A 288,358-nucleotide genomic window follows, 5' to 3' on the forward strand; every position below is an offset into this window, starting at 1 on the left:
AAAAAGTTGAGCTTGATAAAAGAATAAAATATACAAAAATTATTATCTGAACGAGCATCATGGCAGAAAGAGTCTAATTTTTGTTTGTAGTTTTTAAAATCAAATATATTAAAAAAATTAAGCAAATCGTGTGAGTAACTCACAGAAAATTTTTCAGGTCGATCATTTTGTTCTAGATGTCTTATTTTTTCAAACATAAAAATAGCTTAAATTCGTGAAATAACTTTTTTTGTTGCAATTTTCTTGAATTTCTGTTTTTGAAAGATGATAACTCTTGAACGCGTGGACAGAATATTGCAGCTTCACGCAATTTGTTAGCAGACGGCCTTTCCCGTTAGAGGGTTAGAGTGTTTTTGTGAAATATTTTTCATTTAAAGATGATTTTTTCATGTGTAGAGCCACTTGATGCTTTCCAGCCAAATCGATTGGAACAGAATGCAGGATTTATTTGTTTTGAACGTGTTCTTTCCCTGAGGCGAAGTCAATTTTATCGTTACCGGCATATGATCTGACGTATCCTCTCTACATGGCAGTGGAGCAACAGTCCATTTTATGTGAGCAGCATGAAGAACATATTAGTTTAAAAAAAATGATGAAAATATTGAGTGTTATACATTATCCGGTTGTATACAAGCATGCATACCATCGAGCTTCGATCGAAATACGAATAGCGTGCAAAGGCGATGAAGAAAATCATTGCTAGGGCCTAGTGTGGGTGGAGAAATCAGCAAAAACGATTCGATGATAGCAGGAGTAACATATTGGGAAAATTCTGGTGGACGACGGAAAAGTTTCAGCGATGTACGGGAGTGCCGAGCGATTTCTACTTGTTGAAAATTTCGTGCTGTTTTTTCTTCCTGTGGCACTTAGTTTTCCGCGCTGCTTTTCAATCATTTTGATCTGTTTGCAACTCTGTGAGCAGCTAAACAAATTACGGCTATAATCAAATAACTGTTATGTCGTTGCAATTTATTTGCAATTTGTACGTCAGCTGTAGAAAAAGTGAATTTCTAACTGATCTAACCGGTTGGATGGCAGCGAGAAAAGTGAAATCGATTCGTGCCTATTTCTATCTAACTGCAATTCAATTATCCGAATGACGAAGCAGCGTGAGTTGAGCAAGTCTATTGCAAGTTTATTTTTAACACAGACATTTCAGTTTGTGCTCTTTAAAATCATATTATCGATATATTCTATTGAGATATCATTTTGAGAAAATATGCGAGTGATTTTACAAATTTTTAATTTTAGAGTAAGATTAAAGGTTTCAATAAATATCAATTATGATTAAATATTCAAATTCGTTCTCGATATAATATTTTTAAACGTTTTTTTCAAATGCCTAATTTGCAAAACTAAACAGAAGTGTAAGGCATTTGTCGGGGAATAATGAAATATGCTGCTTTATTTAAAAGTGCTAATTTAAATGCTCAGAATTTGTTATTATTTTCAGAAGCATATTGTAAATATAGTTAAGGTGCAGTGGAATTTACTTTTCTTTGCATATTTTCATATGACGTGAATTTGATCCATTTTCGCCGCTCCATTGAACTTTTACTTTTATGTTTTGGAATGATATTTCCTTTGCCATTATCAGTGTTCATTATCCTTGTTTCATGAATCGTGAGTCTGAAGCATGGCACCGTGCTCATAGAATATCAATACTGCGTGAAACAGATGAATTGTCACGTTCTTCAAATATTTATTGAAGTTTAAAAGCACGCTTCATTGGATACAGTTAAACTATAGCAGAAGGGGTGTTAAATGCAAGTAATCAATTCGGGGGCAGCAAATGATTTTAAAAGCTTTTATGCTGTTTCGGTGTCTCGCTCTTTCCCACTGGGCTAGGTATACGTAGTGCACGAAGCGAAAATTTTGCGTCACAATTTGCGTAATAGTTCGGAGAGGTACGGACTTTTGGAATGCTCCGAAATTAATTAGCAGGGATTAAAACTTAAATTGTAATCTATCCGTAGGGGGAGATGGTGATACAAGCTGCAACAGGTTTCAGCATGGTAAACAGTGCCATTAAATTTATCTTCGATAAAATGAGGAGCTATTTAAAAAGTTTTATCTGCTTCATGTTGGAATGCAGGGACACTTGAAAACTTTATAATCCCTCCTTCTCCAAGAATGTTAAATCGTTGTTTTGTATTTGGTAAAATTTTTAAAAATAGCCCATAACAATACTCGGTTGCCATTTTTTCGGATTTGTTTCGGGGCATATAATCATCGTAGTTGTTTTCTTAAAATTTATCTTCCGATGTCTTTGAATTGTACGTACGTACCAGTAATGTAGCTTCTTCTATAAACATTATCTATTGGAAACACGATTATATGGAATCGGTGCTAATTACGCCAACACATCTTCATGGATAATTGCTTTGAAATTATATCCGATTAAGCAACTGCAATAACCTGGGATCCGCCCCGCAACCGGGACTCTATTGGCCTTGAGCCAAAGTCAGAAAGGAGGCGAGCTCGATGCTGCTCTTTCCGTTGGTATATGAGCGGCACAGGCTTTGCATTGTGCGGGGCAGTTCCTGCTTTGGACCTGGCTGCGGGTTTTCGCTAAAAGCAACAAATCTATCTGCCCGCCGATTTCCAGTTCGCTTGAGGGAGTTGAAATCCTACTCCAGTAAGTGGTTTTGCTCGTCTTCTTTGAAATTAAATGTAAACAAGTTTCAGAAACGGAGCTGATAGCTTTCGAAAACACTTTGTTTCTATTATGAGCATTATAGGCTAATTGGTATTGGTTTTGAGTTGAACGTGAAGCATCCTCAAGTTTTATATTCGGTTTCAACATGAAGTGATAGTTTGAAGATTAAGCTTTTAAAATTCCTGCTATAACTAATCTCTAAATTCGAGAGAGGCAGGTATAATATTTAAGATGTTTCTGACCCTTGTTAATGTATGTAAACCTTCCCATTTGTGGTGTTTATATGTAACTAATTCTTAAGACTTGGAAATTGAATCAATTTAAAGGTATTATATCCTGGTTGGTCACCGTTATTTTTTTTCATTTTGGATTTGATTTATACCTCCGATAGTCTCACGTGTAATGTAGTATGATTCAGCACTACAACCCTAGTAAGGCGGCATGCTTAAATAACTTCTACTATGAAGAATATAGGTAATGAACCACAACGGAATAAACTATATGGACCCAGGCGAACGAAAAAGAACATCACATATTGGAAACTCGATACGGGGATACAAATGCACAGGCCGGACGCGAAGAGTTCTTTCGCTCTGTTACTGGAAGAGAAAACCTCCATCCTGCCACAAACGACAATGGCCGTGTGTTAATCAACATCGTTGTAGCCAGAAGAATGACTATCTGTAGTACCTATTTTGCAAGATAGAGCATACGGAAGCTTACCTGGAAACACCCTAATGCAGAGGCTTACTCTCAGATCGAACACGTTCTGGTTGATGGCCAGCGCTTTTATGATGTCGCAGACGTGTGACGGATCAAACTACGACTATCTCGTAGTAAGCAAGATTCGCGCCTGGTTGTCTAACGTATTTCAATCGAGACAAACGAGGGAAATGTGGCTAAATATTGGGGGGGGGGGGAGGGGGGGGGGTTTTAGCTGCCAAGTATTCTCGCAACACTGATGAGTGGGTAGGTGAACAACCTAGAGAGAACCTGTACGAGCAGTGGAAGTACATCCACGATACGATCAGTAGTACAGTGCGAGAAGTGTTGGGTACTACTACAGTACAGTGTTAGGTGCTAGGCAGCCACTTCCAGTGAGTGGTTTGACGCAGAGTACCAAAGAGTGACTGACGAGAAGAACCGAGCTAGAACTCACAAGCTGGCTGCTACTGTGACACGCCAGAGCAGTGAAAGATGCCGAGATGCTAGAGCTGTCGACAAGAGATTTCACCGTCGTAAGGAATGTCAGCAGAGGGATCGCGTTCTTGCGAACACTGAGAACTGCATCGAGAGGCACGATATGACAAGTTTCTTTAAAACGATCAACAAAGTCAGGAACCGGACCGTACCAACTCCTGTTATGTGCAACGACAAGGAGGACAGCCCAATTATCGATAGATCGATAATAACCAGACGTTGGAAGCAACATATCGATGTGTTGTTGAATTATAAACAAGATGGAGCTGTCAATAAAAACAGGATAACGATTGAGGATGATGGACAAGCTGTGAATTCACCAACTTTGGACGTGGTCGACGCAAAGCAGCTGGAAAGAACGAAATTGCCGCCGAACTTTTGAATACTGGGAGCAAGTGGTTGTATTGTGCAATCCATCAGGCTATACTTAAAGTTTGGAGGAAATACCTACGAACAGGGTGGAAGGTCTCACATGCCCTACTTACAAAAAGGACAGCAATTATCGAGGGATTACTTTTCTCCTGTAATCAAAAAATCCGGTTTCATATAATAAGGTCGTTTCAGGAAATCTTTGTTGACGAATAGTGCGGTTTTCGAGAGCGACGCTTTACGACGAACTAAATGATCACCAAATCTTCGATAAATTCCGAAAATTAAACTTGCAGGAAATAAGGAGGAAGCTGTGAATATAGGGCTTATCATAAATTCTTCCAAAACACAGTATATGGTGGCTGGTAGAGAGCGTGATAGCCCTTCAGGTGTTGGAACTGCGGTAGTGATATAAGGAAATACGTTTGAAGTGGCTGACGAATTTGTTTACCTTGGTACATTAGTGACATGTTACAACGATGTTAGCCGCGAAGGAAGAAGCCGAATAGCGGTTGCCAACAGGCGTTTCCACGGATTACATAGCTAGCAGAGGTCTCGCAGTCAGCAATTCAGTGCGATTTATAAGATGCTAGTTTTCCTGGTGTTACTCTACGTCTACGAAGCAAGGTAGCATGGACGCCGAATGAGAGGCCAATGAAAACAATATTCAGCAGAGAACCCGACAGAGGCTGACGACAGACCCCGTATCCGTTGGATGAGCGTTGTTGATGAGTATGCTTGTGCAGCGGGTGTTAGGGACGATTGGAGAGCGGTAGCCTAACACCGACTAATGTAAAGACGGCTTCAAAATTCGGAACTGATTCGACAAGCGGATTATCGCCGTGCAAGTAAAGCAAGGTAAGTAAGATTCAGCACTACTGTCAGTGTTTTGACGTAGAACTACGTCTTACCACAGGTTGTCTTTCCAATATTTAGAGTCAAGCCAGTGTCACGAAAGATTGAAAGATTTTCATCGTTAATAGCTTTTCCAATTCTGAATAGATTTTGTTGGTTAGCATATCATTCGATTCATAGAAGATCCAGCAATTGTTCACTTTACATTAAAAGATTGCTTTTCATTCGCTAGTGTGACCGTTCGCTATCTTCAAGCTCGTCCCAAAAATTTACATGCAAATAAATAACTAAAATTAAGGATTAAAATCACTTAATTAGCTAGATAGGACCTATTACAAACAACAATTAAAATATTCTATTAAAAGTGGTAAAATGGAAATAAAATATTAAAATCAAAGCTAGCTACGTAGGGACTATGGCACATTTTGCTCAAATTAACACTTTAGGATTTATACCCAGCCCTGACACTGTTACATCTGATATACACTTACACAACTCATACCCAATTCACTGAACTGCAATTTCGCCTGAATGAAGTTCGGGTAAGAAGTTCCGCTTTACTTCGCCAGAGGAGTTGAACCATTAGTGCTTACCTGAGCCGCTGGACGGCCAGAAGATCTTGGATCCTTGCCCTGGTTAGACGCAATTTCGTCAGTTTGCCGCGATTAAACCACGTTTTGTGAAAAACCCAGTACACCTTTGACACAGTTATCACTACGTGTCTTTATCATCACGGCCAACTGGAGTGCGAGCAGTTTCCGCCCAAGTGGACGGATTTACGTCAGTCAGAACCGTGACTAAAACCCAGTAGTTTCGGCCAAGTTGGCCTGCATATATCGGTCAGTGCGAAAACCCGCAAGCAACAACCATCGGCCAAGTGGGCCGCATTGAACACGTCCAAGGAGTAGTACAACCCCGGCCAGGGGGGCCTGTAAGCGGTTTACATCAACGCGCGGCCCGGTGTATTCCATGACCGGGCGCTAATCTTTCATCCTAGTATCCAGTCGACGAAGAAAGCAGTTACCCTACGAGCGGAGGTGACCGAAAGTGGACCGGATTGAACCCGGCAGCATAACACGTGGCGGACGACAACGACCGAGCGGAACGACGACGGTGAGCGGATTGTGATGGCTAGCAGCGGGCCCTTACACTTACACAACATACACCTACAAACGTAAGTCATTTTTGTGGAACATTTAGTAGGGAGCTAGGGAGTTTAGGGACAATTAAAACCGTGCCAAATATATACGAGTTACTATAAAAGTGATCTTATTCCTTAATCCTTTGCTTATCCTTCGGCAATGTTGAGCCGACCCTGAGAGCTTGTAGAGACTTGTGTGACTGAGCGGGGCGGTAGCGAAGGTGAGTTACACTAGATAGTAAACAGAGAAACTTTCAAAGTAAAATTTACATTGCACCATGGATTTACCATGCATATTTGATGTGATAGTATTGCTTGCTAGGCACGGACGACCATTTTATACACCAAGTGTGTGGCTGCTGCTTCTGCTTCAACACAATAAAGAAGGAACTTCTTGCACTTGCCCTAATTAGTTATTTGTAAGGTTCTCTTATTAATTGCGTCAAATAAGTTTAAATCTACATTACTTTTCCGACACGAAAATTAGCGAAAAAATGGCTGTTAACTTAATTTGTTAGAAAGAGATCGTCAAAGTAAACAAAATGACGTTTATTGCATCAAAACTACATTTTAATTGTTTTGTAAGAATGATTTAGATGGATTATTATAACAACTATAACTTTTGAGGATACAATCAGATACAGACAACCAATACTTGCTTTTACAAGTTTTTTGATGTACTTTTAAATAGAAGTTGTTTGATCTGCCACCATTTGCCACCTTGAGAAATATGTGAGCTCAAAGAAGTGCTATTTTTCTCCAAAAAAAGCTCAATATCTTGGAAAATTAAGAAAATAGCGTATAATAATTTTTTACAAAAAGGTAAACTACTTTCGAGAACATTATAAGCACGTAAAACTTGACTAGAATAAGTTATGATTAGAAACCCGTTTTAAAGGGTTTGCCCACAAAAAAACGCTTCGATGATAATTTCCGTGAAGAGCTACAAGTATGGTGTCTTTGACAAAGTTATTTGTATAGTTATTTAATAGAACTTTGCTGAAAATGCCGATCCTGTATCTCGCATATACGAGAAAATATATTTTAGGGGAATTAATCACCCAAAAGTTCTTGTCACAAGAAGGGGCTTTTTTATATCAAAAAATATTTCCAAAGACACCATTTGCGAATAATCTCCTGTTTCGGCATAATATCACACGATCACGTATTTCGCTATTGAGCATTTACAGTTCAAATGCTAAAAAAGCTCGATTATTTTTGTTTGGAATTGAAACGTAAAAATGTGAAAATAGTTTCTTTATAAACCTAATATTTAAATTTCTATACCTATAAAGAAGGATTTCTGTCTGTCTGTCTGTCTGTCTGTCCGTATGTTCCTTATAGAATCGAAAACTACTGAGCCAATCGGCATGAAATTATGCATGTAGAGGTTTTTTGGGGCCAGGAAAGGTTTTAGTGATGGTTAGAAACCCCTCCCCCCACTAAGAGGGGGGGCTCCCATACAAATGAAACACAAATTTCTGCATAACTCGACAGCTAATCAAGCAAATAGAACAAAATTTGGCATGTGGGTGTTTTCGGTGACAAGAATTTATTCTATGGTAAATTGAGACCCCTCCCCTCTTTATAAGGGGAATTATAACTCCTCTCCTCTTTAAAAGGGGGGGCTTCCATACAAATTTCCTCATAACTCGAGAACTAATCAAGCAAATGGAACCAAATTTGGCATGTGAAGGTTTTCGAGGGCAAGAATCTATAGTAAATTAGGACCCCTCCCCACTTTAAGAGGGGGGGGGGGCTCCTGTACCAAAGAAACACAATTTTCCTCATAGCTCGAGAAGTAATTAAGCAAATGGAACCAAATTTGGCATGTAGGTGTTTTTGGAGACAAAAATTTTTTCTATGATGAATTGAGACCCCTCCCCGTTTTAGGAGGGGGGGATCCTATACACATGAAATACAAATTTCCTCATAACTGAAGAACTAATCAAGCAAATGGAACAAAATTTGGCATGTGAAAGTTTTCGAGGGCAAGAATATTTTCTATGGTAAATAAGGACCCCTCCCCACTTTAGGAGGGGGCTCCTATACAAACGAAATACAAATTTCCTCATAACTCGAGAACTAATCAAGCAAATGGAACCAAATTTGGCACGTGGGTGTTTTTGGAGACAAACTTTTTTTCTATGATGAATCGGGACCCCTACCCACTTTAGGAGGGGGGCTCCTATACAAATGAAATTCAAATTTCCTCATAACTCGAGAACTAATCAAGCAAATAGAACCAAATTTGGCATGTGGAAGTTTCTGGAGGCAAAAATATTTTCTATGGTGAATTAGGACCCCTCCCAACTTTAAGAGGGAGGGGGTGCTTCTACACAAATGAAATACAAATTTCCTCATAATTCGAGAACTGATCAAGCAAATGGAACCATATTTGGCATGTGGGTGTTTTTGGAGGCAACCATTTTTTCTATGATGAATTAGAACCCCTTATCTTTTTAAGAGGGGGGTTCTCATACAAACGAAATACAAATTTCCTCATAACTCTAGAACTAATCAAGCAAATGAAACCAAATTTATCATGTGGGTGTTTTTGTAGGCAAGAATATTTTCTATGGTATATTTTCTATGGATTTCCCCACTTTAAGAGGGGGGGGGGGGGGCTCCTATACAAATGAAAAACAAATTTCCTCATAACTCGAGAACTAATCAAGCAAATGGAACCAAATTTGACATGCAAGTGGTTTTGGAGGCAAGATTTTTTTCTATGGTGAATTGAGACCCCTCTCTTCTTTAGAAAGCGAGTTATGGCCCATCTCCCCTTTAAGAGGGTGGGCTTCCATACAAATGAAATGCAAATTTCCTCTTATCTCGAGAACTAATCAATCAAATGGAACCAAATTTGGCATGTGGGAGTTTTAGATGGCAGAAATTTTTTCTATGGTGAATACGACCCCTTCCCCTTTTAAGAGGGGAGCTCCCATACAAATGAAATTCAAATTTCCTTATAACTTGAGAACTAATCAAGCAAATGGAACCAAATTTGGCATGTGGGAGATTTTGGAGTCTTGAATTCATTTTACGATAGTTAGAGACCTCTCACCCCTGTGGTAGGGGGATATGGACTCTCATACAAATAAAACAGAAATTTTTGCGAAACTCAAAAACTAATCGAACTCGAGAAATTCGAGAGTCTTCCATAAAACATTAGTCAATACAAGACCACAAAAACTATCTATAGTAACACTAGATCATTCAGGACGAGACGGCCGCGAGTGTTGCCGGTGACCCGCCGTCGGAAGCGCCGCCCACTGGGGGGCTTGCAAAACTCGAGATTGTGACAAAGATCATCCGAGATTCATGATTTATGTACAACACAGGTTAATTTGTGGCAATACGAAGTTTGTCGGGTCAGCTAGTATATCTATAAGCAAAAGAAAATAAAAAGGTTTGACGAAACGGGTACGACCATTAATCGTGAGATGGACCAATCGGCTGAAACACTGAACATGTCAGTATTCATTATTTCAGATATTTTAGGACGTCATGACCGATATGAATCGTCAAATATCGATATATAAATAAAAGAAATGTGAGTACCGCCGACTAAATGTACGCGAAATGGACTCGACTCAATGGATTCGCGAGTACGTTTTAACTTCTAATTCTCAGAAGGAGTTTCAAGTTCATTTTTAGTCTTTTTTAGTCTGCGGTCAACACGCCTTGAATGACCTACAACTCGTTTACAGTCTTTTACAGAGAAAACAGATGTTACGGCTGTTATGGCTACCACTTATATAACGTATATTCAACGTATGTTGTCCGGTCACAAGCCATTCCTTCAAAAGCATCCGGGACATGTTTAGATCTAGTCAATGTTATTCCAGCCGAAAAATCACAAAATTACAAAGTTATTCCAGCTATATTATAGATAAACTTCTATTGAACTAATTGTTGCATCTTGGCGTGATTTGAGGTCGCATAACCCATCATGCGTTTTCAAGTCAAAGGACTTTCTCGGTGGATACGGAACTTACTCGGTCATTGAGACTCAAGAACACGATTTGAGTTTTGTCGTGTCTGTAAACTGACTGACAAAACTAGATGCCGGTCTTACCCTGATACTGATTTCCAGTGTTGCAAGCCCGCACTCGTGGGGTCTAATTTTTTTACACGCACGTTTTTGTTCTAACGAACACGCCGGCATGAGCATCTCCTTGGGACTCTTGCTCTTATTTTTTCATGTACTCCGACAAGTTTTTGCGAGTGTGTATTCAACTATCGGCCATGGTCGCCACCTTCGCTCGTAATTGCAATCCGAGCAGCTGACACCGATCACTCGCGAGGGCTCGCAGCCGCAGTTGGGGTGACTCCTAACCTTCCCTGCCTTTTACGTACCCATCCCTACCATATTGCGTATTCACAAACATACAAATAAAAAATAATTTATAGTTTAAAGTGTCATTAAAAACCATTCACAAAATAAGCATTATTAAGATTTGTTTTACTTGTCAACTTTAGTTCGATTTTTTAAAAGATTTTGTTTAAACTAGTACGAAAAGCGGTTTTTTAACGGTGTAAAATATTCCCACGCCGATGCACGCCGCCGCCGTCGCCGATAATAACAAACGCCGTCACGCCGGCGACGCCGCCGCAGCCGAATAAAAATTATTCCTGCGCCGCCGCCGCCGATAATCTGACCGGCGCACACATGAAATAAGTAGTTTTAAGGGAACATGAACGACTAAAATTTTTGAAAAAATCATTTTTTTTTATTTCAGATTTTGATTCTGCAATCTTTTCCGCTTATTTTGATACTAAATTTGTAATGATCCGACCACGGAGTGGCCGAAAAACGATCATGCACATAAGCATTCCAGTGTGTCGGAGATCAACTTCGGCGGAATAAAACGGAACAAATTTTTTTTTTGTTTTGTTGGTTATAGCTTGTGTACGAGACTCGACACGGTCCGGCTCCTTATCGTCGGCGGAGCCTGAAGGGTTTTCCGGTTCACCGGTTTTAACGCGAGACTGGATGGTTCGAATTAGAAAAATAATTTAATTTTATCCTGGTCTGATTTAATCGATAGTCAAACGATAACTGGTCTGATTTAATCGATAGTCAAACGATAACTCGTCGGAAAATTAAAAACTAGTGGCCACTTATATCTACAGTTTACAATGTATATCGGTACATAAGCATTTATATATTGTTCTTCGGTTCTTCGTGACTTGCTGCAGCAATGTATATGTGCACACTCGGGACAAAATCGCTACGATGTGCAATGTTCGAAACACGACGATAAGACGATAGGACGATAGCGCTGTTGCATCTTTCACTCGTTATTGCAGTGATGCCGATTCGATCAGATTATTCTGAACATCCTCCCGCTGTTGAAAGGTGTCCCTTTCGAAACTCTGCTCTGGGTCGATGGGTAGAAAGCACAGCTTCGATACAGGTCTTCGCAAAATTCCATTCTCTGTTTTGACGTCGACGACTCGTACAACACCTTCGGTACCAGGGATGACCTCGATAATACGGCCAAGTAGCCATTTCTGAACTGGCATGTTGTCCTTTTTGATGAGCACAAGTTGACCTACTTCGACTTCTACCTTCTTGTGCCACTTGTATCGTACTTGTAGCGACGAAAGATACTCCGATTGCCAACGATTCCAGAAGTGCTGAATGATAGCGGTGATGTGTTCATTTCGTTGCCTAGGATGCTTACGTTGATCGATGACTACGGGACGTGCGACAGCGTTCAAAGATCGAAATACCAAAAAGTGTCCCGGAGTTAACGCCTCAAAATCCTCTGGGTCGTCCGATAGCGGGGTGAGCGGTCTCGAATTTAAAACCGCTTCAATTCGACACAAAACGGTTGAGAACTCTTCGAAACTCAGAGCTGCTGCTGCTGTATGCTTCAACAATAACACCTTGGTTTGACGGATGTTTGATTCCCAAATACCGCCGAAGTGCGGTGCCTCTGGGGGATTGAAGTGCCACTCGACACTGTTGCCGTAGGCTCGTAGAATGTCGTCTTGGTTGTCGAAACTCTTAAAAAACTTCTCCCATTCTTTCAACAAATTAGCGGCGCCAACAAAATTTGTGCCGTTGTCGGTCCAAACTGCAATAGGTCTACCTCGACGGCTAACGAAACGATCGAATGATGCCAAAAATGCTGCGGTTGATAACTCGCTGACCAACTCGAGGTGGATCGCTTTTGTTGCCAGACAAATGTAAAGCACAATCCATCCTTTATACTCGACGGTGGAACGTTTATTGCGCTGCTTCAGGAATACTGGTCCACAGAGATCGATACCGACTCGATAAAACGGATACTGTCCTTCCACACGGCAAGCTGGCAAATCACCCATGTACTGTTGAATTGGACGGGGATTGCTCTTGAAACAAACGACACAGCTCTTGATGATCCAAAATTCCCTTCTGGTTGCAGCAAGTGTGACCTGAATACCGGCGTGCATATTGGACTCATGGAAAGACCGGATGATTGCACCTGTGACGGGATGGTTCTTGGGAAGGATCATCTGGTGTTTTGTATCATATGAGCAGGCCGATTTCGATAGACGTCCACCGACCCTCAGTAGTCCGTGGTTGTCTACAAACGGAGAAAGCGGTATTAGCGAATGGTTCTTCGATGTTACCTCCTCTCGTAATTGGGCGAATACTTCCGGAAAGCTCTCCTTCTGGACGAGACGAACAATTGTAAGCTTGGCGTATCGCATTTCCTCTGCGCTAAACTCTCCACGACGTTGATTCTCTGCACTACGCTGACGATTCTGGAACATGCGCTTGATACGCGCGACGACTCGAAGCATTATGTTGTACTTGCTGCAATTGTCGAATAAATGCAGCCTTTCGACCACTGCGGGCATGGCGGTAACCTGGATCAATTCTGGCAGCTGCATGGGGTCAACCAGCTGCACTCCCTTTGGCCAGACGATATCGTTTTTACGTAGGAATGGCGGTCCACACCACCAAAGTTTAGATGAATGAAGCTCTTGGGGCATAATTCCACGTGAGACCAAATCTGCCGGATTGTCATGCGTGCTGACGTGACACCATTCGCTTGGGTCGGACAGCTGTTGTATTGCAGCGACACGGTTTGATACAAAAACATCCAGTTTACTGGGGCAAGTGTTGATCCAGCTGAGAACAATAGTGGAGTCGGACCAAAAACGAACTCGGTTCACGGTAACTGGTAGGGATCGTCTTACATTATCTGCTAATTGAGCGAGCAAACGAGCTCCACATAGCTCTAGGCGCGGAATCGTGGTTCGATTTCCCTTGATAGGTGCGACGCGAGATTTTGAGCATAGTAAACGAATGGAGATTTGACCTTGCGAGTTTCGTGACCTTAAGTACAAACATGCTCCGTAGCCCTTCTGCGATGCATCACAGAACCCAGCAAGTTCTACAAATTCTGTTTGCAACAATGGAAGTACACAGCGACTAATCCGAATTGTGTTCATCGTCTGTAACTGTAGTCGATACTCGTTCCACCTGTTTTCTATACCAGCTTCCAGCGGCTCGTCCCAATTTAGTTTCTCTTTCCATAGTTCTTGCATGATGAGTTTGCCCGTCATAATAACTGGTCCTGCTAGGCCAAGTGGATCGAATAACTTTGATATGTCTGAGAGAATTGTTCGTTTGGTCGGTACTCCTTCGTCAAAGGCAATTGACATAACTTCGAAACTGAATACATCTTCATCGGGTTGCCAAGTTAACCCAAGGGTTTTAGTTCGGCCTTCTTTGTTCAGCAGTACCTTTTGCTCCAGCCTGGCTTCGGGAATATCAGCCAACACCTCTTTGCTATTTGAGCACCACTTATGCAACTCGAATCCTGCCTTTTCGAGCATAGCAGCTAGTTGCCCTTTCAACTCTCGTGCTTCCTCTACCGTATCAGCACCGAATAAAACATCGTCGACGTATACCGATTTCTTGCCAACTTCTGCTGCAAGGGGATACTGCTCTGCTTCATCTTCACAAATCTGCATTAGTGTCCGGACTGCCAAAAACGGGGCGCTGGCAGTACCATAGGTAACTGTCGTTAACTGATAAACACCGATTTCATCCTTGGTACTGGATCTCCAAAGAATCTGCTGGAAACGTCGATCTTCTTTGCGTACTAAAATTTGTCGGAACATTTTCGAAACATCGGATGTGACCGCGACCTTGTACGTTCGAAAGCGAAGCAGCGTATCGACAAGCTGGGGTTGCAACGTTGGTCCCACCATAAGTTGATCATTCAGCGATTTTCCATTGCTAGTTTTAGCCGAAGCATCGAACACCACCCTGAGTTTCGTCGTACTACTATCTGGGCGTTTGACAGCATGATGCGGCAAAAAATACTGCTTTTCCGATTGCAACTCTACTGGGTTGAACGTGCCAATTTGTTCCATATGGCCCAGGTCGATGAACTCCTGCATAAATTGTTTATAATCAGCGTAAAGTTTCTGATCCTTCGTGAGTCTCGCCTCCAAAAGGAAGGAAGGTGAGCCATATGTCTAGAGTCTCCAAGGTCAATTTCCATGTTTCTGAACGGTAGCGCTACAGTATACCGACCTGTAACATCACGACTGTGGTTCGATACAAAATGATCTTCCGCGGCTTGTTCTTCGACGGACCAACTATTTTCGGAACCGTAATTTTCGATACACCAGAATTTCGAAACTTGTTTGTCTAATTGTTCATTCGTCACTGAGAGCACTTGCACTTGAGGGTAACTATCTCTCTCCTTTACATGACCACCTGCAACCCAGCCAAATACTGTCTGTCGGAAGGTCGGAAGCTCTTTCGACAGTGTATAGGACTTAAACAGCATCATTTTGTCCCATTCAACGATTCCGAAAAGGATATCAATTTTCGCTGTTTTATTAAACTGTGGATCCGCAAGATCTATCCAGTCGGGAATATTCCAATTGGCAATTTCAAAAGATCGCAACGGTAATTTACTTGTGATTCGAGGGGTAACCAAAAATTCAGCCATCGATTCGAAATAAGATGACCTTGAACTAACATGGGCGACAACTGATTCTGTAATTTGCCTTCCTGCTCCCCCAAATCCAACAACAGACACGTTCGATGAAAAGGTTTTAAGTCGCAACCTCTTTGCACACGCAGTTGTCATAAACGTCGACATCGCACACGAATCGAGAACAGCACGGCATTCTTGAAGTTCACCACTACTGCTGCGAACCTGTACTAAAGCAGTGTGCAACAATGCTTGATCGTTTACTGCCATCAACTGAACCTTTTTTGACACTGTACTTTCGCTCGGAAAACAATACGCCTCTGGTCCGTGCGTATTCATCGAGGCAGAGTTAAATTGCTCACACGACTGGACTGGTTGAAGCATTGTGCACAACTCGACACGAACGGGATTGGACTTCGTGTCGGTGTTCGCATCCGTTGACTTCGTTTCAAAGTGTAGCAAAGTATTATGACGAAGATCACATTCCTTACACGTACCACTTTTACACTCGGCGACAATGTGACGGTTGCTGAAGCAATTTACACACAGTTTAAGTTCTTTCACTCGTTGAAAACGTTGGGTTGGGGATTTCGACAAAAAGTTGCGGCACTCGTTTATATAATGCCCGCCCTTACAATTGAAACAGGCAAATTTGCTTCTATAGTCTGAATCACGATTAGAGCTCACTAACACATTCGGCTTCCACTTGTTTGCCGACGGTTTTGTATTACTGTGGGACGCCAACTTATGATCTTGCTCTAGATTTTCTAGAATGCGACAACGATTTTGCAAAAAGTCAACCATCCCTTGCCATTTCACTAGCTTTGTACCGACCACGTGGGACTCGAAATCTTTATGTGTCTGTTTATCGAGACGAGAAGCAACCACATGCACTACCATACACTCGGAAAGTGCATCGAGCGGCAATTTTAACGACGACAAAGCTCGGAGATTCTTCTGTACGATGTTAATTAGTTCGCGCAGGGCAGAAGAAGATTCAACTTGAATTTGCTTGAGTTGAAAAATGTCTGCAAGATGGCGGTCAACTAGCCAGCGACGATTTTCGTAACGTGCTTCCAACGCCATCCACAAGGACGCAAACGATTCTTCTGGTGTTTCAATTGTGGCAGCTTCACCGGACAGACACGACCGCAAATAATGTAACCGCTGTTGATCGTTTAACGAATCATTTCGACGAACAAGCAGATTGAACTGACTGCGAAAATATAACCATTGTTCATAATGGCCATTGAACTTTGGCAACGAAATTTCCGGTAGTTTTATGCACGAATCGGGGTTAGGTTTCTGGGCGAAACTTGTATCTGAGGTCATTGCTTCAGAAGGCTTTGACAACGCCTTCACCTTTTTCATGATTTGGTACCGAATTTCACTCAATAAGTCGAAAAACTCTTCACTTTCCTTTTCGATTATAGGGACTTCATCGTCTTTAACTAGTCCATACAACTTGCTTTCAGTCTCGAAATAGGTAATTCGCATCTCGTCTAAAACCTTTCCACGAGTTTCTAGCATTAAAGGATCATCTTCATCTTTGAACGCGGTCACGAAAATCATTATTTTAGAGGCACGCTGTTGAATCGCACTTAGCGTCCTCTGTAACGACAAAATGGTGGCTTTTTTCTCGGCAGCCATCGCGAAACGCGCACAAAGGAATCAAGCCGTCTATACACCGAATCGAAACGGCAATCACGAAACGTATCTCCAATTAATTTCTTCAGCTCACTTTTACCGGTGGTCCATCCGGTTCGAAGGACCGATTGATGTACGAGACTCGACACGGTCCGGCTCCTTATCGTCGGCGGAGCCTGAAGGGTTTTCCGGTTCACCGGTTTTAACGCGAGACTGGATGGTTCGAATTAGAAAAATAATTTAATTTTATCCTGGTCTGATTTAATCGATAGTCAAACGATAACTGGTCTGATTTAATCGATAGTCAAACGATAACTCGTCGGAAAATTAAAAACTAGTGGCCACTTATATCTACAGTTTACAATGTATATCGGTACATAAGCATTTATATATTGTTCTTCGGTTCTTCGTGACTTGCTGCAGCAATGTATATGTGCACACTCGGGACAAAATCGCTACGATGTGCAATGTTCGAAACACGACGATAAGACGATAGGACGATAGCGCTGTTGCATCTTTGACTCGTTATTGCAGTGATGCCGATTCGATCAGATTATTCTGAACAGCTTGGCAAACACTTATAACTTTTTAGTTTCGTAAATAAAACACAGCTAGAGAAAAAAGAAAAAGAAGACAAAATTATATTTTTGCAGGCATCTATTTTTCTTTTTTTTTCGTTTTTCTCAAGCTGTGTTTTGTTTACGAAACTGGAAAGTTATAAAAGTCTTTGGCAAGCTACTACCAACAAAACAAAAAAAAGTTTGTTCCAATACGTTGTGTAGTTTCTGAGAAAAAGGTACATAAAGTTTAAAAATCATGGTTTTGTTTTATTCCGCCGAAGTTATTCCACGCCGCTCTGGAATGTTTATGTGCATGATCGTTTTTCGGTCACTTCCCGTGGTCGGATCATTACAAATTTAGTATCCAAATAAGCGAAAAAGATTGCAGAATCAAAATCTGAAATAAAAAAATAATGTTTTTTTTCAAATTTTTTAGTCGTTCATGTCCCCTTAAGATATAATTTTAAAAAATAATCTCAGTTTTAAATACGTCCTTTTGAAAAGTTATTCTTGGCGAAAAAATATGTTTAATGAAAATGAATCCTTGCGTGATATTCAGCAAAACGTCATTTCAATCAAAAATAATATTTGAGCAGGAAATGTCCATATCAAATGACAAATAAAATGGTATAATAAAGGTTCCTTTCACCACTAGGTGGATTAAATCGGGTGTTTTTGTTTGGTTATAGTCCCTTTAACAGCTTGGGTCATTAGTGACTTCTGCGGGGTTGGGATTTGAACCAAGATCCTTGGCGTGAGAGACGTGAACGCTAACCACTATCACCGGTATGGACCCTTGCATTTATACTTACTTAATTTTTAAAATCAGTTATTTTCGAAAAACATAACAAAAGAAATCAATAATTTATTTTGTCACTCCGCTTAATTCGGTTTGTAGTGCCATTTGGATATACAGTAAACGCAATTTTGGCGATTCCTTTTATTTGATTAGTTGTATCGAAATAGTGCACATTCTAGACTGCATCCATTAAGTTAAGTTTATTGTCTTTGGGAAGTTCGGTTTGTACAAAATTGCACTGGGTAGAGAGAACCCGTTAATTGCTACTGTTAATTTTAAAACTAAATGTTATCCTTTTGTCTCTGGCCGGAATCAGTACGAAAATAAATAGATTGTCCATTCGTAATTGCTGCTGGGGAGCGATAAGCAGGATATTTCCTCCGTTTGCAATCCAGCTCAGTAGCACGCTCGGCAGAGGTGAAAGGGATAGAACTTGGCCTTTTGGATTTTCTCTTATAGTTGACTTGGCTCGGAGTATAAGTGTATTTGCTAACTGCATGGAACAAAGAAAGCTATCTGTAAGAGAAAAGATCAACAATTAATTATTTTAAGTTTTTCAGTAATTAATTCCGGTCCGAATTTATTGCAACGATTTATCAGAGTGCTAGTACCCGGTAGTATTTTTCAAATGGTTTGGGTGGTGCACAGTGTCCACAGTAACTTTGAATTTGGTTCAATTATAGTAAGCTTCTTAAGTAATTTATTTCCGATTCACATGTGTTCCAACGAGTGGTAATCGATGGCGCAATTTGGGATACTTTTAGAGTTGGATATGACTTTAAAATAGCATGTGCGATGCTATGTTGAATATTAAGAATAAAGGTAATATTATTGTTCAGTAGAGACACGTGGTTTTGTGTTCACTCTTGCCTGACGAATAAATTCAACAATATTTAAATTATTTAGCATTGTGAAATCGAACTGATAGATATGCTGGAATAGTAATAGAAAGTGTATCGTAGAACGGGGTAACATTGATCCAATGGACCATTCGCATAAATAAGTGCAGTGGTTGGAGAATTCGCGAAAAAATGCTCATTTGAATGGTGAATATACACTATTCGCCTGCCTTGCCGAGAATGCATCCTTCGGCTTTGAATCTCATCACGAACATAGCCGCATCGTAAACATCGGAATTCGTTCAAAAATTGAACTTTTAAAATTGAGTGTGGTCGATTTAGCGGGCTTAGGATACCCGAGGATGACGGAAAGTATTCAAAATGGTATCACCATGAAAAGAGATTAGTTTAAAGTAGTGTTAGTAACTTTAGAAGCGGCAGAAGGTGTTATTTTACACTTTTGCGTTGCATACGATATTCGTATATTCAGCGATGCTATGAAGCGTGAATGTATGTGGCTCATTAGTTATAGCGAATTGAACCATTCGCATCTCTGTTTTTCTCATGATAAAACCGTTTGCCGATGCTTGGCGTATATATGCATTTTTCGCATTTTCCAACCTCTGAATAAGTGAAATAAACAACTTCTGCCAACTTTCCTGAACTGATCAATGTTACCCCAAATGATCAATGTTACTTCGTTTAACGGTACTCATTCAGTTCTTTTGGTACAAGAAACTGCCTCATTTTCTCATTTGTTCATAAAGTTTGGAGATTCATATGAGTGTACAATTTCCCACACAGAACGAAAAAATGAATCTCACATTCAACGTAAACTGATATGCATATAAAATTATGAACACGTAACAACACTCACATATATATTTCCATTAAAAAATTGTGAATAGCCAAAACCGTTTTTAAAGATAAATTTTTACATCAAGCCAAATGTAATAATAAATAAGCCTACATTATGCAACACACGCTACGATATTATGAAATAACACGTAATTTGTCGACCAACATTTGAAAGGGGCGGATAAGCCACCTGTCAAACAGAACGAGTGAGAGTTATTTTTTGCTGGAGCAGCATAGGAAAATGAACTCTCACTCGTTCTGTTTGACAGTTGGCTTATCCGCCCCTTTCAAATGTTAGTCGACATTTTATATGACTTGCGAGGTTTCATTAATGTGGTTCCATATGTCACAAAACGTAAATTTACAGGATTTTTTCGAGGTGTGCATAGCCGGGTTGCTGAATATGCTTGTTTTGAAGTTGAACATCATAAATAAGTCCAGTATTAGATTAATTTTCCTATGAGAACTTTTGGTTTATCGCTTTCCAATGTATAATTTCAACATCGACAGTCTAATTATTGGTTTTGGTCAAATATATAGGGCATACACGTACTCCTTTTGTTATTCTGTACACCAAATACGAAATAATGCAATATTTTGAATAATGATGCAAATCAGGCGGTTAAATTACAAAAACATTCCTAAAATGCTGGATCCGACATCTGTTCCATCTAATAGAAAAAATTCAACATTTACATTAATTTTGAGAGAACAATTGGATTTGCACTGGCCAATGGGAAGCCCTCAGGGAAAAATCAGACCATTTAATTTTATTACGCAGTTGAGCGACAAATAATCTGATAAATTACACGTTTCAGCCATAAATCAAACAGGCGCTCGAACACACATTCACTTCGGTACATGGTCAACCGGTTTTCGGTTGTAATTATATTGGATATGAGACAACGTGGAAAACTTTTTGGGGCAAGGGGTGATTGGGAAACGGCTAAAGAATTCCGGAAAGGGAAGCCAGTTTTTCCGGTTCAATCCGCGGGGATCCACCTTTTTCCTGTCGCGGCTGAATTTACGCTCCGCGGCGTTTGTGACTATAAATTGAATTATCACCTTCCACCCTAAATCCAGATTTGTGGCATAACACCTGTCTAGCTTTTAATTGTACATCATATTCACATAAATTTACGGCTTAATCTCATCATTAAAACCCCGTTATAAACGAAATACCCACAGCACATCGCAATTATTGTATGTATTTTATATCGGAACGATGCTGCACAGTAGAGGCAACTGATCAACAAACGATGCTTTCACTTTGGGGTGTTCCTCAATTAGAATACTAAATTTTTCAAACTTTAATCGCAGCCGACTTTTTGGCACTAAATTTTTCATATTCGAAGACCGAACGAAGGGATTGGAACGATCGTCTGCCTTCTGTCATTCAAGCCAAAGTTACTGGAACTGTCGAAAATTGACTTGGCTGCCAATAATTGTAGTGCAAAATGACGTAAAATACTTACCAAATATTTTTATGTAAACATTATTTTAAATTTGATTTACCTACATGAACCTAACAGAGTCGACTGAGTAACAGAGTTTTAATAAAATACTATCACTCATATGACTCTTGAACCGTTCAAAATGGTAGAGTTGATACTGGAAAAAGTCGAGTTACAATGCTTTCAATATTCCACCTATTTTATTTGTTTTCCAGCAACCACTTGTTTTTGAAAGAAAGTATTAAGGAAATGCCAGAAGGTGGCCCAACGATGCCGTTATTCGCCCAGATAAACATACAATTCTTTCACATCACGTTTTTTTTTTCAATCAAAAATTAATTAAATTTTTTCAAGGTAAGTTGATCAAATACCGTGTTCATAAAAATGAATACTACTGAAAAACAACTTTCAAAATAAGTGATACCATTACGTAAACGTATCCTTATGTTCCCAAGCACAGGTGCCGTTGTGTTCAGGTATCGTCCCGTAGCTCAAGTGAGAAATTTTCCGTCACCTAACGGTGGACGCGCTATGGCTGACAATCGGCGTTAATGCACCGGGTAATCATTTGAGTAGACATTTAAAAAATACATTATCAAATAAAAAAACACACAGCTCAATGGCGCTAGCTCCCTTCTGTATTGAAAACGGGTTGTATTGGTAAAGAGTCCCAGCAGGACTCGCTACTCCATAAAATTTAAAATCAATTATGCACTCTGCATTTTTCATCATTGCAATTTATTTATATTGTTTCGTTTCTCGCTCTAGACAATGTTTTATACAATTGGATTTAATTTTATCACGCTGCGACATAACGCTTTATGATGACTGCTCGATGGCATAATTTTACCCTACCCAAAGCGAAAAACCTCACGCTCCTTTCGTTTTGATACTGTGTGACTGGTGGTCACAGCAATTGTGAGTGAATAATGAGCGTCACAACGCGATGAAGAGTTTTTTATGTAATGCGTTCCAAATTGGTTCTAACAACTCAATTGCATAGTGACCATCGACCCGCAGTGCCAAGTGGTGCACGCAGTACAGTATTTATGATACTCATCATGTCTGCAACTGCTATGTGTGGAAATGGTGAAAGGTAATCAAATTTCTGTGTTATTGATTTTATGATGTTGCATTTTCAACAGGCCATGCGGAAAGAAATTGTTTACTTCCATACAGTTTTCAATAAAATGTGTTTATGAAGTGAATCAACATTTGAATACTCGATCGGTCAATACGTATCGTTTGTATTGAATGATAATGTCAACATATGAATACTTAATAATGAAATGGCTCTGGATTTTGGAATCTGTTTGTACTGACTTGTGTTTAAGTTAAGCAATATTGTATTTTTTGTGAGAGTGGCCAAATGGTATTCTAGTGGTTGCAACTTGGCGTTCTTGAAAATATTCATAAAAAAGCATTAGACAAAATAGAAAATTAACAAACGCCGCAACTTGAATGGTAATAAACATAATGCAGAAATTTTGACCCTAGAAACTTCCTGGTACAGCCAAGAAGCGCAACAATTCTAGAAAAAGCAGAGCCTTGGTGTTCTGCTTTTTCGCAGCCTGTTAGAGTACATGGCAACTGCGGGGCTAGTGCTATGGTCCTATGGACTCTAGCAGCGACGGATCCGCTGATCGATCCAAGTTATAACTGCCCCTGCTTGGGTAAAGATGAATGGCATCATATATTCTATAAGCATTACTTCACTAATTTCCTGCTCTTCCCTCTCCACGTGTTGTCTCATTCTGTTTGGATACTATAAACACATTTGTTTCATTACTTTCTTCCACCGTTTCCTCCTTTGATTGTGAAAACTACCGCTATAAAAAAATATTCAAAAGCCTGACGGCATTATAAAGGTCAAAATAAAAACACTAGATTGGATTATTTATTTCACAAGTAGATGCGGGATCCTGATGTTTATACGATTCCTAAAATGTGAAACAGAATGTTTAAAGGATGTCCACTGTAAAATTGCAGTACACAAAATTAATTCGCAAAATTCGAGCTTTTATTCGATGGCCATCAAATTTTCAGGGTACTAAATGAAACAATTAATCTTAGTTTTAGCGTTTTTTATTTTAATTAATTTCGCCTCCGTATCCGAATTTGACCTTAAGGCCACCCATAAGATTTTGCTCAACCTCAAAATCGACATATTTTTGTAAAATTACCCATGCTGCCTTCTTTTCTTTAACTGTTTTGATTACTTTGGAACGTTTCAGAAGATTCTGCTTCAGAATATCCCGATTTTTCTCGATTGGTCTCAACTCCGGTGTATTTGTCTTTCCGGTGTATTAGGTCTTTCGGCACGAAATCGACATTATTCGTATTATACCACTCCACCACGTCCTTTACGTAACGACATAAAGCCAAATCCGGCCAGAAGATCGTAGAACAGTTGTGAGACTTCAGAAGAGGAAGAAGCGACTTTTGGAGACACTCTTTCAAATGCTTTCAAATGTCTATTCATAATGTATGTGGTCACGAGAGGTGTAATCCGCTTTCCATATAAACAAATTGCTTGCCAAGTCCAGAATTTCTTGGCAAATCTTCTGTTTTCGGAGATTCTCTTGAACGTCAAACTTATGTTTTGCAGTAAAATTCTGGTTCCCCGGTATCAGGTTGAAGTCCGAGTTCTCGTAGGTCTCGTCGTACGGAAGACATTCGTGCACTTGCCGTGTTTGAACGAAAGGTGTTGCGGACTATTTCTGGCGGAGTACAAACGGAAAGCGGAGAATGGCGGAGGCGTATGAATCACGAGCTACAGGCACTACTACTCGGAGAGATTCCTATCGTACACCTGGCGAAAGTTAGAAGGTTACGGTGGGCCGGCCACGTCGCAAGGATGCAGGACGATTGTGCAGTGAAATCCGTTCTCTTCAAGAACCTCACCGACACCAGGAATAGAGGGGTCCAACGTGCTAGATGGCTCGACCAGGTTGAAGCCGACTTGCGTGTTTTGAGACGGGCAACGAATTGGCGATGAGTAAAATGTAGACAAGTAAAGGGTGTCCACGGTGAATTGCATTATTGCATTATTTATACTTTATGCATTATTTATACTGTGTGATTCTTTTTATCAGGTGTGCAAAGATATGAAAAATACCGTCGAAAGAACAGGTCGTTTGCGAAAAAATTCTGCACAAGTACATCGAAAATAACAATCTATCACAACATATGCCATCGGTTAAGTGGAATTCTACGGTTTTTCGTGTCATAAAACGGTTCGAAGAACATCTGACAAACGATCGTAAGACAGGATGCGGAGAAAAAAGGCTTCCGCATACTGTTAAGGATCATTACACCCACGTAGTTGGGGCCTTCGATGGGAAACTAAACTTCTCCGTTCTCGAGGTAGCAAAAAAACTGAAACTGAACAAAACTTTCGTGTAGAAAGCCAAAACTCAAGCTGAATTACGTACGACTAAGGTTCAGAAGGCCCCAACAGAATACGGTCGCGAAAAGCAATTCCCAGAAGTTATACGATCCAAAACTAACGAAACGTTATGAATCACAATACCTACGTAAAAGCGGATTCCAACCAGATTCTGGGGAACCTATTTTTCTCTACAAAGGATAATTTTGATGTTCCAGAGAACCTCCGAAAACAGAAGATGTCGAACTTTGCCAAGAAATTCTTGATTTGGCAAGCAATTTGTTCATAAGAACAGCGGAGTACACCTTTCGTGACCACAGATACCATGAATGGGCCGGTGTATTTGAAAGAGCGCCAAAAGCGAATTCTTCCTCTTCCGAATCCTCACAACTGTCCTATAATCTTCTGGTAGGATTTGGTTTCATGCCATTACGGAAAGGCCGTGCTGGAGTGGTATACACCCGGACTCGATTATCCGGGTGCTCATTTTTATTTTCAGCCCGGATAATCGAATCACCCGGATAATCGAATCATCATTTTTGGTACAAATTTTTTTTGGTATGTCAAGTTTTTTGACTTTTAGGTATCAGAAATGTTTTATTTATTATTGATCTATCTTCCCAAAAGTCAGAAAAATCCTTTCTTACGATTTTTTCCACTGATGATTTTTTTAGTACAATATTATTTTTTGTATGTTATGTTTTTCAATATTTAGGTATTATAAACGGGTTTTTATTATTGATCAATCTCCCCTAAGCTCATAAAATTCCTTTTTTTGCAATTTTTTTACTAATGATTACGATGATGATGATGATGATGATGATAATGATGATGGTGATGATGATTTTTAGGTAAAAAAACTGATTTCATCATCGCAGGATTTATTTTTGTTTTCTTCGCCGATAAAAGGGATATAAGAAAGGAATTTTGTAGCTTTAGGGAGGTTAATCAATGCTTGTCCAGTTGGAACCATCATGTCGCATGAAAATTATAACATTAGGATTTAAAATAATCAGTGAAAAAAAAATGTTTTTTTTTTCACCCGGATAATCGAGTCTAAAAACCCGGATAATCGAATCTCCGGATAATCGAGTCCGGCCTGTAATACAAATAATGTCGATTACGTGCCGAAAGATCATAACCCGAAAGATCAAATACACCGCTGCTGCGGCCAATCGAAAAATACTGGGCTATTCTGAAGCAAAATCTTCTAAAACATCTTAAAGTAGTAAAAACTGTTGATGAAATTAATAAAGTATGGGAAAATAAGCAAATTATGTCGATTTTGAGGTTGTGCAAAGTCTCATGGGTGGGGTTAAGGCCAAAGTACGGTCATTAGGATACGGAGGCGAAATTAAACAAAATAGTCACGCTAAAACTAAGTTTGATGGTTTCATTCTATGCCCTGAAAGTTTGATGGCAATTGCATAAAAACTCGAATTTTGCGAATTAATTTTGTGTGTTGCAATTTTACCGTGGACACCCTTTACAATGGAGAGAAATTCTAGATACGGCAAGGACCTCCCCGGCTCTCAGCTGCCTAAACAACAACAACAACTAGTAAAACTAATTATTATCTATAATATTGTAAAATTAATTATGTTTATTATTTATTGTGTACTCCCTGATATATTCCAGTTGGCGCATAAAGAGTAATCAGTTCCGATACGAATTTTATTCTATTCGAAAAATTCTATTTGTATTTTGAAATTATTATTTTTATAAATAAATAAATGTATGTTGTCCGTTTGAGGGTTAATATCGGAAGACTAGGCAAATTCTAGGCTAACAAAACAAAACACACTACCCTTTTTAGACGATGAACTTTCCATTATATGGAAATGGGAAAACTTTCCATTGTATGTATAACTTATATACTAAGGACGTAACTAGCCATTAGTCCTCCTCCTCGAAATACTTCAATGCAATGAAGATAATTTGTATGCCAATGGGTAGAACACCACATGTCCTGGGAGATTAGCTCCACTCGGATGAAAACTAAAGCTTTTTGTACGTCCCTAAGGTGATTAATAATATTGGATAATAATGTACAACTGCTCGCGGTACAAACAACCAAATGACAACCTTTAGATTTCTATTGAAAAAAATCGTTGTTAACTTGGTACCTACTGCAACATACTAGAAATGCACTGATTTGTAGTACGTGTAGTAATAATATAAATAAAGTATCTTTTTTTGATATAAATTGCATGAAATGATTTTTGCTGACATTGTTCAATTTATTTGGATTTATGAGTATCCCTTTCCTTCAGCTGACACTATTTACTATCACTACTGGCACATCACCTTCCGACTAGTTTAGTTGAGCCTCGCTGGAGCCACCATCCGAATAGATTTATGGGTCGAATGAATGTGACTTTGTGTCTCGCAGCTGTAAACAATTTTCCCACTTGCATCCTTTCTTCTTTTCTCCAGCGAACACCCGTCGGGACGCGGTTTGAAGTCTGAATATAACACATAGCCCATTACGGACCATAGTCGTTGTATTGCTGTAGGTAGGTAACTAGAGACAAACAACATGTTTACGTGGGCGCTTCTATGCCGAACAGCAGCACCCTTTGGACGGCAATCACACTCAGCACCTTTTTGTTGTTTGCGTTCCAAGACCAAAGCTTTGCAAAACAAACATTACGCAATTTCCCCAGCCTTACCTACCCCTTACCCCTCATAGATTGATAACTTGTTCGAGCTATTCGCTAGTTTGTTTGCACCCTTCAGAATTTCGCACTGCGAGAAACTTGTTTTTCACTGCATCATTACCCGCCATTTTCATTTCGCCTGTGGAGTGGGATAAGACAAACTGACATTGTAGACTATGACCGTCCAAACATCGCCCGTATTCTGTTTTGCCATCTCTGTTATCATGATATACTACAAAATTGGCTCGTTTATTTCATCATTTTAGCAGTCATATTAGAAGTTTTTTTTTTGTGGTTGCTATTAAATATAAGAACAAAGTTTTATCTCTGCACAGTTAGAGTCGTGTATTTAAACAATATGGGTAGTTCTAGTTAGTGATAGCAAATACGTATCTACATCTAAAAAAATTACACATAATTTGCTTTACGTTGGAGCGCTTGGAATGTGATTCTTTTAATAGTGGAAATTAAAGGAACCACCCAAACGCATGAACCTAGTAGAGTGATATTAGAAATTACTTATTGGGTATTTGCTTTTGAAAATTTGTGTAGAAGTAGTTTAGAGCGTATTGTTTACACTGTATTTTTATAACTGTCAGTTTTTCGAAAATTGAAAATATGGCGTCACCCGAAAAGAAACGTCGCAAATTGTTTTGCGCATGTACCTGGAAAATCCTCAACTCTCGTGAAACCTAAGTAATAATGAGAGATTCTCTTCTGGTTTCTTCTCTTTCGCTTATCACGGCGATGCAAAGGCACTATAATACATCAGCTTTGCATGAATCGGTTGCTGGCATCACAAGCTAACTATTCGTTAAGAAAACTCTGATTAAAATGCGTTTATGTCGCCGCAATAATTAGAACAGAGAGAGAGAAACCAAAGAGAGACTCAATGTTATTTAGGTCCTTTTCAAAAGTTTCACGAGAACTCTCTCATCGCAAAATCGGCAAAGAACTCGTGTGATTAAACGTTACTACGAAACTGTGAGCATAGAACGGAAAGAGAAATGCGGTCAGAATGGTTGTTCTGTTACTGATCAGGACCACAAGCGTATCGTTTAAGCGGAATCCCAATGCTTCGGTCAGGGATGTGGCCAAAAAGTTGTATCTGTCCAAGTCTTTCGTTCAGAGAGCCAATGACCGGAAGGGACTTTATACGTATAAAGTGCAGAAGGCTCCAAATCGAGACGAACAGTAAAATACGGTTTGAAAGTCACGGGCCCGGAGACTGTACACCCAGATACTGATGAAGTCTCATTGTCCTATCATAGATTATGACTTTATGAGACTTACGTCAAAGCGGACCTCCGGCAGCTTCCGGGCTGTTGTTCTTCACCGCCCACCACATGTTTGAAGTTCCAGATGGAGTAAGGAAATTTACAAAGTTTGCCAAGAAATACATGATATGGCAAGCGATCTGCTCATGTGGCGAACGGAGTACGCCATTTGTGACTACCGGGACTGTAAACGTGTAGATCTACCTCAAGGAGTGTCTACAGAAGCGTTTGCTTTCTCTGTTGAAGCAATACGGGGGCCTTACGATATTCGGGGTCACTTTCGTACCCAAGGACATGACCCCCTCAATGCACCGGAACTAAGACCCATCGAAAAATATTGGGCTATTATGAAGCAGGCACTACGGAAACAACCCAAGGAGGTCAAATCTGAGGAAGACATGGAGAAAAAATAGGTTTCGGTATAGAAGAAGCTGCAGCCAGATGCTGTACAGAACCTTATCAGTGGAGTTAAGCGTGAGGCGCGAGCATACGGTTATGGTATTGAAGTTGAATGAAATAAATATGCAAAAAGCTTACTAATGGGTTATATTTTATTGTCTGAAAGTTTGAAAAGGATTGGTCAACTAGGTCATTTCATACAGCGTTTTTTCGGTGACGCAATTTGATGAGGGACCCAACAGTTATTATAGAGTTTAGTGCATTAACGTTTCGTTACTCGCGCCAACTCTGATTTATAGGCATGCTAAAACGTAACAGAATTCACTCGAATACTAATGCCACTTGGTGAAAAACTTATGGAACTTTTTCCACCACTTGAAAGATTTTTGTCTGCGGATCAACTTTACTGAAAACAGTAATTTTATTTATTGCTGGACTCCCGAGAAATTCCGAGATAAAGTTAACGGTTCGCAGGCGTTGTACAAAATACAACAGCGCGAGTAACGGAAGGTTAAGACTGATTGTAAAATCCAGAAACCTATGAAATAAGACAGATGCGATGAAGCTAGATTCAATGGATTTAACCTTAAAAAATCGAGATGGTAGTTTTGTAGAATTTACCCAAAGTTTTGGTTACGGCTGCTTTGGGATCATTTCTACGTTAAAGTTTGACAGCCTTTGAGCATCCATTCTTTAACGGTTTACAAGCTACACTATCAGCTATCAACGAGTTGCACTATTCTTGTCACATTGAGATATAACGCTATCAGAATTATTTTCAATTAGCTACACAATGTCGTGGTCTGCAAATTTATATGACTGCAATGGCTATCAATCATATATATTACAGGTACCTCCCAGCTAACATTTTTATACGTATATAAAATTTTTATATGTGCAAAAAATTGGCGTTTCTATGGTATTTTGGAGGCGATATACGTGATGAGGAAGCTTTGGGTAATTATATACGACAATATCAGATTAAGCCTGACCCGCTCTGTACTGCTATACGATTCTTTGCTGAATATCGTATGTATGCCAGCTATTATCATTATATACGACTGAAAATCAACTCGAGCGGACTTTATTAAGCTTTAGTTACGATTCCGAATTTTTTAAGAGTTATTTACGATAATTTTCAGTTATTAATGTACGATTTGGTGCTAGCTGGGCTACCTCATGGTTGTGACACCCTAAGTAGGGATTCAGAACATTCCTGATATACCTAGTCCCGAAAACGATTCTCTATTTTAAGAGCATTTAATCTGTAACCGTCTATGGAATGGTCCTGTACAGATAGATTATAGTGGAAAGCACTGCTTCACCTGTTGTATAAATGAAAACTTTCTGGTGATGTTCCGTTTTCTTGGGCTTCTTTGTATATAGTACACATTTCGGTTTTTCTGCAGGGCTAATACCGCTTTGCTTTTGAGATTCAAGCGGAATGAAGTCTCGTCGCCAGAAACTAGTCAGTAGGAACGTAGCACTAGCTCCGTAATTGTCCTATACAGCCAGCTGCGAAGTCTCAGTAGAGAAGGGTCAAGTCTTTAGAGTTGCTTAAACTTAACTTTTGGATCGCTCAAATCCATGAGATATCTGAAAACTCTTCAATACACGCGTTTCATGTCGAATCAGAGCCACTGAGTTGAATTATTAACATCAAATGTTATATCCAAAAGCATATTCCATGAAAACTAACTATAAACTTTTGCTGGACGAACTGTGGAGACCCAACAGGAGCTATGGAGACAATGTTGATAAACTTCAGTAATACGCATTTTAGCAAGCCTATTAAAATCTATTCAGCCATCTCCGAGAAATAAATAGCAAAGCTTGGACTATAATGCATTCACTCGCAGACAGTGCTTTATCCGACAAAGTAATTTTAAATGGTTTGTATTACCCAGTTTTTCGAGTTATGAATCGATTTCAGTTTTCGCTCAACCTTTATACTGTTGATACAGTCAGGGATGCCACATATAATTCTGTGTTTTTGTTGGAAAAACCTGACATTCTGTACGGCGAGGAAAAATATCTGAGCAAAAATCTGTCCAATGCAAAACAATGAGAGTGAAAGAGATAGAGAGTCATTTTGCTGACTATTTCCGTCTCTTTCACTCTCATGTAAAAGCTCAAAAATCTGTTTAATCTGTGTAATTTGGCGAAAATCTGTATTCTATGCATACAGATTCTGTACAGGCGATTTCTTTCAAATATCTGTTAAACACAGAATAATCTGTGCATGTGGCAACCCTGGATACAGTTTAGCAAAAGTTAAAAATTCGCACGGCTACCTAGAAGTTCGCTTTGAAAATTTTGTAGATACATACTAATTTCAAAGTGCATCCACGCATGATCAATAACTTTTGATCATATTCTAGTTATCGTGTGTCATCGGCTGCTCTGAACACAGGCTGTGTTTTCCTGTTTGGACGAATCTGTTTGATGGTTGACAGCATTCACATAACTCATCCACGCCGTCGACAACTGCTATTTGGTATAAAATATTCAGTGAGCTATAAAGCGTTTTAACTCCCATGTAATTCAGTTATAAGTTAATACTGCACAGCCATCACTGATGTTACGAACAGGATTGAAACGGATAGTATACTGGGTAAAAGTGTGCTTCGTATGTGCATGGACGAGTGAAAGGTATTAAACGGTTACATAGCGCTCATGCTCACGATAGCCGGGTCAGGACGGGCGTATCCATGCTTTCTGGCAGTCTGAAACACCAGACGTTTGACGCTGGTAGCATTAGGAAGGGTGTTTTAGCATCCCCGTTTTTAATTTAAAGCACAGTGCGTTACATCAATTCTGTATTTCGAGGTAGTGAGGAGGTTGTTTGTTGGTGCTGTTCATGAGACGTATTTTCGCGTGTAGAATGTTGCCGACTGACGGGTCGCACAGGAAAGGGCAGGTTTCATGCTCACACTTTGTCTACGAGGATAACTCTAGCGAGAATAATAATCCGAAATGCGAAAGTTAAAACTCGACATGTTTCATTGTCGGGCTGGGTGGTCTATGGGAGGCTGCGGTATATAACCAGAGCAGCGATGATGGCGACATACGTACATTCACAAAGCATTCAACAGTATGCTGTGGTATGTTTTCACTCCGCTTTTGACTTTTCGGATGATGTTCGGGAGATCTGTGCGAGCTGTGAGCTGTTTAAATTTTAACGTTAAACATTCGTTTTATGCCAGCCAGCTCCGGATGACTGCCGCATCACAGGTTGGCTGGTGAGGTATGAAAGTGTTGAAATTTTCTTTTATACCCTACCTGTTGAATGTTAATATCTGGAATATTCAGAATAATGTGTTTTCGTCGCTCCGTTGCTGGAGCCTGGCAACGGTTTGTACTGACGATGGGTCGAGACAGAATTTAGTGCCCTCATTATAAGTGCTTCGTGTGATTTTGCGAGGTGTTGATGCCTCATTAAGATAAACGCCGGAAAATTGTTTAATATAAAATAGTTTGTAAATTTAAAGAGTTTTCTTACTAGTAGGCTTACGTTGGTAATAATAATTTTTTAAACAAATGTATGTCGAATGACAGCGGAAAATTAAATTCTAGACGGGCAATCTGGTGCATTGTTTTGCATATTTTTGTTGCGTGAAATTTTGACGTAGTATTTAAGAAGAAAGAGTGCTCATTTAATATATATACAATATCCAATGTATAAGCATCTTATTACATCTGTAAAGTAAGTCAGATTCCTGACAGGACGTCATGTTGTCTTGGCAAGAATCGCAACTAGCTTCCTAAATGCTTTTTGCAAAGCTGAAACTAATACTTGTGCACCTATAGTACTACTGGAGTGAGTCTCTCACGGCAGGATTTGCTGTGGGCTCGAAAAGGGGCTCAAAATTGGTGTTTAACAATATTCGTGATGCAACGATGGACAAATGTCGGTATTCTGATTAAAACTACAGTGCTCCAGTTGACAGAGGCAAATTAGTATGTGAATGTAAGCAAAAACTTAAACAAATTACGCCTAATTGCATTCACGACAAGCATTAGTAACGTAGTTGCATCTCATAGAGTGGCGTTGCGTCAGAGGTATATTTAGGCGTTTTGATCATATATTCTGGTTATCTCCGTTGTAGTGGATCTAGATTATCACATCAAGAAAGTATAGAAATTATAGAAAGATAATGAAGATTGATGCATTTGCGGAGCATCTTTCTTCTCTGGATTAGGCTGCATGGTTGTATAACATTTCGCCGAAGTCCATATCGCGGAGTACCGTTTCGCGGTAAGTACCAAAACGCCGAAAACCCTTTCTCTTCCAAACCGCACTTTATGAGTTAAGCTGGATTTCAAAGTTTCCCTGGCATTAAGTAATACTTCTGGTATCCCACAAGGCAGTAACCTGAGGCCTTTGTTATTCATCATGTACTTTAACGATATTGCTATTCTGCTAGGTTCCGGATACGTACTGTTATATACCGCCGTTCTAAAGATCAACCTCGTTGTGAAACCATTCCATGATTGCAGGTACTATTAGACACCTCTACTGACTGATGTAGCAGAAAAAGTTCACAATAAGTTGGGTTTTTTTCTAATTCCCGTCGTAATAAGTAAAGCCATTCTAATTTTCATTATTTATAGGATGGATTTAATGAATACTCCAAAAGTTCTTGTGCTGATTTGACTAAAACACGCTTACCTTCCGATGCGTGAACTTTGAAATCACTGAAAAGCGACTATTAAAACATATTATTGAAATTACGCAACTGACTTTATTTCTAAAATTCGTCGTACCGTTTTAAAATCCGTCCATCAAAATTTTTCATCGTTCGTACTAAAAATCACAACAATGTTTACGAAGCTAATGCGCATGTATTTGTGTAGGACGGCATGACAAATCTTATTCTACAAAATTTCGGACGGGAATAGGCAATTACGACGATGTAGCAACATACCCTATTGCTAAATGTGTGTTTATAACATTTCACCGCTGTAATTTGCCCATCTTATTTGACTACCAGACAAACGGAGATGTTTTTGGGCGCGTCAACGTTAGAGTTCTGTTGGGTACCAAGCTCACGTTTATCCAACATTATGCTACTGTCATCTTTAGAGTTTCGTAACAATTTGGGTTCATCACAAAAATTACCCGACAATTGTTTGAAGGCATTGTACTGCGCATTAATTCGCCCAATTTTGAAAATTCCTGCATTATCTGGTATCCTCATAACCTGTGTTGGAAATCTAGAATAGAAAGCGTTAAACTAAGATTTGTTCGTATCGATATGTGATATCTACACTGGCGTTTACATAACAATGCCTGCATTCTCTACCCTGTTACGTAGACCCATTTCAGCTGCTGCGCTAGCTTTTGGATTTGGAAACATTATAGAGTCGTCGGAGGATTCAGCAAGCAACTTTTGTGGCCAAGCTTTATAATAAAGAAACTGATGCCCCGGCTCTGCTGTCCCATATTGATTTTCGGGCTTCACGCAGTCAGCTTCGTTTATTGAATTTACTGACAACCGAATTTCATCGGACTATGTACGGTTTTTATGAAACACTGACGTCATACGATCCTTCCCGCTGGTCGAAATATTATTTGACTTTGGAAATGTTTCTTCACGCGACATTGGTGAAAATCTAATAACGACTAGCGTGCTGTAACAGTTTTAGTTTTAGATTTAGTTATTATATTATTATATTATCTACCTATAATATCAAAGTTGTCAGATGAATTGATCACAATAAAAATTCAAATACGAATTAGGTTGGGTACGCGAGACGACGCACATGAGAACTGTTAAGAAAGAGATAGCGAGAGGGAAAACTAGCAAGAGAGCGAGCTAAAAACTAGCAAGAGATAGCTTGAGAGAGTGTATGCGAAAGAGTGCGTGAGAATCAGAGGGAGGGAGAGAGACAGAGAACGTGTGGAAAAGAGCGAAATAGCGAGCGACAGAGAATGAGAAATCGCGACATAGCTAGTGATAGAGTCTGAGAAAGAGCGACATAGTGAGCGATAGAATCTGAGAAATATTGACATACTGAGCAAGCGAGAGTGACAGAGCGAGCAAGAGTAACAGAACGAGTGAGAGTGACCGATCGAGCAAGTGAAAAAGAGGTAGTCAGAGAGAGAGAGAGAGAGAGAGAGAGAGAGAGAGAGGGAAAGAGAGAGAGAGAGAGAGTTTTCGTACAGAATAAACGGTCTTCGGTCATTGACTACGCATTAACACGTATTCTCTAGTACCACTAGTACATTCAGTAGGAATAATGCAGAGTCTATCATCGACGTGACATTCGGCCTGGTCTGATAGGAGACTGGAGGCTAGACAATGGCTACACTCACAGTGACCATCAGGCGGTCCGGTATGGTGTTGGTCAGATAACGAGGCGGTAGGCGGCGGGTAGAGCCAACACTCCAACCACCCGTGGATGGTGGAAGCGATCCGAAGAGAGCGCGGTGATCGCGATATGCCCGATCCGAATGCTGATCATTTGGTTGAGGTGCTGCGCGAGCGTGTGACGGAAAAGCCGACCTAGATATAGTAGGTCACCGGTTTACTGGTGGACAGAAGAAATTGCGGAACTCCGCGGTGCCAGCTTTCGTGCAAGGAGAATTATGCAAAGAGCTCGTTCGGACGAGGGCAGAGCAGAATGTCGAGTAGCACTAGTTGCTGCACGCGCAGCGCTTAAGAGTGGGATAATAGCTAGCAAGCGAGCCTGCTTTGAAAGGTTGTGTGCCAGTGCCAATGCGAACCCGAGGGGTGATGCCAACAGGGTCGCAATGGCAAAGACCAAGGGCGTGATGGCGCCCGCAGAGCGATCGCCAGAGATGCTGGAGCGGATCATAGAGGGCCTCATAGAGGGTACAAACGGTCTGTCAAGGAACCGATTCGGCTTCCGAAAAGGCAAATCTACGGTGGATGCCATCTTGTCTGTCACTAAGACAGCTGAGGTGGCGATCCAGCGCAAGAGGACAGGTATTCGCTATTGCGCAGTTGTCACGCTCGACGTGAGAAATGCGTTTAATAGCGTTAGCTGGGACTCCATAGCCAAATCGCTTCAGAACGTCCAAGTGCCGGTGTCGCTGTACAGGATCCTGGAAAATTATTTCCAGAATCGTGTGCTATGCTACAACACGGAGGAGGGTCAGAAGTGCGTTCCAATCACCGCAGGGGTTCCGCAAGGTTCCATACTGGGCCCGGTGCTGTGGAACGTCATGTATGACGAGGTGTTGAAGCTAAAGTTTCCGGTAGGGGTGGTGATTGTCGGCTTTGCGGATGACATCACCTTGGAAGTCTATGGTGAATCTATCAGAGAGGTAGAGTTGACGGCTGCCCACTCTATAAGCATTGTTGAAGTTTGGATGCGATCCAGGAAACTGGACCTAGCGCATCATAAAACGGAGGTTATCGTGGTGAACAACCGCATGTCGGTGCAGCAAGCAAATATCACTGTCGGGGACTGCACTATTTCGTTAACGCGGTCCTTAAAACTCCTTGGAGTCATGGTCGACGACAAGCTCAAGTTCGGGAGCCACGTTGACTATGCCTGCAAGAAGGCTTCCACAGCTATTTCGGCATTGTCTCGTGTGATGTCTAATAGCTCTGCGGTATATGGCAGCAAGCGAAGGCTATAAGGCAACGTGGTCCAGTCCATACTCAGGTATGGCGGGCCGGTGTGGTCATCGGCGTTAGGTACCAAAAGTTATCTAGCAAAGCTGGAAAGCACCTATCGCCTCATGTGCTTAAGAGTGGCGAGTGCGTATCGCACAGTTTCACATGACACAATCTGCGTCTTAGCGGGTATGATGCCTATTGGTATCATCATCAGCGAGGACGTAGAGTGCTTCAACCAACGTGGAACTAGAGGCATACGGAGTACCACAAGATCGGCCTCGATGATCACATGGCAGCGGGCATGGTCTAACTCCACAAAAGGTCGGTGGACACATCAACTTATCCCGGAACTATCCGAGTGGGTCAACAGGCGCCACGGCGAAGTCAACTTCCACCTGACACAAATTATGTCAGGGCATAGTTGTTTTAGACAGTATCTGCACAAGTTTGGGCATACGGAGTCCCCCGCGTGTCCCGAATGCGTGAAAGTTGAGGAAACTGCAGAACATGCTTTCTTCAGAAGCCCTCGTTTCGCGGGCGTGAGAAGCAACATGATGGCAGTAAGCGGACAGGACACTACTCCGGATAACTTAGCCCAAGGGTGTTTTCTAACTCGGACTCGGAGGGAAAAGCTACAGTACTGATCTAGTCACAGACGGTGATGCCTATCAAGAGTCTTTCAGCTCAGTATGCAGGAATGATGTAGAGGGGCCTGAGAATAAACCGAGGCTAAAGTCAATTTACATCAAATAGCCTGATTCTATTAAGATTTTATGCCACGACCACTCGCTTGTCAAGATATACTCGGTAACCATACGGCAGCAGAACCCCCTGTAGGTATCATTTCTCAATATAATCATTAGTCTAAGAAATAAAAAGCATTTAGTTTTAAAAGTGTATTTTTAACTTTATTTTGTTACTTTTTTGTTATAAAGTTAATAATATGTTTCTTCATATATAATAATATATTTGACTGCAGGACAAGCGAAGCCAGTTTCCGATCGGGGTTAAACCGCTATCCACATTTTGCTTCTTCCTTGTTTTTAGTAACTGTACTTCTCAGTATACATTTGTAACGTTTGTTTGTTAGTACTAATTGTAATCAATCTCTACTTGGTATGATGATTTCAAAACAAACGCGTTTGTTGATGAATAATACGATTCCTGTTTTGTGTGCTAGTAGTTTGAGTAGTTTAAATGTTTCATGTTAGCAAATCGCACTGCCAAGCTCACTACTCGGATATTACTTAATTATCGCAAAAATAGTCGCTCGCCGGTTCTAATCCTATTCAATAATTAAAAAGCTTCTCTACTATGTTTGCCTAAAGAGTAAAGCATACTTGCGATGTTTGTCCCTAGGAGACTGGCTTTGCATGTCCACTATACAAAATTATTTAATGGTATCCTTATTTTTCCTCTGTATAGTGTTTCTTCCTTCTGCAATACTAATAATTGTAATAGAATCATAATAAAAATCAATAATTGAATTATAAAATTAGTTATTTTTTGCATTTCTCTGCGCATGCTTTTAGTTTAATAATAATTGATAATAATAAATCATTTTCCTTCGTCCTTTATCAATAAAATGGCAAAGGTTTTTTTTCCTTTCTATAATATTTTTAACGTTTTTCCTTATTTTCCTTCTATTTGTTTTTAACTAAACAAGTTGTTTTTGGCATTTTTAATTACTCTTTCTTTTTTTCTGTTGCCCCGTGACTTGTAACGATTTTTCTTCTGCTTTTCGTTTTCCCTTCGCTTCATAAATATGCGTTAAATCTCTTTTCGATTTTCCATTTGTTGTTCTCAGCTCTGTTTATATCATTAATTTTATCGTGTTTTTTTTGTTCTGTTCTCCTTCTTCTTCTTCTTTTTCTGCTTCGCTAGTAGAGTGTAAGTCTCTAAATCGACCGACAGTGGGCTGCCGATCGGCGGCCGACGGACGGAAGCGGCCCTTCAGGGTAACAGTTGCGTAACAGAAAGGACCGCTACTGGCCGCCGAACACTCGAAACCACGTCTGCCGGTCAAATATAGTATCAATATTCCTGTTTTATCGCATTTTAGTTGAATTTATATTTAATTTAATTGATGACAAAAGTTGATAGATATAATTTGTCTTAAATTATATTTATTGTATATTTTAGTGTGTTTTTCTCTCGTGTATAAAGTGTGGTCAATTATAGATTTTTCAGTTTTTTGTTGTTCTCTCGAATAGGAGAGGTTTTTCTCATGTTTTGTTTGTGTTTATTTAAATTAGTTTAAGGTCAATACGGGGGACTTTCTTTCGAAATGAAGCATTACTTTTTTTCGAGATTTTTGTTATCTGTATCTGTGTAGTACTATTATACTTATAATAGCTTAATGCATTTTCCCTAAAGTTGTTTTCCTCATACTTGCCACTTTTTTATTACTAAGGAAATGTTCTTTGGGTTTAGTTAATTTTTTGTTTTCCTTTATCTGTGTAGTTACATAATATGGCTTTCATTTTTTTCATTTCTAATTGATTAGTACGCAGTTTGTTTCGTCCCTCAAATGTCCCTTTGAATGTTTTATCTGCTACAATTACTATTGTTGTTGTTGTGGTTGTTGTTGTGTTTTTTTTTTGCTAAAGGTTTGCCATGAGACGGTTTTCTACTCGGTGTAAATATGTGTGAAGCGGACAGAAAGAAGAGCTGGTTGTCAATTTAAAATACCACAGTTATATAAGCCTGTGGGGATTACAGAAAAATAATTTTCTTTTTATCTTCTGAAGCCGTTCTAATCAAAAGCTAGCCTGAAGCATTAGCTATGATGGACGATAGTAATTAAATTGCCCTTTTCTGTTCGCTGGGGATATACACAAAGTCATGTGTCTGTGTGCGTATGATCATACTGGTTTGTCTGTACTTTTGTATGTGTGTAAGCATGAGGGAGAAAGTGTACTGTTTTTGTTTTTGGCGAATAGTGATATATTACGAGTTACCTTTTCTGAACAAATACGTATAAAATTTTCCTAGAAATAATAATAATGAATGTAAGTTGATTTTTACTAGTATGATTACTTTTTTAAAGTTTATTTTAGAGTTTGCCTGATATGACGTTTGAATATACTTTTCCACTTTTCAATTGTTTGGTTGTTTCCAACATCGCGTGTTAGGTAATCATAATTCCATAAAATTTCACTGAAATTCTTTAATTTCAATGATTTTTTATGAATACTAAGTACTTTTCATTAGACCTAAAATGGATTTTTATGAATACTTGTTTGCTTTAAATAATATGTTAATTTAAACTAGTTCCAGTATCATTTTGTTAATTTATATTTATGATTACTCTAATACTGTTGTACTTAAAATTTAGATCATAGTTCTTTTTACATTTGTTTCCTTATGTGTTTTTTTTTGTTTCAATATAAATAATTTTACTTTTTATAAATATATATATATTGTATGTACTATACTCTTCGCTTTTATTATTTGTTTTACCTTTCAAATAAATTCATATGTTCACTTTTTAAGACTAACTGTAAGTGCTGACAATGCAGTTATTAACGCTGGTATGCGTGGAGAGACAATCAAAAATTTGTAAACTGAAAATATATGGCGTCGGCTTGCGACTGTCCAAGTAGATGAAGGGATGCAAAAGAATGTCAGGGATGGGATAATGGTGTACAATGCATAATCAAAAAAGCAGTTTTCCACACGTTTTGATGTGATACACTAACAGGAGAGCGAAACAACTGGCCAGCAAACGATTTGTTTCTGTATTTTTTACTCTGGTGTAGGTTGAAATTACCGTCTACTTTTGCTCGGTTGTGATTTTTTTTCGTTTTTGTTATTATGCTTATGTAATTTGTGTGTATGTTCAATTCTTTTTTTAACATCAGTTAGCTGCGTATATTTTTCATAGAATTAGTATTTTATCATGTTTTTGAGAAAATTCTTTGATTGAAACCATGCAAATGGTCGACTAGAAGGGCATGTTGTATGTTTGTTGATATTGCCAGCTTCGCTTAGCACGGGAACGCATTTTATCTATGTGTGATTCATCGATTGGCTTGGGAATTTGCTCGCATTCTAGATATATTTTCCCAATATTTCTCTCAAGTTTATATTTTTTAAGTCATGCACGTTCGGCATTTTATGATGCATATACAGTTTTAAGGCTTCATTTCAATTTTTAATTATTTTATTATAATACGATATTGTCGCAATAATTAAAGTTTTTCCATGTATGTTTAAATCGTTTTGTTCTTTTTGTGTTTGTCAAAGTATTTTGTGCATTAAAGTAAACAATAAGCAGAGACAGTTTTTAGTTATATAAAACAAACTAAAGATGGTGAAACTGCTTGGCGGATTTGCTATCGGGAGAGGTTGCAAATTGTTCTTCGCAAGTAGTAGGAAAAATGCCACTCTGAAGCTCTGTTACATCGGTCCTATCCACGGAGGAACTGTTTTGCTTAGTGCTATTTCCTCTACTTGTGCGTTGAAATTTTGATTTCAAGTCATTTGTACGCGTGAGCCTTTGAGTGTTTCCCTTTGGCTATGTGGAAACGTAAAAATACTCCACGCTCAAACGTTCACTAACTTCTCGTCTTGTTGTTTCAACTTTGATGTTAAGAGATTTGCCAAGTTTTTCTATCCCTTACTTATCGTTCTGAACCGATCGCTTCAGCAGCCGTGGCAATCTGGGTCCGGTTCAATCCTGCGCCCCATTTTCTTTTTCGGCAACAGAGATTTTGAGGCAAACTGTTCGTACAAATTTCAAAAACAAAAATAAAATATTTTTCTAAAAATTTGATTTAATTCGGTATTTCTCCTTTTCTTGCTGTTGCGCTGTTAGTTTTAGTTGTTCGTCAATGATACTCATTTTAAATATAGAATTGTAAAGCGTGAAATATCGCAAAATTTACAGTTTTCTGTGATTCCTAATCTCTTCTGTAGTGTTTTTTGTTGTAGAATTACTTATATGTCTAGTATATTTATCATAATAAATAGATTGTAAAAGAGAAGTTTAGCCATATAAACAAATTGCACTGCTTGCAAAATTTCTGGTATTTCAGTTAACCTGAAGTAATAAATGGTAAGAGTTGATAAGCCTAACAAAAATAATGATGTCGACTTTCAATTGTTAATTGCTTTTTCTGGAAAGCAATGTGCGATTTAAATTTGACTATACACACACTATTTTCCGGAAAAATCAATTAAATCTAACAGATAATTCATATAAAGGATTGCACTGGATAAAAGCTAAAATCTGCTAATAGCCATTTTTGAATGGAATCCAGTCACAGATAAACAAAAAGAAAAACGGAGTAAGAAACCAATAGATTAAACGTCACCTTTCCTCAGTTGATAGACGAGAACAGTAGGTTATGTTTAATAAATTCTTTAGTTGTTATTGTGTTTTTTCCTTCTTTTTTTCACATATGGCTACTTTTATCAATTTGTTAATAGTTTCTTATCATCTTTCGGTTTCGTTACTATCACAAAACAGAATCTTTTTTTAATTTCTTTTGCAATCGTAAACTAATTTTTTCTTCTTGCAAAAATGAAAAAAAGCTCTTGATATCGTTAAAAGGTTTTCTCATCTAAATGTTTTTTTTTCTTCTTCTGGTTTTGCTCAATAATAGTTTTAATTGTAATAATGATTTAATAATAGAATTTTTTCAAACAACGTGTTATTTTTTTTCGCTATAATTGCAAGAAATACCCTGTATCCTATATTTTATACAATGTTTCACTTTATAGTTTTCTCTTTCGGTTCACCGTTCTCTGCAAGAGCTTAATTTTTGTTGTATGCTACTAGTAGGTTGATTTATTTTTTTTGTTTATCCTCTTGTCTGCATCAAATACTTATCCTGTACTAAATGTAGTGAGTGTGTTGTGAATTCTTATTTCGCTCACAATTGTAACATAATGTTTCGTCTCTAACTCGGAAACTAGTCGCTTTGGGGTTAATCTAACTGGTTATAAGTTTAGTGTTTATTTTTGATCATAATAAGTGTGGTTTTGCGTTTTCCGGTATTCTTAGTACGGAATGTGCATTAAACATTTTTACTGGTAAGAACTGATGAGTAGCAATGTTGAAGGTTGATTTAAAAGGTTGAAAAGAACCGTTTACGAGGACTGCTGGGGTGGTTTGAATCAAAAGCGGCACTCGTCTGTTTTTTTCAAGTGTATAGCAATTTATAAGTAGCAATCAGAAGGCGTTTAGGATCTCAGATGTTTGTGTCGTGCTTTTTCAGTTTAGCTGAAAGTATGTTATTAGCACTATACTTGAAAGCATCCGCAAATCAAAGGTTCTAGATGAACTTTCTAAATTTCTATTAGTAGAAAATGTCGGAAATGTTTCGGGGATGTCGCTTTGCGTGATTTGGTTTGGCTAAAAAGTACAAAACCACATGTCGTAAAGGGCCTTAAGGGATATAGTTATGTAGTTGTTTGTTGTGTAATTTTCTATTTAAAAAACCTAGAGTGAATTCACGGTTAGCATCGTCCTGCTTTCGCTCTAGAGACAGTTTGATAGATTCAACGCAAACTAAGCTGTAACAGCTTGAGCTTAAGTAGATAATAGAAAAGAAACAGTTTTTGAAAAGGAAATTAACTTGTTCGCTAGCTAAGTGATCCTAGTCTATGGGTGTATGCTGGCATTTCTGGAGTGACCAAAATTTGTGCAGTGGTAGAGAAATACTATTATGGCAACTCACAATTTCAAGGTTTGATAGATGATTTTTCCAAGTTGAAGGTTAGAATTCTGTTATTATTAGTATCAACGATTTATTATCAATTGATTGTTTCGAAAGCTTCACTGAGTTTTGCTAAGCGAGAATGTTTTCTGAAAGAAGCTGATATGCAAATTGACAAAAAGAGTTTGGGCTGGAGACTTTTGAGCAGTCTAGGATTATTCTCAAATGAAATATAATATGACTGGTTAAGATTTTTTGTAAATCATATCATATCACTTGAAAGCAACTAAAAATTAAACAAAATTTTAATTTCAGAAAACATTTTGGAAATGAAACCTTTGGAAGTCAGAGTTTGAGGTTCAACGTAGTAAAACCTGTCGGTGTGTGTATTGCACAAAGGAAACTGGTCGGAAAATGATAGCTTCTAATTGTAACCTACCACTGCTCGGTAGAGAGTTGGATTTTATTTTTGCCTTTTTACCCAGTTGATTTCGATTGTACCTCAGCATCTAAATATATTTCTCAGTACGGATTTGATACGGGCATATTTTTTCTTGTCTAGAGTTGAGTCCTATATAATGATTGTGGATTTCTTCTTATTTTTGGAATTTTAGATTGCTACGCCTAACAGAGCATACTACTAAAAGAGCTATAAATTTTACAGGAGCACCAAGAAAAGTATGTTTAAGCAAAAAGCGGACTAGATTTTGTGAGTATAAGAAATTTTCTACCACGTAGTATTGGTAACTAAAGTATTCACACAGTTAACCCGATAGAAGTAACTAATGGAACAAACCATAGCTACTGGTAAAGATTCTGTTTCTAAGCTAGATGCTATTTTAGCTCACACTACTCTTCATTCTAACATTAATAGCAAGGCTTGCATGAAAAATTGGCTTGAAAACAAGTGTAATTAAAACTGGTTATGAAAAACGAAATTAGAATGCATTGAAACAATCAGTCGAAAAACCACATTTCTTATTCACAATTTCTCGACTGAATTTTTCGCCGGTTTGCATTGTTGGGTGGTGGCAATAATTCATCACACGGAGGGGTCAACGGTGATCGGAGATTCGGAACCAGTTTCATCTAAAACATAAAAGCGATGGTAAAGCTTCTGTAGAAGTTTGCGAAAGTTAGACTAGTATTATGCTAGTGTTTCTTAATATATAGCTATCCGCATCTCCGATTCTCACAGAATTTTGTCAACAGGAACGATTGGAGAAAATTTCGCCGTAAGGCAGTAATCAAGTAGGGTCAAGTCCTGGAGAAAGGGGAAGGAGTTAAACTTGAACAAAAGCATGCATTTTAAAAGGTGGGTTCACTTTCGTTGGGCTGTAGTCCTTTCATGTTTGTTTATACTTCTTTGTTCAAAACTATATGCTACATATGCAATTTTTTGTTCGTTAAGTATATCGGTGTTTTGGTTTTGTGTATAGGTATAGGTATTTTCAGTATATAAAATAAATACTTTCAAACTGATATGATTTAATCAATACGCATTCACTCGTTTCTCTTTCCTTTTCGTGGCTGTAGTCATCGAAGGTGTAAATTGTTGGTTTGTTTAGTTAGTTTTATCGATATAGTTACTGTACAGTATTTACATGCTAAAATTCCCACTTGCTAAAAGTTTCAATCAATGTTTGGCAATAGGATCCAACTGTCGGTAGGTTGATTCTGTGTGGAGTGTCAAAACCCAACTAGCAACTGAAAATATAACGCGCGCGTATCCCTGGATTGATTCACGTTGTTTATCCTGACATCACTGCTCAGTAATATAAAATAAAGTTTGACGAAACATTCAGTTAACCATAGCGTATGTCAGCATAATATATCAACATCTATCGTACACAAAACATTTGATACTGTAACTTAAAAAAGTTGTCCCACTCGATGTGATGTTGTTTTACTACTTAGTATACACTTAGAAACGGAAGGTTTGTGTTTAAATACTTAAATTTGACTGTCGATGAGACTCCGTAATGGTAATTGCGGTTTTTCGACAATTATCCGTTGTAGGATTAGATATTCAATGTATTAAGAAATCATACAACAGTCTGTACAGATACTGTATACAGTGACTGGTTCGACTATAGCTAGGCGTATCGCTTTTCACAGATAGAGTAATTAATTACGGTAATGTATTTGTAGTAAAAATGAACAGATTATGAGTAGATTCACAATTGAGATTTATTTTGAAAAACAAAGCAGAAACATTTAAATCACAGCCCATTTGTTGAATCACCTAGTGTCGTGGTTGTAGTTTTGCTCAATCGAGTACACATTAAGAGAACCATTAGCGGTAGAAGGATAGATATCGTGTGTGTCTTTTGCTTATTAAGGGTTAAATCTTTCGCTACACGCTATAACCATGCAACAATTGTGCGCGATGTTTAGTTTTGTTTGATTTTTGCTCCTAAATTCAAATGCTAAATACCAACTCGAGACAAAAATGGACCTTTATTTACAGTTGCGCTTCTAAAATCTGTGCGTTGTGATGTAGTACAAATGAACAACGATATCTTGTGAAGAAGTGAAAAACAAAACTTATAGCTCGCTGTAAATAAACAAAAAACTATTGAGAATGTTGAAAAGTTTTACAAAAAAATGCTGAGTACGTTAATATTAAAGGTGATCAATAGAAAGTTTAGTTTTTTTTAGGATAATATGTAGACTTCGTCAAAAAAAAATTTTTTTTACGAAGCAGAAATTTTTTTGCGTTGGCTGACGCTTCATTATTTCCGAAGATGTAAATTTATTAGTGATAAAAAGGCGCCGTGATAACTTTAGTATCCAATTTGTGATCACTGAGCTGTGTGCTAGGTATTTTATTGGTCGTTGAAACATTGTAATTTGCCGATATGTGTTAATTTGTACGCTACGCGTACAATAAAATAACGAATAAATGTGAGTAATATGCATGTGCGTGAAAACAAAGTTGCGGTAATTGAAATAATACAGCACAATTACAGTTGTAAATGATTCACACATCCTGCGAAATTTAATCATTTCAAAGTGGAATAGAATTGAACTGCATTTTAGTAAACATCTGTTTACAAAGTTCAGAAATTGCGCACATTTCTTTAGACCATTTTTCTTCATTTCCACGCTTTGTGTGAGCACATAAAAATGATTGAATATTAAAAACGGCAGAAGATACTCGTATTCTCGTTTTAATGTTCCGCTCAACATGACCATAGTTTATCACCAACAGAAAGCATCAAAACAGCCAACCATAAATCCTAATTAAAACCAAACCGGCTCAACCGCGGTCCCCGATGTAAGCCATCATAAACCGTTAAATTAAATCGTAAAACTCCCGCTTGATAAACCAGTCGAAAAACAAAACCCTACACACAGCAGCATGTGGCCATCATATCCGCAGAGTAGTGGCATGGCGAACAAGACTGCGGTGGCGGTGGCGGCGGCGCCCGTAGCGTCCTTATATTCGAAATAAATTGTTTTCGCTAAAAATGAATCCCTTTCCTTCTTTAATTAAAAACTTCGCTTTAATCCACTCTACACAGAATCCCCCGTCTGCAGTGCGATAAGTTTATCTCTCTCTCGCTTCTTTGTCTTCGTCATATTTCACACATCATCCTGATTTATGGCAGCTGACGAAGCCGACCTCATCTTGCATCGCTCGCCGGTGTAAAGCTTATAAGACGCACTGCATTTAATTTAAAATTAAAAAAAAACAACTTTCATTTCGTCCTGTATTTGACTGGATCTATGGGTTAAGTACAACGAAAAGCTCAATAAACGGCGCTTTTGTTTATATCCTGAAAGTGTCCGCTTTTCTGAATGTGTTCAATACTCTTTCAAAAAAATAAACTATGCATTAAAGCTGCTCTTCAGCTTCGAAGGGAGTTAATACTTTCCTGAAAATCGAAAGTCTGGCAGCAAAAACTATATAAGCTAAACGTTCTGAGATCGGCTTAGTGCGTGATTCGAAGTCCTAGGGAATTACACTTCAGTTGGATGGAGAGGGTTTTAACTATATATGAAATATTAACCTTCCTATTTTATGGCTTCAGTTTTCCTTCGTCGCCAAACTATCTCTTAGTAAAAGTCGTACTTTTTTCACAAGCTTGTTTTTTTTTAGTTTAGCATGATTTAACCATTACAATTTTATCTCATTTTTGGCTTTACTTAGCTGTAGATTCATCTCGATGAATGTGTATTTTGTTACTGGTTTCACGGTTAATAAATTTATAACATATGTAGTAGGTTTTAGTCGGTTCTTTCGAGACGTGCTATTATGTTGGGCTGACTCATTCATAGTTACATAGCAGCTAAACCTAATCTTTTAAGCACTACTGCTTTCAATTAATTTTTGTTATACAATTAGTAAATTCGCTCTTCTAAGAAGACTATATTTACCGATAAATTTTATATTGCACGTAAGATTTGCAAAGTAGGTTTCATATCAACAAGGTTCGCAAACATAATTTACTTAAATAATATATTTTTCGCTAAAAACATAATAGAAAAATAAATACACAAAAATCAATACTGAAACAGGTCAAATGATGTTATAATTCCAACTAAACGTAATAAGTTATCTGAATTACATATACAACAAAACTGCTTTCAAAGAAGCAATCGTCATTAAAACGTTAAATTCTAGTCTTAGCTTCAGAACCCAATTGTTGGGCTTTTTCTTTTTTTTTGTTGGTTTAATTTCGCTATGCCATAATCATATAGATATCCATTTGTGTGTAATGCATGTAATGTGTGTAATGAATGTAATTTGTAAGTGTGTGTTTTTACTGCGTTCTCTCAAATAGATGAATTACTTCTAGCTAGTATACTAGGTGATGGGCAATTGTTACCGCGCGTCTGCAAACGTCCTTACCGTATCCTCTACTGTAAAATAGCATGCTTTTTTTGTTTTCCTGTTGCACCCAACGGCTAGGTCGCAGGCTTCCTCATTCAAACTGCTCATTACGTTACTATTTAGGTTGAGTTTTGTTTGTATTACCGTTAAATTTAAATACTTCTTTTAATAAGTTTTTTGTTTATCTAACCTTTATATATAGCTTTATTCAATTATGTATATAGAACTTCAGTGGTCTATGGTTAAGGGATAAAAAGTTATTTTTTCTGAACCTTCGTAATCCGTATTCATTATGCGAGTCTTGCTGCACAAGTACGTGCCAAAAATGCCAACGTCTCCCATCCATAAGCCTCTTTTAACTCCAAACAGTCGACTCGAAAAAAACTTTTAGCTTACTTTTTTACTTCCTGTTTCATGTTGTGTTCTTCCTCAAAATGGCACAATGAAAAAATGTTGAAACTAGCAAAAACTCGTTTATCCTGTCTTTACTACATTCTAATGTATAAATATTCTTAGGTATTGTATATATAATATATATTTTTATTATATATCTAAAATGTACAGATTGGGGTGATTTTTTCAAAACCAAAAACCTATTTTTGTTCTAACAGTTTTGGAACCTAGGGAGCTTTTTATGTGCGGCTTCTCATTCTCGCATTGGCAAAAAGCTGGCGGCTAAAGTGTATGTGTGTGTGCAAATGTTTCCTGGTGGATAAGTTTCGCATTCGATGGATGAAAAGGATGGTCGGTGCAAGTATGTCTAATAAACTGCGACTAGATTTTTAGATGAGTGCTTGTGGCAAAGAAAAAACAAAGAATGAAACTTACGGGCTTATGATATTAATTAGGAGACTGACGATACTGACTAGAATTGGACTTCAATTTGTAATTCTGCTTCTCCTTCTTCTTCTTTTTCTATGTTTTGTTTTTCTTTTATTCTCGTTTTACCCTCGCGATTACCTATTCTTATTACAATTACCTCTCCTTCGACGACTAGTGGTTTGTTGCAGGTGATTTTCTCTCGCTCTTACTTGCTTTTATTCTATTGCATCCCGAAATGCTTTTGTTAGTTGAATAGCGGCTAGGCGCTCTGAAAATTCCTCGGTTTCACGCGAAATAATTTATTACTGTATCTCGAACGGTCGGTTTAACTGTGAAAGATCTGCTGGTTAGATGTGATTTGTTTTTGTGTTTTTTATTTTTCACTTTCTTTTCTTTTAATTGATGATATAGTACTTTTTCTAAGGATTTACTTCGTATTTTAAAGCTTCAGCTACAGTCGATCAACGTGCAAGAGAAAAAAGAAAAGAAAGAAAACTGAAATTAATTGTCAGCTCAAAATAAGCAGCGTTTGTAACATTTGATTCATGGCAGTTGCCGTTTTAACAAGAGGAAAAAAAGTGTCTACTCACCAGAAGCACTCTTTAAAGCGCTTTTGATCTCTGATTGTTAATAGGGTCTATTGGCGTCTTTTGGTCTCTTCAGCTGAACTTTCAGTCTTTTCATACCAATCTGAAAACCGTTCATGGCTTGGATTGCAGCTTGAGCGCTGGCAGGATTGTCAAACGACACAAAACCTATGGTACGAAAGAAGAGAAGTGTTATGTAATTTCCAGAAGCTGCAGTTGATTTTATCAATGAAATAGTAATTAGTTAGATATGAATTTGATGCTTTTTGAAAGTTGGATTCCTTTGGAGAAAACAAGTAAAAGTTTTAATGGCACCGCGGAAAATTGGCAACTCCAAAGCCCAGTCCTATTATATGCAACGAAGGGGAGAGTAACCTGATTCTCGAGAGATCGGAGGTGGTTAGAAATCGGAAACAATCTGCGTCGGTAGAAACAAGATGGAGATTGAGGATGATGAACAAGCTTAGGATCCGTTAACTTTGAATAAGGTGAAGAACGGCAAAGTTGCTGGAAAAGATTCCTACCAAACAAATGAAAGTGGGGAGCGAAAACTTTGTATTGTGCAACTCAACGGATTATAAAAGGTCTGAGGAGGAATTCCGCCTGAGCAGTAGTTAAATAGTGACATATACCCGATTTGCAAGAAAGACCCTGGAATGCAGCAAATCTGGCCATGAAAAAGCGTCTTGTTCCGCAGAATGAGGGCGTTACAGCAACCTTTAATTGGCTAATACCTATGTCGTATTGCTCCACATTGGACCAAATGTTTGCCATTCGGTAGTTACACATGCACACCTACCATTTGTTTGCAAACTTCAACGCAGCGTACGATTCAGTAAAACGAAATGAGTTTTTTTGTTAGATTATAGTCACTTTAACCAGCTTGGGTCATTCGTGACTTCTGCGGGGTTGGGATTTGAACCCGGGTCATCGGCGTGAATGCTAACCACTACGCCGTGACTGGCCCCTGAAATGTTCGAGATACGATGCTAGTCTAACCAGCCAGTCGTCGTATGTTCGAATCTCGGCTAGGCGGTGCTGCCAGAAAGAGTCAGTAGGATTGTTGCAGTAGCCCCGTAATTGTCCTGTACTCTAACAGCCGACTGGGTAGTCTGTCGGTAAAGAAGGATCTTAGAAAAACATTTCAGCCCAAGGCTTTGCTTTTATGAGTATAAAAAATTGTAATTTATAATTCGAATGAAACATACCACCTTTGCTAGCTCAAAGACAGTATCGGCTATAGACGATTAGCGAACCTGACGGAGGTCGATGACTTCGTGGTAGATCCCGCACCTGTTGAAAGTGCGTTGTCGACTAGATTGCTCGATCAGTGAGTTTTCATGGTGACTGGAGAAAGGCAGCTCAAGACCAACTGATGTGTAAGCGTCTTCAGGATTCGACAAGATGAGCTACCGATGGGTCTCAGTGATGTCGCTAAGAGAAATAGAGAACACAATGTGTAAAGTGGCTTGGTTGGTGAACCAAGTATATGACAGGAAAGGAAACACTCATGCGAACATGTTGAGTGTAGCAACGATGACTAGCCTGCTCAGCTTTGAGCGTTGTCAGAGGTGGCTCTTAGTGGTTTGCTGATTCCTCCGCCAAGTGCGCGGTTGTACACCAAGTTAGAAGTGGCTCACGACAGCGTCTGATCCGGAACGGGCGGCTGAATTAAGAAATGTGTTGTCTCAGCATCAAACTTAAGATGGCTGCACCATCACGAGACTCGATAGCAAGGCCCTAGTAAGACAACTTACCTAAACCTTTCAGTATGGACAAAGGCGACGAAATAAGGATTTGGAATGAATGCTAGGTACCTGGAACTGCAGATCGCTGAGTGACGACATGGTACTGCTCGATCAGCTAGAACCCCGAAAGTTCGGCATCGCACTGCACTGCACTGCAGGAGATCTGCCGCAAAGCCGAGAAGGTGTGGGAGATCTGTGGCGGCAAGGTTCAATTTTACCAGACCGGTGGAGCGACTAACGTGCTGGGAACGGGTGAGCACGTGTATGTTATGGATAAAAGGCCGTTTCTCGAACTACACCTTCATAAACGTGTACTGTCCACAGGACCCGGTGTTGAGAGGGAAGCGTTCTATGTGTAGCTGGGGGCATTGTCAGGGATGCCACATATAATTCTGTGTTTTTGTTGGAAAAATCTGGCCATCTGTCTAGCGAGGAAAACTATCTGTGCAAAAGTCTGTCCAATGTAAAACAATGAGAGTGAAAGAGATGGAGAGTCATTTTGCAGACTATTTCCGTCTCTTTCACTCTCATTGTAGAATCAAAAATCTGTTTAGTCTGTGTAATTGGCGAAAATCTGTATTCTGTAGCATACTGATTCTGCACAGGCGATTTTTTTCCAATATCTGTTAAACACAGAATAATCTGTGCATGTGGCAACCCCGGGCATTGTACGACAACTGTTTGCCACGGGACAACAGGATCGACATCGGGGATATGCACACCAAGATCGGCAGGAAGCGGTGTATAGACCAGTTATCGGGTCCCGTAGCCTGCATACCAACACGAGCGATAACGGCCAGGGATGCATCAACTTTTCAGTTTCCCGAGGGCTGGTGATTAGAAGCCTTTTCTTTCCTTGCAAATATAACCATAAAGCCATCTGTAGACCCCTGATCAACGAACTTTGAACCATATCGACCATATTCTCATACATACGCTTCCTACGCGGTGCGGATATCAACTCAGGTCATTATTTAGTAGCTGTACATTTGCGCTCAAAACTATCGACGGTACAAAGCGGCCCTCCTCGGCTAAATATTGGGCAATTGGTCAACACGCGAGTTACCGACAACTACATGCGCGTGCTGGATGAAGCTCTATTTTCCTCTGTCGAGCAGGAGACCGCAACCGCCATGCTAGGTGAAATATCCTCGAGTTTACGAATTGATTAGCTTAACAGGGAATACTAACAAGCAATGAAGAGGAAAAAAAACAGCATTAAAAAATTATCTAACCATTGCCACGAGAGAGAATTTAGGCAAGTATCGGCGAGCGCGGAATGAGGAGAGCGCAGCGGGTTGGAGCATCGGGATGGACTGTGCTGTATGTTATCGCTAGAAAATCAGGCCAAGTTTTCCCTGCGCTTCGATCAAGGAGCATACGTCGCCGCATAAAGCTGACGATGTACAAAACGCTAATCAGACCGTCAATCCTTTGCGGACTTAAGACTGTAACTTCTTCTACGGAGGACATACGTGTTGCGGACCATTTTTGGTGAAGTGGAAAAGAAAAGCGGACAGTGGCTTTGCCGTATCAACCACGAGCTGTAGCCACTACGATAGGTTGGACCGGCCATATCACCTGTGCAGTGAAATCTTCTCTTCAGTACTAGTAATAGAGGGACCCAACGTGCTAAACGCTTAGTTTACAATTGGGTCCTAAAGCCCTATGTCGTTTTTAGCTTGAATCGATGAGTTTAGGGTTAGGAACACATATTTTGATATTCAATTTTATATTTTTAGGCTATTGCCGTTAAAAACCTTTTTTTTTAATTTTGTGAAATTTTGAACAAAAAATAAACATTTGGGCAACCTTATATAGACAAACTATAGTTGTGCATGGTTGTGTCAAGCGGTGTCTAGACAACACGAATTATAAAAAGAAACCATAGTATGTCTTGAAATGTCACGGAAAACTTTTTGTTTACCTTCACGCTCATGTGATAGTGTGTCAAAAAGTCAAAAGTTGCAGTCAGGAAATGGCTTGGCAATATCGCGACCTAAAACATTTTTTGAGTTTACAGCTCATTTTCCGGTTCCGGTCACCTCAGTTTAATTAAGGCCTTTGTCAAAATCAGCAATAAGCGTAGTGACTGCACTTGGTCACAGCGTGGATGGCTTCAGTTTTCGGATGCAACACCCGCCATCGAAATACGACCGTGTTTGGTTAGAAACGCACAGAAATTTTTGGTCTGCCGTTCGCCCTACTGCTGATTCACATCGGAGTAGCAGAACATACCAATCTGATTGATAATACGGTGCCAGTTTCGGTTGGCGTTTTTTTTTTCATACTGTTCTGCGGGGTCGATTGTACCGAGATTATACTGTTGGCCATCAGTTTGACATCGTTTAGTCATTCTTAGCGCAAACTAGATTTGGACAAAGTCTAGCACCGTGAATCGATGGATTAGAATACATTGCCCGAATCAAAACTTTTATCCGATAACTAGTACAAATTTGATGTTCCACTTCCTCACGACCAGCAAAACGCAGACAAGCACAAGAGACAACTGCGAAGCTGTAACTGTCAAAACGATCAGCTGCTCTAATGTCAAACCAGAGTTGCCAGTGAGAAAAAGTTATCATTGTTGCCAGAAACGTGTTATTTTCGTTATGTCAAGGAAGATCTCTAATGTCAAGGGAGAATAAATTACAATATTTTTGTTTTTTAATTTTTTAGTGCTCTGCATCTTTTTAAAAAAGAAAAAACTATACTCTGGTAGTCATAATGGGAAGCTTTATCGTTTCTTCTAAAAAAATCATCTTTTTATTACAAATTTTAGGACCCAATTGATATTTTCTCGACTTTAAAATTGTACTTGTCTGTACTGTACTTACCGAAACATTTGCTCTGATTTGTGGCCCGATCGATGAAGACTTTTGAACTTATCACAGTGCCGAATGGCATGAACATTTGCATCAGCTCGCCGTCGCCAAACTCCTGGGGCAGATGATAGATGAACAGGTTGCATCCTTCTGGGCCTGATATGGAACAACCTGGGAGAAATACAGGGTGCTCTTTCAGGAATGTTTGTATTTTGCCGAATGATCATTTCCATGATACTGCTATTGCTCGGCATAAGATGTTTCTCATGCAAGGCGAAAAATCTTACGCCGTGTTTGTTTGGGAGTTTTGCGTCAAGAAATTTTAACGATAGACAATTTTAAACATTATAAGGGATAGCTTTGGCTAAGATTAACATATCGACACAAAAATTGTCTAAATCTATTTGAAGAAAATAAAAACATTGATTGTCTTTTCTATTCTGTCAAACGTTTTCGAAATACATAAAAAACATAAAAACAACATTTATTTGGATATAGCAAGCATAATATGACAACACACGTAGAACTGGTGTATTGCTCGGTGCTTAGCAGAATTGTTCGTAGACAGTTCAAATGCAACGGGTTAATCATATCCGGCACCATATAAAGCTAACAAGTCCCAATATGTACGTGCGCAATATGTGTAAGTGTGAATGTTTTAAGCTGACAATTCATACCAACTATTTCTGTTTCTTGCTCTTCGATGCAAGGGCGTGTGTTGTTTTATTATGCAGTAAACCGTACTCAAATAGTAAAAAAGGTTGTGGTTAAAAAAGAACTCGTCAAATTTTAAATCAAAACAAAGTCCTTACAACCGATAACCACGAAAGAAGAATGTTTATCAAAAGATTAAAACAATTACAAAACACCAGAACATAAACCACAAGATGCAGAAAAGTAACGAAACACAAAAATTTATACATTTCTACGATAAAGATGGCGTCAACAGAAACGGAATCGGATACAGCGTCGCAATAGTTGTTCATGGTCCGAACCCACACACAAAATAGATCCGGACAGAGGCAATCGGCAGGCTTCTCTGTCAGAACCGACTTGTATCGAGTAGTCTTGGTTGGAGGATGCATGGTCTGTTGTTGCAGATTGTTGGCGATGCTTACCTTCACGTTGTGCTGGTGCAATGGCGGCTATTGGTTGTGGTATGGCTTGCGGAAATTGTCCGTATACGGCTGGGTAGGCTGTTAAATTTACAAATTTACAATCAAAAACAAATATACATCAACAACACACAGTGAGGAAATAGAAAAAAGTAGAAAAAGAGGACAGAGGAGTAAGGATGTATCGGGGTCTGGTGATGGAGACACTTAAGCATTTTTCGTTGATTACTAAACAATAATTGTCGCTGTTTTGTTTGGTGATAGATCTACGGTTAGCTATGGAGTAAAGGACTTTTTCTTAATTGCTCTAGCGTGTTTAGCAGTCTACCTGAGTGGAAGAGGAAATGAAGAAGTTTAATCAACACATTGCTAGCGACAAACTAAAATATTTTGAGTTGAAACGAGGAGTACGGCTCTGGAAAAATGTTACGCTATATATTATCCTTGTGTCGTAAATAATGCTTATAAGTTGAGGTTCGACAGTGGCAAACGACATGGGTTGCTCATTGTGAAAATCGAGAAGGTTGCGCTTCGATTCGAGCGAAAACGAATCGAAATATAGTGGAAAGAAAATATTGGAACTATTTTTCATCGAAGAAAGCAATTTATGGCATCACTCGTTGCGGGGTTGACCTTGGTTTGTTGTATTATGGTGTGAACTTAAAAGAGAAATTCTCAAGATTGGTTATTATATATCGGTATGAATTCGATATTGTTGAATGCGCTTTTTGAATAACGATGCTGCAGCTGAAAAGCTGTTTTATAGTGTTGTTATAAATTTGAGTAGCGTGCAAAATGCTTATGCACCTGTGTTTTGACGTTTAATCTAACCGTTGGATTTATTTGAAGAATACGTATTAAATAATTGAATCGAAAAAACAATGGGACTATGCTATGCTCAAATCTCATTGTATACTTCTAAGCAGCAAACCTAAAATGTCAAAAAAATTACTCCTATCTTATAAACAAACAATTCAAACCAATAAAAGGATAGAGTTAAAGATAACGATCACTCCGTCGGAAAAAACCCCAATGTAGGTTAAGTGGGAGGGAAGGTACTTTGGCTTTGCCTTGTTTTATACTTCTTTTCATTTTCAACCCCAACTCGCTAGGATTCCTACTGCCGTTAGGCAAGATTTATTCACCCCGATCGATATTATTATCTGGCTGTGTGAACCTCGCCACTCGATTTGTTTTCAGCTTGTTTTCCGCCAAGACCGGGAGACCATTTCTGAACCAATATTGGTTCTCTTTTGTACAAGAAGTTATGATCTTGTTTTTTTCACCGTCTGTTCTGGCAGTAGAATAATCTGCCGACGTCGCCAGCCGCCATCACCAACATTTGCTCGTTTATCATGGTTGACCGGTGCTGTATTATTATATACTATACGATAGTACTATTGGAGCTTCTGGCATATTGTCACCCTCGTCGCCTGGACGTTGATTCTATGCTAGTCCAAAGGTATATAGTTTCGCTATAGTTTTCCATGTTATGTGGCTCTGGGATTTTTATTTTTGCTTCCTCGTTTGCCTTTCCGAGTTCGCGTTCTGTTTACGGTTACAAATTTTCCATTTCATTTAACAATACTTTTAGGCAATTGGTTTTTACTACGTGAATTATGCTCCTGGCAGACTACAGCTTATGGTCTACGTTAGAGCACACGAATCTACTGCTACTTCATGGCGCTTGGTATTTGGGACGGCATGTTTTGTCTGTTATGTTTTACAGGTCATACCGCGGGACGGTTCTGCTTGTTAATTTTTCTAGGGAATGTATGGCACTTTCTGTGCAAGACAATGGCTATGATAGTTTGCTTCAAAATTATTTGTTTCTTTGTTATTTAGAAATTCGTTGTTTTTCTGCCTTCACGGAGAAAATTTTATTATAGTTACAGTCTCAAAAAAAAAAACACTTTTATTTTGAATCCACCGAATGGTGGCAACAAGTTTTTGTTATTTTGTTATAACGGATTGCGATGTTTATTGATGCGTTTTTTCGGGGTTCATAAATTTTTATTTCTGTGCATTGGATGGTAGTGGTGTTTTCAGGCTGTAGCACACTGGGGTACGTGCCCCACTTTCTCTAAAAGATTTATTTTAAAACAGTAAAAATCTCAAGCTGTAACCCGGAAGTTTAGAGAATTTAGTTTATCCGGCCGATATTTTTACCAGTAAGTAAGTTATTATGTAAAATAGATACAATTCCAAACCTAATTTAAAATTTGGGATCCAATTTCAAATAAACTGTTATTTTATGTCCAATTCGAAGTCTATTTTACTGTCCAACGCGTGTAGTGCGCTATATCTCTGCATATTAGCGTTGATAGGAGCAAATACTTATCAACTTGGAGACTATGTTGGATTTCAGGTATAATTAATTCAAGTTTGTCACGAGGTTTTCGAGCCACCGAAAATCTTGCATGTGCATGATATTTTTTCGATATAAATTTTCGAATTATGGTTGATTACGTAGTACCAATACCATTATATTGAATGTATAAAAAGGTGTATTTTTGATTTTAACTTTCGTAATTACTGGTTTTACAAGAAAACTTTCGAATATCCAGGTTAGTCTCATAGAACCGGTGCTTACATACTGAGCATCAATTCGTATGGCAATTTAGCATCATTTGCTCTCGTGTCTCGCTCGTTGCATTTTTCGGACTGCGGTTGTTCTGAAGGTCATTTTGAATTCATTTGAGCGCACTTAGCAATGGCGCATTTGCTAACCGAACGTTTACAAAGGTATCTCGTGTAGTCATAGTTTTCGAGGTAATTGCTAAATAGACACGTTTGTCTCAGGACGGCTTTCGTGCATAGCAACAAATGTCTATCGGTATTTAATTACTGCCCGCGCGCGATTTTTAACGAATCGAATATGTTGATAACACATAATTTTCGGTGCGGTAAACTGATTTCTCATGGTTTTATTTTCTTAAATCGGTATATCGGATCTCCGCTACCCGTTTCGCAAAGGCCACGTAACCAAACACGTCCTCAAATCGTACGCGATCTCGAATGACAGTGATCACACCACCTGCCTCGGTGGATCCAGATCAATTCCTTTCCATTAACAACCACTCCTTGCTGTGACACTTGTGGATGATGCAGAGGATTCCTCGGTCTCTAGTAGCAGCAAGTGTCGGACTAACATTTCTTTCCCTACTAAATTGACCTGCATGGGCACGGTCAGCTTTGCTATTGATCATCACAAAGTATTAGATCACCAGAAAATGCACACTGAGAATGATCTGTCACTCTCAAGCATCATTCTGATGGTTCTTTGAGCAATTTCAGTTGATCTAGAACAATCGCGGGCAACTCACGGGCGGTCAAACTATAAGAGTTGCTAGTGTGTGACTGTATTAGTGGTTTGTTTACATGATGGAGATCATCATGACGATGATGATGATTTTGTTGAGGATGATGATTATTTCGAGATCACAAGACTCGGTAGCGTAAGCCCTAGTACGGCTACCTATCTAAACAACAAAAAACTTACAACAAGAGTCAAGAAATATCTTCTCGGAATATTCGGCATGGACCAAGGCGACGAAATAAGGACATGGAATGAAGACTTGGTACCTGGAACTGCAGATCGCTAAATTTCGTTGGTGGCGATAGGGTGCTGCTCGATCAGCTAGAACCCCGAAAGTTTGGCATCGTGGCACTGCAGGAGATCTGTCGTAAGGGCAAGAAGGTGTGGAGGATCCGTGGCGGCAGAGCCCGATTTTTCCAGAGTGGTGGAGCTACCAACGTGCGGGGAACGGGCTTCGTAGTGTTGGGCAAAATGCAGGATCGCGTAATGGATTGGAAGGCGATCAACGAGAGGTTGTGCGTGTTGAGGATAAAAGGCCGTTTCTTCAACTACACCATCATAAACGTGCATTGCTCACACGAAGGTAGACCCGACGACGAGAAGGAAGGGTTCACCACGGGACAACAAGATCGTCATCGGGGATATGAACGCCCAAATCGGCAGGGAAGCAATGTATAGACCGGTGATCGGGCCCCATAGCCTGCACACCGACACGAACGATAACGGCCAGCGATGCATCAGTTTTGCGGCTTCCCGAGGTTTGGTGATCAAAAGCACCTTCTTTCCTCACAAAGATATCCACAAGGCCACCTGGAGATCACCTGACCAACGAACCTCGAACTAAATCGACCATATTCTCATCGAGGGCCGGTTTTTCTCGAACATCACCAACGTACGCTCCGTACGGAGTGCGGATATTGACTCGGACCACTACCTAGTAGCAGTACATGTGCGCTCAAAACTATCGACGGTTTATACCTCGCGACAAAGTCGCCCTCCTCGGCTAAATATTCGGCAACTAGACAACCCGCGGACTGCCGAAAACTACGCGCGCGTACTAGATGAAGCTCTGCCTTCTTCTGTGGAGCTAGATGCTTCGACCCTCGAAAACGGATAGAGTAGGATACGCTCGGCCGTCAACGAGGCCGCAACCGCGGTGCTAGGTGTGGAAACCTCGAGTGCGCGAAATGATTGGTTTGACGGGGAATGCCAAGAAGCGATAGAGAGGAAAAAAAGAGCTTGGGAAAACTATCTGAGCATATCCACGAGAGAGAATTTGGCCAAGTATCGACGAGCGAGGAATGAGTTGACCACGATCCTGAGAAGGAAAAAGCGCCAGAAGGAGGACAGAGATCGTGAGGAGCTTGAACAACTATTCCGGGCTAATGATACCCGCAAGTTTTATGAGAAGGTGAACCAAACTCGCAAGGCCCACACACCAAATCCTGATGTGTAGGGACGAGGGAGGGGATCTTATCACAAACGAGCGCGAGGTGGTCGACAGGTGGAAGCAGTTCTTCAATGAACACCTCAACGGCGATATAGCAGCAGGAGACGCAATGGAAGTTAACCTCGGAGTATCTACAAACGACAACAGCGTACCGGCTCCCGATCTCGAAGAGATCCGACGAGAAATCGGTCTGTTGAAGAATAATAGAGCCGCCGGGAAGGATCGACTCCTGGCAGAACTCTTCAAAAATGGCCAAGAACCGCTAATTTTCGTGGATTTCAGAGCAGCATACCATACCGTTGAACGCGAACAGCTATGGCAGATAATGCACGAGTACGGTTTTCCGGACAAACTGACGCGGCTGATCAAAGCTACTCTGGAACGAGTGATGTGCTACGTGCGCGTTTCGGGGACACTCTCAAGCCCTTTCGAATCGCGCAGAGGGTTACGGCAAGGGGATGGGCTGTCCTGTATGTTATTCAATATCGCTATTGAAGGTGTGATCCGGCGAGCGGGCATTGAAACGAGGGGAACGATCTTCAGTAAGAGTAGCCAACTCCTAGCCTTTGCAGACGACCTCGACATCATTACTAAAAACCGTGGGACGGCGGAGGTAATCTACGCCAGACTAAAAACGGAGGTTAGGAGGATAGGGTTGCAAATTAATGCGTTGAAAACCAAATATATGGTAGGAAGAGGCTCCCGAGATAGTAACGTTTGACTCCCACGGACAGTGACTATTGACGACGATAAACTGGAAGTGGTTGATGAGTTCGTATATTTGGGATCTCTGGTCACCGCCGACAATAATACGAGTAAGGAGATCCAACGACGCATTCAAGCTGGAAATCGAGCCTACTTTTCCCTTCGCAAGACGTTTCGATCAAGGAGCATACGCCGCCGCACAAAGCTAACGATGTACAAAACGCTAATCAGACCGGTAGTCCTCTACGGACTTGAGACAGTAACTTTACTTACGGAAGACATACGACCCCTTGCCGTTCTCGAACGAAAGGTGTTGCTGACTATTTTTGGCGTAGTACAAACGGAAAGCAGAGAGTGGCGGAGACGTATGAACCACGAGCTACAGGCACTGCTTGGAGAGATTCCTATCGTACACCTGGCGAAAGTTGGGAGACTACGGTGGGCCGGTCACGTCGCAAGGATGCCGGACGACTGTGTAGTGAAATCGGTTCTCTTTAAGAACCCCACCGGCACCAGCAATAGAGGGGCTCAACGTGCTAGATGGCTCGACCAGGTTGAAGCCGACTTGCGTGTATCGTGTATCGAGAGTAGCCCAGGACCGAGTACAATGGAGAGGAATTCTTGATACGGCAAGAGCCACCCCGGCTCTCGGCTGAATAAGTAAGTAAGTAAAATGATTATTTTGATGTTGATGATGTTGATGATGATGATGAATTAGGAATCATACCACACAACAATTTAAAAATTAAAAATTTATATCATTATCTGCAATACTCGCTGATAAAAATATATAGGAAAGGAATTTTATACCTTTAGGGAGGTGAATCAGTATTTGTTATGAAAATCATTATCTTACGTGAAAGTTCTGACATTTGTGTTTAAAATAGATTATTTAAAAGAAATGTTTTCTTTTCACCCGGATAATCGAGTCTAAAATCCCCTTCTCGCTGATTGTCAGTCACAGCAGCACCTTCTTGGGGAACTTGGTGTGTGAAATAAGCTTCACCTCGAAGCACACTTGCTTCATGGGGGAGTAACTTAGGAAATGCCCTGCCAGTCGTTGGTGAGATAGGTCTTGTCGTCCATTAGGATAACAACACACTCGACTAGAGATTGAGAGCTGTGAGTTCGACTCTCAGCTTCATTAAGTCTATATTTTTGACCTAATATCAAGAATTTTCCTGAGTTTGTCTGAATCTACATTTTTCGCATACATTTATTCTTCCCCAACAGAAGATAATAATATCACTGTGAACTCGGCGCGCAAATAAAAGTTTTGTTCCATATTTAAGAGGCAATCTGAGCGATATTTTCCACATTCAAAACTTAGACATCTGCTCTAACGAGACAAAACTAGTACCGGTCACCCATGAACATAATTTTCGATTCTTCTCTCAATGTAAAAGCTCTGATACAGTCGTACTTCCAATTGCAACTGAACTTGGCTGATTCAAATTTCCAACATTTCTAATTGCAGCTAGTTAGTGCAGTACAGTTGACATGTCAGTACTGCAAACTTCTCTCTTGGACGATCTCTTCCAAATTAACCCCCCGTCTACCAATGAGTTCGTTCGTTCCCCCATGTAACCACCATTGCCACCAAATGCAATCAGACCGAATCGGTATTGTTACAACTCTCCAGGGTCAGAATTCAGCAAGTGGATAGTCCATCCATTGTAAGTCTCAAGTTTTTCTCACCAGCAGATCTCGGGGACAGTGCCCAACGTGAGTACCACTGGGCGAGTCATGTTTCATTAAAAATATAAACTTTCTCACCCGAAAACAAATAACAAAGTTTAATTGCGTTTAGCTCGGGTTCTGCTGCAGTAAAACTTTCTACTCAACTGGTCAGGCAGAGGAGGATGCTCCCAGTTGAGATGCACTAGATCCTGTTTTATTTCGATGAAAAGCAGTATGTCTCTACTGCCAGCCTGCATTTTTTGTTCCTGCTACGGCCGGCGTTGCGTTTCGGTTCGAATCAGAGTCAAGCCAAGTTTGTTGTAGGTATTTTTTCACTGTTGCTTCCATTCAGCAACTAGCAGCAAACGTAACAATGAGACCTCTCAACGTACCAACTTTTCCTGTAAATAACAATCCCCCTTTCTCCAGCTTCACTGGAACAACCCAAAGGGAAGCGGGATTGATACACCTGGTAGTTTTGTTATAGTTTTCTCTTGATCTAAATAGTTGCAATCGAAGATAAAATATAAAAATAGGAATATATTATAGTTCAAAATAAAATATTAGTGAATTAGTAGGTTGAACATATTTTTGAATTGGGAATCCCGTTATTCAGCATTTGGATAGAGTGTCAAACTATAATAACGAAACTCTTTTGAGTAAACACTAAAAAGTTTACCGAGATCCCAATAAGTTTGCATGCCTAAGAGACCAAATGTTCATGTATTTAGTGAAAGACTTCGAAATTATTAATACAATCCTGAAACCAGCAGCCAGTTTAATACAAAATTTATTCCACATTTCCCATGCACTCGAAAGAAAGATAAAATTGTTCTCTCTTGTGCCACTTCGTCTTCCAGGCTAACGGGAGTAGACCTCTCACCTCGATTTCACCGGGATATAAATAAAATTGTTGACGACATTTAAATGTACAAAATTTTAAATTGTGCTTAAAACAAGCACTCCGAATTAGTTTTCCTATATTTCCAGACTCGCTCGTTTATGCTCTATCCTGAGCAGAGTAAGGTAGCTCAGCTAACCGACCAACCAGGCGGCGAGGATGGTTGGAAAATCCGACAGCAGATTTGTTGTCATTTTCGGTGAATTTCAATGAGCCGGAAGTAAATTAAATGTGATTCCTCGTCCCTTTACTTCGGGCACTAGACTGACTGTGGAGAAAAGCGGCAAGCCCTCTTATTCGGGAAAAGTTGGTCTTCGTTGCAAGGTTTCGCCGCAAATCCGTGGTCTCCAACGCTACCGCCGAAAAGTTGCAAATATTGATGAAGGCATTGCTAATAGAATTAAATGTTTGCGCTCTTCAGCTGGTGCTGCCGCGCCGACGGCAGGCTACGAAATTTCGAAGGATAAACAAATTTGTAACGATTTTGCAGAAGGCGAAGTCCCGCACTAGTTCGGCTTCGTTTTGTAGACGAAGATGAAAGGGAAGGCAAAATTTATTCATCAGCGTGTTTGTGGAATTTCGCTACGAAATTTATTTGCTGAGAGAAGCCAGAATCTCCAGAGTACGAAAGTATGGGTTGCCCGAATCAATGTGGTGTAATTGAAATATTAATTATATTTCATTGCCAGTAGCGGGGGCAGAAGGGCCATAGGGTGGTACTTTTTCAGCACTAGAGGTCGTCATAGATTGACATCATTAATGGTGTTTCACGGAAATAAATGTTATATATTTTTTGCATTGATCATATCAGTCTTATACATTTTAATAGTAATAATAAAAAATGAAATTAATCGGTCCAGTCAAACTTATTTCTGGAGAATGGTAGCAAAGATGCCCCACTGATAATGACATGCATGTCACTGTAAAGCTGATATTTATTTTTGTTTCACACACAAAGCATTCCTTGCACGATGACGATAGCGACGATGCTTGGATGTAATACAACCGACTCACCAAACAAACTGACGAAATGCTCACACGTCTAACACTGCAAATGTTTGCATAGAAAGAACGTACATTGCATAAATTTTCATTTTGTTGTAATATCAAACATTCAATTTCAATCTATTTTAATACATGAAATTCGTTTCCACCCCATTTCGTAGAAGGCAGATCGGCTGCGAAATAGGTTGGATGGTTTAAAACGCAGGAATTTAATACATTCGAACGCAGGGTCTTTCCTGCACCGGACTCGTCTCTATCTATTTTACGTGCGATCGACACTCGACAGAAGCATGCACTCTAAGTAACCGGCCATACACCTACACATGTACGCCGCACAGGCTCGCTTGGCGAATGATGATACTGCGGATGGAGACTGAATTTAGTTTTGGATAAAGGGTGTTACGAATAAAATTTGGTCGACTTCAAGGATCTGTTATATGATCCTTTCGGTTGAGAATAGTACCGTCGATATGATAATCAAAGATAATCAGATATGTATAACGATTAAAGGGCATAACGTTGCATTTTACGATACTGATAAGGAGTTTTTTAGTTAACGAACATGTTTAGCAACATTTGGATATTTGCAAATTGTGGCAGTCCTCGATACAGCATATCATTACGTAGATTTTCAAATCATTAGAGTAAATAAGTTCGCATTTCTAATCAAGCGAAAATGAAACATCGTTAAAGAAAATGACGAACAAAACTGGTCCCAAATTGCTCCCCTGTGGAACACCAAACATATTAAAAAATGGTGAAGGGAAGCATTGGTCGTACTTGACATGCAGCGTTCTTCCAGTTAGATAGGATGGAAACCAATTCAATCTGCTTCATGCTCCCGTTCGCAACAATTTACGAAAAAATACTTCATGGTCGAAAGCCGCTTTTAGATCCGTTTAGAAGTTGTGAGTCACAACGAACATTTCATTTTCTGTGCAACCGTTTCCTCTCCCTTCAAACGATGCCTAAATACTGTTTTCTCTTACGACCACTCATCTTGCGCAGAAGGAGCTCCACTATAAGCAGAGCTAATCTTTTCTTCGTACACTGGAGACACGATTTTTGTTGGAGTACAAGCGGAAAGCGAAGAGTGGTATAGGCGTATGAATTACGAGTTACAGGCACTACTTAGAGAGATTCCCATCGTACACCTGTCGAACGTTGAGAGACTACGGTGGCCCGGCCACGTCGCAAGTATGCCGGACGACCGTGCAGTGAAAACCGTTCTCTTCAAGAACCCCCGGCACCAAGAATAAAGGGGCCCAACGTGCTAGATGGGTCGACCAGGTTGAAACCGACTTGCGTGTGGCGACGTGCTCAACGAATTGGTGACTAATAGTCCAGGACCGAGCACAATAGAGAGAAATTGTTTATACAGCACGAGTCACCCTGGTTCCATGATGTTAGAAGTAAGTGAACTGAAACTTCGAATTACAACGATAAATAAAACATGACAACCGAATCACGAACGCGGAAGCTGACGACGCTGATGTTGGCGGAGTACGATTGGATGGTTATGGATCAAGAGTAAATCAAGAATAAAATCATAAAATAGTTTTCTGAGCACCACGGTAATATTTTCAAATATATCGATCTGTCAAAGTTCGCTAAGAAATACCTGATTTGGCAGGTTATCCGTGTCTGTGGATTGGAACCGACATTTTCATTACAACCAGAACCAACCACCAGGAAATTTAATTGAACTAGTGTGTCTTGCTATAGCAACAGGATTGATCCGTGCTGTTTTGGCCAGATACGGCATCCTTTTATTACGAAAAAAATGCCATGGAATGATATGTGGTATGTCGCCAAAAATGTTCCATTGTTCCGTCCAATCGTGCAATATTTGACCAACGTTATTCGAAACTTGAATGGACTGAAACATAGTTGGAAACGAGAAGTAGCTTAGAGAATCCGGTATTTTGCGGCGAATAAAGTGGATGAAGTAGCTATACGCAAAGGTCTGGAACGCTAAAACGAAAGGTCTGGAAATTCGAATGGGGTCATTTGGAAACATAGCTGAATATGTTTTCTGTATTTTTAATAGAAGATTTAATCAATTTTCCCTTGCTTGCTTGCTTGCTACCCTTGATTCTTGCTGACCAAATTTTGATTTTAACACCCTTTGTTTTCAATTTTTGTGAAGTTTAATTCCATTTGTACGATATGTATCTGAACGGGGAAACTGAAAGCAAATGTCTTAATTTCAATTTGATAACCCTAAAATTTTTCAAATATTAGTATAGATTGCATAAAAAATAAACACTGGTTTTCAAGCACGCATTTTTTACGCAAACAAGTCTTGTTTTTCCCGTAAAATACTGTTACGCCCGAATCTCTTCAGTAAGCAAAGCTGGATTATAACCCTCACCTACTCTATGACACGTCCGGCTTACGTTCTGAATGTCAAAAATGTCTTCCACGCATGGCATCCGCTCGGTACGGTTGCTGCTGTTACGAACACGCCTCTCAATGTATGTTATGCATTTTCCTCGCCCGCCGGACACTGACTTTTGCAAACGAAACCAATCCGGTCGATCCGGTCGGAGCAGCCCCATCAGGCATAGCATATTTTCCTTCAATTCGTCACAGCCAGACCATTCCGAGTCAATGACGTTTAACAAAAATGTTGAACATGAATTTATAGCACTCGAAGTAGCGCAAAACTCGTTTGGGAAAATTGCTCGGCACTCGGAGTGTGTTTGGTCTGAAGCAGTTAGCCGGACAACAATCGGACACACTCTATTTGTCAAGGGCAAATATTGGATGTCATTCGTTTGACTTTCGATGGTACCGGCAGGCATCGAAGTGATGGCGACGACGGTGGACGACGACAATGACCCGGCAGACGCCACCATATACGTATACAAATGGTCCTGGCATAGTCGAATTGCGTTCGATGGCTGTCGCTTCGTATCAGCAATACAGCGCCGCCGCTCAAAGGTGCCGATAGTTGTTTGATGTAACTGAAGTCATATTGTTGGGTGTAATCGAGTGGTTGAAATTTGGTGTTATTATTTCTGTTGGACAAATATTTCTGGATAAGATGCGCTTTACTGAAGGTAACGAATTTTAGCTGTACCAAGCTGAAAGGCTGACCATTAGTTAGTTTGGCTGTTATCGTTATGGTCAGTCGGTACCTATAAGCTCTTATGCAAGACTAAATGCTTTGCCTTTGTGACCATTTCCGTTCCAAAGTATTATTAGGGATTCGAACAAAATTCAACATTACTCATAAAGTTAAGGTAAATTGGCCAATATATTCGCAGCAAAGCGTAGCACTTTAACTGTTTAACAGCTATTTAATGTGAATAAATTGTTCGAAACTCACCACCTCTACTGGCCACTACAGAGAAATCGTGACCAATAATGTTCAGTCGGCGCCGTACACCGGCTGACCCCTTCCTCGGTCAATACTTGTGCTATGTGATATGATGCCATTCATTGCTTTCTCAATTGTTTTCGAAGAAATGGGATAAAAATAGCGGTAAAACGAAATATAGAAAGTAATTAAGGAATGGGACGTGATGATTTTCCGAGCTCGAGTGCGCTGTTCAATTCAAAGCATCGATTTTTAAGCTCGGAACGTCGTCTGCTTGCTTATAAGAAGGATTGGGGCCAGTTGAATGTTCTTGTTGTCTGTGGGATTATCTGATCGTTTTCTCATTCCGATCGTTATTTAGGAGATTGGACCATCAGGAGACAGCAGTTAATGATACGATATATAAAAAGGATAGGTAATTAAAAACGAAAAGCGCTAGTCTCGTGATGCGTCTTTTGCACGAAAGCAGTTTGGTTTCGCTTCGTCGAGGCAAAAATAAGAAACCACACTGATGTTTAATTAGCGTGAGTGAAAGTGTCAGAGAATAGTCTCCAAACAACAAAACAAAGACTAATTCGAACATAACAGCGGAAAACAGCGAGCGCCTTTCGAGTGTTTAATTTAGTTGTAGTTGCTGTTCTATTTTTTTCATTAAAAAATTTCACAGAAATGTATGTATATAGCAAAAGAGTAATAATAAACATCGACACATAAACAATGAACGATTGGACGACGACGCGTAACAGAAAAAATAAGTAAATAAAAAATATACAATATGTATAGTACGTGGAAAAACACTGCTCTATTGTAGCTATTATTAAATATACATATGTATATACGAGAAAAGGGTGCAGAAGACTAGCTTAAACTGACCGTATTGAGTAGGAAAATATGCACTTACCGACACCCGGGTAGGGTTGGATGCCAGGATAGGCTGCGTGCGGTAGGGCGGCATCCCCATTTGGAAGTCCTTGAGCTGGTATCGACAGATGTAGCGCATCTATGTAAATAGCTGAATCAATACATTACTGTGATTTTGAGGAAGTAAAGAAATGGCTAGGCAACGGCAGTTCAACGGGAACTGGAGATTACTTACGCCCTGGGTAGGTTTGAGGAATTCCATTCGTGTAAACCGCTGCCTCGGAACCGGCTGGCTGACCGTTGGGGGTTTGTGCTGCCATGTTGAATGTTGGCATCGTTGGTGATGGTAGCGATGGGATGGTACCGTTCACGGGTTGTCCAGAACCTGGTGGACGTGAAGAAACGTGACAATCAGTGGTCGCCGATGGTTCACATGGAACTGCCAGCTGGTACCCACCGTTTAACGCATGAGGTATTTGTGTTGCGAGGGCAGCCATGGGGTTGATGTAGGTTCCTTGTGCGGTGGCCGCGGCCATCAGTGCTGCTTGTTGTTGTTGTGCGTAGGCACCGTACGGTCCGAACTGGTTGAAGACGAACGGGGAAAGCAGGTTCATATGACCGGCCATTTGCTGCATACGACGGAGTTGCCTCTCTTTCTCGGTGTCCGCAAACTTCACCACTAAGCTAGAGGACGCTCCCTGCGAAGAGGAATGGAAACAAAAAAATAGGCGTGTTAATTTCATAAATCATCCATGGTGGTCGGATTTTAATTCGGTTGTATAAATCATCGTCTGTTTAAGTGCGGCTAAACATTGCAACAAAATTTATGTGCCCGATTGTGGCACAGAATTGTGTAACAACAAAGAAAGTCATAATAGAAAAATGCGAACCACTTCAGCTGGCTAGGTGTGTATTTATTTTTCTAGAAAAGATTAATAGTGTGTCATGACAGACGATACGTTTGACGATGATTACGAATTAACGTTTATGACTTTTATGGCAGACATGTTCACTTTCATAATGTTCTCATCGTTTAACGGTGGGGCGCAGTAAAAACTGGCAACATGAAGGTAAATTCTAGCTAAGTGCACAAAAATATATCTTTCAGGGACATATTACGCTCCGCTATTCGCTGGATTTTCCTAAAATGGTTGAGGTTTTCAATGGCCATAACGAAAATCAATCAGTTTTAGGTATAGTAATTATTTATTTATCATTATTTATTATTTATTTATTATTATTTATTTATTTATTTATTAAGTACTTTGGTTTTTATTTATAAGGAAATAGTTCATTTGATAAGGATATTTGTTTAAGGCGAACCAGCCGCAGGCTGAAAACGTCTCAAATATAGAATAAAAAAAGGATAGTTTTCAAAATAATGAATATCCCATATTCAGCTTGTGCTCGGCTAATTTAATCTAAATGTAGTAAGTACTAAATTAGATACAATAAATTATATAATTATATGTGCATCGGTAGTGCCTCAAATACTTGTAGGCATAAAATAAATACTCTTATACAGCAACTCCTATTCTACTTCCTAGGAAAGGATACTACTGCAAGGTGGAACATTGACTCCTCATTTTAGTGAGCGTGTGCAGTCTAGGTGAATTATGAAACGTGTTGTTTCGGTACTAAAGTCAAGCGGGAAGCTCCATTGCGGAACTCGGTAGTGAGGCCCTTGTAAGCCAACTTACCAAAACCAAACTGTTAAATAAACATTCAAGCAAATACGAATCGGAATAGTCACCAGCGACCGAAGCGATGAAATTCTCATTACTTGGGAGAGGTTTTGCTTTACTTTGCAAGGCGGCGAAACAAGATCGACGAACTCAGTATTTGGAATTGCGGATCACTGAAATTCATCGGTAGCGACCGACCGACCCTATAAATTCGGCATCATAACTCTGGGGGAAGTTTGTTATGTCCGGTTATGAGGGTAGACTGGACGATGAGGACAAACCGTTCTACGCGAGGCTGGAGGTAACGTACGAAAGTTCATCAAGATCATCGTCGGAGATATGATCGCCCTGGTCGGTAGGGAAGAAATGTATAGACCGGTTACAGGACCACGTAGCCTGCACACAGACTAGAGCGAGGATGGCCAATAATGTATAAACTTTGCAGCTTCTCGAGGCCCGGTGATGCGAAGCTCCTTTTTCCCACAACGGATCACCTAACCTACGTACAATAAACCAGATTGAACACGTTCTCATAGACGACCGGTTCTTCGCTAACGTCGTGAACACACGTTCCCTGAAAAAGCAAAGCCAAGCCATAGGTATAATCGTCCTTAAGAACTTGACCCTTCTTTATTGACAGACTTCGCAGCAGATTACACAGGTCTGCATCAAAAAAACTGCATAGGATTTTTCAACTGATTCCTATAGATTTTTGTCCACTGAATTCAGAAAAAATAATAAAAAATGTCCATCACGTCACGTTTTCACGTAATACTTGTTGAATAATCTTAAAAGTTGGTTTTAGACATAAAGCAGCAGAAATATCCCGGATGTAAATTACATTAAAAAAATTGATTTTTACATCAGAATTGTATTTATTAATGTAAACCCTTCCATGTTTTGGAAGAAAACCATATACGATGGAGAAACTATGGAGAATATTATTTTAAAGTAAATTTGGTGCGCTCAAATACACCCACTTGCGCTCAGTCGGCTGTACTGCCTTATAGAAGCAAATTTGATAAAAGTGATGTATGAAACATTTGTAGAACTGAATGCAATCTACAATCTTTCTGAATTGAGTACTCCATTACTTTTGTATTTACGTGGTAATAGTATTGCAACTTTATCCTTAGCTCAAACAAACGTTCTATTTATATAACAAGGCTTAAAGGCCGTCTTTATTATAAATGGAAAAAATAATGCACAACTCTATTCAACAAAATTGTAGATTATTTTCAGCTCCACACATGCTTCTTACATATCTTTTACAGATTTTGCTTCTGTGAGTCACAGTTTAATTTGCGTAAGTGAGCGTACCTGAGTACATTAACCCAGCATTGAAGGGCAAAAAAAGAGTATAGATAAAAATTTCAGTCCAGTAGTATTTTTCCTGTATTTATTAAGTAAAAATTTACTGAAATAACAGAAAAAGATCTTATTTAGGTTTTTTAATACGAATCTGTGATAATAATTTTTCCATCTAGTTTGTGACTTTTCCTTATAAGAAGCATAATTTGCAAAAAATCTGTACGTGATAGAGAAAAACGGAAATCAGTTTTGGATTCAGCACCCCAAAAAACATATGATTCACCTAAAATATCTCATGCATCTGAAATTTTTTTTATTTTTGCAGACCTGTGTTATTAGAGTACAGGAAAACTACGGGGCTAGTGTAAAGATTCTATTGACTCAATAGCGGTACTGCCCAGTCGAGATTCACGATGACTGACTTGTTAGACCAGCATCGTACCCGGAGCTAATTGAGCGGGTATACATATGTTCCCTACGGGGTGCGAGTATTGTCTCTGACCATTACCTAGTAGCAGTGCGCTAAAAACTTTCAACCATATACCTACTTGACATGTCAAAACCGTTTTCCTCGGCAGAGCATTCACAGCTAGATAACCCGCAATCTGCCGAGAACTACACGTAAATACTAGATGAGGCACTGCCTTCTTCCGAGGAGTTAGGAGCTTCAAAGGTCGAAGACGTTTGGGGCCGAATACGTCCGGTGCGTCCATCGGAGGGACATCACATCGGAGAGCACTAGGTAAAGAGCCCCGGAGTATACAAAATGAAACCAACCAATGATGGGGAATACCAACAAGTGGTGAAGAGAAAAAAAAATTCTTGGAAAAATTATATGAAGATTGTCACTAGGGAGAACTTGGCCAAATACCGACGATCAAGGAACCAGTTGACCATGATGCTGAAGACTAAAAAGTGCCAGAAGGAGAACAGAGATTGTGAAGAGTTAGAACAACTATTCCGAGCTAATGACACGTACTAATTTTACGGGAAGCTGTACCAATCTCGTAAGGGCTACACACCGAAACCTGATGTATGTAGCGAGTAGGGAGGAATACTAATCACAGACAAGCCACAGAAGAAGGCGGAACGGAAGTTAACTTAACTGTAACTGACTTATTTTCAAGATCTGGGAAGCGGACAATCTGCCGGAATAGTGGAAGGAAGTAGTTGTTTGTCCCATCTACAAAGCACCCTCCCATATCCGGTAACCCCGATTGTCACCGATAGTACAAGGGAAGCGGGTTTCATGGGAACTAGCACTACCAAAGAACAAATTTTTACCATTTGGCAGGTCTACCAGAAATGCCGGGAGTTCAACGTGTCCACGCATCATATTTTTGTTAATTACAAAGCTTGATACAGTCGATCGAGACCAGCTATGGCAGATAATGCACGAACACGATTTCCCGACGAACTCACTGAACTAATCAGAGGAACATTAGCTTGAGTGATGTGACGATGGTTGAGACAAGGTGACGGCTTATCCAGCATGATTTTTAATATTGATTTGAAGGAGGTGATCAAATAACCAGAGACTTTGCGACGACGGAGACAAACTACGCGAGACTCAGCCACGTAGCCAGGAGGGGTGCCCTGGGGGCCTTGGCCCCCCCCGAAATGTTTTGGCTTACATTTTTCAAAAAAATTTCAATGCAGAATAACAATACACCAAGCTAAAACTGTAGCACAAGTATATTTTTTATGAGTGCGCCTTTGAATAACAATATAACCGACATCGTTTTGTATCTCTCATAGTCTGTGAAAATTCTCAACTATGTAGCTCTCCGTTACTTGGAACATTCGGCATGGACAAAGGCGACGAAATATGGGCATGGAATGGAGACTTGGTACCTGGAACTGCAGATCGTTAAATTTCGTTGGTGGCGATAGAGTGCTGCTCGATTAGTTAGGACCCCGAAAGTTTGGCATCTGGAACTGCAGCGGAGATATGTCGCAAAGGCGAGAAGGTGTGGAGGATCCGTGGCAGTAAAGCCCAAATTTTTCAGAGTGGTGGAGCGACCAACGAGCTGGGAACGGGCTTCGTAGTGTTGGGCAAAATGCAGAATCGCATAAAGGACTGGAAAACGATCAACGAGAGAATGTGCGTGTTGAGGATAAAACGCCGTTTCTTCAATTAAACTATCATTAACGTACACGAAGGTATACTCGACGACGAGAAGGAAGCGTTCTATGCGCAGCTGAAGGCAACGTACGACAGCTGCTCATGATAGGACATCAAGATCATCATCGGGGTTATGAACACCCAGGTCGGCAGGGAAGCAATGTATAGACCTGTGATCGGGCCCCATAGCCTGCACACCGACGCAAACGACAACAGCCAGCGATGCATCAACTTTGCAGTTCCCGAGCATTTTCGTTTCCCACAAATATATCCACAAAGCCACCTGGAGATCACCTGACCAACGAACTTCTAACCAAATCGACCATATTCTCATCGAGGGCCGGTTTTTCTCGAACATCACCAACGTATGCTCCCTATCGTCTCGGACCATTACCTAGTAGCAGTACATGTGCGTTTAAAATTCGGTTTATATCTCGCGACAAAACCGCTCTTCTCGGTTAAACATTCGGCAGTTAAACAACCCGCCAGTTGCCGAAAACTACGTGCGTACTGGATGAAGCGCTGCCTTTTTCTGTGGAGCTAGATGCTTCAACCCTCGAAAACGGATGGAGTATGATACGCTCGTGCATACATCGAGTGCACGAAATGATTGGTTTGACGTGGAATGCCAACAAGCGATAGAATTGAAGGAAAAAAGAGCTTGGGAATACTATCCAATCATATCCACGAGAGAGAATTTGGCCAAGAATCGACAAGCGCGGAATGAGTTGACCATGATCCTGAGGAAAAAGCGCCAGAAGGAGGACAGAGCTGGAACAACTATTCTGGGTTAATGACGCGCGCACGTTTTACGAAGAGATAAACCAAACTCGTAAGGGCTACACACCTCCCAAGCAACACAGCTTGTTATCGAATAGTATAATATTACATATATCAGAACTTCTCTATTACCTGAAAAGCGCAAAAAACTTAAGTCTAATGAAACAAGAATTGAAAGAAGTATGTATCAGGTTATTTCATACCAATTTAAAACGTTATTATAGCATAAGCTACAACTTGTTCTTCCAGTAGTTTAAATTTAGTAATGGTGACGTAATAAAAACTTCGTGTTGACATGTTGACAAAACAAACATTATACATTAGATATGAGCTGTCAAATAAATTCATGTTATCCCAAAACATCTCAAAACCTTAATAATAACGACATATGTTTTCAAAGTACGTTTATAGTACGCTTAAGCGACTAATTTCCACGAATATTATTTTCTAACTTGTTTTGTGTGTTACTTGGGCTAAACCTGACATGTGTAGGGACGAGGGAGGGGATCTAATCACAAACGAGCGCGAGGTGTTCGATAGGTGGAGCAGTATTTCGATGAGCATCGCAACGGCGATATAGCAATAGGAGACGCAACGGAAGTTAACCTCGGAGTGCCTACAAACGACAACAGCGTGCCGGCTCCCGATCTCGAAGAGATCCGGCGAGAAATCCGTGTGCTGAAGAATAAGATTATCGGTCTGATTAGCGCTTTGTACATCGTCTGCTTTGTGCGGTGTATGCTCCTTGATCGAAGCGTCTTGCGGAGGGAAAAGTAGGTTCGATGCGAGAGTGCCAGAAGCTATGAAGTTTTTAAAAATCCTGTAAAACATTTTTCTCACCAGCAAACTAATTAGCATAAATCATATTGTACGCAAACTTATGAAAACCATTAGAAAGTTACTTGTGTTACATGAATACTTAGTTAAACAAATTAATTAATTAATTCGAAAGAACATTCTGTAACATAAGCATTAAATATATTTCTTAAACAAAAGGTTTTCTGCATACTAACTTGGCCTCCCTCCAGAGGTGAGTGAACCTCTTAAGTTTAAAACTTCTCTAATAAAAAAATGACTTGCCCCCCCCCCCCCCCCCCCGAACGACAATCCTGGCTACGTCACTGGCGAGACTGAAAGGGGCTGTAAGGAGGAATGGGCTAAAAATAAATGCGACGAATACGAAAACATGAAATTCATGACTTTCGTGATATGAAAGGTAGAAGCTCAAAGCAGACGAATGTGTGCCTTCTACGGACGGCAATCGCTGAGGGCGACGAATTAGAAATGGTGGATTATCTCGTACAACAACACAAGTGCGAAGATCCAGCGGCTCGCTTTGTCCCTCGTAAAGCACAAGTATCAACGATCTCTTCATTTTCAGTTGATTACATTGTTAGGGAAAATATCTCAATGAGTACGGACTGCATTCAACATTGCCGTCAAGACAACCGCCATTACAGAGGAGTTTATTGAATCAATAACAGCTCAATTTGCCATGCCGACTAACCAGGCAAGCTGTCCGGACACAATGGAATTATTATATCATGCAATTTATCGTCATTAATATTCTCTTTCCACGCCTTTGATATTCGAGACACCTTTCAAAAGGAGTCACTTCCGTTTCCTTCGTCGTTCTCCACAAGGTGACTTCATTATTTACCGAAGGAGGACGCACGGAGGTTGCGTGTTGCTTGCGTGTGGCCGGAAATCGTCATCGTTAATAATGCTCTTGTTGCGAGTATGTTGAAAGTCACATTTTTCCTATGTAAGAAACAATGCCCTCTTGTGGTGCGCGTTGCTTACGAGTGTCATTTCCTATATCGATTGTCACTTGAATCATTGGCGATGGGGTCCTTAAGAAGCTCATCATGCTGGTAGTTTTTTATGTAGGCGTTCTCAATTATGTTGGATCATCATCATGCTAAGATTAGTCAGGTGTGCGTTTCAGGCTAACAACGATGTTTCGATGGGGAATAAAACCGACTACATGACAGTGGAAAAACTTTGCTACACGCAACAGTTTTGAAAGTTATTTTTTGCTTCACGTCAGTTGGCAGCACACACAATCAGTCAAAATTCGTCGAGAGTAGTTTTGTTGTCGTTGAAATCGAAGCTAAATTCGGCACTAGAAAGGATGGAAAAAAACATTTCCGCTTGGCGGCCGCTGGAATTACTGGTTTTATAGTCGTAGTTTGCCTCCCCTTTTTTCGGTGATGGTTTGCCTTCTACTTTTATGCTTTACCCTTTTGACGACAGCTAGGAATGGGCAGAAGCAACACGTTATAGTTGAGCGCTACAAGTGCCACCAGAGCTAATGGTCTGGTTCTTCCAGTTTTGGTTTCGACTAGCAAGCGCGCTGTCCCTGAGCATATTTATGTGCGGGCATGTTTCGTTTAGTTTTCTCTTGTATGCCGAGCGAAACACGAACAAGCGAATGCAAAGCACTGACTGCTCCGCGGGGATGGGATTCCGTGCCAGGTTGCAAAAATGTACGGGCAACAGGTGGACTGCTAATGGATGTTATAAAGCCATTTTGGTGTCTGCTTTCGGTGTAGTTTTTTCGGTTGATTGCTTTTTATCGTTTTCGGGAAAGAGCGAGCCAATTAGGATAATTTGGACGTATTAAGAGAGCTAGTGTTCGCTATGCTAAGATCAATATTTAATTTTAGGTATTTCAGTTTCTTTGCCATTTTAATAAATATAAAATACAGGTTATCCTATAACAATTTTGATTACGTAAAGAACTAAGCTGCTTCTGTGTAGTTTCTAATTTTGTGTAATTTTCCAAGCAGCGATTTGTTTAATACAAAATAAACATTATCGATATTGAGTCAAATGTTTGTGCAAACACTGTAGCCCAACAGTCAGGTTGTTTTTCGTTAGCAATTGACTCAGTTTCAGCTGCTATTCTTCCTTTTATTTTTGCATCTTCTACCTAGTATCACCGCAGCATCTACCAGTCTCGGCTCGATGCATTCATCTAGTTCAAACTAGTGCACAACCTATCTGGAAAAGGAAACTGGCTGTAATCTGTTTCTTGAATTATAAATGAACTTCTCAGATTTGATTTGAAATATTCAAAGGCGATATTAGATTTGTGGTTGCAGTACGGTACTATGCTGGGCGGCCGGCTGGTCGAGCTGTTGCAGTAGACTTCGTCGGCAATGGAGGAGCCCCAACTCTTTTGAAAAGGAAAATGTACCCAACTGTTGGCTGTAGACGGTTGAAACCAAGGCATTTGGAACGTGTGCGGTTGCAGTGCTTTTCCACAAACTATTTATCATTCAAGTGGAAAATGAAAGAAATGTGGCATGTAACCAGACGCGCATTGGTAAACCCGGAAGCATTGAAGCATGGAATGATTTCCGTTTATTGGGTGTCCTGCTCATCATCATCATCATCATCATCATCAGCATCATCACTCCCACCATCATTGTTGCCATCATCATCATCATCATCATCATCATATACATCGTCGCCAAAACATGCTTATTGTAGGTACTGCTGGGTGGTACAAAGGATATTTCCACTTGACTGGAATCGTAATACCGCACACCATCGTTGGTGCATTCGCGTCATCTTCCCTTCAGTATCAAAACCGCAAACGTGACTGAAGATGCCTCTCTTCGGTTCAACCTCGGAAGGATCTCTTGAACCTATTGCACCGAATCAGTGAAAACTTATTCAAGATTCTATTCAGGTCTATATGCACCTCTGCCGAAAGAGTAACTGATTGGTGGGCTGGAAAACTAATCAACGCGGTTATCGATTGGTAAACTAGAGCGAAACTCGTTTCCCGTGAATTTCCCGCCTGTTTGGGGGGAAGGCGCTGTCAACCCTGGGTTTGCCAAGTTTGACACAGGTTAACGATTGCTTTGGCACGTGTTTGATATACACCCTGCTTTGAATCGGGGATCAACTGGTGACCCATGTTCGCTATTCGACGATATTTTGTACAAATTGGTTTATGGGGAGGAAAAGTTTTGCGGATGGGATATTGATTCGTAAGTATACGTAGAAGCATTGTGGAAAGTGGTATTCAAGCAAGAAATTAATCACTTTTTGTTGCGGTGGTAGATTAGAAGACAATTCAAATAACTTAAATGAAAAGCAACAAATTGTTCATTATATAAATATGAAAGAAGTTTTGGGACTCTCGCTTTTAGATTCCATATGAACACTATTTAGATTCCATATGGAATGTGATTTTACGGAATGTATCTTTCCAACTAGTTTCAAAAGCAGAACACCAAACGTCATTTGGAAAATACTGTTCTAAAATATTCATAGACTATTCATGGTACAATAAATATACCTTAATCATAAGCAAATTACCTACTAGGGTGATTGATCGTGGTTCGGCCTATTCTCATTGTTTCACATAGCACCCATGGACTAATGCATGTATATCTACAAAATCACAATGTTTTTGAAAAAAAAATTAGAATGTTTGGGAAGAATAACTAAAGACGATTCTATTTCTTAATTTAGAAGAAACTTTGGAAGACCAGTTGATTTAGAATTTGATTTTTAATGACAGTCAAATTATGATCCTGGTTCGGCCTATGTTGATCGTGGTTCGGCCCATCGATGATCTTGGTTCGGCCTATTCCGACATAAAGTTTCCAAAACGAATGTTTTTATATATTAATCAATCAGAAATGGTATAAGCCTATTTTTGGTGCCTAATATAGTATCTTACTTCAATTTATCTACCTAGCAGTGTTAAATGAGCTTGTACATGGTCAATATTCTAACTACTTCGGGTTATATAAATTCAGACAATTTTTCACTTTCTTCGGAAGCATTACAAATAGTACAGATGTATTTTTGTTGCTAAATATAGTATCTTTTTTCACCTTATCTACCTAGCAGTGTTAATTAAGCTTGTACATAGACAATAATGTGGTTATTTCAGGTATTATTAATTTAGATATAGTTTTTAACAAGGTAGAACGCTAATCTAACAAGCCAGGCGTCGCATGTTGTAATATCGACTGGAAGAGGCTGTAAAACTCAATAGGATCGAAGCACTAGCCTCGCAATTGTCCTGTATTCTAACAGGTGCCTTCGAAGAAAGACAGAATTTACATTTAATTTTAGAATATTTTCCAATAGATCAATGAAAATAGCTGCTTATGAAATCACAACTGTGTTAACAAATAACACGTCATACACCGACGTTAGTCGTTGGTTTTTGACCTAATTCAGGGACAACAAATAATGCTAAAATCCTATCGTTGAAAGAATAGAAATTGACGAACCGAAATACTTTCAAAAAAAAAAATCAGAGGTAGAGCATACTTTTATTAAGAATTATTTATTATTTACGAGAGTCTTAGTAGAACTCGCGAAATATGGAAACGAATTTCCTTTAGTTCTACTACAATTTCTGCAGAAATTGGTCACGCTGATGAAGGTTGCAAGTCGTACGTAACCGAAAAACGCGTATAAGTGACGTAAGTCAAATTAGTAGAACTGAAAGGAATCCATTTCCAATTAGTTCGTAAAACTACTTTTATAATTTTTTTTTATATTAGAGTTCCCATAATCATAAAATTTTTGTGGAAATTTTTTTCCAGAATTTTTCTGGATTGGTGAGTAAATTTGCTTACATTAGTATGAAAAAATATTTATTTTTCAATACTTGGCTCAACAGCTATGAATTTTTAAAATCTGAGATGTACATACATGAAAATCGGAAAATTTCCATTTAAGTTTTCTAGGAAAACACGATACCATGAATTTTTTAAATAATGTTTTATGCACAAGCCCTGAAGCCGCGTATAAGGTTGCATAAAATTCTGAAACATTACAACCCAGTTTGTACGCTTCTTTGGTAAAAATACCCTCATATTTATTGTTATTCTTATTCTTATTCTTATTAATACCATCACAGCCACAATAAAGGATTCCTGGAAATAATTTTAATTATTTCTGATCATAGAAATATTTCAAACTATTTTCTTGTCTGTATTAACATTTGCAAAATATCAGAGATATATTGCGAATGTTTAATCGGCCAGGTCAACTGTGAAGTATTGCCGCAAAGACGATTATATGAAATGGATCTTGTTTGAACAAGTTATTCAAACATAGATGTATTTCAAAATCAACAGGGGAAGAAGAAACGGGGACGTCTCGTACCAACCGTTTCTGATTAATAGTAACTTTGTTTTCGTTGGGAGTATCTTTGCTAATAAAGGTTAAATGATACTCCGGACCCTCGGGAATGAACATTTAGCCTTTAGACCAAAAGCCCGGCTGCAATTAGCCAAGGTTATAGCGCCTTATTTCGCTCTCTGAAAATAGATTAAACCCTCGAACTACCAACCATTTTTTTTGTTAGGGGGGACTTAGACTACTTATTAGTTCACTTATTAGACTACCATATTAGTTCAAATTATTTCTTAAAAAACGCGGTATTGGGAGAAATTTAGCAGAAATAAAAAACTTTCACTCATCTGCATTATAACCCACTAGTGCAAATTAACTTCTGTTAAAAGATTCTGTCCACATCGATTAACCTCAGCCCTTGGCCGACAATACCCTTTGGATATTCGGAGTGGGTGTTATAAACGGTTCCAGCACATATACAATACACTTTTCCTGCATTAAAGCTCCGCTAATAGTTCCATTATAAATCACTCTAGTTGCTTAAGTTTCACCCGGTGAATTCATCACGGTTCGGCTTATTCAAGAACACTTTTACACAATATTGACTTAACTCTTACTACTTTATATACTTTTTCATGAAAAACTGTTCAATTCACATTATTTAAAACGAAAAATTCGCAACGTCAAATTTTTTCACGTCCGTTCGCGCGCGCGGTTTACTTCGATCTCTCAAAAAAATACCCTCATATTTATTGTTAAAAGAAAAACTCAATTTTAGGGAGATCACAATTTTGTTTCTGAAATGCATGAAATAATAAAATATGGAATAAAACACAACATTTAGATTTAACACAAGTGGTACGTGCAGCCAGAAATTGGTTAAAACGTAGGCGAAGCGCGGCGCCACTAGCGGTGATTTAGTGTAGCTGATAGGCCGAACCACGATCAACCACGATTGTAGGCCGAACTAAGATCAAAAAATTAAAATCGTATTTTCTCAATAAGTCGTAATCTCGCTTTTTGTTTGGAATAAAACGTTCCAATAATGCAAGAATATAGATGAATCTATGTTTTAAAATTGTTTTCAACCTATACTTCACAGACTGAAACACTTTCTAGGTGTTTAAAAAGACAGCTTTGATGGCGACATTGGAAGCCGCTTTTACATATGTTATAAATTTAATTATTTGAGCTAGTTACATTAATTTATATGGCAAATAAATGAAGGCAATGCATAGGAAAATATTATAAGCTGCTTATAAAATTATTTTTCCTTTAAATCTGTAAATATTCAATGAATTATCGATGATTAAGCTGATGGGCCGAACCAGGATCAGTTTTTGCATAGGCCGAACCACGATCAATAACCCTACAATGTATGAGCGTTAGAGAAATATGTTTTGTTGACAAGGCTGAATATTAATTTATCTTGACAGGAAACTAAAATTTTCACAATCACTGAAATCGACTCAATCATTTGTCCGCGAAACGCGTGAAGAAATGTTTTTTTTGGCAAAAAGTGGAACAAGAAAAATTTTTTGCACACAAAAGAATAATCAAGAAGCCAGATTTCATGAAGGATTAATTTCCTGAATAACATTCAACTCCAACTGATAGTTTTTTTGTCGTCGTTGTGTTTGATAAATAAAACATTCCCAAAGATATTTGTCACAGCTTCTGTAGTTGCCGATATTTCACAAGAATAAATCAGCGAGTGTTGTTATGTCAACGCACAGTGGTTCAAACAGCGAAATACGTGATCGTGTGTAATTGTGCCGAAACGTGAAGTTTTTCGCATGTAGTGTCTTTAGGAACATTTCTCGGTATAACAGGCCCCTTCTTGTGAGAGAAATCTTTGGGTGATTAATTCCCTTAAAAGTGAGATACGAAATTTATTTTCCCGTATATTCGAGATACAGGTGTGGTACTTTCGGCAAAGTTGTAGTAAATATTATTACAAACAACTTTGTCAAAGACACCATACTTGTATCTCTTCATGGAAATTATCTATTAAGCGTTATTCGTGGACAAACCCTTTAAAACAGTTTTTAATCCCCAACTTATTCTGGTCAATTTTTACGTGTTCATAGTGTTATAGAAAGTTGTTTATCTTGCTAAAATCAACGTTTCTGTAGAACATTATTATATGTTATTTTCCAAAGTTTCGGAGATTTTGAGCTTTTTTGGTGGAAAATAGCACTTCTTTGAGCTTAAATATTTCCCAAGGTGGCAAATGGTGGCAGATCAAACAACTCCTACCTAAAAGTACAACAAAAAACCTATAAAAGCAAGTGTCAACTGACTGTATCTGTTTGTATCCGAAAAAGTTATAGTTGTTTTAAAAATCCATCTCAGTCATGTTTACAGAACAATTAAACTGTACTTCGGATGCAATAAACGCCATTTTGTTTACGTTGACAATCTCTTTCTAACAAGTTAAGTTACCAGCAATTTTTTCGCCTATTTTCGAGTTGAAAATGAATGTAGACTTAAAATTGACGCAATTAATAAGAGAAAAGCTTCCAAATAACTAACTTAAGTCTATTTTGTTCAATTTTGCATTGCTCTCTCCTTCCGCATTTTTCCAAAACAACATTTGATGATGAGTTATCTCACCTACACCTTTATTTAACATAATTAACTATATATGACGTACTGCTTACTTAGTCATTCTGAGAAATGTCGGTCTTTCTTGACTGTTGTTGAAAGTTGGTCATTTGGATTTCAGCCATTCGTGATTCGACCATTTATGTTTCGGCCATTCGGTACCAGCCAGAGTGTGTTCTTTTGAAAAGACATCAATCGAAGGAATTAAACAAAATAGGCATAAGTAAGTTATTTGGAAGCTTTTCTCTTATTAATTGCGTTAAATAATTTTAAGTCTACATTCATTTTCGACTCGAAAATAGGCGAAAAAATGGCTGGTAACTTAACTTGTTAGAAAGAGATTGTCAACGTAAACAAAATGGCGTTTATTGCACCCGAAGTACAGTTTAATTGTTCTGTAAACATGACTGAGATGGGTTTTTAAAACAACTATAACTTTTTCGGATACAAACAGATACAGTCAGTTGACACTTGCTTTTATAGGTTTTTTGTTGTACTTTTAGGTAGGAGTTGTTTGATCTGCCACCATTTGCCACCTTGGGAAATATTTAAGCTCAAAGAAGTGCTATTTTTCACCAAAAAAGCTCAAAATCTCCGAAACTTTGGAAAATAACATATAATAATGTTCTACAGAAACGTTGATTTTAGCAAGATAAACAACTTTCTATAACACTATGAACACGTAAAAATTGACCAGAATAAGTTGGGGATTAAAAACTGTTTTAAAGGGTTTGTCCACGAATAACGCTTAATAGATAATTTCCATGAAGAGATACAAGTATGGTGTCTTTGACAAAGTTGTTTGTAATAATATTTACTACAACTTTGCCGAAAGTACCACACCTGTATCTCGAATATACGGGAAAATAAATTTCGTATCTCACTTTTAAGGGAATTAATCACCCAAAGATTTCTCTCACAAGAAGGGGCCTATTATACCGAGAAATGTTCCTAAAGACACTACATGCGAAAAACTTCACGTTTCGGCGCAATAACACACGATCACGTATTTCGCTGTTTGAACCACTGTGCAACGGTGCAATACCAAAAAAGGCCATACTCAAGTACAATTTGAGTTCTATTACACTCTTATGATAGGTTTAATGACAAAAATTGGTTATTAAAACCGCCATAAGACTGCAATAAAACTCACGTTGAAATTTGTTTCAGATAGTTTCAGTCTATAAAGTAACAGTATATAAAGCATAATATAACTTTTGCGGAGCCCGCAAGTGTCGCTTTTTCAGGTCTTCTTTTTGCGGTGTTCATTAGTATCAATGAAAAAATTAGAACCGTTGCGTGATAGGTTTTCTGGACCAACTGCCGCGGTTGGTCAAAGCTGCCCTGAAGTGAGTGCTCTGCTACACGCGTGTTTCGGGAGCACTTTAGAGTCTTTTCGAATCGCGCAGAGATTTTATAGATGGAACAAACCATACCTTCCATGCATCCCTTCGGTAGCTTCTCCTCCTAATCCATGGAATTATCTAGTGAAGTGCCATTGCTAGAGGTTATTTGCCATTTTTGTAGAATTCTGCCGGGAGTCGGTCCGGACGATGATCGATTTCTCGTGCCGGATCTCTTCGAAATCGACAGCTGCCACGCTGTTATGGTTTGTAGGCACTCCTAAGTTAGGCTGACCAGACGTCCCGGATTGTGCGGGACTGTCCCGGATTTGGATGGCTTGTCCCGGATTACCAAGCGTCCCGGAAAATGTCCCGCATTGATTAATTTTTAAATCGTGCCAGTTGAATGCTGAAACGCTCAGAGGAACGCTACAGATTAGTTCTAAGAGGTTTTTAAGAAGTTCCCTATTTATGAATTATTGTTGAGACAAGTGCATTCAACTGAAAAATTTGAGTTATTTTGTAATATTTGCCTCTAAATAACTTTGTTGGTCGCCCTGCTATTTGTTATTATTTTGGCGTTTTGATTTAGTTGGCAATTATACCGGCAGCGAATATTTCGTTCTCCTAGCAAACTTTTATCAGAATCGTCGAGAAAACAAATATGGAGGACGCTAGATCAGTACAAACAAAATTTTACTGGACACGTCGTGCAAATTAGCAGAGTTCAAATCAAAAGTGTTAAGATTAAATACTGGCAAACGAACGGAGGTCCATTGTATACTATAGTAGAAGCAATTTAGCAAATAAGTCATTCAATATGTCCTGCCGTCGGTCGTCGTCGTCAGTATGATGTCGGGATGGTTCGTGCTGTTTTAAACAATCATCGCCATACAATTTGATCTTGAGCCTCTCGTCGTCAGCTTCCCAGGCGTCTTTCGACGTGGTCGAGCCATCTGGCACATATGGTCTCCCTATCACCCGGCATCCTTACGACGTGTCCGGCTCGTAGTCTACCGCCTTTCGTCAGTTGTACGATGGGAATCTCCCCAAGCAATGCCTTATGATTTATATGCATACGCCACTCTTGGCTTTCACTTTGTACTCAACCAGATACGGTTCGCAGCACATGCCGCTCAGACACGGCAAGGGTGCGTATGTCCAGCGTGAGCAGCATCACAGATTCAACTCCATAAAGAACTACTGGTCTAATAAGAGTTTTGTACATTGTCAGTTTCGTACGGTGGTATATGCTTCTTGATCGTAGCGTTTTGCAAAGAACAACGTAAGCTTGCATTCCCGCGTGCATGCGGTGCTGGATTTTTTTTACTAGTGTTGTCCACGGCCACCAGTTATGTCAAATATGCGAACTCACTACCACTTCTAATTCGACGCCGGCTTACCGGGTTACCGGCATACCGTCCGTGGGATTCGCGCACTTGCCAGTTTGAGCCTTTTCTTTTCATGTATTTGGGCTCCGTTGCATTTATTTTTAGCCTAAACTCCTCGCTTTCAGTCTGGAGTAGATTGCCTCCGCCGTCCCGCATTCGTCCAAAAAAAATCTGGTCACTTTATCCTAAGTAAACTTCTGTTCAGGCTTCCTCTGTTATATCGCCATTGAGATGCCCATCGAAGAACTGCTTCCACCTATCGACCACCTTGCGCACGTTCCGGAGGAAGTAAGGAAGCAGAAACTTTCAAAGTTTACCTAGAAATACATGATTTGGCAAACGGAGTGTGTCGTTCGTGACTACAGGGACTGTAAACGGGCAGATTGAGAAGTGTCAAGGAGCGTCTACAGAAGCGTCTGCTTCCTCTGTTGAAGCAATATGAGTGCCCTGCGATCTTCTGACCGGATCTAGCTTCGTGCCATTATTCAAAGGATGTCTTGGAGTGGTACGAATTTAATGGGGTCACCAACGCACTGGAACTAAGGACTATGGAAAAATACTGGGCTATTATGAAGCAAGCACTTCAGAAGCATCTGTAGGAGGTCAAATCTGAAGAAGACATAAAGAAAAAGCGGGTTTTCGTACAGAAGAAACGAAGATGTTGTACAGCATCTTATGGCTGGAGTTAAACGTAAGGTGCGAGCATATGTGGCATACGGTATTGAAGTTGAAAATGAAATATATATGCCAAAAGCTCAATAATGGGTTGTATTTTATTGTCTGAAAGTTTGAAAAGAATCGGCCAACTAGGTAATTTTTACAGGGTTTTTTGTGATGCAATTTGATGTGGGACACCCTTTAGTTCTTGGCAACTCGCAGATAGCCTAATTTTAGAATGGTTAACCGAAGCGGGTCACTTTGTCGCGAGATATATACTATCGGTAGTTTTAAGCGCACATGTGCTGCTACTAAGTAATGATCTAAGTCGATATCCGTACCCCATAGGGAGCGTAGTTTTGATGATATTTAAAAAACCGGTCACCCGATTACCCGATCTCCACTATGGTTGCTTGTACTCCGGCTGGTGCCACGAGGATGTAGGGATAGGAGTTTCTGGATAAGAGGTTAAGGACCATTATGCGGATTTTGTTACGTACTGTCCAGCCGTTCATCAACTCGTGTCATGGAATATTTTACTATAGTTTTCTTGTAAAACCTCGTTACATTGGTGCGCTAGTGACATCCCGCATAGAAATGCATAACGAATATTAATGTAAAAACATTACGGTTACTATGAATTTTATTGTTTACTACACTTTATGCTGTAACTTCACTGTACCGTTCTTGGAAAATTTTTCATATAATTCGGCAACAATGCAAATTGTTTAGAAGCAGGAAATAATCTCTATATAAGGTCCAATCCTTGGCAGGTTGAGTTAATTGTAGACACAAATTGTGTCTCTTCCTCCGTCTACTGTAGAAACCACCGATCGAGAAGTTTAATCTAATTCGTTTTACTGACGGGACGACGACATTATGCAGGCGCTTGCGACTTACTTGTTCGTCTGTCAGCATATTAGCCGCGATTCCTAACGCGGGTGTTCGGGGAAAGGCTCCGTTCCTATGAAATAGACCAACCTCGTTGTTTCTACGTCTTGACATCGAATGAGGTGTCAGGCATATAATTAAGTTTTTATAACGGTAGATTTTACAATTGAAAGGGAACGATAGAAGACAGTAATAAAACAAAGAGTCGATAGGATATAACAGATTGAGATAAGGCGTGAATGGGAAAGAGCGGAATTTGTTTATGTAGGTGTACTGACCTCTAATACTTTCCTAATATGAGCGATGAATGCGGCTCGAAAATCATAATAGTTCGAAGCCTATCAAATTCATTATATCTTCAAAAACATGAAATACCGTAATTAATCAGCCGGTTTTATTTTGTCCTAATAATCCGAAAGCCTACAATTTTTTTTGCAGAACTCACCTTAAATTTCATTGTAACTTCGTTGTAAAACAATGTAAAACTTATAGTGAATGTACCACAAATTTTACTGTTTTTGGTTTTTATTTGTATGGGAAAAAGTCGAAAAATTTAGTGTTACATCACTTAATCACCCCCTTATTCGCTGTAAAATTGGCGGTTTCCATTAAAATTTACTGTGAAAACAGCGGTATTCATGGTAACTTCAGTGTAACTTTTACAAAGATTTTCACTGTTTCAATGTGGTTTTTCGAAGTTTTTCAATGTTTGTAACAGTGAAATTTAATGTTTTTTTGCTATACATTTTTATTCGGGATGTGATAACGATGTGAGCCGTGAAGTAAAAAAGCGAATAGTGGTTGCCAACACGGCCTTCTACGGATTACGTAGTCAGCTGAGGTGCCGCAATCTGCAACTCCGTACAGAACTCACGCTCTATAAGACGCTTATTCTCCCGATGTCACTCTGCGGCCACAAAGCGTGGTCGTTGAAAGAGGGTGACGAGCTCTTGGCGTTTTGAGCATAAGATTCTGCGATCAATTCTTGGTGGCATATTGGGCGAAGGAGCGTGGCGCAGGCACATGAATCATGAAATATACCAAGAATACAAAGATGCGGATATTGTGAAGCGACTAAAACACGCCAGGCTACAATGGGCTGGATGAGATCGAAAACAACATTTAGACAGTCTCTGTACCCGTAGGATGAGCGCTATTGACGTGGATGCTAGAGCAGCGGGTGTTAGGAGCGACTAGGGAGCGGCAGGCCAAGACCGAGAAATGCGGGAACGGCTCCTGAATTCAGCATGGATTCGATAAGTGGATTGTTGGCGAAAAATTAAAATAAAGTAAATTACTCGTAATAAAATGGAAAGTTCACATATATAAACCCAATTGTGATGAAAAATCAATAGTCAATTAACTTTGAATCATTTTCGTAATATTTTTATTGCTAACATGTTTTAACCATGAGTTTTGCAAACGTGACGTGAGGGATTTTTCATTTTATTTATCCAGAATTCAGCGGACGAAAATCTATACCTAAAAACCAATAGAAAAGTTCTATTTGGTTTTTTATGCAGGCCTGTGTAATTAAAAAAGCAACTTTAAACATTTACATTTATCGACTGTTTTAGTAGTCAATTTACAAAACATTCGAATTTGAGCTTCGTGTTAGTTGATTTGTATGGTTTATTATGGAGTGTAACATTATTCTATCAAATGGAAATAATGTAAAATAGTGCATGTGGCTGTACGGAGTTTTGTGTTTAAATTGTAAAATCATTTCCATTGTACGAATCACTGTAAACCCGGGGGAAAATGTTGTCGCTGAGAACTCAAATCCAAATGAGCCGCCAGAACGAGCGGAATTTAAATTGTCTGCTTGCAGCTGATGCATATCGTCATCAGATGCACGCTGGCTGGCTGACTGGCTGGATTGAACATGGTTGGAGCATGGAACGGGAAGATTTCCTCATTATGTGCAATTACGATTATGTTATAACATAACATTACACTCCGGGGTTTGAGGGCAGCACTGGTTAGCAGAAGGTGAGACAGCGGACTTTGTTTTGCCACTGGCTATAATTACAACATGGTAGAAAATTTTAATTATCGGGATTAAATTTAATACGAGTGGCAATCGAGCGGTCTACCGAATGGATCAGAGAGATTTGACCGTGTGGCACTGGGTTGGAGATTGCGTTCGGTGCCTATTGAAGGATTGCGCGTGTGTCGTGCTACTAGATTGTACATTATTCATCCAGGAAGCCATTTGAGGCTTCAGAAGCGCGATTTTGATTGATGTGGCTTTGCGAGGAATAATGATATATCTCTGGTTTATACAATTAATATGAAATTGGAAGGGAGCTTCAAAACTTTCGTAAATGGCGTAAAACGTGTGTGCTATAGAACAAGGTAAACTAACAGACGTGGTTATAAAATTGACCGGTAGGACCAAATGCTGAGCATAAATTATATTCAAAGGTAATGTAAAGGAAGAACTCCTACGAATTATTCAGATTTTGTGGTTTCTGAATATTTCTTTTATGACCAGTGACCACTACTACCTAAGTTTATTCTTCAGCATAAGAGAACACATGTATTTAGTATGTGCAAACTAGAAGCAGCTTCGATTTTTCTAATTATTGAATGGCATGTATTCTATTAGTGGTTATCACAGCACGATAGGTGAAAACTCGTATTTAAACCTATTCATTTAGTTACCGCAAACTTGCACTGCCGTAAAATTACCTTCATTTGATGAAAATCAATTAATATTATCAGTGCATTAGGTGTTAAAAATAACTTTTGCTCTGTTCACTATCCATCTATTCCGCATTGCTACATGGGAACCAAATAAACATTTCAACGCTCGTTTTATAAGCAATCCTTACCGCTGCACAAGGTACAGGCTTTCGAGTTTAGTATACAAGCGAGTTTCGTTAGCTAAGTAAAAGTTTTCCCATATCTGTTGATTTTAGGGCAACCAAAGCAACGACGGACCGTAAAAAGTAGAATGAATAAAATATCCTCCACTTTTGTGTTAAGCCTCTCTAGGGCCCTCTTCGAACTAACCTATTGCTATCTGTGTGCGGTACCTTCGTCGCATCGTCCTGCAGGGATAGAATACGATGTGCCAGAGTAGAGACGAGCTCTATGTGTATGCATTTAGGGTTCTTCAAGACAACAGCCCTTGCGAAAAGTCGTGTGGAGCTGAGAAAATGGCGTTTAGAATACCACTTTGTTGCATGAAGAAGAAATACTGCCAACCAGCTGTGGTAGGTAAGTAAGTGAAATCTACCTCCTTCAGGTGGGTAAACAGAATAAAACAAGCAAAATAAAACGAATTCATCCCCTCTTTCAGGCTTTCCGGCTTGGTGTCGGGTTCAGCAGTGCTTTCAAGGAGCACGATCAGGTTCAATTCAATTACGAGAAAAGCTTCTAAATAAAATATTGCAGCTTGGAGCGATTGCGGTGCACCCGTGGAGGAGCGAGGGATCTCTTTTGTATAAATCTACGGTATACGAACAAATGTTTTTTCATTTGTGTATTATGGTTTGCAAATCATATGTGGTGCGTCCCGGTATGGTGCGTGAGAATCATTAAATTTTCTTTTTGGCAGAAACAAAGCTTTTCATTATTGTTCTCATATGATACAAAATGGTACAATTCTCCTGATTGATGAATGGGTATTGAATGTAAGATGAACGCAAAAGAACGTGTAAGCGACAGTCCGGAGTCAACAAACTTACTGTGCGAACTTGAATTTCGAATATTGAAACCATCTTTAAGTTGATTCGCACAATGAAATTTGAATAAAATTAAATATGTGTGTTGATTCACCTAACAATAAGGGATACATCTGTTCTTGAATTTTAGAATATCAAATTTGGTTGCATTTGAAAAGTTTCATAGTCTAATTGAATATTGTTAACTATTAAATTGGATTGTACTCAACTATCACTATCCCTATTACAAAAGACGTGAGCGTTGTTAGTATAATTTTGTATATATTCTGATATATCTCTGTTACAGATCAAAGCATAAAAGAACCTTTCGTAATTTAATTTTGTTTTGAGAGTAAATGAACGAGCTAGACTTGACACAAATCTTCCATATGATTGTGAGGATCGTGCTACTCGAGCTACAAATTACTTGACTTGAAACATCACAACTGCATGAGGGAGTATATGATTGAAGTAGGACATCACTTTCAATTGAATTGCTCAACATTTTGATGGCGTATGAAAGACATAAAGTTTATGTCGGAAATTCTCTCAAGCAATTGGTAATATTGATAGCTATTTTAAGTGTGAATTTTAGCACAATTACTTCATTCCAGCGCAATTACTTAACTCATACAACATAAAATTACTGATTGTATTCTAAATTCATTGTTCGAATGCATCACATTACTTCCGCATTGTAGTCTTTCCTTTCATATACGTAGCGCGTTTGCAAGCAGCCTACCGGACTTTTTTTTCTATAAACTAGTTAAAGTTTCCGTACTGGAGGCTGCTCTTACGATATATCCTTTTACAGAAAGAGAGAGGGAGCGAGTGAAAAAATAAACGATGAAAGCAGCACATTTTCCCCATTCACGTAATATGTCAAACATTCCATCCCGGTTGGTGGTTGGTTTACCTAGTAATGGCGGTTCATCACATGCACATGGGGGTGAAGGAAAACTCTTCACTGCAGGCTGAGCGATTTTCTTCCGTTTCTCGAATGCTTTCCATTCCATTACCTTCGCTACCTTTCCGCATCACCGGCTTCGGGCTCTTCTCCGGTTTGTCCTTCTGCAGAATCCGTTTACATACAGTATAAATTGTGTCTAGAAGAACGAAGCTTGGGAGTGTTTTTGTTTGAATTTCAAATTGATCCATGCCTGATATGCATATGATGGAGTGAAACTAGGTGATGGGGGCGATCGGGCTGCCGATTGCAATGCCATGCAATCCACAGCAGATGCAACACAAAGAGGGCTTCCTTCTTGCCAGCCTTGAGTCGGATAAATTTATGAATGGAACGAGCTGTTTGGCACTTTTGCTCGCTAATATGGAACCAATATTCTGTGAGATACTTCCACTGCTTGCGATGACGCCAATGCTACAGCCCGCCAAAGACGTCTGGACTTCCACGGCAACTGGGAGATGCTGCACTCCAGGAATATTACCTCCGCTTCAACAGTATACTTATTTCCAATCGAATGCTTCCTCAAGTCGAACTATACTCGACGGAATGAAGAAACCCGTTTCTATGTGATCCAACTTTATGCTATCCCGATTAGGGCAAGCGAGGGCTTCAGTTTACCTCTAAGTAAGACTTTTTGAGGATAGTCCTTTTTTCGTTCTCGTTTAGCGTTTACAGTGAGGGGTTCTCTCTCCGCTTGATTGCCTCCGATTTCATTCTGTTTTAGCCTGCCACCACCTTCCATTCAACTGTCGGTATATTGAATTAGGTAGTAATTTGATTAAAAATTGAAGTACCGCTCCACAACGGATGTTTTCAGCGTCTGGTGTTGATTGTGTCCTTCCCGCTTGAATTTGATGCTGTAATAGATGAATCCTCGAGGACGGTTCTTTTTTTTGCGCTGAGCTCAGCGTCCGAGCGAGCGAAGGCTGACAGGTTCTGTTCTGTTCACTGTCTCCACTTTTTATGGCAATGATTAGAGAAATTTAATTCCGAATATTGGCAGTGCAGATTTTATCTGATACGAAGGGACGAAGGTTGGATGGCGATTCGCCTGAGATTCGTTTACGGTCCGATTTATTGACTGGCGTATGGAAGAATGTCCATATTCATTTTCAATGTGGACTAAATTGAAATTCAACAATTTTGAATATTGGCATAGATAATATGTGCAGATTGACTGAATAAAAATAGCGTTGTGCCTAGTAACAATGTTGTTTGAAAATTTGATAATGTCATGTCTGATAGTAATACGGTCCAATATCCGTGCATTGTAGAATGAAATGTTGGACCACGACGGGTAGACTTTGCTAATGTCATAAAGAATGTCGATTCTTTACGATTCTTTACTTTTCGAATTGAACACTGATTATTTAAAATATGTAACGAGTGCTTACTCAAGATGGGAAAATATTGGACAATTATTTTCGTCTTTTTATTTCATTCATGTATGAATTTGCGTGATAATTTGCGCGATAATCATGACTTGTAATATGCATTTAGCAGAATTCTCAATTTTCAATTTTAATCCCATGTAAAAGTAATTTCTGATTACTGTCTGATTACTAGTCTATTTTTGTTTTGTATTGGAACAAGTCATGGTAAATTCTTAATCGTGGATGCAAATCATTGTAAAATCCGCTTATTCGATGTCAAGTGACTCAAGGGCCAACCAGAATGCTGCGTCAACATGTTCATCGGCGTCTATCTGAGATAGTTTTTCCATGGGTTAACTGTCACTTGGACGTTGATGGATGTGTTTACGCTGACTCAATGCAATATAACAGAAGGAAACCGAACGGAAGTTAACCTAAGAATGCCTACAAACGTGGCGGCTTCCGATCTCGAAAGTATCCAGCGAGAAACCGGTCAGCTGAAGAGTAATAGAGCCGATACAGTAAAAGTAAAGCCGAGTAAAAGAACCGATAAAAATGGCAAAGAACCTCTAGCATCGAGACTTCACTGGATAATTTCAAGGATATGGAAGAAGGAGAAACTACTGGAAGAATGGATGTACTGCGTGATTTGTTTAATCTATAGAAAGGGCGATCGGCTCGATTAATGTAACTACCATGGCATTACGCTATTCAACGCCGCCTTCAGATTTTCTTTGGTCGTCTATCCCCAATACGAAGAGAATTTGCGAAGCCGTATCAGACGGGTTTTATGGGGGGCCGTGCAACTACAGATCAAGTTTTTACACTCAGACAAACCGAAGCAAAACTACAAAAATGTCGAAAGTACTACGTTGCAATGCATCATATTATTGTGGATTTTAGGTCAGCATGCGATACAGTCGAGCGCAAACAGCAATGGCTTCCCGGGAAAACTGACATGCTACCCTGGAGCATGTGATGTGCTACGTGCGTGTTTCGCGGGAATTCTCGAGTCACTTTGAATCAAGCAGAGGGTTGCTGTAAGAGGATGAACTGTCCAGTATGTTATTCAACATCGTTACTGAAGGTATGATCCGGCGAGCGGACATCGAAATGACCGGAACGAACGTCAGCAAGAATAGCCAACTCTTAGCCTTCGTAGACGACCTTGATATCATACTAGAATGTTTGAGTGCAGCGGAAGTAATCCACGCCAGACTAAAAACGATGTCTAGAAGAATTCAGTTACAAATTATTGCGTCAAAAATCAAATATATGAAGAGACTCCAGCAAAAACAACGTTTGCCTTCCACGGACAGTGACATTGACCTGGAATGATGATGTTGTATCTCTGGTAACCGCCAACAATAGTACGAGTTAGGAAAAGGAGATTCAACGACGCTTCGATCAAAGAGCATACGCCACCATACAAAGCTGACGATTAACAAAACGCCAATTAGACCGATAGTCCTCTGCAAACTTGAATACTGACTATAACTTTACCTACGAAAGACATACGCGCATTTGTCGTACTTAAACGAAAGGTGTAACGAACTATTTTTGGCGGAGTAGGAAAGTGGAAAGCGGAGGGTGGTGTATGAGTATAAAATACGAGTTGCGGGCACTACTTCAAGAGATTCCCATAGTACACCTAGTGAAAGTTGGGAGACTACGGTGTACCGGCCACATCGCCAGGATCCCGGATGACTATGCTGTGAAATCTGTTCTCTTCAAGAGTCCTACCGGCACCAGGAATAGAGGGGACCAACTGAATTGAGACCGCTAGAGGCGCGACCACGATGAAACCGATTTGCATGTATCGAGACGCTCAACAAATGGTCGAGGGGTAGCCCAGGACCGAGCCGTGAGTGGTGAGTCGTGAGGAATTTTGATTATGGCAAGAGCAACCCCGGCTCTATGTTGCTAGTAGAAGTAAGTGGAGTATTTGGGATACCCACGAGTCCCCTTGAATTGAGACTGAAGGTTGAAGCACGTACAGTTGGACTTATCATCAGTACGTCGACGACAAAACTCATGTGAGGAACACGCTCTAATGAAACAAATATTCGCTTAACTAAGAAGCAGGATTGACTCGAAAGCCGGTGACAAAATCGAAATGGTAAATGAGTTCGTGTATACAAAGAACCATTTTCGTTGGAAATAGTGCTTGTTTTGAACTCCAGATCCACTGTTAAAACCGGTAGAACTCTGCGGCACTGAGACATGGACTATGCCCAAGTAGCACACTTTTGTCATTTCTGGTCGCTGCAACCTATTTATGACTGAAATTAGTCATTAATCGGTTACCACAACTAGTTTATAACTACTGTGCTAGTAGCGTGCTCGCGTAAGACCAATACACTCTCGTTGTCTTTGAACGAAAGGTATTGCGCACCATTTGTACGATTCATGCAGATGGAAGACAGAGCGTGGAGAAAGATAATATAATATGAATTGGACCAGCCACGCATCGTCCGTTCCATGAGAATCGGTTGACTGTGGAGGGCTGTGCACGTCACCAGAAAGTCGGACGACAGCCCAGTGAAGTTGGTTCTTGACGACGACTTGACAGGAATGAGACGAAGAGGTGCGCAGTAGGTAAGTCGGATCGACCGAAGAACAAGATTGGTATGGCAGAGCAAGTTTTGAAGGAAAGATAGACACCGAAACACATACGTATAAAACGAATACGAATGTCGCTTAAGTCAATAGCGATATTGTAAAGATACGAAGTACGGAAGTCTTTCCTTCCTACTAAATTCAGCATTTACCAACAAACCTCTTGCCAGGGCAAGTTCATAACAGTAGAATAGGCTCAAGGTGTGTAATGAAGCCTCTTGTCGATGGAGAAATTGAAACTTGTTCCGCTATGTGTTGCTAGGAACAAGATTGGTGATGCCAAATAGTAGGAAGAACAAATACACACATACACACCTTTCCTTTGTGCTGAACCCGGTTCTACCGGCGATGAAACCTCTAGTTGGACAAGTTATAAAAATAGTACTAGCTCGAGGTGCATAATGAAACCTCTTATCCATGAGCTGTCGTCGAAAACTATGCGCATTCACTCGAAGTTACGCTACCGGAAGAGAATGAAGCTCCCCGCGAGAATTGTTAGAGCACCATTGAAGTAGCCATTAGCAGTCTAGCAGAGAGCTCCATCGAGCACGTGGTATGGAATTAGTGGAACAACTGGTTTGACGATGAATGTAGGAGGGTGATGGATGAGAAAAATGCTACTCGGGTGGCAAAATAATGCAGTGCCACTCGAGAGAATGTGTGGCAAGACACAAACAGAAAAGGATGCAGCAAACTCAATGCTTCCCGGAGACCGCTGCTTGGAAGAGCAGGAGTATGAGTAGTTGGATCGGTTGCGTCGCTTTCAGGAAACGCGAAAGTTCTACCAGAAACTGAACGGATCCCGAAAAGGCTTTGTGACGCGAGCCGAAAGGTGTTGGGATAAGAATGGCGTATTTCGAAGGACGATCGTGAGGTGACCGAAAGCTAAAATTGCTAAAATTAGGGATAGTGGTCAGCTACAGAGGAGTGAAAGATGGGACCATCTACCCGATCTACAAGAAGAGCGATAAGTTGGACTGTGAGCACTGTCGACCGATCGCCATTCTCAATGCCGCCTACAAAGTGCTGTCCGAACTCATTTTCTGCCGACTAACATCAACTGCGAACAGATTCATGGGATTTGCAGGCTTGGAAAACTTGATCAAAGGTCGGTCGACAACGGATCAAATATTTACACAGCGGTAGATACTCCAAAAGGGCCGTGAATACAGCTGTTAACACTGATTCAATCTGCGAAGGTTGGTACACAGTACTGGCTTCGGATTTCGGGTGGATTGTCGAGCTCATTCGAATTACACAGGGGACTTCGTCAAGGTGATGGTCTCTCATACCTGCTGTTCAACATAGCGCTACAAGGTGTTATAAATCGACCGGATATTAAAACGCGGGGCACAAACTTCAACAAATCTAGTTAATTCGTCAATTTGCTTTGCTAATGACATGGATATTATCGGCAGAACATGGGCTGGAGAAAGTACATGGGCTGAAGCTGGCAGATATCGGTGACGTATTATCAGCGGAAGTCTTAGTTACCACGAGCATCTTAAGCAATTGTTGTCGAACAGATTAAGCCCGTATAAAGTGTATTCTGTATCCTATATCAAGACGTTCATTAGACAGGTTGCTCTACATGCATGAAACATGGGCAATGCATGGGGAGGACCTGCGAGCGCGGCAGGCAGTTGCTAAAGCATATTACAATGACGGATTCGTGCAGACGTATAAACTGGAATGAAGCTAAAGTTAGATGCTAAAGCTAGATGGATATGATGGGCCGGGCATGTTGCTAGAATGCCGCACAACTGCAAAGATGGTGTTTTCTTCAAATCCGGTAGAAACAAGACGACAAGGGGCGCAACGAGCAAGATGGTTAGATCAGGTAGAGCGAGATCTGGCAGAGAGTACACGGTGTCCAAGGAATTGGAGACCGGTTGCCCACAATCGAGTTGATTGGAGAAATTTGGTTCATCAGGCAATCAAGTAAGTATATGGGATGCCTGGAGGCTTAAAACATTATCAACTTAAAGGAAAAGCAGTGTAAGTTATTTCTGAAGGTGCAAAAAGTTTCTCTTTGCACGTTTGCCATTTGTTAGCGATTCTATGAAGTATGAAGTTATGTGATTCATTCGTGAGGCAGAATTGAACAGTTAGTTTGTCTCAATGTTTATAAAGCTATTGCTTGCTGATGTCCGTTGCCAATGCAATAATGTTATGAAACTCTAATGTGCAAAATTGTGTGGATTATTTTTTTCCTAAATTCAGATAAAAAGGCCTTTGTTTACTAGAATCTGTTTCCCTTTTTGCTGGGAACTGCTTTTGATGTTCATCGTATTACTTTCTCATTCTCGACCAGAGGAACTGTTTCGGAGGTAGACGGTCGGTGTGCGTTTCATTTGAAAGCTTTCCAATTTGTTGAAAATGTAACGTGTCTTGCATAGTAACGTAATGCAGTCTTTCCAGTCATTTAAAGGACGTGCTTTTAAAAAACATTCAGTTTTGTCGAACAAGCTGGATGCATTGAGAGCGCGAAAGACTGACTACGAGACACATAAACTTCTTTCCAACATTTCGACATCTCGTTCTGTTGAAAACGATACGTCATACATGATTGAGTTTTATGTGAAAACCAAGAGAAAATGTTCTTTCCCTTTCAGTGATGGCTCTACAAGGGTAGCAAACTTCAACCAACTGTACTGTAACCAAAAGGAAATATGAAGCATTGCATACTCTGCAGCTTTCCGAAGCGGTCTCTTTCTGTGCCCTCGAAAAAGACTGAATCTGGGTGCAACGATTTTCCCCCCTTCGTTTTGCGATCATTTCACGAGCGCTTTGGTTCACTCGGTACGCCATCATCCCATATAGGTTGCCATTTTTCGAACATCATTAGGTCGCACGTCGCTCTTTCTTATAGCCAACATACAAAGTCAATTGAGTGAGAAATAAATTTCTGGTGCAGTCAGCCGTGGGAGCATTACAGTTTAGAGTGTCGTTTGATGCGATACGTTCGCCGCAGGATGAAGAACAAGTTCTGCGCTATCGAGGGCGACTGGTTGAGAATCCGGTTGCAACACAAAATTTAAGGACAATTTAATTTTTAACTCTTATTTGAAACATCGATTGGCAACAAATATCATCGCTAGTATGAAGTTTGTTGCAACGCATTACTGAAATAGCGATTTCTTGTACATTGAATTATATAATTATGGAAAGCTTTACTTTTTGACAGGCGCCATTCTAAATTTCACTTTGGGCCTGCTCGTTTCTCGTGCCTGGCGGTTCATAAGTGTTTGAAAATCATAAACAGACTAAGAGGATAACCAAGAAAACTCGTGAAGATCAATCAATCAGCACCCTTTCTGTTTTGTAAAGTATTTTTACGCGCATCTGCGCTTTGATGAAATTAGCAAAGTTCCAACTGCTTTTACCCTTGAGTAGATACTATTTCTGTTTTTCTTCGATTGTTCTCAAATCATCTGCCAAGGCAAGATTAAATCTTTTAAACTTCTTCAGTGAACGCGGCTTCGTGTACCTCCGGTATTAATGCTACTTTCGGTAACTGTTTCCTGCCGAACAATATCGACATGAACAGCCACAAAATGAACTCAATTTTAATTTTAATTTTCTACTCTTCTACGTTATCGTTGGCGATTCCGGTGGCAATGTTCAGTCTTAAATCTTTTTATTAGTAAACCTAGCTCTAGCCAATTTATATTTGCCGAGTCATCGCATGTCAAACTGATTGAATTCTGGTGAATCCCAATAAAAAAATCTTTAGCAGAAAGTCGTTATCGATTGCCGTGACTAGGCAACTGACGCGACACGACCGCACGCCTTCCCGAAGGGCCACACGGACCAATTCAGCTCCATTTACGCTGACTAACGATGAAATCATTATTTCATCGTACGGCAGTAATATTAAACGGTACATGATTTTTCATTTTCCTCTCTGTTCGATGAAAAAAAAAGTCGTTCCTTGTGATCATGCCTCAAAAAAGTCTTTCCCATCTTCTTTGGCTTCGAAATGGCTCCAACAACCGCAAAAGATTCAATTTTTCTTAATAACCTAATTACTGCTGAGGGAGAAAACCTCCTCATTCTTTATTTTCTGCACAATGATGAGATAAAAAATTGGCGAAACTTTCCGAAAACTTTCCACTTAGGGGGAAAACAGAGATTTTCTACTATTGAAGTCACTCACTGTAGGTCCGATGGGAGCTTTTAAAATTAAACTTTATTTAATAGTTCTCATTATTATTTTGAAAAGCTATTCGGAAAGTTTGTCCAAAATAGTCTCCACGGTGTGTCATGTGGGGGCAAACGGCAGCGCGAACTATACGCTCGGTGGTTTGCCAACAGCAAAGCGGGTTCATTGTTGTCGTGTCACTATAGTCATACTGAACTGACTGCCGGGGAAAAAAGGACGGGACGCAAAGGTAAAAGTTTGCTGGTTGTTTGGCTGCCAATAGCGAACATTTTCAGCAGCTGCAGGGTGGCAAAAAAGATGTTTGGATTCATTCCAAGTTTATATTTAAAATTCATATGAAGCATTTGAGGGACCGAATAGCCCCATTAATGGTGCCATTGGTGGTGACAATGAAAGTGACAGGACGTAATGGAAGTTGGTTGATTAGGATTTCATATTGAGATTTTATGTGGGAATAAGTTGGAAATGGTGGAATTATTTTTCTCAGAATTTGCTAGGTTCAATACATAACTTTTAGATTTTACTGCGCATTCTTTAATATTTCCGTCAATCAAATATCCATCAAAAACGTTTTGTTCCCGCTCACCAAATTCGTGTACGAAAGCCGCTAAATGTTCGCAATTTGCTTCATTAATGAAATGTAATGCCGGTGTTTACGGTGGACGATAAACTTGTCGCCCTGTCACACTCTTTGTCAAATAATTATGGAAATTTTCCCCGGCTGACTTTCACACTCGCTTTCTTGTGTCATCTATAGAGCTGTAACTTGTTATCGTCGGCTACGACTTGTTAGCACTGTACAGTGACGTTGTGCGCCTTCAAGCTCGAATCGCCGGTAAAGTTGTATGTTGCCATACTTCAGCACCAATTTCCTTCCAACACAGGCAACGGAAGAAACTTTGTTCGTCATTCGTCATGCCTGCCGACAGAGGTACCATTCAACACTTTTATGAATGGTTAAATACACTCCCGCGAGTTGGCGTCTTTTGTGATGGCTAAATTGTTTTCCTTGTAATACCGCACCTCAATCTGCATGTCATTTTTGCTTTCTTTTTTGCCTATTGTTATGACACTTTCCACTCACTTTACGTTCACGAACTCGGAGGGATGGAAAAACCTCAACAACAAACGCTATTGTTGCTCGGTGAAACTAACCAGCATCGAGTAAAAGTTCCGTTCCGATTCTTGTGCGCTCTGTTAAAATGCTCTATTAGGGAACCCATCTGTTGGAATGAACTTCCGAAAATCCCTCGATGCATTTCCTCCAATAAGAAAATCCATTTAAAAGTAAGCGCAGAAAAATCGAAAAATAACTTTACCCAAAGCCGCCGGTCGACGTCTCGCTCACTAACGAAACAGGAAAAACTTTTATCTTCTTAGAAGGCTCACCTCCTGCACCGCTTGCCTCCTGTTCAACTGTGCTGTAACACAATTTTCAGCGGCTTAAGTGCTTATAAGTGGAATGGGAAGCGAAACAATACTCGTTGTCCTAAATGATCAGCTAAGTAGCTGGGAAAGGGCATGGTTTCCTTTCCGAATGCAAACATTGCCGAGTAAATGGGGAGCCTTTTCCTTGCAATGGCTCGCCGTCCGGCCAATATATCCGGCTACTTATCTGCTCTTTGGTCGCGTAAGACGAGCAATCTAGAGTCCTTGCTTGGTCCTTTGTTTGATTGTTGGAGCATCCGATACGGAAGTCCGCCAACAAAATGATTGAAAATTTTAATTTATTTTTTCTTTTCTTAGGATTATCCTAAGCTAATACTTCGATGAACAATTTCGCAGCTCAAGTTTGTGTATGTGTATATCCTTTTCCGCGTGGAGTTTAGTAAAAAAATGTACAAAATAGTGATGAGTAGTGACTTGTGATATTTTTGATTCTTGAAAAAAATTGCTTAAGTTTTCATATATGAAGCTTACATTTACAATGCATGGTTCAAGATTAAGGAATGTTTAAAGCGTTATCCATGAAAATCGAAAAATTTCCATTGAAGTTTGTCGCGAAAACATTTATAGACAATCACTAAATAAAATACTGTTCGATTTCGACATATTAGAAACATCATGGATTAGACTTAAATATATGGTCAATAAACCGGATTGACACATTAGAAATTTTTGCATTTAATTCGTTTGATGATTCATTCGAAGAAAACGGTGACTGAAATGAAAGTTCCTGCAACTTGATACCAGATTTCAGAAAGTCATACCGCACTGCGAGCCGTGGTGAAATGTTCTGCTCCGTTCTAAGGTAATATGTTCTAGGTAATGGTTTTGCAAACTCGACACTATTTTGCAGACTCGACACTGAAACGAATATAACTTCGCTTCTCGGAGCCAATTTCTTTTGTATGGTATGGTGCTATATGTGTTTGGAGTGCACCGTGCGACACCGTGCCACAAGGCGGCGGCCGAGCACTTACTGCCGTCCATGAATGTACGTTATTACCGTATTGCACCAATTAACCTGTTTACGAGCGATACCGTGCCAGTTTACCGGGCCTTGCCGTCCGAGAGTACGGAACCTGAGTACCAAACCATTGTTTTTTTAACAGTTCAAAATCGCACATATAGGAATAGGATGGCAAATAAAGAAATCTGGCACAGTTCGCAGGCACCGTGCTTATCCATGCCAAAGCACCGCGTTTGGGTTCTTTTTTCTCTGGTAGCGAGCCACTACATAGCATCGACATCGCATTCAATTATCAAAAACACCCGGTCTGCTACATACATGAATCAGTAGGAAGCTTGTCGCTCCGAGTAGTGATTATAGCAAGTCTGAGTTAAACAACGGACGCGTGATTGGTTCCGGTGATTTAGATGTTGAAGACCGTCGCATGAAAAAAGGCCAAAACCATTCGAAGACCCCTTGAAGACGGTGGTATTCCCCGTGCCAAATGTAAGAAGAGCTCGCTTCACCATTAGAAGTTACCTGCCAAGTCAGTTGTAAGTAATTGGCATAAAATTACAAATTGCAGCCTTTCTTCGAGGTACGATGTTGGTCTAGCAAGCCCGTCGTCGCATGTTCATATCTCGGCTGGGAGAGACTGTTAGAGTCAATAGGACCGTAGCACTGGCCCCGAAATTGTTTTGTACGCTATTTCTTTTTTTTGTGTGTGTGTGGGTATTATCACTACGACCACCATTTTGATCTATTGTGATCTTATCCAGGTGTTGTTCCGCACTTCGTTGTTATTGCAGTATCGCTATAGAGTGAGCGAACTGCTTATTATCCGTGCTTAAAGTGTCGGTTTGTTTCACCCCTTTTTCCCTCTACGCTTCTTACTACTTTTCAACCAATCTGGCTCTAAAGCCAGGAAGTGCGGAGACTAGTTATAATTTGTCCTTGGACAAGAGGCTTCATTTGCACCTCGAGCAAGTATCATTTTTATAACCAGCCCCGGCTAAAGGCTTCATGGTCGGTAAAGCAGAGTTCAGCACAAAGTGAGGGTGTGTATGTCGTATGTGTGTATGTATGTGTTCCTTACTACTTATGCATTACCAATCTCGTTCCTAGAACCAGGAAGCCGAACAAGCTATAATTTGCCCTTGAACAAGAGGATTCATTCGTACCTCAAGCAAGTACCACGCTTACAACTTGCCCTGGCAAGAAGCTTTCATTGTTAGTAAATGCAGAATGCAGTAGGAAGGATGTGGAGGGGCCTGAGAATAAACTCATGCTAAAGTCACTTAACATCGTATGGCCTGATTCTACTAAGTATAAAAATGATTCTACTAAGATTCGAACCCACGACCACTCGCTTGTCAAGGCAGACTCGGTAACCTTGCGGCTACAGGGCCCCCCTCTGTACACTAACAGCTGGCTGCGAAGTCTGTCGTTTAAAAGTAGAAGGTCAAGTTTCAATAACGGAATGTAGCATCTAGGCTTTGCTTTGCTTTTTGCATGATTAGGGATCCTAGACTTCTTACGATTTAAAGCTAAGGGACGACCCACGCAGCATAGTTTTGGCACTTCTTGTTGCATTTATGACTCAAATTAGTCATGTATCGGTTGCTACAACTGATTTATAACAACAGTGCTAGTAGGGGAGGAGCGTTATTTTTACGTCCGTGAACGAAGCGTTCACGGAGAACTACGATTAAATTGTACAAAAATGTTAGACGATTTACAAACATTGAGCAGTTTGTTACGTAAATCTATAATTCACTGTATTGTAATAAATGTCATGAGACTTCACCCGCCATAAGAAACGCCAGCACCGGGATCGCGTGCTTGCGAAGACCGAGAATTGCTTCGAGAGGCACAGTACAAGGAGCTTCTTTAAAATGATCAACGGAATCAGGAACCGGACCTTGCCAAGTTCCGTTATGTGCAAAGTCAAGGCCCTATTTACGAAAAAGGACCATTGACTCGAATGCAGCAGTTATCGCGGCATTTCACTCCGTACTTCTGCATACAAAATTCTCTCCCGCATCCTATTTCTCAGACTGAGGTCGGTGCAGAAGGCTTTTATTGGCGAATATCAGTGCAGTTTTCGAGAGGAACGCTCCACGACGGACCAAACCTTCAACTTGTGACAAATCGTCGATAATTTTCGGGAATTCAACTTGCATTATAAACTTCAAGGCGGCGTACGATTCAGTTGAACGAAATGAGCCGTGGCGGATTGTGCTGCTACTTGGCTTTCCAACCAAACTGATTAGGCTGATACGAGCTACGCGCTTGATGGTTCAAAATCAAGTCAGGACAGCTGGTGAGACATCGGATTCGTTTGTGACGTTAGATGGTTTCAGGCAAGGTGACGGTTGCAGGGTTGTTCAACATTACATTGGAAGGTACTATTTGAAAGGCAGGCGTGCAGAGAAGTGGATTGTCATGAAATCTCACATGCTCCTAGGGTTTGTGGATGGCATCGATATCACCGTTGTTAATCATAGAGCTGTGGAAACAGCGTAAACGCATTTTAAGGAGGAAGCTGTGAGGATAGTGCTTACCATAAATTCTACCAAAGCAAAGTGTATGGTGGCTGGTAGAGAGCGTAATAGCCCTTCGGGTGTTGGAACTGCGGGGGTTGTAAATGGAGATTCTTCTGAAGTGGTCGACGAATTTGTATACCTTGGCACCTTAGTGACATGTGACAATGATGTGAGCCGTGATGTAAGAGACAGATAGCGGCTGCCACCGGGCATTCTACGGGTTACGTAGCCAGCTGAGGTCCTGTAGCCTGCAACTTCGTACGAAACTTGCGCTCTACAAGACGCTAATTCTGCCGGCGGTACTCTACGGTCACAAAGCGTGGATGTTGAAAGAGAGCGACCGACGAGCGCTAGGCGTTTTGTGCGTAAGATCATGCGTTCAATTCTTAGCGACATATTAGAAGAAAGAGTGTGGCGCAGACACATGAATCATGAAAAATACCGAATATAAAGATGCGGATGAGACGACACGGCAGGCCAGAATAAGGTAGCCTCGTAGCAAGAATGCCGGATGAGAGACCAGCGAAAACAATATTTATCAGAGAACCCGACAGAGGCCGATGACTTCGGCCACAATCACACAGCTTTTGGTGATTGGGGTTACTTGTAGTACCGGATTACTTTAGGTGATTGGCTTGAAATTAGCATGCAGTTGATGGACGTAAACTGGCTTAAGGATTTTGTACAAAACATGAAATATTTGTCGCTGGACGCGCAATTTACGGTTAAACGTAAAACATGTTTTTTTTGTTATATGATAGTTACTTTAACAGCTTGGGTTATTCGTGACTCCTGCGGGGTTAGGATTTGAACCCGTGTCCTCGGCATGAGAGGTGTGAATGCTAACCACTACACCGGGACTGACCCCAAAATGAAGTATTTATTATAATCCAAATACCGATTCGATTTCGTCAATTTCTAACTTGTGGGCTGTCACTTAAAATTACGCCGGTTGAAATATCATGAATTAGCCATCGTCCTCTGCATTTTTCAGATATTTTCATACTTAACAGCAGTACAATTGAAAGTATGTAAAGCGACTAACTGATGTAAAGCAACGATTTAGATGCCCAAAATCTACTTTCGCACAGAACAGTCGCTAGTTTTTCCTCATGTTGAGAATTGTTGAGTCACGTCGCAGGTCGCAGTCATGAATGTTCCTATTATCCTATTATACAAGACAGCTTAGAACAAATACTTCTAATATAGAAATAGCGCTAGTTGGTCTGCTAACTCGGTATTCTGTTCAGACTTGTTTTTCGATTTTTTTTTAGATTCTTATAGATTGAATTCAAACATCCGATGAGTTCACATCTGTGGGTTGTTTCATTGAATTCTGGATGAAGATTAAATTGTAAAATTATTGTATAATTTTCCGAATCAAAATTCACCAGAATATAGCATTTTTAATCATTAGATTTCCATCCACCGGTGCATTTGCAGTGCTCATTCGTATACTTTCGCCGAAAAGTTCAAAGTTGATATCCAAATGAGACCCTTCGCTTAATCCTGGCCATTCAACATCGGTATGAAAACTTGTTCGGCAGCGCACCGTTCGGGGATTAACATGTAACGTATTTGATTGCCAATGCCGTTGGCGACCAGCAGCAAACGGGGCTAATCTCTACAGATTTCCGTTGAAATTAACTTGACCTTTCACTTCTCTTCTTGTTGCTTGCCTGCTAGTAGCAATGCTACCCATTCGGAGCTTGTCGCTTATGGTAGCTGTAGGCAACTAATTTAATCGTTCGAGGTAGGGTAAAAGGTTGAAGCCTTTCCAGATTGCTAGTGGTGCTGGTTGTCGTCGGCAAGTAGGAAGCGAGTAGAATATTTGAAAGTCAAGATATGTGCTCCATGAGAGGCGACCAGACGCTTAATGGGATGATAAAATTTGTCGCTGGCAGTTGGCAGTTGCTTCGGGTTGGGTAAACTTGAAATTGGTGCTTTACCGGGCACTGATATTGCATACCGGGGAAGGATTGAGGAAATGCTTCAAACTATCCTAAATTAGAGCGGGATATTAGAAAGATAGTTTTATGGAGCAAATATCATGTTCTCTCGGTAGATTTCGGGTGGAAGATTAAAAAGTTTTACGCTTTCGGCATGTTTCATACTAGATTGGTTAGGTTCCTGTAACAGCCAGCCACACTACACCACAGAGCACCCATTGATCCGTGCAAGGGATTTGAGCTGCAACTTTGTTGCTATAACTTTTGCCGCTTCTCTCCATACCACATATGCTTATTCAAGCACGATGGAAAAGACTTAAGCTGCGAAGGATCGTTCGACGAAAGAAAAACACTTTAATTATAAGATATCCTATGTGATGTGCATTCATTATTCTGGAAGCTTAATCGAATTAAGAAAAGTTTTTCCTGGCCCTGAGCAACGTTTAGGGGCTATGTCGGATACCTTCTTACAACAAACCAATAGCAAACATGAGAGCGCACTGGCAAACAGATAACCTTATTTTGTGACAGAACAATATGTACGTAGTCGCATAATGGTGGTCTGCTATGTAAGTGCTGTTCAATGTTGACTTCTATTTTGGTGGATGTAAATGGTTGGGTGTCTACATTAAGAGGAAATAAATGGAGGCGCATGGTGCTGCACTGATAAAATGGCTGATTTATCTAAATATCTAATGAAAGCTGTAAATTCAATCTTTTGAAAGTTTCATATTTAACGACTACTAAAGGAACAGTTTCTCTTTCTGTTGTTTCATGTTATTCCATTGAAGAAACACTTAAAACAGGGCAAGCTTGAGCTTAAAATAATCAACAAATTGTAAACGAAAATCCGGATTGTTTCACTTGGGATTAGCAATGCAACAGTGGCTATAGCTAGCGATAGTTTTCTTGTCCGAATCGCCCTAGTGCTTTGTGTCACGGAGGCTCCTTTTCCGGGGTGCGATTATGCAAATTAGAAAATGAAAATGCATCTCATATTGCACGAAACATCAACCGTGGCAATGTTGAATTCTAGTCGGGCGGCAGCAGTTTTATTCCCGGGTTGGGCTGGCTGTGTGTGTGTGTATAGAGAGAGCAAAGGTGCACAGCATTTGCATTATCAGATGCAGCTAGCTAGAATACATCAAATCCAGACGTGACACTGGTGAACGGAAAATCGAAAAATAAAACATCGTCGAAGATAGAACAAGAGGAAAAAGGAGGATCCTTTGGCAGTTACAAACAGAATCGTCGTCGATACACACACACACGTGCACATATATTCCGAGTGTCAGTCAGTAGCATATTCAGCGGCAGCAGCTTTTCATGCTGTTTACAAATTGAATCATGAATATTCTATTTTGCTGTACAAAGGGAGAAGACCGGTGGGCGAAAAATTCCAACCCTTCTGCTGTTACAGTTTGACAAGTTTCTCATGGAACCAATGGTGAAAAACGAGTGAAAGAGAGGAAGAGGAAAAGCGGCGCGAAACTGGGAATACGCTTCCAGGAATAAAATAAACAAAATCACATTTTTCCTCATCGCAGAACATTTCAAAGCGTATCGGATGTGTATAGTTATTCTACGTTTTTTTTCTGCCACAATCACCCCCGCTCTCGAGGGCACCGGTGGTGTCATGTAGCATAAAACAACGAATAAAAAATGCTTACAACGAAGGTAGCTCATCATAGCATTGACGCCACCGATATTGTGAGCTGCAGGAATGCCACAGTTGCATTATACAGTCGTGCAGTAGCCCCAGAGAAGCGAAACACGGCACCTTGTTACCTCGAGGATGACAGCCGACACGAAAATAAATATATGTAGAAAAATCATTTTTCTCCTGACAATGAAGACACGGTAGAATGCGCCCCAGAGACGCGCGAGTATAAAATTTCATTAATATTTAAATTTTCATATTTTTCGCACCCCATCATCATCGACAATCGTGCAAGCTTTGGCTTCTGGGCTGGCGCCGCCGCCACTATATGATGATGGCTCGCTAGACGGTTGATGATGGGAGGATTATTTTTATATTATTATGTCGCGCTTTAGCGATACCAACGTAGTTGGTGATGGATCTTCAATGAACAAAAAACTGGTGAAATCGGCATATTCGACAACTATCGAATATTGGTTATTCACTATTCAGTAACGCTGAAACGGCAAATTAGAGTTACTAAAAGGTATCCAAAACAGTATCAGCGTGGAGAACCAAAAAAATTTTTTGTATAAATTAGCCGGTCTGTATTTATTTAGCACTTTCGGTCTATCCTTTTCATAAACTAGAAAAGCTATTAAACAAATACCGAAATGGACTTACTGTTCCATATATTTGTTTATTTCTTTTTATAATTATCGATAGTTTAACTTCAAATCAGTGGGATTACTTTAGTAATTGCTCTATTCAATAGCACCAATCGTTTTAAAGAGTTAGATCCAATCCCCTAAATCCACGAAAAAGTACTATCAAAATTTAAAAGTGCTCCGATTTCGTTTAAATTTTGTTTACTTGGTCCTTTCCGGAAAATTTTTGGCTCATGTTTTTTTTTATTTGGCGCTTCTCTGGCCTCTCTTTGAGTTAGAACGGTCCAAAAATCATAATATAGTATAACACTATCCACTATTTACGTTGTTCGTTAGCATTTACCGAAGTGGACGGTTTGTCGAGGTAGAAAAAGACTAGACTGCTCCTGAGAGCTAAAACCATGCAATAGCCCGTGGTAGATCAACGGATCTCGGGGTTGCTCGGAGGACTTATTTCTTCAGTCGGCGATAGCCCGATTGGGGTCGCATTGAATACACTAAGTCTGAAGTCGAAATGGCTTGCTTTATTGGTCGAAGGGTTTGTTTTTATAGTTGAATTTTGGTGGAAAATATCGGTAATGCATATCGATATTTTCCCCATTCTAAATGCATTCTTAAAGCTAAAAAGAGATAGACTACTGGGACAGAAAGATTAATTGTTCAATATATTTGGTTCTAGAATTGTAATTTGAATCCTTACTGAACACCGAGTCACATCGGCCACCGACGGGTCGGAGAAACAGCTCAGCAGAATGCGTGCACTTGTGAAGTGTATGCATGGCGCTGGTGCTTGCGTTCGGTGCCCGCCGTGTGTCTCAAGACGGTCAAAGTTGTCTGTTTTGTTTTGAACTGTTGCATAATATTTGTTTACATGATGATGTGTATGGCTAGGGTAGAGTACGGATAGTACAATAATTGCGAGGGTTGCAATAGCGACGCATAGTGTTTTGCTATTACCTGCAATGAAACAATCATTTATAGCGAAGAAATCATAATTCTTCTTTTTCGTAATTTTCATATATAATATTTTCAAACCTCTTAACCAGCTGTTATTCAAGGAAATAAACCCATAAATGCCCATATCATCGACACAGAAGAACCTTTAAAATCTTTTTCCAGTGCGTCGCTACGTTGCTTTGTAATTTCCATCTGAAAGCAAATCACTGGCGTTTTATTCGAAAAGTATATTGCCAGATTGCCTTCTATTCCTATTTCTATTTGTGACAGATGCATGGTATGTGACGAACAATTGATGGGCTTGTGCAATGATACCAATGACTTAGAGAATGCCAAACCGTGGCATAATGTAAATCTGCTAAAGATTTTAACACTGCATTGTATGAATCCATTCATCGCACCGAAAAAAAAGGAAACATTCCTTCCGCCGTCTATCAGAATGAACACGGAAGGCCAGGGATAATAGAATTCAATCCATGCACAGCGCAGCGACGGTTCGTTCCTCTTCATGAGCAGAGTTGCGAAAATCAATTCTAGACAGATAAGCTTAAAGCTCTCTCATAAATGGGTCCGCACTTCCCTCCGGATCGGTTAAACCAGTCTCGTCAGTATCGTCGTCGTTGTATTTCTCTGCTGAGGCAGGTTTTTCGTGCTATACCAAGGTATATTTGCATGCCGCTGAGTTGAGATGAGTGTGTATAGTTTTTACATTCACCCGAAGCGACTGTGCGATTACCGAAAGAATAAACGTAAATTTCCCTTGGCTTGCTTTCGGATCCTTGCGTATCGGATCATATAGTGTTATGAAACTGCAACGGCACTGATAGGCATTGAAACGTTGCCAAAGACACAAGAAGTTGGCGTACGGATCACCAGTGATAACTGTTGCAAATCCCTCGAATAAACTGGATAAATGGAAAAATAGAAACAGCACAGAGAAAGTATAGAGGAGCTTCAGGAGCTAGCATGAAATACTCGTTAGCTTCGGGAATGTCTTTTGTTTCATAAAATGATGAAATATTTTATACATCAAAGATGATTTTTCCAGCAAACCCCACTGTAACTTTTAGCTAAATAGATTATTTGTACAGTTAAGAAAGCACTTTAATTATTAAACAAGATAATAAAAGGTATGTATCAGACCTAAGAAATATTATACTCGCAGCGTTTTTCGGACTTTTCAGACAAACTAGGATTTAAACGTTGATGAGCGATAGACGAAAATAGAATTTTATTGCCTAAAACGGATCCACATAAACTCTCATATAAGTGTCTCGACTTTATTGTTACTTTGCATGCACTAAATTTTATGCTCCGTATCCACCTTCCATCAGGTCCGAAGTAACGCTAGCCGTCGTCTCGTAGGCTGTAAAACTACACTTTTCTGCAAACCGGGTTTATACGCTATTGTTTGTAATTTCCCAACTACGGCAAGGACGTCTACAAAAGCGAACCAACCTCCTCCGCTTGCGCTGTCGTACACTTGACGGCACTATTATTGCCCTCCAATTCTCATCGTAGGCCGCTTCGTAGGCCGAGTAGTATCCGGAGGAGAAAAAATATCCTGCCAGCCACCCACAATGACAGTCGAGGTGAAAGCGAGCATATATCACCCGGGGTGAATTCTCATGTTCTTACAAAAATACAAGGCTTGGTTCGACAATGCTTCTCTTCGGACGGAGTGCAAAACCGGGCTGAAGGTGGGAAGGCAAAAAATGATAGGTTAGGTTGCAACAACTGACTGGAACAATTTGCAACAGGGAAGAGATTGGATGGGTCAATGGCAAATACTGAACCTTGGTCGTCGTGGTCCTGCTAGCGAACCGAAAGCGCTCCATGAGTGATCACGCGCGCAGTACGGGCGGAAAAGGAAAAGTGCAACATTCCTTGCCTCGTTGCAAATCTGGTGCTGAATGGGAGCACCACAATGCTACACGGCTCTTCTGCCATTGAATGAACGATCTCGAATGTTTGCATTTTTCATTTTCCCCCGTATTGCTCTTCGCGCTCGCTTGAAACGTTCAGTCTACCTTCACCGCCGACTGGGAAGCTGGGTATCCTGCGGGTAACTTTTTAAAAGCCCACTTGGTGTGTCGTTATTCGCGAACTGTGTTTAAGCTCCGGGGTATGAGGCACTCGGCTGTGGCACTTTATCATGGAATTAATGGCTCTCGGGGAAGGATTCTATGATTTGGTTCCAGTGGGTTCTTTCTGCATAGATGGAGGTGGATTTTTTCTCTCTGCTTTTATCGTTGAGATTTGTTGAAGCTGGTAAAATGATTGCTTTGGGCCATTGTTTGAATATGCTTTTTGCGGATTTCGAAAAAATGAAGGGGCCTAAAATATGCAGAATAAGAATCGGAATAATCCAACAGTACGATAAAGAGTAACAGTTAACAGAGTAAGAGTAAAAGTAAAATTAAGAGTTAAAATAAGAGTAAAAATTAGAGTTAAAATAGGAGTGAAATTACCAATTCATATAAAGCCGAAAATGGAAAATGGGGCGAATTGAAAAGGGAATAAAAATTAGAGTAATGATACGAAAGATAACAATAGTCAAAGTAAAAGTAAGAGTGAAAATAGGATTACAAATAACCCAAGAAATAATTTGAGTTTTATTGAGTTTATGACAAATATTGGACACGAAAACTATCATAGGGGTGTAAAAAAACTTTCAATGTTACTTGGGAAGGGTGACAATTAACGTAAAACTAAAAGCAATGGTAAAAGTGAAAACAAGAGCGAAAATCAGAGTGAAAATAAATTTAAAAATATGAGTATAAACAATATTAAAAATACGAGTAAAATAAGAGTGAAAATAGGAGTGAAAATACGAATGGAAATCTAAACGGAAATGAGGAATACGGCGAATGGAAATAGGAGTGAAAGTAAGGGTGCAAATAAATAAAAGTGAAAGTAAGAGTAAAAGCAAGTGTGGAAATAGGAGTGAAAGTGAGGGTGAAAATAAGAGCACAGACTAACAGACGTAAAACAAATTTTCTAACAAAACATCGTTTCAATGACACCCCTAAAACTTGGAAAACACTAGCATCACCTGGTGCAGTCTTCGCGCTACGCCAGAGTAGATTGCTATAAATTTAGAAATGCTATAAATTTACTTGTATATTATCTGACAACAGCGCCACCGTAGGTGAGCGGCGTTCTCGCGCAGCGACTGTTGTTTGAGTCTTGGCTTAAGCGAAAATTTGAAATGATAGTTTTTATTGACGATGGAATTCGATGGCTTCAGTGTTACGTCTGTTAGTCTGTGATAAGAGTGAAGGTTACAATGAAAATAAGTGTAAAGATAGGAGTCAATATAAAAGTAAAATGAGAGTGAAAATAAAAGTAATGGTAAGGGTGAAAATAAGACGGAAAATAAGGATGGAAATATGATTGGAAGAGAGGTGAAAATAAGAGCGAGTGAATGAAGCTAAGGGTCAAGAATCAACGCATAATTAAAACTAAGAGTGAAAAACTGTGAATATAAGAGTGAAAATAACGGTGAGAATAGGTATAAAAATATGAATAAAAAGAAGAGTCAAAATAAGAGCGAAAATAAGAGCCAGATTAAGAGCCTGGAAGGTGAAGCCTACCTTCAGCCAATGCAAATAAGAGCGAAAGCAAAGAGAAATAAGAGTGAGAATAGGTGTGCGAAATTAAAGTAAAAATAAGAGAAAAACTGGAGCATGAATAAGAGCGAGAAAATAAGTGAAAAAAAAGTTATAATGTGTGTGAAAATAAGATCGAACACAATGAGTGTGGGAATAAGAGTGGAAATCGAAAATAAAAGTGAAATCATGAATGACCATAAAAGTAAAGATAACATGAGGGTGAAAATAAGAGTAAGAATAAAAGTGAAAACGGGAGTAAAAATAACGGTGAAAATAGGTGTGCAAATGAGAACAAAAGAAAGAATGTAAGAAACAGTTAATATTAGAGTGAAGGTAAAAGTAAAAAGAGGAGTGAAGATTAAAGAGAAGATAAGAGTGAAAACAGGAGCGAGAATAAGCAGCACACTTACGATACTTTTAGTTATGACTGAAATTAGTCATATAACAGTCAGCTCAACTGTTTTATAATAAGTGTGCTAGTAGGAAGAGGAAAAATAGGAGTGATAAAATAAAACTAGTAAGTAAAGGGTGAACGGTAAGTATAGGGTAACGAATGAAAATAAATTATTGTTCCTGCTGCGTGGCAAATTTAGAAACTTACTAGTTGTAAATGAGAATTTTAAAGCATTCTGATATTTTAAACTGTATTAACTGCAAGTGATAATGAGTACAAAAGTAAAACCTGTTCACGTTCCAATTTACACTACTATTTTGATCCTTCTTTTTCGTTCTAGTTTTTACTCTTGATTTTACTCTCACTTTTACTCCTATTTTCACTCTCGTTTTCACTCTTTCCCTCGCTCTAGTATTCACTTCTATTTTTACAAACAAGAGGAAAAGGAGTAAAAAAAGAGTAAAAAAATGAAAAAAGGGTGAAAAAAGAGTGAAACAAGTAAATAAAAGTGAAAAGAGAGTGTAAAAAGAATGGAAAAAAGTGAAAACCGAGTAAAAAAGAACAAAAATGAGGGAAGGAGAATAATGACGAGAAAAATTGGGGTAATTAAAAAGATTAAAAGAAGGGCGAAGCAAGAATGAAACTAGCATGAAAAGGAGTGAAAGAAAAAAGTGGAAAAAGAGCGAAAAAAAAGGTAAAAAAGAGTGAAAAAAGAGTGAAAAGAGGGTGAACAGAGTGCAAAAAGAGTAAAGAGTGCAAAAAGAGTAAAGAGTGCAAAAAGAGTAAAGAGTGCAAAAAGAGTAAAGAAAGCAAAAAGAGTAAAGAGCAAAAAGAGTAAAGGTTGCAAAAACTGTAAAGAGTAAGGAGTAAAGAGTAAAGAGTAAAGAGTAAAGAGTAAAGAGTAAAGAGTAAAGAGTAAAGAGTAAAGAGTAAAGAGTAAAGAGTAAAGAGTAAAGAGTAAAGAGTAAAGAGTAAAGAGTAAAGAGTAAAGAGTAAAGAGTAAAGAGTAAAGAGTAAAGAGTAAAGAGTAAAGAGTAAAGAGTAAAGAGAAAAGAGTAAAGAGTAAAGAGTAAAGAGTAAAGAGTAAAGAGTAAAGAGTAAAGAGTAAAGAGTAAAGAGTAAAGAGTAAAGAGTAAAGAGTAAAGAGTAAAGAGTAAAGAGTAAAGAGTAAAGAGTAAAGAGTAAAGAGTAAAGAGTAAAGAGTAAAGAGTAAAGAGTAAAGAGTAAAGAGTAAAGAGTAAAGAGTAAAGAGTAAAGAGTAAAGAGTAAAGAGTAAAGAGTAAAGAGTAAAGAGTAAAGAGTAAAGAGTAAAGAGTAAAGAGTAAAGAGTAAAGAGTAAAGAGTAAAGAGTAAAGAGTAAAGAGTAAAGAGTAAAGAGTAAAGAGTAAAGAGTAAAGAGTAAAGAGTAAAGAGTAAAGAGTAAAGAGTAAAGAGTAAAGAGTAAAGAGTAAAGAGTAAAGAGTAAAGAGTAAAGAGTAAAGAGTAAAGAGTAAAGAGTAAAGAGTAAAGAGTAAAGAGTAAAGAGTAAAATGTAAATGATTGTGGTAAAGTTAGAACTTGCAAGAAAGTTGTAAATTAAAATTTTAGAGAATTTTGGTATGAAATTTGTTGAATGCAGTGTGGCTTTTATTTTAAGACATAAGAACAAAACGTAAAACATGCGATAAAAAAATTACGGTATTAAAATTGCAGTATAATCAATAGAATTCATTGCACTGCATTGTACTTTAATTATCGTTTGTTAAAATTCGTAGTGATTATCGCTATATTATTGCAATGAGTAGTCATGAAATGAAAATCATTGTTAAATATTATTAATGAAAATAAGAGTGTATTTAAATCGGAAAAGGCAATATGTCAGATTACATTGGCGTAGTGTTCTGATGGTTGTTTTCTTTCCAATCAAACTGTAAAGTTAATTATTCGCTGGACAAGTGCATGCAACTGGCGCGATAAGAGCACCCGGAAACAAAGCCCGGAGAAAATCAGTGGCTAGTCATCACTGAAGCGCAGTTCGAAGCACATTGATTACCCCATGAAGTGCGTTATTATGCACCCGTGTCCGACTTGGTCGGATTGGATCCGTGCGGCAGTGGCAGTGATATCTCGTTCTGCTCTGGCTAGACGCGTCTACGCCCAAACCCATTTCCCATACGCGTGGTTTGCGCGCGCCTTTCAATTAACCCTTGCACGTGGTTCTCCACGTTTGCGTTCGGATTGCACGGGTGGTTGATTGCTGCGGTGCTGTAATTTGAGTGCACCCTGGTATTGCTATCGCCACCGCCACCGCCGCCAATCGGTTCGCTTATTAAAAGCCATTTTCGAACGGTCAGTGAATTTTTTGCCGCACCACCTGGCTCTGTCTCAAAGTCCAACGGCCGCGAGAGTTGGTGGGATGGTTACCAACGCATCACCATGGGATGGTAATATCTATACGATGAAATCCTTCACCAAAATTTACACGCACTCGGTTATTAAAGGGGCTTGGCGCGTTTGGCACTCTCTGTCTGATTAAGTGATTATAAATATTTACACAATAGTGTATTTATGTGTAAGTCTACAATGTCGATGTTTATTGAAGGCTCGTTTCGTACACCAAGGTTCTCTTTCGTGCGCGGTGTGACACCCTATTTGCCGACTATTATAGTGAAAGAGCCAACATTGAAGTAGCTCAACACAAGAGGTCTGGTCAAGCTGCATTGTTAAGTTGTCGGTTGTAGTGAACGAAGTGAAGAGTTCCAGTCTCAAGAGGAGCAATGGCTTTGACCAAACGGTGGCTACCGTTACGCTCGTTCAATGAGGCTTCCGGTCATCTAGCCACGGGTTAAGCAGTTAGATAGGACAACACTACATTATGCGTGTGCAGGAAAATGCTAGGGCAATGTAATGTGCACGAAATTAAATTGAATTTGAACAGCGTTCCAGCCGGAGCTCATTGTGTAAATGAGGGACACCCCATTTATTGATGGATCACTCTGTAGCGAAATAAGTTACGTAGCTATGGCTAGGAAGCAGATGATGATTATGTTTTGCAGAGTCGCATCTAATAAGTGAGCCTCGTGAACAGATAGACTCCTGTGCCCGGGAGCAGGCCAGCCGTCGTCGTGTCAGCCTGTCGCCTTTGAAGCCCATTATGCTGGCCCATCTCCACCAATGTGTTTGTGCTTTTATGGCATAAACCCACATGACGCGTACCAATGCAATGCGATGGCGGACGGCATGCCGAACGAGAAGGAGTCGAACTGATGAGGGGCAGGCCGTCTTTTGTTATGTTTTAATTAAATTTAAATTATAATTATGCTTTAATTGGATTAAGATAGCGTTATCAATTATCGGCAAAAATGAATCGTCGATGTCGGTCCCGTAGGAATTGTTTTGTGTCAAGTGCATTTACTAAAGGCAAACCGCACAGGTTTGCAAGTTTAAATCAATGGGAATAATACAGTTGAGCGATTTGGATTATTTTCTCTTGTGTTGGTCTTATAATTAGTATAAACACAAAATGAGTGAAGCCTCCGTTTAGTTATGTAAGCTCTTATGCAGCCATCACCGGCAATATACTACAATTGGTCGGTGTTAAGTCAGACCGAACCAAGTGACAAAACTCTGATTTCGAGAAAAACGTGTTCAAAGTTTGGTTTAAAGCTATCAATCGTTCGAAATCATCTCATAACTCTGGTTGTTTGCAACATTTATATAGTCTGTTTAGAGTAAAATGTAGCTCAGAAATTCCTTGATCGTTTGCTGCCATTAACTCATTTCTTTTTTTAATTTTGCGACTTGGTCCGGTCTGATTTAACACCGACCAATTGCAAATTTGAAAATGTTTAAAGTGACTTTTTTTCGTTTTTCTGTTTTAATTTTGTTCGATTAACTGATGAGAATAATGTGTTGAATATTTTCCTCTCTGTTGCTATGCTGGAAAATTTCTAACTCTATATGAAACTGTACAAAACTTCTTAACTTGGCTGTGAATATAAGATGGTGCTGTATACCTTATTTATATGTACGTATCGATTTTGGGTGTGCATTCCATAAGCTAGCAGAATCGTTTTAGCATCCTTGCCATGTAGAGGTCACCGTCGCAATCATTCATGAACGACGGCACAGACGTATTAACGAAAGGAAACTCAATTATGCCCTATTAAAGATGGTTCGTTCAGCATTATTACGAGAAGAAAGATAGCCGAAAATAAATGTGCCCCGGGTTGTCGATCAGCAGAATGAAAATCAATATCAACAATCAACATTACCCTTATGGGTAAAAAAAAGAAATGGATTTTCCCATCAGAAACAGTTGGGCACAGAAAACAGCGAGCGAGAATCGGTTGGTTATGATCATAGGAGGGATACTAAATATATTCTGAGAGCTTGTGTGTTGCTGATAAAGCTAATCTCACTAAAAAAAGGAAAGTATCGAAATGTAAGAAAGTGTGAACTATATATCGAAGGATTTCTGATTTTATATAAAATATGTTGTCATTTGTGTTGAATGTTTTAACACGGAAAATTCAAGGAATAGTAAAAAAGTATTTAGTTAACTAATGTTGTTTAATCTGGTTAAATGGTTGATTAGAAATAAACCGTTAGATTCGAGGTACAATGCTGGTATAACAGGCCAGTCATCGTATGTTCGTATTTTGCAAATGACATTACAACTGAGTCAATTATAAAATTAGTTTATTTCAATGAAAACCGCTACTTTGACTAGCACAGCGATAAAAATGGACAAAATTTATTTTTGTAATTTTTTGGGAACTGAACGTAATCGAATATTTCTTTCTTACTTATTGTCTATCTAGAAAATAAACCTATTTGAGGATATGATGGAAATATATTGAAATTAAAAACAATCTAAGTTAGCACTTTTCAGTTATCCTTATCATTAGAAAGACTACGGTTATTAAAAACTATTCAAATAATTGATTGGGGTCAATCCCGGTGGAGTGGTTAGTATTTACGCCTCCCATCCCGACCCGGGCGCAAATCCCAACCCCGCACAAGTCACGAATGACCCAAGCTGTTAAAGTGACTAACGGGTGACAACTAAAATTTTGGAATTTTTTTCTCAAGCTGTCAAAAAAAGATAAAGATATATGAAGAAGATCTGATTTACCGAAATTAAAGATACATTAGACATTGTTGAAAAAAATTAGTGTACATTTGAAAACGGTCCGTAATCGGCTGTTCGGCGAAGCTTCCGTTTGATGTCCGAACAGGAGCGTTGTACGGTCGTCATGTCAGCTTTGCGAATGCATCTCTTGATTCTACCAATCAACTGTTTGCAATTCGTGGCTCTCCAGTTATTTTTGTACAGCAAGGAACTCAAAATCCCGAAGAAATCTTCGATTGGGCGCACTGAGACAGATTTATCGGGTTGTGGTTTTTGGGTACAAATGGAATCGAATGGGTATTCAGGAACGATTGTGTTTTTTTGGCGTAAAGTGATGATGCTCTATCCGACCAAAACACGTATTGTCCGTCTGCATGATGTTTAGGTAGAAACGGGATCAAAATTTTCTTCAAACATTTGTCTGACATATCTTAATCGATAGCCAAACCAGAGGGCTTGTTTTTGAAGGCACGAGAAAGAGAACGATGCCCTTCTGCGTCCATAATTTTGGCTGGTATTCCACTACCTTGCTTGCGAATAGTTGCCCAAGCAGCAATGTGAGTTTTATTGTACTCTTATTGTGGTCTTCAAGACTAATTTTGGTCTTAAACGCCATCATAGGAGTGTAATAAAACCCAAATTGTTACTTGGGTTGTTGGGCATCTTAGGATATGGTAAACAGTCGAAGCCACAACATATTCGCTTTTTAAATGTTAAATCGTATACTTTTTGTCGAGATTTCTGTGGCAGTTCGTAGAAGTGTACAACGCGCTTCCGAAATGCTTCTTGTTTCGATGTCATTTTAAGCAAAACAAGGCAAGCATAAACAAAACAAAAAATGTTGTCAAAAAGAGGAGAGAGAGAGCTAATACATACATTCTCTCATTTCTCTCTGAGCTCGTTTATTGTTGAGTATAGGGGCCTCAAAAAATTCCAAAATTTTAGTTGTCACCCGTTATATTCGATACAAAAAAAGTAATTATTTTTTTATAACGGTAGAAGAAGAAAAGTAAAAGTAGAAGAAGGCAATGAAGAAAGGGTTTTATAGTATTCAAACAGAGTGGGGCATGAAAGGGAAAGGGCAAATGGGTGGGGATGGTCATTGAAGCAACGCTTATAAAGTATGTGTGTGTGTTCCTCTTTATCCAAACTAGAGGAAGAGGAATGGTACACATGCTATAAAACGTTGGTTGCTTCATGACCCTATCTTCCCTCATTTTTCTCTCTTTCCCCTTCACGTCTTGTCCCACTCTGTTTGGATACTATAACACTTTTGTTTCATTACTGTCATCATCAACATTCATCATCAACGAACGTCATCAACGTGCACAGCCCTCGCCTCAGAAGCACCGATGACTACAAGAAATCATTTCACGAGCAGATGAAGCGCGAAAACGACCGCTGCCCAAAACATGGTATCAAGATCATCATCGGGGATTTCGATGCATAGGTCGGCCAAGAATATGGCCGTATGTAATACCTTCTTCCAGCTTAGACTCCTACACAACTACACTTTCAGGTAACAAAATCTAACAGAATCACAGATCGACGACGTTTTGATCGTGCTCAGACATCAATGACGTCAGATCCTATCAGCTCGGTCCTAGTGATACTTACGATGCGTCTCGGTTAAATCTCGTACGGCTGAAGTAGCCAGACGTTGCCGTAAACTACGCGAATTTACTCAAAGTTGCGCTCCCGGAAGAGGACAAATTGGACATAGTTCCCCTCGTGGACTGTTGAAACACCATCAAAACAGTAATCATTATTGTAGCGAAGAGCTTCTTTGGGTACGTGGCATGGAATTCGCGTAACGACTGGATTGACGAAGAGTGCCGGAGGGTGAGAACGTTGCGCGAGTGGCGAAGAAGTGCAGTGCCACACGTCAGAACGTGGAAAGATACAAGTAGAAGAAGATACAGCGAACTAAAATCCTCCGGGAGAAAAAGCGTTGACTGAAAGAAGAGGAGTTGAAGCGGCTGCATCGCTTTCAGGAAATGCAAAAGTTGTATCAGAAACTGAATGGATCTCGCAAACGCTTTGTACCACGAGCCGAAATGTGGCGGGATAGAAGTGGCAGCATTTTTATGGATTATCTTGAGGTGACCAAAAGGTGGAAGAAGCACTGATGAACACCGGAGAAAGCAATTTCAACAGTGCGACAAACAGAAAAGATCCCTGATAAGAGAATAAGGCTTCGTCAGCATCTGGGTGTACAGTTTCCGGGCCCATGACTTTCCCACCGTATTTTGCTGTTTGTCACGATTTGGAGCCTTCTGCATTTTGTACGTATGCGGTCTCTCCCGGTCCTTAGCTCTCTGAACGATAGAACATGTATGTTATCAGTAGAATATCTTTGGCAGTAGCTGAACGGTACACTAGACTAAAGCGCGCCAAGCAGATAATATTGGGTTAAAAGTCAATACATTTAAAACAAAGTACATGCTGGCCGGCGAAACGGAGGTTGAACGACGCTGCTTGTGCAGCAGTATAACGCGGTGAGTTTGAGGTAGTTCAATAAATTGTCTATCTTGGCTCGCTGGTAATGACAAACACTGATAGCAGCTGTGAGATTTGGAGGTCTATTATCAGCGGAAGTCGTGCTTACTATGGGTTTTACAAGCAATTACGGTTGCACCGACTATGTACAACAAGACGCTCATTAGACTGGTTGTTCTCTACGGGCATGGAACCTGGACAATGCTCGATCTGCGAGCGCTCGTAGTTTTCGAAAGATGAGCGGTAAGAATGGTCTTCGGTGTCGTCAGGAGACCGGAGTATAGAGGCGGAGGATGAACCAGGAACAAGATGTCAGGAGCTCTGCGGGCAAGATGGTTAGACCAGGTGGAGCGAGATCTGGCGGAGAGTATAACATTGTGAGGAACGTGCTGCTAGAACCACAAATGCTGATAGCCTAAGGTTAATCACTAAGGTTAATTTTATACCTTTTTAAAAATTTGTTTCAGTATCCAATTTAGGAACATATTTGATTTTGTTTGTTTCCAGTGAAAAGTTACAGAACTTTCAAGTAACGAATAAAACGGCCACTCTTTCTAGAAAAACGCGTGATCTTTCCGACATAAAGAACGACTTTTTTCATCATCAAATCCTCATCTCGGCATAATCGACGCTTCTGTTTGCCGAACGCCGCCGTCGCGTTGTAGGGAAATATTCACTCTAATGAATCTACGAACGAACCTAATCTGCATATTGCTTTGGTAACCTAGCATCAGCCTCCGCTCAGCTACCTTGACTGTCACCGATTCATCACGATTAGGCTGAGCTCAATCAATTCGACAGCGGTTGGCCTAGTAACGTGGTGAAAACCACCGCTGGCATCAATCTGCCTTTCCATGACGACGGCTTTTTTGTCTTTTGTGTCCAACTTAGGACGGAAACAAATTCAGCAATAGTTAGGGCTGGGAGCGAGTTGACAACTGTTTGCTGCGGAAGTAAGAGGGTCACATTTTGTTTGCATTAGCAAAATTGAATAAACCCTAAAACAACATTAATATTTAAATGCCATTCCGTAGCTAGGCTTTACTGTAAATGGTTGGTTTTTTGTGCCACGTGTAAAAATTGAGGAGCTGCTTTGTGCAAGAAAGCCTTTTGTTATGCTGTAGCATGCGTAAAAGGATACGGGATGAACGCAAATTGTCGGTAAAACAAGACATTGACACAAAGATCGGTGGATCAGCTAGAAATATGTGTAGGCCGTAATCTTCGGGTTGAATTTTTGGGCACGTTTTCTGGATTAGACGTGGTCCGTGTAATACTGGAGGGAATATCCATTAAATGTTTAAATCCAGTGCGCTGGAAAAAGCAACCCTGACGCTGCAGGTAATGATTTTATAAATATTTTATAAAAAAATGTCTCTTCTACAATGACTACAAAAATAAGTTTTAGCGATAAATTATACCGATATGTGAGAAAGTGGCTTGTTTGATACCGAAATTTAATTATATTTTCTAAATGTCATTTTTCATATCCTTATGATTTTAATCGCCACGACTTTGTACAGTATAATGGTTAGGGTCGAAAGTCTCTTTAATGTATGATATAGTTTGACTGGTGTTGAATATTATTACCATCTATGTTATAGAGATATTACCCAAAAAAGACATTTTTGTAACTTTTCTACCAATAAGTTTGATTGAGTATGTATTTTCATTAATCGGTCGTCAGAAGAACTGAACATTGACCATTTCTGAGCTTTATTACGCTAGCTCTGATGGACAAACACTGGGTGGCACCGATTGTTGAATCCGCCTCTTCATAACGGCATTCGCAGAAAATGCCACCTCGCAATGGTTCATTAAAAACTCCCAACGTGAGATAAATTCCACGGAATCGATCAGAAGTTCATTCATTCTGTCAGTGCGAGGCCGGTCGGACCAACAAAGAAACTCGTTTTATGTTGTTTGTTTACAACTTGTAAATTCTTATTAAAATTTTCTCTGTACAACTTCTTTCAGTTTTGCTCCCCTTGATGTAATTGCTTTTCTTGCAGACGAAAACAGAAAGCTGGCCAGATGTAGCCAAATCAATTTAAAATTGCTCTTCTTTCCGAACGCCGGGCTTCACACAAATTGATGAAAAAAGAAAAACCGTTCCTATTGCCTGACAGGCTAAGGTAAAACATCCGACTAAGAAGACCGAACTGCCGGAGGGGGAAAATTGCTTTTATAAAGTGATTTGCTGTGGGCCGCGAGTACCGTTAAAGATTCGATGCTGTTACTGTTCGCTTTTGCCTCATTTAGAGAGAGAGAGAACGGATTCCCTCTGAAGTACACACTTTATATCTGATTCATCGCGCTCAGTCAACTACGGAGCAAGGATAAATTCGGCAGTAAACATCAAAGTAAAACCACCGAAGACGATAGGAGAATATTCACCCGCGAGATTAAGATAAACCGAGATCGGCTGTACTGAGCGCAAAAAGTTGTAAAAATAAACATCGATTCTGATTCGAAAACCAATTTCATTTTATTTCTTTTGCCGTTTTATGGCAAACAGCAATAAAAGCCACTGTTGATCGTACGTATTTCTTTTATTAATATTTGATAGTATCCAAATTTTTATGATTTTATTGACACAAATCGGTAAAGAAACGAACCTCTGACTGCTGCTTTCTTCTCCCGCATCGAACTAGGCCACTGCCTTCTGGGTGGAAAAGGCTTTATGAGTTTTTCCGTTTGTTGGTTGATGCCAAGCCAGCAGCGAAAACGTCGAAGGTGAACCACTTTCAGGCGAAATGATAGGATCGGCAATAATTTGTGAATTCCTCCATTCGATGTCGACATTTTTATGAATCAATATACTTGCAATTTTTGCCGATTCGGATAGGGGATAGGGTGGTACAGTTGCTGATACGGACGTGTAATTTGGTGTTCTCTGCTTCCAGTGAGAGCGTTTTATATGTTCTATAAAGTTTATTGATATTGGCATGTTGTTTTCGCACATTTGAAAAGCGGAAAAATAAGTTATCATTCAGCTGATGTGACTGAACAGCTGGTTTATATTGCCAAGGGAATGTTAATCCATTTTTTGCTTATATGATGATGATGTGATTTATAATGTACAATAAAATATTTCGGTATAATATACACGATGATTATTACGAAAATGGGTAGTTATCTATTAAATGTACTGTACAATAGTCCAATATTATTCCAAAGACTATAAAAAGGATTGTTTTGATCGGTAATGAAAACTGGCTTTCATTTGTTGGTTATATTCTTGTTGGAGACAGTCTGGCAAATAGCATGAAAATAGAAATAGGTCTGGGTGCCGTTTAACCCTTCTAAGTTCTATATCATTTCTAGCACGGAAAAATTTACTAAAATGGCTGTAATTTTTTATTTTTCAATATTCCAAATATCATCAAATTTGGGAATTTGCCCGAAAAACTTTTCTATATTCAAAATTCTTCCAGATAGTGGCCATGTATCACATGGTTCCGGAGTTATTCTGGTGTTGCTTGGGGCGTTTGAACCGCGCTCCGTTAGTAGCAATATATCTTTTATCAACCACTTCAAATCTTTCTTCATTCAAGTTCGGTCTCAATAACAACACCACTGGGGTCCCAATACTGTAACTTTTATCTTAAAAAGCCCAAAAGACACCTTTCCACAATGTTGAACCGACAGTAAGTTTTAGTGCACATCCACTGGCTTTAACCCGTTTAATTTGAACGTGTCATGATGATTCCTCTTGCTTGATTTCAATTAGCTTAACCAGTTTCATCGGAAAGCAGCGTTCAAGCGTCATTTTTCAGAACTCATATCGTTTAACCAAATCGTACACCGCCTTGAAATCTCTCGTGTGGTGACACTCCCGACAACCAGCTTCGTATTCATGGACAACAGATTCCATTAATGGTATCCATTTATTGAACATAATACTGGAGTGTACCTTGCATGTAGAATTAGATATTTGGTATATAAATTTGCACATATTCTGATAAGGCTTGACATCACTATTAACACATGAAGTCTTTCTTAAATATGACTAATGTAACTCTTACTAAATATATTTTTGTACAGTTCCGGCAGTCGATATGAAACTATTCAAAATCCCGAAAATGTGGTGTGAAAAATGATGAAAATTTATCAAACAATCAGAATCAATTCATCTTGGCACGCAGTGAGCACCTTTTGTCTTGACTATGGCTTTGAGATGGTCCAAAAATACTCGTAAGGCGCCTGAAAGTGACTTGCCGGTATTTTGGCTCATTCACGAATGACAGTGATTTTGTTCAGCGTCTCGAGACTAGTGTATTGTTTTAGCTCGGATCTTGCTCTTCAAAAGGGCTAATGGATTATGGATGCGTGTCTGATAAATTCGGGAGCCATTGTGTCGGTCGAAATGAAGTTTAAGACGTTGTTTTTCAGCCGTTCTTGGCTAACTAGCGCTTTATGAGATGGTGCCGAGTTTTGTTGAAATGTCCATGGTCTGCGACCGACATGTTTATCTGGTTGCGGCTTTAGAGCAGGCTTCAGAGCACTTTCTCAATAATATGTCGCATTCACTTTGATACCAAGTTCAATAAAAAGATCGGAGAACATACCTCAGCGGTTGCAGCAGCCCAAACCATTTTTTGTGGCGGGTGCTGATTTTTGGTGACTGTCGGCTCAAATTCTCGTATGTTCGATCAAGTAAAGTCTATTGTTTTGAGAATTGATGAATTACGGTGTGTAAAATCTTACGCTTTTTTGAAAGTTTGGAAAGGTTTGACCATGAGCTCATTCTTCAATATATGTCGGACGCTGCCATCGAATATTTTCATTTCTATAACCTTTGGATTTAAACTGACGCGACTGATCAGACTCTTGAGGGGATGATCCGACAAGTGGGCATCGAAACGAGAGGCACTATTTTCACCAAAGATAGCCAACTCCTAAGCTTTGCAGCTGACCTGGATATCACAGCCAGGAACTTTGCGACGGCGGAGGCAATCTGCGCCAGACTGAAAGCGGAGTCTAGGAAGATTGGACTAAAAATAAATGTACCGAAAATGAAGACTGTGCTTCACAGGATCATTTCTCGAAATGATCGAAACCGAATACATGACCGGAAGAGGCTCAAAGGAAACAAACGAGTGCCTGACGAACTAAAAGTTCGGATCAGTGGTGACCGCGGGTAACAATAATAGTAAAGAGATCCAGAGGCGCATTGAAGCGGGAAATCGGGCATATTTTGGCTTTCGCGAAACGCTAAAATCAACAAGCATGCGTCGCCATATGAAGCTGAAGCTGAAAATGACAAAACTTTATTAGATTAGAATTCTCTTGAAGATCTTCGAAGCGTGATGTTGCTTACGGGGAACATACGCGCCCTTGCCGTGTTCGATTGGAAGTTACTGCGGACGTTATTTAGCGGAGCAAAAATAGCGGAGAGTGGCGGATGCGCATGAATCACGAGCTACAGGCACTGCTTGGATAGATTCCCACCGTGCTTCTGGTTGGTAAGCTATAAGGTAACACCCCACCGAGCTCATCAACCTCTTTCGAGCCAGTTTCACCTTGGGATATATCCTGGAGAATTGGCGGAAAGTCAAGGTGGTGTTCATACCTAAGGCTGGCAAAAAAGACAAAACCATGCCTAAGCCATGCTTTATGCTTAAGGACTTATCGGTCTGAAATCTGACTTCAACGCTTCTTAAGCTGATGGAGAAAATCACGGATAACTATATCCGCAATGAGTTTTTAAAAAACTCTCCATTACATGTAAGTCAATATGCATACCAACACGGTAAATCTACGGAAACCGCACTGCACTTAGTGACGCAGTGACTGCTTAGTGACGTTAATTGAGAAATCGCTCAAATATCAAGAGACAGCACTTTGTGCTTTTCTTGATATTGAAGGTGCTTTCGATAACACGTCCTTCGCGTCAATTAATACGGCTCTCTGTCAAAAGAGAATCGACCACACTACAATGAGCTGTATTCAAGCAATGCTCTCGAGCAGAGAAATTACAGCATCATTGGGAGATACGACGGTCACAATTTCGGTGATCAAAGGATGTCCACAGGGAGGAGTTCTCTCCCCCCCACTGCTCTGGCCACTGGTGGCCGACGTACTCCTTCACAAGCTATCACAGCTTGGTTATGAGACCATTGCTTACGCCGACGACGTTATACTTATCGTCAGAGGTAAGTTTGACGCAGTATTGTCAAGTCGCTTGCAAGAATGTCTAAACACCACCAAGTTATGGTGCTCACAAGAGGGACTTAATGTAAACCCCACCAAAACAGTCGTTATCCCATTCACTAGGCGAAGGAAATATACTATTACTCCCCCTCGAGGGAACTCTCCTGCCAAAACAAAGTTTTATTACTTTGGGTGCCCGGTCACTGCGGAATCGAGGGCAATGAATTTGTTGACAACCTAGCAAGACAAGGATCAGCTCAGTAATTTATTGATCCTGAACCGTTTTTGGGCACCTCCACATCCGCCGTAAAAGGCGAATTGATGACATGGAAAAAGCTAGAAATAGTATTCCGTTGGAATCAAACACAAGGTTGTAGACAAGCTAAACAGTTTATCTACCCAAACCCTGTAGTAACTAAAAAACTACTTAACTCGTAGTGAAACTACTTAACTCGTAGTGAACTACGCACGATCACGGGACTCCTAACAGGACACAGTCCCGGACACCTGCCGCTTTTGTAACTCTGAACCAAAAAGTTCAGCGCATCTGCTCTGCTATTGCGGAGCTCTTGCGTTATCAAGGCACAACTTCTTAGGAAGTTTCCTTCTTACTCCATATCAGGTAAGGAGCCTGAAACCCAAAACGGTCATTGACTTTATAAACCATGTAGTACCGAATTGGGGCACAGGATTACAACTATTCCGCTCAACTCCATCAATGGGTATGAGAGATCCGTAAACTGTGTACAGCAATCGGGGCCTGCCACAAAGGCGATCATTAAGACTGTCGCAGTGGCCTTTTTAACCCAATGCCCTTCTGGCATACAAAACAACCGCACTGGTATCAGGAACATAGGGGCTGAACAAGCAGGATGGCTCTACTATGTCGATTATGGATTGCGACTTCTAAGACGACCAGAAAATTGGCGACGAGTGGCCCAAGATCGAGTAGAATGGATATGACTGCTTAAAACAGCACGAGCCACCCTGGTTCTATGCTGATGACAACAACAACAAGCTTTGGATTGCCATTTCGTCGTGGTTTTGGGTCGAGCATATTCAACCCTCCAGATGATCAAGCACTTTTACAATCCATTAAGTGGCTATCGAGATGACATAGTTTCAAGAACAAATCCGTCAGTAGATGAACACCGTAGCGGAAAATTCGACTGCATTCTACAGATGAATCGGGAAGTACCTGAAAATTCATCATTTGATGGCGACCCGGGTGGTAAAATCATTGACGACTTAGCGGCGATCAAGCAGCGGCAGAAAACCGAAGACAGCTGATCTGGTGAAAACCAGGAAAGTGTTGATACAGGATGTTTCCATCTGGTTTATCCAAAAAAAAAAAACAATTAAACGAGCCGGCCTCTACATCTTCAAGGTCCGGAAGGCACCGAACCGGAACGACAAACGAACACAGTGGGTGACAAAACGGAGGTGCGTCGTGATGGTCGTGATGGTCTACAGGACTTACATCAAGGCGGAAACAAAATAGTTGAAGGGCAGAAATTTTAATGATGCTTGTTCGTTCCCGGGGAAGTAAGTAAGAAGAAAATAAACAATTTTGCCAGTTTTTGGTTTGGCAGACTATCCGTGGCTGCGGCAAGATTACGACGGGTACCGCCAGTTGACAAATCTACCGGGATGAGCACCTCCAGAAGCACCTGCTGCCTGTTCTGCAGTCTCGCGGCGGCCGAATTTGACATCTTGTCAAAACCCGTAGCCGGTGTTAGGCCGGCCAGAGAAAACAATCTTGTCGCAATTATCGGCGCGATTCGAGAGACTAGAAAGTGTCTCCGAAACGCGAGCGTAGCACATCACTCTTTCTAGAGTAGCTTTGACCAGCCGCGCCAGTTTGTCCGGGAATGTATTCTCGTACATTGTCTGCCATAGCTTTTCGCGTTCGATTGTATCGTACACAGCTTTGTACTCGACATTCTTGAAGAATTTGTTGGTGTGATCCGTAGTAACACGGGGTACCATAAAGTTATTATGAGGAACGTGCTGCTCGAGCCAAAGATGCTGATACCATAAAGTTTGGCTGGTATTGACCTACGAATTCTTGTACGACTGGAATTAGACGACGCAGCTAGATGTTATGAGTTATGTTATGAGAGTACCTCTATGACGATGCAGATTACTAATTATGTAGAGAGTACTGGAGCGCCCCAATTCAGCCCAAATTCTCGAGACACGACACTAGTTTAACAAGCCAGTCGTCGTATCTTTCAATTCCGATTAGGAAACTCTGTTAGAGCAAATAGGATCGTAGCACTAGCCTCGCGATTGTTGTGTACTCTAAGAACCGATTGCGAAGTTGGTGAATAAAAACAAAAGGTCAGATTCCAAAAGCGGAATGTAGCACCTCGATTTTGCTTTTTTTTAATTCACAATATCTGCAACATGTCGCGATAGGTGGGTTGGTCGCGGTGCTCTGTACTGAGAAGGTAATCTGCTGTTTGTTATTATATGTTTCTCTTATTTGTTGTATCCCACACCCTTTTCAAATAAACTCAAAACATACCGAGAGAAAAATACTGCCAATGTAGAAGTAGATGGCAGAGAAAATTAGCTGTAAGGGTAGCAAAACTGCTACAACGGTATCGCTACTACTGTACCCCATAAATAGCACAATCGAAACAAATACATGCCAATAATGGCGTTAATAACCATACAAATGCGCATTTTATTTGTTCTCCGTATCACGGTTTAATAAAAACGTAGAAACACGTTATCGCCTGTGGGGCTTCGTATACCTTCTGTTAGTTTTTGCCAAATACAAAGCCATCAGTTTATTGAAGCTAGGGGTGATGCTGAAGTAAGCTTCTCTGGACTATCTGTATATTAAAAGCATAGATTTTTTTTGGAATAACAAAAACCATATAACTGGGTTACCTTTCGGTTTCGTCTATTAAGTCTAGAATGTGCTAAGCCAGAGTTAATTTATTTTGAACATGGTTTCTCTAAAATTAGGTATTTTTTCTTACACTAATCGCACGGAGCTGTCTCACGAACTAATATTTTATTATATATTGCCGTACCTAATATATACTTCCAATATGTACTTAAATGAAAATAACATTCTGGCTAGGCCAAATGGAATCATATCATTTTTGGGCTTGTTCGATGACAAAAACTAAACGTTCTAGTACATATTGCCAATATCGTACCAATTCTGAAATTCGCCACTTTGCAAATAACCTTCCCCTTCTCGGACAAAAAAACTGTTTCCGAGAAACACAACCGACGGAATCTAATAACAAGAACGAAACACCGAAATAAAATGAATAAAAGCGAATAAACAAAGGAATAATAAAGGCAAATTGAGTGCTACATGTGCATCATGTGTGCCCCCCATTGACACCGCCCATCTTTGGGGTTGCTGTTCGTATCTGCCACATGTGTCTCAGGGGTGGCTCAGCTTTAAGATTACAGTCTCTTACCATTGCAGAATGAATTTCACGGGCCTTGAAGTGGAATTAGGAGACCCCCTATTCTCTGTGCCGAAAACCGAACCTGGTTTGGAACAGGGCGCGTGATGTTTTTCGTTTTTTTTCTCTGCTGCCTCCCACAGTGTGGGGCGTGCTACGTTTGGGGACCGGAAAGCAAACAGATCAGCGCGAATCTTCGATTTTGGATCTTCCCGACCGTCCCTGAACGTTATTGTGGGTGAAGATAGAGATAGGATAGGGCTGCTACATGGGAAACGATGGCAGACAAGGCCCGGGGCCCATCAGATACACCTGGCATTGAATGTTGTTTTTTTTCTTTCAGCAAAATGGTTGAACGGAAAGGAAAATGAAATAAATACAAAATTATATATGAACAATGCCAACAATACCGGAGGATTCTTTTTGCCGAGTACGATTGTTCGCTGCAACCTGGGCTGATAGCTGTGTTACTGCCGCTGACGGCGTGTCGACGGGAGGTGCCGATGAGCTGGAGAACATGCGAAGTGAGCCGAAAATTGAACAGGATATGGTCTTCATTGTCTACAACCTCAGCATAGCCAGCAGGCGGATATTGTTGTCCGTACGGATCTGTTCGCGTAGGGAATAGAAATAGTGTCATGCTGTGTTTAATATTCGAGAAAATATGTGCATGTGCTCTTTTGGGCACACGCCAGCTAGTTGTTTTTAGTGACTACCGAACTCGGCAGTCGATGGCAGCTTTCGGTTCTCAGTTTGCCAGATGGTCGAGAGCTGGAAAATTGGATTAAGGTCAATCGACTACTGTATGGAACCACTGGAATATTAAACGGAATTATTGTGGATATGAGTGTAGGAGCCATTTACTTCGTTGCAATGTCTTTAAAGTCAGCAAATTACCACATCTCATTGAAATCATTAAACATATTCTCCTGCTTCCTTTTATTTTTTTCCGTGTTAAAATCTTCAAAGAGCGCTTGCTCTCTTTTCGCAGAAATTATCATTATTATCATTATGATCGTTAACATATAATTTAATGTTATCCCCTCTCCCCTCTCTCTCTCATTACTATTTCCATTTCCGTCTCAGATTCTTTGAACCGCACACTCATTTGAAGCAATTTTTCGCGCTGTCCGTACGTCCCAAGCGCCCAGTATCCTCGTCCCTTTACAGCAAGGGAGCTTCCGTAGAGAACCAACTACCTATCAACATTTCAATTTAAGGCTCACCTCACCTCGGGAGATCCATTTCAACTTGCACGCTATTCATGTATGCCGCTATGCCAGTGGAAACCTTCGAAGCGCCCAGACGATGATGCAAGATTATCACCGATCCGCACGGGCGGCGTGGCGTGGCGCCGGTGAGTGGGCCGATGGAAAGGAAGCGCAGTCACAAGCGTGCAACAGACGGATTCCCCAAACACCCGGAGCAAATATTAAATATTGAACTATTAGAAGCAATGTACGCGAGATGCTTTTTTTTCGCTTTTCAGGATCTCGTCTGGTGTTTTTTTTTTCTTGTGGATATCGTTTGGCAATGACAGAAAAGAAAATGTGAGTTGTTTGAATACTTAAACGTGATGGTCGTGTTTTCTCGTTGAGAATATGCTTTTTTGCATATTTTGCATGCAATATCGAAAAAGCGAATTTCACTTGTTTATCAGTAGTTGTTTGTTTGCTTGATTGTGTATTACATAGGAGCTGATTCGACAATAAATGAAATTCCTCAGAAACAGCAATTTAGATATTGTTCGAAAATCAACAACAGGTGTTCGCTTTATAAAATAACCAGGTGGTTACAGGATCTGATGGCAAGTCCGGCAATTCGGATTTGATAAACCGCAAACTTAGCTGAATATTTTTTTCTTGTTTGATAAAATTTTTATTGTAACACTCTTTATTACGATTAGTGCCAGATTAAAAGTTGTGTAAAGTTTTTTCGAGTTTTTTAATGAACTTAGACGAGTATTTTGGATGAAAAAAAAGCATCAGGAGCCGATCGTAAACATATATTAAATTTCTTTGGAGAGTATCCCTCTTGTCCTCTGCAAGGTTATGTGTCCACAGTCGAAAGGAAGACAGCGTGCTACCTCAATATAACTTTGGATCCGGCCTGCCTGTGCACAGTGAAACAAGGGCAGATCTATTCTTCAGACTTCCGGTTTCCATCGAGCACAGTGGAAACGCTGAGCCAGGGGAAGAAGAAGATGAAGTGCAAGAGGGAAACAATGCGAATTACTAGTTCAAGATAGATTGAACGAGTCATGTATAAAGAGCGTCTCCCTGCGGCCAAGTACACTGATAAACGTTTTGGCAACATGTGAACATGGTCTCATACACATTCGTTGTGCAGGACGACGAGGACCAGGACGGTGATAGTCACGGGATTCAGGAGAACGGTAAGAAGCTTTTCCGTTTCGTATGTGTGCGTGTGTGTATGTGAAGCACATTATCATTTGGGATTCTGTCCGAAAGCGAAAAACCAACCACATCTGTTGTTGATTTGGTGGCATTAGGAGAAACGTTTCCTTCTTTCCGAAGTCCAACCATATTATACCGCATTGCATTGTTGCTTCTGACACAATCTAGTGGTGAATTAGAAGCTGGCTGGTTTCATTCGAAGCGGGGAGAGACGTAACAGCTTAAGTAATCGGGATCATCCAGCAATGGATGGCGGCGGAGATGGATTGTGCTTTCGAGTTGAACATTGTACTTTTCTGTTCGTGCTTGTAAATGTTGCGAGGAGATAAATGATTATCATTTCGGCTACTGTTAATGACGCCTGCACGATTATGATAAACGTTACCCAGCTTAACAGGTGATGAATAATAAGCACATCAATGAAGCTGGTATATTCGTTTTGAATTTTGCAATAGCCGAGAACACAGGACAACAGGAAGATTTAGACGATTGGCGATGGGCGAGAGCGGTCGCAACAAAGGTTGAATAAGGAGGCTGGTGTCAATTACGTATTCTGCTGTCGACAAGCTCATCGACTTTGAGGCTGATAAGGATATGTATTGGTTGGTATAATTTATTTGAATTCTTGCAAAATCTGCAGATGATGGCTTGTACTGAATAATTAAAGTGGAACCAGATTTGTTCAATTCATAAATGTAGACAATGAACTTTAAACATTTGCTCAACAAGAGGTAATAACCAAATATTTAGGATACGCCATAATGACCGTGGAAACAAATTTTTGTGTTATGATTCTATTAAAACTGCAATTTTAGAAACACCTTATTTACCAATTCTCATTTAGTTGATTACATATGATATAATTCATATTGTTTCACTTAAATTAACCTCATAGCGTGAAAAAACAGCCGCTGAAAATCACGAACAATCCGTATCAGCTGTACCGTGTTGACATGATGCTTGGAAATCACGAGCCACCTGTTAGTAAAACATCTCCGCATATAATGCCACTTTCACACGGGCTATTAGGAAAAGCGCTTGAAAACCACCCAACAGTCGTTGTGGAAATTGTAGTTTTTAACGCAAACGTTCACACTTGCGTAAAAATTAAAACAATTATAAAGTATGTTTGACATTTTCATAAACTTCACGAACGGATGAGAGCTAATTGTACTAAATTATTCATGGCAACGGCAGGCCTTTGCCAATGCTCTCAACTTCTGGAGTTTGGGAACACTCTATCGGTTGGTGGAACCACGGCGAAAGTAAAAAATCATGTTCAAATTCCAAATCTCGTTCTCGTCTACCTTGGCAGGTTTTCACCCTTGTTGAGTACGAAAGCGTTCACCTTCCGGTGCCGTTCCTTGCCGTGTCAAAGTGTGAGGCATATTTTACGCAACTTTTAGTCCCCGTTCCCTTATTATTGGACTGTTCGTGCATTTTTGCTTGCCGCTCGCGATGGAAAAGGGTTGCAAATTAAATTAAGTGACACGAAATCACTTTTCAGTTTCAACCCTTTTCTTACGCTCTCCAGGTGATATTTGTATTTTTTCGTGAAATATTAAAATAAATCTAATCTCTGCTGAAAAGATTAATAACCATTGAAGTATTTGTTTTGAAAAGAACGTCGTTTGAATATTTTAATTCTTAAACGTTTTCACCAAAAATTGCACCAATTTAAAGTCTGTTTAACTTTAATATGCGATTAAAGGCTGTTTACGTCCTGACCATTGTTAGGACTCATTTCAACATGAAACGCTTCAAGCATTGGTTAATTTTCCTTTAACAGTGAAAATATATTGGCATTCGCACCCGTGCTCGGAAGTGGGGCCCTTTAATTTGACATGTTGTTTGCAAAGGACTGACGGCTGATTTCGAGGTACCGACGCGCGGCAATGACGACGGTGAAAAATGTAATATGTACTTACCGGCATAGTTTGACTACCGTGAAGGGTTGTAATAGCAGCTTGAGCTTCTTGATGCGAGGTAAATTTTACAAAGGCGCAACCTGAAAAAGGGAAAAGAGCAACGGAAGCGGAACGCTTTGTTAGTGGGTGTGGCACAGAAAGTGGATTCGAGTCACCCCCAACTCTTCGATCTACTGTTTCGCGAGACGGTAGCCAGTTATTTGGCTGTTTACCTTGAAAGAAAGTCGCTTTCGTTGATAGAAGAGTGGAGAGACTCTACTTCAAGGTTCGTTGAGAAATTATTATGGCTATTATAATCAGACGAGTGCTCAGACGATCAGCAATCTCGGTGGAAAATAGAGAGCGGATCCGGTGCGTATCTGATTAAAGTGTTTACGTCTATGAATGGCGGCTGTATAATCGATGTTGTATTGGTTTCGAGCAAAATCGAAACCACTTCGAATCATTGTTGATAATTAATTACTGAAGTGAAAAATGATAGCCGGGCGGATGGAAAAGGATGAACCAGAGTGGAACGTCAAATAACGATTGAAAATTAGAGTACAATGCGTCGTTTTCTTGTTAGTTGCTTGTCGGTGTTTGATTATCAGGCACTCGATAGAACACGGGTGTGGGCAGGAATAAGGATATGGAAGATGCTAAAGTAATGTAAAGTAAAACAAAGTAAAATAAAACAAGGTAATATGTAAGACCCGGTATTTACGGAAAAAAAATACTTGTAAAACGGTAAAATTTATGCTTCAAACCAAATTTTAAAGCAAATAAATCAACATATGATATTTACACCTTCTAAAAAGTTACGTATTTTGATAGTATCAAAAAGTTTGTAGAACATGTCGAACCTGTTAGATGAGGTTGTGTGTACATAAAGTTTAAAAAAAATGATTTTGAGAGGATCACGACAGAAAGTCAATTATATTTTGCAAACCGTATGATGCAGATACTTAGTATCTTCAGCAAAGTTTAATGAAATTCAAAGTTCTACAACTTCGCTGAACGCATGACCATGCTATCTAGTTCCTATAGAAAATTAATTTTTACAAATTTGTTATCCCCTTAATATCTAATTATATGAAATTGTCATTAGATGCAGAATACTTTTTTATGAAACTTCTCCTAAGACACCTAAGCTCTAAAACGTCGGGAAAAGCGAGAAAAAACTTTTGCCCGCCTTTTTCCGGAATGGTGCCACTGTGGGACGGTATCCCGGATAAACTTCTAAAAGCAGGGAGCGAGTGGCTGTACGAAAATGCCTGGGGAGTGGTTGGATGGTTTCATTTGCTTTCATTTTTAGAAACGGACACTAACTCGACTGTAGGTAGGTAGGCCTGTAGGTGCTGACTGAGACCGTAAACGGAGTCCTTCGTTAGCGAGTAACAAGCTGGTTTTCGTGAGGGTCGCTTCATGACCCATCAGATGTTTACCCTGCGACAGCTACTAAACAAGTTTCAGGAGTACAACTTGCAGACTCATCATCTGTTTGTGGACTTGAAGGTGGTGTACGATTCAATCAAACGAAATGCGCTGCGGTAGAAAATGTTAAAACAGGCTTTTCCGGCGAAACTAGTTACGCGTATTCATGCGACGCTAGATGTGCCAAAACCATGCATCAGTTTAGCGGGTCAGATCTCAGCCGTTCTCGTGATGTTGAATGGATTGACGCAAGGGGCTACACTTTCTAACCTACTGTTCAACATTGCCTTGGAAGGTGCAATACGAATGGAGAACGTGGAAAGGAACGGGACTATCATCACGAAAGCTCACATGCTTCTTGGTTTGGCGAATGACGCCGATATCATCGGAATCAATCGTAGAGTACTGAAAGAGGCATTAAGGCTATTCCAATTGAAAGCAACGAGATTCGGACTTAACATTAACATCGTCAAAACGAAGTACATGATTGCTGGCAGGGAACGTGGGATTCTAGTTTGTATTGGTGCCGAGGTGGAGCTGGATGGGGAATGATGTGAAGCAGTGGAGGAATTCATATACCTTGGTACGTTCGTGACATGTGACAAAGGTGTAAGTTGTGAAGTGAAACGTTGAATTGTAGCTGCGAATCGGGCTTTCTATGGATTACGAAGCCAGTTGAAGTCTCGTAGTTGGCAAATTCGCACAAAACCGGCGTTCTTCAAAATATTAATCCTCCCGGCTCTTTACGAACACGTATCATGGACGCTAAGGAAGCTGATCGACGAGTACCTAGGGGGTTTGAGCGTAAAATTTTGCGATCAATACTTGGTAGTAAATTGGAAAATGGAGTGTGACGCAGACGCATGTGGCACGAGCTGTATCGTTTAAACAGATTATATGCTTATTAAGTGAACGTAGTATAATGTGTCAGGTTTCGGTGGGCTAGGCACGTGGCCACAAGTCCCGACGAAAGAGTAGCTAAAACAGATTTTGGCAGACAAACAGGGAATCACCATAAACTTTGGGGAAGACCCCGTACCCAATGGATGTGTGTTTTCGAGGACCCTGCACGTTCAGCTGGTGTTCGAGGGGATTGGAGGAGTACATATGAATGAGGGAGGCGGTGAAGTCAAATAAATTAAAATTAGGACAAAGTAATCGTACCCTACATGGGCATCCTTAGCTACGACTATCGCTAGCGCTGGTTCCCCTTTGACGGTCGTTCCACCGACGGCATTGCTATCCCCGTCGGCTTGGTCCTCTGCGCAGGTGTCAATCTGACGTTCGTTGAAGTGCTGCTTCCGCGATTCGGACACGTTGCGATCGTCCGTCACGATACTATCATTCTTATTCCGACTCCGACACATTTCGGCGTACAGCGCAAAGCCTTGGCCGGATGAGTGGAGTTTCAGGTAAAACTTTCGCATTTCCTGAGAAGCGTTTTTTTTCTCCCGGAAGATCTTAAAGGGTTTCCCACATCAAATTGCATCACGAAAGAAACGCTGACAAAATTACCCATTGGGTATTTTCTCTTGAAAATTTGAGTAGAAATAGTTTGGAGTGTATTGTTTACACTGTATTTTTATCGCGGTCAGTTTTTCGAAAATTGCAAAAAATGGCGTCACCCGAAAAGCAACGCCGCGAATTTATTTTACGCAAGTACCTGAAAAATGCTCAACTCTCGCATCATGGTTGAGGAGACTAACGTTAAAGCGGATTTCCGGCAGCTTCCGGGGCTACTGTACTTCACCGCCTAGTTCAAGTTTAATGTTCCGGAGGAAGTAAGGATGAAGAAACTTTGAAAGTTTGTCAAGAAGTACATGCGTTCTGCTCATGTGGTAAACAGAGTGCGTCGTTCTTGACTACCGGGACTGTAAACAGGCAAATCTACGCCAAGGAGTGTTTACAGAAGCGTGTGCTTCCTCTGTTGAAGTAACACGAGTGTCCTACGATCTTCTGGCTGGATCTAGCTTCGTGCCACTATTCATAGCATGTCCTAGAGTGGTACGAAGCCAACGGACTACGGAGTTACTTTCGTACCCAAGGTCATGAACCCGCCCCCAACGCAACGCACTGGAACTAAGGACCAATAAAAAATATTGAACTATTATGAAGCAGGCACTACGGAAGCATCCTAAGGAGGTCAAATCTGAGGAAGACATGGAGAAAAAGTGGGTTTCCGAACAGAAGAAGCTGCAGCGAGCTGTTGAACAAAACTTTTTGAGTGGAGTTAGGCGTAAGGTGCGAGCATACGGTTATGGTATTCAAGTTGAATGAAATAATATAGTTATAGTTTATTGTCTGAAAGTTTGAAAAGGATCGGTCAACTAGGTAATTTTCTACAGCGTATCTTCTGTGATACAATTTGATCTGGGACACTTTTTAGGTCTATTTGTATGTTATCAGATTCTGACGAGCGGCACCGCATATCACTGTCGCTCGCGCTAGCGTTCGCCTCATCATCGTTCTTATTCTCCTTATAGCAGCCGTTTTATCGATTCCATTCCACGCGCAAAAGGGTGTTCTCTGCTACGTTCTTGACGTCTGCTTTGATGGTTTCTGTCCGATCACGGACAATTTAAATGATTAAAATACGATGAAACGAGTACACTAGAGACCTTCGCGATGGAGCAATCTCTATATCGACCAGCAGACGATTTTGCGGTTGAAAATCTTCGCACAACGACTAAGTTCGCTTGCTCTGGCTTCGTTTGCGTTTAACATACTCGTTTGCTCTGATGGTAGCGAACAGTTTCCAACAGTCTTCGAGAGGGACTTCGTGCAACTCGCTCTCTTATGGCAGAGCAGCTTCTAGTAAATGCGCGTGATTTTCGGCGATGTTCCGTTGCTTTGGCCGCGAGAAATTTAACCGAGACTAGCGTCGGTACTGCAGATTTTCAGAATCACTAGGTAGTGGTCCGAGTCAACGTTAGCGTTCATATAGGATGACGTTAGATCCTAGATGATGTTTGAGAAATGTCGACAGTCAATCAAAACGTGAGTCGATCCTCTGTGTAATTTGGTAACGTAGAGTTGTACTGGTTGTGCTACCTCAGTTGTAAAGATGTGAGAGTTTATGTCGGAAGAATGTACCACGTACGACCATGTTTTGCAGGCGGCAAGGTGTTATGCCCATTTGGTCTGCTGTATTCCTCCTCCTGAGCGTTAAAATTCCTGATGACGATATTGGTGTTAGGCTTGAGCAGTGGTCGTATTTATGGACAGAGGCTCGGAAGCTTGAAAGAGCATGTGACCAAGTTTCCACCGGTGTTGGTTACCAGATCTTCTCTTGGTTACTCGTATTCCAGCTGGTTCCACGTGGAAGTTGGGACAGGAGTTGCTGGATAAGAAGCCAAGATCAACCATGAGGGCTATTTTATGCTTTATATACGTGAGATATCGATAGTAAGCATCATCCTTCCCCTATACAGACGCAAGTTGAGTGTTTGTTAGCCGAACAAGCTTCAAGGATAGAGTGTGGTTAATACTTACACAACATTACTGTTATAGCACAGGACTTCCGTACGGACAGGGGGGCTCCGTAGCCGCAAGGTTACCGAGTCTGCTTTGACAAGCGAGTGGTCGTGGGCTCGAATCTTAGTAGAATCAAGCCATTCGATGTCAAGTGACATGGGTTTATTCTTAGGCTCCTCATTTACTCTTCCTTCATGCTGAATGCTATATTAACCCTCTGAAGCCTCTTGACAGTGCTAATGTTCCTCCTATAGTTAAGTGTACTGGTCAGAGAAACGAATAAATCCTCGCCAGGGACGGTTATAATATGGGATAGTACTGGCAGCGAGGAATAAGTGGGTAAAGTAGATCAAGCTTTGCAGGAAGAGTAAGCCCCAATACACACAAGCACGCATAAAATTTAATAAGCATATCGCTCACTCAATAGCGATTATAGCAAAAAGAAATGCAGTGCAGGTCATACAGCAAACACCCAGGCGATATCACAATAGATCTGTTCACGCGCAAGCGCGAATCACCTCAGGCACCAACAATAACAACAACAGCATCAAGACATCGAACCACCGCTGCGAAATTAGCCACACCTTTTTTTCGCGTTCTGCCATTTCACATGCTACGTACGAGGCGAGCAGCAGCAGCAGCAGCAGGGAAGAAGAAGATTTTTACGCTATATAACCAGTCCGCGCACTAGCGCGGCATTCAGTATTTTTCCACATTTCAATCTGTTAACATCAAGAAGAATAAATGGAGTAGTTTTTAGAGTAAACTAGTGCTTCCTTCACATCCTCTGAAGACGTCCTGGGAAGTAGCAGATGTATATACAGTCCACTCCACTGGCTTAGTGTTGCTGCAGCAGGCTTGCGGACCAAATCGTCGTTTTAAGGACAAGAAAGGTTTATTTTCTCCATCCTGTTATCCGCCGGTGCCTATGCAGAACACAAATGCAGCCCCCCACTGGTTGAGTGCTAGCTGTCGATGGACTTGCGGACCAAACCCGTCCTTTTCAGGATTAGAAAGAAGAGTAAATTGTTATCCGCAAGTGCTTGAACAGAACACTCGTTTTCCTGACGGCTCCTAGCTTGAGCGGCAACGTTCCTGTTCGGTCTTGTCAAGACATGTTGCTTATGCCGCAACAAGGCTAGGAAGCGATTTTGTTTCATCCCCCGTGAGCCTGGCACGGCTCCGACTTGGTCCTTCGAACCGGATCGAAGGGACCGTTTGCGCGCTACTAAAAACGGAGTATGATGAGGATGTGGAGGGAAGGCTAGTAGCAAAAGTTGATAGTGATTAGTGAAAACCGAAAAGTTAAACAAATTTGTGTGAATCGAACAATTTAAATTAGACATTTGAGTGGAAAGTAAAGAAGAAAGTGCATAGTGAAAGGTTAATTCGCCATAATGTCTGTCTCCCGTACACCCAAGAGGTCCAACACGGACAGCGATGAGCTGCAGCTGCTCATTCACCAGCGCGGCCAGATAAAAGGCAAAGTGACAAAAATTAACAACAATTTGGAAAACGCGGAAGATGATCCGTCGTTAATTAGTGTATCGCTACTAAAAGTGTACGGCAAGAAATTGGAAACACATTATGCCGAGTACACAGTAGTCCATCGTGAAGTGATGGAAAAAATCCCACCAACTAGAATAGAAGAACAAGACGAAAAGCTGGATGAGTTTGATGTTCTTCATACCGAAGCGCTCGATCGGCTAGAGCGTCTAGTGGAGAGTTTTGCCAAACCTGTTCCTACGGTTGCTCTCACTAGTGGTGCTGCCCCGGTGATCGTGCAAAATCATCCTTTGCGACCACCGGTACCTTCTTTCGACGGTCGAGTGGAAAATTGGCCGAAATTCAAGGCCATGTTTGAGGATCTTGTGATGAAAAGTGGCGATTCAGATGCCGTCAAACTGCATTACCTTGACAAAGCTCTGGTAGGTGATGCGGCCGGCTTAATTAACGCCAAGATGATACAAGATAACAACTTCAGCCAAGTTTGGAAACAGTTAAAAGAGCAGTTTGAGAACAAACGTGTCATTGTGGATACACACGTTGAAGGTTTGATCCAGCTGAAACCGATGGCGAAAGGCAACTTCAAGGACCTGTTGGAGTTAACAAAGTCATGTGAACGGCATGTTGCAGCGTTGCAGTACCAGGGTCTGGCAGTGGATGAATTGTCTGGTGTTATCATTACGAAGCTGCTAATCTCCCGTTTGGACGATCGCACTCTACAGCTGTGGGAACGGAACCAAGCCCATGGTGAGTTACCAAAGTATGACGATACGTTGCTGTTTTTAAAAGGTGAGTGCCAAATTCTTGAGCGTTTTCAAAATTCTCGTCATCCTGTGGCGGCGAAGGAGCCTTCTTCTAAGCCAATGAAGCTTGTGAATCAAAAGGTCCATACTGTCACGTCCTCTAATTCTGAAAGTCAATGTAAGATTTGTGGTGAAATGCATCGTCATTTTGAGTGCCCCGTTTTTGCCAAGATGCATGTTTCAGACCGCAAAACCAAAGTAAAGCAATTAAGAATTTGTTTTAATTGCCTCCGACCGGGCCACTGTGCCAAAGATTGTTCTTCCAAGCGTACTTGTTCGAAATGTCAAAGACGACACCATACCCTCCTTCACGAAGATTTCCAAGCAAAACCCTCCGAGACGGAAACCCTTTCTGAAAAGGAATCTTGTAGTATCGTCGCCGAAGCTAGTGCAAGTCCCAATGTTTTTCCTTCAACAAGCGCCACGCCATGTTCCTGCAATCATTCACATACTGTAAAAACCGCGATGCTGTTAACTGCCGTTGTGAGCCTCGAGAGTGCCGATAGTCAATCAATTCCTTGTCGAGTGATGTTAGATAGCGGCTCTCAAGTCTCCTTTCTGTCTGAAGCGATTGCCAACCGATTGATGATTTCCCGTGAGCCGGTGTACGTGCCTATTACCGGAATTGGTGGAGCGAAGATTTATGCAAGGGAAAAGCTAACAGTAAAAATCTACTCTCGGTGTTCCAATTTTTCTACTGATGTGGAATGCCTTGTGGTACCAAAAGTAACCAGTATTATTCCTTCCGTTAAGATAGATGTTTCGTCGTGGCCAATTCCCGCTGGATTGCAGTTGGCAGATCCCACCTTCCATGTGCCTAGTAAAATCGACATGTTGATCGGTGCTTCGAAGTTTTTCACACTGTTGAAATCCGGTCAAATTTTTCTTGATGATGGTCTTCCCGAGTTCCATGAAACTCATCTGGGTTGGGTTTTCTCTGGCGAATTCCACACAGAAACCTCCAATGCTGTTTTAGCTCACACTGCATCACTAGGTACTCTTAATGATACAATTAGTCGTTTTTGGGAAGTTGAGGATATTTCGCTGCCTACAAAGGAGAAAGATGAATTAGATACGTGTGAGGAAATTTTTCGATCTACCCATCGGCGTACGTCAACCGGACGATACATAGTCACGCTCCCTTTCCATGAAGATATTTCCATGCTGCAGGACAACCGATCTGTCGCTCTTCGCCGTTTTCTGATGCTTGAAAGACGATTCAAAAGGGATTCTACCTTGAAAAAACTTTATTCAGAGTTTATTGCTGAGTACGAGGCATTAGGTCATTGTCAAGAAGTAGATGAAGCCAATGATGATCCTTCTCAAGGGCGTTATTATTTGCCTCACCATGCAGTACTGCGACCAACCAGTTCGACAACGAAGTTAAGGGTAGTGTTTAATGCTTCAGCCAAGCCCTATCAAGCAGCCAAGTCTTTAAATGAGGTCCTTCATGTCGGTGGTGTTGTTCAAAGCGATATATTCAGTATCCTTCTCCGATTTCGCTTACATGTCGTCGTGTTTACCGCTGACATAGCCAAAATGTATCGGCAGGTATTAGTTGCTGCATGTCATACTCCATTCCAAAGGATTTTTTGGCGCACGGAATCCAACCAGCGATTACGAGTTTTGGAGCTGCAGACTGTGACGTACGGGACAGCTTCAGCCCCCTTTCTTGCCACCAGAAGCCTGGTCCAGTTGTGCAACGATGAGGGTGATCGATTTCCGCTTGCGTCCAAAATTATCTTAGAAGATTGTTATGTCGACGATATCCTTTCTGGATCCACGAGCGTCGAAGAAGCCGTAGAAGCACAGCGTCAGTTGCAAGAGATGCTTCAGCTTGGTGGATTTCCCATCCACAAGTGGAGTTCAAATTGTTCGAAATTGCTGAGCCAAGTCCCTGAAGAAAATAGGGAGAAATTAGTACGACTGGATTGTCCAACCAACAGCGAAGTAATCAAAACCCTGGGACTCACCTGGAGTCCACAATCAGATGAATTTCTTTTCGTTACGAAGACCTCGGCCGACCCACATGAATTATTCACCAAGAGAAAGGTATTTTCGGAAATTGGAAGGTTGTTCGATCCGTTGGGTTTAGTCTCTCCCATCGTAGTAGTGGCAAAGATTCTTATGCAAAAATTGTGGACCGCTGGCCTATCCTGGGATAAGAATCTTGAAGGAGAACTGCTTGTTTCCTGGTTGAAGTTTCGAGATACTCTGCCACAAATGAATGAAATGACGGTCCCTCGACGTGTTATTTTTCCCAACTTCGTTACTATGGAGATCCATGGATTTTCGAATGCCTCGATTGCTGCGTGCGGAGCGGTTTTATATGTTCGAAGTATTTTTTCCGATGGAAGCGCCGCATTGCGACTGTTATGTAGTAAATCGAAAGTCGCCCCAATAGCAGAATTAAGTATTCCTCGCAAAGAGTTGTTAGCAGCTCGCCTGTTATCCAGACTGATGGTGAAGGTAATCGATACCATAAAGGTAAATTTCGACGACGTTGTTCTCTGGTCCGATAGCCAGATTGTGCTAGCTTGGTTACGCAAACCATTACCAACCCTCCAAGTGTTTGTTCGCAACCGAGTGACTGAGATTATCAATGAAACACAGAATTACACTTGGAAATATGTTCCGACTAAGGAAAATCCCGCGGATATTGTGTCAAGAGGATCGTTGCCTAAAGCCTTACTATCCAATGATTTGTGGTGGAAGGGTCCTCTTTTCTTGCAATCAATAAACTACGAAATTGAATCTCCTGATCCGATATCGGATGATGAATTGCCTGAGATGAAAACGACTGCCTTTATTTCTGCAGTCACCTATAATGTTGATGCTCTTCCCGTTTTCGCCAAATTTAGCTCCTTTCGTAAACTGCAAAGGGTAATCGCATATGTTCTACGTTTCATCTCTAACTGCAAAATTAAGAATTGTAATCTCCGCAATCTGAAACGTCACCTCACTGTTTCTGAATTCCGAGAATCGATGATTGTGATCATCAAGGTGGTGCAGCATGAAATCTTAGGAGACGAAATTAGCCGTATTGAAAACAACGAACCGTGTAAAAGAATTGGTTCGCTGAACCCAGTGTACCAGGACGGACTGCTCAGAGTAGGTGGTAGACTAAAAAAATCGTCTATATCAATCATGGCCAAACATCCATACATTTTGCCGAGGCACCCGATTGTCGATCTGTTAATACGCGCTTACCATATTGAAAACTTACACGTTGGACCATCGAGTCTACTAGTAATAATTCGAGGACGGTATTGGTTACTGGAAGGTAGATCTGCTGTAAGGAAAATCACCAGGAGTTGCGTCACCTGTTTTCGTGCCAAACCAACAAAGGCAAGCCAACAAATGGGGAATTTGCCATCTTGTCGCGTGACACCTGCATTTCCATTTGAAGTGACTGGAGTGGATTACGCAGGCCCCATATATGTCAAGAAAGGCCAACGGAAGTCGATTTTAGAGAAGGCATATATTGCCGTATTCGTGTGCATGGTTACTCGAGCTGTGCACTTAGAACTAGTGTCGAACATGACCACCGATGCATTTATTGGTGCATTGCACAGATTTACCAGCAGAAGAGGGCAGCCCCGTGAAATACACTCAGATAATGGTTCCAATTTTCAGGGTGCTAAAGCGGAACTGAACGAGCTGTACAGAATGTTTCGATCTCAATATAGTGTCGATAAAATTGAGGGTTTTTGTCAACCAAAGGAGATAGCTTGGTATTTTATTCCTCCTGAGGCTCCGAACTTTGGTGGTCTTTGGGAGGCGGCCGTAAAGAGTGCTAAATATCACTTGAAGCGAACTTTGAAAGATACTCATTTGACTTTCGAGGAATACGTGACAGTTTTGACACAGGTTGAGGCTATATTGAATTCCCGACCACTTTATGCTACGTCACCTGATGCTGACGCCCCCGAGGTATGTACACCTGGACACATTTTACTTGGACGAGCGATTACCGCCATCCCGGAACCAAGTTACCAGAATGTTCCTGTCAACCGTCTTGATCGTTGGCAGTTTGTACAAAGACTACGAGACGAATTTTGGAAGAAATGGAAAAATAACTACTTGCAAACTTTACAACAACGAACCAAGGACCAAATAAGGAAGAATAATCTACAGCCAGGAATGATAGTGCTTCTGGAAGACCAAAATTTGCCACCAATGAGCTGGAAATTGGGAAGGATTATGCGGACATATCCAGGTTCCGATGGACTGGTTCGTACAGTCGACGTCATGGTGGGTAACACTGTTTACAAGCGACCAGTATCAAGGATTGCAGTACTTCCCATCGAGGATAATATTCAACTATTCGAGAATTGTTCCGAGAATGCTTCTCAGCCCGGGGGAGAATGTTCATGCGCAAGCGCGAATCACCTCAGGCACCAACAATAACAACAACAGCATCAAGACATCGAACCACCGCTGCGAAATTAGCCACACCTTTTTTTCGCGTTCTGCCATTTCACATGCTACGTACGAGGCGAGCAGCAGCAGCAGCAGCAGGGAAGAAGAAGATTTTTACGCTATATAACCAGTCCGCGCACTAGCGCGGCATTCAGTATTTTTCCACATTTCAATCTGTTAACATCAAGAAGAATAAATGGAGTAGTTTTTAGAGTAAACTAGTGCTTCCTTCACATCCTCTGAAGACGTCCTGGGAAGTAGCAGATGTATATACAGTCCACTCCACTGGCTTAGTGTTGCTGCAGCAGGCTTGCGGACCAAATCGTCGTTTTAAGGACAAGAAAGGTTTATTTTCTCCATCCTGTTATCCGCCGGTGCCTATGCAGAACACAAATGCAGCCCCCCACTGGTTGAGTGCTAGCTGTCGATGGACTTGCGGACCAAACCCGTCCTTTTCAGGATTAGAAAGAAGAGTAAATTGTTATCCGCAAGTGCTTGAACAGAACACTCGTTTTCCTGACGGCTCCTAGCTTGAGCGGCAACGTTCCTGTTCGGTCTTGTCAAGACATGTTGCTTATGCCGCAACAAGGCTAGGAAGCGATTTTGTTTCATCCCCCGTGAGCCTGGCACGGCTCCGACTTGGTCCTTCGAACCGGATCGAAGGGACCGTTTGCGCGCTACTAAAAACGGAGTATGATGAGGATGTGGAGGGAAGGCTAGTAGCAAAAGTTGATAGTGATTAGTGAAAACCGAAAAGTTAAACAAATTTGTGTGAATCGAACAATTTAAATTAGACATTTGAGTGGAAAGTAAAGAAGAAAGTGCATAGTGAAAGGTTAATTCGCCATAATGTCTGTCTCCCGTACACCCAAGAGGTCCAACACGGACAGCGATGAGCTGCAGCTGCTCATTCACCAGCGCGGCCAGATAAAAGGCAAAGTGACAAAAATTAACAACAATTTGGAAAACGCGGAAGATGATCCGTCGTTAATTAGTGTATCGCTACTAAAAGTGTACGGCAAGAAATTGGAAACACATTATGCCGAGTACACAGTAGTCCATCGTGAAGTGATGGAAAAAATCCCACCAACTAGAATAGAAGAACAAGACGAAAAGCTGGATGAGTTTGATGTTCTTCATACCGAAGCGCTCGATCGGCTAGAGCGTCTAGTGGAGAGTTTTGCCAAACCTGTTCCTACGGTTGCTCTCACTAGTGGTGCTGCCCCGGTGATCGTGCAAAATCATCCTTTGCGACCACCGGTACCTTCTTTCGACGGTCGAGTGGAAAATTGGCCGAAATTCAAGGCCATGTTTGAGGATCTTGTGATGAAAAGTGGCGATTCAGATGCCGTCAAACTGCATTACCTTGACAAAGCTCTGGTAGGTGATGCGGCCGGCTTAATTAACGCCAAGATGATACAAGATAACAACTTCAGCCAAGTTTGGAAACAGTTAAAAGAGCAGTTTGAGAACAAACGTGTCATTGTGGATACACACGTTGAAGGTTTGATCCAGCTGAAACCGATGGCGAAAGGCAACTTCAAGGACCTGTTGGAGTTAACAAAGTCATGTGAACGGCATGTTGCAGCGTTGCAGTACCAGGGTCTGGCAGTGGATGAATTGTCTGGTGTTATCATTACGAAGCTGCTAATCTCCCGTTTGGACGATCGCACTCTACAGCTGTGGGAACGGAACCAAGCCCATGGTGAGTTACCAAAGTATGACGATACGTTGCTGTTTTTAAAAGGTGAGTGCCAAATTCTTGAGCGTTTTCAAAATTCTCGTCATCCTGTGGCGGCGAAGGAGCCTTCTTCTAAGCCAATGAAGCTTGTGAATCAAAAGGTCCATACTGTCACGTCCTCTAATTCTGAAAGTCAATGTAAGATTTGTGGTGAAATGCATCGTCATTTTGAGTGCCCCGTTTTTGCCAAGATGCATGTTTCAGACCGCAAAACCAAAGTAAAGCAATTAAGAATTTGTTTTAATTGCCTCCGACCGGGCCACTGTGCCAAAGATTGTTCTTCCAAGCGTACTTGTTCGAAATGTCAAAGACGACACCATACCCTCCTTCACGAAGATTTCCAAGCAAAACCCTCCGAGACGGAAACCCTTTCTGAAAAGGAATCTTGTAGTATCGTCGCCGAAGCTAGTGCAAGTCCCAATGTTTTTCCTTCAACAAGCGCCACGCCATGTTCCTGCAATCATTCACATACTGTAAAAACCGCGATGCTGTTAACTGCCGTTGTGAGCCTCGAGAGTGCCGATAGTCAATCAATTCCTTGTCGAGTGATGTTAGATAGCGGCTCTCAAGTCTCCTTTCTGTCTGAAGCGATTGCCAACCGATTGATGATTTCCCGTGAGCCGGTGTACGTGCCTATTACCGGAATTGGTGGAGCGAAGATTTATGCAAGGGAAAAGCTAACAGTAAAAATCTACTCTCGGTGTTCCAATTTTTCTACTGATGTGGAATGCCTTGTGGTACCAAAAGTAACCAGTATTATTCCTTCCGTTAAGATAGATGTTTCGTCGTGGCCAATTCCCGCTGGATTGCAGTTGGCAGATCCCACCTTCCATGTGCCTAGTAAAATCGACATGTTGATCGGTGCTTCGAAGTTTTTCACACTGTTGAAATCCGGTCAAATTTTTCTTGATGATGGTCTTCCCGAGTTCCATGAAACTCATCTGGGTTGGGTTTTCTCTGGCGAATTCCACACAGAAACCTCCAATGCTGTTTTAGCTCACACTGCATCACTAGGTACTCTTAATGATACAATTAGTCGTTTTTGGGAAGTTGAGGATATTTCGCTGCCTACAAAGGAGAAAGATGAATTAGATACGTGTGAGGAAATTTTTCGATCTACCCATCGGCGTACGTCAACCGGACGATACATAGTCACGCTCCCTTTCCATGAAGATATTTCCATGCTGCAGGACAACCGATCTGTCGCTCTTCGCCGTTTTCTGATGCTTGAAAGACGATTCAAAAGGGATTCTACCTTGAAAAAACTTTATTCAGAGTTTATTGCTGAGTACGAGGCATTAGGTCATTGTCAAGAAGTAGATGAAGCCAATGATGATCCTTCTCAAGGGCGTTATTATTTGCCTCACCATGCAGTACTGCGACCAACCAGTTCGACAACGAAGTTAAGGGTAGTGTTTAATGCTTCAGCCAAGCCCTATCAAGCAGCCAAGTCTTTAAATGAGGTCCTTCATGTCGGTGGTGTTGTTCAAAGCGATATATTCAGTATCCTTCTCCGATTTCGCTTACATGTCGTCGTGTTTACCGCTGACATAGCCAAAATGTATCGGCAGGTATTAGTTGCTGCATGTCATACTCCATTCCAAAGGATTTTTTGGCGCACGGAATCCAACCAGCGATTACGAGTTTTGGAGCTGCAGACTGTGACGTACGGGACAGCTTCAGCCCCCTTTCTTGCCACCAGAAGCCTGGTCCAGTTGTGCAACGATGAGGGTGATCGATTTCCGCTTGCGTCCAAAATTATCTTAGAAGATTGTTATGTCGACGATATCCTTTCTGGATCCACGAGCGTCGAAGAAGCCGTAGAAGCACAGCGTCAGTTGCAAGAGATGCTTCAGCTTGGTGGATTTCCCATCCACAAGTGGAGTTCAAATTGTTCGAAATTGCTGAGCCAAGTCCCTGAAGAAAATAGGGAGAAATTAGTACGACTGGATTGTCCAACCAACAGCGAAGTAATCAAAACCCTGGGACTCACCTGGAGTCCACAATCAGATGAATTTCTTTTCGTTACGAAGACCTCGGCCGACCCACATGAATTATTCACCAAGAGAAAGGTATTTTCGGAAATTGGAAGGTTGTTCGATCCGTTGGGTTTAGTCTCTCCCATCGTAGTAGTGGCAAAGATTCTTATGCAAAAATTGTGGACCGCTGGCCTATCCTGGGATAAGAATCTTGAAGGAGAACTGCTTGTTTCCTGGTTGAAGTTTCGAGATACTCTGCCACAAATGAATGAAATGACGGTCCCTCGACGTGTTATTTTTCCCAACTTCGTTACTATGGAGATCCATGGATTTTCGAATGCCTCGATTGCTGCGTGCGGAGCGGTTTTATATGTTCGAAGTATTTTTTCCGATGGAAGCGCCGCATTGCGACTGTTATGTAGTAAATCGAAAGTCGCCCCAATAGCAGAATTAAGTATTCCTCGCAAAGAGTTGTTAGCAGCTCGCCTGTTATCCAGACTGATGGTGAAGGTAATCGATACCATAAAGGTAAATTTCGACGACGTTGTTCTCTGGTCCGATAGCCAGATTGTGCTAGCTTGGTTACGCAAACCATTACCAACCCTCCAAGTGTTTGTTCGCAACCGAGTGACTGAGATTATCAATGAAACACAGAATTACACTTGGAAATATGTTCCGACTAAGGAAAATCCCGCGGATATTGTGTCAAGAGGATCGTTGCCTAAAGCCTTACTATCCAATGATTTGTGGTGGAAGGGTCCTCTTTTCTTGCAATCAATAAACTACGAAATTGAATCTCCTGATCCGATATCGGATGATGAATTGCCTGAGATGAAAACGACTGCCTTTATTTCTGCAGTCACCTATAATGTTGATGATCTTCCCGTTTTCGCCAAATTTAGCTCCTTTCGTAAACTGCAAAGGGTAATCGCATATGTTCTACGTTTCATCTCTAACTGCAAAATTAAGAATTGTAATCTCCGCAATCTGAAACGTCACCTCACTGTTTCTGAATTCCGAGAATCGATGATTGTGATCATCAAGGTGGTGCAGCATGAAATCTTAGGAGACGAAATTAGCCGTATTGAAAACAACGAACCGTGTAAAAGAATTGGTTCGCTGAACCCAGTGTACCAGGACGGACTGCTCAGAGTAGGTGGTAGACTAAAAAAATCGTCTATATCAATCATGGCCAAACATCCATACATTTTGCCGAGGCACCCGATTGTCGATCTGTTAATACGCGCTTACCATATTGAAAACTTACACGTTGGACCATCGAGTCTACTAGTAATAATTCGAGGACGGTATTGGTTACTGGAAGGTAGATCTGCTGTAAGGAAAATCACCAGGAGTTGCGTCACCTGTTTTCGTGCCAAACCAACAAAGGCAAGCCAACAAATGGGGAATTTGCCATCTTGTCGCGTGACACCTGCATTTCCATTTGAAGTGACTGGAGTGGATTACGCAGGCCCCATATATGTCAAGAAAGGCCAACGGAAGTCGATTTTAGAGAAGGCATATATTGCCGTATTCGTGTGCATGGTTACTCGAGCTGTGCACTTAGAACTAGTGTCGAACATGACCACCGATGCATTTATTGGTGCATTGCACAGATTTACCAGCAGAAGAGGGCAGCCCCGTGAAATACACTCAGATAATGGTTCCAATTTTCAGGGTGCTAAAGCGGAACTGAACGAGCTGTACAGAATGTTTCGATCTCAATATAGTGTCGATAAAATTGAGGGTTTTTGTCAACCAAAGGAGATAGCTTGGTATTTTATTCCTCCTGAGGCTCCGAACTTTGGTGGTCTTTGGGAGGCGGCCGTAAAGAGTGCTAAATATCACTTGAAGCGAACTTTGAAAGATACTCATTTGACTTTCGAGGAATACGTGACAGTTTTGACACAGGTTGAGGCTATATTGAATTCCCGACCACTTTATGCTACGTCACCTGATGCTGACGCCCCCGAGGTATGTACACCTGGACACATTTTACTTGGACGAGCGATTACCGCCATCCCGGAACCAAGTTACCAGAATGTTCCTGTCAACCGTCTTGATCGTTGGCAGTTTGTACAAAGACTACGAGACGAATTTTGGAAGAAATGGAAAAATAACTACTTGCAAACTTTACAACAACGAACCAAGGACCAAATAAGGAAGAATAATCTACAGCCAGGAATGATAGTGCTTCTGGAAGACCAAAATTTGCCACCAATGAGCTGGAAATTGGGAAGGATTATGCGGACATATCCAGGTTCCGATGGACTGGTTCGTACAGTCGACGTCATGGTGGGTAACACTGTTTACAAGCGACCAGTATCAAGGATTGCAGTACTTCCCATCGAGGATAATATTCAACTATTCGAGAATTGTTCCGAGAATGCTTCTCAGCCCGGGGGAGAATGTTCATGCGCAAGCGCGAATCACCTCAGGCACCAACAATAACAACAACAGCATCAAGACATCGAACCACCGCTGCGAAATTAGCCACACCTTTTTTTCGCGTTCTGCCATTTCACATGCTACGTACGAGGCGAGCAGCAGCAGCAGCAGCAGGGAAGAAGAAGATTTTTACGCTATATAACCAGTCCGCGCACTAGCGCGGCATTCAGTATTTTTCCACATTTCAATCTGTTAACATCAAGAAGAATAAATGGAGTAGTTTTTAGAGTAAACTAGTGCTTCCTTCACATCCTCTGAAGACGTCCTGGGAAGTAGCAGATGTATATACAGTCCACTCCACTGGCTTAGTGTTGCTGCAGCAGGCTTGCGGACCAAATCGTCGTTTTAAGGACAAGAAAGGTTTATTTTCTCCATCCTGTTATCCGCCGGTGCCTATGCAGAACACAAATGCAGCCCCCCACTGGTTGAGTGCTAGCTGTCGATGGACTTGCGGACCAAACCCGTCCTTTTCAGGATTAGAAAGAAGAGTAAATTGTTATCCGCAAGTGCTTGAACAGAACACTCGTTTTCCTGACGGCTCCTAGCTTGAGCGGCAACGTTCCTGTTCGGTCTTGTCAAGACATGTTGCTTATGTCGCAACAAGGCTAGGAAGCGATTTTGTTTCATCCCCCGTGAGCCTGGCACGGCTCCGACAAGATCAACTATACTGGATCAATTATACTGGTCGCAGTGATGAGTCCACACATGAAAAAATAGCACAGGACCAATTTCTTTACAATGAACCTGCTCTTTATCTCTCATACATTACCCTACTAGCACAGTTGTTACAAAGTTGTTGTGGTAACCGAAATATGCATAATTTCAGTTGTAATCCGGTTGCTTCAACTAAATGAACCTAAAGTGTGCTACTTGGGTACGATCACAATGTCAATATATAGCATTTTAGCGATTTTGGGAAAAATATAATAAAACAAAACTGAGCTTTCAGTTACATTCGATACATTCAATCATTTTGAGAAGAAATGTCTCAAAGCCTACGTTGGCAAATGCCAATTATGTCACTGACAAGTAATTAAAGTCCGTCCGTCTGTCAGATTGGGTTTCATCAGTTTGTTACAATCTTCGAAGCTTGATTGACACATGTCGTACAATTAGTAGCCTTCCAGTTTTTCCTCTTTCGGCGGGAACAATTTTCACATAGAGCGTGATTTTTTCGTCCACAAGCATTCTACTGTAATGCTGTTTTAATTGTTTTGTCTTTCATATTCTGACGAATTCAAAACCGATTCAGTAGATGAACGATTCGAGCGTTCGTTAGTATAGCTTTAGCATGCTTCGGACATTTGGTTCTAACGATGCTGCGATTCTCTCGTTTTGAACGATACTTTTTCAGGATATAATGAATCCTGAAATAACCATTCGTTGACGTCGAGAATAGGATGCTAGTTGAGATCAAATTATCATACCAGAATTGACAGTTTATGAAATATTGTTTTTTTTGTTTTCTGAAGGATGCAATACTTTCTCTTACATTTTTGTCCTATCCAAGGAAATAGTTATTCTATTTCTTTGAAGCAAAGGGTAAATTTTATGAGATATAATATTTTTTAACTTTTCAGAAAATTTCATTTTATAACCAATTTTAGCTTTATTTTAGATGAAGCCTTATACGATCACGTTGATTTAACTGTACGGGATGGCAACACAACCGACAAGATGCGGATCGTTTACTATTGATTGATATAACTATCGAGTCTTAGATGAAGAAGCATTTTCTGCTAGTAGTCCTGCTAGTAGGAAAGGTAACTGTCGAGGAAAATCTACTACGAGTGATATTTTTCCTGCTCGTAGAATATTTCATTCTTCTACCATCAAGTTCCACACACTAATCAAATTATTTCGTAATTGATTCCATGATCGCTCGGAATTTCATTGAAGTTTCATTTTCGAAACAGTTTCTAAGGCAAAGAGGAATCCCTAGAATGGAACCTTTTGGGATGAATCAATATTGAGATCGCTCGCTCACACTACACCCACCGCCAGTGCAGTGCGACAGTTCAGCGAGGAAACAGAGAAAAAACAATTCAGTTCCATAGTCATGGAAATGATTGAAAATATTTGCCGCTGGGAAATCAGATTCCTGCCATCGTGTCGTCGTTTGTCGTTATGTATGATGTGTTGGATGAGTGTGCAACAAGCTTTGAATAAAAAAAAACTAGCGATGATGGGGGAAAATTGCCTTGGTTACCAGTCAGCCGGCAAAAGTATCGGCAGTCCTTTCAGTTTCACGTTCCTAACGGCGAAGCTGGAAAATTTTCTGCCATATGTATAGTGTATGCATCCAGAACAGTGCAGCAGCAGTGTGCAGTTATGAGTACAAAAGGGAAATGGGAAAGAATATTGCTTGATGATTTTGGTTTTGTTATTGGCGCATTTGCCCTGAGATATTTTTTGAATTATATCGGAAAAGGATAAGCTCGACGATTGGTTGCTCGTCAGTATGCGCGATTCTCCATGAACGTTGAGGCGGTCCCAATTTACTGCGCTGTAGTTTATTAGGATTGTTTTAAGGCTGATTTTTTGTCACATTTAAGTTCAGGAAAGGTTGGATTAAAATTTTAATATTCAAAGTCACTGAGCAAATGTTTGCTTTTTCCACAAAGTCCTTATCTAACATAAACCTCTAAATTTTTTAGAGTCTGATGAAACAAGTTGATTTCATTTGCATTCCGATAACCATGCTAGAGTTGCATATAAATAATTAAGATAGTTTATTTGCCACTGTATCGGGACTGTGTTCTTCTATGAAATTTTCAACGCTGAGCTTTCTGCATTTACCAGTATTTAGCTTCGAACTCCAAAATTTGAATAATTTTCAACAAAACGAAGCATAACAGTATCAACTGATAGCCATCTAATAAAATAGAATAAACTTAGTCTCAAAATCAATTTAGCTGTTAATTGAAATATGTTCAAAAAGCGGGACAACGCTACAGTATGTCATTTTACGGCATAAATCAATTTTTTTTTGCAATTGTATGCTATTATCCGTTTTTGTTTCGTTTACGAACAAAGCGTTGATTTGCATTGTTTTTGGTATATTTATGGGGTAAAATGAAGAATAAATATGCACTAGAAAGGGAGCGAATGACACCAAACCGGCTATGAGAATGGAATCGAATAAAAATGAATTAAACGTTGGAGCTGAACCGCGCCGTTTGCAAACCGTACTACATCTGACGAAGTGTAAAAACTGCAGAAAACTGTTTTATTGGAAAAGTTGAGCAGGAAACGGCTGCACCGAAAGAACCATTTTCTATTGGCTGAATAGGATGACTGCATTGTTCCACTATATGAATAGCAAAAATAATTGCACCGAACTTTGTTCTTTACTGTCCAATAATCCTGAATTACTATAGAAGGAAGCCGCTTGAGCTGCAACATTCGTTCATTTGAACTGATAGATTTCTTTCCGTGCGTTACGCCAACGACCGGTCAATATGAAACAAATCGAATCACATGTGAACTTGCACAGAGCAATATGTTGTCAATGAATGAATCCAGTATTTTTTCCTGTGCAGCACTAGACCAAGCAAGGAAAGCACTAGAGCCACCCATAATAAAGCTGCGGGAATATATATACAAGAGAAAGGATTTCCAGCAGCTTTAGTTTGAAAAATAATACTCAACAGCCGATTGAAAATGCTTTGCACTGTCGCGGGTTGGCCCGGTGGGTGGGATTTTCACCACATTGGGAATTGTATTTTGTCAACCGGAGTTTGGGTTAAGTGCTCAGAACAGCAGACGCAAGGGTAGCGCAATCTGTGAAGTCGGTGGAAAATATTTCGCCAAATAAAGTATGCTAGAAATGTAGTGGATTTCAGCAACTGGTTACCCCCCTGGTTGGAAAGCGTACATGATGTATTTTTTTCTTCATTTTAGCGCAGCAGTGCAGCGAAAACGGAAGTGGAAAGAGTCGGTGAACGTGCTGGAATTGTTATTGAAAGATATTTGAGGCAGCGTTAAAATACAGCGGAAGGGATCTGCTGCCAAGTGAGTGGCACGTTTGTTTTTCATTTCAATCGTTCAACGTGAGTTTAGCTATTTTGGGAAAAAATTGATAAAACGGATATTCTGTTATGTAAGCAGTATGCTTGTTTTACATTGTTTGGGGTTTTCCGATTCAAATTTGATTTTATCGTGAATGCAGAGTTTTTAATTAATTTTTACGGGGGACGTGTAGCAAACTAAAACAGTAGAAAAGTGCATCTTATTCACTTATACACGCGATTTAAAAAATAAATCCAAGTTACTTATTGGCCCTGGAGATAATAAGCCGTATGAATAAAACAGTTTGATTTACTTTACCCGCGTAAATCATATGGGAGACTTTGGTCTAACTCTTTTATTCATACGGCCTAATGTCGTTATAGTGTATGCGAAAAGCTACTGCGCTATCCGGTATGTCACCAAGATCACGAATATGATAGAGGTGTTGTAACATATGTCGCGCCATGTTGTTGCTAAAATCTATAGGCTTATTTTTACGGTGGAAGGAGATAGCGAAGCACTTTGAGAAGTTGATGGTAAGAATGTTACTCGAGAATCAATCTTCAAATCTGTCTATTAGCCATTGTAGTTCAATGTAGTCGACATCCATTTTCATTACCTTGAAGATTTTTATATTGTCGGTATAAACAGGACGGTAGGAGAGCCGACAGTTCATTTATAAAATGAAAAACGCGCATTGGTCCAAGGTTGCTTCCATGTGGTACGCCAGAGACGTTGCAGAACGAGTCGGACCCTAAACACCCAGCCTACGGTGTTTTAAGTTCGTGTGTAATTACTTACAAAACAGAGCGGAGACTCTCAGACTTACAAGGAGAATGTCGCGATTCACCCGATAAAACGCTGCTTTCGGATCCTTGTACATCGCTTCAATTTGCACTCGTTCATCCATGTTACGCAGGCAGAACGAGATTCCTACAGACAGAACGTTTCGGAAAAAACCATACTGATCTGAAGAAATGTAGTGTTATAAGTTAACAAACAAAGCGTCATTCACGATTATCTCGAGCACTTTAGAGCTGGAGCGTTACGAAGTAATCCCACAATAGTTTCGAATGTTGCGCTTGTCGCCCTTCTTGTGTACAAGGCAATATATGGAGCATAACTTAATCTTTCTATGGGCAGGGACCTTACACTGTTGGATTGAAGCATTGAACTATAGAGGTCTAGCGTGAATAGTATAACACTTTTTCAGGATGAAAGGTGCAATACCGTTAGGTCCGACCACTAACGAATATTTTAAATTTTCCTATGGCAGTTTCAACAATCCTCTCAATTACACGAAAAGCGTTGAGGCTGATGACTCCGTCAGGAGTGTTTCTAACAGCCGAGGCAATTTGTTCCAAGAAAGTAAAGAGGTTGCATTTATCGCGCATAGCGCATTACGATCATCGATCAGAAATAGATCTACAGGCAGTCTGCCTTCGTTTTTCTTAGAGTTGACAAATGACCAGAACTTTTTCGGATTCCTGCATTCGTAAAGTATACTATTTATATTGTAGGCTCAGAAATCGATACAGGCACGGTTAAAGTATCACTTGGTGGCTTGGCTGTGCGATCTTTGAAATGCACAGAGCAGAAGATCTAGCACGGTTCAATACGGAGATGCGCGTTTTCCCATGGAGACTTGCAAGCGGATGGGATAGCCATTGCCGTTGTTCATTCTTAAACATATCAGTGATCGGCAGACCGAATACAGCATCATGATGGGGGTGCTCGGCATCAAGTATAATGATAGGTTCGACCGCCTCAGTAATGGAGAAAAGTTGTATGACGGTATCATTGATAAATATCAGTTCGAGCAAGCGTTTATTCCTGTTTAACACTGGGTTGATTTGTGTCAGGCCGTGAAAACAAAAACCGTCTAAAAATGCGGTAAAAGCGGCGAAAGCGAGAGAGCATTGGTAGTCGATTCTAGGGCAACCGTTTATAGAAACATTCCAAACTAAACCGGATTGATTGTAACCAACAAACAGCAACGCTAGGTTATTCGACGCTTGATGAGAATACACACTTCCAGTTGAGTCAAAATATTTGCTGATACTCCTGGCGTTATCCTTACGGCTGGGAGATAAATAGATTGCTCATAGGAGATAAATAGGTGCTCAGGAAACGATCGGCTACTAGGACTTTTACCGATAGCTGTTCAAGTGTAAATCGGATATGGACCGATGGAGCAACTCAGCGTATTAGAAGTCGCGATCAATACACCACCACCGTAAAATATTCTGCGTAACCAGCAGTATGATCACTTCCAAAGACGGAACAAACGTTTCCGAATAGCTGTTGTGAGTGAATCTTCTCGTCACGCCAGGTTTCCGTACGTTCTGATAGTAAATCAGCCGCGAATTGAAGCTGTCTAGCTGCGGGTCGGACAGAGAGCTGGAAATTGGGATTGCGTCATCGGAACGATTAATATAGGAGTTGTTGCACTTGTCTGGCGTGGAGTTTTGGGAACCCCGTTCCGTACACCCACAAGCAGACCCGGGACGACAGTTGTTCGCTGGTAGGAATGACTCGACTGCGGTGGAGAGGTCAGAGGCTACCATTATACCAAAACCATTCCATTCCGGTATAGCCTTAGATGTCGGTAGAAATTCAGTGAGCTGCCCAGAGTGAGATATTACGTCAAGTGGGTGAAGATTGATGGAGAGATCGACATGTGAGACGACGCCTGGGCCACTGTAAACAAAGTAAAGGACGGAAATAATCATACCTACTGATACTTGTCAGGGTTTACGTTTTGAACTGATGTGCGCTGCAATGGCAAGAGGGCTGTGGCAGAGGGAACAGTAGCCTCCATGATGATATAAATGCTGTGTCTCAACATCCGATCGACCGACAGTGGAGGGACGGTGGTGTTCGTAGAATCAGAAACAACTACATTCCCGAAGATCCTGGAGCTACAATTGGATCCGAAGTCGTCGCAGAAGTTAGTATGATCTGCGGGGGTGATAACACCTTTCATTTTGACGCTGGGGAGAATTCTGGACAGGTACGACCAGAATAATTCCTTCGGAGGGGGGTCAGTTATTACAGCTTCAGAAATCGAAGGCTTTGTCCTACCTCCAACGAGCGACTTGGCGACCGTTATGCGTTGACAGATTCGCCAACAGTAATTCTAGGGGCTAGCGGTGTTGAGACAATCTCTTGCACTTTATAAGAAAGCTGTTCCATTTGCTTGCCGTTAATCAAAATAGCCTGCTTCAATCACTAATGGCCTCGCCATGGTTGGTAGACATAAATGAGACAGCCTGGCTGACGGTCGATAGTGCCCGTTTAACGGGAAATTAGCAATCATTAACTTTTCGTCGGAGAGCCCAATTTCGGAAGCAGTTTTTGGGCCCAAAAACGGGGTTATGTTTGTAAAAATGTAAATACTGCATTCTTCTTGCCAATCTGAAGACAGCAAATATATTCTCATGAACAGAATTTGTTTCAAACAAAAAAACTGCGTTTGAAATTGGCAGAATCGATGACGACTAATTTCACATTAAAGCGAATCATTTTCATCAATTCGATGCACCAGTCGCACATCCCAAAGAGATTCTTGTGCTCATGCAGTCTTTACATAACAGACGAATTCAATCGTACGCAATTCGCATGACTGACTTGTTCGCAAAAGCCCATATAGGTGTTGGTTTTATCAGTCGCTTTGACCGGTTTGATGCAATAATCTCAAGCGCCCTCCATAGTGAGCAACCCCTTGCCGTGACGAACCACCTTAAAGTCAAGTTACTTTGAACACAGCAGTAAGCCACCTCAAATCAGGTAACATTGAACACAACGGAGCGATGGTAAACCACCACTTAATGGGAAATTAGTCGTCATCGATTCTGCAAATTTCAAAAGAAGTTTTTTGTTTGAAACAAAAGTTCTGTTCATGAAAATATATTTGTTATTTTCAGATTGGCAAGAAGTATGCAGTGAATACACACAACGTCGCTTTTTGGCCCAAAAACACATTCGATACAATACCAAAAACAGCGAAGAGCGTTAAATATAACTGCAAAAAAGACAACCCAAGTAACAATTTGGGTTTTATTATACTCTTATGATGGCATTTAAGACCAAAATTGACCTTGTATACCGTCATAAGAGTAAAATAAAACTCACATTGTTGCTTGGGAATTTATTATAGAGCTGTTTTTTCCAAAGAGCCAAATCGTTTTCTCTAACAGTATTAGTATTTTTAATAATAGATATGTGTAGGTGCAAATATCCCAGCCCAGTGAGCTTCGTGGTACGATGCTAGCCTAACAAGCCAGTCGTCGTATGTTCGAACCTCGGCTGGGAGGTGCTGCTATAGAGTTAGTAGGATCGTTGCAGTAGCGTAATTGTCTTGTACTCTAATAGCCGGCTGCGAAGTCTGTCGATACAGAAGGGTCAAGTTCTCAACAGGACGTTTCTACCCATGGCTTTTCTTGCTTTTGCGTTAGGTGCAAATATAGTCAGGTGTGTATATTTGAAAGAAATATTTAGTTTGGTCTTGAAGATCAATCATCAATGACTAAATAAACGGATAGTTATTGTTAGCATCTGCCATGTATTCCTGTCATAAAAAATGCTAATGGGTATGCAAGTAAGTAACAGCCTTTTATGATAATTAAGTATATTCACATCTCCTGACATTAGTTACTGCAGCTAAAACGACCAGCGTTTTTCCGACACCGACACCCGCGCTTGAAACGTTCTGTATATGGGAAAAAGTTAGTATATTTTCAGGTGTGTCTCTTCACCGTCACGTGGCTGCCACATTCAGGGCATGGGTTTTGACCTTTTTTTGCCCGCACCACCACGTGCCTGAGAGCATAACAAAACAGTGGGAAAATGAATAAAATTAATTATCTTACTTCGTCTTTGCGCTCGAATTTGAATTCTCACCCGAGAAGCGTCGGCACGGAAACCGATGGCACCAAAGCACCGAAAGAGTCTGCGGAGTTCAAAAGGAAAAGGAAGCTTTCTCGCAAAAACAAGACCTTTGGGAGAATTAATGAAATTGTTTTCCATTTAACCTTGGTTCTGCATTTGTATGTTAGTGTATGTTGTTAAAGCTTCTGCAAAACTCCTGCTCCTGGTTTTCTTGGTGGAAATGAATACAACCCAAATTACAATGCTTTATCTTCCGTTGGTTCCCCCAGTATGTTGCTCGGTAGAATCAGTACGCTGTTCCATTCTGCGTACACATCTTGCATCCGGAACGTCCCTGGAACATCCGCTCTTCTGTATTTGTCGGAATACCCGTGATTTTACGTTTCTGCTTTAATATTAACTTCTTATTCAAAGACCGAGTTTCATCCCAGAGCACGTGAGCGAACATCCCCCACCAGACCGTCGACAAGAGCAGGAAAATGTTTCCAAATGAGATTTTTTTTCGAAACACACCGCCAAACTTGTACCCACACCCAGGCGACTAGTCCATCCTCAAAGCATCTTCCGGTCGTCCTCGCCGAGCTTCTTTGTTACTGGCTATCAGCGACGGCTGGGGTTTCGTTTCACGGTCCTCGTCAGTGCAAGCAAGCAGTGGATGTTGGTGGTGATGGTGGTGGTTTCAATTCTTCCCGGTCCCGGTAAGACCGTGTGCCACTGGGTTTTCATTTAGTAGAGACACCCATCGTCGTAGGTACGTCGTAATAGCTACCAGCTGCTAGACAGTGCAACTTATAGGAAAGACGTCCGCGGCAGCTGAGTTTGGCTGAGAAATTTTTGCGTGATTGTATGTTAAAGGAAGGATCTTTCATCTTAAACATGATTTTAGATATTTTTTAGTGTTATTACTAATTTTTCATACAGAGTGTGCATTTTGTCTGGCTTTGGAATGCTTTAAGAGAACTTATTTGTTTTTTTACCTATATTTTTCTTTTAATTAGGCCGTTACGAAATTTTTATAAAGATTTTGTCCTTCCGATGATGGGCAACTGAAGGGAGGAAAAAAACAATGAAATTATTTTAAACAAGCAAAAAAAATATGCTGCATGTGAAAACTTACCAAAAGAGAGACAACATCGAAGGAAAGTTTTTTATACCGCTTTTCGGACATTATATTGTTTGATACCCTGTTTTATACAAGAAGTGTTAACATTCCGTAGACTACACTCATTTTTTTATGTTCTTCAGGCTATAGGACCTACAGGTAATTTATTTTATACAAAAAAATTTACTCATGTCCAACAAATTGTTTACCCTTTGATTTCTAAAGCCACTTTCAAAGAAGGGTGACGACAAAAATTTTAAAAATAATTTGCAATTGCCTTATGCAATTTGTTATCACTGTGCACATTAGAAGTTATATTTTTTTGTATCAGTGACACACCCAGAATGACTCGTTCGGCTTCGCAATCGAAAAAATTGTGCATAGAAAGGATTCAACATGGAAAACCAAACGACATGATCTAATCCATTAGCTTAAACACAACTAAAGAGCTGTTCCTCCGTCCGGTGATAAAAGCAATATCTAATCCAGCTTCTATGAAATCTCATCTTCGTTTCACCATTTCGCCGGGATTTAAATTCAATTGGAAGCTATTTTAACCGACTCACCTTTTCTTCGATCTTTCGGCTGGAGCGTGCTTCCGCATAAAGAAGCACGCTAGCGTTTGCCCGCACCATTCGTGAGCATACATACACACATACACACACACATCAATTTTAGCCTGAGCTGCGGAGTAGTACACTCGCGGAGAAAATTCGATCATGCCAGTGCAAATCTGTGTCTTCCGTGGCACTTCTCGACCAAATTGCTAGTTTCCGTTCGGTAACAGGACCAATATTTGCACCATGCTTTCAGTGACTTTCCCGGCACGTTTCTCTATCTAGTTTAGAACCGATGCCTTACGCTGTCAGATAGGTTTATTTCGATACAAACTGCTTCACGCCTTTGGTTTCCTATCTAGGTGTGGTGGTGGCGGGAAAAATATACAACCGACAGGCAGCATGAGTCGAGGTGAAAATTCGAAATATGATGGCAATTCCTCTAGTCTTCCTACTAGAAAAATCCAGTCTGATGCTCTTTTCAAAAGCGTGCTGCAATGGCAACAGTCATGGCTTTCAACTGGTCGTTGTTGCCGATTCTGGCTTTCTGCACAAAATCTGACGATTTCGTTGAGTATCAGCACTTTTTTGTGGCCTGAGACTATTCTGTAAGATAGGTCAGAAAAACAGCGAACCGAACAGAAATTGGAAATAACAAATCTGTCAACTTTGATTGCCAGTTTCACACATACCCTCGATTCGTTCGTGTTGCCGGTAGCAGCAACATCAGGAACACATCTCCATGCAGAACGTTCATGTGAGTTGCATCTCCATCCTGCCGACTCTCTAGCAGGACTCTAGCCAGTAGTGTCACCGTCGAAAGCTTTTTTCCCACGTTCGTCCCGATTGGAAAATAGCGACATATTCGTTCCATAATGAAAGTGGATTGGAAACTTCAGAATCCGACATTAGTGAGTCCTTTCGTTTGTACATCTACCAAGCTTAGCGGTCTGCGGCAGTAGTAGGAAGGAATCGTTGAGTGAGTGGGGAGTTCATTGTAGTTGGGCATGCACCCAGTTGCAATTAATTTATATCTAGCAACGACTTCTGAGTAAAGTTTCACTGGCAAAGTTAATGTTGCTTTGGCATGCAATTGTATTTAAATGGATCTGAGTAAAGCTTTTTAAGGGGCGAGCTTAGACAAACACTAAAAATAGTTCGTAATTTCGGTTTTGAAACTCGTTATAAAACGAAATTTTTGTCTTTTGTGCTTCAATCACATAGGGTCCCTTTTTTCAACAGTTCTTAAACTGGGAAGACCTCCATAAACTTTTATGTATTTCAGCAAGATCTCTCCAACTTTGGTACATTTGATACTTACTACTCATGAATCGCAATATTGTCTATATTCCCAACTATACTATCAGTATTCTCCTTGGTCATTTGTCTCTGTTTCTGTGAATTACGAAATCTGACCTTCATGGCCCAATACTTCTCAATCGGATGGAGCTTCGACGAGCTTAGAAGGCTGAAGTCCATTGGTACAAAAACAATTCTGTTATTTGTGTATCCGGGTAAACCAGTGGCTCCTTGAGACCACAGAAAAGACAGAAAACGCTTCTGAAGGCACTTGTCGAGGTAGATTTGCATGTTAATGGCACCCGTCGTATTGTACCCCTGAAACATTTTACGACACCCGCCTGGAAAACTATTTGGCGAATTTGTTTTCCTTCTTTTTTCTTACCCCCTCAGAAATGGCCCAACGTAAAACTCCTGCTCTGGAAACTGCTTTATGTTTGACTTGATATAAGTCTCGTCGTCCATTATGACACATCCCAGTTTCGACAATCTCGGTACAGTTTGCTAGTGCGAGTTTCGGTAACCGTGCTTTGTTTGTCGTTCCGGTTCGTTGCCTTCTGGACCTTGAAGACTTGGATGTCAGCACCTTTAACAGCACGTTTTTTGGGCAAACCAGATGAGAACATCCGCCTTCTTTGCCGCATCGTGAATCAAAAGTTTCAGCCAACGCTACACCGCAAAAGGATGACACTGGCAGTTGATCTTCAGCCAGTTTAACAGGTTATGGGCCAAGACAACTCCAGCGACAGATATGACAGAGGGTATTAGCAAACATACTGCGGGTAGTAGCGAAACCACCAATAGTAGGAAAAATGAGGAAAAATATTGATTCAATGAGTGATAAGTTCCAAGTTGAATCTGGAACAATAAATATATTGAGGTGATTGACATCCAGTCAATTTGACGACAAACAAGCGGCAAATCAAAGCTATCCTGGAGCGAGTGATGTGCCACGTGCGTATTTCGAGGGCACTCGAAATTTTTTGGAAAGTATTTTGGTATCGCGTATCTGGTTACGGCATAGGGATGGACTGTCCTGTATGTTATTTAACAGGTGTTATTGGAGATGTAATCCGGCGAGCACCCAGTAAACATTTTCGTACGTATATCGAAGTGGAAAATGCGATATATGTACCGATATACATCTTGAAAAATCGCACTAGATGCACGAAACCAGCATATGCGTACTATTTTGGAGCCGATATACGCACTGCAGATTATTCGTAAACAATTCACATTCATAAGTATTTGTATACGATGAGATCCGACTCAACATGATTAGTTCCATAATGCTATACAATTCTGTGATGAAAATCGTATGTAAATCAGTCGTTATCATTTTGTACGAATGAATATAAACTAGGGTGCGATTTAATAAGCTTTGTGTACGATTTCGATTTTGTTTAAAGACATTTAAGATTATTTTCATATATTAATATACGATTTGTGGTTTACTGGGCAATCCCTATCTTTACGGACAGTCAGGCCTCTCTACTGGATCCCATGTCCACTAAATGTACATCCAAATTAGTTTGGGAGTGCAGTACAACATTAAGGGAGCTATCCCATTAGAACAAAGTTTCATTATTCTGGGTGCTTGGACACTACGGAATCGAGGGTAATGAGCTTGCCGCCAGCCTAGAGAGACAAGGATCTGCGTTTCTGGGAACCTCCATATCCGCTGTCTACCGCGAATTACTGACCTGTAAAAAACTAGAAGTAGCATCCAGGTAGACCTCAGACCCTGCAGTAGTTAAAAAACTACTTACTTTAACATGTAGCGAACTGCGCATACAAAGAATTGGCAAGGTGTTAACTGACATTTGCCGCTTTTGCAACTTTGAACTAGAAAGTTCAGCGCACTGGCTCTGCTCCTGTGAAGCTCTTGCGTCTTCCAGCTACAGCTTCTTCGGAAGCTACCTGTTACCTCCATACTCTGTATGGAAACTGAATACTAAGAAGGTTATTGGTTCTATTAACCTTTTAGCATCTAACTGGGGCACAGTCTTACAACAACCTAGCTCAACTCCTTCAATGGGTATGAGCAATTCGTAAACTGTATACAGCAATCGGAATCAGCTACAAAAGACAGTCTCCATGACTGTCGCAGTGGTATTTTTTAACCCAATGCCCTTCTGGCATAGGCTGGTAAATGGCTGGGTAATGCAGTTATAAAATAGACCCCAAAGTGGTCATTAGCCTCTTATCCTGCAACTCCTGTCCCTAGCTCCTCGTGGTACCAGCCGGAATATGAGCAACTTTAGTGGAGATCGGGTAACCAACCCCGGTGGAAGGTCGTATACCGACAGAGAAGGAGGCACTCATGCATTTGCTGAGTGTTAGCAAAAGGAACAGCCTTGCCAGCCGTGAGCGTCTGGCTCCGGGTTAGGCTGGCTCTGGCTCACGACGGTGATCCCACTGCACGGTGAATCGCCGATTCCGTACCAGGTATGCGGCTGTATTCCAGGTTAGGGGCGGCATACAACAGCGACTGACCCGGAGCGGGCGGCTGATAGCAGCCCTGTCCGCGAGACAAGGTATCGCAGCCCCAATAGGGCGGTATGCTTAAAAAACTTTCGCTAGGAGAAATTCAGGAAAGGAACTACAACCGGATAATCGGTATGGACCTCGGCAAAAGAAACAGGACGACGATTATTGGAAACCTGGTACTTGGAATGTCAGGACTCTACTTGAACTAGCACGCGCGGGTATCCTGGCAAGACAGGTGCAGAAGATGAAGGTCGAGGTTGCAACCATCTAGGAAGTGCGATGGCCGAAGACGGGAGAAGGCGAATTCCGCGCAGTAGATACTATTGAGGGAATGATATTCAAGTATCACATCTACTACAGTGGCGGCGATAAAGCAAGGCATGGAGTAGGATTCGTTTAAAGATGAAAAACAAATGAAGCATGTCATTAGGTGGAGACCCATCAATGACCGTCTAAGCGTGTTGAGAATTAAGGGCAAATTCTTTAACTACGGTCTGATAAAACCGACGAACCATATACCCGATGACGTAAAAGAGGCTTTCTATGATCTTCTCGACAGGACATATGGAGAGTGCCCAGGACATGACATAAAGATAGTCATCGGGGATACAAATGCACAGGTCGGACGTGAAGAGTTCTTTCGTCCCGTTATTGGTAGAGAAAGCCTCCATCCTACCACAAACGACAATGGCCTGAGGCTAATCAACTTTGCTGCAGCCAGAGGAATGGTTATCTGTAGTACTCATTTTGGACGATGGAACATTCGGAAACACACCTGGAAACACCCTAAGGGAGAGGCCAGCTCTCAAATGGACCACGTTCTGGTTGATGGCCGGCACTTTTCTGATGTCGCAGAGGTGCGATCCTTCCGGGGACCAAACGTCGACTCGGACCACTATCTCGTAGTAAGCAAGATCCGCGCCCGGTTGTCCAACGTATGAGATACAACTACACATTCAGCGGTTATCAGCGGAAGGAGTTGCTGTAGAAAACTCTCGGATTTCAGAGAGAACCTGAACAAACAGTGGAGACACATCCACGACGCAATCAGTACTACAGCGCGGGAAATGTTGGGTACTACTGCTGCAGCCACTTCCAATGAGTGGTTTGACGCAGAGTGCCAGCGAGTGACTGATGAGAAGAATCGAGCCAGAAGTCACATATTGGCTGCAACTGTGACACGCCAGAGCAGAGAGATACCGATACGCAAGAGCTGCCGAAAAGAGGCTTCACCGTCGTAAGAAACATCAGCACTGGGATCGCGTTCTTGCGGAGGCGGAGAATTGCTTCGAGAGGGACGATACGAGAAGCTTCTTTAATACGATCAACGGAATCAGGAACCGTACTACGACAAGGAGGAGAACCTGATTACCGAAAGATTGGGGGTGACCAGGCGTTTAAAACAACATTTCGATGCATTGTTGCATGGTGGACCAGATAGAGCGGTCAACAAAAACAGGATAACGATCGAGGATGATGGAGAAGCTGTGGATCCACCAACTTTGGACGAGGTTGGGAAAGCAGCGAGAGAGCTGAAAAACGGGAAAGCAGCTAGAAAGGACAGCATGGGCCAAATGTTCACCTTGCGACAGATCACCGATAAATTCTGGGAATTCAACTTGCAGACTCACCATTTGTTTACAGACTTCAATGCGGCGTACGATTCAATTAAACGAAATGAGCTGTGGTAGATTATGCTTGAACATGGTTTTCCAACAAAACTGATTAGGCTTATGGTTCAAAATCAAGCGTCAGGTGGGACATCGGACTCGTTTGTGACGTTAAATGGTTTGAAGCAAGGTGTCGAATTTGCTGTTCGACATTGCATTGGAAGGTGCTATTCAAAGGGCAGGCGTGCTGAGAAGCGGTACCATTATCACGAAATCTCATATGCTCCTAGGGTTCGCGGACGACATCGATATCATCGGTGTTAACCGTAGAGCTGTGGAAGAAGCGTACACGCATCTTAAGGAGGAAGCTGCAAGGATAGGGCTTATCATAAATTCTACCAAAACAAAGTATACGATGGCTGGTAGAGAGCGTGGTAGCCCTTCGGGTGTTGGAACTGCGGTGGTGATAGATGGAGATACTTCTGAAGTGGTCGACGAATTTGTTTACCTTGGTACGTTAGTGACATGTGACAACGATGTGAGCCGTGAAGTAAAAAAGCGAATAGCGGCGTCCAACAGGGCCTTCTACGGATTACGTAGCCAGCCGAGGTCCCGTAGCCTACAACTCCGTACAAAACTCGCGTTTTATAAGACGCTGATTCTCCCGGTGGTACTCTACGGCCATGAAGCGTGGACGTTGAAAGAGAGCGACTGACGAGCTCTTGGTGTTTCCGAGCGTAAGATCCTGCGATCAATTCTTGGCGGCATATTAGACGAAGGAGTGTGGCGCAGGCGCATGAATCATGAAATATACCAAGTATACAAAGATGCGGATGTTGTGAAGCGATTAAAATATAGCAGGCTACAATGGGCTGGCCACGTAGCAAGGATGCCGGATGAGAGACTAGCGATAACAATATTTAGTAGAGAATCCGACAGAGGCCGACGACTTCGAGGCAGACCCCGTACCCGTTGGATGAGCGCTGTTGACGAGGATGCTAGAACATCCCACCATTAAGAAACGATCTCATTAACAGCAATGCGCTCACGAAATTGTTAGTTACTATTAGTTTAAATACTAACACAAAATTCAGAACCTTATCAGATGACAAGGTTATTATAATAACTATTTTTTTAAATTCATCTTCCTATAACTATTTTCGATCTGCGGGTATCGTGAACTAATAAAGTTTAAAAGAAAACTTTTTTGTATTGTACATATGTGTTTAGCTGCATTAAGCATTTGACTTTATTACCACTTTACAATCTGTATATCTGTATAAGTCAGCCCTCAGGGCTACATGCTGAAAGCTTGGCACCAATGTCCAGTGTAGTGGAAAAGTGCTTTTCGGGAATGCATCGGATGGTGAATCCTGCTGCGCAAAAAGATACATTCAATTATAATTTCACAGTGAAAATATGCTGTCCTGTAGCCACTGTATATATGTACGTAATGCTGGCGCTGAATTTTGTCATTTTTCCCATCAAACGTTCTATCGGCGTTCGTTCGCAGTCAAAGCAGTCAGCTCGCGTGGGAGGTTGAAATTGGATTCAACTTTATCCCGGATGACAGTAGCAAAGGCATCATTCTGTTTCCCTCTGCTCGGCTTGGACTGCTCGGTTATGCAAAAAGACTGATTGGAAATGACAGACGTTGTCACCGGTGATGACATCAAGTTTTTAATGGGGAACGTGGGCAAAATGGCTACTTGCTTGAGCACTTAACGAGTTCTGAAACATTTGAAAGTGATCTGCTTGTCTACAAGTGATGAGATTGTGTAAGTTGCAAACGAGCTGCTATTGAATAACGATAATCCCCAAAATATAACAATTTAGCTTGGCCTGGCGTCAATTGACACTTGAAAAAGTATTACGTTCAATATAGTTCGAATGGCATGTGGAATTTATACCAAATATGTCAGATTGCTTAGGTCATGCTCACCGCTATAAGATTTGTTTATGTATGTACCATTTTATTCAAACTCACCTGAAAAGAGAAAAAGAAAAACCAAAATTAGTGAAATGCTCAACTCGCAACACATCTCCTCTTTTGCAGAGGAACTATAAATTAAATAACGAAAAACACATTGTTTTGGGATAAATACAGTTTGTGCCTTAGCGGCTGCAAGGTTCAAAATATCAACAAACTCATTTGATTCCCACACGATCCTAACCGACAATCCGCTGAATGGAAAACGCCCAATGAATAGCAAATAATTACTCGTCGGAAAATGCAAAGCGCTGGAAACTGCAAGGGTAACAGTACATATTTGATGAACGTCCGGGCGGACAGCTGGACATTCATTTTTCGGCGTTCGTGCAAGTGACTGTAATTACACGTTCTCGTGATGTTGAATCAATGCATTTGTTTGTAGTACATGAAAAGCTTTTTGTCCTAACCGATTTACCCAGCACTCGTCCGCCCATGCTTACTGCCTCCTGTTAACGTGGAAGCCGAAAATATACAGTCCGTCCTCACCCAACGGGGCAATGTAGTGTATTAAAAATTTCCCCCTTTTTCCATGGTCCGCGCTTCCCCATGACGCGCGAGCCTCGGGAATACACCGTAACTGAAAGGACCGGCCGAGCGCTAAAAGCATTCTCCCCAAACCAGTGGCTTCACAAAACAAAGAACTACCAGGGAGAGTGTTTTAAAATCCAATTATGGGCTCTAACCAAAGCAGAACAGAAAATCGAACGAGAAATATGCATGAGACATAAATCGCCAGAGTGTGTGCGCACCGCGCGTTTAGACTGACCGTGGTCATCCATCGTTGGGTGGAGCTGGCATTGCCTGCCTCGGTTTGATTTAAAAAATGGGGTCGAATTTGGGGGGATCCGCTGAACGATTTGAAATGACAAATTAAATATGCAGATAACGTCGGATCTTCACGGGTGTAACAGTGCGAATATATTAATTTACGCAGAGTAAACTTAAACAGATAAATATTGTTTTGACGTGTGGCAGTAATAAAAACACGGTGTTATTAAAAAATGAAATAAGTCATTAAAACGGCAAATATCAGTTGGTTTGTATTGCCATCCTACAACTCTGAGCCAATTATTATAAAATCGTTAGATACCTTTTTGAAGTTTTAAAGGGCAGATTGCCGGAACATGAAGAACTGGACGAAACGTCTTGCGGGGACTGCTGGAACTCCAGCAAAACAGCCATCAACAGCGTAGCAAGAATACATTCTCGTGTATGTTGAACGGAATCAGTGGACAGACTGGTGTGATCTCATAGTCATATATCATAGTCGTAGTTGATATATGTACCTTTTGATTGTAAGAATTTGGGATACAGAACAGCTGCTGGAGGAGTGAAAGAATGCGATAATTTGGCTCCGATCACCGTGCTCAATTTCACCTATAAAGTTTGCGGACAGATTTGGAAGAAATTATCAACACGGCTTCGTTGACGGAGCAAACCTTTATGCTGCGGTGGATTCTCCAAACGTTTTGTTCATTGACTTTAAAGCTGCATATGATGTCATCAACCGTGAAGTCCATGCGACTTTCTGGTGTATTAACTCGGATCTCACAGGGATGTTTGATAGGCTAATTGTCTCGCAAACCTGCTGCCTAACATACATTAAACAAAGTGTTATCAACCAAGCAGGTATAAGAACGAGGGCACGATCTTCGATACTTACTTTACCACCCGAGAGCTGGGGAAGCTCTTGCCGTATCAAGAATTCTTCTCCATTGTACTCGGTCCTGGGTTACTCGTCGCCAATTCGTTGCGTGTCTCGACAAACGCAGGTCGGCTTCAACCTGGTCGACTCATCGACCACGTTTACATGTTTGGCCCCTTTATTCCTGGTACCGGTGAGGTTCTTGAAGAGAACGTAATGTACTCTCAATTTTCGCCAGGTGTACGATAGGAATCTCTACAAGTAACGCCTGCAACTCGTGGTTCATACGTCTACGCCAGTTTCCGCTTTCCGTTTGTACTTCGGCAAAAAGAACGCAACACCTTTCGTTCAAATACCGCAATTGCACGTATGTCTTCCGTTAGCAAAGTTACAGTTAGTAGAGGAATACCGCACCGATTGGAATTTTACACATCGTCAGCCTTGTGCGGTGTCGTATGCTCAAGACAATGAAGGCTTGATCAAGGCGAAGCGCCTTGCGGAGGGAAAAGCAGGCTCAACTTCCAGTTTGAATACATCGTCTCCTTACTTGTATTGTTGTCGGTGGTTATAAGAGACCCAAATGTATGAACTCGTCAGCCACTTCCAGTTCTTCGATGTTAATAGTCACTCCGTGGGAGGCGAATGTTATTTTTTCTGGAGACTCTTGCTATCATATATTTGGTTTTCAACGCATTAATTTGTAACCCTATTCTCCTAACCTCCGTTTTTAGTCTGGCGATCCCAAGGTTTCTAGTAATGTTCACGAGGTCGTCTGTGAAGGCTGAGAGTTGACTACTTTGCTGAAGATCGTTCCTCTCTTTTCGATGCCCGCTCGCACAATCACACCTTCAATAGTGATATTGAATAACATACAGAACAGTCCATCTCCTTGCTGCAACCTTCTGCGCGATTCAAAAGGACTCGAGAATGTCCCCGAAACGCGCACGTAGCACATCACTCGTTTCAGAGTAGCTTTGATCAGCCACGTCAGTTTGTCCGGACAACCGTACTCGTGCATTATCTCCCATAGCTGTTCGCGTTCAACTGTATCGTATGTTGCTCTGAAATCCACAAAAATATGATGCGTGGGCACGTTGTACTCTCTGTATTTCTGGAGGATTTAGTCCTTTTAAGCGGCTCTATTACTTTTCAGCAGATCGATTTCTCGCCGGATCTCTTCGAGATCAGGAGCCAGTACGCTGTTGTCGTTTGTCGGTATTCCTAGGTTAACTTCCGTAGCGTATCCGTCTGATATATCGCTATTGAGGTGCTCATCGAAGAACTGCTTCCACCTATCGACCACTTCACGGTCGTTTATAATTAGATCCCCTCCCTCGTCCCTACACATGTCAGGTTTAGGAGTGTAGCCCTTATAAGTTCGGTTCACTTTCTCGTAAAACTTGCGCATGTCACTAGCCCGGGATAGTTATCCCAGCTCCTCACGATTTCTGTCCTCCTTCTGGCGCTTTTTTCTCCTCAGGATCGTGGTCAAGCCATTTCCCGCTCGTTGTTACTTGGCCAAATTCTCTCTCGTGGATATGCTTAGATAGTTTTTCCAAGCTCTTTTTTCCGTCTCTATCGCTAGTTGACATTCCTCGTCAAACCAATCATTGCGTGCGCTCGAGGTTTCCTCACCACGAGCATCGCGGTTGCGGCCTCGTTGATGGCCGAGTGTATCATACTCCATCCGTTTTCGAGGGTCGAAGCATCCAGCTCCACAACGGAAAGCAGGGCTTCATCCAGTACGCGCACGTAGTTTTCAACACCTCACGGATATCTTATTGCTGAATGTTTACCCGAGAACGACGGATTTGTCGCAAAGTATAAACCGTCGAGAGTTTTGAGTGTACGTGTACTGCTACTAGGTAATGGTGCGAGTCAATATCCGCACCCCGTAGCGTACGCTGGGGATATTCGAGAAAAATCGACCTTCGATAAGAATATGGTCGATTTGGTTCGAGGTCCGCTGGTCAGGTAATCTCCAGGTGGCTTTGTGGGGAAAGAAACTGCTTCTGATCATCAAGCCTCGGGAAGCTGCAAAGTTGATGTATCGCTGGCCGTTATCGTTCGTGTCGGTGTGCAGGCTTTGGGCCCCACACACCGGTCTATACAGTGCTTCCCTGCCGACCTGGGCGTTCATATCCCCGATGACGATCTTGATGTCCAGTAATGAGCAGCTGTTGTACGTTGCCTCCAGCTGCGCATAGAACGCTTCCTTCTTGCCGTCGGGTCCACCTTCGTGTAGACAATGCACGGTTATGATGGTGTATGGGCATTGTCGGCAGAATATCTGGGATTACTGAACAGTACCGAAGACTAAAGTGTGAAGCAAAGAAGGTTAGGTTGAAAATAAATACGCCCAAAAGGAAGTAGATGCTGACCGGCGGAATCGCTGCCCACCGACACTGGTTGGGCTGTAATGTAACGAGCGATGATGTTGAGTTCGAAGTAGTTGACAAATTTCTCTACTCTATCCCACAGGTGACGGTAAATAATGATACCAACTATGTGGAACGGAACCGCATTATCAGCGAAAGTCATGCTTCCCATGGGTTTTACACTATACACTATAAGACCTATATGCAGTGTAGGTACTTTATACAAGACGTTCATTAGACCGATTGTTCTCTACGAGTATGAAACCTGGACAATGCATTGCATTCGGCAGAGCATTCGAGAGACGAGGCTAAGAACAATCCTCGACGGTATACGGGAGACCGAGGTATAAAGGCGAAAGTCATGCAGCTGTACAGCGAACCCCGTATTCAAAAGGTGGTCTTCGCGGACATATACGGTGGGCGGGGTATATTGCGAGTGTCGAACAATTTGCTTGCGATCTCTGCTTCAAATCTGGTAGGAACAAAACGACCAGGAGCGCAATTTACAAACTGGTTAGCCCAGATGGAGCGAGATCTAGCGGGGAGTACACGGTGTTCAAGGAATTGGGTAGCGGCAGCCAACAAATGAGTGAATTGAAGGAATTATGTTGATCAGCCAAGCATCAGCCTAGACAAGTTCCAGGAATACAACTGCAGACTCATCATTTGTTTGAGGACCCTAGGGCGGCGTACGATTCAGTCAAACGAAATAAGCTGTGCCAGATAATGCTAGAACATGGTTTCCCGATGAAGCTAGTTGAGTTGATCCGTCCAACGTGAATAGGTGATGCACTTTTTAACCGGCTATTCAACATTGTCTTGGAAGGAACGATACGAAGAGCAAACGTGAAACACATGAACTACGAGCTGTTTCAAGGGTACAAACATGCTGATATTCGCGGCTACGAAGTTTCTGATATTTGTTTGGTTTTTATGTGAGAAAAAAGAAGAGGGAAGTATTTTTGCTTTTGTCATCATTCATACAATGACAGTTCGGCATGGGATTTCGTATAAGTGCGAACAGGCTTAAAAATCTTTTTCAGCTTCGTAGTCGCGAATAGTAAAAGTGGTACAATGTGGCAGGCTGCAGTAGGTTGGGCACGTTGCCAGAATGTCCGACAAAGTAGCCAAAACTATTTCCAGCAGAGAACCAGGAAGAAGTCTCATCTTGTCTACTAATATTCGTAATCAGAAAGAGGCCGTGCACTTCGAGGCTGACGCCGCATTCGATGGCTGCGAGCTGTTGAAGCCGATGCACGTTCAGTAGGTGTTCGAGGGGATATTCGTAGACGGTTTTCAACCGGCATGGTACAATTTCAAACTTCTTCGGCAATCTTATTACCTTTTTAACCCTCTAACGGGTAAGACCGTCTGAAGACGGCCTTCGCTTTTGGAGCTCCAGAGCCGCAAAAGAAATTTGTTTTTAATTGGCAATATCGAAAATGTATTCTGAACAGATTTCTTAACATTTTGATACTAATATCATAACATTCTGACCATGCATTCAAAAGTTATCATCTTTCAAAAACAAAAATTCCGAAAAATTCCGAAAATAATTAATGCGCAAATTTTTCCTTTTTTACTTTTGTAGAAAAAGGACATCTAGTACAAAATGATTGACCTAAAAAGTTTTTCTATTAGCAAATTTCATGCATTATTTTAATTTTGTAATATATCTGAATTGAAAAAATATCTGGGCGGAGCGTTAGACATGAAAAAGGAAAAAGAGAAATTGAACTTTTTCTTACCTGGCGCTCCTCCAGATAATTATTTTTGCATGTAAATCAGAATTTAAGGTTTTTTTCGTGTGAACTTTCATGATAAAAAAATCATTAGCTTGATCGCTTCGTTTTTATGGTGTTGCCCGTTAGAGGGTTAAAACATTCGGATTTATCAAATGATCTCAAGTCGCTGTACTGTTTTTCGTAGAAACTAAGCGTAATACTTTCAATACTTTGCAAACCAACTTTTTGAATGGCATAGATGTAGCGCCATTGGTTGTTGGAAAAACGGTAAACATTAGATTAAGTGTGCAGTTCTATTCAAACGGAGACGAAAATATGCCCCAAATCATATTCAAACACTACATAGGATGCAGTTTTTGTTTTTTAAATATAATCAAAACTCTATTCGTTTTTGTCTATGTTAACAATCAAGTTCATTAGCAGAAAATCCGCAAGTAGTCAACATACGTTATAGGAATTTCCGCAATGATTTGGTGTTTCGCATCCCGAACCTAGCTTCGGCACTGGCAGCATAACCAGTGCCAACGAAAATTCATCAGCGGTCATGGTGAGAGCTTTTTTTGCAAACCTCGATGGGACATACCGCGAGGCATCCACGCGTCGCCTCGATTCCCATCGGCCAGCATCCATTATTGTTGGCATAATCGGGATGCTTCCAACCACTACCCGAAGGCTCAACCTATTTAACGCAAGGTAGCGTCGCAGTCGATGCTATTCACACTGACTGCTGGTAGGTAGCTGCTGAATGGTGATGTAAAAATCCATTTTCAACAAACCGACGTACATAAACCCGTGCCGTGGGCATAATGAAAATGGAAAAATGGACCACATCGTTATTCGGGATGCCCGATACGGTGGTCAAAGCCGACAGATAAATTTGCTCTAAAATAAAGGCACCGTGTAACTAGAAAACTAAAAATGTTCTAGCTAGTTCTAGTTGGAGGATTATAATAATATGAATCACGAACACCGAGTTCGAATTTCGAAAAGTTTTAACTTTTGGCCAATACATATTATCCCGATGTACTCTACAGGACTACGGGAGAAGAGGAGGGAAAAGCCTGCAACCATCAAGCCAACCATTTCGCAGCTTTTAACTGCGGCTTTGTTCCAGTTGTCGTGGTCTGTCAGCCAGTGCCTGGCGTGGTGGTAAAATTTTAGAATCCCCGATGTGTTTGCGGGATTCACAGCAGCTGCCAGAGTAACCGAAAAACGCTTAGGAAATGTCACCTTTAATTTGCGCTAGCATTTTCACAATTTATGGAGTAATAATTACACACACGTTGGTGTATATTTTCGGGCGGTCAGTGTAAGTGGAATTTTATTTTTACATGAGACCTAGAGTGGAATCGAGTAGCACCAGCACCAGTAGTGTAGTACTCTGGTCGTAGTAATTTAAGCACGTGCACCGGGCACGTATATGTTCCTTTGGGTAAGCGAAATTGGAACGGCTTTTGTGCACATTTAAAATCATGATTAAGGGGGTGCAAATCAGATTGCTGAAACGGCATGCATTTTGCTCTGCACACATCATTGTAGTCATCTGGTGTTTGATTCGATCGGTGCCATACAACCTTGTTTGCTAAGTGGAACCGGATTATAATGAGTACGTGCCGTGTTGGGAACAGGTTGGGTAAATATTTTCAACAGGTTTATATCGTTTGGTTTAAAGAAAGTTTGCTTTTCCCGTATCGTGGGTAGAGTAGAAGCGGTCGTTTAATTTTGCGAGTTGAACGAGAAATATTAGAGCGAATAAATTGTTGCGAAATTAGTATTTAAATATCATTCTCGCCTCTTACGCTGAGGACCCGGGTTCAAATCCCAATCCCGCAGAAGTCACTAACGACCCAAGCTGTTGAAGTGACTATAATCTAACAAAAAAAAAATCATAAAATCATTTAAGTAACGGTCCGAGTAGAAAATATTGATTTTTATTCGTGTCGGAAGAATTCCGAAAATTTTTGCGACGTGTGGAAATTTATTTCAGAGTTAACTAAGAAAAACATGAAATAATGATTACAAAGAGTATGCTGTATTGAGGTGGGTGGTCAGTGTGCTCGCAAGAAAGACAGTTTATATAGAGGGAGTCATTCCAGGGAACAGTATTACAAAGGTGCATATACATACATCATCATAAAGCCAACAACAAGTCCAACGGACTCATTTGTAGTAGGACATGTAACACCCTTTAAGTCTGGTTTAGAAAGCTAGTTTCTGTGGTGATTGTATTTATATCCATTCTAGGAGTGAACGCAGAAAAAACACAGTACAGTACAGAGGAATTACGTCAGTCAAACAAAGTCTATTGTTACCGCTGCCGGCGCTGAATTCCTGTCTCAGGAAAATCTTCACAAAGAAAACGGTAGTAAAGCCTTACGAGCTGACAGCGAGGACAGCAGTTGTTCTCTCCGGAGAAATCGAAATTGATGAATTGATCATGTTATTTCATTTCCCGCAATCCTCCGAACACGTGTGGCATCTGTGCATGTGTCCTCCTGAGCTGGGATTTCCGCCCATAACATTGAAAGAAAACATCTTTCACTTGCGCTCTTTTTTTCGAAGCCCCACGTTGCTGTAGCTACAGCAGCGCAACCAACCAGACTCGGGGGAGTTGCTGTTTTTTTCCGGCGCAGTCTTTTCTTCAATTTCATCATCTTGGTTTCTTTTCAGAATCAGGTCTTATCTTGACACAAACAGACGGCAGTAGCAGCATCAGTGGTACGCCTCTGGGCGATTGAAAGGATTCCTCCTGACTATCCTTTCAAGCCGTTGCTCTTCGTTCCACGGTGAGTGACAGTTTTCCATCCAGAGTAGCACCTTTTCCCCAATCGGTGGCATTCGGCTGGAAAGAAACAACGCCAGCTGTTTTCGAATTATTCGTTTCGGTGTTGGCCAGCAACCGGGAGATAAGCAAGCGTTCACATTTTCACCCAAGCGAGACTCCTTCGAGCTGTTTCGTTTTGGCACCTTCGATAGCGATTGCTGCTGCTGGGGGGGAAAGTGAAGGAGTAATGGCGGCAGTAGGTTCGAGCAGATTCTATAATGCAATTTGGTAAACGTGGTCAATTTGTGACTTTCACACGATACAGTCGGTTGGACAGATGGCTGCTGGCATTATTTAAAAGGCGAAGTACACGTTATGGTGCAAGTTTGTTGTACCGCAAAAGTGGGATGTATATGAGTTTCAGTTTTATAACTACAGTTTATTTATAAACGTAACGTAAACGTAAAAACGTAACTTAGACAAACCTTAGTCTGGAATTGACATTTCAATCGAGTAAGGAATACAATGGCAACACACTTTGATTTTTGTTACCAAAACTGGTTTTAACATTTATAAACTTGTTTAAGAGCTACGGATACAGAAATGTTTTTCAGTCATTGACACAAGATTTCTAAGTCTTTTAGAAATTTCTTATACCTAAATAGTATACTTCCAAGAAAAGGTTGAAAGTTGTGTGAAATATCCATTGAATTCAATTCAATGGAGACGCATGGTATTTTGGTTTTATCAAGTATGAAATGGATATTTCTGGTTCGTTTTCGGAAAAAATTATTAGCAATATCAAAACACTGTGCAGCTCCAACGAATTCTCGTAACTTTATTTCTGTAAAAATTTGGTTTCAAAAATTAAATGTTATACTTTTCTCAATTTTTATGTAAAAAAATCTCAGCTGAGGATTGTTTTTTCCTCATCACGTGCGCAGCTGTATCCCAGCTTAGGGGCGGCATCGATTCGGATTACTATCTCGTAGTAAGCAATAAGCACCAGGCTGTCCAGCGTACGGCTGATTATTCTGTGGTTATCGGCCGAAGGAGCTGCTCAGAGTACTTTCGGAAAGCTGATGAGTGGATCGGTGAACGAGTTGGAGAGATTATGAACGGACCGTGAAAGCACACTGCACGATGCGACCAGTACTACAGCGCGAGAAGTATTGGGTACTACTGCTGATACTTTCAGTGAGTGGTTTGCGCAGAGTACCAGCGCTTTGAGAGGCAAAATACGATAAGCATCTTTAAAACTATCGCTGGAATCAGAAGCCTGAACGTCCAAATTCCTAGTATATGCAATGATTAGAGGAGGGGGCCTGATTGCCGAGAGTTCCAAGGCCAAGCAAAATACAAGAAAGCAGACGACCGCTTGTTCCACCTCTGACGATACACAACGAGACACCGGGGCGCACCTGTGTTGGCATCATGGAAGCCCCTCACCTCCCCGCCGCAGTCGAGCCTATGCTGCCAGCGCTCAACAGTCGTCCCGGTCCTGCGTGCGGGTGTAGGGTACGGGACTTCCAAAATCCCAGACCAGGCAAGTGCGAAATTGCCAACAGCTATTTCTCCGTTGATTTCGATTCGCTGTTGCAGGATATTCAACCGACGCAGCTTGATGCATTACCTACAACCGAGACACCCAGCGACGATACCGGCCGTATCTGGATGTATTACCAGAATGTACGAGGACTTAGGACGAAAGTCGACGACGTTTTTCTTGCTACTCTTGATTGCAATTACGACGTCATCATGTTGACAGAAACTGGCCTTGACGACTGCATTCTGTCAAACCAACTATTTGGGACAAGTTACAATGTTTTTCGGTGTGATCGCAGTCCACTCAACAGCAATAGACGACGGTTTGGTGGAGTTTTAATCGCGATATCACAAAAACATATTTGCAACCAGATTGAAACAGTGAACGGTAGGCATCTGGAGCAGATATGTGTTGCTACCACAATACGGGGTATGAAAATTCTACTTTGCACGCTTTATATTCCACCTGAGAAAAGTCATGATTCTGCTGTGTTAGGTGAGCATATAGCAACGGTCAAAGAGTTGTGTAACGATAAATTCAACCTGTTGCTGGTATGCGGAGACTATAACCAGCCTCGTATAGCATGGAATAATGGCGTTCGCCATGATACGACTGTTTTACCGTCGGCTGCTGGTGTTTTGATCGATGGTATGGACTTCGCTAACCTAAAACAGGTAAACATGGTTCGTAATCATCTCGGTCGAACTTTAGACTTGGCTTTCTGCACGGAAGCTGCTAGTGTATGCGTCCATAATGCTGCTGTCCCACTATTGCCAGTGGATCTTCACCATCCGGCACTCATACTGGAGACATCTGCTCCAGCTCTCGTTAATCCACCGTCACGCATTCTTGGGCCGAGACCTCTGAACTATCGCAAGATCGATTTTACGGCACTTTCCACGTACATTTCCGATCTTGACTGGGATTCATTTGCCCTTCTTGAAGTTGATAATATGGTAAATCATTTTTGTGCAATCCTGACTAACTGGTTTCGATCGAACGTTCCACTGTGTAATATACCTGTCTCTCCCCCATGGAGCACACAGCGACTCCGCTTGTTAAAGCGCAAGAAAAATTCTACTCAGCGTTTATTACGTCGTACACGCACGGTCGAAACGAAACGAGCCTTTCGTAGAAGCAGCGAAGCATACCGGAAACATAACGCCATGCTGTATAAATTATATGTTCTCCGTGTTCAAACGAATCTTCGGCATAACCCCCGCAGTTTCTGGAGCTTTGTAAACGCTAAGCGTAAGTGTAGGGATACACCGTTTAATGTGTGCCTGGACGACTTAAGCGCACACTCTTCAGCAGATGCCTGTGAGCTGTTTGCCCGTCACTTTGCTTCGGTATTCAACACCTCGACTTGTTCCTCATCCGAGGCTCAACGTGCTGCTGCCGATGTCCCTATTGATGCAATCGATATGGGTATATTCTATATAACTCGTGAAATGGTGCTCCAGGCCGCAAAAAAACTAAAACAGTCGTTCTCACCAGGACCAGATGGTATTCCATCAGCTGTATACTGTCGCTGTATCGATGCTTTAGCCAAACCACTCTGCTTGATTTATAACAAATCGTTCGCTCAGCGTGTATTCCCTAGTGCATGGAAAACATCATTTATGATCCCCGTGTTCAAAACCGGTGATAAGCGCAATGTAAGAAACTACCGAGGTATAACAAACCTTTCGGCCGGATCCAAGCTCTTTGAGATCATTGTGGGCAATGTGTTCTCTACTCAAATTAAAAACTATATTTCTCCGGAACAACATGGATTTATGCCCGGCCGCTCAGTTACCACCAACTTGCTGGAGTTCACATCGACTTGCATTACACACCTCGAAAACAAAGCCCAGGTTGACGTCATATACACCGATCTGAAAGCTGCTTTCGATCGAATTGATCATGTAATCCTGTTGTGTAAATTAAAACGCCTGGGAGTATCTGATGATATGACCCGTTGGCTGCAATCTTATCTGGTCGGTAGAACACTTCGTGTACGATTAGATACGCATACATCGGAACCATTTGTCAATGCATCCGGTGTACCGCAGGGTAGCAACTTGGGCCCGCTACTATTTATTCTCTATATCAATGACATTGTACTCATGCTTGACTCAGGTTGCAAGTTAGCATATGCGGATGATTTGAAGATGTTTTACGAAGTTCGTTCACCTGATGATTGCAGGCACCTACAAGAACTTGTGGATAGCTTCGTTAACTGGTGCAGACGAAATCGTCTTACGATTAGCATTCCAAAATGTGTCGTCATGACGTACAACCGCAATCGTTTCCCTATTATATTTGACTATAGAATCGATGGTGTTGTACTACAAAGGGCAGACCAAGTAAGCGATCTAGGCGTGGTTTTGGATCAAAAATTGTCATTCGATCAGCATCGATCTGCGATAGTTGCCAAAGCGAACCGGCAACTAGGATTTATATCTAAGCTCTCTAGAGACTTTACGGAGCCTTATTGCCTAAAATCGCTGTATTGTGCACTAGTTCGACCAATCCTCGAAAATGCTTCTTTGGTTTGGTATCCTTATCATCTATCTTGGACTCTACGGCTAGAACGTGTACAAAAACGGTTTATTCGTCTCGCTCTCAGGAACCTACCATGGAACGACCCCGTAAATCTGCCGCCGTATGGCGATCGCTGCCGGTTGTTGAACTTGGATACGCTTGAAACACGACACAAGATTCAACAAGCAACTTTTGTAGCAAAATTACTCAATGGAGAACTCGATGCCCCATGGCTGCTATCGTCATTGAATTTTCGAGCACAGCAGAGACCGACGAGGTCAACAGCGTTACTACAGCACAGTTTTCATCGCACCTCCTATGGGCTAAATGAGCCGATCACATCCATGGTCCGCACTTTTAGCACGGCTGAAGAATTATTTGAGTTCGGTGAACCAGCACGCATTTTTAACAATAGACTGAAAAGATGTTCTGTTTTTAGTTTTAATTCTACTTAATTAAGTTCATTAAAGCCACTAGGCTGGATGGAAAAAGATTAATAAATAAATAAATAAATAAATAAATAAAAATAACATTTTGTTATGCTGTTTGATGGTAAGCAAGATGGAGCTGATAGAAACAATATGATGGAAGAGCTGTGGATTCACCTGCTTTGAATAAGTTGAATTAGATGAAAAAGCAGCTGAGCTGAAAAAAGGCCAAGTAGCAGGAAAGCACTGCAACTCCACAAAATTATTGAAAGTGGGGAACAGAGGGCTGCATTGTGTAATTCATCCGGTATATGTAGCAAAGGTATGGACTGAAGAGGAACTCCCTATGAACTGGGTTGAAGTTTTGATATCATTATCCATATCTTTCGACTCGAATGCTCCAATTATCGTTGTATAACTTTCCTTAAGTCATCCAATACAAACCTTTGTTCCTGAACACCTTTGCGGTTTTCGAGAGGCGCGCTCCACGATGAACCAAATGTTCAACTTGTTACAGTTGCTTTACAGGTGTTACAGGTTGAAAATTTTCGAGAATTCGACTTGCAAAAACGCCATCTATTTATATACTCCAAAGCGGTGTACCACTCTGCCAAAACGTATATGGTGTATGATGGGAGATCTGTATATGGTGGCTGGGTAGAGATCATGGTAACCCTTTGGGTGTTGAAAGTAAGGTGGTTATGGACTGGAATATTTTGGAAGTGGTCTGTGAGTTTGTCTACCCTGGCACTTTAGTGACATGCGACAACGATGTGAACCGTGAAATAAAAAGATGAAAATGACTGCATATAGAATCTTCTATCGATTGAGTTTCCAGATGAAGTCTCGCAGCCTGCAACTTAATACGAAACTTGTGCTCTATAGGACGCTAATTCGGCCGGTGGTACTCTATGACCATAAAGCGTGGACGTTGAAAGAGAGCTACCGATAAGCTCAAAGTGTTTTTGAGGGTAAAATTATACGATCAATTTTTGGCGCCATAATAATAGGAGTGCGGCGTAGGTGCATGAATCACGAGATATACCACTATGTATCCTTTATAGGGTAAGGAACGAGTTAAGCAGTGTCACCTATTTTAATCAGTTGAACGTAAATGAGCCGAAAATGCACTTTTTTATTCATATTTTCAAAATCTTTTGATAGGATCATCTTCACAAATCACTTAACCATACATTTGATTTACACAAACACAATTTATTGGGTTTCCGACAAGAAATATGATGAATTAAAAATTGTTGTCCAAAAACGTACATTTTTCAGCTGCTGAAGGCAATCGCCACCTCGCTACTAACGAATCCATCACATTTTTCAGCACTGATTACAACCACTCTAAAAGTCAAGCACTCAATTGTCACATACCATATTATTCACTCTATTTTTTTCTATTATCTAAGGCTTTGTCACTAGCCGAAAGTTTTATTATTTTCTAACAAAACTGAAAACAAATTCTGAATTGACGGAACCTGTTCACCATTAGCAGCAGCTGCAGCACAACTGATGAACTATCGTGTTGCCAAGACACTGTTTCGGTTCTGGAAATAAGAATTTTAAGTTTGAAATTAACTGAAACCTCCTATGGTGAAAACGTGGTTCAATACTTTCAAGAGAAATGTATGTTCATAATTAATTTTTCTTTATCAAAAACAACACAAAAGACAGCTTTTTCAATAATTTTCGAAGATTTTCTCAGTGATTTAATAAAGCAACGATGTGTTTCAATGTTATTTGCTTTGACAACACTGTTCTGAGTCGGATCGTTTGTACTGCTATATGTTTACCTCTTTTGTTCTCCCACCATCCTTATGAACAGCGAGTAAGACGTCAAACTCGCAGTTTCCCATAAGAACACCAGAGAATAAAAGAGACGACGAATACCGTTTGCCGAACGGTGCGGTGAGTGTATGCCCCGATAAACAATTTAGACAGATGGCATTTTACGCATCTATGCCTATACGCTATGCCGATTACGCATCAGATGCCGATTAGTAGGTCGCGGATAGGAACGTGAACTTACTGAATAGGGGGAAAAGTTTGAGGGATTTTTTAAGGGGACGTAAAAAAATTCAGATTTCAGGATTGCTTATAAAAGTACCTTGCGGGTGAAAATGGGTTCGGTCTGTTCAAAATTAGTTCCGTCGCTCCAACTTTTAAAGCGAAAAATCAAAAGTTTAGCTCAACAATAGTGTCTTCCAATGGTAACAGCTTGAAGAACTAAAGATAGCAAAAAGATTGGTATGCTGATATCCCCCACTTAGTCAACCCATCGCTTATAATAAGGTCAAACAATCAGTGACCCGCTTAGACTGCTTAAAACTAGTTCTTTACCCTATATAAAGCTACAAAAATTGTAAACCCTAGTAGCACACGTTATCTTATTAAGTTACAGTAACCCATTTATCACCAATTTTAGTGACACCAACCAAATGTGACAGAAATGTGCTACTTGGAAGCGACTAGAGCACGGCAGACTACAGCGAGCTGAACACGTAGCTAGGATGGCGGATAAGCGACCAGCGAAAGCAATGGTCAGCACAGAACCCGGATGACACTGACGACTTCACGGTAGATCCCACATCCGATGGATGAGCGCTATTGAGGAGGATGCTAGAGCAGCGGAAGATGAAATCCCAAGACCGACAAACTGTGTGATTCGGGATTCAAGTTGTTCGGCAAAGGCCGTTTTTCTTCCGGATTCTCCAATCGGCGGACGTCGTCACGGCACCCAACTTGCACCACTTATTAGAGACGTGCGACGTGCAAACGTATCTCGGCGATAACAAGGTGATGGTCGGATGCAATGTCAGCGCAACTAAGACCATTCGCCATTCGCCATTTTCGCCGTCGCAGAAAATCGATATGACTTTATGTGCTGGTCTATGGGCAAAGAGCGATCTACCAATGACCATGTTGTTATTACAACGAAATTCTGTAAACAGCAACAGTTTTCGCTCATCTCTCCTAGGCCATGGCGTACTATGACGCGTTCATGGTCCGCGTTGTTTGGGCCAAACTTCGCGTTGAGGTCGCCCAAGTGCATTTGGATGTCCCTCTTAGAGATTTTCTCAACCACGCTGTTCAGCTGGCTGTAGAAACTTTCTTTCTCCTGCGGGCCGTCAGCATCTCTTGGCACATAGCACAGGATTTCTGTAAGGGGTCTAACCCGTATTCTGAATCTGACAACGATTATTCTTGCGTTTATCGGTTTCCACTTCAGTAGGGCCGCTTGTGCTCTGGGCTTAGTAGGAATTTAACTCATTTTCTCGAGTAGCATTTTCACCTCATACGCCAGAGTAGAGCAAGACTTGTCCGGATGATGTAGTGTAGGATGAAGTAGAGATAGGAGTTAGTTAACAGATGTGCTATGACGTTCAATCCTTGGGATGAAAAAAATCAGAAGGTGTATACAATCGTTGAGCTGCTCAGTCGAAGTCAGTATGGTCTAATCCGGTGCATCAAGACTGCAACGGACTCTTAGGTCATTATGAAATGACAGGCATGAGAAGATATCTGTAACATCTAAGGTACACTTATCAAAGCGAATTTGCGATCTGGAATTCAAGAACGGGGATGACACCGTAGTGCATCTGATTGTGTTTAATGAGCTTTATGAGAAATTGGCGAATGCTAGGATGAAATTAGGTAATGATCTTCAAGTAGTGCTGATTTTACGAAACAATTCTCGCTCTCGCCCAAAATCGCGCTGAGGATAAACTGACACTGGCAAACGTCAAGGACAAGAAAATGAATGAAGAAGCGGAAACAAGCTTTTCCGGGAAATTCGTCAGTACTCAAGGAAAAAGACAAGACGAAAGATATTGTATGTCATCATTGTCTAAAAACAGTTCACAAGCAACGTGATAGCAAGCTATAGATGCGGTACGATAAAGAAACTGATTCTCAAAGCCAATGAAACCGAAGTGCTGAACCCAAAAGGCCGTTTAGGAATCCGGCAAAAGCGAAGGTAGCTGCATCTGAAGAAGAAGCTTTCGTTTTCAGTGCTCGTGATAGCCCAGGTGAACACTAGGCCGTCCCTTATTTTTCAAAAATTGACCTAGCGATGAGCTCAACATCACTAAATGTTCGTTTTTTTATGCAGAATAAAATGACGTGTTGTTAAGGTCCCTGCGATAACGTTAAATGGTCCCGCAACGGACTTTAAGATAAAATTATGTGAATGACTGGATCCTCCACATAATGACAACTACGCCACTATAGTGCGTACGCCTGGTCATCCGTTATTCATTTTAGTAATGAGTTCAACATCACAAAATTTTCGGTTGGCCGTGCAGAAGAAGATTATATGCTCTTAAGACCCCTATGATGACATTAGGTGGTCCCCCAACGCTCCGTAAGTAGTTTAATGAGCGACCTCCAACGTAATGACAAGCTCTTTACTGCAGTGAGCGTTCTAAAGGCAAAGGCAAGCAAAAAATCGAGGCAGTTATCGCATGTGTCATTTTCAAATCAATTAGTTTTATTTATATCAATTACCCAGCTAGCACCAACTCGTATATCAATGTACGAGAACTATCGTAAATATCTCGTAACAAACTCGAAATCGTAACTAAAACTGGATAAAATGGGATCAAGTTGATTTTCTGTCGTATATAACGATAATGACTGACATACATACGATTTTCAGCACAAAATCGTAGAGTAGTACGGAGCGACTCGCGCTTAATCAGATATTATACGAAAATTATTCGTAACCACGTATATCGCCTCCAAAATACTACGGCTATGCCAATTTTGCGCATGAAATACGATTTATTTAGCATGTATATCTGTACGTAATGCTGATTTTTTCCTTTTTATACATATGAAAATGCTAGCCGGGTAGTTATCATTGAGGTCCAACAAATTTCACAATGCTGTCACTTCTTAGTAAGAATGCGAATTTATAACTGGTGCGCGTCTTCCCACAATACACCAAGTATTAGCTGCGTTTTATTACCAGCTCCGATCGGCAAAACTTTCACTTAAAGTGAGTGCGAAGAACGCCGTTAAGTAAGTGTTGTGCTACTGGCAGAAAACGAAAATACCAATAATCCAGGAAGCACATTGTATTACGAAAATCGTATCCCTCCATGCTGGATTATCGGCACTCTGCAAGCAAATATCACGAAAGGAGAGCAAAACGCAACATAATCGAGAGACTCTCTTCTACAAAAAGCTTGACAATTTTTTCGATATATCCAAACGCACGGCGATAACGGATATGCAGCAAAAAGCTTAAAAGGAAAGGGATCCAATAGTGAAGCAAGCTCTGTTGGAGGATATACAATTTCTGAAGGATCAGAAAGAAGGTCGTCGTGTATGTACTATTGCTGGTGTCGATGGAGTTCTTGCTGGCAAAATCCAGGAAAAACAGAAAGCAGAGGAGTGTAAGAAGCAAAGACAAAAGCTGTTGGAAGAACATCGTAAGCACATTTAGGGTATCAGACTATTTTGATACTGGCATTCTTCAGCAGATATTCTTCGGCATTCATTTTGGAAACACATGGTAAGCCGAAGGAAATAAACTGAAAATCGACCACTGCCAAAATAGCGCTCTATCTTAATAGATTCAACATTACAACATTTTTAAACTGCTGCCAATACCGTGCTTCTCTACACATCTAGTGAAGATGAAGACTCTGAGAATACGAGCGATGGAGACGAATATCGTGTATCGACAGAATCTCCACAAAGACGCAGGGGAACACAGAATGTTGTGACCCCTGAATTGGCACAGGCTCTTGACGCTGCAAAGGTTAGCTCAGATTCTGCTCCAGTAATCTTGGCAGCAGCTGCTAAATCACATTAACCAATAAAATTAATGCAAGACTAGAATAGAAATGTTACCCAAAAAGAAAAGGCTTTTCAGATCTTGCTGCTAAATATTGAGGATTTTCGGAAGAAACTTCCAAACAAACAGAAGGCATCCCTTCGTAACTTTAGGATCGTTAAATGAACTAATTGACTTACGTTTGAAATAAAACGAATTGATTTGAAAATGACACATTGCTTACTAGACCCTTTAGAACGCTCACTGCAGTGAAGAGCTTGTCATTACGTTGGAGGTCGCTCATTAAACTACTTACGGAGCGTTGGGGGACCACCTAATGTCATCATAGGGGTCTTAAGAGCATATAATCTTCTTCTGCACGGCCAACCGAAAATTTTGTGATGTTGAACTCATTACTAAAATGAATAACGGATGACCAAGCGTACGCACTATAGTGGCGTAGTTGTCATTATGTGGAGGATCCAGTCATTCACATAATTTTATCTAAAAGTCCGTTGCGGGACCACTTAACGTTATCGCAGGGACCTTAACAACACGTCATTTTATTCTGCATAAAAAAACGAACATTTTGTGATGTTGAGCTCATCGCTAGGTCAATTTTTGAAAAATAAGGGACGGCCTAGTGAACACTCAAATATCGTTGAACTTGTCATATTGATATTGATATTGATAAAATCGATTATTGTACAATCTGGTAAGATGAGTAATTCTCGCTGCAACGCGGTCACTACTGACACGAGGCCTTCAAATATTGGAACTTTTGCACTTAATTGGTTGAAAATGGTTAAAAAATGAGAATTGCACTTTTAATACCTCGAAATACTGGACCCCAATGCCATTGCACATCTAATTTGATGAATATTTCTTGTAGCTCAGCTCTCCAGAGTTGGTCTTAAAATGAAATAAATGATCGGTTGGGGGGCTCATGGTGAAAACGGAGATTTTTTGATAAAATCCAATATGGCGACCAAACTAAAGATGGGCGAAAAAATTTTCGTATTCCTTTTGAACGCCCTGTTCTCTTATTTACAGAACCGGGGCATTTGACGGTTCTTTCATTGCAAATTTATGAAATATCACAAGATATAGATTACAAGATTTGTTGAAAATTCAACTTTTAGGACAGTTAGGTCCCTTGGCGAACGTGGGGTCCACTGTATCGAGGTATTAAAAGTGTAATTCTCATTTTTTAGCCATTTTCAACCAATTATGTCCAATTTTCCAATTTTTGAAGACCTCGTGTCAGTAGTGGCCCCGTTTCAACGGGAATTACTCAGATATTTAGTTACGCACATATTTCGTTCCATTAGTGATCTTCGAAAAAATCAAAGTTGCGACAGATCATTAAGCTTTTAATGAACTTTCACCTTTCGCTACATCAATAAGTTTATAGTATAGTAAACAAACGAATAACTGATCAAGAATTGGACTTTCCCAGAACAGCTACAAATGCCCGTCGGTCAGCCATTTTATTTGTTCAACGTCGTCCGACAAATTCCGATTGGGTAGTTTCTATATTTGCGTTGAAAATGAACATTGATTTTTGCAAATATGCGTAAAAGTTTTTTAATAAACATCCTATCTAGGCTGGAAAAGGAAGTATTTGAAATTGGAATGGTGGGCTATTTCCGTGATTGTTGAAGCAGACATGGAGAAAAAAATTATAATCTCAGTTGACTACCGCACTGGAAAATAAATTGAATATGACAAACAAAAGTTTATCCCTCATGCCGTTGGCTCACAGCGTAAAGTGCGAAAGTCGGTTTGCTGTCTGTTTCAATACAAATCTTCGAGGGTTATAAAAATGTGGGAAATCCTTCTCTGCAGGGAATTGTTCGTGTATTGTTGGCCCACAGATGATTCCAAACATGGGCAATTTCCTTATGGGTGTTACTGGGGATGGTCTAGCGTATTTTTCTTTTGCTTTATAAACCGACTTATGCTGCCATAGTCAACAGTTGCTGTCATTTCCAAGCTTAAGTCCCGGGCAGGCCCAGGCACGTCGAGAAGAGATTTTCACGTTTTTTATATCAATCATTCGACCTTCCTTCCGTCAACTTCGTTGGTTCCACTTGTAATCCTTACGCACAGACGCCACGCATTCATCCTTAAAATGAGCAATCAGGTCCCTTGACGCGCAATGCGTGAGCGTAAAGCAGAAACTTTTCCACTGCGAGCCCCTCCTGTGCCGCTGTGTTTTACCTCTTTCGTGAAGAGTTATGCCACTCTGCCTCGCGGAGCAAAGTCTGAGGTTGAAGGTTAAGCTTTTATCTTAAAATGGGTTTATGACTTTCAGTTTATTGCAAACGATTGTCGTTTGTCGTTGCGACTTTCTTCTTCACCATCAGTTTGGCAGTTGTACAGTATAACAGCAAGCGGAAATTTGCTCTGGGAATTTCCGGTCCCCACTTCCGGTAAAACGGATGGCACTTTTGACATTTTAAGTGAGACACATACGCCATTCGGGTACATCATGCCGGTTGTACCTTTCGGATTCAGGTGAAAACTGGCCTTGCAGAAAGGGGGGAACAATAAATGACTCTAGCCGTGATTCGTTGTGAAACTTTTCGACAAAGAGTAAACTAAATTAAACAGAGTTTTTTTTTTGAAGTCGGCAACTGTGCGCATACGAGCTAGGTCTAATCGAGTTATGAAGGTTATAAACCATTTTGGATACGTGACTCGTTTGAAATTTTTCGCAGCAACCGGCAGTACGCCAGTGAGGAGCATCGCGTGCTGCCAGCTCTGCTGGTGATGATTCTGTCAGGTCGCTTTTTGCTGGCACTTTGATGCGTGGCCGGAAATTGTGTGTCGTTTGTTTTCTAGTCGTGATTGCGAGATACGACTGATATTGGTGGATGTCATGTTTCGTCTGGGAACTATTTAGGTATCGTCGCGGCTCTGTACACCTATAAGAGGGAGCATTTTAAGCGAACATTAGGAAGTTTTCGGCTGAAAACAAAAATCTAACAGAGGAATTTTGGAGCGACACAAGAAGACAATAATGTTTGAAAATTATTCCTCATTAATATACAGTTCAACTGATATTGCTGGTCAGAAAAATGGTAAAATATTTATATATTATATATTACCAAAACTTAATTAGTTATTTCGACTATTTCTGACGTTATCACAAACACTCATTCGTCATATCATAAATTACAGTGATACGTTGTTCAACATGTTCTATCCTCTAATGAAGTCTTGTGTTCTTTGAAAATCGTAAAAATAAGTATACCATCAGCAATAAAGTCAGTGAAAAGGATTTGCGCTTCGTCGATAGAATTTTATTACAGATTGATTTTCCGTTCGGCACACTTTAAACCGCCTGGCGGCAGCCGCTGAAGGCGCCACCGCCAGGCAGTTTCATCAGCAGCAAACCAATATCACAAATGGAACTGATCCGCAAATTGCCTGGGCAATGTTTGCCGAAATGCACCATCATCATGGTGATTTCAGCTGTATGTCGCTACCAAACGCTGTTCCACTCCTCAGTGAAAATATCCGAAAAGGTAATTGAAATATATTGACTGGAATATTATCGGTTGCTATGCCGTTTGCCAATTTTTCCGATTTTTCTCCCGCTTACAACTCCGGTAGGCATACGTTTGCTTCCCCCCGAGCATCGCCGTGCTGTGTTCTTCCAATCGGTGGCGTCTCTAGTGAAGGTTTCTATTCTTAAAATTACGGTAATTTCACTTTTTGATATGTCTGAAATCCTGCCTAATGCGAAAGTTACGATATATTTCTGGCGCCGCCCCTGTCGTTACTTTTCCCATCGAGAATTTGTGCGCGAAGATAGAGCCCGGGGGCAAAGTATTCTGCATATCGTGTTTCGACAGACCAGCAGCCACTTTTCGATATTTTTTCTCCTGCTGCATAGTCGTCAGTCGGACTGGTGGGGAACGATTTCCTGACGTACATTCATTGCTATTGCTTTCGACGGATATTGGCCTGGTAACTGTAAGTATGTGTATCGGGGAAAATCCACTCTGGTAGGCACGAGATATTACTTTGTTTCTGCCGCTAGGAAAACTTGAGAGGGTTGCAAAAAATATGCTTTTCTGGCCGTACCTAGACTACACGTTGGGCGAACAGGCAATGGTTATTGTCTGGATTATTTTCCATTTCCATTCCCGTTTATTGATGCAATTATTGTTTCGAATTCGATTGCTTCATAATTTAGGCATTAGCGGCGAAAGGCGAAAGCAATTTTCAAGCGCGTTCCACTCTAGGCACTGAAAACTTATGCAGGGCACGATTTTCGGGATCGCATCGCATCGATGACTATCAGAGCTAATGTGCCGGTTCTGCTAATAAAGTTAATAAGCGGCTGGCTCAATAAATCACCAGTAAACAATTAACCGCAAATATTTGAGTAAATATTCGCCCTGCCTCTGGGGGAAAAACACTAGATCGCAAGCAGTCAACCCAGTCGGAGAATATTGACAGTTTTCCACCGAAGTGGAGGAATTTCATCCCGCTGCTGCCGTCGGCATATCCCCAAAAACCGCACACCATCAAGCTGCTCAACTGAGCGAGAGCTATCGCGTAATTATCATCAATAAATTTGCGGAATTTCAGAGGCCAACAAGATATGGATCGATGGGAATTTATGCTGCTGAACCGGAAAACTTGCTTGTTGTTGGAATGTTTGAAGCATTAATGCAGAGGGAAAAGTTCAACGACAAACATCTTTCTTTTATTCATTTGTCATTAGTGGGTGTATTGGTCAAGTTTCAATTAATAATTAAAGTTCTGTTAGCGTTAGGACTTTCGATTGTGAATAATTACGAAATACTCTTACCACATTTTTGATTTTGGAATTGAACTTCGTCATAGAGCAAATCATTGATCGTTCTGCATTCTTGGAATTGGATGTGACATTCAAAAAATTCTTAATAAGAGAACATTTCATGTTTCTCGAGCTTTATTGTTATTGAGAAAGGTGCTGTTTTGTGAACAATTATAATCATTTCTATCGAAGCGATGTACGATTCTCAAATATGCTTGCAAAATTTGCATGTTGTTTAAAAAAACAAGGTGCTAGTGCTAATACTTTTTGTAATCACACCAATTACAAGTTGTTCACCAATTATAAGATAACAAATCAAATGATAGGAAACAAAAAATTATCTTACGCCACTGCACCGCACACTCATCCTTCGTACAGCTGAAAACAAATGTTCATACTTTTTCATCGTCAGATTGGACCCTACGTCTAAACAACGTCAAACGTGGCATCACTGGAGTGAGTCTATTCGCCGTATAGTTTTGCGTCTAAATTGAAAAGTAGGAAGGCTTTTCACGTCATGCTGAGAACGAGCGGTGCGGCCTAGCTACAAGTTTTCCCTGTGTGATTGGGGTGAGCCATGTTGATAGCTGAAATGTCAGTTTCTTTCCCTGCTTAAGACATGTGATACGAAAGGACCCGAACCCATGGTGTAACAACAGTATTAGCTTTTTTTCACGTTACAGCTCCTTGGCCCATCTTTAGGTATACCGCATTTCCACATCCGCACATTCACAGTTACTGTCAGCAGGAGGAATGTTTTCATTTTTTCCCGTACCGGGCAAGTAAATAGAAGGAGACATTTCGGTGAAAGAACGTAATAACAGTGCGAATCTGAGAAAAAGAAAGAAAAACGTTATTTCAAAACAGAAAAATAACATCAACTTCTGCCAGGAATACGATAGATACAATGTGAATTCGATGAAGGATCGCTTTTGGTTTGGGAAGATGTGCCCAAATCTGAACAACTTTTCTGGGCGGATTTTCCAACATCAAGAGCTGCGGCGTTGGAAACGACACTGTCTTGATGTCTTCTCATTCTTTCAGCTTCTGCAAATGATTCCCGTGATAGAGATATATCAGCCTCAAACAGAAAATACATATTTGTATGCATTATGCTGTCGTTATGTTTGCCAACATGGCAGCGGCGCAACAGAGAAGTGAAAGAAGAACATCTTCAGCCGCACTTGGCTAAATGGCTCCTCGGGCTTGCTTCTTCTAGTACAGAACAGGAAAAGTGCTGCCTTTTCACGAGCTACCAGCGGAGGCATGCTGACAATATGATTCATGGAGTTTCCTTTCTTTGTTTGCCGGTCTTTACGGCGAATTCGTGTGACAAATGAAAGATACACTCTGGGCTGCTTCCTGGGGCGGATGAAAGGCCTGGAATTGTAGCTTGGTAGGCAATTGTGCAAACGGAACGATTTCTCCGGCATGCTACGAGTGGCCACTTCCGTAAGCTTTTCTTTTTTTCGGTGCAAGGAGGCTTTTTTTCGTTTTTGCTGTCGTGTATGAATCAGGGTACAAAGAAGAACATATAGCTCCTAGTTGGGTCATTTTCTTTGCGACTCAGTGACAAATTAAGTGTGGGCATTATCTTCGCTCTGTGATACTGGTTCGTTTCCAAAAGTCTCTATGAAGGAAGCCAACTCAGGATAGCTGTAATTAACACCTTTTGTTGTTGGCTAATTGGTCTTTGGTGTGGTTATTGGAAGTATGAAGATTGACGCTTGTAACTGTACTGGTTATGTATTAAACTAATAGTGGTCATGGAATTTTGAAATTTTACTCCTGATAAATTTTAGGTAATTTATTTTCGAATGCTTTGTAATTGCTTAAGAAATTCAACCCAACCAATGATAAATACAACTTTTAATTATTGATATGCGAAAGGGAAGTTTTCGGAGGAAATTTGTAAGACAAAAGTTTAATGTTTCCTGACGTTTCGACACTTTGTTGATGTCTTTTTCAAAGGGTAAAAACACTAACTAAGTGTCGAAACGTCAGGTAAACTTCAAATTTTCGAATGAAGCAAGTGCGTGGTCTTACCGAAAGTTTGTGGTAATGAAGGCCTCTTAGAGTTTCTATTTATTAAACCTAAGCCTTTTAACTATCGAATACGGATCCCCTCGTGTTGCCAACCGGAATGCGAGTTAATAACAAACAGCCCGGGTAGCTGGCCGGGAAAGCGGAATTTCTTCTTTGGTAGGGAGTCCTAGGGCTCTGCCCAGATCCAAGCGAAAAATAATGGAACAAGTAATTTGAATCAGAACAACAGGCAAAGACCTTGGTAACGAAAATAAACCTTGGATTGGAAGCTCGCTAGATTTCGGAATATAGTACCCGCGTGCTTTTCGAAGAAGTGAACAGCCGTAAGTTCGACGGCGTAGAGTCAAAGTGATGTGCTTCCAGAGCTGTGGCAGTAAACACGAGTTAGACACAGCTTTTATTGTGGTTGGTGAGCTACAGAAGTGGTTGATCGGGTGTTGACCAGTAATCGAACGAAAAAGGCCTAACAATCATAGATTTTACTAACAACTTGACCATATATAGTACCATTTCTCAGCATAACGTCTATCATAGGTAGACCTGAAGGCCAGAACGAAAGCACAACATTTTGATAGATGGTGGGTACTTTTCATTTAAGCTAACACAATTGAAGCAACCCGATGTCACCGAATGCTACGTGTTGTCCTTCGGAGCCGCATTGGCGGAAGAGGACGAGCTGGAAGAAGGCATACCGTAGTGTATTGGAAAACCTCTGAGGTCATGCGGTACCGAATCGATGTAACGAATGGTTTGGCGAGGAGCGCCAGCAGATATTAGATCAGAAGAGCGGTTATAATTGCTGCGGTTATTATTTGGCGATTTTGTTGCGTCGTCTATCCTCAATAGGTAGAGAATTCGTAGGGCAGTATCAGACGGGCTTTATGGGGGCTCGTGCTTCTACGGATCAAATTTTTACCCTCTGACAAAGCCTTCAGAAATATCAAGAGAAAAACAGGTATGACAATGCACGAGTACGGCTTTCCGGACAAACTGACGAACTACATGCGCGTTTAGGGGATACTCTCCAGTTTTTTCGAATCGCGCAGGGGGTTGCAGCAAGAGGATGGACTGTTCTGTATGTTATTCAATATTGTTATTGAAGGTGTGATCCGGCTAGCGGGCATCGAAACGAGAAAAACGATCTTCAGCAAGAGTAGATAACTCCTAGCCTTCGCAGACGACCTCGACATAGTTACTAGAAACCTTGAGACGGCGGAGGCAATATATGCTAGACTAAAAACGGAGACGGGGAAGATAGGGTTACAAATCAATGTGTCCAAAACCGAATAGATATGGTAGAAAGAGGCTCCAGAGAAACCAATGTTTGTCTCCCATGGACAGTGACTATTGACGGTGATGAAATGGAAGTGGTTGATGAGTTCGTATTTTTGGGAACTCTGGTCACCGCCGATAATAATACGAGTAAGGAGATTCAACGACGCATTCAAGCTTCGGTCAAGGAGCATACAATGCAGCACAAAGCTGATGATGTACAAAAAGTTAATCAGATCGCAAGTCCTCTACGGACCTGTACGGGCTATAACTTTACTTACGGAAGACAATCGTGCACTTGCCGTATTTAAACGAAAGTTATTGCGGACTATTTTTGTCGAAGTACAAACGGATAACGGAGAGTGGCGTAGGCGTATGAACGTTACTGCTAGCACTACTACTACTAAGCACTACTTGAAGAGATTCCTATCGTACGCCCGGCGAAAGTTGGGAGACTACAGTGGGCCAGCCACGTCGCAAGGATGCCGGGCTACTGTGCAGTGAAATCCGTCCTCTTCAAGAACCATACCGGTATCAGAAATAAAGGGGACCAACGTGCTAGATGGCTCGACCAGGTTAAAACTGACTTGCGCGACGAATTGGCGACGAGTAGCTGGACCGACTACAGTCGAGAGGAATTCTCGATACAGTAAGACCCATACCAGCAAGAGCTGGTATAAGTAAGAAAAAAGTTTATTATGTGGAGCGATATAAATGGATGCGGAGGCAGTAAATTTTAACCATCTCGTACGTGGGGCCAATTTTCTCCATCTTCTCTGTTTCCCTAGGCGGGGTTTCCATGCGAGAATCGCTTTCTCCTATTTTGTCACCTGTCACCTGTTCTCTTTCCTGCACAAGCGAAGCGAGGGGCGTAGGTTAGTAAATAAACTCGTGCGCTCGGAGATGTCATTGCCTGAGTGGCTAATTAGAAAGCCCGCCGTGGTGTTTTTCTGTCAGTCATGTGGAAAGGTTCATATATCCTTTTTTCATTCTTCGAGACAGAAGGCACGCGAAAGAAACGGTCTAGTTGAGCTTTTTTGTTTAATTTCAACTTCGTAGCGCGCCCCCTAGGAGAAACGGGGTTGCGCATTTCGAAGGTGTTTTATATCTTTATGCCAACGTCGGTCGTTCAACTTTTTGATTTACGCAGTAGGTTTTACTTTGCCTAGATTGACTTGGATTTAATCCACGTTAGATTTCTAATTTTAATTAGATAGATGGTTGGGTCGCGACACTCGTTCTTAATTACTATCTCATATTATAACCATCCCTGGCGAAGACCCATTGCATTCCTCTGAGAAGTATATTAACTATAAGAAAGAACCTCTTTGGTTTTTTCAAGAATGCCCTGGTGCAAATCAGTCATAACTAAAAGTGTTAAATGACATAAAAATTTCCCACTCAATAGAAAGACAATAAATACGAAATTAGATCAAATTTTCTGTATTTCACTTCAATTTTAAATTGTGGTGTCTTTATTGGTAAACCCTTTGTAATAAGAGCAAACTTTTTTAATACTTACTCCTTCTAGGCATTTCACATTTTTCAAGAAATTCCTTACCTGAAAAAAATATATGAAAAGAGTACAATTAATATTAGTGTTAATCGAATATTTGAAAGTTGAACATTGAGTATCTACACAATATTAGGAACAAAATGCTAATAAGTTTTTAATCGTTAACATATAGCCATGAGTTTTGATAAAAAAACGTTATTGGTAATATTTTACGCATTTAAATAGTTGTATAGAAAATTCAGCGAATTGATATCGAATAAATTGGTTGCTTTATTGAGCGAAAAGTTTGATTTTATTAATCTCAAACTAACAGAAAGGACAGACAGATATTCAGCAAAGCTTCTGGTTTATCACAATTAAGTTGCCGGGCATTTCATTTACCTCTTGCCTTCAAATTCTGTAGAACCGTCTTAAAGCGTATTCCTCAAACTGCTTCTCGCTTCTCTTCCAGCACGATTACAAAATGCATCGGGTTTGATTCCATCGAATTTTATTAGTAATACCTTTCACTTTCAAGACCAATAAAGCCGCTAGGGAGGACCGCCTACCGGCAGAGCTTTATAGACATGGCGGAGAAATGCTAGCAAAGGCTCTACACTGGGTTATTTCGAGGATTTGGGAGGAGGAAAAGCTACCGGAGGAATGGATGAAATGAGTGGTTTGTCCTATCTACAAAAAGGGTGATCGGCTAGACTGCTGCAACTATCGCTGGTAAACGCCGCCTACAAGGTATTCTGCCAGATCTTGTTACGTCGGTTGTCACCGATAGCACAAGGTTTCGTAGGGAATTATTAGGCGGGTTTCATGAGGCTCGCGCAACTACGGAGCAAATTTTTACTATCCTGCAGATCTTGCAGAAATGTCGGGAGTACAACGTGCCCACGCATCACATCTTTATTGATTTTAAAGCAGCATACGATACAGTCGATCGAGACAAGCTATGACAGATAATGCACGAACACGGTTTTCCGGACAAACTGACACGACTGATCAGGGCTACATTGGATCGAGTGATGTGTTTCGTACGCATCTCTGGGACAATCTCGAGTCCCTTTGAGACGCGGCGAGGGTGGAGACAAGGTGACGGTTTATCCTGCATGCTGTTTAACATCGCTCTTGAGGAAACGAGAGGCACGATTTTTACCAAGGGTAACCAACTTCTAGGCTTTGCAGATGACTTCGATATCATAGCCAGGAACTTTGCGACGGCGGAGGCAATCTACGTCAGACTGAAAGCGGAGTCTAGGAGAATTGCGCTAAAAATAAATGCGTCGAAGATCAAGTACATTAAAGGAACAGGCTTAAAGGAAACAAACGCACACCTCCCACGGACGGTAACCGTTGACGGCGACAAACTAGAAGTGGTAGAGGAGTTCATGTATTTGGGATCGCTGGTGACCGCGGACAATAACACTAGTAAGGCGATCCAGCGGCGCATCCAAGCGGGAAATCGGGCATACTTTGCCAGTCGTTAAACGCTACGATCAGGAAGCATACGCCACCGCACGAAGCTAACAAATTACAAAACCCTTATCAGACCGGTAGTTTTTTATGGACTTGAAGTCGTAACGCTGCTCATGGAGGACATACGCGCCCTTGCCGTGTTCGAGCGGAAAGTGCTGCGGACGATATTTGGCGGAGGCGTATGAATCACGAGCTACAGGCACTGCTTGGAAAGACTCCCATCGTATATCTAGCGAAAGTTAGCAGGCTACGGTGGGCCTGACACGTCGTAAGGATGCCGGACGACAGTGCGACGAAAATAGTCCTCTTCAACAAGCCCACCGGCATCAGGAACAGAGAGGCCCAACGTGCACGATGACTCGATCAGGTCGAAAGCGATTTGCGACTTTTGAGATGACTAGGAAATTGGCGACGAGTGGCCCAAGACCGAGTTGAATGAAGACGAGTGCTTGAAACAGCACGAGCCACCCCGGCTTTATGCTGAACAAGAAGACCTTTCATAAGGCAATCTATAAAATTAGGAATTTAGGTAGACAACCTGTAGAGCTCAAATAGATAGAAATGTTGTAAAATTTTAACAATATAAATTGCAAAAATTAGTAATTTAGCTATTTCGAAATCAACTTTTTATCCCGATTACTGTCGTCTTTGTTTAAAGGAGCAACTCCAAAAGCGTTGCTCTTTTACTAGCACGTGTTGATAAAAGTAATTGATGAGTAATGCATGAACAAAACCAAAACAAACTTTTTATTATTTAAGTAAACAAAAAGTTGCAGAGGTGTATTTTTCGGCGGAATAATTCTTTGGCTGCCGAGTACGTAAACATATAATTAGAAACTCTAATGTTCTGTTATAATAACGGATTTTCAATCGAATTTTCATCGAAAGGGGTATAGGGTTAAAATAACTGTACTTAAATATGAATAAACAAAAAATTGAGTTACTGATTATTTAGTACGAGATAATCAAGATTATCTGTCTTCCATTAGTATAGATTCCGTTACATAATTTATTTAGAGAAAGGATAATCACAAGGAACTTCAATCAGCAAACACTGCGTGAATAAGACAAAAAAATTGTCCCCTCAAATATTTTACTAAATTCACAAGCCCGGTTACATTATTAGTTCATCCGTGCGCCTTCTTTCTTCACGATGTCAATGAGCGGGAAAGGTCAGAAAACAACACTACAAGGGACCGGAAAGTTATCCTCAAATAGTAAGAGTGTATAGTGATATTGGAGGAAAAGTTTACCATCTTCGGCCATTGTCAACAGAGATACCCCGCTTTATCCCCCGTCTCTTATCGGAAACATCATTTTATTTATGCGAATATGTCAGTAAATATATTTTATTACAGCTCATCTCTCGGGGTGAAAGCTAGTCTCTAATACCACACCGTCTAGGACGTTCGATATCTGATATTTGAACTCCGAGCTGCCATAAGATCAACCGTTATTCAGTGAGTAAGGGATGCCATGTACCAGGACAATAAACTAGGGAAAGGGAAACTTTTCTTTCCTTGTGACACTTTTTCTTTCGCCATCGAAGTTTTTCCTCATCTTTCGGCGAGACAATAGTGACATAATGTTTTCAAGCTGATGATCCTCGTGAGGGAAAGTTGATTGGAAAGAATGTTCTCCCCGTGAGAGTATTCTGTCTGTCTGTGTGTAAGCGGACCTAGAGCAGTAGTGTGCCGAAGTGTGTAAAAGTTGAAGTATTGATAATATCCTTTGGAGATTCGGTCTTTTCCGAACGAAAGAAACTTCATTGTTTGCAGCCGTTGCATCAGGGCAGTCATTTTGTTGCCTCGTTCCGAAGACTAGGAGCGAAGATACGGCAACGAGTCACCGACAGACCAATGGGACAAACAATTTCGGCGGTTAGCCGTTACAAACTTGTTTCTAGGTTTTACGAGTTTTTGACGACACCGACCGGTGGTCCTTGGATTAAGCATGGGTGGGCAAGGCATGGGTGTTGTCCTGTGGCTACCGATGGCTTTCCATTTCCGCTCGTAGCGGTGCCAAAGTTTGTGTGAAGAAATTTCGCATACATTGTAGCATGAATGCTACTTCGGAAAGAAAAATACGAGACATGAGAAACGATAAAAAGTTTTTAAGGACCGAGAAATAGTTGCATCGTCTTCGGTATATGAGAAGGAGATTTTCAACAGAGTAACACTTTGTTGATTACTTTCTGTCCCGCTGTTGCTGACGGAGCACTTTTATGTCCGTCATATCTTCCATGCTTGTGTCAATGTGCGAGCTCTTTTTTGGATATTTCTGGAGATACGATATTGAAGTGCTTAAGCCATCACTGGCAAATTATACTAAGCAATATATTAATGCTGGTCTCAGGTTGTGATAATGATGGACAGAACTCTTGTTGCTTATTACATAGTAACCTTAGTTAATGTTATTAATTAAAGAACTTTGCTAATAAAATGTGAATTTATGTTGAATTTGATGAATATACGAAACCTATTGAGATTCTAGAAAATTTGTGTTTATATAAAATATTTTCTATGTCACAACCAGACATAAATATTTTCAAGTTTATAGAAGACATAAGCATTTTTGAGAACAAGACGACGTTTTCTGAGTAAGTCTGAGTAACATAAGAAGTTTTGACGGTTCGCAGCGATGAAATTAATTTCTTATAATATTTATTTGGACACTTAAAACTGGAACGTTAGTATATTCTTAAATACTTCAAAGCTGGCGTGAAAATTTTTATTTAATCTCCGACAAGCAAAGGATAATCATCCCCGTCGTGATTCGATCCCGTCTAGCATTCCTTAGCAATACAAAGCATCGTTAATTTTAAGTTCGCTGTTGCAGCACGCTGTAAATAGCTTGCTCCCCCCTTTTTTCTCTCTCTTTTAGCACTCCAAATCCCCTCAAGCCAACTACTGTGAGGCAAGTAAAGCCGAAACAATCACGCAAGAAGAAAAACGCTCTCGAAACAGAGAAAGAAAAACAGAAAAATTCCAACTTTCGCCAACGTAACAATCCTCACTCCTCTTTATCTTGGCAGCCAGTCGGTTCGTGCGATAAAAATGAGCTCATTTGCAGTCTTCTGATTGTCATGTTCGAAGTGGTGCTTTCATCCCTGGCGCTTATTACTTGTATCGTACCGGAGTCCATTTCTGGCCATTTTTCCACATCAAACCCGACCAACGCAAAAAACTGCTGCTCTTGATAGAAATCTCTGGACGGCCAGCAAAAAAGTTGGATAACGAACCAAAGTAAGACAAAAGGATCAAAAAAGGAGTCTCTTCAAATGGGACAAAAACGAATTAAAGTGGCAAGCGAAGGAGCAAGCTCGAATCACCTCCGGCCCAGTTCCGTGGCGGGCGAAGGATCTTGAAGGATTGGTAAGAAAAGAGACTTTTCCAGTCCCAGGCCGATGGAGTGATAAGATTTTGTACCGGTACTCGAACAGCAAAAAATCACACAGAACGTATTTTCGCCTCGGGCAGTCAACTCTCGCCTTTTTTTGAAATAATGAGTCAGTTGAAAGAAACTTTGCTGATGATCCCGGCGCAGGTTTCTTCACGTCATTACTTCGCCCGCTCGGTTGTGGTTGGTTATTTTGACGTTTTATTTTTTTTATTTGAGTCAATTTTATTACTATATCCATCCGTATCTTTACGGGAGGTTGTGCTGCTGCAGAGTGTTGTAAAAATCTAAAATAAATTATACTATTTAAAAGAATTAGAAATTGAATTTCCAGTGCAAAAAATATTGTAATTATTGTTATTTAAACAACAGCAAAACGCACTAATTCGAAGTGAATCAGAATTAAACTGGGAGCACTGCCTTTCTACCGCTTTTAGCTGGAAAAGTGGCTTCTAAAATGTGTTCCGTCCTGTGAAGCTGATGTACCTTAGGAGCAGACGCTGTGTGGCGATGTAAGTCAGCATCTGGAAAAGACATTCTTTTTTTCGTTCTCTTCTTACTATTCGCAACTGACGGAGGGATTTTGCTTGAAGTCAGTTTTAAGTCGATGCCATTGCCAATTTGATTGAAGTCATTTAAATGGAGATTACTTTTGTAAATACATAATTTACGACATCTTTGAAGAGATATCACGTTAGACTTGATCTGCCAGTCAGCCGAGGACGGAAACGCTAGGCAGAAGGGTGTGCCGTAACTCAAATTGAAAGATTACATGTATAATTCAATGAGATGAACGAAAAATGAATTGACTTGATTTTTCTCTCAATGATGTCCTCGAAACCGGCTACGGAATCGTGCTACTGTGACATATTGGCAGAAAGTAAATTATGATTTTCGAAATCGCTTCATCGTCAGTTCAGTTTGCGTCTCGAATCCGTGCTCATCCAGCGTCTGTTGAGAAATTACGCTCTAATTCAACGTGGCAGCTGTTTTTAGACCGACTCCGGCTGGTATACTATTTACAATCTAGTGCTTCCATCGGATTTATCTTTCGATGTATTTTTTATGAGACAGAAGAAATTGATTTCCGCCTTCATGATGCCAGCCGCCCCCGCAGTTGCTAACTAAAAGCCAATCCTAAATTCAAACAAGCTGAAAATTCCACACAAAAGATACTATAACATCCATTGGCTCTCTGCCAGAGCCAGGCATCCGAGAAAATGATGACTGGATATAAATTAAATAGGTCCTTATAAATCCATATCACTCTTCCTCTTCCCGGCCTTCGGAACTCCACCTAGCCATTCTCTCCAAAGTGTATGGCATGAAATAGCAATCATAATTTCCTCTCTGCTGCACCGGAAGCTCGCGTCATATTTTACCATCTGCGCTCCGCCTCTCTGCCTCAAAACCACTTTCGTCTTGCTGCAGACAAACCATTCAGAAAGTGGGAGGCCTTACACCTCCTTCCGGAGTTTCCCGGATGGTCTTTTTCTGTACCGCCACCTCCGGCAGCCACATACTACGTACTTCATACCACTTACAATCTTACAAGATTACTCTGTCGATACCTTTCAAAAACACAAAATATAATTAAATTTCTGTTATTCCACGCTTTGAAGTAACGTTCGTTGCCGGACGAAGCGGTAGAAGCTGGGCCAACAACAGTTACAACAGCAGCGTCTTGTAAGATCCGGCAGACTAGCGCTCACGCACACAATCACAGTACAGGCAGGTACTGTGACTGTCAGCAGCTCTAAACACTGCACTACAGGATGAACGATGCTCGATGCGGCAGCATGCAGGATGTGTGTGCAGGATGTATGTGCAGGATGCATTTCAGAATTTTGAGATTGGATTGGACCAGACTCCGACCATCTCAAAAGCACACACGTAATGGACTTTGAAGGTAAATATTGAAATCTTGGTTTGTTTATCCTCCAGAAAGGCTTTCATTGTTTCTGGCTGGGTGAACACGGTGGCGGGTATTTCGGCGTTGTGGATGTACTGCTGTTAAGATAACAGTGGAGATGTATCAGAGAGAAGATGTTGTATATTTTCTAATGGTATAAATATATAAAAAAAATTAAACACTAAAGATTTGTCGACAAAGCGAAGAATTGAGTTGTTTGTTATTCTGATACTATTTTACGGAGAGAGCTTTAAAGTATAGAGCAAGTCCACAAAGATTTAATTTTTCCCCGGTTGGTATTTCGAAATGTTTATATACCTACAAATCATCTTATTTATATTCTAAAACCGTAATTTCAGGAAAAAAGTACCAGTGAAAGTTAAAAGTGTTCCGATTTTGTTAAAATTGTGCCACTTATTTTTCGAAAAATTTTAGACCTATATTTTCTGTTTGGCAGTTTTAGTTTTTAATATACAACAGAAATAAAGCTGCGAAATGTATAAATATAAATGTATTGGAGGTGTATGGTGCTTTGTTTTAATACGCAATGGTACAGATATTTTTGACAAAGACCGTCCAGAAATATCCGATTCTTTACCAAACACATTCTTTTCAATGGCAAGTAATATAAAACACCATGCGTTTCCACTGCGTTCTCGTAATTTTATTTGTTTAAAAAATTGCTTCTCAAAAACTAAATGGCCACTAAGCCATTTTTTAAATACCGTGATGCGTTAATCCAAGCAACACAGCTTGTTATGGAACAGTATAACATTGCATATCTCTATTACCAGAAAAGCGCAAAGATTGAAGTCTAACTAAGCAACAATTGAAAGAAGTATGTATCATTTCATACCAATTTAAAACGTTATAATAGCATAAGCTACAACTTGTTCTTCCAGTAATTCAAATTTAGTAATGGAGACATAATAAAAACTTCGTGTTGACGTGTTGACAAAAACAAGCAGCTTAGAGATATTTCAAAAACCAGGAATTGTTATTCATTTGATATGAGCTGTCAAATAAATTCATGTTATCACAAAACATCTCAAAACCTTAAAAATAACGACATATGTTTTCAAAGTACGCTTATAGTGCTCTTAAAAGATTTTTTTGCATGAAAATTATTTTCTAATTTGTTTTGTGTGTTACTTGGGAAGTTACGAAATTTACCACAGCAGCATTTAATGGTCTATACGATCGAACTAGAGTGACTATATACAGAGTGGCGCCAAGTCATCCCAAATGTATGCAATGCGGTTTATCCTAGGTTTTTCTTTCTCTTTCCTGCATACGCGTTGGATAGGTTGTCTGCTCGATTGGAATGACACTGACAGATAATTATCATTCCAATTTTGACATTGTCGCCACTCTGTATATAGTCACTCTAGATCGAACGTAGCCTCTCAGTCCTTAAGTTAAGTATAAATCACATCAATTTGTGCCTTTTGTTTCATGTGGGATATCCAAGTAGACATGAAATCCAGAAAGTTCGTGTTTACGGGTCGACCAAGCATAAATCCGTGTGGGTCAGTGGAGACGTGTATCCAATTATTTGCTACCATATTTTCAAATATTCTCATCGTGGGCCGGTTTTTTTCGAACAGCTCCAACGCACGCTCCCAACAGGATCGGGATATTGACTCGGGCCATTACCTAGTAGCGGAACATGTGCGCTCAAAACTATCGACGGTTTATACCTCACGACACAGTCACCCTCCTCGGTTAAACATTCGGCGATTAGACAACCCGCGACTTGCCGAAAACTATGCGCGCGTACTGGATTAAGCTTTGTCTTGCTCTGTGGAGCTAGATGCTTCGACCCTCGAAAACGGATGGAGTGTGATACGCTCTGCCGTCAATGAGGCCACATCCGTGGTGCTAAGTAAGGTAACTTCGAACGCACGCAATGCTTGGTTTGACGTGGAATGCTAACAAGCGATAGAGAGGAGAAAAAAGCTTGGAAAATATATATAATCATGTCCACGAGATATAATTTGGCCAAGCATCGACGAGCGCGAAATGAATTTACCACCATACTCAAGAGGAAAAAGCGCCAGAAGGAGGACAGAGATCGTGAGAAACTGGAACAACTATTCCGGGCTAATGACACGCGTAAGTTTTACGAGAAGGTGAACCAAGCTCGTAAAAGCTGCACTCCTAAATCTGACATGTGTAGGGATGAGGGAGGGGATCTAATCACAAACGAGCGCTAGCTGGTCGACAGTTGAAAGCAGTTCTTCGATGTGAACCTCAACGGCGATATAGCAGAAGGATACCCAACGCAAGTTTACCTAGGAGTGCCTACAACAGCATAGGGAAGTATCAGACGGGTTTTGTGGGGGCCGGTGCTACAACGGATCAAATTTTTACTCTCCGACAAATCCTCCAGAAATGTCGAGAATACAACGTGTCCACGCATCATGTTTTCGCGGATTTCAGAGCAGCATACAATACAGTTGAACGCAAACAGCTATAGCAGATAATGCACGAGTACGGTATTCCGGATAAACTGACGCGGCTGATCAAAGCTACCCTGGGGCGAGTGATGTGCTACGTGCGCGTTTCGGGAACACTGTCGAGTCCTTTCAAATCGCGCAGAGGGTTACGGCAAGGGGATGGACTGTCCTGAATGTTATTCAATATCACTATTGACGGTCAAATCCAGCTAGCGGACATTGAAACGAGAGGAACGATCTTCAACATCATTACTACAAACCTTGAGACGGTAGAGGCAATCTATGCCAGACTAAAAACGGAGAGAGGAAGGATAGGGTTACAAATCATTGCGTCGAAAACCAAATATATTGTAGCAAGAGGCTCCACGGAAGGTAACGTTTGCCTCCCATGGACAGAGATTATTGACGGCGATGAACTAGAAGTGTTATCAACCACGTATATTTGGGATCTCTGGTCAACGCCGACAATAATACGAGTAAGGAGATTCAACGACACACTGAAGCTGGAAATCGAACCCACTTTTCCTTCCGCAAGACACTTCGATCAACGAGCATACGCCGCCACACAAAACTGACGATGTTTAAAATTCAAATCAGACCGGTAGACCTCTAGGGACTTGAGACAGCAACTTTGCTTACGGAAGACATACGTGCACTTGTCGTATTTGAAAGGAAGGTGTTGCGGACTATTTTGGGCGGCGTACAAACGGACAGCTGAGAGTGGTGTACACGTATGAACCACAAGTGGCAGGCACTACTTGGAGAGATTCCTTAGTACACCTGGCTAAAGTTGGGAGACTAGGGTGGGCAATGTCGCAAGGATACCGGACGACTGTGTAGTGAAATCCGTTCTCTTCAAGAACCCCACCGGCACCAGGAATACAGGAGCTCAACGTACTAGATGGCTCAACCAGGTTGAAGGTGTCCAGGTGTCGTGACGCGCAACAAATTGGCGACGAATATTCCAGGAGAGGAACTCTGGATACGGCAAGAGCCATCCCAGTTCTCGGCTGGTAAAGTTTTTTTTAGCATGAAATCACGGACACGAATCGGGACATGGAAAATACTGACCCTTGCCCAGCAGAGTAAGCTGGCTTAACTAACAAGGGAAGCAAGTTGCCGGAAGGTTGCAATCCTGGGGCTGAGCAAGGTCCCTTAGCCTAGTATCCGGTTAACATAAGACATCATCGAGACAAGTCTTGCTCTACGATACATACGAGGTGAAAATGCTACTCGTAGAGAGAGGAGTTGGATTCCTACTGAGCTTAGACGCAAATGAAGTGGACCTTGATAAACGAAAGAGTAATCGTGGTCAGATTTAGGACATGGGTTAGATACTTTACTGCAATCTAGTGCCATGCGGCAATAGATGCTGCCGACCTGCAAGAGAAAGATAGTGTTTTTACAGCCAGCTGAACAGTGTCGTTGAGAAAATCCCGAAAGGAGATGTTTAACGGAGGTTTAACGGAGATGTTCAACGGCTCAAACAATGCGAACGAACATTGATGTATCGCTCTTTTCCCATAGACCTAATATGCTGGGTCACAAGCGCAGCACTGATGTTGCTTCCAACCATCATCTTATTATCGCTGAGATTCTCTACAAGGTGTGCAGCGAGCGGAGTGGAGTGGATTACGGATAAAAGTCAGAGAAAGATCGAGTGGAGAGAGGCAGACCTAGAGGCTCACCGCGACGTACCTTAGCCAGCGACATCCGGGCTGTTAACGAGAACTTGTCTTGGTGCAAGGTGAAACTCATGGCGGTTAACCGTCGGTAGTAAAGACGACTGATTCCATCCCTTTGTTTTGCCGGGCTGGCGGTCATGGACCAATAGGACAAACAGCTATTGATGCTATCGAGGGAACCAAACAAGTCCATTTGGCATTGTGACATATGTCACTAAGTAAAACTACCATATTTGGTATAAAGGGAATCCTCGCGCTATTATCGTAACACTATTGTATCCAGAAAAAATCTCTGTTGATGCGCTTTATGGCCCGGTGTAATCATAAATACGTATTTCTTTAAAAATAATGCCGGTCAAAGAGTAAATGATACCACTACAAGGCTATGACGACGAAACTGAATGCATTAAATGTGGAGAAGGTGTGGTTTCAACAAGACGGTGCCACATGCCATACCGCGTGTGCCGCAGTTGAATTATTGAAGTAAGCGTTCAATGAATGAAAGATTTTGTGTTATGGACTCGTGAATTGACCTTAAAGGTCATGTTGTTGACCTACATTTGTGGGACTGAGTGAAGTTTTCCGGTCTACACCGATAAGCAGAAGACGATTGACGCGTTGGACGACAACATTCGTTATGTTATCATTAATATACGGTTTCTGTTTCTCCAAAAAGTGACCGACAACCTAAATTTGATTTCCGGCGGCTAACCTTGGTTTCGTGAGAAGAAGTATCGGGGATCTAGGTTAAAACGGCCAAGACATGTTTTTCGAAAATTCATGGCAATGGGCCCAAATAATTGTGTTTAATTTCAATTTAAAATTCTATGTCTTTATAAAAGTTTTACGCAAGTTTTACGAGAAGGTGAACCAAACTCGCAAGGCCTACACACCAAATCCTGACATGTGTAGGGACGAGGGAGGGGATCTTATCACAAACGAGCGCGAGGTGGTCGACAGGTGGAAGCAGTTTTTCGATGAACACCTCAACGGCGATATAGCAGCAGGAGACGCAATAGAAGTTAACCTCGGAGTACCTACAAACGACAACAGCGTACCGGCTCCCGATCTCGAAGAGATCCGACGAGAAATCGGTCTGCTGAAGAATAATAGAGCCGCCGGGAAGGACCGACTCCCGGCAGAACTCTTCAAAAATGGCCAAGAACCGCTAGTAACGGCACTTCACTGGCTGATTTCAAGGATTTGGGAAGAAGAGAAACTACCGGAGGAGTGGATGGAAGGCGTAGTCTGTCCCATCTACAAAAAGGGCGATCGGCTAGACTGCTGTAACTACCGCGGCATTACGCTGGTCAACGCCGCCTACAAGGTGCTCTCCCAGATTCTGTTGCGTCGTCTATCCCCAATAGCAAGAGAATTTGTAGGGCAGTATCAGGCGGGCTTTATGGGGGCCCGTGCTACTACGGATCAAATTTTTACTCTCCGACAAATCCTTCAGAAATGTCGAGAGTACAACGTGCCCACGCATCATATTTTCGTGGATTTCAGAGCAGCATACGATACCGTTGAACGCGAACAGCTATGGCAGATAATGCACGAGTACGGTTTTCCGGACAAACTGACGCGGCTGATCAAAGCTACTCTGGAACGAGTGATGTGCTACGTGCGCGTTTCGGGGACACTCTCAAGCCCTTTCGAATCGCGCAGAGGGTTACGGCAAGGGGATGGACTGTCCTGTATGTTATTCAATATCGCTATTGAAGGTGTGATCCGGCGAGCGGGCATTGAAACGAGGGGAACGATCTTCAGTAAGAGTAGCCAACTCCTAGCCTTTGCAGACGACCTCGACATCATTACTAGAAACCGTGGGACGGCGGTCGTAATCTACGCCAGACTAAAAACGGAGGCTAGGAGGATAGGGTTACAAATTAATGCGTTGAAAACCAAATATATGGTAGGAAGAGGCTCCCGAGATAGTAACGTTCGCCTCCCACGGACAGTGACTATTGACGGCGATGAGCTGGAAGTGGTTGATGAGTTCGTATATTTGGGATCTCTGGTCACCGCCGACAATAATACGAGTAAGGAGATCCAACGACGCATTCAAGCTGGAAATCGAGCCTACTTTTCCCTTCGCAAGACGTTTCGATCAAGGAGCATACGCCGCCGCACAAAGCTAACGATGTACAAAACGCTAATCAGACCGGTAGTCTTCTACGGACTTGAGACAGTAACTTTACTTACGGAAGACATACGTGCACTTGCCGTTTTTGAACGAAAGGTGTTGCGGACTATTTTTGGCGGAGTACAGACGGAAAGCGGAGAGTGGTGAAGACGTATGAATCACGAGCTACAGGCACTGCTTGGAGAGATTCCTATCGTACACCTGGCGAAAGTTGGGAGACTACGGTGGGCCGGCCACGTCGCAAGGATGCCGGACGACTGTGTAGTGAAATCCGTTCGCTTCAAGAACCCCACCGGCACCAGGAACAGAGGGGCTTAACGTGCTAGATGGCTCGACCAGGTTGAAGCCGACTTGCGTGTCTCGAGACGCGCAACGAATTAGCGACGAGTAGCCCAGGACCGAGTACAATGGAGAGGAATTCTTGATACGGCAAGAGCCACCCCGGCTCTCGGCTGAATAAGTAAGTATGTCTTTATAAAAAAAATCGTCATATTTAATTTAATTTAGCTTGATATTAAATAAGTTTAAATAGTAGTTTGTTTTGTAATGTAGAAAAGGTTAATGAATTTTTTTTTCATCAAACAATTTGAAATTATAACTGCTAAGCTTAAGATACCATTTAGTGTTAAATGTAAATTAATAAGCAAAAATTTACATCTAACTTGCTTAAGAATACTCTTGATAAACAACTTTATAAAGTTATGTCAACAAAATTTTCCATCTAGGTATTAATTTGACAACGCAATTGATTGGCATTTCCTCGTAGAGGAATAAACTCATGATTGGCAGACTCTCATTTGTTTGATATAAAATACTTTAAAATTTGTTCGCAATTCACAAGCACTCGTTCAGCTAGCGAGCAGCTTGCGAAGCAACAGATAGCATTGGCAAGACAAAAGATTTCGGTCCACGGTCGGAGCCATCTTCGTCCTTATCTTATCGCACTAGTCGTTGCTTTTTGTCCGTAGCATGTTTTTCGCCAGTCAAAGATTTCTCCAATATTCCGCACAGCCACAGCCTTCAGCTAGAGAAGAAGGGTTCACAGCTAGTGCTTTCCGATAATAAAGCAATTCATTTCGGTCGATGGTGCTGTAATTTGAGCCGATAAAAACCGACACGACAGCTTTATCTAGTGCCTTCAGTAGGAAGTTTTTTTCTTTCCTTGTCCTTTTGTCAAGCCAAAGAAAGTGACGCACCCGTTTGTAGTGCAGATGATCCGAGCGTCGTTCAGCGCCTGGAGTTGGGAGCATTCTTCTTGGATCGGATTAAAACTTATCCTTTTGAGAGGAAATAACTAGTAAGAAGCATCGGTGTCAAGTCAGCCAAAAACAGCTACCTTTGGTTCGTTGGTGTTGTCGTCGTCGTAGAAATAACGAGAGGAACGTGATTTTGTCGCTTTCGGGCCACCAACCACAGTTAAGTTTGTCGCTTTCTGCCATACACCGTCGATACCACCGGCTATAATGGTAGAATAAGTTGGTGATCCTGCTCGGGACGGATCATAATTAAAATTTCATCGAAGCTTGTGAAATTAGTTTTTAATTGGAGCTGTCAAAGTGAACAAATTTCCTAGCGGTATAGCTGTTAGCTTAAATGAGGAAACCATTGCTTCGTGTACGCTTGACTTCGTTCGAATTCAGAATAATAATTGGAAGACGCTTTTTTAGAGTCGATTCATGATTTCAACTTTCTTGTTCTCTGTTTATAATATTATATGAATTTAAATCATTACTCTAAAGTTCATCTTGCGACAACGCAATACAAAATTATGTACAATCAAACATTGCACCGCCAATGGAGCATTTGAAGTATTTGAGGCAGTTTCCATCTGTGCAACATAAATGGTGGTAAATTATTTAAGTGACCAAAGCTGCCACAAATAGATTCCTTCGCAGTGCTCAGTTAGTTCTTCTCTGGCAGATTAATTACCAACAAGTAAACTTCTTAAACGGATTTCACATGCCCCGCATCAAGCTGTGCTCCGTGGCATAGTCCAGCTAACGTGTTGCAGACAGTCCTAAGGTTGCACAGTAGAGGAAAAATGCTTACCATTTCTCCCAGCTAGCATTTTGTCCAACACCCTAGAAACCGCTTTCAGCCGGCCAAAGAATCCTCATTCATCTGGTGCAATTTTTCTTTCCTCGCGTGTTGGAGTGCTCAGAAAAAGCCAGCAGACCGTTTTCAATTACTTCATACCATTTGTCCATCCGTCAAGCAGTCACTTGGAGTGAGCCGTTTTTTCCTTCTTCGGACTTCCTTTCCCACAGCACAGTATGCAGGGTCTCTTGCTGGCTCATTCTCACCCGGCCATTCTCAGCTTCATTTGTACTAGCGAGCTGTCCATTCCCGTTTGTGTTGATGTGGATTTGTTTTAGCATGGAAGTCTTTTTATGTTCTGTCGGACCAAACCGTACCGTGTAAATCCCAAATCCAGCCGGAAAGGTATTCCTGGATGCTTTTATTCACCTATTCGCTTGTAAGAGGATTTCCCCCCGCGCGCGTTCACTAACATTGGCCACGAGGATGTTCTTTTCTTACGGCAAGTGGCCGGCCAAAATGGCTTTTGGTTGCATTTTACACGCGCTTTGGGAGATCTCTGGCCATGTCCTACTATAGCATAGGGACCTTTGCTTTGGGAGTTTTTTTTCTGTTGGATTTATTTTGTCGGTTATTTTTCTGTTGTTTCGGTGAATTCGTTAAAAGGACATGGAAATACTAAACTGGCTCCAAGTTACGTTTCAACGATTGCTCGGGCGACTGTGGTTTCATTTCGAAAATGAAACTAATTAAAAATTCCCTCTGGGCATGTGAAATGGGAGAATGCTGATTTGCTTTGTTCGACCTTAACGGTGCCGGTTTCTCGCTTTGAAGTACGCTGCAGTTGACTGGACGAGCTATGTTTCGAACGTAAGGTTCTTCAATTTATTACAACTGACAGTGGAGAGTCACAATTTGGCCAACTGTAGTGGACGACCGATGCGGTGCTTGGCTGGTTTATACTCGGTCTGTTTCTCGAATGAAGTTGGGCGACATTCGATAACAGTGGTGAATGAGGGGTTTTCCCTGGAGACCAAATTTGAAGCAACGAACGATTCAACCTTTTAAATATGTTCGACATTTATTAGCAGTCTGTGAATGGTGGACTAAATGTTATAATGATATTGATTTTGGATTCTGGTGTTTCAAATTAAAAAATAATCATTGCATTTCTTCCTGTCTTCTTTTTCTGAATCGACAATGCTCGGCTTTATGTTGTCAAACCCATTAAAATCTGTTAGCAAATACTCAAATGAGAAGTCCTACCCCACCCGCCATATTATCCAGATATTGTAAAGTTCGATTATTATCAGTTGTTGCGTTCGATAGCATATGGTTTGGTTGATCAGCAGATCCGCTCATTTAAAGACATCAAAAAATGGCTTGTGGATAACCTCAAAAGATGAAGATTTTTATCGTAACGGTATTCGAGCTTTGCCAGAATAATGGGAAAAAGCTGTAGCGATGCTCAATTTATGAATGGTTTATTTGTAACCATTTTTCACAATCATTTTTAGATCAAAAATATCGAGAACTTAGTTAATTCCTTTGGAATGAATGTCATTTTGTTTGCAAATATTTCACGAACAAATTGGATCTTTATCAAACCCAAAACAAGTATGTCAAATATGCTCACTGCAATGATCAACAACAAGCTGCGTTTCACGGATAACATAGCAATTTACATCCCACTACAATACCGATAACGACAATGCGTCAAACATTTTGGCAAACAACAGTACAGCGAACGAATATTCTACAACATTCGGATAGCTAGCGGTTTACGGTAACGGTACGGCTCACTAATAAGATACTTTTCGAATGTGTGTGAATAAAAAAAATAAACAATTCCATTCAATGACTCACCTTTGCTAGCTCCGTCCGGTCCTCTCAGTATTGTGCACTCTTCTATGGTTCCGAATGCGTTAAACAACTGTCTTACATCCTCCTCGGTCTGCTGCTTGCTAAGCATGCCAACGAAAAGCTTTCGATCTGTGTAAGTTTTTTTTGAATGGATTTGGTATGGATTGGAACATGTTAGTGCGTGAGTATGGGTTTGGTTTTGTTATTTCCAAACACAGTCACACAAAGGTTATGGGATGTTTTCGAAACAATAATGGCATGGTGTAGCGTGAGTTGTGAGGTGTTTTCCAATGTTTTGTGATGTAAAGGCAAGAACAATGGGAATCACATAAAAGGAAAAGAGAAAAAGAAGAAAAAAGTAAATTAATAAATTGCTTTTGAGTTTCATGTGTTTGTTTTGTTTTTATTTTAGATAGAGGATTGACAAACTAGTAACATTAGGAAGTGTTGCAAACATTCAGAACACAGCTTTTTACAACTTGTAATGAAAGAATATCTGATATACGAAATGACAAGGAGTTTTTAATAAAAATAAAACACAACACTTCATTTGTTAGGTAACTGTTATTCGAAATAGAATGAATAATAAAAAATACATTTACGCCATCAATGCTGTCAAAAATACATGGAAAACATTTGATATAAAATAAAAACGTGGAAAACTTGTTAAGCAAATTACAAACATTTCTAAACTTTCAGTCAATCGAACTCGTACCATCTATAGAGAGCATCTAATTCGATACAACGGGCTCTGTCACACGGGCTAATCCACAACGATTATAAAAAACAACACTCATATTTAAATAACAAGTAAAAACGGTTTACAACAGCAACACATACAACTTATATTCTTTCATATGGAGGTGAGTAGTTAAGCTCCTGTACGCGTTGCTCACGTTATTGAGCCCAAAAGTAGGAAGCAAATTAAGTTTCTGAATACCATGAATAGAAGTCCGATGGGAGCAATTTGCTTCCGGTAACCTTTCACCTGCAGCGTCAGTTCAGTACAGCAGTAAAATTATCTCGTCACTTTTGCCTCACACTCCCAGTCGATGTCAGTGTCCTTTCCTGTTCGCCATGATTTTTGGGGAATAAAGATTTATGATTCCTGCTCTGTATATCACAACCGCCCAACGTATACGTGTATATATATTAAATCGAGGCCAGCAGCTAGTGAACAAAGTTGTAATCAAAAGCAAAACTTTGCTACCGTAAACAAAATAATATCATAAATCAAAATCTTTCTCGTAAATCTATTAAGACGTTGCAAGTAGACATCCTCACACGGCTCAGCCGCCGGCCTGACCGAGCCAAAGACCATCCGTCGTGGGACTTTGGTATGATACTAGTGAGTGAAAGGATGACGGCACCCTGGGTAGATTAAAACCTCCCCAACCTCCACCACCCTGGTACTGGAGTCGTTTGCGGGAGAGGCAGAAGCGGCACTGCAAGGGGAAATGATAAACTTCTTCTGCTTCTTGGCGATGATGCACACAGGACGTGGAAAGCCCGCAGGAAGTTTCCATCATAAACAACGATTGGATGGCACGTCCGGAGGATTTCTTTCATTTATCTTCGGTATCTTGTGGCACCCGGGTACGGGGCGTTTCTCGACTTCTGTCAGTCAGCTAGTCCGCAATGGGCGCCCGTTTCGAGTGATAGCAACGAAACCTTTTCGGAGGCACTTTGGCCCCTCGGTTGGGATGCATTCTAATATTTTTGCAAGTATTTTATCGATGCCATTGCGTACAGTGAATAAGTTTCTGCCCAATAGACGTCATCAATTAACACGTTGTGTAAAAGTTGGAGTGAAATGAAAAGTTAGCTTAATTTGAGAATAGAGTGTTTACGTTTTCGAAATTTAGTTGTTATGTTTTTCATTGAGAAAATATTTGTATAGTCGACAGTTCGAATAGGAACTTATAAATAGAACGTATTTTCTATGAAACTGTTCAGGACAAAAACAATTTAACAGTGCGGCGAAGTTTTGCCTTAAAGTAACGGTTTTGAACCCGAAGTTAAATATTTTAGAGTGATAACTCCGCTGATTCAAAAGTGTCTCCATTTTTGTAATGCAAGAGATTAGGTCGTACGAATAAAAGTTTTTTTGCTTCTTCTATGCAAACCACGCGGGAGAAGTGTATTAACTCTTTCATTCATACGGCCTACTGGTAAATTCCCCGTACTGTGGTATACGATTATTGACACGAACGGATAAAAACCAAAGCCATCATAATTCAGCCGGTGCGGACTAAAGTGATTGAGAAACTCTCAACAACATCTTGAATATTTTTTCCAGGTTGTCAAGCAATATCGGGAGTACAACTTGGCCACGCATCATATTTTCGTGAGGTTCAGGGCAGCATACGATACAGTCGGCGAGCACAGCTATGACAGATAATTCACGAGAATGGTTTTCCATGACAAACTAACGCGCTGATCAAAGCTACCCTGGAGCAAGTGATGTATAACGTGCATGTTTCAGGGGTACTCTCGAGTCCATCCGAATCGCGCAGAGGCTTGCGACAAGGGATGGACTATCCTCCCAAGTAACAATTTGAGTTTTCTCACCCTCTTATTATGGTTTTTACGACCAATTTTGAGCACTAGAGCCGTCATAAGTACGTAATAAAACTAGCATTGTTACTTGGGCTGTATGTTGTTAAACATGGCTATTAAAGGTGTGATCTAGCGAGGGGACATCGAAACAACAGGAACGTCAACTTCTAGTCTTCGGAGACGACGTCGACATCATTACTTAAAACCTTGGAACGACGAAGGCAATCTACGGCTTGAAGGATTGGGTTACAAATCAATGCGTCGAAAACTAAATATATGATATGAAGGGGCTCCAGAGAAAACAACATTCGTCTCCCACGGACAGTGACTCTTGACGACGATGAACTGGAAATGGTTGATGAGTTCGTATATTTGGGATCTTTGGCCATCGCTGACAATAATACGAATAAGCAAATTCAATGACACTTAAGTTGAAAGTCGAGGTCACTTTTTCCTTCACAAGACATTTCGATCAAGGAGCATACACCGCCGCATAAGGATAACGATATACAAATCGCTAATCAGACCGGTGGTCCTCTACTAACTTGAGACTGTAATTTTGCTTATGAAAGACATACGTGCATTTGACGTATTTGAACGAATGGTGTTGCGACTATTTTTGGTGGAGTACAAACAGAAAGCGGAGAGTGGCGTAGGCGTATGTAATACGAGTTGGAAGCACTAGTTGGAGAGATTCCCATTGTACACCTGGCGAAAATCGGGAGGCAACGGTAGACTGGCTACGTCATAAATCTGCCGGACGACAGTGCAGTGAAATCTGTTCTCTTTAAGAACCACACTGGCACCAGGAGTAGAGAGTGTCGCCGTGCTAGAAGGTCCAACCAGGTTGAAGCTGCCTTGTGACGGCCAAGATGCTCAACTAGTTGGCAACGATTAGCTCAGCCATAGTGCAATAGAGTCCAGTTCTTGATACAGCACGAGCCATCAGTTGCTAGAGGAAAAGGAAACTGCGAAACTCGGTTAGCGAATGCCTGGATTAATGACGTAATATAATTCTCATTCGGTGAACTTTAACGTTACAGATAGCGAATCCATAACTCCTCATGATGCCGGTTGGCCACCGAAAAGAGTGGATAACCAGCCTTGGTGGGAATTCTGGTCAAATATTGACAGGAGATGTAGAGTTTCTTCCTCGGGAAGAAGTTTTTGAACTCTGTCCAAGTCCCGGTAGAGCTCGGGATCTTAAAGAGCAGTACTGGAAGCCGGCTTCAATGAAAAATCATCAAGCAACGAACAACATACCAAGTGATTCGAAGTGGAAAAATTGGCAAACAACCTGAAATTGCGGTCTCTAGCATTCCTAGGAAGTACCAGTGTGCTTTACGAAGAAGTTAATAGACGCAAATGGGATATTGTATTACTTCAGGAGGTATTTTGGCAGAAGGCGACGATGAAACGCCCTGGAATAGGACGAGCTGGATGAGGCCCCTCCTGAGGCGTCTGTTAAAATAGGTGTGGTACTAAATCGACGTAACGAATGGTTTGACGAGGAGTGCCAGAGGATATTGGATGAGCAGAACGCAACGCGGGTATGAATGCATCGCAGGGCCACCCGTCAGAATGTGCAGCGATACAGAAGCGGATGCAGCAAATTTAGAGACAAGAATGATGGTATTTTGACAGACGATCGTGGGGTGAACGAAAGGTGAAGGTAACATTGCGATGTACACCTGAATGGCGTTCAGGCGGAAGGCGTTGATAGTGAGGTTAATTATTTATATGGTGCCTAAGGCGACAGATATGTGTCATCTCTCCCAATTGGCGATGTTAAAGAAAACTTCCAGCGGCTGAAGAACCACAAAGCAGTAGGAAAGAATGGTATCGGAATACAACCTATCAGAATGGGCACGGAGAAGCTGTTTGCATCAATTCATTGTCAAAATTAGGGTTATAGAACGACTCCCACAGGAGTAAAAGGATGGGGTTATCTACCATATTGACAAGAAATGCGCCAAATAGGATTGTGAAATCCTGAATGCAGCCTACAAGGTGCTTTTCCAAATCATCTTCCATCGACTGTCCCTGCTAACCAATAGAATCGTGAGGAATCAGGTCAGCTTCAAGATGGTCGTTTTGCAACGGACTCCGGCGAATTTTGAGTTTTAACGTGTAACCTATTCATTGACTTCAAAGCTGCATATGATAGTATAAACCACTATGACGTGCGTGCATATATTTGGATTAGAAGCTATGGGAAATTTTGGACTAAAATGTATTTTTGCAAATCATAAATACTGAGCTGGCTTAGTATGGCTACGATGGACGAGATTCAATACTATGTGAGAATTTCGGGTGGCCTGTTGGACTTATTCGAACCTTGTAGCAGAAAGCAAGCTGAAGAAGCTCTTTCCTATCTAGTTTTCAACATTCCGTTAGAACAGTGTTTCCCAGGGGAACAGGGGTTCGCAGACTATTTCGTGGTTCGCAACAAAAGTATAGGAAATTCTGCCAGAGGGTTCGCGAATCAAAAAGGGTTGGAAAGCGCTACGCTAGAAGGTGTTCTGTCACCGAGTAGCGATCAACACGCGGGGTATCATTTTCAACAAATCTGGTCTGTTAAGCTGTTTTAACTATGACGCCTGTCAGCAGAACAATTGAGACGGAGATAGATCAGTACACCTGACTAAAACGCGAAGCAAAGAAATTTGGGTTGAAGATAAATACGTCTAAAACGAAGTATTTGCTGGCGGGAGCGACCGAGCACGACAGAGACTGTTTAGGTAAAACTGCGGAAATCGACGGGGATGAGTTTGAGATAGTCGACCGGTTCATGTACCATGGTTTGCTGGTAACCGATGACAACAGTATCAGCATAAGATATCAGATCAGCATAAGTGAGATAAGAAGGTTTATTATTAGTGGAGTTCATACCTTTTATAAAGCACAAGCCTTTCCGTTCGAGTAATCTGTGCATCCGTACAAAGTGCACCTTGTGCAAAAACCAATAATTAGACCGGAATGGCCGATAGCTTCAGAAATTCGAGAACGTAGCTGGAAGTGGATTAGACACAACATGAGGAAAGAAGCAGAGAAGCACTCGACTGGAATCCTCAAGAACAGCGCAGAAGAGGCAAACGCAGCCAACGAAATCCGGGATGTAGACGAGAAACTGTTTTGGCGACCGGTGAAGGACCTGCGAATACTCGGAGTTTCCAAACGACGACAGCTACGATTCATCTTTGGTGGTGTAGAGGAGAACAGTGTTTGGATACAAAGGATATAGCTTCCACGAACTTGCGTGTCTGTCAAATTAGATGGATACATTACGTTATGCGGGCCCTATCGTGAGACGTCAGACCAACAAAGTAGGTAAGTGTTCACTGCTTGTAGAGACTCCTATCGTATATTTCACGACGTCGGCAGGTTCAGGTATCGCATCTTTGGCTCGAGCAGCACGTTCCTCACAATCATGTGGACGAATTGTGCGTCAGCAGGTTACGGTTGGCAAGACACGTCGGATGGATGCCGGGCGTCAGCACTATGAAAAATTTTCTATTCTGCAACCCTTCCTGCACAAGAAACAGACAGCTTCAACGTGCACGATGGTTCTAGTAAATTTAAGGTGACTGGACAATAGCCATAAATACGGATGCCATAAAGTCATAAAGACGTTTGCCACACTTTTTATAGCCATCCAAAGAAATTGTAAACAGTACAATTTCTAGTGGAGCTAAGTGGATCGTTGGCTTACAAAAGATGTTGTTAACACTTTGTACATGATGCAGGGCTCCTGAAAAAGGAAAGCCCAGTCACGCACGGTCACGTCAGTTCTTCAAGCGTTGAGTGGGTCGAGGTGAGTTCTGGGTCATCGTGCCAAAAAATCGAATTATGGCTAACGTACGTTATGTCTCTCGTACATGATGGCTTTCGTCCATTATGATTATCATATTCTATGGCGCTCGTTCATTATGGCAGACATATATTATGGCATTCGTCTTTATGGCATCCGTAGGTATAGCCATCACCTTTATGGTAAACATAGATATGTCTGTCTCCCAGTTGGCGCCGAGGTATGATGCTGGCCTAATAAGCCAGTCGTCGTATGTTCGTATCTCGACTGGGAGAGGCTGTTAGAGTCAATAGGATCATAGCAACTGGCCCTGCAATTATCCTGCACTCTAACAACTGGCTGCGAAGTCTGTCGTATAAAAAAACAGAAAGTCAAGTTTCGATAACGGAATATAGCACCTAGGCTTTGCTTTGCTTTTTAGATATGGCTAATGACTAATGAGGTGTCATCGTTTTAGAAATATCTCTGGAGCGATAAGTATCCACAAAAGGTATTTTTAGATCACGATATTTTCCGTATAATGATAATCGAAGTCAGAAACTCATCAGTGGGTAAAATGATAAATTGTCCTAAGCTCATTATTCTTCTATTTAGCTTAAATTTTTGGATTGATCATTTAGCTGACTTGCAGTTAAAATATCAATATGACTCTGTGGGTCAAAACTCAAAGCAGCGTGGAATAAAACACCATGCGTTCCCATCAAATATAACTTATGCATCATTTTTCATATGCACTCGTCTCCATATTTATCGATTAGAGCCACAAAGTAATTGAAACTCCACATGTTTGTGGTTTAGAAACTCTTTTTTCCCATATTTCGTTACCAACTTATTTCACACGGGCGGTTATAAATTAACAATTTGAACCCAATCAGTTTCCTTCGAATGAGACAATAAACAGCACATGTCCTTGAACATATCCATCCGCCCATAACATTTCTGCTGATCGAACAAAGGCCCGTAAAACCCCCCTCTTCACCGTTCCGGTGCCCATTATCTGTTTCGTCGTCGTCCTCGTCCCGAGAGTCGAGCCGGCTGCGGAATGTCTTTTTTGTACCACACGTATCGTTTTCCTTTGTTAAAGACGAACTGGGAAACGCTGCAGCACTTGAAAGCGAAAATCTGGCAAGGAAAATTTTTATGCTAATCAAAAATAATTTTCCTATTTTTGGCGCCTCTCAACCGATAAAAGATGACGCCAACGCCGACGACGGACGACGACGCGGAACGGAACAATGCAAACAACCGTCGGCACGTGGTTTTTTGTCACGTCACAACAACACCACCGAGGCGAGCGCGACGTTACCACGATCGAAGCAAGTCTTAGAAGATGTATTTTGAATTCATCGGTGGGTGACTTTAGGCAATGACATCGAGGAAATTTCGGAGTCCGGTGCAAGAACGGAACTACGGCGAGACTTCGGGCGAACGTGAGAGTTTTGGTTAACGATGTTTTCTCTAGCTATTATCAAAAAGCAGACCTCCAGAGAACTGGAATTGCTGCCGGCTTTGTTCCGCTTCTATTGGAAACACATCTAAGCATGTATTCTGGAAAAGCACTTTCGGGGGTGCTGGTTTGTGACACTCGTAGAAGTATTCACTTTTGATGAAATATAACCACTGGAAATTTATAACATGACTCCATGAATTTTTTACCCAATGGTTCTTTTTATGGCGAAAATCGCCACTGAATTTTAGCAGCAGCACAGTTCAAGGCCGGCAATTCGGAAAAATTAGCCTTCACTCCGTATTGTATTCTGCTTCCGTCGGATTATAGAGCCATTAGCTTTAATTTGGATCATTACGTGTAATTTATGTGCTTCGATAGGGATCCTTTTCAACGAATCTAATCTCGTTAATTACGTATCATCGCCTAGAGAGTAACGTCGGAACGAGTGATGATAGCGCGTTGAAAAATCGATTTTGGAATTCCGTTCCTTGGCAACTGAGGATTAAGGTATATGTACGGAGCAGAAGTCACTCGCGGTGACATTTATTTCTAAATTTTCACGATTAAGTTTGATAAATCAACTCCTATGCTAAACGACGAAGCCGTTTGTGGCCTCGTTAGCAGCTTGGACTTACGGACTGCAGTCAAGATTTAGGCCGCTCCGATGCTGAGAGGCAACGCAACCGTGAAGATGCTGACACAAAGTTTGTTTGACTTACGGGGGTAATGAGGCGACAGATAAAATTAATGAGCTCTCGCTTTTACGTTTCACTTGGTTTCCGCTTGTTTTTTTTCTCTTTCCTCTGCGTAACTGAGTGACTAAAAGAGGTTCAAAACCGCTGCGGCTGCTGTTGGGGCTTCGGTGGCCGAGCATAATTTGAGTTTTATGGGAGTTGCTTTGGTAAGTCCGGAGAATTGTGGCGTAGCAAATTACTAACGATTTTCCCCCCTTTGGAAGAGTTTGGAAAGTTTTGAGATGAATGAGTGTAGTGAATTGATGAAATCAACGATTTTGTGGCACTATTTCTTAAAAAAAATAATAGCAGCGAGTAATTGCTAGTGTAAACTGTTCTCAAAAAGTTCAATATGTGCATCTTGAGCTAAAAATAATAGAATTTATTAGACTCAAACAGTACTCGAACAGAGCACGGAATACTGCTCTGGCAAAAGATTTTTCCATTGTCTCACCAATGTTTATAATTTTTGGAACGACGTGCTTGAAGGCTTCGAATTGATATCTGTCCGTTGACGGTTCTCCAAAAGATGCCGTTTTTCAAAAGATATGCTACGTGACTTAATAGCAGCAGCGCCATAACTTGCATTTTTTGTCGCTTGAATCACTCAAAATCATTCACTTGTCCGTTGAACCATCGGCTCGAAGATGCCAATTTCCATTTTTATGTCTTCGGGTAGTAGACTACCCGACTTGCCAGTGTTTTGCAATTTATGAGGAATAATTCCAACTCGTGGATCTCGAGGATCCCAACATAATATCGTAAAAATTCGACCCACTCTTCAAAGGTTAGCTGGGTCCAAGAGCCTCTTAGCTGCTATTAGCGATGCTTTCTCCTTCTCGCTATCCTCAACTGAAGAGGAAAATAACATTAAATCATCTAATTACCTACATTTTTCTCCTGCCGTGAATGGAGCATCCATGTATTGATTCGGTCGTTTTCTCTTTTTTTTGGTTTTTATTTGCGATGCTATTTATCGACGATGAAAGCTGTGTTTCAAAGCGGGAAAACCCGTGGTAGAATGCTAATAAAAATTGAATGAGCAAAAGTGTATTCTGCTTGCTCTTTTCGGTCGGTTCGGAAAACATACACACCATTAGGTAGATTGTCCTTTTGCAGGCTTCTCGTCCACCCTCAGTGGTGTTTCTTTGCCTTCTGTTATGTGTTGTTTTTCGTTTCTCGTTTCAGCACAGACTCACGGGAGAGATTTGCGCAAAATATATTAATTTACATATAAATTTAATAATAGAGCAACCGTTACTGCGAGGTACTGGAAATTGTCCTAAAATGAAAATTTTGTGAAATCTGGGTGTAAGTGCAAGAAAAACCGTTTGCTTAAATAAAGCAGCAGATTATGGCGGTCAATGGAACGAGAAATGCTCGCCAGAATGCCAGCAAGAATTCAAAAGTTTGAGCAGTTGGGGTGTGAAAATTATCATTGCCGTAATATACACGAAGCGGGTGGTGGAACGATGGAAAACGACCGTCGCTTGCGTGGTTTTTCATACGACAGTGGACAGGTTTTTCGTTTCGTGTTTTCTAGTTTACGTTAGTTGTAATGTCAAGCACCTCAAATGAGCAGCGGAGTATGAATTTTTTTTTGTAAGAATAGCACGACATGCTCACACAGATGAGGGAGTGATCGGCCTTTTCAAGCGACAGGCCCTAAGAAAGTCGGCAATAGACGGTGGAAGTAATTTAAATATTTGTTTTTTTGCGCATATTTCGTAAATGGAAAATTGTACGGATGATACCTAAATAACTTGTTTAAGAATTATATAGTTGAGCTTTTCATCTATATGCTTAAAGTTTAAATCATTTTTTCATGTGACGTAAATTACTTTAAACTTATCGAATACTTAGGTTGGATTCTGCTTTTGCAGTTTAAATATTATATCAAAGCGGTTTTTTGAGGCTGCAAAAGCCGAATATCCAACCTAAATACCATCCACAGTCGAAACCAATTCGATAAAAAACTTATCGAATGCTTAAACATTTTCGAGCACCATAAAAATCAGAGTTTGTATATCGTCAATATTACATTCGAAAGTATCAGCATTCCAGCAGCGTATGGACTGGGGAGTGTTACCAGGAAGGAGCGTCAAATATAGCTCTGGCTCGCTAAAGCTCCTTCCCAGCGCCTCCTCGAAGATCTAAGTGAAACGATGACGATCGATAGTCATTCTTGGGAATGCTTCCTGTACATACTGGAACAGCTAGGCTAGGAGTTGTGAACTTAACCGTCTGTTCCCTAGGTGAAGGGCAACTCAAACGTTGTTTGTTTCAGAGCGAGCGGCTGAATATATAATCTAAGATGGCGGACTCACCAGCGACATGTAGGTATCGCAACACCGATAAGGTAGTATACCGAAATTCTCAATTGCACGAGGGAAGAAAATGAAAATATGGAACGGATCAATCGGTATAGAACACGGCAAAGAACAAGGAAACGATTGTTGGATAACGATTGCAGATTTGGAATGTCCGAACTCTCCATGAACTGCCATGAGCTGGCTTACTTGCTCGAGAGCTACGTCGACTCAGAGCGGAGATTACTGTTATTCAGGAAGTTTCAAATTCCAGAGAAAGGGAGCTCTGTTCAGCAGAATTGCAAGTACTACTTTTGAGTACCTCATTTACTAGAGAAAGGCAGAACATGGAGTCGGTTTCGTAGTGTTGGAAAAGCAAAATCAACGAGTTATCCGTATATGGCCTGTAGATGAGAATTGAGGGCAAATTCTTCAACCATAGCTTAACCAATGCATTCGCGCCGGCAAACGATAAATTCGATGATCCGAAGGACGAGTTCTACGATAGGCTTGAGCTATGGAAAGGGCTCAAAATACGTCGTGAAGATCATCATCGGAGATACACATGTGCAGATCGGGAGGAAGGGGGTTCGTCCGTCCTGTCATTGGAAAACATAGCCTTCATCTGTCGACCAATGATAACGGTTTGAGACTGTTAAACTTTGCCGTGGTTAGAGGAATGGCCCTTTGTGGCATTACTTTCCACTTCTGAATATTCGAAAACACACCTGGAGACATCCAAATGGGGACTCTAACTCTTACATCGATCGTCTCCTGATTGACGGTGGACACCTTTTCGATGTCTTTTCGGGGACCAAATGTCGACTCTGAGCACTATCTCGTCGTGTGTAAGATTCGCGCTAGGTTATCGAACGAGGCGAAAACTTGCATAGAGAGCGGACGTTGCGATTCAACATCAAGCGATTGGTGGCAGCTGGCGTGGCAGCGGAATACACCAGAAATCTCGATCAACGAATTGCAGAAATGGAAGAAAATATAGCTCCATGACGCCATTGAAGCAACTGCGAGAGAGGCGGTAGGCGAGATGCGCGTAAGACAGCGTAACAGCTGGTTTGATGCTGAACGGCAGAGAGAAGCGGATGAGAATAACCAGGCCAGGCTAAAAACACGAGTATGATGATCACGTGCGCGCCAGCAACGACACACGGTACAAAACGATGAGGTGCAGGAATTTTGTCATGTCTGTGATGTGTAATGATAGTGCTGGCCACCTGCTTACCGACAAAACGACGGCAGCAGCCAGGTGAAAGGGGCACTTTCAGACGCTGTTAAATAGACAGGGAAACATGGAGATCAGCAGGAACGGTATAGGAATTGGTACAGTATAGGTATAGGAATGATCAAGCTGTGAAGCCACCAACACAAGAGAAGGTTAAGAAGGCAACTAGTGAGATGAAAAACGACTGTAGAGACGGTATCATGGATGAACGAACAAAAAGCGAGCAGCGAGCGGGTGTAAGAACCACTTGGCCACTGTCAGGATCTTGGCGGCGGATCAACTGCCGAAAAAGTTGTCGGATGGCTCTCCCGTATCCCGTATTAAGGGGACATGAACGACTAAAAATTTTGAAAAAAATCATTATCTTTTTATTTCAGATTTTGATTCTGCAATCTTTTCCGCTTATTTTGATACTAAATTTGTAATGATCCGACCACGGGAAGTGGCCGAAAAACGATCATACACATAAGCATTCCAGTGTGGCGTGGAACAACCTCGACGGAATAAAACGCCGCTCCTGAAAAACCATGATTTTTAAACTTTATGTACCTTTTTCTCAGAAACTACACAACGTATTGGAACAAACTTTTTTTTGTTTTGTTGATTGTAGCTTGGCAAAGACTGTTATAACTTTTCAGTTTCGTAAACAAAACACAACTTGAGAAAAACGAAAAAGAAGAAAAATAGATACCTGAAAAAATAATATTTTGTCTTCTTTTTCTTCCAGGAGAAGATTGACGCTACTCTCCGGCGGCAGCAAGCTGAATTCTGTGGTAGCCGACCTTGTGTAGACCATATCACAACGCTCCGCATTATGGAGCAGATCGACGAATTTCAGGACTCTCTTCTGCTGGCGTTCGTTGACTTCGAAAAATCGTGTGACCGACTCAACCGCGAAAACATCTGAAGTGCACTCAGGCGTAGTCCATCTCATCGAGGCTCAGTTCGAGGCGCTCTTGTGCAAGGTTTTGCTCAACGACGTCTTGTCCAACCCTATAAGGGTTGCTGCTGGTGTGATATAGGGCTGTATTTTATCACCACTGCTGTTTCTATTCGTTATGGATGGGCTATTAGTTGGAGTAATTGACAGTAGACCAAATCGAGGATTGTTTTGGAACCCTCTAACGATGGAGCAGCTAAATGACCTCGACGTAGCCGACGACATTGTCTTGCTCGCACAACGCCGAAACGATATGCAGAGCGAGTTAGATGATCTCTCCGAGGGCAGCTGGTTTCACAGTCAATGTAACAAAAACTAAGGCTATGGTAGTGAACACTGACAATCCCATCAACTTCACAGTAGTTACACTGATTCGTGTACGCTGGATGGGTCAAAATCATGCGTCAGAATAGCGGGTGAGATCTCAACCTTTCGTGACGTTGGATGGACTCAAGCAACTGCTATTCAACATTGCCTTGGAAGGTGCAACACAAAGGGCAAACGTGGAAAGGAACGAGACTATCATCACAAAATCTCACATGCTTCTTGGTTTTGCAGAAGCGTCGATATAATCGGAATCAACTGTAGTGCAGCGAAAATGGCCTTTACACCTTTCAAATGGGAAGCAGTGAGGTTAGAACTTACCATAACACCCCCAAAGCGATGGTTGCTGTTAGGGAACATGGGAGTCTGAATGGTGTTGGTGTCGATGAAGTGCTGTATAAAGAAGGATATGAAGTGGTAGAGGAATTCATATTTCTTGGTACGCGCTTAGAGGGCAAAACAGAATGCTGCGCTAACGCGTCCGTCAGCGTTATTCTGACAGTTTTCCCATGGGTTAACTGTCAAATTGACGTTAACGAATGCATTGACGCAGCATTCTGTTTGGCGCTTAAGCCGCGAAGTAAAACGACGAATTGGAGCCGCTTTCTATAGATTACGTAGGCGGCTGAAGTCCCGTAGTTTGCAAAATCGCACAAAATGCAGGACTATGCACGTTTTGGTGCTGCTCGAAGGGATTGGAAAACGACAGCCCAGGACCGACAGTGCTGAAGGACCATAAGGAGGAGAGTAAAGTAAGTAATCAACATTGAGCTGTGGAGCAATTATATTTGTTATTTTTACACCCCCTTCGCTGTCAAATTTTCATAACTCTTTGTCTACCGTTTCCTCGTTGAAATTACTTCGAAGAATACTTATAAATCTACTCATAAAATTTGGCGCTCTATATTTAAAGGATAACAAGGAATGATTTGAACTGTACAGTCAGTATTATTAAAAGTACTTTTTGACGACTTTTTAATGTTGAACTATTGAAAAACTACTTTTGGATAAATGTTTTCTGGTGGATTTTGACGTTCGTAACGGGAATAATGAATCAATTAAGGTATCTTACACGTGTCAACTGCATGTTTACGTGCCACTAAAGTAGCCTATCCCGCATATTAATTATTTATTTTCGAATCATTCACGCACTCGTACGCTGACAGCAAAATTATTGTAAGACGATAAACTCAGAATGTAGAAAAATTTATTACGTTTTTGACAGTTGTTCGATTCTGCCGCTCCGGGATACGGTCGATGGAGCTCTTTCTATCCCGAAACGAAATCGCCTGATGGTCTCTCTGGTTTGGTGATTAATCTTCCGCTTGAGATCCTGCTGAAAGTATGCGAATCGCGTCATCCGTAGCGTGTCTTTGAAGTAATTAATTTCGGCGCGGCACGGACAAGTGCGTACGAATGGCGTTGACATGGATCGATGATTAACTCATATTAATCCCGGAATGGCCTAGTTCGCCTTGAAACAAAATGTCTTGAAAGAAATCGGTGCAGGGGAAGGCTTCGTCCATCTTTGAATGAGAAGAGAAACAATTCTGCTGTGTAATGCGAGGGAGGGAAGGAGGTTTATTTAAAGAATGACAGCCACATAGACACGCATACACAATGACGAACAACTAGGACTCGGAACTCGCTCAGAGGTGTGTCCTTCGGTTTTGCTGAATAGGCTTCGTGGGTCGGATAAATTAGAGTTAAATTTTGATGAGACTGCAATTCAGATTGTGGCCAAATTGTACGCTGGGAACAGTGACACCCTTTGATGAGTTGCAAGAAAAACGATAACATAATATATAATTATCTTTCGGTGAGATTAAACACAAATCATAATAAAGTAACTAAAATTGGGTTAATATTTATCTATGAAAGTCTTGCAGTACGTTTGCTTTGTTTTAGTGCCAGGAATAAAATTCAATATTTATGAAACATACACTGAAATATAAGCTGTTAACTTGTTCTCGACAAACAAAGGAAAAACACAAATACTAAAGAAAACAACAAACTGTAATACTATCAGAATAATTACAGACAACACCCTATGGTAATATATAAATCACGCACAACATTTTAAGGTTACGACAAGGAATGCAAAGTAATGACAACAGTCTTTCTGGTCGCAAGACGAACGGGATGGACGGTTATTTCAACTTTTTTTTTGCTGAACCAATGTGATACAGTTGTTGAAGGAAAACGGTCACCTGACCGGGAAGCGGCCGGAAGCAGAAGCATAACCACACGCTTTGCTATATATTACAGTCACGAACCGTGGCACTGTTAAATGAATATCGAAATATTCGTTTGCTTTTTTGCTAGGGTGACCGACCGTACTGTAACTTCAATTCTGAAAGCATTGGCTTTTCTTTATCAATTCGAAAGCTGCGCCGAAATAAAACTCCAAATAAATCGAATCAAAAAGTGGTCCATTTTACGGTCACCCTTTCAACCTAGTTCAACCAGGTTTCAATAAGGTAAAAACCAATAATGCCCAACAGTCCCCGGGGGAGACGCAGCCGACGAAATTGTGATGCTTGCGGGCTCCAGAAAGAAATCATTCTCCGTGGCTACCGATTCGGTAATTTACGACCATAAATTATGGCTTTTCAATTTTCGGCGGACCCGGCGTTTGTGCCCCGTTCCCTCCGGAACTGTATCACATTGTTGCTAGCCGTTGATGAAAAGAAACCACATGCGCCTCCTTTCCCGGCTTCCGCAGTGCGTTCGTTTCGCTTCAGGTTATATGTGAAGTGGAAAACTTGGGTGCTTACTTCTAACGACTTCGCTTCCGCTCTACTAGGTGAAACCAATGACGCCGTTGACCGGATACTCGGATGCTGAGACGGCGAATCCTTAAAATCACTTTTTTTTCGCTTCTCGCGTGGATACAGTTTCGCGATTGTGTTTCTGTTTTTTTAGGTGTAAATATATGGTTCTCGAGATGAAGAATTGGCTTACGTTTCGTCAAAAAAGAATTGGCTATTCCTGGTTACCTAGTGTCTAATTCCACTGTTTCCTCGTCTCTGTCGTCGTAGTCTAACAGTCGCGCTTCAACTTTTGTGCAGCTGAAGATGTCCGATAGTATTGGAAACAATTTTCTCGTGTTTGTGTTTAATCGTTTTGTTTTTTTGGATAGGCTGATTTTCCCTAAAAATTCTTTTTCCTATTTCCTAGATATCACACTTGCTTTAAAGCTCTACTGTTTCTGCTGGCTTTCACTGTTGTAGTAGTTTTTAGTGTTGAGTTTATATTTTTCCTAATATTTTTTTGTTACTTTCTCCTAACATTCGACTGAGCCCTAATGCGTCCAATAATTGTTCCTTTCAGTTACTCTGATTACGTTTCTGTTTTTTTTGGTTTAACACATGCAACCTTCATTGATCGCCATGGATGTGTTGTTGATCGATTGCAGTTGTTGCTGTTGTTGTGGTTTTGAAAATTGTTTTGAAGGCGATACCGAAAACATCGACTCAATCGTAGATACTGATACGATTTCCACGGAGAGTTTTCGATTATTTGTGTTTTGTTTGTTATATTACCGTCAAGGAGCAGACCAAGAAAGAAAAAAGAAAGTAGGAAATAAGAAAATTAAATGAAACACCTCTAAGGAAAATGATTATTTCTGAGAATTGATGGCATAAAAAATGTTGTATTTTTAAAGAAGCAAAAAATAAGTTTTTTCCGTTATTTTATTTTTCATTTTTCGTCAGCTCGTCTGCTGCGAAATGAAATATATATTAAGGTTCGTAGATATTACGTAGCACTGATTTAAATGTTTGAATTAAAGCCCCGGAAAATCTGTTGCATACACTTTTTGAGTCGCAGTTTACAATAGATTCTGTTCAGTCTGTAAGGCATATTCACTTATTATTATTTTTCGATTACACGATTACACGATTACACTACCATGTAAGTGTAAACAATTACTATAGTTCTAAAAATAAAAATAAATTTAGCATTAAGAGTGATCTGGTTTTAAATGCCGATTTCTAGTAAACCTGTAGAATCACCCTTGATTTTTCTGATACAAAGACGTGGTACCGTCGTACCAACCAGGCTTGAAAACGGATATGGAGAATAGAGAAACTCAATTAGAGAATGGTCAACGCAACTCAGTAGCTCGTTATCTTTGATGACAGTTTTGCTGCAATTTCCACCATCAATGAGTGTCGTTTGTTAAATGATGCGAGCTAATGAGTGTCTTGGCCATTCTATAATTGAGTTTCTCTAGTATGGGATGGTGTTGAAGTTCAAGAGAAGCCAATAGTCGTTCTCCCTAGAGCAACTCCCTAGGTAAATGGCAAGGGCCCTCAATAACTCGCATAATTAAACCAACGACACTCATTGCTGAGAGAAATTCTAGCAAAACTATCGTCAAAGAGTGTCGCTGGATATGTTGGCCATTCTCTACTTCAGTTTCTCTAGTTTTTCCGTTTTCCGTTCATATTGAAGAGTGTAAACTGCAAAATAGCGGAGAGCACAAGGCGATGTTTTTTTTCGTTTCTCCTTTTCTCTCCAAATCGTCTACCCACAGTAGAAGTTTGTCGTACGACGTTGGACAGATGCAAGCAAAATGTTCACTTGTGTCGGACGAAGTTCGACGTGCTTCTTTCATGCACATGCAGTGGTTGATTTTTCGTGGTATTGAATTATCCGGTTAGTCAATTGACTGTTTTGCAGGCAGTAGCTATCCCAAACGGTAAGAGAAACTTGATCGAAACGAAAATGTAAACAAAAGAACGCACTCGGTTTACTGTACAATCGAAGGTATGACAGATATAGGCAGAAAGGAAGTTAATCTTGGAGTGGCTACAAGCAATAACAGCGTTCTGACCCTCGATTATTCCGGCGAGACATCGGACCACTGAAGAATAACAGAGCCACCGGAAAGGACCGGCTTCTGGTAGAACTCTACAAAAATGGCAAGGGACCAGCAGCAATGGTACTACACTGGATAAGTTCGAGAATTTGGGAGTAGTAGCAACTACCGGAGGAGTGGATGGAAGGTGTAGTCTATCCCATCTTTAAAAAGGGTGATCGGCTAGATTGCTGTAATTACCGCGGCATTACGCTGGTCAACGTCGCCTACAAGGTGCTCTGCCAGATTTTGTTGCAAGAGAATTCGTCCAATAGCAAGAGAATACGTAGGGCAGTATCAGGTGGGGTTTATGGAGGCCCATGCTACTACGATCTTCAGCAAGAGTAGCCAATCCCTGCCTTCGCAGACGCCTTCGACGTCAAATATATGATAGGAAGAAGCTCTAGAGAAAGCAACATTTGTCTCCCACGGACAGTGACCATTGATGGCGATGAACTGGAAGTGGTTGATGGCTTCGTTTATTTGGGATATCTGGTCACCGCCGACAATAATACTACGCATTCAAGCTGGAAATAGAGCCTATTTTTCCCTCCGCAAGACACTTCGATCAAGGAGCATTCGCCGCCGCACAAAACTGACGATATACGATACGCTAATCAGACCGGTAGTCCTCTACGGACTTGAGACAGCAACTTTGCTTCTGAAAACATACTTGCCGTATTTGAACGAAAGGTATTGCGGACTATACAAACGGCGCACCATGGGATGAAACCCAAATCTAGGTGGACAAAAGTAATTACGCTTAAACCGTTAGTCCTAGGTATAAAGTATCTTCGGAGAAAATTTGTTATTTCAACTTCCGCATTTTTTGCTGTATATGGCATTAGGGTGATCATCATAGTAGGCGTGTGCAAAATATAAACTTTTTTATGGTTGAAGTTAGCTGAATGAAATGTTCTACAAAGTTAAAGAACATTAAATTTTGAGTAACTTTGCTAAAAAAATGAAAGCCCTATCTTTTATGGTTGATAGACTGGGGTAATTTAAAGTTTTTTGGTCGTGGTGGACCTAAAAAAACCGTTTTTCCTTAATATCTCCTTTCGTGTTCATTCCTCACAAATCATGTCTTCTGAGCACTATCACATCCATTGAAAACTCACATTTTGTTTGAAGGAATCAGGTCGCTATCTCCTTCGGTTCCGAAGCTACAGACAGTTTTTCTAAAAAAATATGCTTTTTTCAAATGTCAATAACGTAAAAACTGCTCAAAAGCAGCACATGAAATTTTGTATGGATGTTTAGTAATATATTGGCCACCGAAATTAATTGAGATTGCATCGGTCCAGGTCGGCCCTTTTTTGCTAGACCGTATTAAATATGAAGTAAAAATTACCGTTTTACTTACCAAAATCACAATTTTTACGGTAATAAGATGGATTAAAAAACAAAAATAATTCTAAATGTTTGTATTTAACTTAATCATGCAAAAAAAAATACAAATAAAAAATACAAATAAATATTTTTGTTTTTTAATCCATCTTATTACCGTAAAAATTGTGATTTCGGTAAGTAAAACGGTAATTTTTACTTCATATTCAATACGGTCTAGCAAAAAAGGGCCGACCTGGACCGATGCGATCTCAATTAATTTCGGTGGCCAATATATTACTAAACATCCATACAAAATTTCATGTGCTGCTTTTGAGCAGTTTTTACGTTATTGACATTTGAAAAAAGCATATGTTTTTAGAAAAACTGTCTGTAGCTTTAGAACCGCAGGAGATAGCAACCTGATTCCTTCAAATAAAATGTGCGTTTTCAATGGATGTGAAAATGCTCAGAAGGCATGATTTGTGAGAAATGAACACGAAAGGAGATATTAAGGAAAAACGGATTTTTTAGGTCCACCCCGACCAAAAAACTTTAAATTACCCCAGTCCATCAACCATAAAAGATAGGGCTTTTATTTCTTCAGCAAAGTTACTCAGAATTTAATGTTCTTTAACTTTGCAGAACATTTTATTTAGCTAACTTCAACCATAAAGAAGTTTATATTTTGCACACGCCTACTATGATGATCACCCTAATGCCATATACAGCAAAAAATGCGGAAGTTGAAATAACAAATTTTCTCCGAAGATACTTTATACCTAGGACTGACGGTTTAAGCGTAATTACTTTTGTCCACCTAGATTTGGATATCATCCCACGGTGCGGCGTATGAACCACGGCGGCGGGGTACAAACGGATAGCGGAAAGATCTTAGGCGTATGAAACACGAGTTGCAGGCACTGCTTGGAGAGATTCTCATCGTACACCTGGCGAAAGTTGGGAGACAACGGTGGGCCGGCTACGTCGCAAGGATGCCGGACGACTGTGCTGTGAAATCCGTTCTCCTGAAGAACCCCACCGGCACAGGAATAAAGGAGCCCAACATGCCAGATGGCTCGACCAGGTTGCAGCTGACTTACGTGTGTCGAGATGCGCAACGAATTGGCAAGGAGAAGCCCAGGATCGAGTACAATGAGAGGAATTTTTAATGCGGCAAAAGCCTCCCCGACTCTCAGTTGGTAAAATAAGTCAGTGAGTTATTTCATTCGTCATTGTAGAGCAAATCCACCGATGCGTCGAGGACTGCTGGAGTTACATAACTTTGCACATAGCTTTGCAATTAGCTCTCTGTTTTCATTCATTTCTTCAAGATCATGACATCCTACAACACGCTCATGGTTCTCATTGTTTCAGTTCATCCTCGCGCTGAACTTTCTAATATGGATTTGAAGGTCCCGTTTCAGGACTTTCTCAGCCACACTGTTTAATTGGCCGTAGAAATGTAGAATCTAACTATTTCTGTTGGGCGGCAGTAAATGTGCTGGATTATCTTAAATAAATTTAAGGAGTTACAGGATGCTATTTATCAATCACGGCTTCTTGAATGAAGGTCAACATGGTTTAATCGTTTAACAAAGTTAATTTTCGACATTCGAGGGCTAAATCACTCTTCATTGACGTGTCTTAATTGTTATAAATATGTACCGCTAATAATACATGTAATGTATTAATCATGTTACGTACCAGCACTGTTGTTAACGTTTTACATCATTCGACACATGCTCTTTGAATAATCTAGATTTTGTAAGTCCACGTTGAGCAACAATGCTTAAAACACCCCCAAATTACACCACGGCTCTATTCGGCCCCGTCAGGTGTACGATACGATTTGATAAGCTTAAACGTCCCATTAAAGCACACTTCAGCTACACCCAGTGTCAAGGAGCGTACTCCATAAATTGTGCCGACACATACACATACACGCACACATGGTCGTGCCATCAACGCAAGTGGAGAAGAAAAAAAAATAAAAGCATTTAAGCTTCGAATGAAGTCCTGCCCTAACATGTGCGCTTCCAAAAAATCGAGCTGACAGGCGTTTGATTTATTCCGCCAGATAAAGTCAGTCTAAATTTCCGCCCCAATCCCGGCCTTTCCAGCAGGCTTTAATTTAGCTTACTGCGTGCGTAGGGCAACTCTGTGGCACACACGTGGTCTGGCATATTTTGGGGCAGCAAAATTAAACCTGCCCAAGCGGGATAAGTGGTTCAAATTTATGAACAATAAATTTATTCAGCACATTGTTTTTTAAAATAAAATCCGGCGCTGGTAAAAATACCTTGCAATCATATCTGCCAGCTGTGTTTTCAAGGATCGGATACCTTTGCCAGTTTTTTATGTGTTTTTCTTCGGATTTTGGCTCTAGTACACAAGTGGGTCGGTCTTAGCGGAAACAAAGAAGCATAAATCTTAAACGCTGAATATTGCAGCACAGCGGTGGGCAGACGATTACGCATACCATTTTTTCTACTATCCTTAGGGAGGGTATCCCTTCTAGTGAAGTATTACACTACACCTTCATCAAACGACTCCATCAAAGCGGGCACAACAGCTAGAACCACCCGACTATTCCGTTTCTTGAACATCCAAAAAGGATTCTCCCACGCATAAATTAGGTTTACTTTTTCTCGCCATTGTTTCTATTTTATAGAGACGCTTTTCCAAAAATTCTCTTGTGAGGTGCGAATATTGGAAAAAAGTCTAAAGTGTCAGCATGAAAACCAGATGCGAGCACGTGTATGTAGTCAATTATGTTTGCTCTAATTGTATTTTGATACATATTTTTCTGTTATCTAGTCGTGAATAAATTTGCTTTCCATCCAACAACCATCAGTTGTGTGTACATTTTCCTGTTCGATATCTGCCAGTTTGGGGTGATTTCCTATGGGAACGAATTCAAACTAAGTCCCAATAGCAATTTCCTTTTCAACTATGGAAAGTAGAGCGCAATTTCCGCAGTGCTGAAAATTCAATAATCCGTTACTTTACAACCGACAGATAGTAACAAAAAGCATCTCTTCCCTTCGGTAGAGGTAATCCTGAGCAACAAGACACCAAACCAAGTCATTTAGCTTTCTCTTAATAACCGAACGTTTATAATGATGCGTAATAATGGTTTCAAGTAAAACTGTCGTCTTAAGTTTGCAGCTTCCGGTTACCGTCATCGTCCGCAAGCACCCTGGCCTCTATTCAAGGAAACATCATGCCTAAGAAAAGTCATTAACGCTTTGTTTCAGCTTTGTTCAAAAATATCTGATAACAAGTTTGCCGTTGGATAAAGCGTTCAGTGACAGTCTCCTCACCCTTCACACCACAACATGACGGAGACTCATTTGCTGGAGGCAGACGGGAAGGGACTCGTTGCTAAAGCCAACCACAGAGTGAGGAATCTGGCAGCCTCGGAGTTTGTCGTCAGCCAAAAGTCAACGAGAAAACAAAGACCATGTTCGGTATCACGTTAAGTTTCGCCTGTGATTCTGCCTGACTAACTAACTATGGTACCAGGAGAGGCAAAGTTTGTCTGAAACGTAAGCTTCTGAAATAATACTCAAACATATCCTGTGAAGCCAAAATATGGTTGGTCACAATGCCGGAGACATGGTTGCCCCATATGGAGTTTGTTTTCTTACAATTTCAATATAATAGGATAAGAACGGCACCGGTCGTAGCCGGTTGCTAAGGACGCCCTCGTTCAAACTGGAGGTTCAAACTGAAGATGCGGTAGTTCAAAGGATCCGACTGCTAGAGCTTGGCAAGTTAACGATACGACCGACGACCGACGGCAGGTTCGGTTGTAGGAACATGCCTTCGTGCGCTGGCAGTACGGTGGTATGCTTGCACGGCAGTATGAAAATTGGTCCTGTTAAGATATTGGTATCGTGAGTTTCAATACATATGCCAGTTTGAAAAAATGAAAAATCGTTTTGTTAGTTAATTGGGTGACATCGAAATATCTATGATTTTTTCTTAATTTACTTACATTGGTTTGCAATTAAGTGAAATTTTATGAATTTCGAAGTTTTAGAGTAAACTCGAAAATGATGCTTCTTGCTCACATACCCCGATCTGTTTATATTTATTACCAATCTGTTTATGTTGTTTTACAAGATAGCTTTTGAAGTTTGAAAAGAATCGTAGACCTCTGTAGAACTGTAGCGAACGCTGACTGCAAAACATGGACCGACAAATTTGGAAAGTTTGTATTTTGTATATTAGTTTATTTGTAAAATCTGAAGAAAGATTTGAACTTATAAGAGTGTATTCGAAGTACTAATGGGGGATCCACGGACCGAAGCAAGCTATAATTGGAGCCAATTGTAACCAGATTCGAATCCATTCATCTTCCCAGGTTCTGTGGATCGTTGGTACCCAAGTAACAATAAGTTTTATTATGTTCCTATAGTGGTTTTCATGACCAATTTCATAAAACCGCCAATAAAACTTTGAACTCCAACAGAACTTTCTGATGACCGCTATAAAACTGCCTTCTAACCACTCCTCAGAATGCTTTCGCTTAATTGTCGCTTGACAGCGACCGCCATAATTAAATAAAGCTTTTCGTTTTTCGCTCTGGTAAAAGCTAAATCTTTTCGCCAGCTTTGTCAATTTGAAAATACATCCGCGAACAGAAAAGTTAAAGTTTTACTGTCAGATCATTCTGATCGATTTGCATTATAGCGACTGTAATAAAATATCACTAAGAAAAATAATAACATTTCGAGCAATCTTAGTTCATTTGCAGCATGTGCGCATTTAATTTTATCATGCATATTGATATGATAGGAGGATAAAATCAACGCGCCATTGAAATTTGGCAATTTTTGTTTTAAAAAAATAACTAAATTCTGTTAGTAAATCTCAATTTCTAGCAAAATAATTTTAGTTGCTTTCTGTGACAGCAACTAACTCTATACAACTAACAAATTTTTAGCGATTTGACAAGCAACCGCGTTAAGATCAATTTTGATTGGTGCGCCATTTTGTATTGCTACGCTATACTTATGGCAAGTTTATAAGAAACGTGGTGCAGCCAACTAGTTTTATCGTGATAATATAAGCAACCGCAATAAATTTGATTCATTAACAGTTTTATTATGGTTTTCTAGCTAGCGATAAGTGTGTTTTGACTCGTAGCCTCTTGGTATTGCGCAATACCACAATAAAACTTTATTAAAACGCAAGTAAAACGAACTGGCTTTAGACTTGTTACTTGGGTAGTGATTGACCGTTGAACCACAGCGGATTGGATAAAAGAAAAACTCCACAACCCCCTTATTAAGCGTTCCTCCGTCTTCCTCCGTCTATTTTAATCAAACCACCAGTCGAGAAGTTTAATCTAACTTGTTTACTAATTTCATAGTCCATCTTTTGATTTGATTTGATTATTTATTTCAAAACCATTCAGCCTGCAAGAGTCCAGCTTATTTTCTCCGGTATACTAGAAGCAATATTGTGATGTCGTGACCTTGGAATTACCTCTCTGGGCTGTGGTTGAATTTTCATAAGAAAACAGCTGATGTACGAAGCAAAACGTTACATTTCTAGTGATCGGCACGGATGCTATCCGGATGATCTACTGTCATTAATCTTACGGAACTTATATAATGCTAGATGTAGGCCGCGTGCGTTTGCTTCCGACTAATTAAGCGCGAATCCGAGGTAATCATCCTAATTTTCTATAATGTCGGAAATAAGTCATTTTTTTGATGCGGTAATTTAGATTCACTATAACGGAGATAACCGGAATGTATGACCAAAACGCCTAAATGTACTTCTAATGCTATGAAAATCTATGAGATGCAGCTACGTTACAGATGCCTATCTTTGATGCAATCTTGGACACCAAACTAAACCAGGGGATTTGAATAGTAAGCGCACCAGTAATGCCATGAATCAATAAGGATTGTTGAGTGACGTTGCAGAGGCCCCACGGCAATGTTTAATGGACTCTGATTGAAAACTCGGTACTTGGAACGTCAGAACCTTGTTGGAACCTGCACGAGTTGACCTACTTTCCCGAGAACCAGGGCTGTCATTCGCTCACACTATGCGCCCAAAGTTCCAATATTATGCCTTGTCGCACAGAGCGATTCGGCAACACACCTCTACAGCTAATATGCACACAGCGTACGAGCGAAAGCAGAGTGGGAGCGAACGACAGCACTCGGTGAAAATCGCCCAGTGAGTGACAAACAGCACTTGGTGCTGCCCTTTGCCACACTCCGTGCGGAATTGCGCAAAAAATTGTTTTGTATTTACAAATTTTCTGCCCTTTTAAAAGTGAAAATACACGCTGCACTGAACAACTAATATGGTCTATGTTAAGTTAGTACGGATCAGGCACCGCAACAGTAAAAATGTTTTTTTCAATCACACCACTTCAAATGACCCAGCGCAGGGTGTACAATCCAGCCGCGCAGAGTGCGGCTCTTGGTGTGGTAAAGCACGCAGCAAATTTATCACTCTGCGTTTGCGACTGCCTTTTGTTGGTGCGCGTAAAACACGAAAGAGCGTGTTTAGCAAAAGAGACACTGAAGGGAATTTGTGGGCGAACACACACCGCATGGCGAGTGTTGTGTTGTTTAAGAATGTGTGTCTTTTGGTCTGCGCTGCGGTTTATGCCACCTCTGCCGAGAACTACACAAAGCCAACGTGCTCAGTGAGGCTGAAGGTTGTTTTGCCAGGAACGACGCGAGGAGTTTTTATAAAATAGTCAACAGTACGGCGAATAAGAGCATCCTGGTTCCAGTGGATGTCGTTGACAAGGATGAAGACCTGTTGACTGACAAAACTATGGTGGCTGTCAGGTGGAAAGAGAACTTTGAAGAGCTTCTAAATGGTACAGGTAATGAAGAAAGTGTCAGACATAGAATACGAATTGAGGATGATGGTGGAGCCACCCACGCGAGTTGAAGTTAAAAAGATGATAACAGAGCTTAAAAACGGAAAGGCTGTTGAGAAGGACAAAATTCCGGTCGAAGTTCTGAAAGTGGAGAGTGAGCAGCTGCACAAAGCAATCCATGCCACGATCGAAAAAATCTGGATGGAAGAAGAAATGCCATCACATTGGCTTGATGGTCTCATTTTCCCGATATACACGAAGGGACACCGACTCGATTGTAGTAACTATTGGGGAAAACACTTCTTTCCGCCTATACGTTACTCTTCCGTATTTTGTTCAACAGATTGAGACCGTTATCAAATCCTTAGTCGGCGATTACCAGTGTGGTTTTCGAGAAGAAAGATCGACTACAGATCAAATGTTCATCTTGCATCAAATCCTTGACAAATTTCGGGAATACAACTTGCGGACTCATCATCTGTTTGTGGATTTTAAGGCAGCGTACGATTCAGTGAAAAGAAATGAATTAAGGCAGATAATGCTCGAGCATAACTTTTTAACTAAGCTAATAAAAGTGTGTCGTACAACGCAAGGCAAATCAAAATCAAGTGTGACAATAGCTGGTGAAATATCAGATACATTCGTGACGTAAGACGGATTGAAACAAGGCGATACACTCTCTAACCTACTGTTTAATATAGCACTTGAAGGGGCGACACGAAGAGCAGGCGTGCCAAGGAATGGAACCATCATCACCAAATCGCACAAGCTGCTAGGCTTTGCGGATGACATCTACATTGTTGGTGCTGATCGTAGAGCTATTAAAAAGGCATTTGTGGCTTTCAAAAGAGAATCTGCGAGAATCGGACTGATCATAAACACTGCCAAAACGAAGTACATGGTTGTTGGCAGCGAGCGTGGAAGTCTGAATGATGTTGGATCTGAGCTGGAAATAGATGGTGAACAGTATGAGGTTGTCAATGAGTTCACATATCTGGGAACTCTGCTAATATGTGATAATGTCGTCACTCGAGCTGTGAAGAGACGTATTTCTGCTGTAAATAGGGCTTTCTACGCACTCCGTAGCTAGCTAAAGACACGAAGTTTGCGGACGCGTACAAAATTAGCTATGTACAAAACATGGCTCTCTACGGGCATGAGTCATGGACGTTGAGAGAAGCAGATCGGTTTATACTTCGTGTATTTGAACGAAAAATTTTTTGGTCAATACTTGGCGGCAAGATGTACAATGGCGAATGGTGTGGACGCATGAACCACGAATATGAACGCAAGCGGTTCGCTCGAAGCATGGTTTCAGGTTGGCAATACTGAGTTCATTTCATCTGTGCTAGAAACAGCAAAGAATGAGCAGTATATTTCATCAATTCAGGCGTATTGCATAATTTGAATATTAGATGTCTAAGTACTGCCTTGAAACCTACTTGCAAACACTAAAATGGGAAGTTCTTTTCCGCTCGCTACATTCTCCAGATATTGCGTCATCCGTTTATTACTAATTCCGTGCAATGGCACATGGTCTGGTCATGGTCAACAGTTCTGTTCATATGAATTCATAAAAATTGTTTCATTCGTGAATAACCTCAAAAGTCGAAGACTTTGATCGTAACGCTATTCGAGCTATGCCAGAACAATTTAACTTGATTCGGCAGAATTCATGCTTAAAATGTTATCTAAGTATAAGGAATCGAAGCGATTAAGTTATTGTTATTCAAAACTAACTAGTCGTTAAGGGCATATCAGATGAGTTCAAAACGGAAACGAACGATTGATTGGTTGCAATAAATTATCCAGTGATAAGCAAAATTCCTAAAGAAAGCTATTTACTTTTTCGCCCCCATATCGACTAAAGGAAATGAAACCCTCCATCATCTTAAAGTCTAGTTCGAAAATCATTGACTAAATTTCCGAGTCCACCGACACGAATGGTATAATTATTTTAAATTCGATTTCACTTCCACCGTTTAGATCCCGGCAAATTGAAACACCCACACTTGAGCACCGTGTTATCATTAAATGTAGCATTTATCATTCGCGACACGCCGCATTCCTCTCTCTCTCTCTGACTGGCTTTAACACCGAAGCTGGCTTGTTTAAACCCTTCCTCTATTTCCTACACCACTCTATTTCGTCCAGGATGGTACCTAGATGACGACGATGGAAGCGATGAGCCACCGCATATATTTGGCTATTCTGCACCTCCTTTTGGAAAATCCCACGCGCACATTCTTAGCCACAACGAAACCATCCCGGGTAGGGGGCTAAGTGGTTCTGTTCTCATTAGTTCTGGTGCCAGTCGCTGCCGTTGTCTGCTCCGGGGCACGAAAATTGCCACCTTCTGGTCTGCTGCGGCAGCCTTTCGAACTTCCGACGAAGTCAACAAGCTGATACTGTACGGACGAGCTGTACAACAGTCTCCAATCCGGACTTGATGCAATCCGGCACCAGAAAACCCGTAGGATTCGTGGCTTACGGGTGGGAGATGATTTATTCTTTAGAATAAATCTTGAGAATAAAATAAATTGTATTATTTATGGTTGTGTATCTTTCGGTAATAAACTTCAGGAAAGGCCACCGGACGGAGGCGCTTTAATGGAAGAGATAAGTTAGATTGCTCGCAGTGCACAGCCTGTCTACGTTTCCGTGCACCGCAGAAGGGAAAGGACATTCGGTGGTATTTTGGTGAATGGTCGTGATGATGGTCTGGGCAGATAAAGGCTCTTTCTTACATAAGGGAGAATCGCGAAGAAACACTAATGGTTTAGATTTGTTGCACCCATACTGTTGGTGGAACTTTTCGAGGTTTGCTTTATTAGCAAACATTTGAACTCTCATTTTAAAGTTTTTTCTGTCAAAATATTGGAACCGAATATTAACTGTGTCAGCGCATCGGGAGTCAATTTATTTGCATACCCACTTCAAAGATTGTTGTTCGTAATTGTAATTTTTATTCATTTTCAATCAAAACATTCACTGCAAACGTTGATATTTTTTTTCAGCAAACATAACTGCTGCGTGGTTCGAAGCGATTCAGTCGAAGAAAAATATCCTTGTACGCCCAGTAGTCACTCTAATGACAGCGAACATTGCTGGTGGAAAAAATCCAGCAAAGTGGATTGAAAGAAAAACAACCCTTTCCTCGCACTCATGGGCAGCAGCGTGGGCTGTTCAGCATCGCGAAAAAGAACTAACATACAGTTTCGACAGCATTGTAAACATACTCACCGGTGAGGTGATTTTTCATGCGGAAATGCAAACAGTAGATACTTCAGTTGGTCTACGTCGTATATGGATGGAATGGCTTTCGCAACTGACAGTCAAACCTTACGCAGGCGGACGTCGGTTCTCGTTAGAGAGAATTCACTCGCTTTTACTTTGTCGTCGATGCCCGTTAGCTAGTTCAGCCTACAAAACAAGAAGGACCACGCCACCGCCGCCGCCGGTATATCAAAAGAACGTACGAGTAGTTTTTTGAAGTTTTCTGCTGCAAAATGAGCTCAGATTTAACATGTATCAAAAACCGTATCTCGAGTAAATTTCAGGTTTCAGGCAAGACTTTTTATATAAGTCTATTGATGATTGTTTTAAAAATAAGCAGTTCAAACTTTCGAACTATTTACTTGGCCTCAATTTTTAAGGTTCTCAGACTAAAAATCTAAAAGTTTTGGCTAACCTTATTCCGGAAGAACACCTTAACATACATCGCACTAAGATAAGACAATTAATGGTTAGAACATAAATCTGAGCTACCTTTGAATGTGAGTAGTTTTTTGTTCCTTAACGGGTATCAAATAACAGACAAGCGTTGGATAAAAAGTTCAGTCCCGAAAATGTCCTGAAAACTTCTGCATGATGAGCTTTTTTGCTACCCACAAAGTCTGAAATTGCTACCGCTCCGTTATGGCAGGTGAATGAAATAGATTGAGGAAAAGACAAGTGAGATATGTACTAGATTGAAATTGTTTACTTCTGCATTTTAATTATTCCCGTGGAGTGCTTTGGCTTTCCCTGGCTTCGTTTTTCCGCCGTAAGAGTGAAGAATGAAAACCACATAAAGAGCCGCTCGGAAAGGCGAAAGGTAGTTGGACAAAAAATGGAGTGTAAAAGAGTTTTGTGAGAATGAAAATTGCGGTTTTAATGCTGAGGTTTAGCAATAAAATTGTCTGTTGTGGTGGTGGGTAAGCCACACCCGCACGGAGGATTCGCTTTGCTGGTTGAGCGAGAATTTGCTCGCCGATGAAGCCATTAGGAGAATTAATATTTATTTAGGACTAACGATCAGGATTTGCGATAATACTTTCACAACCTCTTATTTTTGGAATTAAGTGTATATTTTCCGCAGAGTTTCGGCCGCCACCATGGCTTAGTTTTGTTTGAATACAATTGTAATTCTCAAACATCGCCATGTTGTCGGCCATTTAAAAATCGATAAAATTTACCTACAAAAATAGCACGTATCAAATACGCTCCATGGGAGTGTTAGTGTTTGTGAAATGTAGCATCTTAGTTTAAATAGCACCATCATCAGTTTTGTTTTCAAAATCGGACGGCTGCAAAGGATGGATTGTTTCGTTGATCCAAATCCAGAAGGATTCACTGAGACCACTTTCCGCGAACAGGCAAATAAACTCCACTCCATCATCGTTTCGCTGTTATTTTCTTTCTCGTTTATTTCTATCAGCTTTGTAGTGTAAGGGCGTAACAGGCCTTGCAATCGATTTAACGTTAATCGACTTTTTCGACGGAAGCTGCTGGTAGCTAACTTCAAGAGAAAGTTTCCTTCGTTATTTTCCTTTCGCTGTTCCTCATATTCAATCAATCTTTTACATCTCGCCATATGAGCAACATCTGTCGAGCGTTAAATTGTGCTGAACTTCCCGAAATTCCGATCCACGGGAAATCGTTTGCACTTTGTGGCTAGTCAGTCAGGAAAAAGCAAGGTGTGGTAAAGTTCGGCAAAAGTTCGTCTCTTTCGTACACATAATTAATCTTTTTATGGACACACTCGGGCGCACTCGCGAGCAAGCGTATAGGTAGATGGTAATATCGGAAACATCTTGTGTATGTCTCTGAGAGTTTGTACCCGGCAGGAACGACATCGAAGGTCTACTCGAACTTTTGCGTTTGGGAAACCGCGAGGGTTGCGTGTGTTGATGAGCAACATTGATGAAACGAACGAGTAAATTTGGGTGAATGAGTGATGGAAACTTTTTCCAGTATTAGCTGGAGGAAATATGAAAGGGAAACCCCCAAGTTCGAATCGAAAACATGTCGAAAACTCATTATATACTGTTATCAATTACGTTCTACTAAACTTCATTAAGCCGATATAATATCGTAGGATTGAGTAAGCGCATTTCGGCAACGTAATATTTGGAATGTTGTGGGTGAGCTGTTGGATGAACGGCCTGTATCGGAACGAAATTACATCAATATAACACGTGACTATTCTGGATTTGAAAGCTGAAAGCTGAAAGTTACTATAAACATAATTCAGGGACACGGGCGTGTCAAACTAACAGCGCATGGACAACAAATGGTTTTGATGTTCCTACAATACGAGCCATAACCGACGACTGAACAGATGAAATTACGTTCGCCATGCAAAAGCTATAACGAAGCTGAATTATGTGTCTGATCCTTCGGGTCAAATATGCTTACAACATTTGAGATATAAAGATATAAAATGAGCCAAAGATATTAAATTACCGTTATTAAAGTGAGGTAATTCGAGTATATTAACTTTTATGTAAATTTATAACAGAAATCAACAGCTTAAATACAAAATCAAGCTATTTTGCAGCTCATGCTAGAGTTGTTTTTTGAAATTTCTCGTTACTGATAACTTTGTGCCTCAAAGCCTTGTGAAACTTTTTCAAATCACGATTTATTTTTTATATTTCTCCATTCAAAATACCATTATTGTACTAATCCGCTAATCCTGTATCGCACAGCGATAAGCTTTTCCACCCCACAACCGCCGGGCAATCACTCTGCTGTTGGCGTAACACAACCGCATGACGTTTTACAGCGTGTGCATAAAACCTGCAATTTCCATTAGCCGCCTGGCAGCCGCCGCCCTTCGGGCAACACAAAGTATTAAAGTAAAACTTTACTAAGACGCTACCATAAATTCCGTCCTAATGAAAAGTTGCGGCATCAATAGCAACAGAGGGAACTTTTACGATAGATAATAATCATTAACTTTTAACGATACATAAATTTATACCGGGCACATTGATGGTGGCACCAAATGAAGGGCGTTTTGGTGTAACGGGAAGACACCCTTTTCCTAATGCGCCCGATAAGCGTCTGCCTTGCTCTTCTTAAAATTCCTCCAGAAAGGCAGACATTATCAACGGAAGAATCGCTCATCGTCATCGTCACCATGCACGCCACAAAAGGACTGTCCAACGGAAAGCAAAACCAACCAAGACAATCTGTTGAATGTCTTCAGCCTTCCATTGGACTTGCTGCGTTGTATAGCGAGGATTGCGAAGCTCACGTTTTTATTGCTTCTAGACTGGTTGATTTTTGTAGGCATTAGATGCTTGGAAGCTCGATCTCGGATTAGGATATTATGGCGCTGCCAGACAGCTAAGCTTTTATTGAGTGAGAAACTGATTCAACACAATGAAAGAGCAAAAAACGTGGAAATTTTACTGTCATCCATCTGATTGTCGTCTGTTTTTTAGTCACTGAGGTGTCGATGATGACAAGAGTATTTCAGTCGTTTTTTTCATTATGATACAGATGTAATTGACTATTAATGCACTCACTAATTTATCATACTAAGCATTTATGACATTCCTCAAATAAGGTTTGATTTTTCAATAAAGTGATAGTTGACGTCTAGCTTCTTCTGCTCTGCTGTCTCCCGAAACCCGAAAGAACAATATTCGTAAAATTCTTGTCGTCACCTTCAAAGGAAATTGTTTGCCGACAGTTTGCCAAGAAGGTGCAAGACAACCTCATTCACGGTAAAACATACTGCCAAACAGATGGATAAGAAAACCCGGTTCTACACCTGATGCCACTTTTCACCGCTACAAAATTCTTTTCGACTTTCAACACCACACCAAGTTTTGCCAGTTTTATAAACTCCGTGTGGGAAAAAAGACTACACCAGAGAACAAAATAACCCTTGCGGCTTTTCGGCGCTGAAACTTAATCTTTAACTCAATTAGGGAATATGTTGTTATGTGTTTCGTGCGGGCGAGTTCGCTATCGTGTTGCTAGCCTCGAAGGATCCGGTCGGTTTCGTCGGTGGAAATCAACAAGAGGTGAAGTCAGCCTTACACAAAAATATCAGTCAACGTTTTGCGCTTGCCGCTATCCACGACCGAAAGGAGCTAACTTTGCTAAGAATTAAACAAAAAAAAGTTCTGTTCAACTTTTAGGTGAAAATTGACTTAAAGCCGCTCCTTGACATACAATGCTGTCAATAAACTCCCACACAATCAGCAAGGGTAAGTGTTTCTTTCGGTAGAAAATTCCGGGCTTTTCCAAGCAGAACGCTAGTGACAAAATGATGCCAAACTGTCGATGGAAAACCCGGCTGGCAGCGTGCTACTATTTTGTTTTCCAAGATTGAAGAAGGCGGAACGGAAAAAAGTAATCGCTGCCAACTCCTGTTTTTTTCTTCTTCTGGTATATTTCTTTTCCAGGCTGAAGGCTAACCGAAAGTAGAAAATTAAAAACTCACTTGGAATAGCAGCAGTGCTTGCGGCCTTGGGGGAATGGGAGCAAAAGCATCGCGACCAGAAGTGAATATCAAAAAGTTAAGCTTTCTTTCATGAATGCTTCTCGAGAGTTGGAGTGACTTAGCCGGCAGCTAGATGTTGGTACATGTTGGCTTCCGAGTGACTCCATTCTCGTTTCACCTACACACGCCGGAGACCCGGAGACTAGCGCAAAGGTTATAATGGTGTCGTTGTTGGAATTGAAACGAGAATGATCGCAAAAAGGTGATATGTAGCGGTGCCAGCACTTCCGAGAAAAAGGGAAACATACATAAATAAGTTTTTATTACATATCAATTTTACGCACCAAACTTTCCCATTTTAGAGGTGACTGCCGGGCGGAGTGCTTTCGTGATGTTTTGATGCAAGAGCCAAAACTGCGAAGTGAATTGTGACTGACAGTGACATGTGGGATACCTTTCGGGAGGATTTCGAGTCTGATTGGTTTGTGTTGTGTTGTTGGATATTTCAATACAGAACATATTGCTGATTATTGTGCTTTGAATATGACGAAAAAAGTCCGCCCGAAAAAAAAAATGGAAAATAATATTCATGTGGCTTGGCTTTGTTATATGATTCATTCTGATTTCATTCATTGTTTCATTCAGATTTATTTGACTTGAGTTATTAAATTTAAGAGGTTAGCGGGATCAAATCGACTGCAACCTTGTGCACCTTTCAATTTTATGGCACAGTCTAAGAGTTGTACCTATTCTATTTTAGCTGAGTCCAGGTACGTTGAAACTAAGATCGTATACTCAGCGCCGTAACGTCGTGGCCAGAAATGGCATACTACTCAGTAAAGCATTAGCAATAATATATGCTTTTAAAAACTGGACTGATTTTAGCGATTTTTCATGCCAAGATACTAGTTGATATGCATGCAACGGCCATAGCGAAAATGGCCAAACAACTACGCTCTATACTTTGTTCGTACTGCCAGTTTTACCCCGTAGCGAAGAAGTTGGGCATGGTGAAGCACTTCGTATCCGCTGAATAGAGCCAATCTGGCATTTACAACATCTTACCTGGTTCCGCACCTTGAGGGGGGAGGTCGGAGCAATCGGCTAAATGGTAAAAAGCAGTTGGCCAAAATGGAAATTTTTATGCGGAAGCATTAGTCGAGATTGGTTATGTCTGAGAACATCAGTTGAGACTAGCTGTGCCCAGAGAATGGCTGAAGGTACTGGTAAAAACTTCTCTCCAACGAAGCATGATATCGTGGTCGTAATGGGCGAAGAAAACTACTTGACCGGAAGTATTAACTCTTGGCAAAACTCTACAAAAATAGCAAAGAACCACTAGCGGCACTACAGTAAATAATGTTAAAGATTTGGGAGAAGGAGAAACTACAGGATGAGAGGATGAAAGGTATTGTTTGACCCAGCTATGAAAAGACTCAATTGCTGAATTTATCGCGGCTTACGCTGATCAACACCGCCTACAAAATGCTCTCTCAAATTTTGTTACGTCCTCTTTCCACAATAATAAGAGAATTCGTCGGGTATCAGCATCAGGCGACCTTTATGGGGGCCCGTGCTACTGCGGATCAAATTTTTACTCTCGGACAAATCCTCCAGAAACGAAGGAAGTACAAAATGCCAACGCAGGATAGTAAATGGTTGAATAATGCGCTCCAGAACCACCACGAAGTTCCGCAGTCTCTTATTCTGCAACTCCTATTTCTACCTCCTCGTGGCACCATCTGGGATACGTTCCTTAGTGTAAACTCTCCGCCTGCAGGACGGTTCTTGTAGAAGGTATAACTACTAGGAACCAAAGCAGAGGGTCCAAAGCCCCTAAAGGAGATGGTTTTAATGGCTGTTATCCATGGCCATTATGTAAAAACTTGAATGGATAAACTCCTAATCCAAGGTGTGACGCGACCCGTGCCGAGGGATGAATGGTGGAGGGGGTTCTATAAATTCTCTCGCCGCAACGGAGCCTGTGGCAGCACCAGGGCGCCCTCCATAGTAATCTGCCCTTGCCGCATCAAGCCGGTCACTGATGCAGTGGACGATTTCTTACCGTGCATGCTCCCTCTACACAGGACATTGTCCAAGTAAATATCATGTTCGGAATCTTGGTTTCGTACAAAAATATTTAACCACAGAACACTTACTCTGCGGAGCACAAATAGTACGCAGACAGAGGGTAACAAGGTTCAAAACCAAGTCACCTTTGATTGGCACCTGCCTCGCTTCAGCTACCAGCCTATCACTTCCTTAATAAGCTGACCTATTAAGCTTAAAGCCTTCAGAAAAAGTAATAAACGGGGCATACCACAATAGTTCAAAATAATGGACACAGTGGTAAGGGTACGCAACAGAAGAAGAGAAGTGCCAACGCATCATATTTTCGTGGATTTCAGGGCAGTATACGATAAAGTCGAGCAGCAACTATGCTATGACAGAAAATGTAGGAGAACGGTTTTTTGGACAAACAGATCAAAGCTACCCAGGAGTGAGTGCGTGTTACGTACGGGAATCTCGAGTCCCTTCGAATCGTGCTGAAAGTTGCGGTAGGAGGATAGAGGAACGATTTTCAGCAAAAGTAGCCAACTCGTAGCCTTCGCAAACGACCTTGAAATCATTACTAGAAACCTTGGGATGGCGAAAGCAATCTACGTCAAACCAAAAACGAAGGTTAGGAGAGTTGGGTTAGAAATCAATGCCTCTAAAATCAAATACCTATATGGTAGGAAGAGGCTCCAAGCAAACCAATAACCAACGTTCGCCTCCCGCAGATAGTGATTATTGATGGTGATGAACTGGAAGTGGTTGATGAGTTCATGTATTTGAATGAATAAGTAACCTATGAGTAAGAAGAGTCAACGACGCATTCAAGCAGGAAGTTGAGCCTACTTTTCCTCCCGCAAGACGCTTCGATCAAAGAGCAAAGCTACAAAGCTGACGATGTACAAAACGCTAATCAGACCTCTACGGACTTGAGACTGTAACTTTACTTAGGAAAGGCATGTGCACGTGCACTTGCCTTATTTGAACGAAAAGTATTGCGGATTACAAACGGAGTATAAACGGAAGAAAAACAGAATAAAGTAACAGGAAATACGGGACAGTAAAGAAAAAACGATAGAAAAGGAAGATAAACGGAAGGAAAAGGTAGAAAAGAAAAACCAAAACACCAAAAAAAAGGTATAGAAAAGGAGAAAAATTGAACAAGAAGTGGTAAACGGGACTGAAAAAGAAAAGAACGAGGTACAAAATAGGAAAAACGTGTGTGAGAATAAGACGAAGAATACCAATTCTAATTTTAAGTAAAACTTCGTATCTACTTTCGTGTCCATGTCCAATTTCAAGCCTAATTTTATTTACATTTTGAATTCAATTTTAGGTCAAATTTAAACTATAATCTAAATTCCAAGAATCCAATGTCAAATGTAATAAGCAGTCTAAACTCAAATCCATTTTACGTCCAATTTCAATTCTAATGTTAAAAGTACAATTTCAACTTTAATTTCAGATCCAATTTTCAGTCCAATTCCAAGTTGAATTCAATTCTAATTTCAAGTAAAATTTTAAGTCCAATTTCAAATAAAAACTTCAAACAAACACTGGTCGAAGTCCGATTTTATGTTTAATGCAAAGTAAAGCTTTCAGTTTAAATTACTCTAATGTTATGTCCAATTTAAAATCCAATTTTAAATTTTAAGTCCAAATTTAAATTTAATTTGAATTAAAGCTTCAAGCCCAAATTAGTCCGAATTCCAGTCTAATTTAATGTCCGATTTCAAGTTGAATTTCAAATTTAATTTCTAGTCCAATTCCTAGGGGTCCCCCGCTGTAGTGGTTAGCATTCACGCCTCTCACGCCGAGGACCCGCGTTCAAATCCCAGCCCCGCAGAAGTCACGAATGACCCAAGCTGTTAAAGTGACTAGGTATAATCCTAACAATAAAACATAGTCCAGTTCGAAGTCTGATTTCTAGTCTAATTTCAACTTTAATTTAAAATGCAGCTGCACCCTACAGTCCAGAGTTTTCAACATAATCGGCCAGTTTTGTGATTAGTAATAAATAATAGATTCGCCATCCTACGATTGTTCAACTTTAGAGGATCCTTCCCCAAGTAACGTTTAAGTAACACCGTTATTATAGTTTTGTGGCCATTAGACATAAGTGCCATTATAAGAATGCGATAAAACTTAAATTGTTACTTAGGCCTGAAAGGTCGGATGCTTCACCTTTGTTTAGGTCTGGACACGCCGGTGCTTACACACAAATGTCAGCAGCAATATTACACATTATTGCGTTGGTATTCTACTAGCAGTAAAAGAAGCCAGCAAAGACTATTTTGTCGTGTGTGCAACTGCAAAATGGTTCATACATTAAGAGCGAGAGAGTAATTTATGCCTCTGTTTATTTATACAGATACTATCTAAAAGCGATTGCTTTGAGTCCCCAGCAAATGGTTACTTCTGGCAAGGTGAAAAATACTTCTACATATTTACATACGTTCATCGAAGAGAACGTGCACATAAACGTATCACCAATCCCGTGTTCCTTTGCAGTGCTAGTACCTATAACATAAGAACTATAAAAGTGTTGTATTGTTGCTTCTAGCATAATGTAAACTGTTCACGCTTTTTCCAAGTCAAGTAGTGGGGGAGGTAATAAAATTAAAATTTTGAGCACATTTCTCGGACTTGAACCAGCAAACGCGAGGTAGTGGATAACGCTCCGTTAAAGTGACGCTTTGTTGATTAGCGAATACCGCTGAAAGTGCTTTGCGTTGCATTACGGAAAAGCTAAACCGGAAGAACAATGAATTTTGTGAAAGTATTATCTCGTGGCGTCGAAGTTCATTTTCTGCCCGTCGTCACCGTCGTCGGAACATAACGGCGAGAAGTAATTTTCTTGGAATTCTTGAATCAGCGTCATCCTTCGGATTGCGTTGAGAAGACTTTAAACGAGCTCTGCAAGAGTTGCCAGTCTAGCAAAAGTTGAAACCACCCGGGGAAGGTGCTGTTAATTATTCATCATTCTCAAAAATTCCAATTCATTTAGATCTGAGTCAACGCTCGGACTTTGTTGATGCTGTAAGCCATGCCAGAGACTTGAAAAGTTTATCCTTCTCCTGCTTGGCATTTCGTACCAGTAAGCAAATTGTTGTTATCCACAGCCTCCATAGCTTTCCTGCGTAACACTTTTAACGTGCCAGCACTTTCTTCGCAATCCAGAAAATTAAAAGGGTTTCGTTGTCGTCACTTCCTTATCGATGCGATCCTTTTCCGCCGGAGCTTTGTGAATTATAAATGTATAATGTTTTAACTAGTCGGGAACACGGCTTGAACGCCTTCCTAGGCTATAAATGGGGACTGCATTTGAAAAGCGGCGAAAAATACTGTCTTCTTTCACTTAATCCAAACCAGTACTCAGCTTACCACCGTTACTTAACTTTCGTGGTGTATTTGTTGCCATGAATTTCAATCCCAAATTAATTACACTCAGCAAGATGAAAGACAATGCAATGCTACAGAGGCAATCCTACTACAGCTTTAAAGATGTCAGATAATACTTTAAAATTTAAAGTTGATTTTTAGTTTGCTTTTAGCGGATCTTAGATTTCAGACACAATTCCAAATAGCATCGTGATGACTATTTATCTAGTTATATCAGAGCAGTTTGTTGTAAACATAAATCTAATTCTGTTGGTGATAACATAAAAGAGCTAAATAAATATTATTTTGATGTACCTGAGAATCCGTTCCTCCTGACACGACCATCAACATCCACCGCCCATCGCCTGTAATAACCGTTGTTTTTACAATCCTCGATTACAACCCAAATTGTATTTGACGACTCAAGTCATTGCCATTCAAACTTCGAATGGTCAGAAATCTGCACAAAGCACTCACGTGATTACATCTCCTGTCTTCCAACAACCAATCTAAACATCAAATATCCTTCCACACACGCCGGGCGAGCGAAATTCATTTCGCCATAGCACGGATCAGAAAGCAATAGTTAAACCTATCAAAAAGGTGCCATTGGCCAATCCGATGGCCCAAAGACGAATCAGTAAAAAAGCAATCTCCGTCCTGTTTGCCTCCGAAATCGAAGACAATAAAGTTAAATGACTGACCTGAATTGAAAGTAGCCGTTGACGGGCAACTTTAGCACCCCCAGCACGCTGATAGTCGCCACGTCCACGTCGATGGTTGCCACACGTTCGCGAATTGTTACGACAACCGGTCAAAATCGATTTTGATATGAGATATGCTGAAGGAGAGGGAAAGAGGAGACAATCAAAATTTTGACGTGGGGGACCGAGCAGCCAACAAACCAACCAACCAACCAACCAACCAAACAAACAAACAGGGACATTGAGGACAATGATCGTTTCATGTCACCATCTGCTGGCATCGATTTACAACGCTTTTGTAGATAGACGTCAACAACAGACCCGTCACGTGTGGGCAGAGTTGCCGCATCTTCAGCATTTTTGATTTTCTCTTCATCGTAGTGCAAGCATGAGTTCAACGATTTAAAATTGTGCGGCTGACAACACTGCTGGGTAGGTGGTTGACTGAAGAGATGTCTGCGTCGGAACGTTTCTTCGGCACTGAAGGAGCCACTTTGCTCCGGCAATCTAATTGCATCCCAAAGCTGTACGCTGTCTACTAGACATTTTATTCGATAAAATGCTACAGAAGCGTTCAGTTCTCACGGAAACGAAATTTCCGACGAATGGGACTGGATTTGGAACAAATAAAATTAAAAACCTCAAAATCGATATTGTGGCAAATTTTCTACATTATTGTGGCTACATTGATGATTGCAAAAGGTCCTAAGAGAGCAAAATAATTACAATCAGTCCACAATCATGGGTCACGCACAATTGTGGGTCATTTTAGCTTTAGCTGCTATTTTCTGTTTAAATCATCTAACAATTGATGAAGTAATTAGTGTTCTACCTAAAAGTAACAATTTTGTCAATCAATTAGTATAACATTCATGCATTAATCGGCAGTTAAAGTTAAAATGACCCAAAATTGTGTGTGACCCATGATTGTGGACTGACTGTACCTTTGATTTTTTGTGCAAAATTAAAGACTATTCACATTGGGAAGGTAAACAGAAAAAAGACGTTAGGATTCACAACAAAGTCTTTTATCATTATTCCCACCAGTTGTGATATCTATCGTTTCACGTTCGAGTGAGGATATTTCATTCCATCCGAAGGCCTTCCGAAAATGGACAGGGTCTCCAATTTCACCGTGTGTAAATCGTAAGCTTGTGGAAATACATTGCGAAATTATTCAAATTTTCGTTTGCCGGATCGAGTTCAGATTCCTTCCCGCAAGCATTTGAAACGGGGCCGTTGCTTTAAATGTGTGCAATTTTTACTTCAGCACTACCGCCGCAGCATCCAACATCCCAAGCATGATTGATTTGGGTACACTCGTATCTGGAGCTACGATGTAGCATTTCATCCCGGCGGCAGCAGTGGTGGCTGATAAGCTATACTTACGACGGTCGGAGCAGGAGATGACGTTTTTACCGGTCGTAAATTTATCAGCGGAGATGAAATTTCAACTGAAGCGTTTATTTTAGCCTGAACGTGTCCCGCGCGTGTAAATCAGGCATCTTTCAGGATATAAGAGAAAGAAAATTTATGTAACATTAGATGTTGGGAAAATTTCTTCCTTCCAGACATCTGAATTTCGTACAATTAGATTGGTTAGGAAGAAGAGGCTATTTTCCTAGGCTTGGCAAAACAGACACTGAGATGGGAATAAAAATATAAAACTCGGAAGCATGCAGTGGGATCGTTCAACTACCCTCCTGTTCAATTTTCGCTAATGAGATTACCGCTCAATAACTTTGACAATGGGAAAAAGTTTCTCTTGTTTTTTTTATGATCAAACCTGCTGTGCTGCCGCTGCGGCGAAGGTGAACTTTGAAATTCTACTCACGAGCGCACCAAACTTGTGCCACGCTTTTTTGACTCTTTTACGTTGAGTTCTTTGTTCGAAAAAGATACCGCGCTGAAAATGGTGTTAGACGATGCTGAAGGTGCCTGCATAAAAAGTTGTCCGAGAATAAAGGTGACAGCTAAACGAACTACCCTACTACGACTACCGGTGGATACTTAATCCAGCCAATTTTCTGCACTTTGACTCCCTCAGCTCGGCTTTGATGTTGGCGGAGTCTAGTTACTTTGGTTGGGTGAGTGATTTGAATGTTAAGGAGTTGTTTCACGAAAACTGTCCGACGAGTGAAGTAATTTATCATTACTTTTTAAATTCTGCACTTATTGACAGTTTAGTATCTGAGCCAAACTTATAACTTCTTAATAAAGCTTATGCGAGTGCCTGTGTGTCAGTATCACCCATAAACATTATATTTTTCGAAAAAAATAGCACCCTATGATTGCTTATGAAACTCAGCTTCTTAAAAATATAGTGAGAGCTTTGAACTTGACTCGCGGTGGCCAGCTTCTCAATGACTATGCCCCTAATTACAAGAAAAAGTTTAAACTATCAATCTTGTTTTATTATAACCGGCTGTTCCGATATTGAATGTTTTTTTCATACTCAATTTAGCATTGTTTGCTTTCGTGCCTCGCCCGTTGCAAAAATCTTGTAAAATCGCACTATCAATGGATTGTATTAACACAAATGATAGGTAAACAAATTTAAAATATGATTAGTTTGGTTAATTCATCTAACAAAGCTGATGGTCCTTGGACTGGACTGTTTAAAAAACCATATCGTAATTTGAGCTCAAAGTTTTACTTATGTTTCCATGTCTGCTGTTTCGGCAGAAAAAATAGATGAAATTTAGTTAGGCCATTGCTGACAGTCCCCTGCTATGGCTTTAATCTTCTACCAGAACATATTTGCATCAACAATGTGAATATCGTTGGCTAGGCTATGCCACTATGAATCTTAAAGTCTGCCTCTTCTGCGCTTTCCTTGTGGATTCCATCGAGTGCCTCCTAGGTATGTCCAATCCAACCCCACCCCAGACATAACCTGTGTCTAAAAATAACCAAACCCGCCAAGCAATGGTGGAGTTTGAAATACGTCGTACGCTTAATAAGGAGGTTTTGGAGTCTCCCTTTAGTCCAGTCCGCTGTGGTTCAACGGTTCATCACTACCTGCGATCCACAGGGCCTGAGAAAAGAAGTGGGTTCGAATCCGGTTATAATTCGCTCCGCTAGTGCACAACTTCTAAAGTGTTGCTTCAATGACCCTCCTTGACCCCATTTCTACGCTCTTTCCCCTCCACTCCTGGTCACGCCATTCTGTTTAAGTCTTATCAACATCTTTGTTTCATTACTTTGTGCTACTGTTCCCTCCGTTGATTGTAAAAAACTACCGTTATAAAAAAAATTAGATAGGAAGTGTTCATGCTCGTTTGGTTTTGTTAAATGCGAAATGAGTGACTTGACCATTTTCTTAAGTGAATTTCTCTACTTTGGCTTCTCTACAATGGCCGTTTTGGGACTTAGGATACATATTTGATATGGAGTAAGAAGGAAACTTCCGAAGAATACAAGAGCTCCGCAATTGCAGAGCAAATGCGCTGAACTTTCAGGTTCAGAGTTACAAAACCGGCAGGTGTCGGTACCTCGCCGATACTCTTTAAATGAGAAAGAGCGGAGCTGTGTCTTGATAGGAGCCCCGTGATTGTGCGCAATTCACTACGAGTTAAATGGAGTGATTTTTGAGCTACTTCAGGCTTTGGGTAGATAAACTGTTTAGCTTGTCTACAACCAACAGGATACTATTTCTAGCTTTTCTCATGTCATTAGTTCGCCTTTTACGGTGGATGTGGAGGTGCCCAGAAACGGTTCAGGGCCAATAAATTGCTAAGCTGATCCTTGTCTTGTTAGGTTGTTAGCAAATTCATTGCCGTCGATTCCGCAGTGACCGGGCACACAAAGTAATAAAACTTGGTTTTGGCGGGAGAGCTCCCTTAATGCTGTGCTGCACTCCCAAACTAGTTTGGACACGCATTTGGTGGACTTGAGTACCAGTAGTGCTGCTTGACTGTCCGTAAAGATACCGATTTTCCCATGCCTGTACTTTCATTTCAAGCATATTGTTGCACAGATGTATATTGCATATACTTCTGCTTGAAAAACGGTGGACCACTTTCCTAAAGAGATAGTTCCAGCTGGGAAATCGGGCCCTTCATCATTCCACATTGAGCGATCTGTTTCAATCACCTCATATGGAACGTCTATATGGCTTCCATGCAGTCAGAGACTGAAGTTACTAAGGGTGTCAGATTGAACTCCCGATGTATGCAAAGATGACCGATTCGGTTACCTTCAAGTAAAGTTTTACTACTTTGCAACCGTAGTGCGCCGAGCTCTGCTTCCTTCTTCACATGAAGATGCAAAGACAGTAAGCATATCATTGCCTCCATGGCTGCAATAGGTGTTGTACGCATGGCACTGGTAACTGTAAGACAGTGCAATAGTAGTATATGACCAAAAGGCTAGTTGAGGTTTCAATCCCCAGATTTTGCCAAACAATGAGCAGCATGCCCAGAAAACCGAAGTTGCTTTCTTTACAGCATAATCTAGGTGGGCAGCCCAGTTCAGTTTTTTATCGAGAATTATTCTGAGGTGTTTGACTTCATTACTGAAGCCCAGTCTGACACCATTCAGTATAGGGGAGTAATGGAATGTTTCTTTCACCTAACGAATGGTATAACGACTGTTTTGGTGGGGTTAACATTAAGTTCCTCTTGTGAGCACCATAACATGGTGGTGTTTAGAGCTCCTTGCAAGCGACTTGACAGTACTGCGTCAAACTTTCCTCTGACGATAAGTACAACGTCGTCGGCATAAGCAATGGTCTCATAACCAAGCTGTGATAGCTTGTGAAGGAGTGCGTCGGCCACCAGTGACCAGAGCAGGGGGGAGAGAACCCCTCCCTGTGGACATCCTTTGTTCTTTCTTACAACAACTCATCTTGTCACCGGTGGAACATAACGACAAGCAGAGCAAGTCTTTTCTCCACACTCTAGAGACTAGAGATGTTTTTGCTCTGTAAGTTATGAGAATAGACCAAAATTGTACCGGCTACAAAGTTTTGCTTAGTGACCTTGTGAACATATATTAAAGAGAGAAGAGAACGAAAAAGAGAAGAGAACGAAAAAGAGAAGAGAACGAAAAAGAGAGGAGAACGAAAAAGAGAAGAGAGAGAAAGAAAGAATTAGAAACATGCCCTAGTTGTAACGATTTTGATACGCTAATATTTCAAAAATAACGATAGAGTAGGGCGGGGCATAAGTGCGATGTTTTAAATTGTCATCAATTTTCGTGAGATATAAAGAAGGACAACAACATAATATATTTTATAGCGATGCAGTAACTCAATGTCTTCACATTCAACTATAAATCATCTGCGGTAATAGTGTTTTACAAGATAAATTCTTCTTTCTTCTGATCAAGTGCAGATTCGCATTTTTACCCCACTAGCGGGGCAAAAGTGCGAATACCGCGAAGCAAAAGTTCGAAGCTAGAATCCACGAAATTAGCCCAGCAGTAGCTAATAAAACCATATGATCTTCAACCTGCGTTATGTTTCGGCAAGGAATATTCTCAATTTGCACCTTTTCTATTTTGCGCTGGTGTATTGCAGCCTCCGTTAGATAGAAACTTTTCCAAACGTTTGTTTTTTGTTTCATCAGCGGAAACACATTGTTTTTCTTCGGCCAACATCTGTAGAGCACACAGTTTTCTGCAGATCTTTCATTTCTAGTATCTGTAATATAGTGCCTAAAGCTGTATATGATTAGCTATACATTTTTGCCTCGTCCATGAATCGCACTTTTGCCCCGTCCGTGAATCGACCCTTTATTCCGCTAGGCGCTTGACGGGGTTAGATTAAATTACGGAAAAGCGAAATATATTTTGTAAATTATTTTCGCCGTATTTTCAAAAAAGATATGTGAGTGATGTAAAACGCTGCTACAAATTTTCAACAAGTAATATCCTCCTGTTGATATCGTATATGCCGTATAACGAAAAATTACATCAAAACCGCCCTGAAAATAACATTTGCACATAACTCAGCAACTATGCTTCGTAGGCAACCAAAGTTTACGTTAGATTCAAACTGTCAAAGCAGGTACCCATCCATGCCAATGTAGAAAATTTACTCGGAATCTACACCGATAAATCATGGAATCGCACTTTTACCCCTCCGTACTCTATGGTATTTTAGTTGGTTGCAGATTAGTCAGCTCTGAGTCAGCATTTTCATGCGATGAACATGAAAAACAAGTGACTTCTGTATGGCATAAGTCTGCAACAATGTTTAAACTTCAAATAAAATAAAATAAGCATAAAAACTACTTAGCGCACTTTTGAACGGGTCGAAGCCAGAGCTCAAAGTTCAGCACTAATTTGTGACACAAAACTCAGAGACAGCCTTAAGGATTGCCAGTTGCAGGAAGCGTCTTGCACGTCTTGCTTTCTCCCAGCAAATTAAGACCATTGAGATGGAAACAATTAATAAAACTTTTAATATAAATATAAATAACAAATCAAGTGGGGGATCAGCACTCAGGAGGGACCCTGACATCGATAAGACCCAAGAGGAAACTGGCGATGCTGATATAATCAGTCAAATCCCAGGACCCAGTTGTGTCAACGGTGCAGGACTAAACCCAAAACAGCCCGGTCGTACCACAAATCATATAAAATTACAAAGAAAAAATGTTAAATTTGTCCAGGTGAATCTTCACCATGCAAAGGGAGCAACTGCTGTACTTTGTAGAAGATTCACAGAAAGCAACCTGGATGTAGCACTGATCCAGGAGCCCTGGACCTATAAAGGTAGGATACAAGGAATTCCTACAAAGTCGTGTAAATTGATTTACGCCGAAGGTGAGCTCACGCCAAGAGCTGCCATTTTAGTAAGTGAAAACATAAAAAGTTTTCCAATTACAGAATTGATTACAAAAGATCTCACAGCAATAATGATGGAGGTTCCAACGACCCATGGTACGACTGAAATTTGCGTAGCATCTGCATATTTTCCAGGAGATTTGGGTGAAGTACCTCCACCAGAAGTGGTAAATTTGGTTTCTTACTGCAAGAAACAAAACAAAGCACTTGTAATTGGATGTGATGCAAACGCCCATCACACTGTTTGGGCCAGCACAGATACCAATAACAGAGGTGAACTCCTTTTAGACTATATATCATCAAATGATATAGATATATGCAATAAAGGGGAAGAGCCAACTTTTGTAAACGCAATAAGGCAAGAAGTACTTGACTTAACACTATGCAGTCCAACGATGACTGATAAAATAAAAAATTGGCACGTATCGGATGAAGAATCTTTGTCCGATCACAAGCAAATCATGTTTGATTACGAAGCTAATCAGCAACTTAAGGAAATTATAAGAGATCCCAGGAAAACAAACTGGGATCAGTATAATTTGAAACTGAAGGTTGGAGTTAAGAACTTGAAAGGCTGCTCAAGGACATGTAAAGAACTTGAGGACAACTCAAAACAACTTTCAAACCTGATCCAACAAGCTTATCACGAAAGCTGTCCTGCAAAGGAACGCTCTACGAATAGAGATGTACCTTGGTGGAACAAAACTTTGGAGAAATTTAGAAAGAAAACTCGGAAATTATTTAACCGGGCAAAAAGAACACAACAGTGGGAGGAGTATAAACAAACTCTCACTGCCTATAATAGGGAAATACGAAGATCAAAGAGGATTCACTGGAGGCACACATGTGAAAACATTGAAAATACTCCAGCAACTGCTAGATTGCAGAAAATCCTCGCTAAAGATCATTCTAATGGGTTAGGTACTTTGAAAAAAGAGGATGGCTCTTTTACTAACTCAACTAAGGAAACATTAGAGTTAATGATGAGAACACATTTTCCCTGTTCAATCATTAATACATGCGGAGACCAAAGTGCACCGGCATTGAGAACTGTAAATCTTGAAACCAGGACAGACATTCTCGAAATAGCGAGTGAAATGACTGGGTTAGATAGAAACAGGAATGATGCTTGTACTTTGGCCAAAAAAATTTTTACAAGAAGCAAGGTTGAATGGGCGATTGACACTTTTGAACCCTTCAAATCACCGGGTAGGGATGGAATTTTTCCTGTACTACTACAGAAGGGCAAGGCGTTTTTAACACCTATTCTAACAAACCTTTTTCAATCAAGCCTGATACTAGGTCATATACCAGCAGTATGGCGACAAGTTCGGGTCACGTTCATTCCGAAGGCTAATAAGAAGGATAAGACTTCACCAAAATCCTTCAGGCCGATAAGCTTATCGTCCGTTGTGTTAAAAACAATGGAAAAAATAATTGATGAGCATATAAAATCATCATATTTAGCCAAAGATCCTTTGAGCGAATATCAATTCGCATATCAAGAAGGCAAATCTTCAATAACAGCAGTACAAACTGTTGTAAAAAAACTAGAAAAGTCTTTTGAAGCGAAAGAAATTTCACTAGGTGCCTTCCTTGACATAGAAGGCGCATTTGATAATTCATCTCATAATTCAATGATTACGGCTATGACGAAACGTGGTTTCGATATATCCATTATCGACTGGATTAGCGAAATGTTATCAAAAAGGGAAATATCAGCAAGCCTTGGAAGCTCATCTATAAGCATTAGAGCAGTAAAAGGTTGCCCACAAGGAGGCGTAATATCACCTCTACTGTGGTCTTTAATAGTTGATGATCTTCTTCAAAAGTTGACGGCGCTAGGCTTTGAAATAATTGGCTTCGCAGATGATATAGTCATAATTGTTCGAGGAAAATTTGATTCTATTATCGCTGACCGAATGCAAATGGCTTTAAATTTGATTTCATCATGGTGTGATAGGCAGGGCCTCAGCATAAATGCCAATAAAACTACTATCATACCATTTACGAGAAGGAAAAAATTTACATTAAATAACATCAGATTGAAAGGAACACTTTTAAAACTTTCAGACACTGTTAAATATCTTGGAGTATTTCTTGACAGAAAACTCAATTGGAACACACATCTAGAGCAAGCAGTAAACAAAGCAACAAATGCTCTATGGATATGTAAAAGAACGTTTGGTAAGCAATGGGGACTGAAACCGAAGATGATCCATTGGATCTATTCGGCCATTGTCAGACCCAGGATTACCTATGCTTCGTTGGTCTGGTGGCCAAAAACGAAAGAGAAAACTACCCAAACAAAGCTGGAAAAACTTCAAAGGCTAGCCACTCTCTCAATAACAGGTGCAATGAGAAGTACACCTTCGAAGGCATTGGATGCTTTACTCTATATACTTCCATTGCATCAGTTTATACAATTAGAAGCTGAAAAAAGTGCTCTGAGGATCAAAAGATCAAAGAACCTTTTTGAAGGGGACTTAACAGGTCATCTCAGTATTCTAAAAACTATTAGTATAAATCCTCTTGTAACCAGTAATGAAGATTGGATGGAGAAAAAATACAACTTCAACCGAATATTTCGTGTATTTGAGCCTAGACGTGATTCCTGGGAAGATGGTGGTCCCGATATTCGTCCAGGCTCGACAGTTTTCTATACAGATGGTTCAAAAAATGGACAATCAAGTGGGAGCAGGAGTCACTGGCCCAGGAATAGACATGTCAATTTCTATGGGCAGATGGCCAACTGTATTCCAAGCTGAAATACAAGCAATTCTAGAATGTACGACTGTGTGCTTGCGCAGGAACTATAAACATTCAAATATATGCATCATGTCCGACAGCCAAGCAGCTCTAAACGCTCTAAAGTCGGCGACATGCACATCAAAACTTGTCTGGGAATGTATTCAATCACTCCAAAAATTGTCTTGTCGTAACCAAGTCAACTTGTACTGGGTCCCAGGTCACTGTGGAATTGATGGAAATGAGAGAGCTGATGCACTAGCAAGACTCGGATCATCTCATCAATTTGTAGGACCTGAGCCCTTCTGTTGCTTATCTGCTTCTGCTTTAAAAATGGAGCTAAAAGCATGGGAATGTACGAAAGTGGAATCAAATTGGAATAACACTTTCAATGCTAGGCAGTCGAAACGTTTCATCTCTCCAAACGTTTCAATTACTCGCAAAATACTGGAGCTTTCGAAGAAAGATCTAAGCATTTATACTGGTCTTATAACAGGACATTGTCCGAGCCGCTATCATCTGAAGCTAATGGGAAAACTTCATGATGATATATGTCGCTTCTGCGGCATAGAAAAAGAAGACTCGGAACACCTGTTATGCCGATGTCCGGCAATTCTCAATAAAAGATTAAGGTTCTTCGAAAGAGGGCTGTTAGAACCCTCTGATATTTGGAGAACAACTCCCAGCGCAGTAGTGCACTTCATCCGAAGTGCATCACCGGGCTGGACAAATGCTATTAGTCAAACAATGACAATCACTTCTGCTAGTGGTGCGTCATCTTGACAACATAGCTATAATAAAACGGGGAATATATCACAATAGATCAAACAAATGGTCGCAGTGATAAAAATACCCAACACGAAAAAAAAAAAAAAAAAAAGCGTCTTGCACGTAACAAGTTTTATTTTGATTGCAGAAACGCCACCTGACGATCACCATCACTTGCTACCGAACGCAGCAAATCCAATCATGTACAGCACTTGTACGAATTGTAAAAGTTTATTATGAATATTTCCACCTAATTATGAATTCCATTCATTTCATTGCCCGACGCTCGAGAAGACGGGCAAAAAATTGAAATAGGTAGGCAGCATGGATCCGCGTATGTACATATTTATGTTTGCCGTGGCGTCGTCGTGGTGGGTATTGTAGAGTTTGTTGCTTTTGCCAACTCTCGGGATTTCCGCACAGTCAGTGGTAGGCGAGAGCGGCTGAACAAACATAGCTACACATACACCGCACCGATATGACCTGTGGTAGTTACACCAGGAGCGAGTCCCGCGAGCGCTCGCGTTGGCAATTACTGCAATTATGAGTACGTGAATAAATTATATTCCTAATTATTTAATTGAAGCAAATGGCGCTACACACCCACACACACACGCCAAGAAGGGTGACAGGCAGGAGATAGCAGCAGAGGGGAGTCGGCATTGTCAACACAGAGAGTGTCCTGTACAACTATTTGCTGAAGGTAGCAGGAAGAAGTTGTTTCGCTTATTAATGTTCGGGAATATTTTTGATTATTTAACCGTCCTTGCGGGACGGTTTAGAAGCCGGGTGGAACAAGCTATGAAAGGGTTGTGTAAAATAAGAAACGGTACGCTAGCGGTTTTTCCCCCTAACAGAAGGACAGAAGGATAGCAGATTAGCTCGGCTAGACTACTGATACTGAAGAAAAGCTTGCATTGAACACACAGTTTTGCGGTGTGGGAGGTTTATGTGGAAAATTAATTTGCTTGATTGTTCTTGAACTAAGTTCTAGAGTCAACTGAAACTTTTTCTTACCGATTCTGGTTTTATCATAATTATTGTTTATGCTTGGCACTCAAGTTGATAATGAATGTAGAGGTTTAATTGGTTTTCAAATTGGAATCATTGATTCACGATAAAATTCATTAAATTTTGACTGAAACTAGCTGAGCTGGTGAAGCCCAGGAGTACAGGTCGAGGAGTCTATGTACCTTGGTTCACTGGTAACTGAGGACAACAGCACCAGCGCTGCAGTGGTGATTTTAAAAGGCATATGTATTATTAGCGGTAGTCGTACCTGGTATGAGCTCCACAAGCATTTGTAGTCGAATAATCTGAGCCACCCAATATTCAGAAAGTGGTTAAAGCTGGACGAGTACGACAGGACATGTTGCTAGAATGTTGGACGACTAACCTTCCAAAAAGGTTTTCGTATCGAATCTGGTAGGAAAGAGACAAAGGAGGGCGTAACGAGCAAGATGAGGCAAAATCTGGCATTATTTTTAGTAAACATGCAAATATATCACCGATTTTCAATGTGAATTTATTCATAGAGTTTTTGAGTTGAACCAACTTATTTAACCTTTTCAAGTAAAATTTTTGAATCGACAACAACCTACTATGCTGGCGCTGCTGTGACTGAAGATCTTAGGGGTCTTCCCAAAATTTATAATTTATTATTCTCTTTGATATATTTAATATTGATAAACTTTTAAGGATACTTTTCCACCCAAATATTGAGACAAGCACAGCGGTGAAAAAGTTTAACGGAAACATTACATTTGAATACGATTTCCATTTTTCTCATTTATACCACGCACGATGGTGAGCTTCCAGGCCATCAAATGAAAGCTGTTCTCACAGCGTGATGGCCTCCTACCGTTAGGAGCTTTAAATTAATTTTCGAAAATAAACATATTTCAAAAAATAAAAAAAAAAGTCAAACCTCCATATTAAATGGCACCAAGGGATCGAGCGTATCGTATTCTCCTAGCGTCACAAGCTTTCGGTGAAAAACTTCCACCGAGAAAAAGTAAACAGCTTAGAGCGAACTGAAATTAAATGAGTGGAAACTGGAGAAGAAAAATAGCCATCGGTGAAATGAGTGACAGTGAAATTGCCAGCCGCTCCTCGTCCCCGGTTACCAGTAGTCCCTTGTTTTTATCCCCTCTGCTCTCACCAACTGCGGTTGAAAATACATAAAATGTAAGCAAATTATTTATTCATGACACCAAATTTTATTTTTTATATCTACATATATAAACAACGTTTTCATTTACATTGCCCTTGTCGACGTCGTCGTCGTCGTCGTAATCATCATCGTCGTTGTCGACATCGTTTTCGCTAACATCATCGTTGCTGTACGACACCATGGCGAGCGGAGAGTATCTTCATTACCATCGCCAGTAGTCAGCGACATCTCGTGAACGGAGCCTGTCTGCAAAGTCATGATTGCCCTTTCGGCTCGTTTTTGCCGAAAAGAAACCAACCACAGAACGGCTGTAATCGCTCGCAATCGTTTTCATGCTTATTCCTTTGCTTCTCGCTTTGATTTGCTGGCATTTCAATGGGTTGTAACAGCCAAACTTAACGATTGCTGCAGGTGCTGTTGGTTCGCTAGATGATTTTCAGATTTATCGCTTAAGGTTTTATAAAGCGCGAAAAGGGCGTGTTAAAGTTCTGATAAAAATCAGTATTGTATATTGCTCCGACAAATAACATGCAAGATATTAAAGCACACATTATTTCTAGATTTTTTAGGTTTCGCGTCTCGTATATGATGGTTGGTATATTGCAAACTCTCATTCACTACAAACAACAAAAATGGAAATACGGACCGGATCAATCGGTGTAGGACACGGCAAAGAACAAGAAAACTATTAACTGAAAACGATTGAACAGTTGGTACCAGGAATGTTCGAACTTTCTACGAACCGCGGTTTACTTGTTCAAGAGCTTCATCAATTCGGAATGTAGATTATCAGCGAGTTCGGTGGGCAAACTTCGGAGAAAGGGAGTTCCGTGCAGTAGACCGTATTGCAGAGTACCGATTGAGAGTTCTTTTGAGTAGCGGAGTGCTGGGAAGGCAAACGCAACAAGTTATCTGATGGAGGCCCTTAGATGACCGTATACATGTGTTGATAATTCAGGGCAAGTTCTTCAACTAGAAGCTATTCAAAGTATACCCGGCGACCAATGATAAACCCGAAGGGCGAGTTCTACGAAAGGCTGGAGAGGACTTATGGAGAGTGCCCAAAACATGACGTGATAATCATCATCGGAGATGTAAATGCGCAAATCGGGAAAGAGGAATTCTTCCGTTCTGACATTGGAAGACATAGCGTTCATTTGTCGGTTAATGATAATGGCTCATAAATTTTGCCAGAGGAATGGCCATTTGTAGCACCTACGTCTAAATAATCGGAAACATACCTGATGGCATCCAAATGGAGACTCAAGCTCTTAGATTGATCATGTCCAGATTGACGGTGGACGCTTTTCGGATGTCATTGATGTTTGGGGGATCAAACATTGACTCTGACCACTATCTCGTTGTGTATGAGATTCGCGTAGAGTTGTCGAAGGCGGTGAAGGGTCGCACTAAGAGGACGCCACGTTACAATACCCAGCGGTTGACGGCAGATGACGCGGAAGCGGAATACGCTCGAAAGCTTGATCAAGAAATCACAGAACAGTAGGAAGAAGCTATAAGTGAGCTGCGGAGGAACCTCCATGGTGGCATTGAAACAACTATCAGAGGTAGTAGGCACAGTGCGTGAAAGACAGATGAGAAGAAAGAGGCCAGGAGATATATACTCATACTACGCATACTCACTGCGGCTACACGTAGGAAAGGTATAGAGAGACTACAGCTGCGCAAAAGCTGCGGTGCTCGCCGGTGCTGAGGAGAGAAATCACCAACACAGGAGGAGGTTAAGAAGGCAGTCAGTAAGCTGAAAAACGGTAAGGCTGCTGGGAGGAACGGTATCCCGGCTGAACTTCTGAAAGCGGAGAGTGTGTGGCTGTACGAAACAATCCACTGATCATCATCTGTGGAGTGGTTAAATGTCCTCATTTGCCCTATTTTAAAAAAGTACATTGACTCGAGTGGAAAAACTATCGAGCCATTACATTGCTCAATTCTGCCTATAAGGTGCTCTCCCGTGTCTTGTTCTGTAGACCAAGTGAGGGTCACTCCACCATGTATCAGATTATTACCTTGCATCAGTTATTAGATAAGTTCCAGGATTACAACTTGCAGACTCATTTTGGGAATACAACTTGCAGACAACAGTTTCATCTCTTTGTGGATTTTAAGGCAGTGTACGATTTAGTTGAACGAAATGTTGCAGATAATGTTAGGAAAGGGTTTACGACAAAATTAGCTACGCTGTTTCTTGTGTTATAAACGCAAGTTCTTGGGTTATAAACGTCTCTAAGACTTGACCCTTCTTATTCGACAGACTTTGTAGACGGTTATTACAGTAAAGGAGAATTACGCGGCTAGTGCAACGATCTTACTAACTCTAGCAAGACAGTGCCACCGAGTTTCGAATACGGTATCGTACCTCGGAGCTAACTGGACGGTTCTTGCGACGCTGCATGGGTCAAAATCATGCGTCAGAATAGCGAGTGAAGCCTCGTCTGTTTTCGTGACGTTGGATATACTGAAGCGAGGGAATGCACTCTCTAACCAACATTGAAGTAATTGTAGATCACGGATTCAAATAGAACAATCTTTCATAATTCCGTATTTTGTGTTTCATATTCTCATATCTGTTCACTATTACCAGATATGTCGAATTGCTAATTTTTTGTAATATCATCATGGTAAGGAACGAAAACACCATATTTTGAACAAAATGTAATAATCAAGCTACCACTTGAATTGCACATATAACAAAAACGTATATAAAACGCTGCAGTTGCTGCAGAATGCTGGCATTACCCCTCAAGAGAGAGAAAAAAAGAACGAAACAAAATTAGCAAGTTTCGTAATTGTTTCGACGCAGATTTCAGCCCCCCCGAAAACTTGGTCAGCATCCACCCGAAACCACTTTGCTCAGTTCAGAAAATTAATTTCTTTCATTTAGTCCAGACGGAAAGCTCAAGGTCTGCATTTTTAACGCCTCCATCCTTTGCCTGCTGCCTGTTTTACAACTGTCATTCTTCATTACACCGACTGACCCGTCGTCGTCGTTTCGTCCGTCGGTCATCTCTCTACGAGCCGGTTCCACCCTAAGACGGACTAAGGAACTTTAGCGCACAAAAACTGTTTCTTTGTTCCGGGATTAATTTTTGTTTTATATTAATTCTAACCTGACTTTGCTTGTCCTTGCAAGCACCACTGGGGATTCAATTAGAAAAAGCGTAAAATGGTTTCCTTTCAACTATCCGGTAGAACGGGGTGTTGGAAGATATTAGTGGTAAACTCTACGACTACGACACAAATTCAAGAACAAGCCTCAATGCGAAGGAGCACATAGTGGAGCAAAACTTTCATTAAGTGCCTGTAAAAACATTCAAAGCGTGCACTATTTCGCCAAATGGCAGGACGTTTTATTTTTGTCATATTTGTCGCATTGTACTCGATTGGCATAAAGTGCACAAGAGAGGAGGTCAATAAGAAGTAACGAAAAAGTTTTTAATTTACTTCAACCATTCACGGTGCGAAAAGTTTACTTCTCACAACCATTCAGGACTCGAGATGATGGGGAGAAATTCGGAATCCCTATCTGTCTGAAACAGCAAAGAGTGAGTGAGGTATACCTACCTACTGGTTGTGGCATGAGTTGAAAACTGTGGGCAGAACGACAGACAGCAAAGGTAGGTGTGGTGTGTTGATTCGGTGCTAGCGACAGTGCTATATCCGGTGATGGGTGTGTGTGAGTGTGAGAGTGCCTGTGAAATGAGGCTGATGGGTAGTGTTTGGCAAGCGGAAGTGGAATTGCGGTAAATTTGAATAATTTTTAATTATTGTAATTATGAGAAAGTTGAGAGCACGGAGGAAATTACACTTCAGTCAGCAATTTTCATTCTCAGTCTTGGAGAAGTGAGGGATATTGCTACTGTCGCTGCTGATTTTTTATGAGTTTTCGGTATAAAAGCAATTCTTTGTTGTTTCGAGAAGAATAAAATTATTGCCGTCGTTACAGTCAGTCGTTCAGTAATGGAAGTTTAATGTCAATTTCTGCTTGAAAGCTAGATGATATTAAAGACCGCACTTTAACTGTATGGAGAAAGTAGGTATTTAAAGCACTTCAAGTCGTCAATTCATTTCTATCATATAACCTTAGCGAGCACTGGAATGTGGAATGCTTTCACTGTTGCAAATCTTCAAAATAATTCAACCGTTTCCAAGGGTCCAGATTCCCCAAAACGAAATTCACACATTCCAATCCAATTCAATCTGATTGCCTGGACGAATGAACGAATGGTTCTACAGCACGGGCTAGGATGACCTGTTCCCTAGCGACGCTCGACGTTGTAATCACGGGAGTCAGCAGAGCAATCCAGAGAGTGTCAAGCTTGCCTGCCGACCTCTGGTTCAGACGTTTGGGTCGAGATTGCGTTTTTTAATATGAGATTTTCATTAACGTACCGTAACAGAGCTATAAAAGCTCAACGGTAAGCAGGAGGGTGTAGGGTAGCAGAAACGCAAAAAAGTTAGTTGCTGACTCTGCACCCGACTTCGCATTTGTTGTTGTTGTAGCCATCTGCATTTTAGCAACGAGTCCGAGACTAGTTGGCAAATTTTTTACACCAACTTCACGTTTTTGTCCTCAAAAAATGAAATGTAGAGCGAAATGGGCGCATTCAGTTGCCTTCAGTGAAAAATTTTAAATTTGATATGCACTGTAACATACACGTATTTTTATGCAAATGAACGAACGCTTACTGCTATCATAGCTACCAAGAGCGTATCCACTGAGGGTACGTAATTTATTAATTCATCTTATCATTCAACCTTAAAAACCACCTGCTAGTTGATTGCATACAAAAAGTCTTGATGTGCAAAATGAAAGCTTCCAACATCCGAACAGTATATAATTTCCACATATATTTTCGAATCCATCATTAGAAAGAAAGCAATTTTAAGTTGAGTTTAATACGACAGCAAAAGCGATAAACATATTTTAAATTGCACAACGTAATGTATCGACTAGAAACTCAGAGTGGCCGTTCTCCTGTTGACGATCACTAGCAGCGCCACGACGACGGATGCAGAAACCACCCGGTACGGCTTGTGCGCTCGCAGGAAACGAACTCCTAGTACCGGTTGTCCGGATTCCAGTGGATTCCAAGTATAGACACGAGACTGTGGTAAGCTCTGGTAGTGTAACGACTAAATCGCTGCCCTTCGTCTGCATTGCAATGCGGGATGCCAAAAAAAAATATTGCCCCGACTAGGAGAGTGAAATGTGCAGTTTCAGTATCACACTGCCAAATCCTCGAAACGGGAATAGAATTGCATCGCATCTACAACCCGGAATGAAAAGTTTCGCCGCAGTCGAGCGTGTGTTTGGAATTTTAGGTGATGTGTTTTTTTTCCTGTGTGCTTGCAGTCTTTACCGAATCCGGGTGTTTTGAGGGAAAGTTTACATCGAATTTGGTGCAGTCCGTATGGGTTCGCGCTCGCTCCTAGGGCCGGCCGCGATGAGTTGGATCTAGCGAAATTCTAAATTCAATTTAATTTTATTCAGCGCCGAGGATTCGGAACTTTATCGGGCGCGGAAAAGTGTTGGAGATAAACGGCGGGAAATTGTTTTAAAATTGGTTTAAGAGTTAAATGAAATTCCTGCTTTTTTGGTTAGGTTGGGATTTGGGTGCATTTGATTCGAAATTCTTTTACTGTGAGTCAAGTACATTCGATTTCTGTGCTTACGAGCTTTTGCGTGTCGATTCAAAACGTAAAAAATACTCTTTATCGCCAATCGTTGATGATTGAGCAATATTTATTTATTCTGCTTTTAAATCACTATTTATAGAAAAAAAAACCTGATTGAATTCCACCTAGTGGTGAAAGGAACCTTTGTTATACGGTCTTATTTGCTATTTGAGATAGAAATCGACACGTTTTTGGAACATAATTCATCATCGTTGCGTAGTGCGTTGGATTACACAAATATTTTGGAAATTGAATAAGTTTTCAAAATTTGAACAAAATAGAAGCACTTATAAATTTTGATAGTTCCTTTTTTCATGAAATTGCAGAGTAAGTTGTTACTAATGTGGGTAAGTGCAAATAAAAGTAAGTTGTAAGAAAGAATATTATTCTTTAACATATATATTGCGTAGTAAAGATCTAGTTTATAGGTTTTTGAATTACGTATTTTCCTGTAATGCCATTCTATTTGATTCACATCAATAAAGTTTTTTCGAAAAAATTTCATCAATTTTTATTAACCTTCGGTTACTTACGCTGTTGTATTTTATACAACATGTACATGTCCAACGATATCCGAGTTGTTGACGTGAACCTGTTCTGGAGACGGGTGATACCCATGGTGAGTAGTGGAGATCTCTGATTTCATCCCTTTCTTCAGCCATACTGGAGAACATGGACCAATGAACAGGTTCGAGTTTTCCGACTCGTTCTGCAACATCTCTGGCGTACTCCGAGACACCGAGACGAGTAACATGCTTACTGTCAGTATCTCAAAGTGCTTTATCATCTCCTTTCACCGTAAAAATAAACCTATAGCTTTTAACTACAACATGGTAGACATTTGTTGCAACGCGTTCACTATAACGACATTATCTCTAGAGCCAATAAGCAACTAGAATTTATTTTTAAATTCGCTAGGGAGTTCCGTGACCCGTACTGTTCTCGATCATTGTACTATTCACTTGTAGGTTCTGTTTTGGAATTCGGATCTGTGATCTGGTGTCCTTATCAACAAATGTTGATAGCTAGTGCTGAGCAGTCCAGAAAAAAATCTAACGATATAATCTGCACCATATAAGGTCATTTTCAATAACAATAACTCCTAAACATGCCATGTGAAAGTACACAGAAAATGCTATAAAATGCAAAACAAATTGACCATGATTATCCCTCTACCAAAACACTCGCATTGAAAATTGTTACTCGGTTGAATTTAATATGGCGCAGTGTAAAAACCGTATTACCCCGATCAAGTAAGTGTGCAAAATAATTAATGAAAACGTGTAATCCAAGCAGCACAGATTATTTTTAAAGATTCAGAAAGATTTTCAAAATTCTTTTTTGCATGAAATTGAATTACTGCAGTTCGAGGTGTACAAATTTCGAAGTGAATTTGAGGATTCATCATCCTACCTATCGTTGTTACTGTGCATATCATCTGTACTGACCAACAGTTGCAGTATATCTTCGGAGCACATTTTTTTTGTCGGAAGATTTGACCACTTCGACCATTATTTTGATCTATTGTGGTATTTGTGGTAGAGGGATAGCCAGGGTCAAACTAATTTGTTTCGCATTTTGTAGTATTGTCTTTGTACTTTTACATGGGTAATATATGACTTGCATGCATTGGCATGTTTAGGAGTTATTGCTATTGAAAATTGGATGATTTTTAAAAGAAAACTTTAACTTTCTCAAATATTGGCGCTAGCAAGTTACTATATTCTAGAAAAGTATGTAATTCGACTGTTTAAAAATTTTGGCCGAACATGCCAAATGCGTATAAATACTGTAGAAAGAATTGTGGTCAAAAAATTGATTTTCGTAAAGTCTCCACAAAAGTTGTTCCTTATTTCTAAAACTATAATAGCTAGAAGGTTACTTTCTTTGGCAAAGTTCTTCATAATAATCTTCTTAAAAAATTTTGCAGAACATTGTTTTGCTGTATCTTTTATTGTCCAAAAAATAAGTTTTCTATCTTACTTTTAGGGGGTTTAATCAAAGAATTGCTTTTATTGCTGAGAAATTTCTCTTAACATAGGGTACGGGAGGGTATTTTCAGCAGGTTACTTTGCCGACATACAATTTTAATATGTAATAACTATTTTGTCAAGGCTGTAAGTAATCTATTATTTTTTATTCAAAGAACGTCAAAACTACCTGTTCTTCCACTAGAACTAGACCATAGGCCGAAAAAATAGATGCCATCGCTTAATGGGCTGAAAATACCCTCCCGTGCCCTACATAAGCAGTATAATCAACCATTTCGGCGCAATTAAAAAACGCGTGTTTTTCTACCTATGGGACCACTGTGAGCTGGTGCTGAGCGTATACATTCTACACACTCGCGAGTCGCACACAGTCTCGTAGCGTCTTTCTGCACAGCCCGCTCATGAAGCGGGACACTGCACTGTATCGTTGCAGATTTTGCTTTACTTGTTTTCTTTCTTTCTTTTCTTTTCTTTTCTTTTCTTCTACATTTTACGATCAGTGCGAATTCTGTGTTGTACAACATGTTCGAATGTTTTCGGGGCCTTTTTATCTGAAATTTGTCAAAAAACTATTTTCTACTCGCGAAACTCATTTTTTATGTTACTTATTAGGATTATACAAATTTGAAAAAAAGTTTATGTCGCCCCTCCCCTTCAAAAAATTTCGAAACGTGAAGGGGTAAAAAATAAAGTGTTATATTATTATGTTGCATTCTTTAGTGATAAGCAGATTTTTTACAGTTCAGCGAGTTTACATCTCTAAATTATCCAATATGTGCAAAGTTAAAGCAGTTAGCCCGTTAGTCTTGATCAACTTTCTTTCACCAACTAAACTTTCTAGTTCCTGCTGCAAGTCCCAGGCGAATATTTTGCTTGACCTTTAAGTTTTCGACGACAAAAATTGGGGTACTTGCAATCAGGCTCCATTTGCTTTAAATTTCGGTCAGGTCGGTTAATTCAACTTGTTTTAAAAGAACCGAATTAGTTGAGGCAAAAATCAATCAAACAATATATGAGTGAAATTCGGTACCGATTTTGACGAAGATATTCCGAATTGCAATGGGATTATTTTTTCCGGACATAGGCATTAGATAAGATAAAAATAGAAATACGCCAAATTAGACACTCCGGAATATCAGCTATCGGTGTTTTCAGCCCAACCCAGGTAACCAATAAGCATTAAAATAAGCAGTAAATCAGTCGTTTATTAGCATCCCTGGCGTTTTATACTGCAGGTTGTTGTTTATCAGCTTTTTAACTGCATAACTGTTGTAAATTGGCATCCACAATTCTATTTAAATTCTTCTTGCTGGTAACTAGCTGCAAATAAGCATTGTCAGCACTATAAGAAGGCTAGCAGTAAAGTAGCCGCATATTTTGCCAAAATAGCATTTAAGTAGCATTTAAGGCAACTTAAATGCTTATTGGCTTGCATTTAAATTGCATTGGAAATGCTTATTGGTTACCTGGGAAGTAACAATTTGGGTTTTATTGCACCTTTATGATGGCATTTAAGACCAAAATTGGTCTTGAAGAGCAGCATAAGAGTACAATAAAACTCACATTGTTGCTTGGGAGGGCTCCAAATTGGTCGTTTTATTCCGTAGTGTCCAAGTACATACTAGGGCTGTCGGTATTGGGCGCTTTTGGTGAAAACCGGTATTTCGGTATTGACGTAGAAAATACCGGTAGTACCGGTAAAATACCGGTATTGGCAGATTATTCGAAATCAATAGAAATGTCGTTGTTTTTCAGTAAATCTTTTTATTTTGAAACTTTAGCTTCAGTATTGTTGCTTAACAAAGTAGAATTTAAGCAGATATAATACTCTTAGCGATTTAATTCTTTTACTAGAACGAATTTAATTTCCAACAATTGAAAAAACATCTGTTTTCATCGATGTCTGGCGCACGGCTCTAAGCACATCAGGAATTTTCCTTTCATTCATTCAAATTTATAGCAGGGAAACCTGCCTTTAATTATTTACAAAATATCTTGTATTGTAGCTTCCAGTATAATTAATGCCCGGTCTCCTACAGCCTCTCAACAATTTTTTTCTCCATCCCCAAATCGAAACTTCTGCATAACGTCATTCTCTTCTTCATCATCGTTCACAAATACGTACTCTTCTCTGTTATCAATACCACTATTCGAAGATAGTGGAATGCAGATTTCATCTCCTTGTTTAATCAATATTCCAAATTCTTTCCTGGCAGATCCTTTGATGGCAAGAATACTCAAAAAGCGCAAAGATCCCCGTATTCTGATCAGAGCACGGCATCGTCCAAACAAATAAATGAAGCTAACTTTCCCTTACCTTCGCTTCATACATGAAGCGACTTGTTTCATTTGTTGAACAGAACGTTTCAAGCAAGCTTCAACTGAAGCTACTGACTGTGTCAAATGACGTCGATTGACAGTCAGCCACGAATTGTCGATGTTGAGTACATTAATCATAATATGCGTTAAATTGTAGGAAATGTTACTCAAAATCAATTCAATTGCATTCAAAGTCTAGGCTGACCTTTTTCTGAATATTTGAAAGAAAATGAAACTTTGAAACCGGTCGTCATGATGAAATGAAAATCGTTTCAATGACGCTGATTTAAGCTAGTTTTGAAACGAAGCGGCGCTGCTTTTGTTGAAATTGAAGTTTCATTACTTTATTGTTGAATAACAATTTAATATTGTAAGTGACGTTTCTGGGCCCTGATCACAGAGCAGAAGTGGAAGTCCGAACGATTCGGCGATCAAAACTGATAACAGAGTCTTTTTTGTTTTTATTTTTCTTTGGGAAGGTTTTCGCATAGAAGCGAATAACAGCAATATAAGCAAAACGCTCGCTGCCAATCGCATAGCAGCTTTCACATGCTTTCGTGTGCATTCGTATGCGTTTGTGTGTTTTCATGTAAAAAATCAGAGGGGTTGTGTACAAGACACGACCGCATATATAGGTGACGCAGGACTACGTAATTCTCTTTGTAGTGATAGTGGCATGTATTCATGCTTGAAATCATTCGATTCTTCATGTATACATGCTATATGCAACATATATACATGCTGCATGCGTTGTATGTAACATTTATCAAAGTAGTAACATTGCATACGTTCAATTCTCAAAAGATTGTGCATTTGAAAACAATTTAACAAAATCAAGAACACAAACTATTGCTTTCCTGCTACCTTACTGAAATTAAAGATTGTTTTTTTATCCATGGTTCACCACGTTGAAGGGGTTTTACCAATTCAATCCTATTTTATCAACAGCACATCTTTCCACTACACTTCTAATGAAACGGCAAGCATGCGTATTCATACAGAGTCGTATTATAACCGAACACTACAGCTGTACCACATTTTTCCAACACAGATATCAAATTCGCCGAGGTTTAATCGTCTCGCAGTAAAGAATTTGCGATCTGTTGGGACGACGAACTTGTGTCATTTTTTCTGGCACACTTCCCTAACACAGACATCAAATTGGACTAGGTTTAATCGCGTTCGTAAGAAATCTGTTGGTATGAGGGGGCTTTGTCACTCTCTCTGGCGTACTTCCCAAGCAAGTACATCAAAATGGTCTAGGTTGAACCGCGGTGTTAAGAAATCTTGTTGAAATGAGGAAACTTTGTCACCTATTTTGGCTTACTTCCCAAGCACAGATATCAAATTGGTATAGGTTTAGATCATCGTAAAGAATCTTCCAACCAATCACGAAGCGAGAATTCTGGTAAAACATAGGTTCATTATTTTCAATTTTTCAATAGTTCAACATCAAGAATCCATACTTTTCTTTATTTGGGTCAATTCTTAGAAGATTTTCCGATCGATTGGTGTAAGAATATTGAAAATCGATCAGAAAACCGCTGAGCTATTTGCGCTCAAAACCTTTCATTTTTCGTGACGCTCGCATTTTTTGATTTTTTGGAATGACACCCTATCTCAAAACTTGCCGTAAGACGTAGTCCTACGTCAAAAAGTGACTCGCTACCGCCTGGTTCGCCAGTATCTGTAGAAAGTAGCATGTGCGTGTTTGGATTTCTACTTCCACTTTTGTTCTGTGCCCTGATATTGTTTCCTAAATTCGTTATTTGAGGCCTTCGAATAATTTGGTGGCTTTTGAATATCAAGTTGTTCAAAAATAACTTGAAACGCGACGTCTGGCTCATACAATGATACATTTTTACAGCAAAGCTACGCTACTGTGCCTTAAGCGGGTTCTAGACTTCAAGAGCTATAATTATTTGATCCACAATTTCACTCTTTTCATTGTTAGTAGTCGAAGAATCTCGTCGGCATTAACACCAAGTTGTTTTTCTAAGTGTTTTATAATCTTTTATCAATCATTTATCGGTTTTTTGCCTTTCCAAAACCGGTATTTCGGTATCCAAAAATTGGCCGGTATTACCGGTTTCGGTACTACCGGTACTACCGGTTAGACAGCCCTAGTACATACCCTAATTTTGGATGTTGGGAATGTAAAACTCAAAGATATAGTTTTTTATCATGCATTAGATTCGTGCAGAAAAGACGTCACTGAACTGTTCGAAGCTTAAATTTTCAATTACATATACAAAGGTATACATGTTTTATTGTTGGAGAACAAGCATCAGCTGAGGAATGGTCTGATATTCATGACTAAAACTACGGCCAGATAATGTACGAGTACGGTTTTCCGGATAAACTGACGTGGCTGATCAGAGTTACATTGAATCGAGTGATGTGTTTCGTGCGCATCTCGGAGACACTTTCGAGTCTCCTCCAGACGCGGCGAAGTTTGAGACAAAATGACGCTGCACGCTATTCAACATCGCTCTTGAGGGGGTGATCCAAAATGCGAGTATCAATAGAAGAAGCACGATTTTCACCAAGGGTAGCCAATACCTAGGCTTTGCAGATGACTTTGATATCATAGCTTGGAACTTTGCGACGGCGGAGATAATTTACGCCAGACTGAAAACTGAAGTGGTAGATGAGTTCGTGTATTCGGGATCGTTGGTGACCGCCAACAACAACACTAGTAAGGAGATGCAGTGGCGTATTCAAACGATGAAATGGACCTGCTTTGCCCTTCGCAAAACGCTACGATCAAGAGGCATACGCCGCCGTACGAAACTGACGATGTACAAAATCCTTATTAGACCGCTAGTTCTTCATGGACTTGAAGCCGCGATGCTGCTCATGAAAGACATAGGCGCCCTTGCCGTGTTCGAGCGGAACGTACTGCGGATGATATTTGGTGGAGTTTCTAACTAAAATCAGAGAGTGGAGGATGCGTATGAATCATGAGCTACAGGTTCTGTTTGGAGTGATTCCAATCATACATCTGGCGAAAGTCGGTAGGCTACAGTGGGCCGGAAGATAGTGCGATGAAAACGGTTCACTTCAACAACCTCACTGGCATCAGAATCAGTGCGTTCAGCGTGCAAAATATCTCGACCAGGTCGAAAATGATTTGCGACCTCCGAGACAGCTAAGAAATTGGCGACGAGTGGCCCACGATCGAATTGAATGGAGACGAGTGCTTGAAACAGCACGAGTCACCTCGGTTCTAAGCTCCTGACAACGACGAAGACGACTTGTCTTGTCGTCTCTGTAGAGTGTAATGGTGACGAGCTCTTAATACGCTACGAGTCACTCTGGCTCTAAGTTGTTGAATAAGAAAAAGAAGAAGAACGTATGAATAATGCGATTTACGTACTATTAATTACATATCTAGAAGCGTTGAAGACATTTCCACAAAAAATAGTCCAATTCTAAGAGCTTTTTGACTAGTGAGACCATTGTGACTTCTATTAAGGTGAAATTAGCAGTCATCGATTCTGCCAATTTCAAAAGCAGTTTTTGTGTTTGAAACAAAAATTCTGTTCATGAAAATATATTCGCTGTGTTCAGATTGACAAGAAGAAAGCAGTATTTACATTTTTTCAAACAGAACCCCGTGTTCGGGGCCAAAAACTGCTTCCAAAATTGGGCTTTCCGACGAAAAGTTAATGACTGCTAATTTACCGTTAAAATGGACGTATATCTGTTTTTGCCTTGTTTTCTAGTTTGATAAGCGTGGTGCCGCTGTGTGCAATCGCTCACAGATTCATTCAACGTGATAGTTACTAGCCACGAAAGTGCTAAATGGAAAAGCAATGTGTGTGTTCAACGACAAACCTATTTTATAGTAGCAATACTTAGAACTGTTGCTGACGAAATGGATTGGCGTATCGGATATTTTCGCTTTCCCATTATTGTCTGGACTTTGAAAAACATGAATATTGTCATACCCAAATTGTTCCGGAGGTTCCCGAACACCGGCACTTTCGTTAAATATTTCCAATTTGCTGAAAACGGCTAATAAGTTTCGAGTTTGTATCTAATCCGCTCGCTTAGCTAATGCCCACGTTTCTAAATCCCATCGAAGTTTAATTAGATTTATTTTCTGTAAGCCCTTCGCAGTGAGCGCAGTCAGGACAGCGCAAACATCCCCAATACTATTAACTGACTCCAGTCTGGTTGGCGACGACGGGACGATTGTCAACCTAATGAGCGCCATCGATAGTGGACTTGCATCTAGCTACGGTGCCGAGCCCCAATCTCCCTCATCAACGCCAAAAACCATGCACACGTGTTGGAACAAGTGCATAATAGATCTAGTTTGTTTTAAACGCAAATAAAGTTAATTAAAAATACATTAAACGATGATTAAATTTTAAAAGAGAATGATTATTACATTTTAATATCATTATAACACAATTTAATTATTGTCATTTTCCTTTTGCCTCCCTACTGACTGGTGAGCCATCGCTCGGGTTGAGTATCGGCAGCTACAGCTGCTCCGACTAGGATGACAAACTCGGAAATTATGCGGCGATATTGAGTGTGAGCCTCGCACCGATCTAGCGCATAGCCGGGCTGCATTTGCGATGCTGTCTGTGTGCATGTTCAGTATGGAATAAAATTTGAATTATGCAGTCATGTGCATAATAGCCTGATGAATATAGACCAACCGCCCCGGGGCCGCACTTCACGGAGCACGGCACAACCACATACCAAAAGCTTCCCGAATTGCATCCGCCTGCATTTGAAGAGATAAATGCTGTGCACTGCTACCGATGACGATGGCTGCCGCTGCTGCTACTGCTGGTGACGACGAGAAAGACACTATAAAATGGTCATTATATTATGTTTTTTTTTTTCATTCGAAACCTTTGCCTCTTCCTGTGTACACTAAAGTGGCTTTGTTCTATCGCTCAGGGTGTGCGAGATGTGATTTTGTGCATTTTGGTTGGGCTTTCGGTTTGCCGGAGCTTATTCAGTGAAGCTAGTGATGCATTACATGAAATCAGTTTTATGTTTTGCACTTTACGATGGCTGGAAACGTGCCTTTGTGGATTTTCCTAGTCAACAATGAAACCACTTCACTTTGTATTAATCTACGTGGTTTAAGTGATTGTTTTGGGTGAAGTATATTTTACAGAACAATTTGAAGTTTAAGGCCGTCAATATTATGCATTTACCTATTTTAGTATAAATATCAGCTGGAGTTACAATTCTATACAAATATTTAGCGAGCCTTGAGAAAAAAATAGTTACGTTTTTTATGGATCCAGAAACGAACTCAGCATTATTCGTTTCCAAATCAACAATAGTAGAATAATTAGAGTCAACCGAAAGACGCTGAAAAGTTTTTCAATATAGTGTCATGTTCGGAAAATGTGTGTGGAACAACATCCTAAAAGTTCTTCGTAATGCCACGAGTAGTGTAGTGGAACTCCGTTGCAGAATCGCTTGAACGTGTTAATTTCCAGTAACTATTGTCGCCGAACGCTTGTGCCGTGAAAGTACTCCGTTTCTTCAGCACAGCAATCCATACCTCACCCTTAATATGACAGGACCACGTCATCCAATTCGCATTCGTGTACTTCCCCAATTTCAGAAACTTATTCCGCACTAAACACGTAATAAATTGTTGTTACAAAGTTTAACCGGAGCGCAGCGTATTATGACAAGTGAAGTGTGTCTCTCTCTCCGTGGCGGTGTGTGCGGATGATTTGGATGGGTCGGTACTCTTACAAGTAGCTGTTGAGTAAAATTTTCCACTTGCACCGAAAGCGTAATCGCCCCTGTCGACGACGTCGTCGTCGTCATTGTTGTCGGTGTGTAGTGCCTTCTCATTCTCATCCAACCATCAGCGTCATCTCATCGTCATCTTCACGGTTGTCCGCTGCGCTAGCTGATGTGGAGGATGCTCACCTCTCGTTCTCAATTTTTCACACGTCCCTGGTGAATTCTGGAGGCACAGCTTCGACCGCACCTACTCCAGATTGCAGTAGGCGACGAGTGCCGTGGCTGTTGTTGTCGTCTAAACTGCAATTCATCATAAAGTACACTCTCGCTCTCCTTACCCGGCGAGTTGTGTCCTCCACATACATAGTAACACTTCCTCTTGATGCCATCCGGTACGAAAACCTTACATTCATTTCTCATTACAGTTTTGCGAGTGTCGGAATCTCCAGCCGCAGCTCGGCTCTCCTCCCTAATTCTGCTAAATAACGTTCTCGTGTGAAATGTTGTGACAGCCAGCAATCACCCCTTTAACCCGTATCCATACAATCAGGCTCTGCTATTGCTGTGGCGAATAACTCAGTGCACATCTGGAGGCGACAACAACGACAAAATGCCACTTAGGAGAGAATGGAGGGTCAACTCTAAGGCAGCGAGAGTGCGATGACGAGGATACGCCTAGCCAACCAACCGTACATACGATTCGTACATACGAAAACTACTTCTCATTCTTCAAGTGCAATCCATCGATCAAGTTATTCGATAGAAGAACAATGCCAAAACTAAGCGCTAGTCGTTGTGTGGTGCCGGCCATGAAAGAATTAGTTTTTATTGAAATTTCTTTTGTTTCCGGGTAGAAGAAAACAAGTCGTCAAGTTTTTCATTAGCTCGGAATTAACAAATGGGTCAATTGCATTTGTGAATTGCAATCGCAAGTGAATGTTCACAAACGATTATGTCTCAAAATTGAATCTTTTTACCGCCACCAGAACCACCTTTCCTACCTAACGAATATTAACTTTTAGAGACCATCAGCGCAGAATGGAGAAACGTAGGTCAGACAGAATAATAAGCTTGCATGCTAGTAGCAGTAGTAGTATCACGAAAAGACCCCAATTTGGTTGACGATAGTTCAAAATTCGTTCCTGTCTCAACGCTCGACGGTACGGCAAAGCGCCACATCGTTCTCTGCAGCAGTGGTTGAAAGAAATCCGGGCCAAAGATGAAGAATGCAACACTTTCCCCCTTTCAAGTCACACCATCCCCCTGAGTACATAAACATACGCCAAGCTGCAGAAACCCGTGGCTGACTCTGACATTTGATATATAAGATATTTTTCCCTTTAATTTTAATATGCTTCATGTGCAACGGAGGCGGCTCGGGTGTGTCTTCCCTCCAGGGATCCCTGTCAGGTTCGTTCATTTCGGGGTCGAGTGGTGAGGTAGAATAGTCGATGTAGGACCGAAGACTACCACTAAAACAGAGTAGTTTGTATGCAATTTACATTGTTCCACTTCATCTTGGTCTTACTTCTGCTGCTGCTTCGGCTTTGCTAGGAATCTGTCGGATCATAACTTATATCCTCTTGGCAAGCTCGCATGACTCGTTTACTGTGTAGTTTCTTGTCGTGCAGAAGAAGAGGGAGACCGTATAGAACTAGGCACCGCCATGTCTGATGATGATGCCGGTAAGGACCTCAATCAATATTAAAGTCAGCAATGATGACAGTTCGTATACGAGTGCTGTTGTATATCGTGGTACAGGGCGGAAAGATGAGAGGATTGTTGCCTGATGTCACCAGGAGCTTATGTCGTCTTGGTTCGGAACGAGAAACTATGCTCCGGCGGCTGTTGCTCGCTTAAGAAGCGAAACTATGCAAGCAAAGATATAAAGTACAAGGATATGAAATAATTAAATCGTTTCGCACTTTTTTACAAGGGCTGGCAGTTTGAATTGACGATACGTTGTATCTGAGATGGACTCTCAAATTAACAGTATATTGAAAATGGGTGCTTGGTTTAAAATGATTTACATTAGAAGTAGAGTCTTTCTGTGGCTTTTTTAATTGGCATTTTACGATTAGGAACTTCTTTTCTGAACCAAATGAAGAGTCAGCTACACAAAGAACCGTCGATTTTATGCCGTTGAAGCCACCGCAGAGTTCATATTTTGCATAAACAGCAACTTGCGCTTAGCTCATTTAAATACTGTTACAATCAGCTGTCGTTTCAGACGATGCATTTCGCCTGGTGGCAGCAGCAAGATACCGCACTCCGCCCGAAAGTATTAATCAACTGCAGTGGCACAATTTATACTTCTCATGCATGATAAATTGCCATGGCAATAAATCGTCTTTCCTGCTTTCTCTAGCCTTGACGAATTCAGGCAACCTTAGATACCAACCCACAAAAGCCGAAAGAGTAAACCAGCGCAGCATAGCACAGCACTCTGCTGTCCCTGTTCCTTCAGATCCCCCGTTTCAAGCTATCGCCGTTGATGTCAGTTATCTTTGCCATAGTTCGTCCATGCACAATCACGAAATCTGTCCACTGACATCCGCCTGGTTCAGTATTCGACCGTCCTGCCAAATACCGAAAAAGCACAGAAACGAGACAAATCACTCGTAATTACAGCAGCTTAGTTTGCAAATGCAGCGAGTTGTGGACTTTGCCAGGATAGTTGATCCTTTTCTGGGTTATATTTTTGTTTTGTATGTTTTTTGTTAGCTTTGGATCGGACGATTGCCGTTGCGGTGTCAGAGTTCG

At 40.9% G+C, this 288,358-nt stretch overlaps 2 protein-coding genes across 2 annotated transcripts; both read right to left on the minus strand.

The window, feature by feature from the left end:
* Positions 1-11,531: 11,531 nt before the first annotated feature.
* LOC128736039 (uncharacterized) lies at positions 11,532-16,831 on the minus strand. The gene is made up of 2 exons (XM_053830522.1): positions 14,762-16,831; positions 11,532-14,630 (listed from the first exon to the last, which is right to left on the minus strand). Exons 1-2 carry the CDS (start codon positions 16,829-16,831, stop codon positions 11,532-11,534), a joined length of 5,169 nt encoding a protein of 1,722 aa, XP_053686497.1.
* A 32,553-nt stretch (positions 16,832-49,384) lies between these two features.
* On the minus strand, positions 49,385-219,561 carry LOC128736040 (CUGBP Elav-like family member 4). The gene is made up of 10 exons (XM_053830523.1): positions 219,534-219,561; positions 217,087-217,212; positions 135,914-135,993; positions 68,960-69,200; positions 68,738-68,887; positions 68,543-68,653; positions 55,260-55,337; positions 54,154-54,312; positions 49,572-49,736; positions 49,385-49,432 (listed from the first exon to the last, which is right to left on the minus strand). The coding sequence occupies exons 1-9, from the start codon at positions 219,559-219,561 to the stop codon at positions 49,609-49,611; spliced, it is 1,101 nt and encodes a 366-aa protein (XP_053686498.1). The 3' UTR covers positions 49,385-49,432; positions 49,572-49,608.
* Positions 219,562-288,358: the final 68,797 nt, after the last annotated feature.

This window comes from Sabethes cyaneus, chromosome 2 (assembly GCF_943734655.1).
Source record: "Sabethes cyaneus chromosome 2, idSabCyanKW18_F2, whole genome shotgun sequence".
Classification (NCBI taxonomy): domain Eukaryota; kingdom Metazoa; phylum Arthropoda; class Insecta; order Diptera; family Culicidae; genus Sabethes; species Sabethes cyaneus.

Excerpts from the sequence above, each read along its gene's own strand:
- LOC128736040 (XM_053830523.1), bottom strand. The coding sequence starts at position 219,561 with ATGCACGTTATACATCACTTGCTCCAGG. Across the intron at positions 55,338-68,542 it reads CCAACCCTACCCGGGTGTCG|CCTACCCAGCCGTATACGGA; the intron begins GTAAGTGCATAT and ends TAAATTTAACAG. Across the intron at positions 49,737-54,153 it reads AAATCAGAGCAAATGTTTCG|GTTTTGTGTCGTTTGACAAT; the intron begins GTAAGTACAGTA and ends TTCGTACCATAG.
- LOC128736039 (XM_053830522.1), bottom strand. The coding sequence starts at position 16,831 with ATGGCTGCCGAGAAAAAAGCCACCATTTTGTCGTTACAGAGGACGCTA. Across the intron at positions 14,631-14,761 it reads ATGTTACAGGTCGGTATACT|GAGTTCATCGACCTGGGCCA; the intron begins GTAGCGCTACCG and ends CAATTTATGCAG.